General features: G+C 44.3%; 1 protein-coding gene across 14 annotated transcripts; it reads left to right on the plus strand.

Annotated features, from left to right (window-relative positions):
• The first annotated feature begins 27,237 nt into the window (after positions 1-27,237).
• On the plus strand, positions 27,238-240,751 carry ABCC5 (ATP binding cassette subfamily C member 5). 14 transcript variants are annotated; one of them, XM_086944480.1, is made up of 31 exons: positions 27,238-27,322; positions 34,125-34,306; positions 91,820-91,983; positions 100,355-100,510; positions 121,125-121,272; positions 130,977-131,021; positions 131,598-131,831; positions 145,563-145,736; positions 161,405-161,552; positions 162,952-163,100; positions 164,442-164,549; positions 167,047-167,397; positions 168,489-168,560; positions 169,937-170,061; positions 181,895-181,967; positions 182,914-183,117; positions 183,827-183,970; positions 189,271-189,373; positions 189,960-190,144; positions 192,147-192,293; positions 192,632-192,761; positions 202,853-203,006; positions 208,300-208,428; positions 210,275-210,461; positions 215,596-215,685; positions 218,493-218,682; positions 221,851-222,010; positions 227,056-227,134; positions 229,623-229,736; positions 238,588-238,752; positions 240,098-240,657. In XM_086944480.1, the coding sequence occupies exons 2-31, from the start codon at positions 34,178-34,180 to the stop codon at positions 240,197-240,199; spliced, it is 4,359 nt and encodes a 1,452-aa protein (XP_086800606.1). In that variant the 5' UTR covers positions 27,238-27,322; positions 34,125-34,177; the 3' UTR covers positions 240,200-240,657. The 14 variants fall into 14 exon arrangements, with proteins under 14 accessions (XP_086800606.1, XP_086800593.1, XP_086800594.1 ...); XM_086944467.1 differs by lacking the exon at positions 130,977-131,021 and having other exon boundaries at positions 189,957-190,144; positions 240,098-240,751; XM_086944468.1 differs by lacking the exon at positions 130,977-131,021 and having other exon boundaries at positions 240,098-240,751.
• Positions 240,752-288,358: the final 47,607 nt, after the last annotated feature.

A 288,358-nucleotide genomic window follows, 5' to 3' on the forward strand; every position in this document is an offset into this window, starting at 1 on the left:
CACAAACCTATCCCCAAATAACAGGCCATTCGCTGAAGCCAGTTTGGCCAACTTAGGGTCGATCTGCATCAAAAGGGATTTCCTTCTTTCTGCTGACATGGCCTAATTAGCATTGCCCCGAAAGGCAGAGGACGCATTAGGACCATTTCAGCAACACATCTGGATCCACCATGGAATTAGAGTTGTTGGCTTGCACTGCCAGCTCAAGAATATTTGTGAGACGACCAGATAAATTTAACAAAATGTACTGACAGCCGTGCCAGGCGCGATCAATCCCTTTTTTGGGATCCTTAGCAAACCTCTTGACAAAAGTCGCCATTTTGGGGTCCAACCCTGGAGTATCTGCCACCTTTTGGCAAGTGATGGACGTGGGCACTCTGAGCGCAAAATATTGCACAACCCTTTCTCCTACCCTTTGCGCAAGTGAGCCTGGACCTAGTCCACCACCTTAGGACAGGGAATCCAGTCAGTAGAGCTGGGATGGATGAGGTCATCTGGGTTGAAAAGAAGATTGTGAGGGTAGCCGCTTTCAGACATGGTGCCATCAGAATGAAGAACCTTGCGTTTAACCGCAGGTTGAGACTTTCCTGTGAGTGCTCCGACTCCAATTGTTGTGAGGACTGGGAGGAGTTGTCAAGGGTGTTACTCTGTTTGTGAGGGATTCCTGAATGACCGGAGCTGACGAGGCCCATACTCATGGTCCAACAGAATAAAAAAGGTCTTCTGTGCCCCTGCCTACATCGAAGATCATCCCAAAAGAACCTTGCTACTTCTACCAGTGATAGTGGTATCTATTTCCAAAGGAGGGGGTTATCTTCCAAAGAACCCTTGCTGAGCTCTTGCTTGCCACAGTTAACTAAGTTATAATAAAAATTAACGAGAGGCTGCATAAATGGGCTTAGTGCAGACACCAAGGCTCTATGCTCAAGGTCTTGCACATGGGTGTCCAGTGCCTCCACCAACCGTTCCTCCACCTGATGATCGTATGGGACATCAGTAAAGGCCCCAAAGGACTCATCCTCTTCAAATTAATGAGCCATATGGTATATACAACATCAAATCCTTAACACAATGCACTAATGTGCAGGAGGAAGTTAACGGGGGAGGGCCCACAAGTGAATTCAGAGAGGCAGAGCTCACTGCCCGTGTCAGCCAGCAACAATCGATGTGGAGGGAGCCACCTGTTTGTTCTCCCCTCAGGCAGTGTCTTCTAACAACTTTTTTGCCCTGTTGGGTGTTCTGAGGACCAGATTGTTGTGTTTGGTTACATAGAGTTTGCCTTTGTGGAGCCGTATGGCCTTTGGGTTCATATGATTGCAGTTGTTGCAAGCCTTGGAGTCAGTGTACGATCCCAGGCAAAACAAAGAGACTTCATGAGGGCTCCCCACAGACATCTGTTTGCAACACTCCCTGCATGGTTTAAACCCTGTGGTTTTAGGGGGTGACATTTCCTTTGCACACTGGATGAAATTTCAACAAATCTGTTCAAACACCAGGTAGAAGCTCCAGACCCATGCCTAAGGGTGCGGAAAGAAAGAAAATGATGTCAGCGCACATGGGTGGCACTTATATGCCGCTTAGCCTGTCACTTCTGGAGCAGAACAACGTCAGCGCAGAGCACATGGACACCGAGACTCGTACTTCACCTAATGTGACCTGCTTTTGCAGGATTTTCTATATTTTATAGGGTGCATTTCACCGGCATTTCCATCTTGCATCACAAACGGCAGGAATCTCAGGCCGATTACACTTGTTCCCTCCATGTGACCCACTGACGGAGCCCATACGGAGCACATAGATATAATACTATGACATTTTACACAATTTATGGAATACACAAGGTTTTTGTGGTAGATGAGGTGTTGATCTTTGGCCAATCCACAAGCATTTCTCTTGGGGTCTTTAATCTCCACTCAGATTGTACTTGGTACAACCCCCCTCTCCTCTACCCCTTACATGCGTGGGGTGTATCTGACTATCTACCTCAGCTACGGATCAATCTGGGTCTGCCCTAGATCAATATGAGCTCTATGCTGCAGAAGAGTTCCAATTGGGGAAGGATTAGCTGAGGCCCTTGGTTCCTCCATCCAACCTTAAGTAAACACAGCTCTCACCCTAGCAGAGCAACCCTTTACCCGGCAGTTATTGCCAAACGAGTTCCTATATCCCCTGTCCCCCATCCCTGATGACTTTCCCATGCCTGCACCCTCCAAGGAACTCCCCCAAACCACAAGAGGGCTCTCTCACTCATTTATATTGGAACATATTTATGGCACACCTCCAAGGTCTGTCCACCCTTCCACCTCTTCTGCCCCTTGCTCTGACCAGTGGAGTGATGAGTCCCTCACATCTGACTCGTCAGCCTCTCTCCAGCCCTGTTACTCCCAAGTAACAATGGGCTGTTTGGAACCCCCCTTCTCTTCCTAGGACCCATCTCAAGCAGACCTCCTTAACTTTGATCCAGACGAGATCATCAATCCCAGATCCAGTGACTAGATGCCTTGACCAGAGGTTTCGACAAGGACGTGGAAGAAAGGCTCCGCACAGAATGCCCCTGTCCTACATTAGAAGGCAAGGTGGGGGACACCAACGAGGTGGATCCAAACATGAACACTTTCCTCAAAAAAATCTTGAAAGACATGAAGGGCATTGACAAGGCTTGGAGGTCATGCCAAGATCGTTTGCTTGACATTACGGGCGTTTGGATAAAATACTTGAACTGGCAGTGGATGCCAAGGAGTCTGGCACTCCCAATTGACCTCGAGGTCCTGGCGGGTTGCGCACCATTTGCCAGGTTGGTAATGCCAATTGCGCTCTCTACACTGGACGCAGAAAATCCGTTCTAAATCGCATCACTGAAGCTAACAGAGTTAGCCTCAGTGGAGGCTGGTTCCATGGCTAAGGGATTACTGTTTGGCGACCCATTTATAAAAAACTAGAATAAATTTGTCAACACCTCCGCCACCTTTGACAAGGCTGAATCCTCTATGAGAACAGTATTCCAGACAGGACTTTTTGCGCAGTGCCTTCTTCCAAGGTCTCCACTAAGGCTCTGATGACAGATGCCAATCCTCCTGACAGGACACAAACCGAGGTTCCTTCTTCCCATTGCCCTCTCGCTTCCGCAGGGCCAGATGCAGCAGAGGTGGCAACCCTGCCTGCATCTACAGTGGATTACAACGTTTGCTCATAGGTGAATCTAATTTCTCCTTCGGAAATGTCTTTGGGCAGTCGAATAAGTTTAGTCCGTTACAACTCAGCTCAGCCTACTCAAGATGCCCTCTTATTCCTTTTCACATGAAGCAGTTATAAATATGGAAATTCGACCTCCTGAAGAAAAGAGCCATTACTCTCCCTCACCGTCATTGAAAGGAATTGTGCTTTGCCATAATTCTGGATGCCAAGCAGGGAAGAGGTCGCAGATTGGTTGTGAACCTCAGGGAGTTCAACAGCTGGGCTTGTTACCTCGACTACCAGATGGAAGGTATAAATCTCCTCAGGCTTACTCAGAGAATGCAACTGGATGGCCCGCGTGGACTTGAAGGACGCCTACCTGGCAGTGCTGCTTTATTCCCCTCACCGGGGTGTCCTCCAGTTTCAATGGAGGAACCTATGGTTTGATTATTCCGTTCTTCAATTTGGGCTGTCATCTGCTACATGATGCTTCACTAAACTGATGAAACCTGTTGTGGAGTTTCTGAGGACTCAAGGGGTTTGCATCACAAGAGAAGGACCTCCTTCTTTGTCCCCTAGACTGGACTATATCTCTTCTTCAAGAATTGGGTTTTCTCCTGAATGTGAAGAAATCTATGTTGACTCCGTCACATTCTTTGGAGTTCCTGGGTTTCTAAACAGATTTGACTGCAATCATTAGGACTTTTGGAGCTGATCGGACGAATGTCTTGACGGTTTGCAATTTGTTGGCCTTTTTATGCCTACAACAACTGCAAGGGCTTCCAGCGCAATACACTGGAGAAAAGTTCTATGAGTTTAAAGCGTCTATATGGTAAATTCCTATGTGAACAGTTCACCAGCTGAGATCATATAAAGATCTTATAAGCCCTGATGAAGTTCCCCGTGAGGGAATGAAACGTGTTGGCTGAGTGTTTTATACTCACATGAGAAATAAAGAACCTTTAAATAAAGGATTTTTTGACACTAGTTTCAGTCTACTGGACTTCATTGTCTGGCGCACCCCCACTTGTAGTAGTAGATTTTACTGCAATTATTGCTGCTGACACAGAAAGTCTGAGATGTCAAAAGAGAGTTTAGGACCCTCCTCTCCAAGACTACAGTCTCATGAAGACAAATCGTGGAATTGTTAATTTCCTGGCCTCCTCAATTCAGGCCATTTTTCCAGGTCCACTTCACTACAGCGAACTTCAACACCTAAAAACTCATCATCTCCGGAAAAGTTAGTCCTACTCAGACTTGGTTCTCCAATGGATCAGGGAAGAAATGGAATGGTGGTTGCATCACATGGAGGCACAGAACAGTAGGGCAATTTTTGGATCCCAGATAGACATCATCATCGGATGCGAGCAGGTGGTGCAGCGGAGCCTTTTGCCATTCTGGCGCCAACGGGGGACTGTTTGTTGTATGGGGCTCTGCTTCCATGTCACTTGCCTGGAACTGATGGTCGGGTCCTTTGCTTTCAGAGCACTGTCCCCTCAGAAATCCTCAGGTTGCATCCTTCTGCAGATAAACAATGGGTTGGCCGTCCACTATGTCAACAAGCTAGGGCGCACCAGGTCTCACATGTTGGTGGAAATCGCAAAAGACTTTTGGCATTTTTGCCTTCAGCTGAAGATTTTGGTAATCCTAGAACATCTTCCTGGTCACTCCAGTGTTATCACTGATTGGAACTCCAGGTTCTCGAGGGATGTCAATGATTGGAGGCTGCATCCACCTCTCTGTCAGTGGCTTCACCATCTGCGTGGCACTTGTCAGATCGATTTCTTTGTGTCTTGGCTCAACAGTCAGCTTCCATGGTTTTTCAGTTGGAGGCTGGATCCTGTGGCCTTGGCAATGGGCACTTTCTTGCAGGAATGGTGTCAGGGCTTAATGTACGCCTTTCCTCATTTTCTGATGATTCTTCGAGTGGCAGCACAGGTGATGGTTTAGAGAATGAACCTGGTCCTAGTGACCTTTCTTTGGATAGTTCAGTCCTTGTTCTTGACTCAGTAAGCTATTTAAATACGCATGCCCTCACACATACTATGGATCTGGTTGAAGTTGGAAAGGACAAAACGATCCACCCTACATTCAAAGGCAGAGGATGTGTTTAATTAATTGATTTCAGTTTTGTTTCTGTAGCACTAAAAAACTGGGTGTCGGGTTTTAGAATTTGCTTGAGTATTTTCAGAGACCATAATCCTCTTGTTATGTCCCTTGTTGAGTTAAACCTTTGTAAGAAACCATCTAGTGTGGGGGGGGGTGGGCATGTGCCACAGATCAAGTTAGGAGGCTGAGATGGTCACAGGCCAATGGTGAAGCTTTTTATAGATCACTAATGAAAGACGGTGAACAGGTCATTGCGAACTGTTTAGACCAGAATGTGGAGGGGTCGAACTAGTCAGGGCCTTTGAGGGTATCGCTCAATTAATTGACGATATGCTCAGAACTACATCACACAGAGCTAGATCGGCTGATCCAAGGTTGTTTGACCAACAGTGTTATCGTGCTTTGAGAGAGCTGAAAGTCGCTCTAAAATCTTCCCCAAGAGATAAGGGTAGGGTGACCCTTTGTAGGACAAACTATAAGTTAGCCGTTAAAGGCCGTAAAACAAAATTACAAAAGCAAGCCTGGGAGGATCTGAGGGAGGCAATGGAGTTAAAAGATACAACCGCCTTTTGGAAAGTTATAAACAATCCTTGTTTCCAAGAGGCAAATAAACCCAGGTTAGCTAACAATATTTTGCCGGGGGAATGGGGTGAATATTTTTATGGGCTCTACAATCACTGCTCAGGCGAGGCTCAGTCGGAGGATAATAGGGGGGGAACTGAATATTATCCCGATAAGTTTCTTTTTGGATGAGATCAAGGTATGGATGGAAGGTTCGACCAGAAAAAAGGCCCCGGGTCCCGATGGGATTCCACCCGACCTTTTTTGGAGTAAGGTAGATCTCTGGGCGCCCATTATGACTAGGGTTATTAATGCAGCAGTAGATACAGCTATGCCGCCATCCTCGTCCACAGCCACAATTGTTCCCATTTTTAAAAAAGGTAATAAGGATAGCCCACTTTGTAATCAACCAATTTCCCTAATTGACATGTCAGTAAAGGTTTCAGGGTGGGTTATCCTCACCCGGCTAATGGACTGGGCTGAGGATCAGCGCATTATAACTGACACCCAATTTGGCTTTAGGCCAGGTCAGTCAACCACCAACCAATGTCTCAATTTATATCTACTTGTAGCCAAGTACACCATTGCCAGCCAAGGGACTGTGTACCTGGCATTTATGGACTTAACGGCGGCTTTTGACCGAGTTAACCGAGGGAAATTATGGGCAATCATGGGTGACCTTGGTGTGGACCCGGGACTTATTAATATTCTAAAATCCTTGCACTTGAATACTACCGCCACTGTCAGATACAATCAGGAGGGAAGCACCACAGAACCTTTTTAATGCTCTAGTGGGTTCAGACAGGGTTGCATTCTGGCCCCATTTTTGTTTACATTGTATATAAATAGAGTGGATCAGGTACTTAGCACTTTAAAGGGTCACACCAAGGATTGGCTCTCGAGGGATCCCCGTCCTGCTTTACGCGGATGACGCGGTTCTCCTTGCCGCACTCCCAAAGGGCTGCAGAGTTTGATAGTTGGTGTTGTTTCTTTTATGGAGAACTTAGATTTGTCCCCCAATCTGTCAAAATCTTTCATTATGGAAGTGGGCAAAAAACCCAAGCAAAATGTACAATTTTACTATTGGTTCACATTGCCTGGGTAAGGTGCACTCTTTTTCTTATTTGGGGATTTTATTTGCTGGCCGTCTAAATGTAAAAAATTTACTTGAGGAGAAATGTCGTACCCTAGCTAGTTGCTCTGGGACGATCATGAATTTTGCACAAAGGTTAGGTCGATGGTCACCTGAACAAATTTTGAGATTATATAGCTCCATGTGTTTCACCAAAGTCCTCTATGGAAGTGAGGTATGGTGTTTTATTGATGCGAAGCAACTACAAATTGAGGAAAATAAGTATCTTCGGTGTTTGCTCAAAGTGCCTCAGAGTACGCCATCCCATATTGTCCACAAAGAACTTGGCGTTCGTTACATTATGGACAGGTTGGGAGTCAAACCCCTAGTCTGCTGGGCTAAAATTTGGGCAAACGCGGAGTCGACATTCAGTAGGCAGGTCATAGCAAACTGCCTCGCCCGCGACCGGGGGCTTAATATCCCATGGCTAAAGTATGTGAAGGAGACCCTCGGGGGAATAGGATGTTCAGACCTTTTTACTAACCCTTCTAAAATATCTGTGCAGGATAAGGCCATGGTTAAGGACCGGTTTTTCAAGCATATTACAACACTCAGGGAAGATAGGGAGCTGATTAAACCGTCAGTGAGAGAACACCTTCTAACCAAAATATCCGGGGGCATCGAATCTTATTTGTCTTATTTTCATAATGCTCATGATAGATTTTAAAAGACACAGTTCAGGCTAAATCTTCTGCACCACATACTAGCTGACCCAGCAGGATATACAGTGTCTATAGAGATGAAGGGACCATGTGGCTGCGACCAACGGTCTCCACAGGATACCCTTCACTTTGTAATATGATGTCCCTTTTATTCATAATCCAGGAGCCTCTTTTTAAAGAGAATCTTAAAGAAAGCTAGATTTAAACATGCAAGGGTGGCCTTGTTATTTTTAAAACTGTCCTCAGATGCTATGACTCTGTTTTGTACTGTAATTTTTTTAAGGGCAGCACTCAGGCTTAGAGCATCAAGGGGCATTAGGAGAACATAGGTTGCCCGTGATGTTATTCTTTTTATGGTCTTATGAATGATTTGGCTAAGGGGAGGGGTACTTAATTATTGATGTATTGAACATGTATCATGTAGAATTTTAGATTGTTGAATTGGTTTGTTTTTTAACTTTGATGTATTTTACTTGTACTTTATGGTATTATTTTATACCGAATAAAGTAATGTGATTGATTGATGACTCTGATGGTTCTCTCATCTGACTTTTCAGTCCAACTTCCGTCCTTCCTGGAACTCGGATGGGGCGTTCTCTTCCTCTAGTGGTGCAGGACTCTCTTTGTGTCATGGCTTGGAATCTGTCAGGGTCCCTGGCGATAGTCTGGAATTTTGCAGCAAGCTAAATTCTTTGTATCCCAATCCTGGTCTTCAAATACTCACAAACAATACATGTCTGCATGGAGTTGATGGGCCAGTTGGTGTGATTTACAATATATTGATCTTGTGGGGGCAGACTTTACATATGTACTGAATTTTCTTTCCTCCTTAGCTGCAGATGGACTGGCTTATAGATTGCTTGAGAATTTCCGCTCAGCCATCCTGGCCAGTCATCTCCCTCTTGAGGGTAACCCTGTTGGTGAACATCCTTTGGTCTGCTACGTAATGCAGAGCATTCGCATTTTAAAAACCCCTCTTCTTTGCCTCTCCCATTTGTAGGATGTGCATGCAGTGCCTAGATTTCTCCAGAATTGCCCGTAGAATTCTTAGTTGTCTCGGTAGCAATTGTCTGCGAAGTTGACTCTGTTCCTATTTCTCATTTCTTGCTGAAGAGTTTCGGATGTGAAGGCTCTCGACGTTGCAGGTAGAATTTTTACTCCGGAAGGAGTTTCTTTCCAAATTACCAGAGATACTAAGAGTTTTTCCAAGTGCATATCTTACCCCAAGCTTCAAGACAACCCTCAACAGTGTGTTGTACAGGGTCTCAAGGCTTATGAACTAGTTAATTATCCCATAGGTGTGACCCTGCTGGACAATTGTTTATTGCGCTAATGAAACCGTTTGGTCCAGTGGCTCAAGCCATTTTAGCACACTTACAAATGGCTGTTGGCTGAGGGTGGAGTGGATGTGAGTGTGTTTGGGGTCCATTCTGTCAGAGGGACTATGGCTTCAAAATATTTTGCTTTGGGTTCTTGTTTTAGAAGACATCATGAGAGCTGTGGACTAGGCCTCAGATTTCACTTTTAAATGTTTCTATTAAAAGCCTATTGTAACTGTTGCTTCTGGTTTGGTGCATTAACTTTGAACAAGCATAATCTGAGCCTCCAATCCTGACATTGAATACAAGTTTGTCAACCATTTGTGTCAAGAATGTTCAATTCAATTAAGGAAAAGGAGGCAAGAGCTATCCCACCCTTACAGTTATTGTTGCAATGTATCAGATTGCTCTGTTTTATTTATGACAGTCTTCTCCCCATGTGAATGAGTTGCGTTACGTAGTGGAGGTTAACCCATTTTTTGTTTGTCATGCAGGTTCAAAGCAGAAGCAAAGCGGAGTGATTTCCAGGCTGAGATCCTGAGTTTGTAGTATCAACTGCTGGTGGCTTTGCCATCAAGTTGTTTGATGATCCTACTGTCTCTCTCCAGTTTGGTGGATCAAGTTCCAGTTCCTGTGGAGCAATTGGCCGAGTCAAATGTATTGTTCAAGTTCATGAATGAGTGATTTTAAAGGAACTTTGTGTCTATTACAAACAAAGAAAGAAGAGGAATCATTCTGGGATGGCCCATGTATAAGGAGTGGTGTTCCTTGATTGGTTGATGAGCTTATGGTAAATGTAGTTTTGTGGGTTTACTGTTTGAATTGGCTGCTGAAAAACTTGCAATAAAGTTAATCTGAGCCTCCATGTTATTAATAAAATTGAAAATTATTAATGTGAATACTTCAAAATGTGTTATCCTCTGTAGTATGACCTGATGATTCATGGTATCAAGAGCACCAGACTAGTCCAGCATGACCAAGACGGCACCCTGTCCCTCATCCGGCCATCTCAAGAATTTATCACAGTATCCCAATAGTGCATTCCCAGTCCTGTGTTCTGGTCTGAAGTCTTAGTGAAAGATGTAAAGACATTTATATTTAGATGTTTTTAGTCAGACTACCAGTTTCTCCATGATCTCAGACAAAACCAGTACGTTGCTAAAAGGTCTGGTAGTAGCGACATCACTTTTAAGGTGAGAGTTGAATCACATGATACACCTTGGTACAATTTAGCACTGAAGAAAATGAAGAAAAACAATAGGATTTAATCTAGATAAAGGACACCCCTGCACAGTCAGTACAAAGATCTATATTTAGTAATGCTCAAGGAATAAAAGAAAGTGATCATTTTTGTAAAAAAAAAACACTTATGAGCTAAGATGATTAACAGAACTAAAACTAAGTTAGAGACTTATTTATGTTAATTGTCTCCACTACCAAATCATCCAACTGTTACTACAACACTGATCCTTTTTTTGTGAAAAAACATATTTTAATTGAAAAAAAATTGAAAAGGTTGGAAAGGTCATGTCTAAGTATAATTGAGAAGCACCTTTTAAAACATAGTTTTCCTCTTAAACAGGGAAAGCCTTTCATCTTTCAACTGATTCCCATTCAGACTGCTGAAAATGTACTTAGTCCACTAACACCACTGATTCGACAGTAAGTAATCTTCATCGTGTCAATTACTGAAAATTGTTTCAATGAGCTGCAAGGTAAAACCACAATTACAAAGAGGCAGTGTGAGCAATTTTCAAATAGCAAAAAAAGGAGATTCTTAATAAAATCTTTCTTTGAAATATAAGCCATCAACTCATTATCACACCATTTACCAAGTTCTTTATAGCAGTGTGTACAATGGTAACAAACTTGCCAAGCTGCGCCAAGTCCATCGGCCTGTAAGTTCTTAGACAATAGCCACAGGCTCCTTGGCAGATTAAAATCCTCTGAGTTAAAAACATTCACTTAAGGAACATGTGACGTGCTATTAACAATCCTAGGCAGCTACTTGGAAAGTGAAGCGTGATTTTTTTCTTCTAGTCGCAAAACCCGCAAGACGCTGGGCCACGTTGTATTGACCAGTGTGATCTATTCTCAACTATTGACAGAATAATTAGCCAACCACAAAGTATTAAATGTCTACAGTTTCTGCATAATGCCGGTTTCAAATAGGGCATCAAAAAACAAAGTGATGGATCGAATACTTTGATTAATATCAGCCTCTGGCGATTGCTCGGGCCGCATCCCAATCCATCATTTTTCACCCACCATGCCAACTCAGTTTGGACCCAGCCAGTTCAGGCGGGACTGTTTCCATAAAGAGCAGGGCAAAGGCTGATTTTCATATGGCTGGGTCCAAACTGAGGCAGTGTTGCCAGTGGTGGAGACAAATTCCAGCATTCCATTCATCACTTATTGTTTTAAACAGGGTTGCATCTTTGGCCATTAGACATTTCATAAATCTTCTCCAGATCAGCATTTCTTGACAGTGACAGCACCTGGTTTTCAAGGATGGCTTGATATGAAACAGACATTGCAGTTACTGTCTCCAACTTGACATTTCGGTCATTGGCTGTGATGCTAAATATGATGCCCATGGGTTGTTCGGTCCCCTAAAAAGCTTGAATAGAGCAGTCTTTAAAGTTCTGGGATTGGCGGCAACGCGTGAGTAACAATACTTAATGAATGACGCCTTACATTCTGGGTCTTGTCAACTCAAGTCACAATAGTGATTGCCCAGTGTAATTTGGTAGATTGAAATTTCTTCGATAACCTTTACCCCGACGATTGCCTAAAATGGTGGGAAAATTCCCAAGATAGGCTTGGTGACCATCAGAGAAGGTTGGCAATAACTTTGATCGGACTACTTTTATTATTGCTTAGGCCGTGGGGGCTGCTTAGATGTTAATAAGTTTAAAGAGTGCAAATGTGACAACTGGGGCTTTCCTCTTCAAATGTTGCTGGTGCGTTAACCTTTCTGTTTTTGGTGAACCTGTGGCATCGCCCGAATGAATGTAGAACGTTGTGGTGAGATGCGCCAGCACAGAATTAGAATGGTGAGGAAGGGGAGTTCTGGAGAACAGAAGTTGGTGGCTGTGAATGGAGGGAGCGCTGCATTTCTGGCATGTACTAAATAAAGTCACCTTAATCACTACAAAGGTTGGAGACTTTTTTTTGACAAAACCATACTCCTAGGTAGTTATAATTGAGAGTATATCCAATATTTAGCTGACCAAGCCTCTAGACCTTTTTGGTTTTGTGTTTATATTTTAAGAAAACCATAACCTTTGTCTTCTTGACATTAACAACACATTTGTTATTTTCAATATAAAGGTGTAGCTGGTCAAGAGCTCACTGCATGCCAATTTTGGGGTGAACTAGAATGATCAAATCATCTGCATACTGTAATACAAATAGTGTATATGTGCCAATCCCAGCAGATACAGTTCTGACTTTAGAAATGGCATGGCGAAGGTCAGCAATGTAGAGGTTGAACAAAGTTGGAGGTAACACGCAACCTTGTTTCAAACCTTGTTGTTGATATTTTGTGTGTAGCCATACACCCACTGCCTAACGTAACAAAAACCCAGGTGTTTGTATGAAGGGAGGTAATTGCCTTTAAAAGAATCTGGAAGAAGCTCCATTTTGCAAGCTTGGGCCATAGTATGTTTAAGCAGCAGAGTAGTTTATAAAGCAGGCAAAAGAGGGGGTACTTGAGGCCTGAGAAAGCGGTGAACAAGGTGAGATAAACTAAAATGTTTTCTAAGGTGGATCATTTTTGCCTGTAGCCAGTTTGGTAAAATGGAATTATGTTTTCCTCTAATCCATGCCTCTAGCTCACGTAGGAGGTGTTTGGCATACACTTTTACGTCCACGTCTAACAGCGAGATGAGTCCCTAATTTGATGGAACGATGTTTTAACCTTTTTTGTGGATGGGATGTAATATGGATCCACACCTGAAATCGGGAATTTGAGCCGTTAAAAAACATTGGCTATAGAGTGGAGTAAGGATATTGCCCTACCATTCTGTGTTAGTCCTGAATACGGATCCTGGAAGGCTGTTGGGCCCTGGTGCCCAATTCGCTCTGATGGTTTTCAATGCCTTGCTAAGATGTTGCAAATGGGACAGATCTGATTGAACCATAGATTCTGCCCCTGCCTGACTATTAAAAGAACACGCAGTCCTGCTCACCCCATCCATCTGCCTTCTTAACAAGTTTATCAAATAGCAGTTTTCACTGCAATAACAAGGGTACTCCTGCATCCCTATTCAAGAAGGACTTATACTCATCCTCACCTGTTATATACCAATTAAAACTTTGCCCGACTTAGCAAAGTAATTATAGTAGCACTATTGCACACCTATGTGGGTCTTTGTTGAATATCTTTTCCCGGGCAATCCAGATTTAGACAAAGGGATGGGATGGATACACTATTTTTAGGCTTTTGGGCCAATGCACTCCAATTGTCTGACAAAGCGGTGCCAAATGGCTGCTGGCAATGTTAGATCTCTCTGCAGCAATCAACATTGTAGAACATTACATCTTCATAAAAATGTTATCTTTAGTGGAGAATGTTCCAGAAAGTACCCTTAAGTGGTTCCAATCCTGTCTGAGTAGCAGATGTCAGCAAGTAGCAGTTACCGCCCCTATAACCAGGAAACCATTTCCTGCCATTGGAGAGAGACATGGGTCTCTAATCTTGCCAGTGTTGTTTAATAATAATGTATGCAACTCTGTTCCCTCCACTCTCCAACAGTGCTTATCAGTCAACTTGTTTTAAAAATACCTAAAGAAGAACCTTTTTTTAGATTATCCTTAAGACTTTTGCAAACTGACCTTTGGGTAGGGAGCTCCTAGTAAAGTGTAATCAATCTGAGCTCTTTATAGGTTTTTGTTTGATAAGCATTACAAAAGGCATCCATGACGAGTACACGACTGCGGGCACCTTTACTGTGTAATATACACTTGCAGCCACGTGTGTCTGTGCAGAATAAATAAAAGGGAATGGAGCATGCAAATGCACCTCTCCATTGTGGGCAATGAAGCATATGTGCTCATAACTGTGCTACTGCATGGAACTCTCAAAATCCTGTCATGAGTGGATGGTGTACCCTGCCACGGCCCTACTCATATCAGAACATAAACCATCCCTTAGAAGTGAGTGTTTAATTTTACCTCACACTGCACAACGTGTCTCATTGCAACCTATTAGACGGATCTGCCATAGGGTTTTCTTTACCCAAACATTTCACCTTCGTCCTTCACTTTTTGCTGATCCTGTTTTTGCGGGCATTAGGATTCTGCACCCTTTACCACAGTTGACCAGTACCAAAGTGCATGTGCTCCATCTGTAAAACATGTTAACATTGGCTTATACATAATTGGCATATTTAATCCATACTAATATAATAAAGAGAGAGCCCAAACCTTTGAGGCGGGTAATCTCAGGAACCACAGCACCAATCACAACACCCAATACAGCGTTGGAAAGGGCAGTTGTAGCGAAGGACATAGGCTATGCAGACGCCCAAAAATTACAAAGTGAGGGGGGTCAAGAAGGCCTATATTTACCGACCCTGATGTTCCAAAGGCCTAAATATCAACTATATACAACAAACCTCTGTTCCATTTCCTCTATTTTCTTATAAGAGGGCTCCATCCATCAGGGACAGTCTCGTACATACAAGACCTAGAATACTGCCTACAGTTACTACTAACACCTTATGGGACTTACCAGCAGTGCAGGGCCACTTTCCTTGTGGCACCTGTAGTGTCTGTCCTCAGACCTATAAAACTAACAGTGTTGACATAGGTACAGGCAAACCATGGGTCCTAAAAAAGCATACCAACTGCAACACCGAGCAGGTCATCTATTTGATAACCTGTCCATGCTCACTACGCTACATCGGACACACTACTCGGAAAAACAAGATAAGAATCAGTGAACACAAGGGTACGATCCGATGTCAGAAACAATCAACCCGCTTGACTACACACTTCTTAAACCTCAAACATAAAGCTGATGAATTGAGATGGGTGATACTAGAACATCCATTTATCCCCCCACATATCAGCGATGTATCAAAATTTCTCTTTGTTAAAGAGCAAAAATGGATCTTTAAAGTTAAAAGTGATACGCAGGGATTAAACGATGATATTCCTTGGTCATCCCTCTAATCACTTATGTGACTCCCTAGATATCATAGGTTCATGTGACTCCGGAGTTAGCACAGACTTAATACCACGCTGTATTCATGATTGATCAGCTACAGATAGAGAGTCTCTGTGACTCCCCGATATTAGAGGCTCCTGTTATCTCCGAAATAACACATATTTAACATCAAGCTCCTTTCTTGACCTGTGGTCGTGATTGGTTAGCAATAGATAGGGAATAACACAGTATCCATCTACTGACACATTAGCTATAGGGCTTAGAACTCCTTCTTTTGAGGATTCAGTAAATAATACACAAGAACAACCTAGTTGTACATACTCTCCCAGATAAAAGTGCCCAAATATTCTTTTATATACTTTAATGCTTCCTTTATGTTCGCCTAACAAGTATACATAACATCAGGTTAAAATGAGGAAATAAAAAAACCCAATACTCAGCTTTGCGCGCACATTCACATCAATGTGCCACGTAGTTGCTGCAAGTTTTTTGTATGTATAGCCTAATATGTCCGCTATTTAACTGAATCTATTTTATATTGGGCCTTAATCAGTAAATGCATTCCGAAGACACCACTTCGCGCATTTGTTTACACTTCAGTGAGATACAGCCAGCTTCCGATACCGCGCTCAAACAGTCCAGTGTATGAACTGGCGGCGAGTAGCGGATTTCCATGCACATGCGCTGTCAAACGATGGCGAGATGGACGCGCATGCGCAACAGATCAGTGTCTCCCCCCCAGGCGATTAGATTACGCATGAGCAGAGGATCACTGACTTTGGTAACGCGAGTACAGCGCGCCCATTTCTAAACAATCTACAACAACCAATTTTCCAATTAACAGCAGTATAAATAACCTGCGGCCGCCCTCCGCTCCACCTCCACTTCCTCTCGGATGCCAGAGAGGGGTGACCGACGGAGAGGTAGGTCGCAGTGTTTGTAGCTCTTGTCTCTCTTCAAGTTTTGATGGATTTAACAGTCCTAAACCCCGCTATGGTGTTTCTTCATCACTTTAAACACCTTCTGATAGATATTTAAACAGCTCGTTTTCAATGTCAGTTCCTTGTAATGTCAGTTCCATGTTTCAGGCATAGTCTTTTTTCCCACTGCTCAAACAGTTAGTTTTTTACTGTGCAAATTTTCAAAATTAGCAAATCATGTGGGGACAGTGTTTCTCATTTGTTTATCTCTACTTCATTTTGCACAATAGAGCGGTGCCTCATTGATTCCCGAGCAGGACGCCGGGCGAGGTGAGGTTTACTACCCACACACAGTTGGGTAAGTACTATTCAAGAAAAGATTTTTCTTTCTTCCTTCAATTTAGAAACTGCTAGCAACACTTTTATTAATGGGCTAGCAGAATATTCATATATATACCCCAAAATTCAGGATTTACCATGGGGTTTATCAAAGAGTCAGCATTTATTCCTGTGTGTTCTGGGCATGTGCTGTTTGGCAAACGTAGAGAACTCTATTCACTGTAATTTGCAAATGGCTCTTTACCATGTTTTTTTACAGGTAAGGATCGCATTATCCTAACATCCCTGGAAACATTGGGGCTCCAAGATCCGGGTAGGATGTTCTTTTTCCTTGACTTATAATCAATTTTCACATACAAATCCCTGTGCAGTAGTATTTCTATTCTATTCTATGGTCCTGAAGAAAGCCGGATAAAGTTCCTTTGGCTGAAACATGTCGACCGTCTTGCACAGCCTTATTCAGTAGTCATATTGTCAGACTACTAGGCGTAATTTTTATGGTTGATACCGGACCAATACCTATTAAACATATTTTTTGCTCCGGTAATCAATTTTAACTCACTTCTTTTCACAAACACTGCACCTCATCAGCAGCCTATTGAGAATAGACTTTGGATGGAGAAAACCACTGGTATCCGCAACTATACCGTCACTTGATGGTCAGGATGTTGCCTGGATCCATATCCCATCTCATATGAGGACACTCCGCCATCTTGGGTGGTCTGATGAGAATCTCTCACCCACCGAATATTCTCAAAGGTTAGCTCTTTTATTGAGTTCTCAGGTTGCCTTTCGCTCTACCTTTAGACACACTCTTATCCCATGACCCAGATGTTCCGCTTTGTTGTATATGCAGACGCCCACCATATACATTTAAAAGGTAAAGAACTGTGCCAGCAAAGTAGTCCCTTGTGGGCGTCTCTGCGTTGTGCTGTGGGCGTGACAAACGCTGGGGGCGTGTGGTACGTTCCGGCCTTCATGCCATGTCTCATATCGTGTACTAATCCCACCCTGCTCCCTTTAAATACCCCTGCACCCCATGATCATAACCCACCCTTACTCCTTAAAATACCCCAACACCCTTAAACACTAACCCATCTTAATCCTATAAATATACCCTGTACCCCAAAACCCAAACCTATCCCTAAACCCTAAAAATACCCCTGTACCCCAAAACCCAAACCTAGCCCTGAACCCTATAAATACCCCTGTACCTCAAAACCCAAACCTACCCCATAACCCTAAAAATACCCCTGTACCCCAAAACCCAAACCTATCCCTGAACCCTAAAAAATACCCCTGTACCCCAAAACCTACCCCTGAACCCTAAAATACCCCTGTACCCCAAAACCCAAACCTAGCCAGGAACCCTTAAAATACCCCTGTACCCCAAACCCCAAACCTACAGCTGAACCCTAAAAATACCCCTGTACCCCAAAACCCAAACTTAGCCCTGAACCCTAAAAATAACCCTGTACCCCAAACCCAAACCTACCCCTGAACCCTAAAATACCCCTGTACCCCAAAACCCAAACCTAGCCTTGAACCCTTAAAATACACCTGTACTCCGGAACTCAAACCTACCCCTGAACCCTAAATATACCCCTGTACCCCATAACCCAAAACTATATCTGAACCCTTAAAATACCCAAACACCCCAAAACATATACCTCAGTACCCCAAAACATATACCCCTATACCCATACTTACCTTATCCAAACATTAAAAAAAAACATGCTTTTACCATTCATGCATTCACACCAAATTTCGTTGTAAATGTATGCGTGGTAAAAGCATATAAAATGTAATGCCATGTGTTATAATGGCATTATGGAGTCATGGTACTTTCGTAATGAAAGTATGCAGAGTGATGGTATGCGGAAAGAAAGTTGCGGAATAATGGGTGTTTACCCTCCCCCGGTAAGTACATTGGTGGCACGGCGGCCCATATCTCCAGCAACATACTCATATTTTTTCACCACCCATTTGAAAAATGCACAGGTCTCTCTCACTGATGGCCAGCACCGACATACACTTTTAGAAACACCTCCCGCTACAAGTTCTAGAATTGCGAACTTTAGAGCTGGGGAGCTACGTTCGAATCTCTGCATCAGCTCAACATCCTGTGATTCCAGGCAAATCGCTTTGTCTCCCCGTGCCTACCACAAATGAATGTGTTCTTCTGTAATGTAAATTGTGCTCATGCCATGTTGTCGAGTTCGCGCTATATAATATTGCAAGGAAAAATAAAGTATGGAAACTCGAGTTCACACACTACTGAACACGCACTCTTAAGTGCATCAGCAGTGCACTGTGAATCGGAGCGTTTCACAGGCCTGTCACAGATAAGAAATGCTATCAAAACGAAATCCTACAAAACAATATACTACTGGCCGGCAGCAATTCATACCCAGACAACGTCGGGACGGGCTGCTATCAACAATGAAATCATAAACCAAGGACTTATAGAAAATGAAGACTCGCTGTATCTATTAAGCGAGAAGTCCTTACAAGATTTCAGCCTGCCGCCAGTGGTCCGAACTAACCTAACTGGATACCACAATATCGCTACCGCACACAATATTCCAGAGCTAAATAACTACCTTGCTCAACACGTGCCTAACTTAGTTCCCGATCAACAACTCGCCTACAACACCATAGTGGATAGTGTTGAAAAGAAGCAAGGCAAACTATTGTTCATAGACGCCCCCGGTGGCACAGGAAAGACGTATCTAATCAACCTCATACTTGCCAAAGTTCGATCTACTGGGAAATTGTCTCTAGCTGTTGCTTCATCTGGAATAGCTGCCACTTTGCTAACAGCTGGGAAAACAGCACATTCTACCTTTAAACTGCCTCTAACAGTTTCCCTTGAAAAGGATTCAATATGCTCTATTCGGAAAAACTGACCTTTGGGGACACTGCTTAAAAATGTGTCTCTTATCATGTGGGACGAATGTACAACGACACACCGCTCACATATTGAGGCAGTTGACAGAACTCTCAAAGACATTAGAAATTCATCCAACCTAACGGGAGGTGTTACTTTTGTGTTTGCTGGTGACTTCCGACAAACTCTTCCTGTGGTGCCTAGAGGAACGCGGGCTGATATACTAAAAGCATGCCTTAAAGCATCACACCTATGGAACTCTGTACAATCTATTACCTTGCACACTAACATGAGGACACATTTAGGAGGTGGAGATACACAATTTGCGGATCTTTTAATTGAAGTGGGTAATGGAGACATACCTGACACAAATGGCTTTATCAACATACAAAACTTAGGTAAGCGTCTCTGTACTCTACATGAACTCATACAACATGTTTACCCAGACATCCAGCATCTTCTCAGCAAAGATTACACATGGATTTGCGAAAGGTCTATAGTTGCCACCGGAAACTCTGCAGTGCATCATATAATTGAACACATACTACAACTATTCCCAGGTGAAACCACAATATATAATTCCATTGATACAGTATTAGATACACAAGACTCCGTGCATTGTCCCCAAGAATTCCTCCACTCACTTAACCCTTCAGGGCTTCCCCCTCATTCACTCCAAATGAAAGTAGGTGTTCCTATCATGTTATTACGAAACCTACATCCACCAAATCTCTGCAATTGGACGCGCCTACAAGTTAAATCTATTTTACCTTATGTAATAGAGACTACTATTCTCACTGGCCCTGCTGCAGGATAGTTAGCCCATATTCCCCGGATACCCATGATCCCTACTGATCTACCATTTCAATTCAAATGCTTACAATTCCCTATTAACATTGCTTTTGCATCCACCATTAACAAATCACAAGGTCAGACATACAAAGTCATTGGGATAGACTTACGAGAGGACTGCTTCACTCATGGACAGTTATATGTTGCGCTATCAAGGTCGGGGAATTCCGAAAACCAATTTATTCTATTTCCTGATTCTCATGAAACAGGAAATGTGGTGTACCATGACGTTTTGAAGTAAATGTTATTTTCAATACTAAAACCCTTGCTGCCTAGCCTTTTTTTACCCGGACAACGTCGGGACGTGCCGCTAGTATATATATAAAGATACGTCTTCTTTTTATAAATTGGTGCAGATCTCTTTATTGAGTTGTGAGCATAATTTATTGACTATTGTGTCTATATGTAAATGTCTAACACTCCTCTCTGATAAGTCTAGGGCTGCTCGACCACAATACCCCTTAGAAGAGAACCTTGGGATTGCTAGAGCAAGCTCCTGTCCACTAGTAAGAGAATACCTGGGCTCTTTGCACAATATACCTCTTTTTGGTATATCACTTAAAGAGCCAGCCCCGACGAAGAATAAAATGTGACAGATTAGAGAATTGTTCCATGTGAGTTGCGGATGCATAGAGGGAATCCAACAGGTCTCCTCCTTTTTAGTTGTTGAAAGTAATTGTCGTTGCCCACACCACCTGCAGTTCGGGGGGAGGGGGGTTTTCAGTTGGGAGTTCGAACCACCTGGCAACTGTAGCATATTAGGACCTATCAGAACCCAACAAATGGTGTGTTTCAAAGTAATAAGTAACTACTAGTAGTTCACTACAGGTAGATAATCCATACCACTAGGACGAAGCTCCAAATTGACAGTACTTGAGTAGCGCATATCACCAAGTGCATGGGTTTGGTTAGTTAGATAAAAGATAGGGTGTGGAAGTAAAAAAGCAGATGCTAGACGTCTCTGACACACAGTGACTAAGGTTTTATCACGTGGGTACTGCTTACAACACTGATTAAGAATGCCGCCCGACCTCCGGGTTGTGGGCTAAATGGCTGTGTCATACTTATGTTGCACTGTAAATGACCATGTCGCGTTGTTCACTGGTGAGTAAACCAGAATGAATAGATGTATAATATCTAGCTATGCAACAAAAATAAAGTTTAAAAATAAAATCACTTAAAGAGCCAGCTTCCTCCAGATGGCCCATCACTGGCAGGATGGGAGGGAGGAGCTCTGCACAGACCCACTTACACTTGAAAAACTTGTGTCCCGACTCGACACAAAGGGCTGCATGCCCCCCTGTAGTTAAAGTGGATCCAGGACAGGGGAGGCAGGATACCTGGGAACTCTAACGAGAAACCTCTAGAAACTGCTTCCCCACTTCAAAGGCAAAACTGAGTATACATACTGGACCTCAGACACCACCACTTCAGTATACTTCTGGACCTGCAAACACTCTGCCAGGAAGGACTGCTGATAGTGCTGCACTGCTGCTTTGATGGAACTGCTGCTCTGCTGTGCTCACCTACTGCCTGGGTCAGAAGGACTGGCACTGCATCACTCAGTGTGCTAGTTGGCTGGCCTCCTGATCTAAATCCTCAGGGACACAACAGGCTTCCAGCAACCTTGCATCTGCACCTGGATTATGCATTCTGTAAGTTCACTGTGACAAGTGGTGCCACTTCAGTCCTCGCCCCATTAAGCTGGCCTATGGTGCTCTGCCAGACTCTGTGGATCCACGGAACGCGCAGGACCTCCTCAGCTGCACAGCGCAACCTGGGCAAAAGCAATGCATAGCTGCTGATGCATAGATTGGAAGTGCTGCAAAGACCCGCATTGCAGCTCATCGCGGCATCTGAACCACTGCTGCATGATGCATCCTCAGAGCAGGACCTTTCATCTCTCTCCGATGACAACCGAGTCCGCATCGCAGCCTTGCAGCTCCTAAGAACTGATGCATCGCCCCGAACGGGTGGCAAATCCTCGACTTCGCATCGCAAGCCCTGGTCGATGGGATCCTCGCCGATGATCCATAACCTCGCACCACAGTTTCGCCGTATCTCAGGACTGACGCACTGCTTTGGCTGTGCTATGCAACTTCAATATAGATCCATGCAATGCTCTTCATACAAGAATTTAGGTGTCCCAGGTCAGGGGAACTCTCTAGATCAGATTCGGATCTTGTGGGACTACCCTGGGATGTTGAAGTAACGATAGAGCCAGAGTCTTTAAGTAGTGCTTTTAAAGACGGTTTTATTTTTATATAGCAGCGTCTCTGTCTACTAGTTATTCTCTCCCGGGCAAAGGCTGCAGGGTCAAAGGGTGGCTTTCTCGGTGGCTCCAGTTTGCTTCACCGGATCCACAGGGCTTTCTTCGTCACGTCTTCTTACAGCACTCCAGGGGTGCCCAAAAACAAAAGAGAAACGGGTGTCAGGCAACCATACGTTGTCATACAGTTCATAGGGCCGGGGGTGAGGAGGCAAACAACCGGTGTCAGTGCTCAGACTCTACACGCAGTGTGGGAGTGCTCGTGTAGGGAAGGGTCTTGGAAGGGGCTATTTTACACGGGGCTGTACAACTATACAGTTGGAGGTACGTGCTGAGACACCCAACCCGCTACCCGGCCCCGTACCTGTTGCAGCCACGCCCCTGCCTTGGGTGCGTGGCGGGGCGACTCGAGGGTACGTTGGCCTCCGGGCTTAGTCTCCGCTTCTCCGCTCTGCTGCTCTCGTCTCGGGGGGTATTCACAGGATTCTCCTCTGCTCTCCGCTCTCGATCCGCCTAGCTCCTCCAGGGATACGCCGTCCGTCTTCTCCGGGGCCGGGCTTCTTTTTCCTGTTTCCGGCCTGCTGATGGGCGGGGCCTCGTCCGTCCATGCCGAGGAATTAAAGGGACCGCCGACCTCCGTCTCCGCCGGCCACCCTGTTTCTAGCTCTTCCCTCCATATCGGGACAGGCAGCTGTTGGGAACGAAAGGCAGTGGGTGAAAGGGGGGTGGCTTCCCACCAATTGCGGTTCAGTTCAGTGTCCGGAGGAGGGACCCCGTCACATTAGGGTACTCTGTTCAGCGTGCCTAGCTGGGTCCCTGTAGCTGGCACGCGGTCCATCACAATTTGCCTGAACTTGTGACTTTGTCCTGTTCCAGCACAACCAGATATCTGCAGTTGGAGCTTTATGCCTTTTTGGCACTATTTTTACAAAAACTATTGCTGGTTCTACTAATTGGATTTTTGTTGTTTAGGTCTTGTTTAATTTATTAAAATGACTCTCTTTTTCTAACTCTGGTGTGGCCTCCCTTTAGTGCTGTCTTTTCACTGTGTTACTGTTTGAAGTGTTGCACAAATACTTTACACATTGCCTCCAAGTTAAACCTCACTGCTCTGTGCCAAGCTACCCGTGGGTTGAGCATAGGTTTATTAACCCCTTCGACGCTGATGACGAGCTGGGCTCGTCATGGCGTAGCCTCCTCGCACGCTGATGATGAGCCCAGCTCGTCACGTAAAGTGCGTTTCCGCAAAACCCAGCGTGCGAGCGGAATTCCGCTAGCGCGCATGGTGTTAAGGGTTTGCTTGTGAGTTTCCTCTGAGAATAATTGGGATTATTGCTTGAAAAGGGCTTAACCTAGGTCTGGCGTCAGTACTTAACAAGCTTGAATTCGACCATACTTCTGAAGTTGGATGCAAAATGACAAGTGACAAAACACCATTTAAGCTGGATTACAAAGTCAGGCCTGTCCTAAGGTATAGTAGATAGGGATCATGTGATATGAGTTCATTTAGTGATTTTGCATTTGTCACCCCGAGTGGGATTGGTATGCTCAGACGTGAGTCCCATGCTCTCCACACCACTGGATTCAAGCAAGCCGGGCTGAAGACGGCTGAAATGCCAGAAACCGGTCCTCAGAAGCTTGTTTCCGGTCCAGGGAAGGCATGGCTTGGCAGTTCGGGCTGGACTGTTCCCATGAGGCACAGGGTCAGACTGATTTGCATATGGCCATGTCTGAACTGGGGTGGTGTGGAGTGCAAATAAACGATGGATTTAGGCCCAGATCTCTGTACTGGGCTGAATGTATGACATTGTTCTGCATTCTGTCAATCCACTGTGTTTTTTTGCATTTGTCACCCCGAGTGGGATGGGTATACTCAGACTTGAGTCCCATGCTCTCCACGTCACTGGATTCAAGCAAGCCGGGCTGAAGACGGCTGAAATGCCAGAAACCGGTCCTCGGAAACTTGTTTCCGGTCCAGGGAAGGCATGGCTTGGCAGTTCCGGCTGGACTGTTCCCATGAGGCACAGGGTCAGACTGATTTGCATATAGCCATGTCTGAACTGGGGTGGTGTGGAGTGCAAAAAAACTATGGATTTAGGCCCAGATCTCTGTACTGGGGTGAATGTATGACATTGTTCTGCATTCTGTCCATCCACTGTGGTTTTTTGCATTTGTCACCCCGAGTGGGATGGGTATACTCAGACTTGAGTCCCATGCTCTCCACACCACTGGATTCAAGCAAGCCGGGCTGAAGATGGCTGAAATGCCAGAAACCGGTCCTCGGAAACTTGATTCCGGTCCAGGGAAGGCATGGCTTGGCAGTTCCGGCTGGACTGTTCTCCTATGAGGTACAGGGTCAGACCTATTTTTCATATGGCCATGTCTGAACTGGGGTGGTGTGGAGTGCAAAAAACCGATGGATTTAGGCCCAGATCTCTGTACTGGGTTGAATGTATGACATTGTTCTGCATTCTGTCCATCAACTGTGGTTTTTTGCAACTGCGACGGGAAGAGGCATAGTTTATTGGGCGGGGGGGGGGGGAGAAGACTAATAGCACCCCTATGGTGGATGTGTTAGACTCTTGAAAACCTGGGAGGCCACAGCCGACTCACCAACAGAGAGAAGGCTTTGACTCCTGGAGCGACACTGGGTGACTATCCAAGGACAGACCTGGGGGTACGGCTGAGAGCGCTGACAGCGGTCATGACTGGGACCAGATTTGCATGGCCGTAGTAATCTGCGCTCTGTGTACGGCATATTATGTGTATATGAGGCCCTCATGGGAGGTGCACGTGTTTTACCTGGAGAGGAGTCCTCCCCCGACCTCCCCCCCGTCAGATCCAATTTTTCAACCACTATTCTCATTTGATGCTTTAGTTGGTGGACCTCTGAAAACCCACTGTTTGTGTTGTTAGTTAAAGTAACGTTATTCTAGTTTTTTTAACTAAATACCGGTATTTGGATTCCAGTGCTGTGCAGTAAAACTGGAGGTGTCTCAATGGCGACTGGGAATACTTCTGATTATACTGTGCTTCTGATTAACAATGTGCATACAAGCCTCCAGTTCTCTTATGGTAGCTTAGGTACAACCCCAACTGGGTGGGGGGTGGGGGGGTAAGAGAGACATGATGGAAATTTCCTACTGGTGATCTTCGATACTGTGTAACTGTACAGTAATATAAGAAATGCTAATAAAAACACTTTAAAAGAAATGGAGAAAAAAGCTTTGTAGGCTGTTTCAAATTTCACCTTCTTTGATAACCAATATTGTTTCTTGTAAAGTTTAAGTATTTCTCCGAAATAGGTTTACTCCAAGTCGATTCCAACATTTACCATTCTCCAAAATGACATAATAGTCAAAAGAACGCAAGACCTTGTAAGGACCTCTTAACTTAGACAAGCCCCTAACAGTACGACCAGACCTGATCTTCACTCAATCACCCTCCACCCTTAGGAATGACATCAACACTCAACCCATTCCCCTGACAGCCATCACATGATACCATCTCTTCCAACCAAGATGGTACTAACTTGCTCCCAGGAGGTCTACCTCTCATGATCACAAAGGGAGACTTGGATGGGGCCTCTTGAGTGGTGGTCTGATATGCCGAAACTAGATCCTGGACAGCCTTTTTAACATCTAAGCCAGTAGACAATGCCATTTGTGACTCCCTTAACCATTCTGTTGGCCCTTTCTACTATGCCATTACCTTGGGGGTTGTACAAGGTGGTGCAATGATAGGTGATAACCATGCTTCCAGAGAAAGGCTTCCATGTCCTGAGAAACTAGCTGAGGCCATTATCTGTGATGAGAATTGAAGGGGTACCCTCTTCTAGGAAAATGTTGTTAAGAGCTAATATAGTAGATATGGTAGTGATTTCTCGTAAAAAGGACAGAGGGTTTATTTTCAGAGGAAGTGTGGAGGGAAAAGGAGTGCGAGTTGGGTATATGCAGAGGAGGCTTTGATTGGAGGAAAACTTCCGGCACAACAGAGGGCAATTGGACATGGGTCTGTTGCCAAGGCCAGATGCTGGGACTTTTTAGGGGGGGACTAAGCAGCAGTCCAATCAGCCAGGGCAAGTCTCTGCTGCAAGTGCACAACAAAAGGCGGTTATTACAGCCTTTGCATAGATATACTGAGCCTGACCCACCTCAGGCCGGCTTATTGTCCGAGGCAGAATGAGAATGGGCTGCTCCTTCTCTCATAGCATTAAGTGTGCCTGCCCCCTGGCTCCCTCCAGAGGCCTTAATGAGCTGCTGATAGGAAGCCATTACCCCTCCATTTGCAGAGGACTGGGGTAGGGAGAACAGGAAAGTTAGGGTAGTTGTGCGGATGAGGGGGGGGGAGCTAATTAGGTTATTTGTGTCCCGCTCCCTAAAATTAAAAGAGGTAGACATAAAACAGTCTCTGTTGTTCTTCTCTTTTTCCTGCCACATGCCGAGTTCACACAACATAAAACTACAAAAAAATTAACGGGAATGTGGCCACTTTTTTATGGCGTCGCCAGACCTAATTGTGATCCCAATCCTAAAGTGGCGCGCGGCCCCGGCCACGTCTCCGCTCGGCCATCATCTCCATCACCCTGCAATGCGCTCGGGGACGGGGTGCGAAGTGCGCTCAGTACAGAACGTTCCAGACACGACGTGCTGCGGCACGAGCCGAGGCGCGTGCCCTAAACGAAGCCGGTCGGGCGCGGTGCGCTCTAGGTAGGGTGGTCTACCGAATTCCTCGTTTGCCAGGAACACAACGGGAATGGCGCGTGTTTAGTACTACAACTCCCGGCGTGCCTGAGGACTCTGTGAGTACTGCGCGTGCGCAGTTGACAGAAGGGGGCGGGACTAGCTGGTTTATTGAAGGCTTGTTTTGCTCTTCAGCTGATTGTTACAGGAGCAGCGGAGCTGGACAGAGAAGCAGCAGGTGACAGGGGCCGGGAGGGGACAAAACACCCGCAAACGCGCTCATGGTAGATGCTCTGAGGGTTCCCAAGGGTGGAGGAGGGCTGGGAACTTACACCCCCAAGCCGGGGAGCAGATTACGCCAGGGCTGGGGCAGGATGCCGGCATTGTCAAGCCAGGGGGAAGGTGATGGAGACAGCTGGTTGTCAAAATACAAGTAGCAGCTGCAGTGTTTTGGGTGTGTAGTTGATGGGCCACTGTGTGGGAGTGGGCCAGATATACAGGCCTCCTCTGTGGTGGAGTAGGGTTACACCAGAGATGAAGGTGGGGGGGTGACAGTCCTAGGTGGGTGGGTGACAGTCCTAGGTGGGTGGGTGACATGGTACTACCATCCCCAGTGGCGGGGGTGCAGATACAAGCTTGGATGTGGTGGTGGAGAGAGTGTAAGATACAGGTAGGCCGTGGAAGGGCTTGCTAAAGTGGGGGGATGGGCCTGGTGGGGGTGGGGGGTGGCAGGCAAGCTCATCATGCAGCTTCAAGGCTGCAGTCACCCCGAAAGATGCGGGTTGTATACGTCGGCAGATATGGCAACGCTCTGGAGATGCACGCACAATGTGATTTTTTTTTTTTTGCACCAGAACAGTGAAACCTATGTTTGCTTCCTGACTTCCATTGGAATGAGGATTTTTTTTAGGATGGAAGAAGTACGAAATTCTCGAGAAATGCTATTGAAGCGGAATGTTAGGAGCTCTATCTGTAGGGAGAGTTGGCAAACTTGGAGCAAGATACTGGCAACCATCACTTCTGTAGAGGCAATAAATGGGCAGCCCAGGGAATGGCTGGAAGTGGGGGTGGGGGGTACATGACGTTCAGTCCCAATGCTGCACCAGAAATAAAGGTGGGTGGGTGACGGTCCTAGATGGGTGGGTGGCATGGTACTACCAGCCCCGGTGGCGGGGGTGCAGATAAAAGCTTGGAGGTGGGGGTGAGAGTGTAAGATACAGGTAGTCCATGGAAGGGCTTGCTAAATCCGGGGTGGAGTGGGGGATGGGCTCGGGGGTGGTAGGGGCAGGCAGGCTCATGCAGCTTAAAGGCTGATGGAAGAATGCAGTCACCCCGACAGATGCGGGTTGAAGTCGGCAGATATGCCAACGCTCGGGCGATGCACGCACAATGTGATTTTTTTTTTTTTGCAGCAGAACAGTGATACCTATATTTTCTTCCTGACTGCCATTGGAATGGGGATTGTTTTAGGCTGGAACAAGTACGAAATTCGCGAGAAATGCTATTGAGGCGGAATGTTAGGAGCTCTATCTGTAGGGAGAGTTGGCAAACTTGGAGCAAGATACTGGCAACCACCACTGCTGTAGAGGCAATAAATGGGCAGCCCAGTGAAAAGGTGGGGGTGTAAGGAGAAGGGGGTTAATGACTTTCAGTCCCAGTGCTGCAGGAGCTGGGTTCAGGCGGGCAGGAAAGATAAACAAACCGGCAGCCACTGATCTGGGGGATGGAACAGAAAGGACCACGGAGTAGGATAAGACCCGGGGAGAGGGGTAGGACAGGGAGAAAAATGCAATCACTCTTTGGACTGTAATGCCGCTGCGTGGCTGGAGAGATTGCATAGTTGTAGGCAGCCTGGAGGGAGTCGATACATCTCTAGGGGGTGGGGATGAAATGCTCAGCCAGCGACCGCTGTTGATGCAGTGGTGGCAGCCAAGTGCTTATGTAACGGGGTACGCGATGTACGGATACAGAGATGCTGCGGGGCGGCAACCGCAAAGCTGTGAGGGGGGAGACGGTAGATGAGCGGGCTGCAGAAAGCACCAGGGTTGCTCGGGGGGGGCACGTTACACGTCGACGAGGGGGGGATTAAAAGTATAGTCATCACTCCGGATTCAGGCACCCACTGAACTGGATTAGAATTGCCACAGATGGGCACCTAAGTGCCATGAAAGAGGATAGGGGACACCCAGCCCTTTATTTTGAGGGGGGGGGGGGGTTATTTGGCAAGTTAACGGCTCCAAGTGTGATGCGAGCGTTTCTTTAAGGAAACTGTCTCTGCTGGGTTTATTGAACTTATAAAGCTTGCTTGTTGCTTCCCAAGCAGTAACCCGGCATCCCCATGTATCTTGACCTTCAAGTCATAATTCAAAGAGATGGAGCAAGGTTACTGGTCTGTCTGTGTGGGGGTTACCAGCGATTGGGAAAATGATACTCCATGGGAGTAATTAAATGATGAGACAGCCTCAGTATGAAGCGACCAGGCCACCAGGCAGGTGCAACGCTGCCTCCTGAAGCGAGATGCGGTGTCTGGAGGAGCGCACTTCATCAGGCCAGGAATGTTGACTGTTGATTACGTGAATGTATTCCTCCCTCATGAATGGGGTGAAGCATGTCTGGGCAGAACTACTTTGCGGTCGAGAGGTCAGGCGACATCCCCACCCAGCCTTTGGAAAGTGGGGTAAAGTCATGTTGCAGGGGCTGAAGAAGCAAAGCCTTATTACTGCATTGGAGATGGGGCAAAACCAACTTGTTGTCTGCAAGGGGGGGGCTGTAGAGCTAATGTGATGTCTGGATGGAGCACTTCAAAGCTGGGTTGCCCTGCATATGGCGAGGTCCACACGTTGTGCGGCAGTGAAAACATGCCTGGTACTTGTCAATAGTCAATAAAACAGCTGGCTTAGATTTGAGGGGAGCTGCGAAAGCCCACTGGCGTGTGACGAGCAGTGGAAGGCAGGGCCGGCCCTAGGCATGGACACCGATGCGTGTCCCGTTGTTTCCCTGCCGAAACACCAAAAGAAAGGTGTCTCCTTACAATTAGGGTCCATGGGAGGCGGTCCCCTTCCTTTGCCACTCAGGGATGGTGTCTGGAGGCCTAGGGGAGGGAGGCGGAGCACCCCACTCTTGTCCCAAATGCAGAGACACTGCGGGAGGCACATTGTCCAGCATTTTATCGCCCCCACAGTTTAAACTTTTAGCCCACAAGCGATTCTCACATCTATCGGGCTGAGGGTGTGAGAATTGCTCGTGGTCTGAAAGTTAATACTGTGAGGGCGCTAAAATGCTGGCCAATGCCCCCCCCCCCCCCCTTTGTCTGAATGGTCTTCGTGCAAGGGGTCATTTGTGTAAATTAGAGGGGCCTCGCACATTTCCTTTTGGCACAGGGCCGTTGAAATCGTAGAACCGGCCCTGGTGGAAGGAAGCCCCCTAGGCCATTTCTTTGTGGGACAGAAAGCCCTGGGCTCTCTTCTGGGAGTGTGGGGAGATTATCCCGCCGCAAGCCCTGATGGTGGGCCAGGCTGGGAGGGGGGTGGATGGCGGACAGGTTCTGCCAGCCAGAGCTACTCTGCCCGTCCCTTTTCAGAAGGGCAACCCGGAAGACTTACTTGTGGGAGAAGGGCAGCTGTATGCATTTGTTTGTGCTGAAGTTGTCCCCCTGCCAAGAGAGAGCAGTCTCTTGCCCCTGGGTGTGTTCTCTAAACCGGCGGTTGAAGGCGAGGCGTGGAAGATTTTTTTGCACTGTTCGTGTGGGTGGTCCAGTGCAGCCACAATCTCAGATCAGTCTGATTATTATTTTGTCTTTTTTGTTGTTCTTGTTTCCGGCTTTGATTTCCCACACGAATTAATGGATGTCACGCTCGAGCCGCAGCCCTTTCTCCTTATTAGGGATTGGCATTCTGAGACTGTGACTCTTATCTTTGCCGGTTCACTAGGCGTCATTCGCCGTACTGGCTTTTTCAAGGCCAGGCATCTCTGTCCTCTAATCGTCTCAAAATACCGTACCATCAGCTGTTCCGCTGAACGGGTTATTGCAACTTGTGCCCAAACGGGTTCCCAATGCCGCGACGACAGGCAACGCCTTTCTATTGCAAAAGGAGGCTGGGGGGAGGCCCAGCCGGGGGTGGGCACATTAGGATGCACCCAAATCTCCTGTTAGATATAAGACTCCAAGGGAATCCCAAAATAATGTTTTTTAAATCGGTCTGTACTGTTAATCTACGTCGGTCGGCGCGTGTAATATCGAATTCCATTTCTGAGGCTCTGTACATTGAGCACCCACCTGTTTGCACTCAGGAAAATGACAGACGTTTTTGCTGCAATGGGCTTGCAGCCATAACTAAACCATTACGCGTCGTCGTCTGCTTGTAATATAATCGTTTATTTCTATATCTTTTTTTGTAAACATTTTTTAGTGCTAATGTTAGAGCCAAGGCGACCACCGGATTCCGTGTGACCCTGTTAAGAGGCACCAAGCTCCTCGCTTGGGCAAAGTGAGCCCCGGTCTTTAAGGCCCCCCCTGATAGTCAGGTCTGTTTTGCGAGTCTTGCCCTGATGACCTTGAATAATTATCAAAGAGATTGCTTTAAATACTGTTTCCTTTAATTTATTATTTTATTTTTAATGTGGTTGATATGTGAGAGTCTGGTGGTTGATATTTGAGAGTCTATAACAGCCGTTTTACAGAAAAATCTTGTTTTTATGTGTTATGTAATATTAATAAAAAGGTTTCTTTTAGACCAAAACTGGACCTCACTTATGAAACATGAGAGGGTGTCACAGAGATTATTTGCAGTAATATACTGAGTTCCTGCTGTGTTACAATATTGAAGATACACGTTAGTGTCCCTGAATATTAGATGCAAACACATTTAGAATTTGGACGAGTGTGCCTGTGCACTGCCAGTGACCTGGCCAAAGAGGGCACGAAAGAGCTGAAATTGGATCGTGCATTCAAAGCTGCTCCGAACAGGGGCCCCCAAAACACATTTGGCCCAGGGCCCCCACAATCCTTAAGATGTCCCTGCGGTTCCTTTGCCTACTTTGTGCCATGATTTTAAAGTTTTTCTGAAGAAGGTTCTTTTATTAACCCTTCAGACAAATCATCCACGACAAAGTCCTATTTCTCCCAAGACAACTTACAAACAGACCATTACACGTCTCTATAAATGTCTGCTGTAAGGAAGAGAGAGACTCTTCCATGATTTATGGCCATCAGCATCCTCGCCCACTGCTCCTGACATAAATAAAAGCGGCTCTTTCCATACACTACTAACTCAGCCACTAGCCTCGGTCAGCATCACCTGTTACATAAATCTGGAAGAGCCCAGATAAGGTTGCCCACGCACTAATGTGATTAGTTCTAAGAGCCTGAATCAGTCCAAATAAATCCAGGATGGGGGTTTGAAACATAATCTGACCGTGGCCAAGGTGACTCGGGCCTGCAGTGGCAGGCTGTGTGTAGGTTGCCTTCCAATGCTTTGGATGGGAGTTAGGACCAGTCAACTGTAGATTTTTCGTTTCCATTGGTTTTCTGTCTGGCCCTCCGGTGTCATAGAGCCCAAAGGTTGGTTTAAAAAACCACAAAGCCAAAGTTACACGGGAACATTATTTCTTTTTCTGTGAATATACCATCTTGATTTTTTTCCGTGGAAGAAAACATGAATGGTCGTATGTGTAGAGTTGACATATCTTCATTTTTTTTCTTTCTTTCTTTTTTGCTGCTTAAAAGATACAGAAAGCTGTGGATCCTCATTCATTTATTAAGTATGAAAGCAACCTTTTTGTGCATTATTTATTCAAAGAATAGGTCGAAGGGCGATGTACTGAATGTCCCTCGTATTTTAAATTCTCTTTTTAAAAAAAATATATATATATTCCCCTCCCTCTTTTTGCACGGTTTGTCCTCTATACAGAGGGTTCTCTGGGTGTGGGCATGGAGGCTTTTATAAATGTATATCTGAGAGTTGTAGTAAGTACATTTATTTATTGACCGTTCAATTATTTAAAATCTTTACAGTAAAATAGGCTAAAATCTGCACCCACCCTCCAGCCACTTAGTCGCTTGGTCCTATAAATCATACTGTTATCCCTTCTGTTAGGGAGACCCTTTTTTACCGTTGAGCAAGAGGTTAATTTTGTATTGCTCAAACGTTTTCTTTAAAACCCATTAAAAATATTTGAATTATCCAGTTCATCTGAACTAGGACAATTTTTTTGCAGAGCGCCATTGCTAATAAACTGACAATCTAACCCTCTCCTCTTTTCTTTGATAGTAAAATAATGATGAATATTTAATTTTCTAAGCAGAAAGGCATTGATCCTGTTCGGTAGGCCACGTCTTGTTGTTATTTTAAAGGATGTGGAGCAGGTAAACAAGGATGTGCGGTTTGAGTCCCAGTGTTCGCTTCCGGCATTTTATTTCTGTCAGTATGCTGCTTTTTTTGTTTTTTAATGCAGATTGGTGCTATGAATTAATAATAAAGGACCACTTGCCTTCACCGTCATAATAACAATATGTTCAGATTTGATGCAGAGCAGTTTGTTCTTCCATTATTTGCCTTTGCAGGCTGCCAGACTAGAGAGTGCTTTGTTTTATTGCAAAGCGCCTGCACCACTCACATCAGAGCCCGTTTTGCAGCATTATTTGTAGGCACTGTGGGAGTTTAAATGAATTGTGGTGGTCTCGCCGGCTGAGACGTTTTAAGCAATGGCTAAAATGGACAATTACCCAGTGCCCTGTTGGAAAGTGAACTTTTTCTCTTTGACCTCTTTGTATTTCAATTCTCTGTTTAAACATCTCTGCCTACCCGTTTCAACTGCTTTTGTGTGACCCTGTTAAATCTTATTATATAATTTAGTTTTGTTTAGCATCACGTGGGATCGAGTTAGCAGAAAAAGGGTAATACTATTCAAAAATGTTTTCCATACAACCACCCCCAAAATGTCTTGCCGCCGGGCCCTCCAAATCCTTAAGATGACACTGCTCGCCTGTTGATTGTTGCTAGACCTACATGACCTGTCCTGTTTCTTCCTCTTTTTCCTAGAAACCCTCAGGTGTCCTAAAGCACTACACTCCCGAGACTGATGCGAGCGGAAGATGAAAGATCTAGATTTAGGACAGGAGTACGTCATCCCCAGCCCAGCTTATAGAAATGTGAGAGGTACGAGCCCTTCAGAGCAGCACTGCCAGCAGGAAGGACTAAAGTATCAGCAAGCTAAACATCAGGTATGTGCGCTTTAATGACTCGTAATATGGGGTCAGAGGTCGACCGGAAAGTTGTCGATGTATATTAATTTTTACATCTTTAGATTTGACACAGTACCATTTTCTCTATTATTTTCTCCACAACTCTTCACAACCATTTTTTTCTCCCTTGACTTCCCTTTGTTTTTTCTTCCCTATTCTGTTCTTTTTTCATGTTTCCCTATTTTGAGCTGCCTCTTGTTTCTTTCCTCTTATTTTCTTGTTTCTGGCCAGCCTCAGTTTTAAAAAAAATTTTTTTTTTTAAATCTTGCTTTCTCTTTCCGCTCATAGTTTTCCCATGAACCATAACGCTGCTCCTTATTCCTGTTCTCCCGATCCTTAAAGTGTTTCTTTCTCTCATTGTCCTCACCCCCTCTTGGACAGTTTTTTCACTGACCTTATGATCACTTCTTTCTAGCTCTCACTCCATCTATCTGTCTCCATCTCTCCTTTTTCCTTTGCCTTCTCTCTGCTGCCCTTGCTGCTCTCCCCCTCTGTCGTCCCTTCCTCTCTCAGTAGGGTCTCCCTGCTTTGAGCATGCCCGGGATCCAGTGAGCACTGCCTTGGCTATCAAGTGACCCTCATTTTAGGTCTCCTGACTTTACTCACAGGCACTCTTAAAGAAACGCCCTTCTTCCTAAATATGAATTTAGCCAGGTTAGTGCATTTTTATTTAAAGTTGGAGTTGCACTTGCACAGTCCATATCCACCCCCTCCCCTCACTGTAAAGTGTCTTTAAGTCCAACCTAACCAATTGCGAGTGCCACACTAAGAACACTTCACTATACAAAAGTCAAAACTATGCGCTTTGTCAGTGCCTGCTTATCTTTAAACCGTTTGACCTATTTATTTGAAGGCGTCGTTCTCATTTTGCTCCTTTCTTACACCTCATCCTCTCTTTCCCTGGCCATGTACCAGTGTCCCCTTCTAAATTACCTCTAGGTCAACTTTTTCCCCCCTGCATAAATGATGAATCTCCACTTGGGTTCAGAAGGCGCAATGTGGCTATCTTAAAGTGGCTTTGTTACGTCTAGGTATCCGAGGTGCAGAGCATCAATGTATCTGACAGTGTCAAGTGTCTGAGCTGACACTTGAACACAGCACTCCAAGTACTGAGTCTTTGGGCACCAACGGTCTCCTTATGCTCCTCCGATTTACACTGATGGAAATCGCGTGTCAACAGGAGCCGAGAGATTGAATGTTAGAAATGAGTAGTAAAGAAGCAAAGTTTTGGGTGTCTCTGGGGGAGAGGGTGAAGTAGGGAAACTAATTCAGGGCTTCTGAATGGAGTTCATTGCAGGTGTTAGTAGTGGAGGAGTCTCTGATAAGGAACTGCATGTAGGGTTGGCTTCAAACTTTGAGGTAAACTGCAGGATGTGAAAAACTATGGTTGACGAGGTATTATCACAAATAACCTCTATAATTTTAATCTACCACAAAGAAGCTGCAGCTGGAATGGTTTCTTGAGTGCACAAGACTTATTCCAATACCAACAATAGCCAATAACCACTGCAGTAGCCATTAACCTTGGGTTCTGGAGCGGCATGCCGCCTGGCATAAAGCGCTTCAATGCTTCGTATCGGGTAGTAAGCGCTGTATCACAATATTAAGTGCAGAAGAGTACACATTTGGAAATTAAGTATCTAATAACTGTGGCAATGGGTGTTAAATGATACCATTGAATAAAGGGCTAACAATCTAAAATTTTGGGAATTAGAAGAGGGCCTTTCTCCCAAAGAAATCTAAAACCTTTTTTTACAGCCTGTCGTCCTATTGCTAGAGAACGTGAACATCAGAAACTAAAATCAAGAAGTAAATTTCCTTCATAATATGCATATTTCCCAAAAAAGTTTAACTGCTCTATTTTTACTTATTAGGGGTTTGGAGCTTTTTTTTTTATTGCTCTGTGTGTGTATATATAGTTCGTGATTTTTACATAGTGGCTTATAATTTTCACTGGTTATTCTTCTATTTACTGGTAAAAAATGCAACATTTCAGCGAAGTAGATTTTGTTGTGGATAACTCTGAGCTGTGATACCACCCACATAGCTTTTTAGATCTTCATTCTTGGCCAACATCTGATCCTGATGGAAGATGTAGGCAGAGTAGCTGATGCCCGGTGTTCGGGCCCTCATTTTTATTAGATCTTTGTACAGCCTTCAGCAGACTTGATTTGTGTTTGCTAGGGCGTTAACTTTAGCAAAAATAAGGACTGAATGAGCAGGACGACGATCAAATGTTTTCTTTCAGCTGAAACCAGCTATTTATAATTTTGCCTTTTTTATTTCTAAAACCATGATTTTGCAGTATTGTGTTTGCTGAGTTTTCTTTTATTTTTATTGTTCCCCATATCTTCTGCCATTCTTTGAACTCTAAATGTGGACATCATGTACATGTATAGGGGAGTTTGCGGATAACCAAACAGATTTTGAGGAGAGAAATGTAGGAAACTTGGACCAGATGCACGCAGGGGCATTTGAAGCAATATAACCCGGAAAGAGCTAAGCTGACCATTTCAATTGCCACTTAATGAAATGTTGGCAAGAATATTGGAAGTTGTCTACACAAAAAGAATGAGGATGGAGGAAATATAGGTTACTCGTGGATAAAAGTTTGTGTTGTTGACCCCAATTTAAATCCTGGATAGTAATTCAAAAGAGGAAGGTGACCTGATTGTTTGGATGGTTTCCAGCCCCTCTAAAATTTTCAAGATTTTAAGTCCTTCCTGCTAGATACCCGAGGTGGTCCTGTCTAAAGAACTAACACGTCGTTGATGTACATATTTGATTTTCCTTGTGATAAAACTACAACTTTTAAATCTGATCTCCCTGTAGGATCCTGCATGCAGGAGAAGATGAGGCATTATTGTTTTCATTTAGTAAAATCTCCGTTTATGTAATTGAGGACTGGCTTTATCTAGAAAATAACTCCTTGTCACTGCTTGGACTACTGCCCAGTAATAGTTGTTCGAAGGCGGGTACCATCTATGACTCTACTGGTTTCTAAGCTACTAAACTATGCTGGTACAAATGTTGATTTTCCCCCGCCACTTAGAGTTAATTTTTACTTAAAAGATGTTGCCAATTTCAGGCAAGCAATCTACTTCCTTCCTGTAGTGGCTATTACAGTGTGATGGGGCAGGAACAGCGGAACGCCCTGGATGGCTTCCGTAAAAACTGTTGGGTTTGAGATGAGGTCTGGCCGATAGGACAGTTACAGGACCCCTTAGTAGTTTGCTAGTCTAAAATTAGTGCATAATTGCTGTTATAACCGATCTCACAGCTTTCTGTTACAAAAATGTAAGGTATTTCACAAAAATGTAAGGTATTTCACAAAACCAACTGCCCAAGAAAAAAAAATACCTGCAAAAAAAGTTGGTCATTTTCACTTTAAAAGATAAATAGTTGAAATAGTTAAATGGCAGCTGTTGCAAAGAGGTCAAAAGAAGCAACAAGCAATACAATAGCGGTACCATTGCAACATGATGGTCTGAAATATGGTAAGGGCCACTTCAGAAACCTAGTCCTACGCCTTTTTTCACCACATAAATATACATTTGCCACCCCAGACACTTCTCCACTATCTGCAGTATAATTCGTAGATTTGAACAGAAATGTTTTCTGTATGACTGATCAAATGGTATTAAAATTTCTGACAGTAGACAACAACGCTTCACTTAACAGGTCACTCCGCAAACTCTAGCTGAACGCCTCACAGCTGTTGATTATAGGATTTGTGCATTTAAAAGATATGACCCCTTTCCTGAGATAATGTAAGCATCTCCGGTTAATGGAATAAAGAGAGCATTTTTCGCCTATTGCTGGAAACAGAAACTTCAAAAACGTGAAAAACTCTAATATAGTGGAAGGAATAATTCATTCTTTGCCATGAAAATGTTTAGTTTCACTGTTTTCACAAATTTATGTTTATTTTACAGACTCTGGACGAGAAGTACAACCATGGAAATAGCGCCTCGCAAATTGTGAGTTTTTTGCGACTCGCAATTTGCAAGGAGCATTTTCCAATGTACAACAGTGTATTTTACACTGTTAGCCATTCCCAATGGGGTCGCAAATTGAGAGGCTCATGAATAATAATGAGCCTCTCGTAATTTGCGACTCCATTGGGAATGGCAGGCCCTTCCAGGTATGGTGGTCTGCTGGGCTACCATGTCTGCGACTGCTTTTAAATAAAGCAGTTATTTTTAATGCAGCCCGTTTTCCTTAAAGGAAAACGGGATGCATAAAAAAAAAATGTGAACCGTTTTCGGGTCTTTTAGGGTAGGCAGTGGTCCCTGGGACCACTGCCTGCCCGTAAAAAATATTTTCCCCTGTATTTGCATGGGGGAAGGGGGTTCCCTGGGAACCCTTTCGCGAGTGCATTACCACCCTCTTGAAGAGGGTGGTAATTTGCCAATGTTTTGTGCCCCCAATTGCGGACTCAAAACATTCTTACATAGGCTTGCACTCACTATTAGGAAGGGAACGCCCCTTCCTAATAGCAAGTCGCAAAACCCTATTTTCAGAGTCGCAAAAAATTGCGACACTCAAAATAGGGTTCGTACATTACCCATGCTGTTTTTGCATGCGCAAATGGGTTTGCAAACCCGTTTGCACATGCAAAAATGGTTGTACATCTGTCCCACTGTTCTTAAAGTAGCAACGATCTCAAGAGTGTAGTAAGATTTTATAAAACTCTCAAACATGTTGCATCTATTCACGGGCTAGTGACTTTGTTACCAAAGTGTCCTAATTGGTTACATACATAATACATATGAATGTACTGTATTGTTCTGCAGAGCTGTTCTTATTATGAAGAGGTGCTTCCAGACGCTAGATATTGCTAGTGCAGGGTAACTCCAAAACTGAAGACCTGTTTTAGAAGCTAACTGGAACGTACCGGTAAAACGAGGTATATTGTATCTTTTGAGTAAGACACTGTTTGTTTTACTCCATCAGTTTTTGGGTAGAAAAGACATTGCTGATAAACGTTGTGCATACGTTCACGCAAGATTACATTTTTAATTGTTGTTAAATAACATTTTCAGTAGGGTCAGCTGAATGTGTGATTTTTTTGTGTGTGTGAAACTGCATTTTCTATAGTACAGAGTTTCTTTGCATCAGTGTCTATTAAAATGTCAAAATAAGTGGATAATAATACCACAGAATGTGTTGCTTAACTTTCTTTTAATTGCATAAAATTCCTGCTTAATGGCCTAATATTCCTGCCTTATTGATTTTCCTTGCGTAATTTGTTTCCCCGCTGGTGCATAAGTCCAGCAGGCCTGTGTATGCGAATCAAACATTCAATGTGTTCATTCATACACTCCATACCTTCTGTCTGATCTTGTATGCAAACTGAGCTCCTCTGAATCGAAGCAGGTCTTCTGACAGACGACGAATGCCCTCTCTTGCACCATTGTCCAGCGGCAATTAATTGCGACCTCTTTTAATCTAGTGTGATTTAGACTTTGGGGGCACTGATGACAGAAAAAGCAGTAGGGTGACTAATATGTGAATGGTTCTGGGGGTAGCTCCTACTGCAAGTTGGGCGAGTTGCCCATTTAATTAAAAAAAATCAAGTTATGATAAACTAAACCTTTTTTAGCTTTTATATTTTTGTACAGATCATTAAAACAACCATTCTCAGCTTCTAAGTGCTGCACAACACTGGTGTTATTATCCTGTTTAGGTTACTCAGATTATTGATCTTGGAAAGACAAAGGCTGAATAGATCCTCTTACGCATGTGACCCCGCCCACCCTGATTATTACCAAGGAGGAATCTTACTTCTTGTTCAGTCCTGTTATCCAGCCCATCTACGACCCATTTGAAAGTAATGTCAAAGTCTCTAACCCCTTATGTGCAGCTGAACCTTTGTGGGGGCTGCCGTCACCTGCCGCTCGATGTCACACATGCTAAAAATGTCCAGTGACCCACAGTTTGGAAACTACCCCTCCCCCTTCTACGTGCCACCCTGCAAATAGCCTAAAATAAACAAAGTACTAACTTAGTCAGTAACTTAGTCAGCTGAATATTGATTTCTTTATCCTAAGTTTATCAAGCACTGCCCCTTTGAAGGCATTTTATCTATTATTTGACTCCTATGTCTAAGCAGGCGGGGCTTTCGAAAGGGATCTTTGCTGCAGATACTGCAGCTTGGCACAGGGACCAGGGCTGGTTTTGTGCAACAGAATAACTGTTGGGTATTTCCATCTTGTAGCAGTGAAGGGCATGACCTTATATTAAGTGCTTTTGCTAATGAACTAACTGAAGAGCCACGTGCCAGCATTGCTTCCGGAGCAGATGGAGTGACTCCAGTTTTTGCTATTTTTTGCAGTTATTTCGCTGTTTTTATCTTTTGTCACCAGTAATAGACTTCACCCTGGTTACAGCACTTTGTAACATGAGTGCTTAGATAGGCTCGTTAAGAGTTTATCAGCTCATGAAGCACGCCTGATTTTATTAAATGTTGAAAATCTCCCAGCTTTGTTCAGTTAACGTGGTTGAGGCACATATGAATCATCAATAAAGAAGAGTATTCTCCAAGATGGTTTTTTTCTTTCTTATTACTCAGTAGGGTTTTTGCGATGCTTCTGAACATTTAATTCTCACGGCCAACACATTGGTGTTCCGCAATTTGTATAACAGCGTGTTAACCTACAACGGTGTCCAACAACACATCGAGGCCCTGTTGTTTACCTACCTTGCGGATCGCTGCTTCGCAAGCAACTCGCAGAGAATTCAGTTTTGCTCATGGTATTTACCATGAGCTTAATTTGATTCCCTGCTCAGACCAGGTGCTGTATTTGGAGATTAAAAGTGACGCTTGCTTTCAAGGTTAAGCATTTAAATTTACACAGTGTTTTCCTAAATGTGGCCCAGCTCTAAAGGACATCCGGATGCTTTACAATGATTGTATTTTAAAAAAAAAGAAATAAAAAATACATTGAAAAAGGACCTGGTGCAGCCTAAAGGAATTGACGAGAGGGACCATATAAGTAAACCATAAGGGGCTTTGTTTGGGTCTTGGGGCACCTAGAGGTTCTCTTGTTTATGTATCTAGTTGTAGACGAAGCTTGGTGACAGTAAGTTCCCTGATGCTTAAGATTCCAGATTTCATGGAGGCCAACAGGAAAATGTAGGTTCTTTATTTTTAGTGAAGGGTCAGTAAGCATCAGTTTTTGTCCCCTTCGAGACGTCCAACCATCATCCATGCTCCTCTGTCTTACTGGTATGCTGCTTCCAAGCTGCGAGGGGATGTTAAAGTGCGGCTGCTTTATTCTTACCATTATTATTATACACTCACTTCTTGGCCATGATCTTGTGCTTTGTCCTCGGGCTAAACCACATTTTAGATCTGTGTTTTTACCTTCCGTGCAATTTTGGGCCAGAGAACAACACTGATTAGAAACACAAGTCATGTTGGAGACATTAAGTTTTACTCTTAATTTATCTTAGGTGATTTGTGCACTTTATTGATTATCTTTGCTTCAGAGTATGTTTCTAATAACTCACAATTATGGTGTGGGTTGGTTCAAGTGTAGATGGCTGGGGTTTTGCCTGACTCTCTGGTGCTCCCCCTACACTTTTTAGTCACAGTTTATGAAGGAGTTGGTGAAACCTGAAGCAGCAGTTCTGAGCTGCTAACATTTGATTATCTGTTTCGATATTAAGTAAACGAGACGATTTTCAGTTTTTATACACATTTTCTATGATCTGTAAACTCTGCATTGTTCCGCTTGGTGTACAAATACTGTTACCATGTCTACATGTTTGTGAAACGCAGGAAATACAATCTCTTAAGTCCTACATCCCGTTGCCCGTATAAAATCTGGACTTGCTTATGCCAGCAAAATATTCTGCCTCATTTGTCAATGTTTATGCTAGTAACTGCTGCCCACTTACTAACTGTAGGAAACTGGCTCTTCATATGATATATCAAAATAAGATATACTGTGCAGAGCCCAGGGGTTCCCTTATGAGTGGACAGAGGGTTGCTCTAGCAATCTCCAGGTACTCTTTTGGCGGGTCGTGTGGTCCAGCAGCCATATGCTTATCAGAGGGGAGCGTTAGACATTCATTAATAAACACAATAGTCAATAAGTAAGACACACAACTTTATAAAAATAACACATCTTTACATATATTTAGGCACCAGGACCAGTTTGATCAGGTACGTATGTTTATCAATAGAAATACTTTTGAATTTAAAGTCAACAGTGCAATTTTCAGAAGCTGCAATGTTATTCTATGGGAGGAAAAGCAAGGGACACCTTTGTTCCTCTCCCCCATGGCCCAGGGTCGTCGGGTGCAGAGGTGTCTTTAGGCGTCTGGTTTTTAAATACCGGGAGCAGTCGTGGTGGAGGGGGCCAGAGTGCAGAGGCTGCATGCGACGTCGGAGATTTCTCTGGGGGCAAAACCACAGTGGTCTTGGTCTCTGGAGGGCTGGGAGACCATCATGACATGGTTGGACATCAACTCGGGGGGGCAGGTCTGCTAATTCTCTGTAGTTCTGAGTTCCTGGTTGAGGTGCTGGCAGGTCTCCCGGGCATTGGGGACTCAGCAGTTGCAGTACAAGTTGTCCCTTTGGCACAATTGTCGAAGTCAGCAGGCAGGGTTGGCGTCAAGTCAGTTGCCGGGTCTTCTGTTCTTGCCATTTGTGACTCCTGACGTACTTCTTCTTCTTCTTCTTTCAGGCTGACAGGATCTATATTTCTTGTGCCAGGGCCTCCCCTAAATACTGAAATTAGGGGTGTTTGGGGGGGGGGGGGTGTAGAGTAGTAGCCAATGGGCCACTACACTCCCAAATGGAAGTGGACATAACCCGGTCCCAGAATTCCTAAGTTTGCCATAAAAAATATGGGCAACTCTGAAAAGTCATGTCCACTTCAGTTAGCCCATCTTAGGGATGGTACTAGCCTGGGGCGTGGCACGCCTACTCGACTAATTTTTCTGCCTGTCAAGGTATCAAAAGGCTGTGGATAAATGGAGTCAGCTTCCTCTTCTATGATAGGAGTCAGATTTGCATTTCAAAGGAGGGGGGCTTCTTTGAAGCTCCCCTGCCTTGGAATGCTGATCAGCAGGTCATCCTGAGGGAGGGACTTTGTTTCTGACTTCCCGAGAGCAGAGAACTTCACCCTGGGAGGTCAGAAATCGTCTCTGGTGAAAGGCTGGTAGAGACCAGTCCGCCTAAACACCAAAGGCTGGTAGGTTTTTAGGGGTCTCCTCTAAGGTGCCCTCTGTGTTTGTACTCCCAAATCTACCACTGGAATTGGGGTAGGTTTGTGAATATGAGATGTTTGATACCAAACATTCCTATTTTCAGTGAAGCCATCATGTAGCTCTGGAACTCGTTTTCAACAGTGTCCAGCACATGGGTTAAAATGGCTTCCGCGATCACTCACACTGGCAGTAATGGAACTGACCAGCACAGGGGCATATCTGCTAATGCAGATATATCCTCACATGTAATATAAGGCACCCTGCCATAGTGCTGTAAGGCCGGCTATACGAGTGACTTCCAAATATTACATGCAATGTTAGTGGAACATGGCACACAGGGTTGTGTCATGTGTTTTCACTTTGGTCTGCACCAGAACACGCAGCCTGCTGTGGCAGCCCTGCGAGGGGACCCGTAGGGTGGCACACTTTGTTTTGCAACACTTGGGGACCCTTTTTATACCTCAGGCCCTAGGTACCAGGGGTACCATTTGTTAGGGACTTCAAGAGAGTGCTAAAGCCAATGTCAATTAGGGACACAATTATTTAGTTTTGAGGAAATATTTGGCTCTGGGGACCTGGTTAGCAGGAACCCAGTGCACTTCCAGTCGAAATCGCATCATGTACCAGGCACAAAGTGGGGGGTGACAATGTCAAAACGGGGCACTTTCCTACACTGACCAGACACATCCCTAGGAAATCGACATAGAGAAATATCACATAGAAGAGACTAAGACTATTGGTTTTGTGTTGGATGCTGGCACATCTCAGAATGCAATCTCAGTAAAAGGGTGGGGCTATTAGGCATGGCAACTGGTGTGCTTGATGCTGGAGAAGCAACAGCAGTTAAGCCACATAAACACCAATAATCCTGAAACATGGACAGATGGGGAGTCTTCAAATCTTTGCTCATTATGGCTTGACGTTCACGAGCAGATCAAGGGAACATGGGGTGACACTTGTGTGATTGCTTGTGAAAGAGAAAGTTAAGGGCATACCAAACTCAAGCATACTTTGTTGGGGGTTACCTTCCTGTACTAGAGATGCTTGATCGTCACAAGGGTATCTCCTGTGGACATCTGTTATATCACAGCTTTCCCATGTGCATGATTTGCAACAGCATTGCCTCCTACGAAATGCTTCCCCAATACTGGGGGCTGCCACGGCAAATTCCTGAAAATCGTGCGAATAATAAGGGCAGGTTTCTACGTATATGGGCACACTATTGTATGATTGAACTCGAACCATTACTTATCCTGTCAAATCTCAAACATATTGCTCAGAGGCAATTTGTGGCATAGTCTACACTGCATCGCTAATGGACACTAATATACATACTAGAACTTAACTATATTGCACTTTAGATACAGCCCTAGCGTCTTGACTGATTTGTTTATCATGCAGATGCATTTATTGTAATGAAATGCCATTATCTTTTTTTTTTTTCCTCAGAAGTCGAAATTTAAACATAGTACATCACGAGGCGCTGCTTATTTGCACAATTGTCATTTTAACTTAAGTTTTCACAACTCTTTGTTTCTTGTACTTGGCACTTTAATGGACTTAATTATCTAAAGTATTTTACTAACTTAGTTGACAATGGACCTTTAGATATGGCGCGGTCCTAGGTACAGGATAGAAGATACAATCCTATTAAAGTGGAGCATAAAGGTGTCAATTTGTAAATCGTAGCTGTGGAGGGCTTCACTACCATTTACAATTGCTGAATAATTCTGTTGTTTGCTTCAGGGTGAGCTCATATCTAAGAGCCGCTGCGAGAGCCAGAAAAGCTGTGGAGGGGTAATCTTGTCGACATGTTTTGCCCGCTCCCAAGTGGCTTATATGTGTCGGAGTGCATTTAGGAGGTTTTGTTGCCTGCTCACCCTTTGGTTTGCAACCTAATTGTTATGTTATTATCTTATCATGAGTTTTATTTAAAGTGTTATTTAAATTCCATTTTTACTGTGTTTAATACATGGCTAAGATGTTTAATTTAAAAGTAGATTTATGCATTTGTCTTGTATGTTATTTGATTCTATCTATTATCGTTTTTTCTGGGGTTTTTTTGGTGATACTGTGTATCAGGAAACGCTGACATTGACTTTGCAGTTTTAATGGAATTTATACATTTTGTTCATGTCTCTTAATGTAATTTCTATTGTGTCTGTTTTTATTTCTTCTTATGGTTTTAACTGTACGTTTCAACTGCCCCTTTATTTTTTTTTGTGGCCCAATAAAGAGTTCTCTGATTCTTGATTTGATTCTTTGTACATTGTACTTAAGGATGTGAGAGTGTTATGATGCTAGAAGTTCAAGTGTACTAGGCTTTCTAGCCTTGGCAAGGGCAGAAATTCTGAACAGGCCCTCTGTAGTGTTCAGCTAGGGGTCACAGTATGCAATATGACCGGAAGTATTGGGATGTTATCCGGGTTCAAGAAGACCATGGTATAAATAGGAACCAAATGATGGGGAAGGCAGAGGGCAGAATATATTGCCCTAGCCTCTTTTGAATCTGTAATGTCCTTCAAAGAGGGTTAGCTTCCGCTGATTAAGTCCTCATTAGGTTGGGACTTTGCACGCCAACTCTGGCATCATGGACACAGGGCGTGTTCCACTTCCTGGGTACAAGATATTTCAGGTCTGGTGTCTCCTGAGTATGAGCTTTCATGATCCACAACCTTCCTGACAAGGCGTGATATTTCAGCACCACTGAATGTATGTGGCATTTGTAGAGTGCATAGGTACCCGTGGGCATCCCAGCTTTTGAGGAAAACATGACTATCGGATATAACTTCTTTTGCCAAAACCTGTGGCCTTCCTGCCCAGGGGTATCCTTTGGACTTCGTAGGAGACCCTTCTGTCTGATTTAGTAGTGTGGAGTACGAGAAGGTTAAGTCTAATGGTGCTTTGCGCCAGTCTGTCCATCTCCCCCGTCTAAATAAATAGACTCCGTCAACTCTTCACCGCTTGTGCTAGTTGTAATAGAAATAAATACGAATTGTAAATCGCTTCTGTAGCCCTGGGGCAAAAAGGAAAAAAAAAAAACACTGTGAAAAAGCTTTTAAAGTCCTGGAACACCTTAACGATCATGTTCAAGCATGTTACAAAGAAAGTGAATGCGCTGCAAAACTCTGGGAACTATAGAAATCTGCCTGAAAGGTTCATAGTTGCGTAGAGAGAGCTAATGCTTGGCAATTATTGGGGTCAAGAGGAGGGGGGACAACAAAACACTGTATTGGAAAAAACAGTGAGATGGTCTTGCAGAGTGTTTATGAAGTACTGCTTGCATTGGTTCCTTCTATTAGTATTAGACGTAGTGCAGACTTTTCTTCAAGAAAAGCAGAGCGCTTACAGCAGGCATTGTGTTGCAGCAGGAGCATCTCTAAAGTGAGTCTTTTATTGATCAGCATAATGTGCCGGACCCAGTTGAGGCTGAATTACTGTAACCAAGGTCAAAACGGTGGCAAATAAGACTGTGAAACATGTAATTTTTGTAGTATACATATTTGTTGGATTGTACACATTTGTTATATACTGCAATACTTATGACCTAAGGAGATGAAGGCCTTTGCCCAGAGTGTCCTGGTTTTAGATTAAATGAAGGAGAAGGGAACACAAGCCGGGTCTCTGTGGTTCAAGTCCAGTGATTTAACCTCTACACCCACTTCCTCAGGTCTGACTTGATTTAGTAGTCGATCACACCGATACATACATACGTACATACATACATGTATACATGCATACGTTTTGTCAAACTATATTGGGAAGGGGAGAAAACGATAATAACATTTTCCAATTCTGTAAGAAATTAGCACTTCGCAAGACTGCTTTCTTCAATAGCAGAATACTCTTAGAACGTTCACAGTGTGATTCAAGTGTTGTTGGGTTTAATCCTTTAAAGAAAGGTTGGAGAATGCAAAGTACTGTCTCCAAGCAGAAGTAGTATTGACAAAACCGTAGGCAACACTAGAGAAATGTGTCGCAGAAACAGGGTAACAGTAGCTTTGGATTCACAGTGGTAGAGCGTGAGGCCTGTGAGTGAAGATTTTATCTGATGTTTTACTACCTATGTATAAGCGGAGTACATAAAATACCTAAACCCCATCCCCTGGCAGGGCAGGATCAGAGCTTTGTAAGGAGGTGTTTGAGCTTCTGCATCACGGCATACTTTGTGGCTCTATGAAAAATTAGAGGAAGTAGGGAGCTCCGTTGAAGTGTTACGAAAATGTAATGACTCATTTCGAAGTGTGGCTCACCGGTTAGAGGAGGCAGACCCGGACGCAGAGGTCAGACCCGGGACCAGGGTTCAATCCCCGACGTGGAAGGGTCTTGAGCTCCAAATGTCCACGGACTCGATAATTCTCGCCTCAGTGCCTACTCGAATCATGGGTTCACACTCTGCAACTCTGGGCAATAGCTTGCTTAATCTCCACTACGGCCCCACCGCGATGGGATGCCTGGCTTTCACCTTGGGGATGCCCAGTAGGGGTTATCTCGCAGGGAAAAGCCAGGACGGGTTCCCAAAGCAAGCGCCTTGAGACCTTACTGTGAAAGGCGCTATATAAGAACATATGATTTGATTTATTTGTAAATAGCCTGTTAATGAAATTCAGAGATTGATCTTTTTTTGGCCAAATATCCTGCAAAGTGTGCAGACTTGAGCCTTGCATGATCTGACACTCTGATTTTGAAGAAACCTGTTATTGTGGAAATATCCGATGAATCAGCAGTTTGCTGTTAAGATGTCTGGTGTGGTTTAGCAATCGAGTACTCTGGGAATTTCGAAATGAATGCCGTGGTGCAGGAGCAGCTGGACTTGGCCAGCTCTGGTGAAGGATGCGTGGATCGGCGCTCTGCTTCTGCCACCCACTTTTAAACAAGAGGCAACAGTTTCAGCACTGCTGGTGCTTCTGCACGACTGAGGCGGAGGAATGATGGCTGAAGTTTGAGAAGTTCTGCGTGTATGATTTTAAAGTTAAAATGGCATTCCAACTATAGCCAAAAGAATAACCACACACAAGCTTGGTGGATTGAAGAACAGACCCATGCTGGAGCGAGAGAGCTAAGACAAGTGATGGAGGGCTCCATTATTATTATTATTATTATGTTTCTTATATAGCGCCTGAATCGACCCCCGAAGGGGTATCTCCGCGCTTGCCTTGGGAACCCGTCCTGGCTTTTCCCTGTGAGATAGCCCCTACAGGGCATCCCCAAGGTGAACGCCAGGCATCCCGCCGCGGGGGGCCGTTGTGGAGATTAAGCAAGCTTAATGCCCAGAGTTGCAGAGTGTGAACCCATGATTAGGTCAGGCACCGAAGCGAGAATTATCGAGTCCATGGACATTTTGAGCTCAAGACCCTGCCGCGTCGGGAATTAAACCCTGGTCTCGGGTCTGACCTCTGCTTCAGGGTCTGCCTGCTCTAACCAGTGAGCCACACTTCTCCATGGCTGGTGACTGCTGAGAGCAGGTGACGGCATAGTGGGAAGGTTGCCCAGCTTGGGCAAGAGCAGTAAGTGAAACCATCCTCCCATGCCCAGATGGATGTTAGACTCGAAAGGAAAGCAGTGGGCCACATTGGATTTCTGCTGAAGGCAACACTCGGACACTGCTGAGGCGCAGATTGAGTCACCAGCGTTAAACGAATGCTAGGGTTCCCTGCATACAATACATTTTTCCTCAAGTCACACAGCACAAGGAAAGCGCCTGTATCTTCTGGCACTACAAACCAAGGAGGGGAATTATTTGGACTCTACATAGTACATTTCAAAACATTCTTTTGAAGATAAGGTGGAGATTTTTGGTGACAGGAAAAGTTTTATGAATGAGAAGTGAACAAGAAATCACTTTTTTGAATAAAGAAGACATTCCACTGACATCTGATTGGGGGCAGCACACCTAGTAGTCACCAAAACAGAGGGTCGATACATGGGTGATCCCACCCGATGTGCAATAAGAAGCTCTGAAACAGTTCTGAATTGAGTGCCTCGTTGCATTTTGATGGAGCAGTGGCGACGAAGAGGAGCTATTTCACTCTATTATTGTGAATCAGCCTCTCAACGTGGGAACCGCCAAGCCCAGAAAAGAGCAAATAAAGTAATGTTCCAGAAATGCAAGCCCAGTTAGCTTTAACAGCAGGAAACAGAAGATCAGAATTCTGGCAGTGGCAAGGGAGTTAGTCTCACACCGGAGGGAGGAATTGATGGTTGGACCAAATGCAGTTTGATGGAACACTTTTTGGTGACCCTGAAAGAATTGCACTTCGAAAACAACCAAACCAATCAGGAAGGCATGACTGATCCTTGGTATCCTGGAAGATGAGAGAACATAGACAAGTGGTGTCACTCTCTTCGGGGTCACCAGGCAAACTGGCTACTGGGCCACAAATGTTCATTTTCGATAGTTTGTCACTGGTGTCTGGCCACTATGGCTCTTAAATCGTGCCCAACCTTTTCTGCACGTGTTTCTCAGGATAGTGAGGGTGAGCAGTCCAAGGCTTCTCAGAGAGGTAGTGTGGGGGGCAAAAGCTCTGAACTCTACAATCAACAGGAACACTAACTTCATGCCCAGTTCTGGTCTTTTGTGAAAATCCTAAAACGAAATACCTTACATTTAAGTTAGGATATGAAATAGATGGCTATATCTATTGTTGGCTCCACGGAAAGCACTAAACCTTCCCACAGGATGTCTCAGTCCCTTTTCCCTGTTTTAAGTTAAAGCCTTGCAGTACCTTCATGGTAATTTCACAGGTAGTGTCTTGTGATGGGCGTGGCCTGCACCTTCTGTTTTCAACACCCACATTGCAAAATGATTGCAGCGTGGAGATTTTGGGTGTTGTGGTGGACCCCCTCTAGTACTTGTGGACTCTCGGGCCATCCAGCTCCACTCATCAATGATGTATAGTTGAAGCCTCCTCGACCGACCGGGCTCCACTCAATGACCATACTTCTTCTGTGCTTCTAATGACAGCAGCACCAACGTATGCCCCACTGTGGCTGCTCGTGGACAAGGCCACTCTTAAATTGTTAGTCTTTGGAGTAGTTCTCTGATTGTATGTGCTTCTCTTTCAAGTGTCCTTCTCAGATTGCTCCATTTGTATCACCGGCTCACTGTACATGCGCTTACACACTTGTCGGTCCAAGGCTCAGGGTTTCACATAATTTCGAAACTTTACACACAAGAGTTCAGTAAGCCACACTCTCCTACACCCCAATAAAAAGGTACAATAAGCTCCACCATTTATGGTGGACATGGACAGTAGTGCTCTGTTCACTATGGGGACAGGCTTGGCGCACCCCTCCAGGACAGAAGAAGAGGACATGGCAGATCGAGACTCCCAAAAAATGACTGTGCCAAGAGCAAACATGAGACGTTGTGACTGAATGGACCACTGGAAAACATTGGTGCCCTCCTTTTATGAGTGGAAAGAAGTGGACTTGGAAATCAGGGTGATGAGTGGCTGGGGCATGGCCAGAATACAAGAACCCCCAATGTAACTTGTGAGATAAAGAGAACTGCATCTCCACTCAGACTTCATATGGAAGGGGATAACGCAGAGAAGAGATTTACAGAGTGGTGGGAGGATTGCTGGCATAAATGTCAGCATTATACTTAATTATAATTTTGGACCCTGAAATCTCAGCGAAGGTTGCGGTAGGTGGGGATTGATGGGTTCAAAAGGGTGTGGGGAACACAGTTTGAAGGGGGGAGACCAACTGTCCATGGGGAAGGGAACATTACAGAAACTGTCTTACAAGGGAAGAAAGTGGGTGAAAAGATTGGCAATTATGCAGGAACTAAAAAGGGAGATCTAGATATTAGTTTCCTGTAAGAAACTCATATATTTGCGGAAGACAAAAAGAGGCTAGACACTTCTCAGTGCAATACTTTGCTTCAGGTGGTAAGAAAACTGATGTGTTAAATATCTTAATATCCAAACTGTTCCCGTACACTGCACAAAACTATCTGGACCCAGTACATAGATGGATACTTCCCAAATAAGAGGTTGCAGAACTGCAGGCTGGTTTTGGCCTCAATTTACATACTGACCTGATATTGGCCAGGAGCAATTCCTTTGCACAACTCTACAGAAGGTGGTAGGTGGGCCTGCTGGTAATAGGAGGGGGCTTTAATTTTAGTTATGAATGTGGACATGGACAGGAACAACAAGAGGCATGAGTAATTAAGTGCCAATACAGACACAAACTCGTCCTTCCTATGGATTATTCACGTTACTATCACATGCATACTATCAGTCAAATGCTTACTAGAAGCCTGAATGGAAGCAGAACACAGGCCAATTACATTATCAAATCATGGTCCTATACCATGCAGGGGCTGGGCCATGTCGCCACCAGAGGCTGAAACATGTGTTCGAAACTACCTACTCAAACACCCAGTGGTGGTAAGAACACTCAGGGAAACAAACCATCAAGGCATGCGTTCACCACAGTAAACCAAGAGGGATATTTGCTGTGATGACATGGGATGGGCTCAAAGCAAGCTGAGGGGCTATTTATTAGCACAGGCACTGATTGATTTTAAAAAGAGAAAGAGCAGTTCCTTTAGCATCCATGAGACCATGAATACTGGCATTGGAAAGGCAGCTAAACAAACCCAGACATAGCAAAACTAATGGGAAGTCATAGCAACACAATTCCATATGAGAATATTGGAACTGGGTAAGGCACAATGGACCATAATCTGCTTGCAACATAAACATTACGAAGACAACAGTGTAGGAAAGCTGTTAGTCACCCGATTTAGGGACACAAGCTTAGGTAATTAGATCACAGAAATCCAAAGACTTGGATCCAATGGGTAGATTCAGATGAAACAAAACAGGAAACATTCAGGAATTCTGTCATTGTTTATATACCAGGGAAGAATGCAGGTCGAAGAGAGGAGAAAATATCTGGAAAATGTCTTAAGTTATCAGTAGTGAGTAGGGAAAGGTTAGAACAGCTAACATTGAAAACTCAAATCCTAATAGCCATGAATGAACTGAAGACAAGGAGATCTGAAAGCCCAAATGGATTTGCTGCTATGGTCTGTAAAACGGTGTCCACAAGCCTGTTGGGACTATTCAAGATACGTAATTCATTCCACGTAAATTGCTAGGTGGCACACAGCATGAGAAACGCTATGGTTTGCACTCCTGTTGAAGCCTGGGAAGGAGCCAGTATCCTGCAGCTCCTACAGACCCATATCCCTCTTTTAATACAGACAAGGTATATGTGGTCTATAGAGGAACTAGTAAGCTTCATCGTAGTGCGGTTTGCCTCCACTCAAACAATAGTTGCGGTAAACTGTCAAAGCCTGTCCTTATCTGTAGAGGCACAAGTCGAGGGTGTCTATTATCCACTTTATTAAGTTCATGATACCTCGAACCATTGGCACAGAAATGGAGCTAATGGGACCTTTGAGGTACATATGGTATGGATTGATACATTTCTTTTTTTTTTTAACGCTCTTTGTAGATGACATTCTCTTGAAGGTATGAAACAGTGTCTCATGTCAACGGAAGGGCTGCTAAGAGAACTGGATGGATTCTAGCCAGTACCAGGATGTAAGCTAAATCTGACAAATTCGGCAGGGTCTTATAGTTCCACTGACTTTTGAAACATCCGACTGTATAAAACAAGCTACACCCTTTAGATGGTCTTCTTCGTGCACATGCACATGCTAGTTAAGTGCTGACATAGTGACAACCGTGGGAGAAACATAGCACCCTGTAAAGATCAATCAAAGTAAGCATGCAAAGCTGGAGAACACACATAAAATGGTATGGGTATGACGGACAGCTGGAGTTAAGAAGACAGTACTCCTCAAAATACTTTATACCCCGCTGTTGTGCATGTGGAAATGGGGCTCGTTGAACTCAAGCAGCTGTTGGACAAATACATCTAAGTGGGAGGGAAATCAAGAATGAGAGCACAAAGCACACAAGAGCCCAGGGAAGGGGGATTGAAAATCCGAATATCTCCTATTCTTTATACTCAACTCAGACTTTTTGTTGACAGAATGATGGGTGATAAAGTGAGCAGGCGCTGTATAGCATACTATGCCTCAGCAGGGAGGATACTCTAGGAGGTCCCAAGGATAAACAAGCATTTGCAATGCAATCGGTCTCGCATTAGGACAGTTTGAGCTCTTGGTATTGTAAATGACACATTTTTTATTTATGTGTTGGTTAAGATTGAATGGATGACACAATAATAACGTGCCTGTGGATGAAAACGCTATATATTGTACTATACTGCATGTTTTCTTTGTACATTCCCAAAAGCTGGCGTCTTTTACAGCCAAGCACAACCACGACTGCAAAAATAGACAAGCTTTTATTCGCATCAAACCGTGTTGCATGCTTTTCGTTGAATTAGCATTCCGCAGATGCAAACTTTTCCAATGAATTCTTACAGAAAAGAGACACGTTCTAGCCTGCACTAGAATTCAGCCCCGGCCTCTCATGCATGTGCCCCCGTAGGAATGTAGCTATACCTTACACAGAGGCACTGTAGCTATTTGTTGTCATGGTGTACACGAATGAATGAATATATTTATTAATCATGATAAGAGAACGTGTAAACAGCAAATATAACCGATAAAAAGAGTGTACGCTATGAAATAACTCTTTAAACATGTTTAAGAAAAAGCTATATGTTATCTGTGCCATCCAGACCCTACCAGTGCACTGGTACATTTCAACACTGTCCTCAATGGTACAAGAACGTGCAAGGTAAAAGTGGCAGTGTAAAAACAGTGCAGCTAAGCCTGCGAGAAGGTACCTGCAGGAACACGGCATTAAAATGATGTGACACAATATCGCTGTACCACGGACATTTATTATCGTACTTTTTACTTTATTTTTTATTTTTAACCAAGTGCTTACATTCACACTGAACTCTTTCCTTCTGCACAGGAATTAAGTTTCACTTTTAAGCCCCCACATTTTGCTATTTCGTGTGTTTTTATTATCGTCAATTCAAATCCGAATGCCTCCAGGCACCCGCGGTTCTAGACATCTGGTATGCCATGCAGTGTCAAGGTGAGAAGAAAATAACGGGGTGGCGCTTTGTCCTTGAAGCCAAACTTTAAAAGCAATGTTGCTCCGAGTCAAATGCGTATCTACGTCGTTCATGTACATTCCAATATGCGTCAGACTAAACAAGCATTGCTAAAGCAATGCCGTAGGCGAGACCTAAAAAGCGGTGCCAAAGCACACTCTGGAGCTACAAACACTCTGTGCCATGAAAATAGGGCAGAGCCTCACACAGAAAAGCTCCACCAAACTCTCACCCTAATATCCTCGCTTCACGAAATAGTGTGATACAGGGCATGTCGCCTTATCTCTCTGTTCGCCAATTCCATTATTTGCTCAATTCAAAAGAAATAATAATACAGTGTAAGTAAGAGGGACTTACCAAGCGCCATCTGTCGACCTCAAGGAGCTAGTAGAGCCAGATCTTGGCTTCATAACCATGCGCATTTTGTAATCTAATTCCAAAGGGTTTGGGCACTGAAAGTTTCACTGATCCTGCCGCTCGCATGTCACACGCTCCAAGGAGGACTGAGCGCATTGTCGAGGTCCGACAGCACCGGAATGCTCGCACTGTGCTAGTGATGCTTTTCTTTCAATAATGCAGCTGTTTTTTTTTACAGTGCACTTAACTCCTTGTCGTGTTAGGCTAAGTTGTAAGTAATTGCTGCTGACTCGCCAGGGGACTTGCATTTTCCATTAGGCTCCTTGAGGTGCTCGGGCTCCTCTTTGACTGACGTCAGAGTTCACCCCGGCAAGCGTTCTGCTTCATTCACAAATGCTGCCTGTGTCGTCTTGGGGATGACAGGAGGCTGTGCTCATGAGCAGCCCGAGGTGAAGGAAGATATTGTTCCATCCCTCGCGTGACCTAATACAGCCTTCCTGACAAGCTCGCCTCTACTCTACGGAAGCCTCATAGGGGTTTCCTTACATCTGCACTCTCTTGCTGCAACTGGAGTTGGGAGGAATCAAGGCAACCTCGAGACAGCTTCCCTTAGAAACCGCGCGCAAGAGACAGAGGTGCTCCCTCAGCAGCTGAGGATCTCATGTGACCCCAATGGAGAAGCCACTCAGTCTGCTGTTCCTCCCCTGGCAATGCGAGGCTGGGGAGGGCAGCACCGCCGCTTCTTAGCCGCATGCGGCTGGGACAAGCTCAGAAAGAAAAGGGCTCGACAGTCCACATAAGTGCTGGCATTTGTAGACGATGTTCTCATTTTTATGTTCTGTGCACGAACGCAGAGTTTATATATACAGCGTGTCATTGCCAACAGCAAGCGCTTGTGTTAACCTTCACATTAATTAGCAACAAATCACGTAGCACCCGCCTTAACATTGCGGGTTATGAAAAACGTGTTTCGAGACCGCGGAAGATCGGGAAATGAAACCCAGACAGCTTAGAAGAAAACAAGTAATTTGCCCGCAATCACAAGTTACCGGTCTAGGTTGCTTCACGATTTCATGAAGCAGAGTTGCTGGTGGGGGCGAAACCAGGAAGTCAGGCATCCTTGCCCGTGACCTGGGCGGGGCCTGTGACGCGGCCGGAAGAGGCCGGTGTTGCTCGTTGATGCGGGGCTCCCATCATGGAGGGAGAGCCCCGCGGTAGCGTGAAGATCCAGAGAAGTGCCCCGCGTGTGGAGATGCGGAGGAGCAAAGGAGCGCAGCGAGGTGACGCGACATAAGAGCACGGTGAGTGGAGGGGGGGATATGTGTCTGTGTGTGTGTGTGCGCGTGAGCCCCGTCAGTGGTGAGGGAGGTGCGTGCATGTGTGTACGTGCCTGCCTGTGTGTGTGTGTGTGTATGCCTGGGGGGGAGGGGGAGGGGAGTGTGTGCGCGTGGGAATGTGTGTGCGCATGCGTGACTTTGCCTGTGTGTGATTGAGAGAGCATGTCAAGGGGAGGCAGGGATGTGCACGGCGCCGTGCGCGCCCTCTAGGAGGAATCTGAGACAGCAGAGGCTCGTGCCTGTACGCTGTCTCACATTCCTCCGAACACGCCGGCAATAGGTCCTTCGCTACGCTCGACCTAAAAAAAAAGGAATGAATTGGGGACCTAGCTAAATCGCCATTGCTATATCCCATGATGACTGTGGAATAAGCTGGGTAGAAGCCAACGTGTGACCACTCACACTCCACTCTTTGCGCCTATATGGGGGTGCCTTGCCTTCACCCCAGTGTTGAAGAGAAAAGCTTTTGGGAATGGAAAGGGGCAGGATGCGTCAGGCCAGGGGGGGGGCATGTACTCCGTTGGGCAGCTTAAAGGACTTGAGGACCTCAAATAATTGGATAACGGAAGTTGAATATTTCAGATACACAAAACGGAGCAACTGGGGGTGAAAACAGTCACAAGAGGCCTCAAGTGGATAACGTACTGTACTATAGATCATGGGGAAATGTTCCATGCCATCTCCTGACTTTATTGAGTATTGGAGCTTTATAGACCAGATTGCATAGCGTCCTTCAAAGATGCATGGGAGACAGAGCTGGAGTTTCAACTAGACCGGAAGCAATGGCTAGAGATACTTAGGAGGAGTACTGATTATGCGAGACATGTGCAAGGCAGAGAAACGCTGTGTAAAATCCTGCATGTGGTATCTTGCATCTGCCAGGTTACATATAATAGATCCTAAAAAGTCAGAACACTATTAAAGCGATGGGGGAACAAACTTACTGTTGTATATATTATCATCATGCACCAACATAAATGTCTTCTGGGAAGACATCCTGAACAGTGTAGTAACAGAGAGAGAGATGCCGAGAGGCATTTTACTGGTGAGCCTGTTGGAAGATGTGTTTCCCTTTTAATCCAAAAAGGAGAACCTCTTCGCATTTATGCTTCTGGCAGCTAAACGGGAGTTGGTATCTGTGTGCTCATGCAAATATGGGGATGGAGGATGGTAGCGCATGATGTCCACAAGAATGATAAGGCATTGATGTAGTTTTGGGCTCCACTTCTATGAAACCAGTGCAAGGGTCATGAAGAGCAAAGCTGTCCATAAGAACTGGGAGTCTTTGGAGAAGACATTTCTGACAGCTGTCACTAGGTGAGTGTCTTTCACACCCTCCAAAAGACCATAGAAAGGCGCTCAAAGCAAAAATATCAGTTTGCTCCCATAAAGGAGATGGCCGTAGGAGGGGAGGAGTATAGAATGGAAAAAGGGGAGTTGAAGGGGCTGTTTTAAGTCTAAATCTAGCGCGAGCACTTATTGCTAATTTACACTAACAAGGGAACAGAGTGCTATTGAACACTTTTGACGCTCAGAGAGTATGTAAAACTCATAATGTGTGAAACTAAAAGAAAAAAGCGAGTGTTCAAGTGATGACGTTAAATTTAGAAGATGTATTTTCCACCAAATCACTGTGACTCCTCCAGATTAAGTGCTACCATTGGTTTGTGTTACAGGGTAGTTAGGAAAGGGGATTGTAGAACGATCGTTGTCCTGGGATTGGTTGGCATGTTTGTTCATTTCTTTTCCTCGCATTACACACAACAATGTTTTCATAAATGTTCCGTTAGATTTACTTAACTCACCTTTGCACAAGTATACATCTCCATACTAGAGCTAAATTGTGGATGAAAGGTATATGTGTACGTACTTTCAAAGTGTCCAGAGGTAGATGTCTAATGTAATTGTGCTAATGTGTGAAATTCCCAACATTTTAAAAAGAAAAGCTCGCACTGCCCTCCCCCTTTGCAAGCTAAGATGAAGATTTCTTAGAGACTGGGTGGCACTGAAGAGCCCTGCATCAATTTGTGTGGTTTTTTTTTTTAATCTGGATCATTTTATGCCTGTTACTGTCTGTGTGTGCAAAGGGCAACGTTCGCCTGCGCTTGACAAGTAGACCTGCCTGTCAATAAGCACATTACACTCGGGGGTTTTAAATCTTAACATTAGTGAGAATTATGAAGAAGTCATATTATTTTTTCAGTAACAGTGATTTGAAGAGAGATGCGTACTTGCATGTGCTAATCGTGCCTGTAATGACAGTGGTCTACCGCACCATGCATACTCCACTCTACACCAGTGCACTCTACTCTGCACCACTCCACTTTGCACCGCACCATACCACTCTGCCACTGCACTCTGGGCCATTTTAGTCTACTCCACAATACTCTACTGTACACCACTCCATTCTACTCTGCACAGCTTCACTATCCGCCACTGTGCAGCACTGCACTTTAGAACACTGCGTTCTATGCCAATACACTCTATGCCAATTCACTCAACTCTGTTCCACTCCACGCCTCTGCACATTATGTCAATCCACTGTACGCCACTCTAATCTACTCTGCACCACTGCACTTGTTGCCACTGCGGTCAATGCCTCATTACGCTATTACAGTATGCCACTCTACCCTGCATCACTCCATTCCACTTTAGTCTACCCTGCACCACTACACTGTACACCACTTCATTGTACTCTAAAACAATCTACTCTATGCAGCTGCACTCTGTGCTACTCTTCTCCTCTATGCGCCACTCCACTCTGCCACTGTACTCTACACCACTGCACTACTGTAGTTTACGTCACTGCTCTCTACATCACTGCACTCTATGCCACTCAACTCTGCAGTACTGGACTTTATGCCACTGCACTCTTCAGCACTCCACTGTATCCCACCCCACTACTCCGCACAACTCTATGCCACTCTACTCAGCAGCTCTCTACGCTACTCTACATCACTGCACGTTGTGCCACTTTACTCCATGCCACTACGCTCTGCACCACTCTACGCCACTGAATTCTATGGTGCTGCATTGTACGCCATTGAGTTCTATGCTGCTGTACTCTATGCCACTATACTCTGCAACACTCTGCACCAATGCACTGTACGCCACTCTATGGTACTGAACTCTACTGTACATCACTTTCTGCCACTGCATTCTAATGTGCTCCACTGTATTCTGCGCCACTGTATTCTACACCACTCTACTTTGCAACACTGCAATCTACTCTGCACTACTGCATTCTGTGCCAATGCACTCTAAGCAACTGCACTCTGTAGCACTCTACTCTACATCACTACACTCTGTAGCACTCTACTCTACATCACTGCACTCTGTAGCACTCTACTCTACATCACTGCACTCTGTAGCACTCCACTCTACATCACTGCACTCTGTAGCACTCCACTCTATGCCACTACACTCTACAGCATTATACTCTGCACCATTTTATGAAATCACACTCTGTCACTCTACTCTGCACCATACGACACTGCATGCGACTATGCAAAATTCTATTCTGTGGCACTACATTCTATGACGCTGCATTGTACCCTGCTGAATTCAATGATATTGTACTTTAAGCCACTTTACTCCGTAACACTCTAAGCCTCTCTGTGCCAACCCACTTTATGCCATGCTAATTGACTACACCCTGTGCCACTCCAATACCCAACACTCTGTGCCACTCCACTGTTCGATACTCCTTGCCATTTCACTCTAAGACACTCCACAACACTGTCCTCTCCATTACTAACTTGTAGCCTTGCTGAACAGCAGGCACGCTGATTTACAACATGGCTTCAGCACATTGGGGAAGTCAATAGCTCTTGCACAGGCTAGATCTGTTGGCTTTGCCTCAGCTGGTTTAGATCATTTTTGGCTGGCCGCCGACAAACGGTCTGGGCCTCTGGTAGTTCTTCTGAGATGCCGCCTTTGGGAGTCGGAGTCCCGCAGGGCTCTGTGTTGAGCCCGACTCTCTTTAACATCTTTATGACCCCTCTGGCGGCATTGGCTGAGTCTTTCGGGGCCCAGATCGTATCCTATGCCGATGACACCCAGCTGCTCTTTACCTGTCGGAAAGGAGAGGATTTCGATGGAGAGAGTATCCGTGAGTGCCTTGGGGCTGTTTTCGAATGGCTCCAACTGAACAGCCTCAAGTGCAACTCAGACAAATCGGAGGTACTCTTCTTCGGTTGTTTATCCGATCCAGACTGGCAGGTATGGTGGCCCGCTGATATGTCTCCTCCGATGCGATCGTCTCAGTTGGCTAAGAATTTGGGGATCAAAATTGACAATGGCTTGACTTTAAGATCTCAGATCCTTGCCCTCACTGGCACCTGTTTTGGTCACCTCCGTATGCTTCGGAAGTTCTTTCCTTTGCTATCTGAGGGCCATAGGAGGACCACAGTACAGGCCTTAATTGGCTCAAGATTGGACTACTCTAACGTCCTATACCTTGGCCTGCCGGAGTACCTCCTGCAACGGATGCAGGTGGTCCAGAATGCGGCAGCGCGTGCCATTTTTGGCCTGAACAGGCGAGCCAGAGTTTCTGGCTTGTTGCAGTCGCTCCACTGGCTGCCTATCCGGAAGCGGATAGTTTTTAAAGCCCTAACTCTTGCACACAAGGCCCTCTATGCCGCGGGGGCTAAATACCTTCAAAGGATGCTCGCCTTCTATCGTCCGTCACGATCTCTGAGATCAGAGTCGATGTTTCTTGCCATTGCTCCTTTATGTCTCGGGCTCCCCAACTATGGAACTCTCTGCCCCTGACATTGCGCAGTACCTCGAACTTATTGGCCTTCAGGAAGGGCTTGAAAACTTGGCTTTTTACTTCTTAGACTCCTTTTATTCTGCTGACTCTGTTTTTCTTTATCTCTGTGTTGTGTTTGTCTTTTTCAGGATGTCAATAAAGCGCCGGGACACTCTTTTGAGTAGCCGAGCGCTATAAAAGACCCAATTAACATAACATAACATAACAATGCGTGTTTGCTTTGCGAGTAGTGGTATTTAGAGTTCGTCATACCACAGTAAAAAAGGATCCTTTGCTGTGTTGGAAAAGAAGGTGCTTATTCCGGACAATTGGAAGTAGCAAAGGGAAGTACCTGGGAGTAGAACTGATGTGATGACCTCTTTCTGTGTTCTGCTTCAGTCATTCTTACGAAAAAAGAAATGATTCACTCAGGATGATTCAGTTTGACCTGGTGCTGAGGCTGGGAATGGAGCTCTGGTTTCACAGCTGACAGCATAGCGCTCTCCCATGAGGGGGGCAGTGCTGTCATTGAACTTAAAAACATTTACCTACAGTAATCTAAGGCATCACCCAGGCAGTGGTTCCTAACATAAATATGAGTAGTACTTTTATGAAATTGAAGAGAATGATTTAATCCGAAGAAATGTTTCTATCTGCAGTCTGGCGAGGTCCATCATTATTTAAATAATGGAGGGAAGGGGAAGGGGGCATGCTTTAGAAATCCAGTTTAGACTAGCCATTGTGGTGTTCAGCAGCCATTCTTCTGCTTATATTTTCCGCTGTTGACAAAAGGCAACGTTTCCATTCAGCTGAAGTTTCTTGAAAATGTTTGATTGAAAAGCGGCATTTTCATTTTGCAAAAGATTATTCTGTGAGAATCAGGCTATTTTAGTTTCTCTGCCGTTTCACCTACTTATCAAGGGAGATCGCGTGGTGAAACTGCATGGTAGAAGCTACCGCATTTCTGCTAGTCTGCATTTCCACTTCTCCTTTAGCCTAATAATACTTCCTCATTGGTAATAGCCATCTGGGTCTGGCAGGAGGCAGACATTGCACGTCACTCCAAATACGTCCCTCTGCATCTCCTTTTAATTTAAATGTTAATTTTGATTTATATCCATGCTTCTTTTTTTTTTTTTTTTTTCGTAGGAAAACTTTTATTTAAACTGTGCAATCCATTAATAATCGCACTAATTTGAAAACTGTTCCATAAACATTTTTTGGCATTTAAACTTCTATTTATTTTTGGCATGATCGCTGGGGCAGTAAGTAAACGGCCCTAAAAACACGCTGGAAAACCTATACTGAACACTATAATAAAAATAATAATAAAAAAAAATCAACCCACAATATTAAAGAAAAAAGTATGTTAAAAAAGACAGTGGGAAGATACATTAAAAATTCAAGGAATACACTGGCGGCCATCCTGTAAGTGAGCTAAGAGAGCCGACCCCCCCGAGTTAAATATAAAATTAATAACATTCAGCCCCTTCCCTCATTACAAGACAGCCATTGCATCCTTTACAAGAAAATAAAGAGATAAGGAGAGAATTCAGAACACCACAATATGAGATACCTGACTGAATCCTCCACTTCTCTCAAGTGTCTCTTCCCCATTAAAAGCTGCTCCCTAGAAATGGAAGACCTGGCTCTATTTAGCGTGTCGGCGAGGGCCCCATTCCAGCTGCTTCTTAATTTCCTTCTTAAAATCATGCATTTACACAGTAAAATGTTGCCTAAAAATGCACTGTCAATATAGCATGTCGTTTTCTGTCCATCCAAATGCTCAAACTTAGCGAGCACTCAACGAGGCTCTGAGATGGTTCTTTGACTGAGGCCGATGAGACAATTTGTTGCAATTTTCCCTGTTTTCTTATTTAGTAAGTGGACTATCAGAGCTCCGAGTAAATGGGCTTCTGAAGGGATGAGATTCCTGCCTCATGCCCTTACAACTCCTGTTCTATACTATCTCCTTGTAACGTTTTTTTAGTGTTCTACTTTTTTTCCTGGACTCGGGGAACATGGTTTTTTTTTTTTGTTTTTTTACTTTACTTGTGCCCTTTGGAAACTTGGGCAGACTGACAGGATATCGTGTTCATTTTTTATTAATAGAGAGATATTTACTTTGGACAGAAGTAGTAACTATTTGACATCATTATGTACCAGTACATATTCACGTATTCGTACAGTCTTTGATGGAATAACCTCATACCAAAGAATCTTGTCTAAAAGGAAGAGCCTAAGAGTTGCATATTTTATTCAACAAAAATATTGTTTATTAAAAGTATAGGTTAAATAACCTCTTGTATAAATAGTTACTTACCAAAAATAGGGGTTATACTTAATGTAGTAGTTGAATGAATAGAATAGATGTACATTTCTGCAATTGCTCCTAGATTGCTTGTTACTATATCCATGCTTCTTGATGATGCCTTCACAACAGTTGCTTTCAGGTGATTCCACTTGGTTTTGTTGGTGGGTTGCAGACCTTGGAAACCCGGCTTGTGGCTCTGTTGAGTGCACTTGAACACACACACCTTTGATTCCGCGCTGATAGCTTTATCCCCTTTTGCCTTAGATTAATAATGTGCACTAGCATCATATAGTGTAAAAAAGATAAGAGTGTTTGTGGCAGCAGGGGGCATAACAGATCATTCTTCATACGTTGTCTTCACAAATGTGTGCAATCTGTTTCTGCTGGAACTCCTGACGTCTCCTAAGAGCATGCAATCACACAGATGCAACCATTTTACCATATTTTTCTTTGATTGGCACAATTGGCATGGCGCTAGGCCTCCGTTATAGTTGCTGCACCAAAGCCTAGATGGTTTCCAGAGGTGTCGTAAAAATAAGTTGCAAGAAGCCAGTCCCACACCTCACAGTGGTGCAAAACTACAGCTTCCACCTTGCATGTCTCCTACCCCAGCTTCAAGAAACCTGTTCATACCTCACCATGGTGTGGAACAGCTTCAACCTGCATGTGTCTCCTACCCCTGCCCAGAAGCAAGAAGCCAGTTCCGCCGCTCACCATGGGGGCAGAACTACAGCTTCCACCCTGCAAGTGGCTTATACCCCAGCCCAGCTGCAAGCCTGTTCACACCTCGCTATGGGAGCAGAAGTACAGCTTCCACCCTGCATGTGTCTCCTACCCCAGCTGCACGAAGCCTGCTCACACCTCGCGATGGGAGCAGAACTACAGCTTCCAACCTGCATGTGTCTCCTATCCCAGATGCAAGAAGCCTGTTCACACCTCGCTATGGGAGCAGAACTACAGCTTCCAACCTGCATGTGTCTCCTACCCCAGATGCAAGAAGCCTGTTCACACCTCACCATGGGAGCAGAACTACAGCTTCCAACCTGCATGCGTCTCCTACCCCAGCTGCACGAAGCCTGTTCACACCTCACCATGGTGTGGAACTACAGCTTCCACTCTGCATGTCACTCCTACCCCAGCTGCAAGAAGCCTGCTCGCACGAAGCCTGTTCACACCTCACCATGCTGTGGAACTACAGCTTCCACTCTGCATGTCACTCCTACCCCAGCTGCAAGAAGCCTGTTCACACCTCGCTATGGGAGCAGAACTACAGCTTCCACTCTGCATGTCACTCCTACCCCAGCTGCAAGAAGCCTGCTCACACCTCGCTATGGGAGCAGAAGTACAGCTTCCAACCTGCAAGTGGCTCCTAGCCCTGCTGCAAGAAGCCTGTTCACACCTCACTATGGCAGCAGAACTACAGCTTCCAACCTGCATGTGTCTCCTACCCCAGCTGCAAGAAGCCTGTTCACACCTCACCATGGGAGCAGAACTACAGCTTCCACCCTGCATGTGTCTCCTATCCCAGATGCAAGAAGCCTGTTCATACCTCACCATGGTGTGGAAGTACAGCTTCCACTCTGCATGTGTCTCCTACCCCAGCTGCAAGAAGCCTGTTCACACCTCGCTATGGGAGCAGAACTACAGCTTCCACCCTGCATGTGTCTCCTATCCCAGATGCAAGAAGCCTGTTCACACCTCGCTATGGGAGCAGAACTACAGCTTCCACCCTGCATGTGTCTCCTATCCCAGATGCAAGAAGCCTGTTCATACCTCACCATGGTGTGGAAGTACAGCTTCCACTCTGCATGTGTCTCCTACCCCAGCTGCAAGAAGCCTGTTCACACCTCACCATGGGGTGGAACTACAGCTTCCACCCTGCTTGTGTCTCCTACCCCAGCTGCAAGAAGCTTGTTCACACCTCACCATGGGAGCATAACTACAGCTTCCACCCTGCATGTGTCTCCTACCCCAGCTGCAAGAAGCCTGTTCACACCTCGCTATGGGAGCAGAACTACAGCTTCCACCCTGCATGTGTCTCCTACCCTAGCTGCAAGAAGCCTGTTCACACCTCACCATGGGAGCATAACTACAGCTTCCACCCTGCATGTGTCTCCTACCCCAGCTGCAAGAAGCCTGTTCACACCTCACCATGGGAGCAGAACTACAGCTTCCACCCTGCATGTGTCTCCTACCCCAGCTGCAAGAAGCCTGTTCACACCTCACCATGGGAGCAGAACTACAGCTTCCACCCTGCAAGTGTCTCCTACCCCAGCTTCAAGAAGCCTGTTCACACCTCGCCATGGGAGCAGAACTACAGCTTCCAACCTGCAAGTGGCTCCTACCCCAGCCCAGCTGTAAGAAGCCAGTTCCACAGGTCACCATGAGAGCAGCACTACAGCTTCCAACCCGCATGTGTCTCCTACCCGGCCCAGCTGCAAGAACATTGTTTCACAGCTCACGGTGGGAGCATTATTTCTAATGAATTCTGCAGTGAAGGCCTACTGGAGTCCACCTGCTTATGTCTCTTACTCCAGCTCTGCTTGTGACTCTTACGCCAGATACTTTGCAGTGAAGGCCTACAGGACCGAGCTTCATGTTTCATGCTGCCATTCTAAATCAAATGGTGCAAAAAATAAAGGCCTTGTGCAAACAGCAATTCCAGTACGTGGACTCATGGAGTTCCTGCAAGAAGGTTAGCTAATCGCCCATACTATTTTCATTGGCCTAGAGTGCTAGCTTTTTATACTGGTCACCAGTACTGACTTTTTCAGTGGCAAAAAACTTGTCACCCTACCACAGCCAAAATTATCAGCTTTGTCAAGGAACTGGCCATGCAATTTTTTTTTTTATAGAGGTCCCGTTTCTCTGCATTTTTCTTATGGGTGGCCTTTGGTGACCGACTCTAAAACTAAGCCCTTTAAATACGGGTTCCCTTTCATGGCCTCTATGACAACAGCATCCATTACAGTGTAAAAATGCTGGTATATCCAGTTGCTGCCACGGGCTCTGTGAGACCTGCTGCTTGGAACAGTGGGGTGAGGCTCCTGGCTTCCTGGCTGATAAATTATTAACTTCTGTGCAGAATGAATAAAGCCGATATTGAAGAAAGGTAGAGCTCCTTCAAATGGGATTAGGCCACGTTTAAATCAGATGTTTGTTAGTGTAACTAGGTGGAGTGCGCTCTATTGCAGCCTCGCCTGCAGTGACGTCTCGGTCTGGGGAGCTTGCATTGCTGCTGCCCATGCTTTAACTGGTGTGTGTGACGAAAGCGAATATTTTTGTTGCCAGTGCATTACCTCTTCTATGGATAAAGGCCGGGTTCCATTTCTCACTCTGAAACCCCCGCCACTGTAGGTTAGGTATGGTGTATCATGTGCCAGTGATAAAAACCAAAGCCAGCATGTCCCACCTGCTCACAAACATGGGGGGCCCTTATCTGTTTAGACGCCTGGTGGAAATGGTTGACACCAGGCTGCATGCACTGGGTTGCTAGTGCAGTCTTCTAATGACATGGGATGGCCATTCACTTGAGAAATATGTCTGAGTGAATATGCTAAGCACAAAGGCACAATGATGATGCCACGGATAAGCATGGTGTAAATTGGTCCTAGTGGTGGTCGGGTCATCGGTGACTGAGGGGATGAGTTTGGTATCGTCTGCGTAGAATATGTTGAGACCATGCGATCTGACAATGTTGGCGAGCGGGTAATGTATGTGTTGAGCGTGGCTCTGAGGGATGCGCCCTGAACGACACTGCAGGCGATGTTCGGAGGAGAAAGGTGGGAGGTGGATTCTCTGTGTTCTCCCAGTGAGAAAGAAGGTAATCCATCTGATTGTCCCCCTGGATGCCGATATGGTTGAGTCTTCCGATCAGCGTTTCATGGGATACGGTGTTGAAGGCAGCCAAGAGGCTGGAGGATCAGAGTTGCTGTTTCTCCTCATTCGAGGAGGGTTCAGATGTCGTGGGTGGCTGGGCGGTCTCAGTGCTGTGATTGCTGCAGAAGCTGGATTGGGAGGCGTCGAGAAGCTAGTTCTGCTCCAGGTAAGTCATGAGTTACATGTTGATTATCTTTTTCAATACCTTGGCTGGGAAAGGGATCATGGATATTGGCTGTAGTTTTTTTTAAGTTTGTTGGTGTTGGCGGAGGGTGTTTTGAGAAGTGGTTTGACTTTGGAGTCTCTACGGAGGGGTCAAGGACTGAACCAGCATGGCATCTGAACTTCTTGCTCGTTGTCCTAAGTCTCCCTGATGCTCAGTGATGCTGTGTAGTATGAGAGGGAAGCACTGTGGCAGAGCATGTCAGTCTCCTTTGTGCTGTGTAGCCCCTTACAAAAGAACTGTACCCACGTTCCTAGGAACCTGAAAGTGATTGTCTGCACTATGTGCTGTGCAAAAGTCCTCCAAAATTTTGATATACAGATATGATCTAGACGCTTTCTTTCTCAGTGTGCCAACAGGTATGCACCCTTTATTATAGTTCTTAACCTGGTCTCCCAGGTTACTTTAAGGATTTATAGATGGTGTGCTTCCATTGGGTAAGTTGTCAATAAAATGGCAGTAGTGCTAATTATGCACTTTACTGTGTCCTACTGCGTAATTACACTAGCAGTGTGTTCTCCTATGAATGAAGTTTATTACATTGAAGTGCCCCAATGAAAGTGTTCTTGTGTGCTTGACTTGGTAATGTAGTTTGCTTCTCCCTTGGGCAAAATCCAGTCAACAAATAAATGCAATAAAATAACACACTTTTATATCCCTTGGGTAACGGATGTGTCTGCACTGACTATGCCATAGGAATTGAGCTGCTACTCCCTGGCAAGGCTGAAATAAGTTGAAACTGGTGTAAGGTTGCTTGTTTTCCCTTTGAGGGGACCTGATCAAGAAGTTGGAGCCTCTCCATTGCTTACCAATGGTTCGCTTTCCTGTCACTTACATTTGCCTGTTTCTTATTTGCATCGCAGCGTGCCAATCTTGTTAGTCCTTTCCATGGAGCATTGCCTCTTTACCATTTCTCTTGATTGGCTGGAGTCTGTGATTTCACGCGTTTATTTTCAAAGAATACTTTTTTCTTTTCAGACTAGCAATCCATGTTTTTTCGAACAGTCGTCTGGTGTACATTTCTCTCCCCTGCACTCTATGTTGCTTCTCCCCGCCATCCCAGTGTTATTTTCAACCTCATGTAATTCCCTACCCCAACCTGCCCCCTCTCATTGCAACAACAATGTGTTGAGAATGTGACGGGAGCTGAAAAGATTAGAAATGGAAGCATGTTAGGTAGAATGTGCAGTAACATGTTTTATGTCTTTAAGCGCTGCAACAAGATGTTACTAATATCCCATCTTGATTTTACTCTGTTTACTGTCTCTGAAAGGATGGAAGGCAGGGATTAGGGGGCAATGCATAGGGACTGACTTCTGACAAACAAAATAAGTTTGATTGTTCTGGGGAATAGTTTGCTTGGCGAATTAGGCTTGATTTGAGTGTGATATTGCTGCATTACCAAGTGTCAACAATAATGCCCCCTCCCCAAAAAGTTTTATTTTAGATTGAACTGAAATAATTGTCAGTGGCGTAACAAAAGCCGCCAGGTTCCCCCCCCCCAGCACTATGCACGGGTGGGCCTGAGAGCGCCTGACTGGGCATGGAGCGTGAGGGTCCCCCTCCATGCCCTTTGCGGGGGGCTCAAGTTTTCGTTTGTTACGCCACTCCTTATTTTGACATAGCAACCTCAGTGCATAATATATTAATTGTCTATCACCTCCTGCTCATCACAGAATGCATGCATAGAGTATATCTCAATCTCCATCTTCAGTTCTTTCAGGGCAGGGGAGATGTGATCATATTTTTGGGTTTCTGTGACCTCCCTGGCTGCTATATTGAGAGTGGATCTAAGGGGTGCAAGATGGGCTTTCACTGCCTGGGAGGGTGACGTTCCTGTAGTCTAATCTGGACAGCAACAGTGTTTGCGTGGTGGTTTTAAGATCCTTCAGCTGCAGGTTGGGTTTGATTTTGTTCAGGAGTTTCAGGTTGCAAAAGACATTCTTCAGTGTTCTTTATATGGTCTTTTATGATCAGTTTGGGGTCCAGTGTGATTTGAGGGAATCTGCTACGGTTAGATTGTATTCAAGAGCATCTATTGGAATTTATTCAATCTGGGGGGGCTGCTCTATCTTTGATATTAGAAGAATTTCTGTATTATCTTGGTTGAGTTTTAGGTGGTTGCGGGATAGCCAATGTTGTACTTCTTTGAGGGTGGCATTCAGCCGGTGTACATTCTCTAGTGAGCAGATTTCCATGTATAGCTGGGTGTCATCTGCGTAGAGATTGGAGGGGATATTGCCTGGTTGAGAATGACAGTGAAGTGTTACAAGTAGATATTGAACAGTGTAGGCAACAGGAAGGAGCCTTGTGGGATACCCCGGATATTTGCTGTTGTGTCAGAGGTCAGATTGCTTATTTTCATTTGCTGAGCGTGGTTGTGTAGGAAATATGTGAACCTTCGTCCACCTCATCCGCGCCGATTCTTTTTTTTGGAGGGAATCCAAGAGAAGCTTGTGGTCAACTATGTCAAAGGCCGCCAATAAGTCTAGGAGTACGAGTAGGCAGCATCCGTTTATATCTGGGGTTTTGTGAAGGTAATCTACTAGTTGAAAGGAGGGACCTTAGTGTATGTCTTGTTTAAACTGAAATTATTTTGTTGATTTTTATTTTTTAAAGAAGGCAAATACAGAAAGATCCACCCAACCGGCTCATGACATTGAGACAGTCAAAACAAAATATTTCCCGTAGTATAATGGATTCTACAAACGCCTTATTACAGCCAGATAAGAGGTCACGAATAAAATCTCTGATTCGACTGTTTTATGTTCTTTTCCTTGGTGTCGTTATCTGTTCAGCAGCATCTGCTTAGGGACGATGCCTTTTAGCATAGTGCACGCATATACTTCATTACGGTAATTGTTGGAATGATGTTGCACTTTTTTTTCTTGTCTTTTTCTTCAATACGTCGTTCACTATTCCAGCCTAAACAGTTTGAAGAAGACCTATTCATTTGTTGGTTATGATTTTCCCTTGCCACAAGACCATGTGGCGTTAGTTTATAATCTGTTGGTTTATGGAAGCTCAGCACTGTTCTGAGTGTTTCTCTTAGAAGGTGACAATGCTCGGAAGGATTGTCTCAAACTTAATTTCTCTTGCATTGTAATCAAAAGTATGTTCAGATTGAAGAGCACAGCGATCCAGCTGTTTCTACTAGTTGTCGAGGGGTAGCAGCCATGACACTGATCATCAGGTGCATAACGCAGGCGGCCCCATTCAGCTGAGGACAAATGAAGATATGGGAGACTCCAGAGCCTCATCACATTATTCAGGGGTGGCTTCATTTTGTGTTAACCTTCTGCTCACTCATACAGGTGTTAATCGGTGGACAGGTGATATTGGGCTGATCTTTGCTGTCCTAGTTGGTTGGGCCTTAGGATAGCATGCCTATTGTTCTGGCTGGCACTGGGCTGGCCTCACTCGCTTGACATTGTCCAGGGATGAAGTGTCGTCATGGCCGGCCTTTGTTGGCAGGGGAGGCCCTGTCGGGTGCCTCGTACATGATGTTCTCACCTTGTCAGCCAGCTCTATTCTTTGAAGCTTCGATGTTTTCGTCTTGGCGCAGCGGCTTGGGGCGGGCAGAGGCTGCCCGGGGCCTGATGCCGGGTGAGGTGGAGGAAGCAGGCCTGCAGCTCTCCTGGGATATGGCTGTCTGACTGGGCCTGGAATATTACAACTTTTCGTCACAGCGCGTCCTGTGCAGTTATGTTACCGCAATTTTTCCACACAGTCCTCGGTGTTCCGTTTTTTCCCCCCATTGCTCACTGTGACTCAGCAGAGCCTGCCTGACAAAGGCGACGCTAATGACAAACGCTCGCTCTCCTCCCCCGCCATCTTACTACAGGGCCGCTCCCTTTCCTTGCCTGAGCTCGTATCTCCCCGGCAGCATGAAATGCGCAGATCCTGTTGGCTGGCAGCCGGCCTCTGCTGGCCAATCAGCGCTCCGCCACCCGGATCACAGGGTGACAACAGTGTTCCCACCGGTGCGTGCCTGGGCCTGTCACCCTTTGCGGCCTTTGATTGGTCAGCCTTTCAGGCAGACTGTGCTTCTCTTCCGTGTTTGGGAAAGCAACGAGACACCCAACAGACTCCTGCATTGTTCTCTAAAATCTAATATTCACTGTGCGTGCGGGGCTCATCCGAAGTCTCCCACAGCAAGGCCTGTGCAGTCTCCATTACAGCATTTAGCCACTTTTAACACCCGATCTCGGTCCCTTCTCGGATTCATGGCAATTGGCAAGCCACTAACTAGGTCGGTTTGTCCCTGTTCATGATTTCATATTCATTTCAGTTTGATTCAAAGAATGAAGTCTAGAATAGCAACCAAAAACCTTCATGTAAGAATGGAAAGGTGATGGAAGTGTAAAAAGAGTGTTTCACCAGATTCATGTATCTCATATTGCTTATTTTGGAGAAAACCTGCATGAATATTACATTTTTGGGATACTATGTTGTGCAGTTGCCCGAGATCTACTGCCAGGAAAGCTTGCTCTGCAGCAACACTCCCTGTTCTTGTTATGCCAGAAATCTTGAATCGCACTGATCTTTAGCAGTGTAATTTGTTTGGGCTAGAGTAATAAACATGACCGAATCTTTTAGTAATATTACAGGTTGAGTAACACCATGGTCAAGGCACAGAAAGCACTCCCTCTTGTGGTTGAAAGGACCCGTTTCATCAGTTTAATTTATATATCATCTAGAAGGCATTCAAGGCATGCCATTCCCTTTACCCCTCCACCCACCGCGTCTTCAAGCAGAAGTTTTTCTTGCCACTCTTAGCTCATTCTCGCAGCATCACTAATCCCCATGCAACAGTTTACAGGCAAGAAGTACTATCAGAAACTACAGCTAGTAGTACCGATATTGCCTCGGAGACCACCTGACTTACCCCTGTCTACCAGCTCCATGTCTTGGAGCACCAAACTCAGTGAAGGACTAGTGGTAACTTATTATTTGAGTTCGTTGGAGCTAGCACCTAACCCAGGGCCACAACGTTCCAGACAGTTTCAGGTGGTCCTGTGTTGTAATTTCACTTCCTTTTTAAATATGAACCTAATTGCAAACCGTTTAACCACCCTAAATGTTTTTAAGTGTCACTAAAAACATCACCAATAAAGTTGCTGACCCTCTCAGCCCACCATCTAGTCCTAGTTTTAGGGGCTGCATCTTGAATTGGTGCAGTTGTAGTTGTATGGTTGAGGGGTCTGGCAGCACCAACCTAGGCATCAATTAGTCTCACAGTCTCCACCAGTCTGATAAGAGACTGAGATTTCGGGTTTGAGGACAACTGATCTTCCCTCCAGCACAGTTGCCAAACTTGTAAGGGCCAGAGAGATGACGTAAGAAGTTCTGGCCCCCGAGTTACTGGTTGCTTCCAGTGGAAGACCACCATAGGGCCCAGGGTGCAGAAACTTCCTGGGTTTTGGTAGGGACTGATACTGGTACATAACCGTTCCAGGGAGGTCTAGAAAGTGGAGGTTCCCCTTTATTATTATTATTATTATTATTATTATTATTATTATTATTATTATTATTATTATTATTATATATATATATATATATATATATATATATATATATATATTTGGCAAGCATTTCTTCTTCTCCTGAAACTCTCGAAATGCTTGTTTCTTCTTTGGTTGTCTCTTGATTAATTTTGGACAACTAAGCTGTAAGTATGTCGGTGTTTGTTGGCAACGGAATCCTTCGAAACCACACCCCCTGCAAAACCATAATCCGCTAGGCTTTGGACTAGTCTCCCACAGTTGTGCGCAGGCTCATATACAGGCTGGACAGTCCGCTTCCATTTCAGCCATGGTTAGGCAGTGTACTAATGATACCTTCAGTTTCAGGGGTATGTTCCTAGCTCTCAAGGATAACAGCTCTAGCAAAGGTCTTCTCGCCACTTGTGTGCAGATCCCTCTTAAAGTCGGATTACAACGTCGTTGGCATGCTGGTGTATGTTGTCTGAGCCAAACAAAAATTTCAGCTTTCTTTTAAACGTGAAACCTTTATTGGCTGCGTCTTTTTCCTTCCTGGGTTGTTAAAATTGGAGTAGGCCAGGCTGGCCATATCTGATCTAGGAGGTTTGTGTGTTGAGGCAAACTTTATAAACCACTGTTCGCTGCTTGCTTTTCAGTGACCTGAACTACTGTAGAAAATATATGGGTTTCTGTAAAGGATAGAGAATTGGGTTACAAAGAGTTGATTGTCCTTCTCCCCAGCACTCAAGGTGACAACAGAATCGTGAAGGAGGCCCTAAATGAAGGATACCTATGATGTCTCCTCCATAGACTAAGAAAACCTCCTGGGAGGTAGCCATCTTGCACAAATCTCTGTACTGGGGTCTGTGATCGCACACATAGGAAACTTGCACAAATCTCTGTACTGGGGTCTGTGATTGCACACATAGGAAACATGCATTGTGCATTTGTTAAAGAAGGCAGGGACTTCCACACTGGTGACTGGTCAAACTTTACAGCGGACGACTACAAGGCACCTATCCTCATTAGGGGTATTGGAAGAAGGCATGTTCAGTGAACAGTTTGCTGCGGTCTATTACCCGGTACGAGGGGGGGCACTCGCCACCTGTCTATGGCTGGCTGTAACCTTTGGCTGTACCTATTTTTAGCACCTGGTTAGGCAAACAACAAAGAAGGTGAAGAAAAAAGTAATGAGTCTTTGGTCCTGACTTACTTTTCTTAAAGGTTACCCTGCCTGCTGGCATGCATGCCTTGGTATTGGAAAAAGTCTTATAGGTCTGTTTTCCTTACGACCCGCCACCCCTCTGAGACAAGAGATATATATTCCAAAACGTCGTGAAGTTTTCTAGTTGTTTCTTGCCCTGCTGAAGAGTGCTTTTTACTTTTCCTGTCTGCAGACCTGTTATTGCGGTTGGCAGCATGATGTCTTTGCCCTGCTACTTCTGATGACTGTTGAGATGTCTCTAGTTTCACTCCGGTAAGTATTTATTTACTGCCAGCCCTTCCTCACTCTCAAACTAACCCGGCAGGGCCTTGGCAGAACGCTTGCAGCAAGAGTTAGGATCAAGGGCATCAATCAATTTGTTATTTTTCCAGTTCTATGAGAACGTAAGACAACCTGCATAAAAGGGGGTGGATCTTTTTGGCAGCTGGTGAAGCTAGCAGGTGCCAGTCTGTTTGCATCAGACACCCTGACCTTCGAAAGTTCCCTCTACAGTTTCCTCGACCTGTCATTGTTTCACAGCCCTGCTCGGGAGGATTATCGCCCTCCAAAGCCCAACCGCCCTTCTTTTTCTAACACATTTATTTTGGGAACTTGAAATCCCAGTTGTCCTTTGAAAAACCTTCATAACAGCAGAGTTGTTTCCATTCAGAGGGCGGCAGGGCTGGCATATGGCCCAGTAGGCATCATTTTTTAATCTCGCCTCATTTGCACACCTCGCTGGGCAATGAAGGGCAACCCGGAAGTGACGTTTCTATGAAGATGCATTATGAAGCACTACTCGCAGGGCTGTCGTTAAATCTATACGCTGGCGCACTAGGGTGGATGCTGTTTGCTGTATGGATATTTATATAAATTTTGGTGGGGTTTAGTTCACAGTAGTAAAGGAATTATGCAGACATAAAAAGCTCTGAAGGGCTGCTTTATGATTGGAATACCTTCGCCGGATCGAGTTCGCGCTTTATAAAACTGCAAAAATATCCTGACCCAAAGGGTATTGAGCGTTTTACGAGCACCAGTTACATTACTTAAGGAAAATGAAGATTAAGTTAAGTGATTTGCCCAGAATCACAGGCTGTTGAGGCAGCGCCGAGATTGAGCAGAAAGAATATTTGAAGGACAGCATGTTGATGAATGTCAAACATTCACCCCAGTACAGAGATCTGGGCCTAAATCCATAGTATTTTTGCTCCCCATGCCATTCCAGTTTAGACCCAGACTTATGCAAATCAGTCTTGACCCGGTTCCCCATGGGAACAGTCCAGCCCGAACTGCCAGGACAGGTCCTCCCTGGACTGTAAAGAAGCATCCTACGGCCGGTTTCGGGTTTTCACCCCTCATCAGCCAGGATAGCTTGACTCCAGTGGTATGGAGAGCACTGGACCTACACCTGGGCATACCCGTCCCACAGGGGAAACAAATGAAAAAATTATGATGCTGATAAGGGGTGATCACCCCCCCACCCCAAAATCTAAACTGGGGTGGCATGGTGAGCAAAAGAACAATGGATTTAACCCAGATCTCTTGACTGGGCGTGAATGTTTGGTTTGCTCTGCATTCCGTCCATCATCTGTGTTTTTTGCTTTGGTGCGGTGACTTGAGCCTGCTTCCCCAGTACCAAGGTCCGCACCTCTGGTCATTACGCCACACCCTCTCCCCTCCCCTCTTCACTTGAGATTCAGGTTGAAAATAGGATTAGGGTGCTGCATGGGAAAAATATAAATTGGTCCTCTGTTTCTGGAGACGGAAGTTTGCGCAGGAAGTGTTTCACCTAATTTGGAGCAGGACTGGGTAATGGAACAATCTCCTCATTCAGGCAAGGCGTAATGGAAACTTCTCGGTTCAGAGCTAAGTGCATGTTAGAGGGGCATTTCCTAAATTCTAGACTTGGATGACTGAGGATTTGAAGGGTGGGCAAGGTGGGGGAGATTCCTATATGCACAGCCATAGTATTCATGTTAGGGACTCCTACCCCGGGGTTTAACGCCTCTCCTGATTGGGGATAAACGGAGAAGGTGATGTTTTTTGATTTGCAGGTTTTTGTTTTGTAGGGCATTGAATGAGATCTGATTTTAAGTTGGGTTCCCAAATAAGAAAGGGGAAAATTGTGTTGTGTGTATGTCTCAATAGAAGGCTGTCAGCTCTTTTTTTTTTTTTCAAGTCCTATCACACGGTCCTCTCTGTTGAAGGTGGGTAGCTACATTTGAATGTCTGGAGCCAGGATTTACCTATTACCTGTATTACACAATCGTCCTAGAGTGCTTAGCAGTTTCATATCTGCTAGATTTATGCGAGCTGGTTTCCATAGGACGAGGCACAGACAATGCACTCATTGTGCTGCCTGCCAAGGTGTCCAGGCCAGCGAGTACACAGTGTTCTGCAGCAGTCTGCACTTTGAGCAGCATTGCTGAATCGGGCGTCTACATCCTGCACGGTATCAATATCCTAATGTATTCAGCGTTGGTGGCCAAACACGTGAGGTACATTGCGGCCTTGAAGGGTGTGGAGAGAAATGGTGTCCTCGCCAGCATTGTCCAGGCTGGACGGGTTCCCACGCCTCTTGGCACACCACCGAGGGCAGGGTGGCTCTGAAGGTGAATAGTAGAGATACCCAAGTATTGCAGCAGGCTGCCCAGGTCCACTGTGGTGCTGCAGGTAACTAGCAGAGATGCTTCATTCTTTCTTTCAGCTAGCCCTCTGCTGCTCACTGATGGTGTGGTGATAGCTGCAATGTCAACCAAGCAAGCTCTTAAAAGGCAGACATTTTATGACGAGAATCGTGAATTTGTATGCTTGATTTCGGCTTGGAGCTGTACTGTATATTTATTTTACTCACTTTATTTGTTCTTGGAGGTAGGAAGGATAGTGATAATAAAATAGCATGTCTAAGTCCATTCAAGTCAAAATGGCTGCTAGTGAATATTTTGTACAGTTTGTGCTGAATGTGTATGCTTTTCTTGAGTACATCTAAATTATAGTGCACTGTGACCTCCTTTTCTTAAAAATATGGTAAAGTCTCAAAATATCGTAATAAACCTTCTCCAAGTACTCTTCCTAAAGCACATTTTCTGTTGTACAGCAAAATTTGTCAATCTCTTAAAATAGCCTCTCTTTGGTTCCTAATTGAATCAGGCCTGCTGCATACTTTTTTTACCACGTAGTTCTGATGGCTCTGGCTACTGCATCCAGCAAGAGCACAAGGGCGCAATAAAAAAACATTGACAGCATATGTATTGTACACACATAACTTCAAGTGTTTGATTAGTAGCTATTACCCATATGAATGGTGCTTTTTTTAACCATGGAATGATTTGCTGCTTTCTGAGCATTTGTTACTTCTGCTGTAGTAGTATCACCTCATAGTACTGGACCAGAGGTCTTTCTGTTTTTATTGTACCACCTTCACTTCAATAGATGAGTAGAATTACTTCATTTGAAAGGAATCCTTTGTATTTTTACTTGGAAAGCATCCCCAAAGCTGCAGTTTCTCCTTCAGGTCGCGGCTTCCTCTTCTCGGTCAGCAAAGCTTTCATGAATGGTCGTTATCAAAGCTGCCAGTGAAAATTAACTTAGGTTGTAAAGATGCCTGTAGTACATTTGACTCATTGGATCTTGTATCCTGGTACGTGCATCATCAGCCTTTTGAATTGTCCTGCGGGGATTTCTTGTTTCCTGCTCCCAAGAAAAAAAAGCTTGTTGATGTAGCTTCAGTGTTGCTGAGCTCTGCTGCTGCTCTTGCAGAGGTGTTTGTTTAGGTTGTTGTCCTGGTAGTCACCATAGTGACTTGTTCTCACACTATCCCCAGTGCCGGGAAATGAGAAAATACTAAGAAGATAAACTGATGCTTATAACAGCTCCTCCAGTACCTTACAAAACTCATCTGCTACATTTTCAGCCACTGGAAACCCAAATCGGGTGACAAAATATATAGTTATTGTGAAATATAGTTGCCTTTAAATATTTGTAGGATGATCTGGACATGTTCATTGTAGTCAGGGGTGGTGGACAAAGCACATTTTTTGCCCAGCACAAGCCAGTGAAATGCATTAATCCTTTGTGTATCAGAATCCTAGAAAAGTTTTGTTCAGTGGTTTAAACAAATATATATGTTTACCTTAGGTAGCCCACACTTGGAAACCTCTTGCTCTCCTATACCGCTTTCGCTCCATACCTTTACAACCATTTTTTCACTAAATGTAGACCTGACAAGTGCACCCATTGGACACTTTGTGGAATAAGGTGTGGAGTTAGTCTCCAGTTTCACAAAGGGTTGTGGAAGGAAACACTACCCTTAGGTGTATGTTTCCCCCAATGTCTCTGATCAGAGACTTCTTAGTCCCACATATGTTGCAGAGACTGGATCTAGATAGGCCTAGAAAGATGGGCCCCATCCCTTGGGTGGCAGTGCTCTCTGTGGATGCTATGTATGAGGAAGAAAAAGACTAGACCGCATGTCTCCTCCATGTATTTGTTCAGAATCTGGAATAAGAGCCTACCCCACAGCTCCGAAGACTCATCTAGTAGTAGTACCAAATCCATGGATTTCCAGTACACGGCCTATTGGTTGATTATTTCTACCCACCCCAAGTCCTCTACTCAACCTTGAATCACTCCCGTAATTGTACTTTCATTTTAGTGGAGAGGTGTGGCTCACTGGTTAGAGGCGGCAGACCTGTAAGCAGAGAACGGCCCGGGACCAGGGTTCAATTCCCGACGCGGCAGGGTCGTGGACCAGGGGTCAACGGACTCGATAATTCTCGCCTTAGTGACTACTCTAACCTGGGAACACACTCGGTAACTCTGGGCATTAAGCTTGCCTCATCTCTACAACGGCCCCCCACAGACGCCAGGGATGCCTGGTTATACCCTGGAGATACCCAGTAAGGGACCACATCTCACAGGGAAAACCAGGACGGGTTCCCCAGCGGTCTACAGCGCCAGGACACTCTGTTAGAGTAACAGTGCGCTTTACAAATATCCCACAAATATCCCACATTTTGTCTCCAGCACTCTTACTCCCTAGTGATATTTGCACTTCATACATGCATCTATTCACATGAATTCAGTACATTAGAAGGTTTCTTAGTGCAGGACATGCCCGATCTTCCAGCAGTATCCATATTTTCCAGCAATGAAGCTCAGCACTTGTTTCTGGAGGACCTTAAGAGGCAGTCATGGGGCAGTGAGAAGAAGGTTAAAAGGATGAGTGGGGATACCAACTCGGCTCTGCCATAAGGGTCTCCCGAAAGATCTTTGGTGTTTGACCCCCTCCTTAGAGCAGATTGAGGTGCAAAATATGCAGATCTCTTAAGGTTTAATCATTGCTCACACTTGGTATAACGCAGTGTACCCTTTTGAGAATTTGTTAATGGAGCCATTCTCTCAAGATAGGAGGCATGGATCTCAGATAATCAAGGTACATGCATTTTTTCTCCGACCTACTCATCACAAACTTTCTCATGAATGCTTCCAAAGACTGTTTTAATTAATACCTTGTGGGCATGCCATCAAGGCTTCTAGCTGTATCTGTATGTCTCAGATGTTGCATACTTTCGATTCTTTCAATGTTTGAGATCATAAAGGATTACATAAAAAATCTGATTGCCTAATCCGACTCTCTGGTTCCAGTCGTACCATTGGTTGGTATCTTGATTTCACCTCTGAAAGTGCCATCAGCTGGACAGGTGCTGCCCCCACTCCTGTCTGTCTTCTGATCCTGGATATCATAGTGACACTTGTTCTGCCACTGGTCTTGGATGCCCTTCCACCATACTCGGTGGCCAAGTTCTGCTAAGTGTATATGCACCATCAAATCTGTGATGCTAGTGGCCTTTTCCCCAAATAATAATGATGATGGGAGGAGATAAGGATGGTAAAGCTAAATCCGCTGGAGATCAACTTACCAAAGTCAGTGTTCCATACTTGCAGAAATAACATTATGATGTCGCTTAGTATGAAGGTAGGTCAGGCTTATTCTCACATAGGAGTGCTAAATACAGCCCTTCTGTCTTTGAGCACCAAGATCAGCCATGTTCTATGCAAGGTGTTATACCTGTAAGTAACCGTCGAACACTGTGGTGTTCCCTGTTCCAAGTACTTTGCTTGTTCCCAACTATGATGGAAGTTCTGTTCAGTTTAGGTGGAGAATTATCAAGCCTCATTGTCTTAACCTCTGGCTTGTTGCTCCTGAATGAACTTTATTCAGTCTTCTTCATCTTGACGGGATCCTCTCCACAAATGGAGTAAGAGGCATGCCTAACAGGCCAGGAGCCTCCTTGCCACTGATGTGACCTCCCACACTATATAATGTGCTTGTATGTGTGATGCCACACAGCGTGATTTATCTGTGTGAAACTCACCCATCAGCACAGTAAACCTGGTGCGGGAGGATCTCAGTAGAGTCCAGCACTTTGGGCTAAGAAGCAAAGTTTCTGTATGACTTCATTAGGCGGCTTTACTGGAGCTACATTAGTATCTGATCAAGGCAGAAGAGATCTTAAGCTGCTGCAAACCATATATATGTGATAGGGAGGTGGTGACCCTTCAGACAAATCATCCCCCGCCAGAGGAACAGATGTTTTGAAGACATATATACGGCAAGGCTACATAAAATACTGATAGGGTGCACCTGACTGTATCTGTCAATACACTGCTTGTGGCCACCACAGGACATAAAACTTTATCTGCATTACTTTGAGCTGCAGACTGCTGTTGGGTCCATCATGCATGGTAGTGTTCTGACACCAGACAACACTAAAGGCTCTTATAAGGGCCGCCAGAATCTGGGCAAAAGAGGTTTTCATGTTTTTGTGCTCATTCTCTTGTCCTCTGATATCTTTTCAGAGTTATTGGAGGACAAGGCCATAAGGCACAATATCTTCTGAAAGGGAGTCCTAGGGCAGCATCATCTAACAAACGTCCTGTGATGCACAGATATTCCAGCCATGAGATGGGGAGTCATTTAGACTGTCACGGATACGACATCAAGCGGTAAGCTGATTTTCATAGCTTGCCTGCATATCTTAGTGATGTATGAAAGACAATACACCATCACTTTGTGATGCAGCACAATGCAGTGTACTAGCTACATGGCATTCTGTTACTGGAATGCAGACATCAGTCAGCAAGATCAGTAAGAAACAGGGAACACCGTGTAAAATGTATAGCTAAAGATGTCTATCTTTACAATCGAAGGTTCCTGGAGCCATTTCTAGATGTCAGAGGAAGATGCCTATGATGCCTTAAATCTACTATACTAAAAAGGGTGAGTTCTTGTGGTGCTGTACACATTGAAGGCTGAAAGGGTTTAGTGAAGAGAAAAGCAAACGGAACAATAACAAATTGAGGGTTCAAAGGCATAACTTAATTTCAGCCCCTAGTAGTTTGGGCCTCAGTCCAGATCTTTGTTGTTTTTTTCTCACTTTGCATCTAGACAGGGAGCAGCGATATCCAAATCGGTCCTTTTTTTCTTCCACAATAGCAAAAGCCCACCACAAACTGCCATGGAGCGTCCTATCGTAAGTCGTACAAAAGCAACCCCAAACCGGTTCATACTTATTTGGGCAATATCATTGAAGTGCAGCCTGAGGTTTGCGGCATGTATGTGGTGGCTATAGTATAATAGTCTGTTACATACCTCTTACATTAAAGGAGTGCGTAAAAAAAAGTGGGTGGAACGCTTGAATTAATCTAAGCCACTCATAATTACTCCAGGCCACATTCTAATTAATTGGCTTTTATAGAGTAATAAAAGCGCTCTACCCATCACACGTTGTGCTGTCAAAGTGAGTGACATTAGTAGCAAAGATGTCCAGATGTGGACCAAATGGTGTTGTGGCGTGCAGCTCAGACTGCACCTCTCAGATGAGGCCCAACATGGCCAAAACTAGTCAGAGGTTGCCCTTAAGAGGGGCACTAGCCTGGCATTTCCAGCTGGACTGTCCCTTTAATGGAAGGGACCAAGAGTGATTTGCATGTGGCCGATCCATGATAGACATGAGCTAAAAAGTGATTGCCAGAAATGCAGGGCAGAATTATTACTATTACAATTTATTATTTCAGTGGCTAAAAGTCATTCAAGCATTCCAGCCATCACTTCAAAGCTGTTCCATATAGAGCATTTTGATAATGGTTTGAGAGGTGGAATGATGCTCTATCCACACATGATCTAAGCTAGGTTAGATTCATTATATTTCATAAGGCTCCCATTAATGACTTGATTTAGCGTTTTGTTCGCTCAATCTTGAATACCTCCAAATGGGAAGTCCCTGAACGCAGAGTTCATATGTTCGGTATCACTCTAATATGAAATGTTACATGGTACAATGACGGTGCCAATTAGTTTTGCTATAAACCCATTACATTGTGCAAATCTTTATAAATGGACGGGTTTTAAATGTCTTTTGGAATTTTTAACAGCTCGTTTCTTGTATTTATTGCCTTTCACTACATTTTCTCTTTTATACCATAACATCTCTTTTACTTCTAATAATGGAAGAGTAAGTTCCTGTAGGAGGAAATTGTAGAAGGTCAGGAGGATGCCTCCTTACGTACAGTAGAAAGAACAAGGGTCTCTGGGATCCCTGAAAAGTATTGTTGGCTCATGGAGGTGTGAGTTCAGCAGGGTAGGACAAAGCAAGCCGATTCGCTTATGCACTGTCAGGGCAGTAACCTACTAAGGGCTTTGTCTCCTGCCCTTGCATGTGCAGGGTGCCCTTCTAGCTGGGCCGTTACTCCACTAGGGCTAGCCCTCTATTGATCGCATTTGAGAGACGGTGTGGGGCTTGAGGCTTGTGTCCCTTGGCTTCTTTGTCTTAGCTGGAGTGGGTAATATCTGGGACTTTTAAAGTTTTTGTTTTTGCACAGTTTGCCAACTTGGATTGCTTCCCCATCTCCTTGCTCCTCCATGGAAAGGATTTGTTTAGCAGTAGGCAATACAAAATACAATGGGGCATGGCTACAGCTTCTGTCACCACTTCCCAATTTTGCCTTTTTTGTATCCTTTTACTTATCCAGCAGCATCTGTCGTTTGCGCCTGTCGCTGTATGGCTTTCTGGGCCTTATTTCAAGGCCACCCCTTTTTGGTGTACGGGCAACTAGCACCCCACGCCCCCTGTGACCAAGATGGTTAGTCTGTATTAGGATTATAATTTACACGTCTGTCTCTCACATAACCTCATCCATTACTCGGCCTGGCGCAGCGTTCCAGAACACGACAGCCGCGCCTCAGTGGTCATCATGCATGACCTGACAACACTTCCCATATGGGCTCTCAGCAAAAACAACACACTGCCAACCACAGACCCAACACGGTGCAGCTTGTTATCTGAGTGGGTAAGCATTTCAGCGCCCCATTTAGGAGTAGTAAGCGCTATACAAATGTTACAATACAATTGTTTGGTTGTTTCACGTGTCTGCATAGTACTATCGGAGTACTCAGTGGCTTGTTTTGAAATCTTTGTTTGGTGCTGCCATTAATATTCTATGTTTGACAGGGTAATGTATATCTTCCTGCCTTGCTGCTCAAGATTTATTCCAGTCACTTCCTTGCAAAATACCGTGGGTTTTTTTGATTGAGTGTGGAAACAAACACAAACAAACACACAATCACATTACCCAAGTAATGTGAAGGGTGTAGTCTAGAAAAGTATGTCACCCGTTTTACAGGATTGTGCATTTTCTAATTAAAAGCATGAACCTTGGCAGAATTGTTTATACCCAGTTTGTAATTTTATGGATTGCAGGCACTTGCCCCAAAGACCACGAGCTGCCATATTGACAAATGTCCACCGACATGCTTTTTTTCCTCCTAATTCCTAAACGCATTTCACTTTCTTTTTTAGTTTATTCATCAGTCAATTATGAACTAAAAGGCAAGGACAACACTTTTGAAGGATCACTGTGTATTAAATTCTCATTAACACTGAAAAAAATAGATATTTTACACAGTAAGCCCATTATCTTGTAAAGTGAAATGACAGAATTAGGGTTTTCAAGAAACATTTGGATCGAAATTCCGATAAAATTCTTATTGCTAATAACAAATGACGCTACATTTTCAAATTATTTCACAAGTAAACGGCGTTAACTACAAAAAAAGTAGTTTATTTTTCTTCCTTTTTTAATTCTTGTTGCTGGTAAACGTTTTATTTTTAAAAAAGTATAGAAATGACAAGGTTTAAAATTGTTAACGTAATTTTATCTGTAACCCCCCCCCCAAAAACGAATGTTCATTACATTGAAAATCCTCCCACTTCCAAATAGACCTAAACGAAGAGCACTTCAGGGTGAATTAGTCTTTGCGCATTGGCATAGCAAAGCTCATTTACTTTTACAGTTGTACTTGTTAAATTCCTGTGACTCGGCACCGATCCCTCGTGATTGCCATGGCAGAGAGAATCTCGCGTTCAACCAAAGATATGTATGTTTGAACTGGAGGTGTTTTCTGAAGGGCACATACTGTTGAAAGTTATCTAGAGGTGGAGTGAGATTATCTAAATTCCAGCTTTTGTGTGCAAATAGCACAAGCCTGACCTGACACTCTTGTTTCATGGCAGCCGCAAGCGTAGAAAAGGATTTGCAAACATTTCCATAAAAGCTGTAACTGCTGCAGTCTTCTTATGGAGGGGAGCTAATGGTTCAAAGGACTGATGTCACTTCTGTGTAATTATTCAAAGTTGTCCAGGAATTTAGTTTTCTTCTTCCTGACTAGATGTGTTATCACTCCATGTCGGTGCGTGAAAGGCTGGTAGGGCTAGGTATCAGTCAGTTCTGTTTTTAAGCCCCAGCCATATCACTAAAGTCAACTTATAAAAAGAAATTGTAAAGATATACCTACTCCCAATGCAAGCCAAAGTTGCTCACTTTTTTAGGCCCCATGCGAAGTGTAAAGCCGATAAAACATCATCTCTGCCTACAGTATATATGAGAATGCTCTTCAGCAACACCATCTGCGGAAGGAAGGAAGAAATGTTTCTTCCGGTAAGCACGCCGAGCTTACCGCCCGCCTGAAGAAACCAACGGCGGACACCACTGACCTCAAGAACTACCGTCCCATCTCGCTCCTTCCTTTTCCTGCCAAAGTCATCGAGAAGACCGTCAACAGACAGCTCGCCGCCTTCCTCGAGACGAACGGATCCCTCGACCCCTCGCAGTCTGGGTTTCGGTCCAACCACAGCACCGAGACCGCCCTGATCGCAGCCACCGACGACATCAGAGCCCTGATCGACAACGGGGAAACAGCGGCCTCCATCCTCCTGGACCTCTCTGCGGCGTTCAACACTGTCTGCCACCGCACCCTAGTGCAGCGCCTCAGCAACATCGGAATCCAGGAGAAAGCACTGGAGTGGATCATCTCGTTCCTCGCCGGAAGAACCCAGAGTCCGCCTCCCCCCGTTCAGATCAGAGGCCACGAAGTCATCTGCGGCGTACCACAAGGATCTTCAATCAGCCCAACCCTCTTCAACGTCTACATGAGCCCCCTCGCAGCCATCGCACGCCAACACAACCTCAACATCATCTCCTACGCCGACAACTGATCCTCTCCCTCGCCAACGACCCCGCCACTGCCAGAGCCAGCCTACACGAAGGGATAAAAGACGTCGCCGACTGGATGAAGAACAGCCGCCTGAAACTGAACTCAGACAAGACGGAAGTCCTCATCCTGGGATCATCACCCTCCGCCTGGGACGACTCCTGGTGGCCCCTGCCCTGGGCACCGCCCCCAAGCCAACGAACCACGCACGCAACCTGGGCTTCATCCTGGACTCTTCCCTCTTGATGACTAGACAAGTCAACGCCGTTTCCTCATCATGCTTCAATACCCTGCGCATGCTCCGCAAGATCTTCAGATTGATACCCACTGAAACCAGGAAGACCGTCACCCAGGCACTCGTCACCAGCCGATTGGACTACGGGAACACCCTCTACGCCGGAACCACAGCCAAACTTCAAAAAAGACTCCAACGCATCCAGAACGCCTCCGCACGACTCATCCTGAACATCCCCCGACACAGCCACATCACCAGACACCTGAGAGACCTGCATTGGCTCCCCGTCAGCAAGAGAATAACGTTCAGACTCCTCACCCACGCACACAAGGCTCTCCACGACCTGGGCGCCAAGTACCTCAACGACCGCATGACCTTCTACACGCCCACCCGCCAGCTACGATCGACCAGCCACGCCCTCGCCACCGTACCACGCATCCGCAGAGCCACCGCCGGAGGAAGATCCTTCTCTTACCTGGCAGCCAAGACTTGGAACTCCCTCCCCACCCACCTTCAGAGAACCCAAGACCATCTCTCCTTCAGGAAGCAGCTCAAGACCTGGCTGTTCGAGCAGTAACATACCCCTCTCCCCCAGCGCCTTGAGACCCTCCCGGGTGAGTAGCGCGTTTTATAAATGTCATGATTGATTGATTTCTTGAGTTGGTTTCCTGTCTGGTGCATGGTTCTAATTGCAGCCCCCGAAAATCAACTTCTTAATCTTTCATATAACTAACTTTACCATAATATGTTTGCTGCTGCTATTTGAGTAACCACTTCCAAATGCTTGTATTTGTTTTGATCATGCCATAGGAATTCATGCAGTTTCTTTTGCAAAGTTTTTTTTTTTCCTCATTTCAACTTGTTTGAGTTCCCTTCTGTCTTGCACATTCAGGCTGATTGCTTTATTGATATTAAAGATTATATCTAATCAATGCACATTGGATTTACTTAACTGATTTCATACGTAGGCAATTTTAATGGAATAGTGCAGAAAGGTATCAGTGTTGTCAGGTGTCATCAGATCGACAATGGCAGGTCCACCTAGTAATTCATATCTGGAACGGGATGCGCATTACCCTCTTTATCTTCTGCTGGAACTAAGTTCTCAAAATACTTAAATAGGTCAGTCTTCCCTTTACAGTTCAGTGAGCCTCTGTCTGACAAAGATGGTGGGTAAATATTGTTATCATGACACAAATTAAGTCCTTTATTTCCGTAAGGACTTTAACAAGCTGTGTACAATAAAAGGAGAAAATGCTTCTGGGATTTTAGCGATTTTTACGGTTATTGAAAAATGCCAAAATCTTGACCTGTGATTTACAGTTGAACAGAAGTCACCTGTTTCTGACTATTTCTATAGACGTTTCATAGTTTCAAGTCTTCCAATGAAGTCTTTTTTTCTCAGACTTTTCCCGGATCATTTGCCTGACTTTATGATCCCAGCAGTATTTAGAAGGAATTTAGATCTTCTGCAAGTATATCTGGAAAATAAATGACCTGTTTCCTGTATGACAGCTACCATCTTAAAGACTTAATCAAAAGATTTTGTTGCTTGCTAGGGATGGTGCTATGGTGAAAGAATTGCTTTTCTTAAGCTAATATGGTTAGCCCCACAAACTCATCCACATTCCTGGCTACTTCTTGTCCACACACCATCCGAATTAGTAGGAAACGGTTTGTTTTTTGTTTGTTGATATGCCTATGACCCCTACGATGCCTTTTTGTAGGACATTACTTTGTTCATACGCTTCATTGAGATGTATGTTTGTTTAAATTTCAAAAACCTTTATATTAACCATTAACTTAACTTTTGTAAACTCTCAAAGATATCAAGATGTTTTTTTTGTGTGAAGAGATATTGTCTCTCAGTTGAACAGCAACATACAGCGATTATGAGGATTGTCAAGGACACACTAGAGTTTAAACTAACATGGTATATAAAGACTACATTCTCCCTCATGTACGGCTGTATGGCAAGTGAATATTTCCGGTTGTGTGACTAGCATAAGGTTTCAGAATTCTAACCAAGAGTGTTCTTTTCTTGAGACATTCAACAATCTACCTCCGAAAATGGGTCAGGTTGACTTCCACTCTCAGTGTAGTACTCTTCCTCAGCTTCCGGCATAAGCCTCTAAAAGGCACAAGGAAGATTTTTATCTGTAGTTTCATACTCTGCAGCCATATTACTACTTGCATAATCTGCAAAACGTGCTCGTTTCTCAATATTTGTTTGTCAAAAAATCTATTTTTCCCAGTCCATAGCTGACCTTCCTCGTTGGTGGATACACTATCGCCATCCTCTAATTTAGAATTTCTCCTTGTAATTTAATCCCAGACAATCTACTTCCAATTAACAGTTCATACAGGTACAGGTCCCTATAATTCCATTGTTCTTGAACCTGGAGCCTCGTTAAAAGTGTAACAAAACCAAACCATTGTTCCCATGTACATATGCCAACAATGAATCCTACATTTATTTCCTCAGTCAGTACAAGCGATACAACCTGCAGTTGGCCAATAAATCCACAAATTATGGTCCTTGTCAGATATGTTTCTTTATGAGCTAGGTAGTGAAATCCTTACTTTGGTATTTGAGCACTACTCTGAGATACAGCAGTGACTCTTATCAAAGCGGTTTTACGTAGAGAATTGACTGCTGATCATGGTTTTTAAAGAAGAAAATTAAATCTGTGAACCGTTCAGGAGTTATGCGTGGAAAATCTATTTCTACAGCAATTTTCCAATATAGCTCACAGATGCTTGGCTTCAACAGTGGAATATGCAACGTAAGTGGACACACTCTTGCATTGGCATCAACCAGGTGAAGGACACTCATAATTATATGAAGTCCTGAATTGTTTACGATTGACACCCTAGTTGGGATTTACATTATTTTATTTAAACAGAAATAAGGCAGTAAGAAAAAATACTGTGGACTAGTGAGTTCCGGGAAGAGTATTTTGTCATATGGCATTTGTTATAACCTGAAATAAATAACTATATATTCGCTCCTGCTGCACTTGGTTCACGCACTCTTACACGGGTGCTGTACTTGCGGAAAGTGCTGCCGCAAAATATCACGCTCCTCGTCCTTTTGTCCTTTTAAAAAAGACACAGCACTCGCGGGGGGAAAAGTCGTAGATTTTATTTCAAACGCACCAGACGCGTTTCGGCTTACGCCGAAGAGGAAGGCGTAAGCCGAAACGCGTCTGGTGCGTTTGAAAGTCTGTAATAAAATCTACGACTTTCCCCTAGCGAGTGATGTGTCTCTTTTAAAAGGACAAAAGGACGAGGAGCGTGATATATATTACAATGCAAGCAAGGAGCACCTTTTCTACTGTGTAACTTTTAAACTATTTCAACATTAAAAAATGTATGTAATAGCACAACGCTAAGTAAAAAGTAACCGAGCTCTGTAAATATGTGGTTTCGGCTTATTTGGGTGCACTGTGCTAAAATTATTCCACACTGGAAGTAATACGTCTGTCTCAAGATAAACAAGTGTTTTAGTTCACTGAGTTCTTTAAAGTTGCAGAGTTACGGTAGTAGAATTTCTAGGTTTTCTCTTACTGATAATGCAGGTTTTTATACCTAGATAGATGCTAGCATTCACACATACATGCATCTTACCTGAACATTTTACAGCAAATCTATTGATATGTGGAGATTACCAGTTAAAACCATCAGATTAATAAAATGTATTTAAAATGAGTTCACTTGTCTGCATCAGTACTGAAGTTCCAAGCAAAATGTGCCTGCCAAAAAGGGGGGTTGGTGGAGGTTATGGCGCCAATGATTTGTTGAGAAAGCTGCTTACGATTACAATTTGAATGTCTGTGCAGTAGTTTACCAGATATGTTCTTGTACAAACATTAAAGCAGTTATTTACATGATGTCCGCGGTGCTTGAACAGGATGTTTATGTACATCATAAGAGTGTACTCAGTACAGCTATGGGACCTATAGATATGTTAGTAGGACAGTTATGTTTGTATTTGCTAGCTGTTCTTCTGGGAACACCCCTGCTACTTCACACCGATTACATTTCCAGTATTTTCCTTGCCTCTGCTGCATCATGGCTAATTACATAGTCTCTGGTGGCTAGTCTCAAAGTTGAGAGGAATGGTCAATATATGGTCAAAAGTAGGGGTAACAGTGATTTAAAATTTAAAAAAGTATTCGGTGGGTTCTCACTCACCAGCGTGAGGCAGTGTAATACCCTCGATGGAAGGGATAGAGTGTAGTCAGAGACATCTATTTTGCTTTGATTCTACTCTCATCTGCTTTTTAGCCCCGGCATTAAATACTAAATAGTACTTTGAACCTCGGAGAGACTGCGTGCCTTAGAAAGCAAATCTTTGAACCCTGCAGTGCACCTCGTCTTCCTCTTGCTATATCTGGTCCATGCCTGTCTGGTATGTGTTGCTACCAAACAGAAATAATCAAGAATTTTATTTGGGCTCAATTTCTGGGCAGGTGCACTGGGAGAAGATACTCACTCCCCATATTCAGAGCTAGGAAAAATCCTAAAAAGTTTTACTAGGCCTGCAGGTCTAGTGACTTAAATAATCTACTCGACCTAATTAGAATGTTCTTGACCAATAAACTGGTTTCAAATTATGTGACCCTTATTTCAAATTATGTGATCCTGGGCAAGTATTTTAATTCACTGAAAACTATTTTGTTTGAGTTAATAAACTAAACATTAACTCCATACAAATTTAGCCACATAAAGGATGCATATGACCACTGACTTGCCTTTTAGTTCAATAACTGCATTGTCATCGGGGCAGAGCAGGAATGTTTCTCAAATCATGTGTAACAACTATCACTTTTAATAAATCCACAACTAAAGCATGTTACATTGTTGATTCTCATGTAAAGCGCTCTGATACCTTCGGGTCTAGCCAGCGCTATATAAAACTCTTTAAATAAATAAAGTAGCAGCCCACTGTTATTTGCAATCAGCAGATTTTACAATGAAATGGCCGCAGAATGTGTCACTAACATGTTGATTTAAAGCTATATAGTGTACAATGTTTGGAAATAAAGTATCTGCAAATTTGTCATTTGCACATCACCAAGTAAAGTATTCTGATTTACTTTGCTCCTATTTAAATCTTTGTTTGCATCACACTTCTGAAATATATAAAAAAAGGTATTTCATGATTCCAGTTATATTTTGAAATACTTGTACTATTCATTTACAAGCAGTTTAAATGTTGGAGAAAAAAACTGACATTTTACATCTTTTTGTTTCACAATTCTTGTCAGCTCACTGGACAAAAACCATTAACTGACGAAGTGAAAGAAAAGTTAAAAACATTTTCCAGGAATAGAAAGGCAACAATTAGTAATAAAAAGTCAAACTGACATTTGACCTCTGTGCTTTAGCAGTCGGCAAATTTTTCCAGATAAAAACATGATTTAAAGGCATCTTAATTGCTCGTTCACTTTTTAAATGAACAGAACACCTGTTTCTTCCAGCTTAAGTTTACTCACCAGCAAGGTTGAGTAAATGCTAAAAATAGCTCGACCTGATGCAATTGTGAGTGGCTTTTTCGAGGCCTGCTTGGTATCAGTAGGCAATATCAATTGTGTCTTGTGTCTAGGTGTCATAGCAGTTTCTCTGTAGTAGAATTACATCTGTAGGTATGTCATGCACTGCAGCCCTGTGCACTGTACGCTTACACTTTTGGTTTACAAACATTGTAGTATGTGAAGGCGTGAATCGAATGCAAGCTTGTCCAGTACAAGGTGAGCACCTCACCGGTGGAAAACAAACTGTTTTTAGATGTCCTGCCTATGAACTGTATACTTGAAGAGCTGTTTCATTTTTAATCTTGACCGGTTGAATGTGGTTTTGTTTTGCAGAATCATGTAGCATGCCATGATGCCCTTGAGACCGCCGCTCGGGCAGAAGGTCTTCCTCTGGATATTTCTGTGGAGTCCCAGCTAAGGATACTGGATGAAGGGACCAACAAGGGAAAATACCACCATGGTTTTAGCCTGCTAAAACCAATACGGACCACTTCCAAGTAAGCTGGCCTGCTTTGCTGGGCAGATGGGAAATGCAACGTTTAGTGCACTGATGGGCCTTATTCTGGAATGTGAAGAATGAGGAATATTGTAATAGCGAAGTCCCTTTTACTATGGATTTACATCAGGTTTTCTATGAAAGCCGCCCTTTGCAGGGTGACACCACTGTATGTTCTAGGAAAGGAATGCACATGGTGTTTGCCATCATTTTTGTAGTGACTTTGGTGCTTCAGGAATTTGGGTCACCCGAAGTGTTGGGCTTTCTATTCGAAGCTTCCTTCAGTAATTTGAAGTGAGTGGGCTCCTGAGTGGTGTCTATAATCAGGCAGAGCGTTGTGAATGCACACTAGTGGTAATGTTGCATTTTTAGATAAAGCACACCCTTGCATTTGAGAACCTTTTCCAGCTTCCACTTGGAGTGGTGGGGAGAGCCTGGTTGGAAGCAAAACTACATTTTGTGTTAATTATGTGGATGAAGCTTGCACCTTGGGACCCTAATTTGGCCACTGGGTTCACAGCTTACATCCTTACCTAGAATTGCAATCCCTTCTAGGCTGGGGGGGTTTCTTCTGTGCAGTGTAATGTTTTATTATTCGTAGAGTATGAAATAACACTTCTCTTGCTGGGGTTATGTGTATATCATCACCTAATAAGTTTGTTCTTAGACCAGGGTTTGCAATCATTGCTTTCAACAAAGTTTTTATATTGTGTGCTAAACGGTAAACTATTGTAATATTTATGTTTGAGACCTTGCATACATAGCAATGATTACTGAACAATGCTCTTTGACAAGCCGACTCTGTGCTCCAGTCTTTTGGATTAGCAGAGTACTTTGTTGCCTTCAATCTGCCAAGTATTCACGCTGAACAAAGAGCTTAGATTGGATACGAGAGATCATGTACCCTTTGCCTGCGGGAAAGACTGGAATAGCTAACTGAAATAAGAGCCAAGACTGCGGTCCTTCGGGCTTCTTTCAACGCTCGGATATTTATTTTGTGGGAGTGACCTATTCCTGCTGCCCCTGGCTCAAAGCAGGGAATCTAATACCAGGTAATAGGGCGTGGCATTATACACCAAAGCATGCATTGACTTATGCCTGAGGCAAATTATGTTTGTTTTGTTGCAGTGGTGCAGGGGAGCCATTGGTTGGAACCTATTGTGTTATTGGAAATGGGACTATGAGCTAAAACCAGAAGTTTTACTTTATATTCCCAGTAACATGGAGCACTTACATTGCGCTGAAAGCATTTCTGTGTACTCTAAGACCTTTCCCCACCTCCCCTCTTCTTTTCTCTACCCAGTGATATAGAACTGGCTGGATTCCCACCCCCATCCACCTGGTACCTAGGAGCTATCTCCTTCTCTCATTTTACACCCCTCCTGTTTTCTCGACCTCAAATACATCCGTGAGTTCAACAACACAGCTCCGTAGCAACACAAGACCCAGCTTGTTTCTAGAAAGCTCCGTCCGCTACTAACAGAATGTATAATTTGCAGTGCATTCAACTCCCACCTGCCTTTTCATTGTAATCTCTGAGACCTTGAATGACTCCAAACTTAACCATACATTCGTGTAATATTTTGTTTGTGATACATTCCTAAATTAGTAACCCTCACCCTATTCTTAACATATTAAACGTTTTATAACTGTAGTGTACCTTAAGTAATGCTAACCCTTTCAAAAAATGTAAAGAATTTTGAGTAGAGTGAATTAACTTGGATTTAAACTAAAATGCTTATAAAACACTCAGCCTACTAGCCATCACTTTATATTTTATTAACTAGATTTACTTTAATGGTAAAAGCCACAAAAGTGATAGTTGATTCACGAGTAATTAAACCTTGTGAAGCCTTATAAGAAAGCAGATAATTGATCGATGGCTTAGAAGTGGAACTTTTGTGTTCTAGGTTAGATTTCGGCTGCCCGCAAGTCCTTAAAAGTTGTCGTTGTGTACCAATGCAATGTTAAATAGAAGTGACCTTTTATGGGCTCCTCAATCCTGAAGGTGCTACATTTTAAAAATCCTAATGGACCCATCATGGGATCAGTGAAAAATATAATTTGTTGATCTTGTGCAGAAATACAGTACCGAGGTTTCTGCCATAATGCAAGAAGGAAAGATTATATGACTAGGTGTTCTATCAGAGCGGCGGTCCTGATCCTTCGTGGCTTGGCTGCAGGAATTATCCTCTCAAGGCATTCCTGGTTGAGTGTATGAATGAAAATACTCCACCCATGCACAGAGAAGGAATTGCCTGGAGTCCAAATGCAGTACATTATTATTATTGTTATATTCAGTAATGCAAAATACAAAAGTATATGATAAAAATCTGAGCAAAACGTAGTGTAATGTCTCGATCACTGCCAAGGGACTGAGATAAAAATACTGGATGCTTTCTCTAAAATGAAACCTTTGAGCAAATAGGAACTCAGTGGATTGAAATTTAGTCAAACTTTGGTGCTTATACTGGTTGTCTCTTGTTATCAGATTATAGCACACATAGAAAAGTGCCCAATATTGTGACACTCCAGGTGAAATAATCGCGTATTCCTATTTAGAACTAAACTACCCCTAGTAAAATGAAGTTGCGTGGTCATTGATATGCCATGAACAACAGCAATTTAGACTCTCCGAATGCTGTGAAACAGATAATAGTTAATACATGGAATGTCCTGTTGGTAATTACTACAGAAGAAAGGTAGACACCTTAGTAGCAGGAGTAAATGGTCACACTGACCTACTTAGAAAATCCTAAATGTCTATCTTGTTGGCCAAAGAACCAGTCCCCAAAATATTGATGGCTCCAATTCGATACAAGTTCAGTTCAGTGAACCCTATGGCCATTGTTAACCAATGGAGGAAGCTTAAGAGGAACTCACTTTAGTTTGTACATATTTCTGTCTCCAACTAGCCAGTGGAGCTCAGGTGCCAGACACAAATCTATAAAGTATCAGATTATATAATGGATACATATGGCCACCTGAGTCAGCAGCAGAAATCGGGGATAATTGTTTTGTCTAAGAAACTTGAGTAATGGAAACACACCTTGATGTCCAAAATCCACTAGCTAAACAAAGATCCTGCTCTTGAACTAGGTTTCTTTCCTGTAGGAGCTTCCAGAGGATACTTAGGGTGATGTAATGTTGATCTGGTGACGGACACCGATGCTTGGTGAACAGCTCTAGCCCAGAGCTCCTTGGACTCTAATTTTGGGGACAGCAACTGGCTAGGTGACCAGTATGCACTAAATGTCCCTTTCAGTGGTGACAGAGGGTGTGTACCTTATTTTGAAAACCACTGCTTGTGGTCATGATTTTGCAGTGCTGTGGACACCCATGGATCAGGCAGGGATACCCACATTGGACAACAGAGAGCCTGTTTACCAGTGATTAGAACAGTGGAGCTGCAGCTTTAACCCGTTATCTCTTTGGAGAAAGAGTCCTCAAGTAGGTGAAACCAGTAGTTCTGTAGTCGGGGGTTCCTCCTCAGGCTTGTTAGATCAGACCACAGGCCTGGATGTTGTAGTCCAGATTTCTCCTGAGCTGCATGAGTGGCACATGAGATGGGTAAAGGCATCTCAGTTACAGAGCGTGTCAGGACAGAGCAGGCTGTCCCTGGTTCGTCGGAAGGCGATAGAGCAGTTCCTTGTCCGGGAGGTCTTTGGGTTCCTTGGCAGCTGGGGTGGCATGACCTTGAAGGGCCTGGGAAATATAGTTAAGATGGCCCCAGGCAGGTCCTTCCTGTCAGCTGGGTTTCCACTCTGTATATACTATACTATTGGCAAGTGTGAGCCAGCTCCTCTTGCAAGCAGCATAAATACAGTTTCATCAGCTTTTACAGACTTAGCTGTCGTTGTCCTTCTCCTTTTGTACTGAGCCTGAGGTTCCTCTTTCCTCTTCTCACATTCCTTCTGATGCTGGTGAACAAGATCTCCTCGGAGCAGAGTTGAAATGTTGAACAAAGTACTACATGGTGAGGTCAGTTCTTTTCTGCCTCGAGTAGCAAAAAACATGGCCAGCCAGGAATGGGCATCTTTTGGATGTCTGGAAAGTCCTCCAGTTCCAGGGGTACATACTTCCCAAGATCATAATTCACAAGCTGTGAGCTGTGCTGCCACCCACCTGCTCCAACTGAGAAAAGGGTTAAACCTGCTTCTAGAGAAAACCTGCCAGCTACTGCTGTGCTGACTGACTGTTTTTTGCCAGCCTGCCACCACTGACCAGTTTCTGACCCCCAAGGGTCTTTGCTTTCAAGAGGTCGACCTGCAGATTAGCATTCCCCTGCATATTTATTTATTTATTTATTTTTAGAGTTTTCTATAGCGCGAACTTGAACCGATTAGGTTATCAGAGCGCTTTACATAGCAACAGTTACATGTTATCACAGCAGTTTACATAGAATCAGTTACGTTGCACATTTCAGGATCTTGAACCGATTAGGTTATCAGCGCGCTTTACAAGGACAGCATTCGATGTCCAGAGCCCTCCTCCGCCGTGTAGCGGGGGACCACTTCCAACCCTCCGAAGTCGTCGAGCTGTCGGGACTAGGCTCCTGGAATGTCAGCTGCCCCTTTACAAGGCACTTTACATAGAGTCAGTTACGTTACACATTTCAGGAACACATTTCTTTTGCTCTAGTGAGTAGGGTTATCACTTCACACGGGGGAGGGGAACACATGGCTATATTCCAGCAGTTTCACAGTCGATTAGTCGTTAAGGCTATAGTTATAAAGAGAGGGAGGGGATACACATGGATACAATCTAATAATCACATAGGATACTAGTCGTTAGAGTTGTCTTCTATCCTAACAGGAGGGATGTGACTGGAAGCACTCTAAGGGTAATATATAGGGGTGGTAGAGAGTACAAAGGACCAATGCAAACATTACACTAGTACCAGCATAGAGGAGGGGTGGGTGGGATGCGAGGGTCCGGAGGGAAGGGCTAGAGTCCAGCGCAAACTGTCCGAGCAAACAACAGCATTCCCAGCATAGATGAAGGGTGGATAGGATGCAGGGAACGGAGTGAGGGTCTAGTCCGCGAGAGAAGTCCTCCAGAGTCCACCCGGGCACTATCCTCCGCGTTCGTGTTCGTGTGCCCGGAGCCTGTGTCTGCCGGTCAGAGAAAGCGTGTCCCCCAGGGCGCCATCTTAAAGTCAGGCACCGGCTAAGCAGCGTGGTCGGCAAGGGGGAAGGGGGGGCAAGAGTCTCGGCGGGCGACAGCGGGTGGTAGCGGGGGCCGCAGTGGGGGCCCTACATACCGCTCAGATGATCAGCGCCTGTGCGACTCGCCCCCGGTCTCTGCTCACCTCTCTGCCGTTCCTTCAGCCGCTCTTCAGCCCGGGCCAACAGCGGGCGTCCGCCATGTTGGGTCTCCGGCAGGGACCGATAGCCGCCAGCCAGCGCCGCTCCACAGACACCAGCAGCGAGGTGGCAGCGGGGGACGCGGCAGGCGTCCCACACACGGTTCGGGTGCACAGCGCCCGACCGACTCGTTCCCGGTCTCCGCTCCTCCTCCCCGCTGCTCTACCGCCCGAGCTGGCAACGGGCGGCTGCCATGTTGGATCCTCGGCGGGGATCGGGAGCACTCAGCGTTCTGCACTCCACCGGCACCAGCAGCGATCTGGGTAGCCCTGCAGGTGCCCACACCCTCCGCCACAGTTGTGAGGCGAGTATGTCGCAGGGGACCTCCCAGGGACGCCGGGCTCCAGGCCGGAGCAGCGCGCTGGCCGGGAGCCGAGACGGTCCACGTCCTCCCCGTCTCGGCTCCTCCTCCTCCATAGGAGCTTCAAATATCCCACTGCCTTTGGTAAGCAAATATGGCTTCCCTCACAGGAGAGTAAACTGACCTCCTCTGTCCAGAGCCTTTTGGCACCTGGACAGGTGGGATAATTAGCTAGTCAGATAGGCCTGCCCATCCCCAGGCTAGAGCCACCCCTAAGGTGGGCTACCTGAAATGGAGATGACTTTTCAAACTTAGCTATCTTGGTGATTGCAAACTTAGGATCTCTGGGACAGGGCTATGCCACCTTACCACAGGAAGTGGTCCTATAGGGGGGCGTTGTGACTCCAGGGGTAAGTAGCCCTGTAAGACTGCCACCCTACACTCCCCTAACACCTCTAAATTCAGTATTTAAGGGAGGCCCTGGCTCCAGAAAAGAAGATCCTGCTGAACTACGAAGGACACTGAATAACTACAAAAGCAAAGACTGAAGAAGAGCAACTGTTTTGTCACCAGCCCTGCCGGCCGGTCTGCTGTTCATTTCTGAATTGCACCAAAGTTGCCTCATCCTGCAAACTGGTGCGCCCCCAAATTCTGGGAGGACTGCCTGCCTTCAGTAAGACACAGGGACTTTCGTGGAGCAGCAGACCTGCTTTCCTGCAGGCACCCCAAAAAAAACCATGAGGACTTCAGACCTACCAAACACAATGCCGCCCAGAACTACTGCACCCGAGCCTCCCCAGCCTGAGTTGAAGTAGGCCAACAGGGTCAGCGTAGTCCCCAAGCCCTCAAGAGACCGAGTTCACTTTGGTTTCACCCCTCGTGAACTCCTCGACGCTGCTTGCAGCCTCTGTGTGCAAGCCAGCTTCCTACAGCGACAGATGTGTACTCCCAGGCTGGCATGTCCACCCAAAAAAAACCCCAGCCCTGCAGATTTGAGTCCACCATATAGCACAGAATGCACACATAGTCAGTGGACTCCTGCACTTTCCACACAGAGCATAACACAGTAAATCCACACACAGTCTGACTAGCCCTTATACAGGGCAGAGCTGGAAGTCATTCTCCATCAGGGATATAGTTTACAACGCCTTGCTCTGAACTAGAACTCCTGCAGCTACCACTGTTATTTCCACATAGTATAAGCAGAGAGGTCCGTAAAAACACAGTGAGATCTGCCAAACCGATAAAAACCAGTTGGAGATTAGGGTTTAGTAAGGAAATATTAAAAAAGAAGTTCTTTCATCTCGCAAAGTGACACTCAGCCTTCTAGTGTGGCATGCTTTCCTGTACAATTCGTAGGAGGAAATGCAACGATTTTTCCTTTACGAGTATGGGACTAAAGAGTTGTCTCCCTTCTTGTAACTTAGGGGGCTATTTGGTCTAAATTGTAAGCATTATCTATATATTCTGGATACAAGAAAGTATTTTGTATGCTTGACATGAGTTATTGAAATTGTTTGTTGCCTTTCAACATTAAGAATAGCAGAACGCTGACCCTGCAGACACAGCAGTGAACAGAAGGGACCTCTAAACTGACAAAAACCACTGACCTGCAAGGCAGAGTAGATGCCGGACACATACTGATGATGAATGTATGATAGGGATACTTGGACACTGATACAGCTACCCAGATTTCGAAGAAGAATAAAAAAAGAGGACTCCCAAATGAGCAATTTTAGGACTATTTCTCTTGGAAATGTTACTCATTACCTTTTTCCTGCACCCAACTTCAAGAACTCCCTCCCTAGAGGTTTTGGCTGGTTTTGGTTGATCTGGCAGATTTCATTGTATTTTCATGGTAACATTGGAGTATATATATTCTCAGACCTCATTTCCTATTGTTTCCCTTAGTACATGTGTAATAGGGCAGTAGCCGCTCTCTCAAAAGCATTTCACTTTGGGTCACCCCTGACAAAGTGCAGATAAGATGTGGACAAAAACAGAAGGTTAAAGGGAGAACCTCCAGTGAGCTGGCAGGATTGTCCTGAAACCTACTGGGGTTGTGCGACACTGCTTCACAATGCCATACAGAGGATGTGTGCCCAAACATTGCCCATGCGTAGTTGGATCTGGACATACTATAAGGAGAATCTGTGCCTGTTGGCTTTCATCTAAGATGATGAGCATTTCCCTTCTGCCTTGCATTAGATGTAGTGCTAGTCTTCTGACTCAAACTGCTATCTAATTTGGGCTCTATATTTGCACTACACTCTGTCGTTTAATTTAACTTGATGCCTGCTTCTCAGACCAGTGGTCATCTCTTGTGTTTTATGCATGTACTATTATCTTTCCTGATTTGTGGGCAATATTTGTGCTATGCTTGTGTCAGCCAGATGTTTATTCTCTTGCCTTTTTGTTACCTATCGAAATTGCATGTCCCAACTTTTGTCCACTTGATGTGAACTTGTGATATAATTGCATAGTGTAAAGGTGCTGAATCTACGTAAACACTCTGGTACCGAAGTCATTGCCACTTCTGTATACCATTGCTTTTATCACTTAAGTTACTTATGTTACTTATTCAAGTCTCATACACCAGTGCATGGTAAATTATTTATTGTGGATGTCTACAAACATCTGAATGCTTTTCATTTTCTATTTTAAAAATACTTCAGAAGCTTTAAAATCCTTCCTTTATTTTGCAGACATGCACATCCTGTGGACAATGCTGGACTTTTTTCTTTCACGACCTTCTCCTGGCTGACTCCGCTTGCCCACCTTGCCTACAAGAAGGGCGAGCTCTTTCAGGAGAATGTGTGGCCTTTGTCTGATCACGAAACGTCCAACGTCAACAGCAGAAGGTATACAAAAATATTTGTTTAATGTCTATTCTTTAGTCTTTAGACTTAGTAAAGCATTTATCCACTATAAAACTGAAAATGGTGTCTTTGTGTTCCTTCATTGGCATGCAATTCTACAAGGCTTAGGCGAGAATTTTTACAAGGCCTAGTATAAATAGTTGTTCAAGGGGCACAGAAGAACATACATGCACCATGCAAACAGAAACTAAACGTTGTTTTGATGTTGGTTGGAATGGATCAGACATGACAACACCAGGCATTTTAATGTGCATAGTTCTAAATGAATGTTGGTTTTCAAAGGGATCCTGTTGCCTGCTTGGTCCTCAGTCTTATTATTTGAGGGGTACATCCAATAGTGTTCTCTTCCTAGCTGAAAACTGCCGGCTATCATATGCGTTAAAGGAACAGCTGTAATAGTACCAAAATGGGTATATCACTGACCAGTGAGAATATTTTTTTACTTCCTGAATAGGCTTTCTGTATCTCCTTGTGAGTGAACATATAGTGTCACTTCTCTGTGCTGCGGCAGTTTCCAAAGAGCTCGATTTATTTAAACAGATTGTTTTCACAGAATTCTAGTAGAGCAACGTCACTGTAGGCGGGGCAGGGGGAGTTGGAACGCTTTCGGTGGAGGCAAACTCTGGCTCAACAGACACTTGACCCGTATATCTTTTTAAACTCGGTTTTATTTTTAAGGTACGTCTTGTGCGGAACGTTAGTCTCTCCCTCGCAAACTCTATTTTATCCGTGGTGATGGTCTTCGGGGCACGCAGGGCAGCTGATAAGGAAAAGTCCCAATATTCAGAGATGGATGCCGGAAGAGTGATTTCTTCTTGGTAAGCAGCTTGGCGTCACTTCAGGAAAAGACCCAGTCTCTGGCGTTGCTCTCCCCGTTATATCCACATGTAAGAAAGGAAATGGACAGAGGGACGCCGTTAGTCTTTTTGTCTGACAAGCTTCTGCACCCAAGGGATCCCGTGGTTGTGAGGGGCACCAGTGTATAGTACAAACACGCTAGTGACTCGGTGCTATAACGGGGGGGGAACGAGTGAGGGGTTGCGGGGTAGGTGCGGTTTAGGTATGGAAAAGGGATTTAGGAAGGGAACGGGAAACACCGAGGGTAGGTACACACAGGGGCTTTTTACACTATTCACACGGGGCACTCTTTCTCCCCACCCAAGCCGCCCAACGCCGCCGTACCTGGCTGAGCCACACTCCTCCCTCGGGAGCGTGGCACGGCGGAACACAGGGTCGTTGGCCTCCTGGCTCTCCTTCTTCTTTTCGCCTTCCGTTCTCTCCTTCGTCTTCTTCCTCCGTTCGGTTCTCCTCGCGTCCTCCGTCCCGCGGTTCGCCGATGACGTCACACGCCGCGTACAGGGCTTCCCCCGTTTTCACCCATCCAGGATCGTCGACGTCAGAGGTAGGCGGGTCCTCCTGGAAGTCATCATACGCCCACTTAAAGGGAACTGTGGACGACTCATCGTTTGGTTCCGCGTCCCAGTCCCCCCTCGTAGTTGTAGTCTGTGAAGTAGAAGGGGTACAATCAGGAATCCACCATTCGTCTCGGCAACCCAACCCGACCCCGTTACAGTCACCTAAAACAAATCCCATGTTTTGACTGCTTTTATATTAGAAAACTCAGCCTACTTTGCATGAGTTCCCATAACAAGGGTAAACGCGAAAACATTGGTCTACTGAATGGAAGAGCTTCTTTGGTTTATGAGACTTTCACTGTTCAAATCCATCATGAAGTACTCCCTTTTTGTCACCAGAAGATGGTGAGAAGATCAATCGAAAAGGGATTGCTCCTTTTCATAACAAAAAGTCGTATTTTTAAAAATATGCAGGCACAGTAGAACCTTAACTGAGAAACTTGCAAAGAACAATTACAGGTCAATGCAGGAATTGTCTGCAGCCACCATCATTACTGCCTTTTTAGAACTGCCCAATTCGTTTTGCTTTTGCCACTGGAAAAACAAACGTTTTACTCCATCTGTCAGTTGCTTTCACAAGGTCTTGTATGTGATATCCCGAAATTACTGGCCCCATTGGGAAAACAAGTTATGGTGTTTTATATTGAAAAGCAAACAGAACAATTGATGGACAGAATGCAGAACAATGTCAAACCTTCACCCCAGTACAGAGATCTGGGCCTAAATCTATCGGATCTTTGCTCCACATGCTATTCCAGTGTGAACCCAGCCATATGCAAATCAGTCATGACCCTGCGCCTAATGGGAATAGTCCAGCCTGAACTGCCAGGCCAGGTTCTCCCTGGACCTGACACCAGCATCCTAGGACCGGTTTCGGAGTTTCACCTCACAGGACCCACGTCTGGGCATACCCGTCCCACTCAGGGTGACAATTGCAAAAAGAACAATTGATGGACAGAATGTTGAACAGTGTCAAATATTCACCCTAGTACAAAGATCTGGGCCTAAATCCATTGCTTTATATTTTATATTGAAATTACACTTAAATGTGAGCATTAAACACTAGTGAATAAAGTGCGAGAAATTGCATAGACCTAGAAATTATATTATGTTATTCTCTAAGAATTTGGAATCCCTATCATCTCTCAGCCATTCCTGGAGGTCCCTGGATTTCTGGTGGCAAAGTCTGGGGTCAGGGATATAATGAAGATTAATCCAGGGCATTCATAATGACCTCTGCGGTGGTGTAGGGTGTAGTAGAGTGTTTCCAGGGAAATGCAGGGGTGCTGCAATTTAGCACTTCAATGGATATAAGCATCAAGGAAACTAAAGAGATTTAAACTGCCTCCCTTGGCCTAAAATAGGCGGTGAAGAGAAAGTAATTGTAGCTTCTTTCTATGTATCCAAAGTTTATTGGTCCATGGAAGTGCTTGGCTCATCATTATCCATCTCGTTCCCATGGGAGCGGATGTAGAGAAAGTAAATATGATCAGTCTTTTTCCTCTGTGTCAATCCCTCACAATATAAACATGGCAGGTAGACACATGAAAAGAACTATGGACTGTATTGGAAACCCATCTGCCCAGGCAGTTTCTAAAACGTCTTTATTATTTTAGTTCTATAATTGCCTTCCCCGAGTAAAATGACGGGTCTACGTTGAGATTGGCACACGCACCAATACTATGTAATGCCTCTTAGCCTGTTTTGGGACTAATACAACCACTACTTGCTACCGGTTCTATTCTAGTTTACCACTGTGACTCCTTCATATCACATATCATCAGAAGCCCCCCGGTTCTTCTCAGTGCTATTGTAGCTAGAGTCTAAATACGGTTCTCAGCTGGTCCTCCACACTGACCTGCTGGGGAGGGAACTATCCACTCTGTTTCTCACGTAGTCTAAATTACCCCTCACCCCTCCTCCACGTAGGAGAAACTGGATGACGATACAAAAAAAGTGACTAAAGGTAAAACTTGTTTTCATGAACGCAACAATGGAAGTGCAATATGTATCGACCCTTACATTTAAGAAATAGTCAATTACATTTATTAAGGGCCTCTTGAGTTATTTGAAAATGGATTGGATTTAGCTTATTTAAAACTGATTTACTTTGGCAAGCTTCTACCCATTCTCAATCAAAGGAGTCTGAAGGAGAAATCACTCACATGGACTAAGCATCTCTTGGAATCGTGTGGCAGAGCAGTGTTACTCTTAAAACATCAGAATGCAACAAGCCCAGATGCAACAACAGTAGCTCATCCAAAGATCACAAAATGCTCCAGAAAGCATGGGACCTGCATACTAATAGCTAAAATGAAATTGACAAGAATAAACAATGTACTTCCCACAGTGTTTATTATAGAGAAACGCAGGCTTCTCATGGTTGGACGTTAACACCACAAAATTATTGTTGAATTTGGTTGACGTCTGAAGAGAAACCTCCTCCATCAAAAGCAACCAACCCTGATGCAAGAAAAGCCCTTGAGAGAGCAGAAGGGCTGTTTCAGGGCTGGTAATGGCAATGTAAACATTTGGACTGTGCCTAAAGAAAGCTGTTAAAGGGAAGTTAAATATTTTTACAAGAGGCCAGTAGATCTGAGTAATTTAAACGTGTTGTGGAACCCTTCAAAATTAGTGCTAGAAATTGCTTTAAAGAGAGGTGAAAATGTGCATTATAAAAGCTGTAATGGTAAGGTTGACATTATCTTATGTAAGCAATACTGTGAAAGCGACGGAAAATCTTTCAGTCTATAACATATACCCGAAGAAAACCGAATGCATTTCGGTTAGTAAGAAACCTAAGAAAAATGCAGGGATCCACATTAGAGAAAGCTATGATCAGCTCCACAAGCTACATTTTGACAGTTTGCTTTAGTACATTGTGGAGGACCTTTGAAAATGGGTTACATGCCATATAATTTTGTGAGCGGAGGTAATGTAGCCAAATTTGTGGTGAACAATGAAACTTCTTTTCTTTTTTTATTCCTACCATCTTGGTTAACATTCAACAGCTTTATTACTTCAAGCCCATAAAGTGGGCTAACAATTCCTGTACTCAGAGGTCAAAAACGTTTATAAAGTCAAGGAAAAGACTGTCGGTGGAAGATAAAATGAGTGTGTCCTTCTGAACATACTGCCAATCCATTCAGTGGCTAAAAGTATTACATTTGTATTGAGAAGTATAGCTTAATATTACTAAATACGAACACTGAACTCTCTGAAATGGCCTGTCTGATAAATTCAAGAACCAGGAGTGCAGCTGTATTTTGGTTGGAAGCCGTAAAGGAAGACGCTGGAGATTTCACCCGATAAACTCTTAATTTCGCAATTGTGTTAATATTTCATAATGCTATTCAAATCTTCATTTTGAAGATGCCAAATGAATGAGTAAAAGACACGCTAACCAACGTATTCTTCCTGGACTAGCTCACATGTTGTTTTAACAAGTTTTTTTCTTTCAACAAAACTGAAAACAACAGTCTAACAAAATGGCGTTAAAGAGTTCCAGCTTAATATTACCTTAAACAATCGAGAATGTCTATTCCAACATCTGAAGATAATTGTAACTCTCGATTCCTCACCTTAGAATGCTCCCGAAGTTGGATCTGGAATTGTTCTTAGCAATGCTCCTGTGCACCGCTATTTGACATTTTGGTGATCTGTGCTGGGTTTGTACCCCCCAGAAGTGACGGAATAGAGCTGCCCAGGTGCTCTGATGTTAGTTCCTTTCTTTCCATGCCTTCTGATGCAGATCTGGTGAGCCGGTCCCAATTTTTTCACCCTACCACGATTTCTCAGATTTTAAAAACCAGTGTGCTAGAGAATAATGTTCCCTCCTAAAACGACAGGAAATGATTATAGAAAACAAATGAGTTGTGTACCCTCAAAAGGTATGTTTCCTTGTCTGGGTTCGGCATGGATCCAAGTTGTGCAACAAGAGCACCTCATGTACCCTAAAGCGATCTGTGACCCGAAGGCAAATTAGTGCGTTGCCAAACAAGAAGTCAAGACCATCCCGCAAGGCCCACTCCAGGCCACCGGTGTAGTCTCACACATGGGACTGTTCTCATGAGAAGTCCACCTTATAGTGGAAGTTCACTGGTAAGTCAAATCAAACGCTAAACGCAAATCTAAAAAACAACGCGGGACTCACCCCATCCTGCCTTTTCATGCCAAACAAGAAGACACTAGGACATCACAATGTTAGTCTGTCTCCTCTGGGATCCTCAAGTGTGGATATGATCCCCAGCTGATCAGTTTTATTGGCTATCAGCAATGCAAAGTCATTCTTAATTTCCAATGAAATTTGAGACTCTGGTTTCATTAGTGTCCGAAGCATTTTTTTTTTATGCTAGGCACTAGGCCTGCATGGTAAATGGGCATATGCTTATGCACGACTGCGTGTGCCTATCCATGGTAATGTAAGGTCCATACCCTGTTCTGTGACCTGGAAAAGGGTGCCAAGCCTGCGCTCATAATCAGCACTGAACGTCGGTCCATTCCCTGGGTGCATCACAAAAAACAGTGGTAGCAGCGCACCGCGTTTTGTGAATCTTTAGCGTGATCACACCATACATGTAACTGTTTCAGAGGCTACAGTCTGCTGACCCCTCTCGTATAACTCGCTGAACTTTAGATGCTCCTGCTGTGTGAGCTGTGTCTGAGGAACAGCCAAAGAAAGACATTCGAAAGAGTATCTCCCCAAACTAGTTCTGAAACCCTAGGACTGGATTCACATCCATTGTCTAGGAAATGTGTATAAAACTGGGTGCAAGCCACCTGCTTTTGTTCCAGGTCCAAATCCTTAATTGACAAAGAAAGTGATTGCTAACTAGAGAAAAAGAGCTGCAGTGTTACCAGGACTGGTGCCTGCCTCACAGCCACACTCTAGGTGAGGGGGGAAATGCCTGAAATTTACACACTCTGCTGGAGTCTGTCTACAATGCCTAGAACCTCCCTGCCTGCTGAGAGAGGGACGGAGTATGCACGAGCCTGCAGGAGGAGAGACTATCCAGAAGGAGAAGCCCAGCACATTCTTGGCATGATAAGTATCCAGAAAAGCCGACTTCCACAGCAAGCTAATTCGTTCAGGTCTCGCAGACTCTCTAAATAGTTCCTATGTGAACCGCACAGACCTCACCATGACGTTCGATAATCAACCATGAGCCAGAGAGAATGGTCCTGCCGCTGCCCATGTTGGAAAGAGTAGTCCTATCTCTGCCGAAGCAGAAAGTAGCAACCGTCTGGAGGTTGCAATTGCTTTACTTGAGCACTTGTCCATACCTGCTGGGGCAGGCCGCCGCTGCCATGGAGGAGTGCTGCTGCACAGGCCTGCCTTGACAACGACATCCTGTGATCTCTGTTCCAAAGGGAGGTCACTTCCGCTGCCCGTATCGGAACTGAAGCAGACATTATGAGGTAAGGTTTGCAAACCACATTTGCTGCACTGCTAGAACTGCAAAACCAACCAGCAGGTGAAAGCATGATTTAGCTTGTGGTGGAATGAGAGAATATAGTGCACAAAACAATCTGCTGCATGGATGTAAGATTTTTTTTTTCCAGTGAACGCTAGGTGTATAAACATTGAACTGAGTTGCACATTTGAACAGTGGGGTATTTGAAGGAATCTGCTCCTGTGCCCAATTACTACGTTTGCCTACAGTGTACTATGGACTATAGACCTCTCCCATAGCAGGGAGAGCGAATACCTGAAGAGTGTGCAGCACTTTGATGAAGATGGTAACTGAGATTAATTACAACCCTGCAATTGTAACTCTATATGTATTGTGGTGGTCATATATTATGTCTGTTGATTGGCTGTTGAGGTTTGAAGCCCTGGACTTCATATCCTCGCTAGCCTGAGTCAAGTGCTGAAAGGCTTGCAATTGGCATAGTTTCCTTGGCCAAGGCAGATTTGATGCAAGCATTTGTGACAAACTATTCAAGCCACCACGGTTGGGACCTAGTATCTGCCCTGTGGTCCCCAGAAAAAGGTCAGGCACACTATTTCTCCCGGCTGCATTAAGTGCACTGAAATTTGGAGTTTTACCTTTTTTTCATTTGACTTTAGTGCTGGCCAAAGCAAGTAAGACATTGCCTAAAGCAAAAAAAGATGAAAAGCCTATAGCACCTGGTATTCCCAGGCCGTCTCTCATCCAGGTACTAACCAGGCATGACCCTGCTTAAGTTCTGAGGTCAGACGAGATGAGGTGGTTATGGGATGGTATGACCGTAGGCATTAAGTGCCCTGACGTTTGGAGTCTTGGCTTTTATCCTTCGAGGTTACTGCCGGCGACAGCAAGCGAGACATGCCACCCACTTCACCTGAAGCAAAAAATAAAAAATTAATGAAAAGCCATTAGTGGAGATATTTGGATTTCACACAGACCTCACTTTCTTTTACATCATAATAGAACCTATTTTTAAGCATTTTATTTAAAATTGCTTGAAGCCCACCACCTTTGTACAATCCCCAGACACTAAATCTAAGGCGTAAAGGAAATATGGTTGATAAACACACAAATCTAAATTAAGTGTTACCTACCCATCTTTGTAATTTAACGCATACATTTCTAGTGGTGAAAACAGAAGGTTCAAGGTAAATATTTAAAAGTATCCGGGTAACATTATTGAAATCCATTGATGGACCCAGGTGATGTACCACGAGCCCTTCTGTTATTGTTGCCAGCTCTTTAGCCCATGCTGGACCATTTCAATCTCCGTTTCAGTGTTGAATAAATCAGACTGGTTATGAAATGGGCATCTGCACTATAATTGTTCAGTTAGAGGATTCACCTATCAGTCTAGTCTCGGCGTCGGGGTGGTTCTGCACATTTATACAAATAAAATGACAAATTAAGTCATTGGGGCCAGCAAATCATCAATGATGTATGGGCACAATCTAAAATGGGACCTATAGGAAAGTTTAATGGCGTTAGATCGGTAAGAAGGGCCTGAATAGTTACCTATATGGGTTTTAAACTGCAGTCTTTTGGTTATTAATCTTCTTCCCAGTCATGTTGAGCAGCGGTTCAAGGATTTTATTAGACATTTGTTAAATGCCATGGTTTAACAATCCATGGAAACCCCAGTCTTATTTTTGAGTTTTGTTTCATCCATGAAACAAGCATCTAATTTTGTTTCATTAAGGCACTGAAAACCAACCCATATGGTACCCCGTCTAGTGTAACTATGGCATCTGTTTTGTTTGAGCTTCCCTCACACAGAATAGGTACTGTTTAATTTGTTGACATCTCTTGGCTCCCATCGTCTTTATTATAAAAGCTTCTTTGGCTGTGATCTCCTGTCCTGTGCCCCCATTTAAAGTCCGTGTTGGAGGTAGGGGTTGTGCTAACTGAGTGTGGATGATACATAGTTTTTTTTTTAGGCTCGGCTCCAGAGATAATCACTTGAAGGTGTATGCGACATGTAACTCCTTGATGGCTGACATTCTCATTTTAGTCTTAGGAATTACCATTCATGTTTAAAACTTTTCTTCGAGTAGCCCCTTTGCTATCTCCATCACATGCCTGTTTTGTTCAGTGTTGTCTTTCCCCGTCACTTATATTTTTCACCTTGCCTCTAGATACCTACTACAACGTAGGAGTGTGAGAGGAAGAGAACATTGATTTACTTGTAAGGTCTAGTGTGCACAGCTGCAAGGACATAGGCAGAAATCATACTGGTTCTCCACACAGTCTAAAGTTAAAAACATTTTTTTATTTATAATAAATGTTATTGGATTTATGCAGAAAAGCTTGGCCACACTGGCCAAAAAATACATAGGATAAGAAAGTAAATATATCCATAAACATGAATAGAAAAATTTCAGTTTACCCCACTCACACCCCAAACCATAAAGCGACAACATAAATGCTCCACAACCCACTGCCCAAAGCTTAAGCAAAAGAAAAAAGTTGGTTACTTGGAAGAATTGCGAGGAGACTCCAGAATCAAGTCAGTGGGTTGGTGTTGCCAGATCAGATTGCTCCCCTCACAAAAGGCTTTGGTGTCAATTCAGCTACCAATAGTTCTTTAGAAACATGTGGATTCAAGAAGGAGAAAAGCACACTTACATTTTGTAGTCTGATCTTTTTGCCAGAAATTGAGTCTATGGAGGAGTATTGTGGCTTCTGATGAGGTCGGAGCCTTCTTCTAAAGGCACATCACTCTGCTCTACTATCTTAAGCCTAGTTACAGACTAGACAGCATTGTCCCCAATTGGCAGATCTTCGTTTGAAGAATGTACTTTTTTTTTTACTGTTTTTATTATTTTCATCCATTCCATCAGCAGTTATGACAATATACAGAGAAGCATTTAGCGTAATCCGGTTATATACATTCAGATACAGTATTGTTATGTAGGTAATAGCCAACCACACTTCCGCAGTGACCCTTTCAGCAGGCCGCCCATATTTTGGACCATTTACGGGGGCTCTTCCGATTAGCATATACTGTTCGTTCTGTGACCATGATCAGGTCCATGTCTCTGCTCCAGGCTGCCAAGGTCGGCACCTCCACTGCCCCCCACCTCTGCGCAATATTCCGTTTTGCAACCATGAGCCCCAAGGTGACCCATGTTTGCCCGTGCCGTGTAAGGTCGTTTGGCTCCCATATGTTGAGCAGACATTTACTCTGTGCAGGAAGAAGTCACACCCCTATCGCTTGTGAAATAGTACGCAGCACCTTGCGCCAATAGTCTGTTATAGCTGCACAGTCCCAGAGTGTATGTATAAAAGAACCCTCTTCCCCGCATCCTCTAAGGCAGTATGGGTGTTGCGCGTTGTGCATTTTGTGTAATGTAGTCCTGGTGTAGTATACCCTGTGCAGGATCTTGAGTTGTACCAACCGGAACCTCGCAGAGATCCCCATCTCTCTAGGTGATGCCAGCGCTTCCTGCCATTCCGAGTCATCAATGTCTCCCACCTCTGTTACCCATCTACCTCGTAATGTGATCATCAGGTCTGGCAGATTATTTAGTAGCTTTCTGTATGTAAAGGACGTGGCCCTTTTTTGCAAGTAGTCAGTAAGCAAACGGTCCTCCAGCGGGGCTGCATCTGGGACCTCGGTATCTTGCGGTATCGCCGCTATCAATGCGTGTCTTATTTGCAAGTATCTGTAATTCTCGGTAGGGCCCAAATCGTATTGGAGTTGTAGTTGTGTAAATGGTATAACGGTCCCCCCGCTCCCATAGGTCGCCTACTGTAGAGATGTCGATACTGTCCCACAAGTCACAGCCTCTACTTTTTCTCAACTGTCCCAGTTTTTTTGTTTCCCACAGTGGAGTAAGTTTAGTGATGAGCCCTGTCCATCCCAACCGTGTTTGTGCTGTATGCCATAGCATGGCCGTGTGTTTTGTAGGGACCTCAATTGTCATTACCTGCCCTTTATTATACAGGACCGCCAGCATATTATTTGTGCCCAGTGGGGCTCTATCTGCCCAGTACGCTGGATCGTCATGAGGTGCGTGGATCCACTGGTTGATGACCTTAAGGTGCGCAGCCCAATAATACAACTGTAGGTCAGGGAGTGCTATTCCGCCGACATACCAGCCTCTGTATAGTTTTGTTTGTGCTATTCTTGCTGGGGTTGGCCCAAAGAAGTGTGGACACCTGTCCCGCTACTTGTTTAAAGTATCGGGGCGGGACGGGGAACAGTGTATTTTCCAGAGCATAAAGGAACCGGGGCAGGGCCATCTTGTATAATGCCACTTTGCCCAGTAGCGTGAGGCGGTAGGGCTGCCCAATGTAGCACGTCTCTACGCAATCTCTCCAGGGGGGGTGCCAGGTTTCTGGAGAAAAACTCAATCGGATCTTTTGTTATATGTATGCCAAGGTACTTAAAGGAGTCATTGGTTGTTACTAGCAAGCAATAGGGAAGAAGGCGTGGCGTAGGTCCCTGCAGGACATATAGAACCGACTTGGACCAATTTATCATGTGCCCGGACATTTTGCCGAAGCTATCGCATATATTGAGTAGCTTCGGTATCGAATGGTCAGGGTCTGTAAGATACACCAACATGTCGTCAGCATAAAGGGAGAGGCGATCTTCCCATCCCTCTCTCCACTGAATACCTTTTAGCAATGGGGTCCCTCTGATCAGTGTTGCCAGGGGCTCCAGGACGAGTGCGAATAGGAGTGGCGAAGGGGGCAACCCAGACGCGTCCCCCTCACCAATGGCATCTCGCCCGACATATGGCCGTTAGCTATGACATGAGCCACAGGTTTTGTATAAAGGTGTCGCACCCACGCACAGAATTTAGGGCCAAACCCCAGACGCGGAAGAGCGACAAAAAGATACCTCCAGTCTACCATATCGAAGGCCATCTTCGCGTCTAAGGACAGTACCACTGGCGGTTCCACTAGTGATGATGCCTTCGCTTGTGCTCCGTGTAAGCATCGGAGGTTGAGTGCCATGTTCCTGTTCGGCATGAAGCCCGATTGGTCTGGGTGTATTAGCTGAGGCAGGTGTGTCATTAATCTATTAGCTAAGAGTTTAGCTAAGATCTTGGCCTCCGCGTTCAATAGTGATATAGGGCGATAGGAGGTACATTCAGACGGGGGCTTACCCGGTTTTGGGATTGCAACTATCGCCGCTATTCGTTGGTCTAGCGGCAGTTCACCCTTCTCTGAGCTTTCGTTATAAATTGCCTGTAGAGGTGGGCCAATGGTGTCGACATTTGTTTGTAACACTCAATCGGGATCCCGTTGGGTCCCATCGCCTTGCCTGACTGCAGCACCCTAATTGCCAAATGCAATTCCTCGGTCGTAAATTGTGCCTCCAAGTCTTGGGCTGCCTCCTGCGTGAGAGTTGGCATCTCTATATTTCGTAGAAATTCCCTCACTTCACCCTCTGTTATCTCTAACGTCGGCGTGTAGACTTCCCTGAATTGATAAGCCAGTGTATCTACTATGTCTTCAGGGTCTGTCGTGAAATGTCCGTCTGTCTTTCTAATATGCTGTATGCCTTTAGCACCTGACTCACGCTTATCCAGCCACGCCAGCAGCCCCCCGCCTTGTCTCCCACATCTTAGATTTTGTGCTTGGTCGCCAGTATGTTAGCTTCCGTCTTTTCCTGTAGATGCGCTTTGTATTGTTGTTCTGTGAGGTGCAAAGTGTGGGCTGTGTCTGGTGTGGGGTCTGCCGAGTGTTCTGTAGTGGCTGCCTGCAGTGCTATTTCCAGCTCTGAGAGTTCTTTCTGATTCTCCCGCTTATATCCCGTGATAAGTTATCGCTTGTCCTCTGAGAACCGTCTTATAAGCTTCCCATACCATTGAGGGCGAGCTGACCGATGCTACATTTTCATTAAAGAAGTGTTTTGTGGCCGTACGCAGCTCCTTTCTTATTTTAGGAATGTGTAGGTAACCTGGATAGATAGGGTATATTCTCCGGCGCGACTTCTGTCTATTGGAGAATGTCAGCATTACTGGAGAGTGATCAGAGATACCCCTGGGTCTCATATCTACCTTCGTAACATTGTGTAGGGTCGTGTTTATCATCAGAAAGTAGTCTACTCTGGACAGACTATTATGCACTGTTGAGTGGTACGTATATTGCTGTGTCGTGGGCTGTGCATGCCTCCAGACATCGATTAGGCCCAGCGCCTCCGTGAAACCCTGGAGGCAAGACGTACCAGTCGATAGAGGTCTGGGAGGGTATTTATCCATGGTGGCATCTATTATAGCGTTGAAGTCCCCTCCCATAATAAGGTCACCTTCCGGCAGGGCTAGGAGAAATTCACTGAGCGCCGGGAGTGCCACCGCGTGTAGCGCCGGTGGGATGTATACTGACACTACATTAAGGAGTCTGCCTTCCCATTGACCTTGTAGTGCTACAAATCGCCCCTGGTCATCTGTTTTGGCTTGGAGCACTATGAAGGGAGAGTTCTTTTTTACTAGTATCCCTGTCCCCCCTAGATCCCGATGAAAACTCTGAATGTACTGCCATTCTGTATCCCCATCTATCCAACGCTTTGCATGCCGTTTCTGTAAGGTGTGTTTCTTGCAGTAATGCTAATGTGGGGCCTTGGCGCTTCAGTACCTGTAGTACTAATCCCCTTTTAATCTTATCGCCCAGGCCACGGACATTCCATTATTTATTTTTTTAAAATGTTTTTATTGCAGTCATTAGACAAAGTCTCGTGTTGTCACAGAATACAGTTCCAATTCTAGCGGACACAACATGCCAATCTTCCGGTATCTCTTTACACAGCCCATTAGCCCACATCCCGGAGGTCGGGCGGCGCGTTTCAGGTGAAATTAAAGGGCGTATAGCAATAGTCCATCGTGGCCAGCTAGCAGGATAACCTCATGCCTGCTTTTCTTTTCATGAACAACCCTTTCAACATAAAACCCTCCCCCCCTCCCCCCCCCCAACAACCAACATCATATTGTTAATTGAAGGAGCAATCATGCTGTATTAAATATTCCTTAGTATAGCTCGGAATACCCATTCTCTCCGCAATCTTACGGAACTCTTATCAGTTGTTTATGCCTAGTGAGAATTCCCCGTCTCGGTGTCAGGTGTCCCTGCTCCCCTGTTGTTCTTCAGGAGTTCCTCACTATTCCAGTAATGAAGTATATAATTCCGGGGAGGGTAAATCTATAGTGTATCTTAAGGGCGCTGATGCGCTGGTTGCAGCCCTTAGTGTTCTTGATGTGGTCTCCTAGCCCCCTCCCCTTCCCGTTGTCCCACCACTTCTACATGTTCTCTCAGGTTGCTTTTCTAATTCTACATACCAGGAGTGTTAGGTTATTCGGGGACTCCCTTTCGATATCCTGTTCTACTTCCTCGTCTTGTGCCTATAGATCCCTTAGGGCCTGTACTAACACCTCCCATGCCGTCGCTGCAGCTAGTGCTCTATCATCCTGTCGCCTATGCGCCATCTGATATCTAAGGGAGCTTTCGCAGGTAGCACATTTCAGGAATTCGCTCATCCAGCGTCTATATGAGGGACCAGCTCTTGCTTTCCAATGTCGAGTAATTTCACGTTTGGCTAATGTAAGACCCATGTCTATGAATTTGCTGGTGTTCTTGTGCATGGGGGTGTGAGGGAACCAGTGTAGTACTCCAATAGCCATGTCAAACTGCAGTTGTCTCCCCGTCACCTCGTTTAACACGTCTCCTATCCTCTTCCAATAATCGTCCAACATTGGACAAGTCCATAGCATGTGGTCCAATTCTACTGCCTCCGTAGTACATCTCGGACAAGCTGCTTCATGCATTCCAAAATATTTACGGATCTTCCCTGGCGTTAAATACGCCCTATGCAATATAAAAAAGTATACTAGTTGGAAACGCATGTTCCTAGTACTCTTGCGAGCCAGTCGCATTATCTGCGCCCAGGTTGTCTCCGGAATCTCTTTACCTATGTCTACTTCCAATTTGTTTTTTAACCTAGTCAAAGGCGGCAGGTTTTCTCGGAGCATTCTGCTGTAAAGACATGTGACCGCTTTGTAGGTGCCCGCTGCCATCATGGTATACTGGCAGACCATATTCGTCATGGGCTCCATCAATCCCCCCTGCCAGTGTGCCTGTATAGCCCTAGTGATCGCGGCATGCAATAAGAAATCTCCTATTGGTAGGTCAAATCTTTCTTGGAGCGTCTGGTATGGCAGTAGCGCCCCATCTTTGTACAAGTCTCCTATAACTTGCAGTCCTGCCTCCTCCCAAATCTGCAGTTGCGACCAGTCTCCGCCGTGCGGCAGCGCCGTCACCATTCCAATCGGAATTTCCGGCGCGTATGGGTGGCGCACTCCCGCCAGGCGTTGAGATCTGTTCCAACAAAGGCGGAGCGTTCGTTCCTTCATAGTTAGGTCTCGTAAGTTAAGTTTCTGCTGTAACGTTATATAGGCCAGGACGTGTCGCTGTATACCTCCTTCTCTTTCCTGCTATGGGCCTCTGAACACTCTTGCCACTTCTTGCGTAAAGAGCTGCAATTGTGCTGGTAGATAATAGAGTTCGAAATTCGGGACTGCAAGTCCCCCCTCATCCTTCGGTCTAAGGAGCGTATTTTGGGCAACTCTGCATCTCCCTGTGCCCCAAAGATATGAAGAGATCTGTGATTTCAACGCTTTGAAAAGGGAACAAGGTATCCACACAGGCAGCGTGCGGAAATAGTATAAGAGCCTCGGCAGGGCTACCATTTTCAATAGGGAGATCCGGCCCATCAATAACAGAGGAAGGATCGCCCAAAAGGCCATACTACCTTTCAATGCCCGTATACAGCGACCTACACAGGCCACGGACATTCCATGTAACTAGTTTTAGAGACGTCTCGTGGGCGTCCTGCGCTGCTGTCTGGGCACTACTAGGTTGTGAACCCCCTGCCATGTGTTCGGTGTACATTTATCTGGGGTGGCTTCCTGATATATGCTATCAAGGGTCTGCTTCCTGCTCTATTCTCTGCCGTACTGCCATCTGCACTGGAAATTTGAACAAAACTAAAACATTCCAAACTTTTCCCACCACCTGGTACCCTCCCCTCCCCCCCCTTCCCCCCCCCCCCCCCCCCTCCCTGCCTCCCTGCTTAACGGACTTGGAACCGCCCGCCACCCCAACTCAGCAGAGCGCTTATTCCCAAACCCAACCATGGTACTTGCTTGATAGGGGTAAAGAATTTAAGGAAAGCATCAGTCCTCCTTCCGCTCCGGGGCCTGTCTCGGCCCGGTATCCAGGGGCGGCCTGACCTCGGCACAGTGCAAGGGATCATTGTCCCAGATACAGTAATTTTTGGACGCCCTCATCTGCCACTGATCGTAGCGAGTGTTCCGGATCCAGTTGGCGTGAACTTTGGCTGCTGGTGTCTTTCTCTTCCTCGCAGCACTGCTGGTTTTTATGCCCACGACGCTGTTTTTCCACTCTCTGCCATCCTTCGAGCCAGTCATAGGCCACCTCCGGTGTTTCGAAGAACCATGTCTTGTCCTCCGCCACCACCCTGAGCCTTGCCGGGAATATCATAGAGTAGGGAATTTCGTGCGCCCGCAGAGCTTTTTTCACTTCCATGAAACTACGCCGACGTCTGGAGACTGCCACTGTGTAGTCCGGGAAGAAGGCAATTGTCGAATTATGCATTCAAATTGGCGGGGCGATTCTCGCCGTTTGTAGGATGGCATCCCTATCTCGAAAATGTAATAGTCTGGCGAGGACCGGTCTAGGGGGAGCACCTGGCTTAGGCCTTCCGCCCGGGACCCTGTGGGCTCGTTCCACCGAGAAAAAAATTGAGAGGCCCTTCGGTTGCAGTCTCGTTTTCACCAGTTCCTCAACATATAGATCCATTGCTTGTGCCCCTTCACTCTCCGGAACACCAAGAATGCGTACATTATTCCGGCGGGAGCACCCTTCCTGGTCGTCCAGCTTCTCCGCCAGTTGTTTGTTTTCGGCTTCAAGTCGTGACATGGCCGTCTACAACTCATTTGTGTCCGTCACCAAGGATTTTGTGACGATCTCCACCTCCTTGATCCGGTCCGCCATTTTGTGGAAATCGGCGCGTAGTAAGCTGACGTCCGTATAAATAGTCCCCACTGTGGTCTGTACACTTGAGGGCCACCATAATGTCCTCTAGCGTCACCTTTTTCGCCCCATCTCCATCTGACCCTTTGCCCGATGAGGCGCGCCCTTCTTGGAGTGGTGGGAATCCTTTTATCATACGCGTATTTGTCCAGTTTTGCCTGAGTTGTCTGGTTCCGCGGGCCCCTGCCTGACATGGTGCCTTTACCAGTGGGGAGCTATGCTTTGCACGGTGCGATATCCCTCTGGTAGTACGCCCTGCCAGATATTCAGTTTGGGGTCTCTCTCAGGCCTTAATGGGCCGATCGAAGTTGTAAAGGGCTAGTGCGCCATTACCGCCCTATAGTCCGCGTTGTCCCCTCCTCTTGCTTCTTTATTACGCACAGGGGCCGTTAGGGTCAAGCGTGTGCTCCTTGCCCTGTTCTGTTCCAGCGCTAGTTTCTTGCAGAGGTCGGATAGGGGCAACACTGGCAGCAAGGGATTGATTTTGCAGGGTAACTGCCTGTTCCGTGCCAGCGCACGCTTCTTGCGGAGGTCGGAGGGGGGGGGGGGTAATATTGGCAGTAAGTGAGTGATTATGCAGGGTAACTGCCGCTGTATCACCCCGGGCCCTCAAAGCTCCGTAGCACTCAAAGAATGTGTGCCCCCACTGTCTCCAGGCCGATCATTCACACTGCCTGCTTCCACTCGAGCCCCCGTCTGCCGTACGCTCTGCGGGCCTCACCGCGCCACTGCTGCTCTCCGCCGCCCGTCACGAGCACCACAATTCTGCTTTGGGTCCCCAGTGGTGTCGCAGCCGATGCGTGTGGTGCTGGGTGAAATTGCAGCTCCCGCCGTTGGGTCTTCACCTGCTCTGCTTCGCAGCCTCCTTGCATCGCTCTCCGGCCCACTGACTAATTTAGGCCCCGGCTTCAGTCCCAGTGATAGACCACAGCCAGGCCCACGCGATTCTCGTCTGTCCCGGAGGTCGGATTTGTCCCAGCTGCACACCGATCGGCGGCGCCCGGTCCCGTACCTTGATGCAGGTCCCCAGAGTACTGTATTATAACGTATGGCTAGTCGGATAGTAGTTAAGGACTACGCCGTCTTCGGAGCTCCTTGACTACGAAGCCATCTTTCCGGCTGCTAGCCATGCCCCCTTGAAGAATGTACTTTTCATCCTCCCTGCTACCTTCCAAATTGACTCTCGAAGATATTCAACAGGAGAAGACACTAGTGTTCACTTCTCATGAATGGAGTGCCTACTTTGAGTTTTTAAATTGTTTCATGGAGCCAAAACTCTTTTGAGAAATGATTTGCGAGTGTTCCAGTAGGATAAAACCATTAGCCTATTACAACCTAGTTATTGTTTAGATAGGATGAGTCCTCAGTTTGGGAGGTGGAAGAGAGGGAATTCTTATGGTTACATTTTAATAATGTCCTCTCAATTTGTAGCCCACCATATTTTTCCAATTTCACCTTCATTCATTCAAGTGACTTTTTCTGGATACTTAATTGTTGATTAAGTACCAAACTGTGGTAAAAATTATCCTTTTTTTAAAATTTTATTTTCTTTAAGTAACGCGTCACTTAATTTTTTTTTTTTATGTATGTGTAAGAAAGGACCTCTTTTTATGATTACCCCACCAAGTTTTTGACAGATGTTGGTTTTTCAACTCTGTAGTGCACAGCAGTCTGCTGTCCGGGCCCCAGAACATGTGCTCTTACCCCAAGGAATGTGTACAGTGGTTAATACCTTATTAGCTCATTGACTTACGCCAAAGTCCCTAGGAGATGTGACCTTCTCCAGAAGGATGACTACTGGGCGCTGGCCACAGATGGCCCATCTTTAAAGAGGCTATGCCTCATTGAAGCAAATGGCGATCTCACCTTGCCTGCCTGCTCTTTTTTGTTTTTTTGTACGCAGACAGGCTGGCATCTCGTCCGGAGGGGAAAACACGTTGGAGAACAGGTTTTCCAGGAGGTTTGTTCAGGGCTCCTCATAGGGAAAGAAGGCTTGCACCATCTTCTATTCAGGTAGGTAGGGTTATCCTCGGATTGTTTAGTAGCCAAACCCCTAGTGTTGTAAAGTAGGAACGGTTGCCTCGTGGGTACTATTTCCCTGTTATCTAGTGAGTCCTCCCCTCCCAGAAATGAGAACATGGCATAAAAGTGGCACCCCAGCCCCCTCCGTCCTTAGATTACTACTAGCCTGGAAAGAAGACAGGACTGTCCTGCTGCTCCATTGACCCAACAGAGGCTGCACCAAAGACTGGACTGGACCTGCTGCACCGAAGGGTCCCACAAAGATGACTGCATCTGCGCTACCCGCTCCTGGAAAGTAATTCCACTGTGCCAAGACGGAAGAAGCAACTTCAGGGGCTAGTCGGCTTACGTTCTGTTAGGCTTCTGGTTACCAAAAGCTAAGGAACCCTGCATTTCCTGAGAGCCCAACTGCACAGTAATGTGTTGTGACCTTCTCGGAGTCCCCAGGCTTGTGGGACCTGTAGTCTAAGTTAACCTTGGTCCCCAGAAAAATGAGAATTGCTTACCTGTAAGCAATCTCTGGATCTGCTGTAACTGGGAGACAAGTTGACCAGTGGCGACAACTTGCTTAGGACCCCCTTAGAGCATCATGGAAGACAAAGTCCTGAGGCGACCGCTGAAATTTGTGGATACAAGGATGGTCTCTGCAAAAATGACTGTATTTCTTCTGTGTCTTCAGCATCTGAGCATCCTGCATTCCCAGAATCCGGACCACTTCTTGGTTGGACTGCGTTAAACGAGAAAAAGACACTGAGGGCCCCAAGATTGCTGGAAGTGATGGGTAACCGTCTTCCTGAACCCATTGTGACCTGTATAAGTAAAGTGAAGGAGCATTTCTTGCCAGTATACTACTACATTTTAAACCAATTAAAACGTTTTTATTGCATCTTTGCAAAAAGAATTTATGTACCTTTGAAAATTCCTTCGATACATTTTTGCAATTTTTTTGACTATTTTAAGATTTTAAACATTTCTGTTTAAATTGGTACCAGATGTTTATCGTATTGTGTTTCCTACTATTAACTGTTTTGATATTTCTAAATGCTTTACCCTTGACTTTGTGGTGCCACACCTACCCTTGACTAAGCTAAGGGTTTTTATTAAAAAATCCTAACTGCACTTGATAGAATTTGGGGCAATATTACATGGTGAGGTGTCGCAACCACACCAAATAATAATCCACTTTCCTATAGTTTCATCCTCATTACTGTCCAAGTGCATGTCTTGTGCATGTCCTAATGCCAAACAATGAACAGCTCAGTGATACCAAGGGACCCTGTTAAGTTAATGTGAGGATTGCCTTAAACTGTGTAAAGGCCAGCATTAGTCTGAGGAGCCTTCTAACTTCACTAACAAACATCTAGAGCTTCGTCTATGAAGAAATATATCCATAGTTGGAAATGCCTGTGAACAATTCCAGTAATTCTTTATCTGGACAGGGTTTGAATCCACATCCCTTGTGCTGGACATGGATGAGTTGCTGATCCATACAGGTTGGATGCTGTAATGCATACTTTTCTAAAGACACGTTGGGCCACGTTGGGACTATATGTCTGAGCACTTCATACATGCTGTTTTCTTACCGTTTTGTCTGGAAAAAATCTTATGTTTAGGGATCCAGTTCTCATCTTTCTCTTCTGACTTCTTCAGGTTAGATCGATGGTGGCAGGAAGAGTTGAAGGAGCGTGGGGCCGAAGAAGCATCTCTCCGGCGGGCAGTCTGGATGTTCTGTCGAACCAGGCTGTGTATTTCCGTATTGTGCCTGATGCTTTCCCAGCTGGCTGGTTTCATTGGCCCTGTAAGTACTTCCATCCTTTTTAATAACCACAGTTAGCTCACCCCATGGCTATAGCTGTGCCCTACCCACCATTGCCTTTCAAGCTTGACCATACACTAACTAAATGTAAAAAGGCTGGTCGCCGAGTGCATTTGATTGATGGAACTTGTTATGCAACTAATTATTCGGGTCCTGACAGTTTTTGATTTCAGGGACAAATCCTATGGGTTCTTCTGCATTTTTGATACATTTGTGCAATGGTGGTTTTTTTCTGAAGAAGTATCCCTGTTCCAATAGAAGCCTGTAGTTATGACAGGCAGCGTTAATGTATTGCAAGCCCCATCCTTGAATATCATGACGTAGCCGACTTTTGACTAATTGCCTCTAATTCCCAGTTATTGGAAGAATACTGAATGTTTTTGAGAAACAAACTGACTGAATAACATTCCAGTGAGAAGTGCCTAAGTAGGTAGCAGGTCTTTTCCTAGGAGGTTGGTGCTCCTGTGAATCATTCAGGATAATACTATTTGCTCTGTCTATTGGGGCAGATGAGCAACATGTACATTTTAAAAGCAATGTACAGATTTGAAGATTCGGCAAGCATTTGCTGCCTTTAATTATGGTTAAATATGTTTGAGGAAAGACCACTTTTCTGTGGCCTAGATGGTCATAATATTAGTTGCCGAATTTGAAAATGTCACCGAACGCTTCCTATTTTCTTTCCTAAGGGAAGGCATGTCTAACACATGTGCAGAACTCATCTGCTTTCTTCCAACTTATTTAGTCCTTCCTAACCACCATTTCATATTTCATATGGAAACTTGATCTCCTCAGGATATTCTGTAATGCAGTTGTCCAGAGGTTTGATTTACAGAAATCGAGCCAAGTGGCTATCGAGATAAAGCATAAAGTTGTGTTCATCACTGAGACTACCAAGGTTTGAAAGTAGCCTTCTTCGTGTACAGTTTGGTTGGATGGTGAACAGCACTTCAGTCTACATTCAGTCTTTACAATTCTATAAAACTGCCTTACTTTTTGAGGCCTTCTTTGTAAACGACTGCTGTGATGGTGCAATGCAGTGTAACATTCAGTGTACCACGCTCAAACCATGCTGCGTAGTTTCGATGTTAGTGTTAATCCCAGTGTCTCTTATTGAGCTTGCTCATATTACTTTATTCTTGTTGACTCCATCTTGTCTCTTCATCTGTTTTCGCTGTGCACCCTGTGCGGGATAATCGCCAGGCTACTCTGCTCACTAAAATGTTTTATTCTTTACAAATTTGTCTTGAAGTGTAGGAAGAGTTTGTAGTTCTATTTGTCACTGTGCTGTAACGCTGGATGATCCTTTCAAGGGTAAGTACAGATGAGTTTTGCACTGCTGAGGTGTAATTAAAGAACAGAACCTAATTGCTAATTGATTGTGATCTTTCTTTGTTTAAGTGCTTATAAGCTCTTACATTCACAACTGGTTTATGAGTTGCTATGAGCTGATGTATGTTAGCAGTGATATGTTACTGGAAAATTGATGATCATATGACTGTTTGACAATACTTTGAGCATTTCTGCTGATTTCATAAATGCCTACTGCTTACCTGCTTATGCAGATAATTAATGTTTTTCAAAATGCAGCGAGTCACTGCTGTGCGTGAAGGTAAGGCAGATCTCCTATAACTACCTGGCTGTCCTGGACTTGGCAGGGGGACCTTTGAGTCTCAGAGCATTCCCGGGAAAGTGTGGAAAGATCTGACTTGCTTAACGTCTAGCAGTTCTTTGATACCTGTCGATCGATGTCTAGAATCGCTGCTGTATGATTTGCCTATATGTCAACATTCACTGTGTAAAATTGCCAGTTTTACTGATGAAAGTGATTGAGGGAAATTAACACAACCAGCTTCACCAAGAAGAGCTTCTGTCATTGGTACACTTCAGGGGCTGGTAACTGATCTTTTACTTTTCTCTTTCTGTCGGCAGGGATAACTTGTTCCATTTGGGTAACCCACGATGCTCGAAGCTGGTACTCTCTAAGTTGCTTCATGGGGGTTACCATGCTTGCTAAGACCCCTATGGCAATTATTTGGAAGAATTACATAGCTGCATATATATATGTACACACTGTTTCTACAGCAGTTTGGAATATTTAAATTGAAAATGTATGCTCATGAGTTCTTCAAGTTAAGATGAACTCCTGTTAGAATAATTACCTGAACTCTGAGAAGTATAAGAAGGAGATCTTTAACAAACGATCAGCTGTCTTCAGTTTGCCTATTGCAGAAGTTAAATATCCCATAAGTAGGATGTGTTAAGTCCATGGTGTTGGTCCATTTCATAAGGTTTGGATGCTCTAGTCCCCCCCCCCCCCCAAACGCTTTAGAGGAGATTTGCAGCCTGTTTGTTTGAAATATTTCTGTTGTTCGTTGAGGCTGTTGACCTGTGATGTTTCCAACTTGCCACATTGGTGTTTCCTGTGGTTTCTTACAGTTTTCAATTTCTCTGTGGTGAATGAAGTGCTTTCTGCAGAAATGTCATTTAGTAGAGCAATTTAAGAGACCCGGAGCACAGTAAATTAATGTCTTCAAATATCTGAAGGCAGTTTGCCCTAATTTTTTTACTTCTGATCAAAACCTCCTACTTCTGATCAAAACATCCTATTGTCCTCCATGTTGCTTTGGCCCATTGCCCTAAAGGTGAATCTGATAGCAAAGGGATTCCAAAGTAGATGTAAGCTTGTTGTAAAACACTGAAACACAGTCTCTACCGCTGACATAAATTCAGCATTCTAGTTGGGGGATAGCATGTTACCTTGTGCTTGTAATGCACTATTTAAAGTTAGTGGTTTAACCCATCTGACCAGGGTGTCCACCAGGCATGCACATTCTTGGATGCTTGCTAGAGTTTCATGCTAGACACATAAGATAAATATATATAAAACTAATGTGTAAACAAAAATAATTTACGTACCATTTGGTTATCCTGAATAAGGATCAAGTCGTGTGGTGAACATCAGTGCGTCATGAAAAAATAAAACTATGTTTAGCTGCATAGTCTGGGTGGCAGCAGTGAGCCTAATTGTACTGCCCTAAACTGCAGGTTCACACCATGGAAACATCAAAGAGGGACAGCCACAATGAGTTTAGGACTTAAGGGAGCAACTCTGTCAAGCACAGTAATATATTTCATATACTGCACAGAGAGCACAATATTCTTAGGAGTAATAACTGTGCTTTATTTAATATACACCAAAGATGTAGGAAAGAGCAGCAAGGTTGATATAGCTGGTACAGGGGACGTGATGTAGGCTGGTTACTTGGTGCAACATAAAATACATATAATTAAGAACACTGATGGTCTGTAGTTAAAGGCAAGGAATACCTAGTCTTACGAGTTGGAGGCAGGTTAAGGTAAGGCTTCTGTACAGGGATTCAGGGCAACCTGGAGGCTCTTCTAAAGTTATAGTTCTACATTTCAACCAATCTAATATTGCAAGCAGAGAAGACCTCCAACTTAAATGAAAGGTTGAGCCTCAGTTTGTTTGTCTTCTTTCAGAAGCTCTGGTCCTAGCTTTATGGGTATCTGCGCTTCTTCAACTGATTAGCCCAATATGATGTCCATATTGTATGAACGATGGGGGTCTTCCTGTGTCAAAGAGAACAAAGGCATTTCTACTCCTTCGGGATTATTCTCATTCTAGAAATCATCCGCTTTGACAAATTTACAAAAGAAACTCATCTCTGTTCTGTTTTTTGAAGTGGCAGTGGTAACATGAAGTGATCATTCTTCCAAACTTAAGTACTAGTCTTGAAACCTCTAGCCATATTTGTTGGGGTGAAAGGAGAGTTGAATATTGCTCTCTTTTTTGTTGGTGTAAGCAGAAGTGGGTTTATCTCTTCTGGATCTTGATGATTTACCCCTGCATCCTATGGTTTTGGTGATATGGCTGTTACTTTAGGTGTACTGGTGTTTTCTCTGTTTGACTGGATTGTGCATTCTTGCTTAGTGATTTTCTAGGATCACCATTTTCATTGTTGACATTCCTGTGTGTTTTTTCAACCTAAGAGGTTTATTCAGGTGTAATGTTGATGGTTGCGTACATGGCATTACAAAGATGTACGTTAGACTTTTTTTGGTAGTCATTTTTTTTCAGGGTAATGACGGAGTTTAGTGTCAAAGACTAAGCACAACAAGGCAGTCTGGTGTGATCAGGATTTTTCTTTTTATTACCTTCACCCCCTTCATTTCCACAACCCTCCCAAACGAACAAGGTCAGTGAGTGAAGTGCAATGAACTCGCCTTCAGGCAGCAGTAGGATGAAATTAAAAGGGTCATGCCCTAATAAACGCTTCAAAAGTAGTTTGTTAACCAAAAGGTAACACTTGCATCAGTGAGGCGGTTGGGAGTAGCCATACGTGAGGGTACACTGTTACCCCATCTGATAAATTGGAAGATACATCTGCTACAACCTATATGTTTTTCGGCCAGGCAGTCTTTGTATTTTGGTAAGCTCTTCTCGTTACCAATTAATAGACGTTGCATATGGCTTGCCTGCTTCTACTTCTTGGCAGCTATCTCACTACCACTTGTATAGGAGAGAAGAATAACTGTAGCTTAGAAATGATTGGTTTGCTCTGGTGTAATCTAGAGAACATGCTCAGGTAGTCGTCGTTATCACCTTGAAGACTCATTTATGTGTGAGCCGAGGGACATTTGCCGTCAAGGCCCTTGTGTACATCTACGGTGTGTAGCAGCGCAGGAATGAGATCCTTCTGGCCATCTTGCATAGACAGGTGTGTGTTTGTATCCAATTCATCAGGCCTGCTCAGTAAGAGGTGGATGAACGGAAACCCACCTTATCCTCCGCTAGAAACCACCAGAATAATCCGATCTTGAGCTTTGAAGTCCGTGGAAAGATTACTGATCTAGAATGTCCTTTACAGTGAAGTGTCAGGCCATTATTCTCATGGCGAGGAGTAGAACACTTGTTCTCAGTGATACTATATAGACGTTTGAAGAGTTCACACCCTAAAATAGGAGAGAACCAGACCTGTAGTTTATTTTTGGGGATTTGTAGACTTATTTCAATCTTCAAACGGTAACTATACTGTTAAGCGAGCATACCCTCTTTGGGCAGGATTTATGGCAGTTCTTCACTATCGCGTTTAATCAGTTGAAGCTCTTTTAAATGTCTATTTTTGGAGGTGACTTGGGGAAGGCAAGAAGGCCTTCATTTAGTAGAGCAATTTAAGAGACCCGGAGCACAGTAAATTAATGTCTTCAAATATCTGAAGGCAGTCTGCCTATTTTTTTTTACTTCTGATCAAAACATCCTATTGTCCTCAATGTTGCTTTGGCCCATTGCCCTAAAAGTGAAGCTGATAGCAAAAGGATTCCAAAGTAGACGTAAGTTTGTTGTAAAACACTGAAACACAGTCTCTACCGCTGACATAAATTCAGCATTCTAGTTGGGGGATAGCGTGTTACTTTGTGCTTGTAATGCACTATTTAAAGTTAGTGGTTTAGTCCATCTGACCAGGGTGTCCACCAGGCATGCGAATTCTTGGATGCTTGCTAGAGTTTCATGCTAGACACATAAGATAAATATATATAAAACTAGTGTAAACAAAAATAATTTACGTACCATTTGGTTATCCTGAATATGGATCCAGTCGTGTGGTGAACATCAGTGAGTCATGAAAAAATAAAACTATGTTTAGCTGCATAGTCTGGGTGGCAGCAGTGAGCCTAATTGTACTGCCCTAAACTGCAGGTTCACACCATGGAAACATCAAAGAGGGACAGCCACAATGAGTTTAGGACTTAGGGAGCAACTCTGTCAAGCACAGTAATATATTTCATATACTGCACAGAGAGCACAATATTTTTAGGAGTAATAACTGTGCTTTATTTAATATACACCAGAGATGTAGGAAAGAGCAGCAAGGTTGATATAGCTGGTACAGGGGACGTGATGTAGGCTGGTTACTTGGTGCAACATAAAATACATATAATTAAGAACACTGCCAGTCTGTAGTTAAAGGCAAGGAATACCTGGTCTTACGAGTTGGAGGCAGGTTAAGGTAAGGCTTCTGTACAGGGATTCAGGGCAACCTGGAGGCTCTTCTAAAGTTACAGTTCTACATTTCAACCAATCTAATATTATTGCAAGCAGAGAAGACCTCCAACTTAAATGAAAGGTTGAGCCTCAGTTTGTTTGTCTTCTTTCAGAAGCTCTGGTCCTAGCTTTATGGGTATCTGCGCTTCTTCAACTGATTAGCCCAATATGATGTCCATATTGTATGAACGATGGGGGTCTTCCTGTGTCAAAGAGACCAAAGGCATTTCTACTCCTTCGGGATTATTCTCATTCTAGAAATCATCCGCTTTGACAAATTTACAAAAGAAACTCATCTCTGTTCTGTTTTTTGAAGTGGCAGTGGTAACATGAAGTGATCATTCTTTCAAACTTAAGTACTAGTCTTGAAACCTCTAGCCATATTTGTTGGGGTGAAAGGAGAGTTGAATATTGCTCTCTTTTTTGTTGGTGTAAGCAGAAGTGGGTTTATCTCTTCTGGATCTTGATGATTTACCCCTGCATCCTATGGTTTTGGTGATATGGCTGTTACTTTGGGTGTACTGGTGTTTTCTCTGTTTGACTGGATTGTGCATTCTTGCTTAGTGATTTTCTAGGATCACCATTTTCATTGTTGACATTCCTGTGTGTTTTTTCAACCTAAGAGGTTTATTCAGGTGTAATGTTGATGGTTGCGTGCATGGCATTACAAAGATGTATGTTAGACGTTTTTGGTAGTCATTTTTTTCATGGTAATGACAGAGTTTAGTGTCAAAGACTAAGCAAAACAAGGCAGTCTGGTGTGATCAGGATTTTTCTTTTTAACACCTTCACCCCCTTCATTTCCACAACCCTCCCAAACGAACAAGGTCAGTGAGTGAAGTGCAATGAACTCGCCTTCAGGCAGCAGTAGGATGAAATTAAAAGGGTCATGCCCTAATAAACGTTTCAAAAGTAGTTTGTTAACCAAAAGGTAACACTTGCATCAGTGAGGCGGTTGGGAGTAGCCATACGTGAGGGTAGTCTGTTACCCCATCTGATAATTGGAAGATACATCTGCTACAACCTATATGTTTTTCGGCCAGGCAGTCTTTGTATTTTGGTAAGCTCTTCTCGTTACCGATTAATAGACGTTGCATATGGCTTGCCTGCTTCTACTTCTTGGCATCTATCCCACTACCACTTGTATAGGAGAGAAGAATAACTGTAGCTTAGAAATGATTGGTTTGCTCTGGTGTAATCTAGAGAACATGCTCAGGTAGTCGTCGTTATCACCTTGCAGACTCATTTATGTGTGAGCCGAGGGACATTTGCCGTCAAGGCCCTTGTGCACATCTACGGTGTGTAGCAGCGCAGGAATGAGATCCTTCTGGCCATCTTGCATAGACAGGTGTGTGTTTGTATCCAATTCATCAGGCCTGCTCAGAAAGAGGTGGATGAACGGAAACCCACCTTAACCTCCGCTACAAACCACCAGAATAATCTGATCTTGAGCTTTGAAGTCCGTGGAAAGATTACTGATCTAGAATGTCCTTCACAGTGAAGTGTCAGGTCCTTATTCTCTTGGCGAGGAGTAGAACATTTGTTCTCAGTGATACTATATAGACGTTTGAAGAGTTCACACCCTAAAATAGGAGAGAACCAGACCTGTAGTTTATTTTTGGGGATTTGTAGACTTATTTCAATCTTCAAACGGTAACTATACTGTTAAGCGAGCATACCCTCTGTGGGCAGGATTTATGGCAGTTCTTCACTATCGCGTTTAATCAGTTGAAGCTCTTTTAAATGTCTATTTTTGGAGGTGGCTTGGGGAAGGCAAGAAGGCAAAAAATGACTTGTGTGTTCCCAAGGAACTCACTATGCGTGTCTTGCCCCTTAGTACATGTGTGCACGCGTGTCTTAAGAGACCATGGATCTGAACACCTGATGGGATGTGGGAGGTATGTGGGGAGGGTGATGGGTGGGGCCATCGCTCTGTAGTGGGACCAATGACAGAAGCTGTTCTTTAGAATTTTCAGGATGGCTGTATTCTGCGGTCTGATTGAGCAGGTCCCCGCTACACAGGATCACCTGGAAGCCACATTCACAGGTAAGGAGAAGTTTACTAAACCGGAATGCTTACAAGAGACAAAAGAAGCTCTTGATAAAATTATATTACACGTATGATAAATTGATTTTTTTAAGTTGTCCATTTTCTTTTTTGTTTAAAAAAAAACTTTCAGTAATTATTTTAAGGTATTTTTTTGTTCAGAAGTTAATAAGATGCACTGTGATGATAAAGATTTCCTTTTCATGAATTCTTTAACCTGCAGATTGTGTCCAGTTCTCACTTTATCAATTTTTATTTGATTCTCTTTTCATTTATATGAACGTTTTAATATTTTTAGTTCTTGGAAAAGTGTTGGGGGGGACAAAGGACCCCCCTTGCTATTTTCCCTTCTTCCTCCTTTTACCTGCAGCATTTAAGCACTGGCTGACTGGACCACAAACAAGGATACGACCTACCCTGTTCATTTGTAAATTGCACACTGCAGTTGTGAGAGGGAAAAAGAAATCGAGTAAGGAGAATTAAGATGAAACAAGATCTCAGGTGGAATCTAATGCCAAAACGAGTCACTTACTGGGACATGGTCCCCCTTCGAAGAAATTGTCACTGTAGAAAAGACCTCCCTGTTTGACTTAAAAAAAAAAATAAACCATTTTTTAAAAACTGGAGTCTGCAGTTGGCGGGCTCTTGGGTTACAAGCGACGAAACACTGGGCAAACTTGCAGACTTTGGGAGGAAAGTAGAGTTTACCTATTCCGAAAGAAGACATTCTGAATAAAAATGTACAAGAACTGGAAGAAACTGATGCAGCTGAACGATCTTTTAAATCTTAAGTCTCTCCTGGCCACTCCCTACTTTGCCTTTCATCCTATCCCTCAGTATTCTGGAATGTTTTTGCCAGATAAATGTATTCTCAATTATTTGATGAAGGATTACAAAATGATGAAGAGTTCAAAATAAAAATGGCATTGCCTGAAGAAAACCTCTGTAGACTTACTCTGTTCCACTTCAGCAACAAGAGAACAATGTTGGTGCTCCTGGATTGCAGCATTACATCCTCGTGTGGCTCCTGCTTCTACATTGCTTAGTAAGCGAAAATTGCGTTCGGCAGTCAATCGTACCTTTTTGCGCGTGCGCTCCTAAAGCCTTAGCATCTCTGTTGGCCCTCCATCATTCTACACTGTCAGCAACTAGGCTGCCCATTTTCCTGCTAACATGCTTCTCAAAGGTTGAGTCCTTTTTAAAAGAATATTATTTAAAAAAAAAAAGAGAAATTTAAAACGCATGCTATGTCTAAGCACCTCGTATTTCCTATTGCTAACCCCATGCTCTATTTCTCCACTGCGCTTTGCTCCTGAGCCCCACATACCATGCAGATCTTAGACCAACAAGGTAGTTTTTCGGGAGGGGCGAGGGTGGGTACAGGGTTACATTTGGAGTTAGAGCCCAACAACTTAATTCCGCACTGGGCGTTATTTCCGGGCATCCTGGGGGCATGTGCTCTTGTTTTTGGGGATGAGGGTTAGCAGGATATTAGTTTCTCCCACCTGTGTTGTATTCTTTTTCTCTACAGTTTATTTCATGTGTTATTAAACTGCTCGTATTTATTTTCAGGATTGTATTGCAAAATGCCCTTCACAATCCTCTTTCCGTACAACTGTAGGTACTTTGTTCTTTTTATCAAATAAGCACGTTGAAAACACTGAATACATAATGACTGTATTTTTTAAATGATGCCTAAATCAAAGTCTTACATATGTTCTACTGTATATATAAAGTATTTATTTCCTTTTAATTGTTTGTAATTCCTCTAGATAGCGAATTGCTGTCGCATATGTGTGCAATCCATTTTTATGTTGCGTAAGAATAGCAGGTGCTCACATGGCATATTTATGGCCCATGAAACTTGTTTTGGTGAGAGGGAGTAGGGTTGAGTGGGTAACTCAAAGGGTTATTTCTTAATTGTACATGAAATGCATTAAAGTGTAGGAATGTTTATTTAGTGTTGAGAAATAAATAGTTAAGTATTTCCTTTTAGTGTTTTAACCTTTGGCATTCTCTGTTCTACCAGGTATAGCAACACATTCTGCTTCTAAAGTTGATACATGGGTATAATGACGTCTGTTGGTTTCTCCATCTAATTCTTCTTTCTACTTTAATATTAACAAATGTTGGAAGGTGTTATAGAGGGCACCAGTAGTGGGTCTTCACGCCATCTGCCTTTCTCCCTGCTAGGCGTTCGTTGTGAAACGTCTCCTGGAGTACTCCCAGCAGATCGAATCCAATCTTCCCTACAGCATGCTGTTGGTGTTCGGCTTGCTCTTGACGGAGGTGGCTCGATCTTTGTGTCTAGCACTCACTTGGGCGCTGAATTACCGGACCAGTACAAGGCTTCGTGGTGCCATCCTGACCTTGGCGTTCAAGAAAATCCTGAAGCTGAAGAATATCAAAGAAAAGTCCTTGGGAGAGGTAAGACGCTGGCGCACCTCCAGACAGGATATTTCTGTTTTATAGCTTCATTTCTGTATTGCAGCATATCCCCAGAAAGGCAGCAGAGTGGATTTGTTGATGGGTAGAATGCTGCACCATGGGTTTTACTTGGTTGGTTGACATAGCACTTTAGTAAAGCCATGAAACTGGTACTGTCACCAATTGTAGACTCACTTGCCTCTCCCGTTTTGCTTTTACAGCATGGAGTTTCTAGTTTTCTTTTTGAAGGGGCAGAGCAGTAGTAAGGCTCACCAAATTCTAATGAGCTTAGTCACATTAAAAGACTGCCAGCATAGAGTGCAGTGCACGTTTATGTATGAATGATCCTGAGGTACAGGCTGAAACATTTACATATTTATCGTCCAAGAGTGGTTGGCTGTGGATTTGATTTTTGGTTGCCAATCGGAAGCCCTTGAAATGCACAGCCTCTTTTTCTGCTAAAACTCTGGATTTGCTGTGTGGATTGAGTACACTAAAACTATGTATTTTTTCATGGAAGAGTTTGGAACTGATATGAAGTGATCTGAGGTAAACATCTGATGTTTCCTTTTCAAACAGTGGTGGAAAGATAGCAACACTGTTTGCATTTTTTATCCCTTGGTTTTGGGAAACAGCAGGTCTCTTAGACTGAGTTTAGACATGTACGTAAGCTGCCCTGTGAAGGACTGCATGGTCCGAGTTTATCTCCAATTTAGAGGAGGGCTCAGGCCAGAGGTTTGACTCGGTCGTCTGAAGGAGAGCCACTATGAGAGTCTCCACCCCCAAGGTGCATTCTTTTTCCCCACATCGATCATCCTGAGTTTCAAGAGTCTTTAGTTTGATTCTGCGACCGTGTTTTACAGTAGTGAGTATCCTATTAGGACCCCTTAATTCCTATTATGGAACAGATTTTTAAAGTTGGTGGAGAAGTAGAGCAGTGCTTCTTTTACGTTTGGATCCTTTGTGGAGACAGGCTCCTCCTATGACCTTTTTAGGCTGTTTTCTCTGAATTGGGCCCCAAATCATGTGTAAATTAAAGCTTTGTCTCAATCTCTGTGTGTTTGAGGCATGTGTGCTGTAGATACACATGCTTTGCGTACTCCTGCCATCTAGTGTTGGATCCGGATGTTTGCAAGTTGTTTTTCTTCGAATAAGTCTTTCCATTCACAAGGTAAGGTGACTCCTCCTTTCGGTTATAGTGCGCATGGGCATCGACTCCATTGTTAGATTGGTTTTTTTCCTCTATCTTGTTCGAACGTGTATTGCTGCGCTCTGGTTTGAAAACTGTTCATCGGGTTGCCCTCGGTGCCCAATCGACTCTACCCTTGACGGTATTGTTTCTGTATGTGTTTCCCTGTTCTCCGCATATCAAATCGCTCGACAATCTTTACATTTTGTATTGAAAACCTTGTGAGCAGCTGTCTGGCCTAGTTGCGTCGGTCCAGCCTTGTCCTTGGTGCCACGCCAAATATCTGCACTTTGGCCTACATCAAGTTTGTAACTTGTGCCTCTTTCCGGAGCACAAGGAGGAAGATGCTTGTAAGTCGTTTCAGTCCAAGAAGATCGTCTGGCCAGACGATGAGAGACGCAACGCAAAAGCATTCAACACACTCTGGATATCTTCGGGGAAGAATCTGACCAAGAAGAGATCGAAGCTTCCGCCGCAGAAGAAGAGGGCCTCTCCATTCCAGAGTCCGATTCCGAGATCAATCTGTAGTCCGAAGATATGCCTCTGGGACAGGGTGAAGACCTCTTTCCCCCCTAAATCCTCTTCCAAAACGTATAAGGCTACGGCACCACCTCTGCCTTCAGGCCAAGGTCGGCACTGAGACAATGTTTCTGACGCCCCACCTCTCGGCACCAAAACAACCGTCAAGGCTTCTGGCTCGGGACCGAGTTGGCCAAAATTACCAGCATTCTCCTTAGAAGGCATGCATGGATTAGGATCTCGGGGTTTAAGCCTGAGTTTCAACAATTCATTTTAAACACCCCTTTGATAAGGAAGACCTGTTTGGTCCTGTAGTCGACCAAGCCTTAGAAGAAATGAAAAGGGACACTGAAGTGGCAACATTTATGGGAGTGCTCCAGTCCCCATCCAATTGAGGCTCCTTTCACTGCTCATTTTACAGAGCAGAGTCCAAAACAACATCCTCATACCCAAATGATTCCTCTTACTAAGGCAACAGTCAATCCTTTTCCTCTAGAGGTTTCTACAGAGGAGGTTATAGAGGAAACAATTCGATAGGTGGGGGAAGACTTCCACATTTTTTCCCCATTCGGCAATCTAGAACAACCGACAAATGGGTGTTAGACAATAACCATGTTGGATAAGGTCTGGAACTCTCCTCCAATCCACCAAACTTTCCACCTCGCAATCACAAATTGTCGTCCGACCATTTGCAGTTACTCAAACAAGAGGTGCAATCTTTCTTACAAAAGGGAGCTAGGGAGCAGTTCCATTTCAGTACCAAGGTTCATGGGTTTCCTTTCCTCTCTATTTTCTGATTACCAAGAAGAGATCGAAGCTTCCGCCGCAGAAGAAGAGGGCCTCTCCATTCCAGAGTCCGATTCCGAGATTGATCTGTAGTCCGAAGATATGCCTCTGGGACAGGGTAAAGACCTCTTTCCCCCCTAAATCCTCTTCCAAAATGTATAAGGCTACGGCACCACCTCTGCCTTCAGGCCAAGGTCGGCACTGAGACAATGTTTCCGACGCCCCACCTCTCGGCACCAAAACAACCGTCAAGGCTTCTGGCTCGGGACCGAGTTGGCCAAAATTACCTTTGGATCCAAAATCATCGGGCTACAAGGACAAATCTGGTTCGGAGTCAAAACCCTCCTCTTCGAACAAAACAAATTTTGGATCTCAGAGAGTTAAACCACTACATACTGTCAGAGAATTTCAATATGGTAATATTTCTGCAGGTTCTTTCTCTCCTACAGCAAGGCAATTTTTGTTAGTCCACACTGGACTTAAGACTCCTATTTTCCCATTCCCATTCACCCAGCTCATCGCAAATATCTCAGATTTGTGATAGCAGGCAAACACAATCTGTTCAAAGTACTTCCATTCGGAGAAACTACTGCTCCCAGGGTATTTACAACATTTCTAGCTGTGGTAGCAGCTCATCTCAGAACACAACAAATTAATGTCTTCCCTTACCTAGACAACTAGCTCATCCAAGCCAGCACGCACCAACAGTGTCTACAAAACACTCCGGCCACACTACACCTACTTCTCCAACTAGGTTTCACGGCCTACATTAAATCTCACCTTCAGACTTGAAAGATACTATCTTATCTAGGAGCCACTCAACATTCACAAGGCTCTAGCCTTTCCCAATGCAGCCAGAATTTCCAGTGTCCAAACTGTTCTGCTGCAGTTCCAAACCTTGCCAGGCAGGACTTTCACGCGCCCTACTGAGCAAGACTACACATGCGTATATTACAAGAATGTTTAGCACGGCGGTGGAATCAGTCACAGGGTCAATTAACAGATCTAGTGTTGGTAGACAGCTGCACTCATCGCTCCATGCAGTGGTGGATCCCACGAAATGTATCAAAAGAGCAGCCTTTCATTGGCCCTGTTCCACAAGTCGTGCTAACAGCAGACTCATCTCTCACCATTTGGGGTGCACATCTCCATCATTACACAATCCAGGGCCTCTGGGATGACAAACACAGATGTCTTCACATCAACTATCTAGAGCATCTAGCAGTGTTTCTAGCACTGAAAGCTTTTCAGTCTCATCTCACAGCCAGTTGTCCTAGTCTGCACGGACAACATGTCAGCAATATACTATGTACAAAAACAAGAGGGGGACACACTCTCCAACTGTGACGCCTGTCTCAGGCAATTTGGAAATAGGCAATCGATCACAAGATTCACCTCCTGGCAGAATACCTCCCGGGAGTGAACAATAAAATTGCTGACCTCCTCAGCAGAAGGAGACTGCAAATACACTAGTGGGAACTTCATCCCCAAGTTCTCCTTCCATATTTTCAACAATAGGAATACTCGCAAATAGAGCTGTTCGCCATAGTAGACCACATACAATGCCCAAACTCTCCTACAGGTTTCCACACCCTCAAAGGCAATGCCCTATGGATGAATTGGTCAGGGATATTTGCCTACGCTTTTCCACCTCTCCCACTCCTTCTGTTTCTGGTTCAGAAACGGACGCAAACATCACTCACACTGATTTTAATAGCTCCCTGTAAGCGTGGGGTGGGAGCGGACCGGAATAACAAGCGCGGAGGCCGTATGTAGTGGGCTATCTCGTAGCCGGTGTTTATTACAGTACAATGTTCCAAGGGTAGGGTACAAGGGAAAAGAGGGTTCTAAAGGATCGCAGGTTCCGGTTCCGAGGTGGTGAGTCTTCCTGTGGTGAAAGTCCAGGGACGGGTGTTGGTCTTGACTGGAGTCGTGACTGATCTGTGAGGCAGCAGTCGGTTCAGCTCCCGGACGGTGGTTCCTCGGAGGTGGGGAAAGGAGAGAGAGAATAGGGGCCGTTAGTTCTGTCGGTCAGACCCAGGGTATGAGACTGTTACCTTCACCGGAGTGTTGGGGCTAGAGCGAACGTGAGGAGAGGGAGGGGAAGGTAAGAGAGGAGAAGAGACAGTACGGACAAGGCGGAGGGTGATTCTGTGTCAGGATGTGGGGGAGGGTTTATCTACACTCGTGATTGTGCCACTCTCACACAAATATACACTCTATTCACAGTGCGCGGTGAAACGTGAGGGGGAGAATCTACTTTACAAGGGTTGTATTTACAGCCTACTATTTACACACACGCGGAACTGGTACTCACTTGGCCCGCCGCAACTCCGTCCTTGAGTTGCGGCCGCTCTCCAGCGTCCTCCTCTGGACTCCACCAGTCCTCCGTCCAGACCTCGTCTCCTGGTTCGGGTTCGTCTCTCTTCTCCGGGGGTTCTTCGCACGCCGTCTCCTGCCACGAGTCTTCCTGCTTGAACGCGGTGTTGTCGGCTCTTCCTGCTTTTCTGTGGTCCGCCTCCGGATAGGGGGAGGAACTTCAGGGGTCGCGGGGATGCACTTCCTGTGTGTCCCGCGTTGGGACTGGTTCCTGCAGGTAAAGAGAAAGGGGTGGAGTCCTGGTTGTGATGGTTGTCCGGGTAACCGGGAATGGTTGTTGTGACCGGGGGGGGGCGACGTGGCATCAGCGCTGAAGGCGCTGTGGTCCCATCACACTCCCACATGGGCCTTCAACCGTGGTACACCACCCTGTTTGAGCTCTCAGTAGTTCCACATCAAACGCTACATCTCACCTCCAGTATCCTCACTCAGAACCATGGCGAAATCAAGCAGCCAAATCCCAAGCAGCTCAACTTAGCGATTTGGCTCCTCAAGTCATAGACTTTGGATATTTAAATTTAACACCAGACTATATGACTGAGAGAAGCAAGAAAACCTACTACCAGAGCTTGCTATGCAGCAAAATGGAAACTATTTATTTACTACAATAACAACAAAATTCTACCTCCTAGATGCTTCTGTTCAGAACATTGTCTGTTGCCTTTTAAACTTACAGTAATGTTGTCTAGCTTACACATCTATTAGCTTCCACCTTGCTTATTTGTAAAACAGACAACATTTGTCTTTGTTCAAAGTTCCTGTCATCAGAGCTTTTATGGAGGTCTTAAAAAGCAGTTACACCGCCAAGAATTCCCCCGGCACCAGTGTGTAATCTTAATGTTGTACTTACAAGGCTTATGGGTCCACCCTTTGAAACGTTACTCAAGTGTCCTTTACAGTTTCTCTCTTGGAAGGTTGTATTCCTTATTGCAATCACTTCATTAAGGAAAGTTGGTGAGCTACAGGCACTAACTTTAGATGCCTTCTTTCAGCTCCACAAGGATAGGGTCGTTTTTCGCCCAGTCCCAGATTCCTTCCCAAAGTGGTTTCTGCTTTCCATATTAGCCAATCCGTTGAGTTACTGGTGTTCTTTCCACAACCTGATTCAGTAGCAGAATGAGCTCTTCATATACTTGTGTCAAAAGAGCTTCATTGTATTATATCCAAAGCACAAAAGATTTTCGTAAAACACAACTGTTTGTTTCATTAACACCACCTCACAAAGACAATCCTATTTCTAAATCTGGCATTTCAAGATGGATTGTTAAATGCATTCAAACTTGCTATGCAAAATCTAAAAGAACTTTATCTATACCCCCTAAAGCGCATTCCTCCCGCAATTTAGGGGCATCTATGACCTTTTTAAGGTAACATTTCTATAGCTGACATTTGTAAAGCAGCAGCATGGTTTCCACCACACACATTTAACAAACATTATTGTGTGGATGTACTAGCATACCAACAAGCTAATGTAGAACAGGCAGTGCTAAAAGCACTTTTTTGGACAACTGCAATCTCAACCGATAGCCACTGCTTTGGGAGAATACCGCTATATGGTCTATGCAAAGCATGTGTATCTACAGCACACATGCCTCAAACGGATTATGTTACTCGCCCAGTAAGCATTTGTTCTTGGCATGTAGAGCTGTAGACTCACATACGCCCACCCACCTTCCTGGGCACCTGTAGTTGTTGCAGTTCTTTTGATTTACATTATTTACGCATGGACATCACTTACTACACTCACTTACTCCATTCTCACCCTCTTGCGGGAAAACAATGCAACAATGGAGTCGATGCCTATGCGCATATCACCGAAAGGAGGAGTCATCTTACCTCGTGACTGGAAACACTTCTTCGAAGAAAACTAACTTGCAAATCCCTGGACCCAACACTAGATGGCGGGAGTATGCAAAGCTTGCAAATCTACAGCTCTACATGCCAAGAACAGATGCTTTCTGGGTAAGTAACATAATCCTTTTCAAGCACTGAAATCCTTCACAATATTTTGCACATCAAGGTCTTTCTTTTCCGCTTGCAAAGTAACCACATGTGTCTGTCCTGACTTGAATGGTTTTCAGTTTGGGGTTGAAGCGCACATTATGCCCTGGCATCTAGCTTTGGCTCGGATAAAACCTTTACTGCACTGAGGTAACCAAATTATGTTTCATTGTCCAGGCCTTCAGTATACTGGAATATCAGAGGTGTGCTTATGGATCTTGTTTCCCTGATTACCCATTGTTGGTAATTTAAGACCATATTAAAATAAACTTTAGAACATTTTTGAGGAGTTCAATGTAGTGGACGTAGTCTAATTTATTTTGAAACAGTTCTTTACAAATTTTCCATCCGAACACAAGAGAAGCGTTCACCTGCGAGATCAAATCCTGTCATGATTTAATGACACTATTAAAAACTAATGGTCCTGTGTGCAAGTCCGAATACCTTGGTCACCTTATACAGTAACTATTGTATGGGATCTTTTACAACTCACTTGATACACCAAGCAACAACAGCTGTCCAAAATTGAACATTTGAAATAAACCTATATCCAAGATGAGCAACAACTGGAAGAATATCCTGGAGCCAGTCCCCAGGCTCAGCCGTAGATAAATAGGGGCCTTTTAGTAGGCGCATAACCAAACCAACTCTCAACATGAAGTGTAAACCACATAATAAACAGTAACTCCTTGGGGTGATGGTGGCTGAGAAGAAGGGTAGGGATAAAGGGGCATCCACAAGACCAAATGACATACCCTAAACCATTGAAGCTCTGAATATTAATCGCACATCTGCTAGAGTGTCCTGGGAAAAAATAGTGTGGGGAGGGTATTACTGGGAACATGGGTCGATGGAGCACTGGAATGCATTGTATTGCATTCCTCTGAGTTAAAAATCACTGACATATTTCTCAAAAACCAAATAGGGATGATTTCTCCTTGTCATTTGGGTTTTTAGTTCCTGACTTGTGTTTAGACTCCTGCTGCACTGTTTCTGAGGCTCGACGCATTAGACCGTGGCAGCCTTACAGTTGTTTTCCCCCCAAATTATTGCTTACCGCCACCACTTTTCTCACCTAATTTTTGCTTGTGAGCTCTCCCCTAAACATGGTAATATTGACTCATCCCCCAATTGGCATATTTTATTTTATTAGAAGTCCCTAGTAAAGTGCACTACATGTGCTCAAGGCCTGGAAATTATATGCTACAAGTGGGCCTGCAGCACTCCTTGTGCCACCCACTTAAGTAGCCCTCTAACCATGGCGCAGGCCTGGCATTGCAGACCCTGCATTTACACTGCCATTATGACGCAGGAAAATAAACCTCTTGCCAGGCCTACTCATTTCGTTCATATACATATGTCACCCCTAATTTAGCTTGAGTAAAAAGAGAGTCATGGTACATATTTACCATTTTTAAGAAGTGGGGTTCTGCTGCATCAGAATAAAACGGTAAAGCAAGCACAACCCTACCACACTTTTACATATTATTTGTGTGTTTGGTCAGGGGTCTTTACATCTTTTCTCTGTACACTATAAAGTGTTTGTTAGTGGTGAGACGTTTGTCACTATTTGTGTTTTTCACATCACTATTCTCACGTTTGCACTATTATCTCCTTCTAGTGCACTTTTGTCTTTTCACATAGAGAGAGTGGCCGATGATGAGAAGTGGGTATACCGGCAATTACTAACCGGGAACCCCCTCGGGTGGTGCTACCGTGAGGTACTCTCTCTATCTCTCACATTTTTCTGGTGGATGAGGTAATTGTGGTCCTGTGTGATTTTAGTATCTACACACATCCCAACCATAGGATTTATGTCATTGACAAATCCCTGGGGACACTAATAAGAAGGGGTCCCTATCCCTGGTGGTTTTTTATATGGATGTGTACACATGTAGGTGAGGCTCCATTTGTTTAAATACTGTGTGAGTGGGGGGCTGCCTCACCTATTCCTCTCCCCCTATACCCCCTAGTGATTGTTCTCACCCCTAATTTAGGCCCTGGATAACCCAGTGGTTAAGGTACAATGTACTTTTATGTTTTTTGCATGTCCTGGTAGTGAAAAACTTTGAAAGGTCTATCTCTCCCTTAGGATAACCTTGGGATTACTTTATTAAATTTTTTTAATTGTAATTCCCAATTGTGAAGAGAGATTTTTCAAGTTTGGTGTATCAGGAATCACAATTTCAAATCACTGCTTTTTGTAAAGTCTGATTTTAAATTGCAATTCTGAAAATGCCACTTTTAGAAATCTGACACTTTCTTTCTTTATCCATTTGGTGCCTGCTGCCTGTCTCTGGTACCCGTCTGGGGAAGGTAACAGCAGGGCTTTATGTATTCTCCATAAACAGCCACACACAGTGGGAGCTTAGGTGTGACTTGATGGACCGTCCTTGGAGAATGGGAGGGAGGATCTGGATTCAGCCTCACTTAACCTAAATAGGCTGTGTCCTGTACCCACACAAAGGGATGTATAGCCCCCGTAGTGAGTCTGGAGTGATTTCAGGAAGGCAGAACCTCTGTACACTTCAAAGACCTGTCTTTGAAGTCTCTCCCACTTCACAGGCACAACTTGTTATAAGTAGAGGACCTCTAACCCCACCATTTCAGTAAACGTCTGGACCTGTGAAGACACACTTCCAGGAAGAAGAACTGCTGTGCTACTGACTGACTGCCACTCTGCTGGACTGCTGCCTTACTGGACTCCTGTCTTGCTGTGCTGCCCTGTGGCCTGCTGTTTCTTTGCTTGGGTGAGAAGGACTGGACCTGCAACACTTGAACCCAAAGTTACTTCAAGGGCTAGCTGGCTTGCTTCCTGATCTGAAGTCTCAGGGACATAAGACCTTCAACTTACCTTCTTCTGCTCCCGGACTCTGCCATCTGGAAGTCTGCCCTGCCAAGTGGTGCCAAACCAGTCCTAGACACTTGGAAGTGACGCCTAAGGGGATTGCTTCAACAAACCCCACGCATCCTCTGTCGAACCAACGCATCATGGATTGGAACCAGTGAATCACCCCCTTGCGTAGTTTGGAACCGGTGTATCGCTGCTGTTGCATATTTCAGAACCGGCTCATTGCTCCGGTTGCAGGGCCAGAATTGGTGTATCGCCTTTGGAACCACTGCTACTCAAGATCTCCGCAGATCCATTGACTGCATCCTCGACATTGGATTGCAGCTCTTCGCTCATTGGAGCCGACACTTTGCCAGTGTTGGGCTGATCATGACCAGCACATCACCACTGTTGCGTGGATCAACATCAACACATCGCTTCGGCTACACCCTGCATCTCCTACGTCAATGCAGCCAGGATCAAGGTACTTTTGTTCAGCGGCCCTCACTGGGTCTCTGAATCCAGCTCACGCTCCATCTCGGTCAGCTTGAACTTTTGCGTATGTCCCTGTATGGCTCGACCAGATATCACAAATAGCGCTTATTGCTTCTAATCGCAATTTTACACAAAAAAAATTCAAGTTCAGCTTATTGTTTGTCGTCTTGGTCTTGTTTTATTTATCAAATTAAGTTACATTTTTCTGACCTGCTATAGAATCTTTTTGTGAGGTGTTTTCACTGTTTTACTGTTTGAAGTATTGCACTGATACTTTACACATTACCTCTAAGATAAGCCTGACTGCTCTGTGCCGAGCTACCAGAGTGTGAGCACAAGGTAAATTTAGGGTTTGCCAGCTTCTCTCCTGACAAGGATTGTGTTTGATGCTTGACTAGAGCTCCTACTCCAGTCACCCTAAAACCCAGTTTCTTACACAACGGTAACGCTGTTCTGATTCAGACCCCTTTTTTGTGAAAAACCCATCAATGAGCAAGGTAGTCAAGTAGATATGTGAGACTCAAATTTCATGTTAAATACCCACAGCACTGCAGTGTTTGAGTAAAACTTTCACCCGTATGCTTTGCTTGAGTACTGTCTTAGAATCCATAATAAATCAAAATGTATTAACAATAAGGAATAATGTAAGCCATTAATAGGCTCAATATATGGCCCACATCAATAAATACAGGTGCCTGTAACTGCTTAGTTTTTTTCTTCTTTTTTTTTTTTTTAAATAGCCCTATTTTTACTAATATATTTCTCCTTGTATACAATAGGGTTCCATTAAATCATGACAATTTATGGTATAAATGAATTATGGGAACTGTGCTGTTCTTTGTGTTTTGGCACTATAGTGTCCTCTTCAAATGAGCACAAAAATGTTCATGTCATTCAGAGGTGTGTAATGTTCCTGTGGCGTATCACATAAGCCCCCTAATTAAAATGTAAATGGTATCCGAAATAGACATTTGTCTGTGCTGTATTCTTATATTCGTAATGCAGTTATGTAAATGTAAATGTACATGTATTTATATAGCGCAAATCGCCCACATCGCAGGCATCTATGCGCTTGCTTAGGGAACCCGTCCTGGTATTCCCCTGTGAGATACCCCGGCAGGGTATCCACAAGGTGAAAGCCAGGCATCCCGCCGCGAGGGGCCGTTGTGGAGATTAAGCAAGCTATTGCCCAGAGTCGCAGAGTGTGAACCCATGAGTCGAGTAGGCACCGGAGCGAGAATTATCGAGTCCGTGGAATTATTGAGCCCAACCCCCGTCGGGGCGGGGAATTGAACCCTGGTCCAGGGCCGATCTCAGCTTCCGGGTCTGCCGCCTCTAACCCCTGAGCCCCACTTCTCCACAACCCCTGAGCCACACTTCTCCACAACCCCTGAGCCACACTTCTCCAGTTATCGGACTTGATTGTGATGTCTTCAATGTTATGGCCAGGTGACCACTATCTGGGAAGGCTTAGAGTCAATGGTCATGTGGTGTCAACAGTTTGTAATGTCAGTCCACTATCCTGGCATTTTAACCTCATCGCTGCTTGAGATATTCCTCTCCTGTGCTGAAGGTCAATGGAAACGGGTGTGGTCACGACGAGCGCAGCTCGTCATGAGCACAGCTCCACTGTGCCTCATGACGAGCTGAGCTCGTCATGAGTATGGAAGGGGTTAATGAATGGACATCCATGTATCCACATAGCAGAACGGTTAAACATAGAAGCAGACAGTCTAAGCAGAGAAGTAGGAACATCTCATGATTGGGGACTCCATCAAGAAACTCTAGAAATTGTTTTTGCAGACTTGAGAACACCAGTGATCGATGTGTTTGCAGCTGCAGAAAAAGCAAAATGCTAATACTTTGCATCCAGGTTTCAGCTCTCGGCCTACCTGGGAAATGCACCACCTCTGACCGGGCTAGGGTTATCTGCCAACGCTTTTCCCCAAAACCGCTGTTTTTGAAAGTGCTCGTCAAATGCAGGGTACCAGGGATATCAGTATTCCTTGTGTGAGCAAGACAGAAATGTTTTTCCCACTTCATGATAATGTCCAAGAGACACGTAAAAACGTGCAAAGCTTAAATAGCGAGGGGGAGTGCTATCCCAACCCCAGACAGGTCATCTATCCCTGCCAACATGGCTTCTGAAGACCGTTAGCATCTCCCTGAAAGGTGTCTGGCAATGATTAAAGTGTCAAAGACTTCTCAGCTGGAACCAACATCAGGGATCCATAAACAGCCTCACGGGTTAGACTAATATCATATTCTGATAATTCAGTTGGTAGACAGCAAGCTAACTTCCACATCGCTAAAAGTTTATTCGCGATGGTAGCCTACACGTGTGGCCAGCATAATAGACGTTTCAGGATACCAGCCATTTAATGATTTCTAGAAGGGGGTTAAATAAATATACCCATCGAGAAGGATCCCACTACTAAATCTTTAAAACCACCCAATGGACCTTTGTGTAAACTAGATCTAAAACACATGATTCTAAAAACAGTCTTTTTTATGTCAATCAAACCACTTAGTAGTGGAAGCAAGATGAATGAATAGGTCATTTGCAAAATGTGACCGCTACGCAAAATCAACATTCTGGCTCTACATTAAGTAGGAGTAGGCACAACAAGAGCATGCAAGCATTGGTCCAGTAGATCTATAGAGCAAGGTTTTCAATTGTTTTCTTGAAGCAAAGCTTGGCAGTGTCACAAAGTAATAATGCGAACATTCCAAAGTTTGAGTGTTTGAAAAGTTTCAATACTGCGTCCATTTTATTTTGTGATTTTGCTATTGTCACAGCATCTACAGATATATTGTTAGAGGTTTCTTTTGCATTCTGACTGTCGGGTACCATCATGCTGGACACAGTTTTTGTTCAGATAGAGGGGTGTCTAACTGAATCTTTAGCTCAGTTTCTTCCTATATATTTTTCCTGGTGCTGATGCGAGTGTCTCCCAATCTTTTGCTACTCTTTTTTTTTTAATCAAATTTATTTTATTGAGTTCAGCAAAGCAAAACATTACAGGATTTGGACAAAATGAGCGTTGCGCAGACGCATGCACCCAGGGCGTTGCACGGCACCCGCACCTAAATGTCTATGGGAAGGTGGCCATGTGTCCATGTAAGCTCGTATGGCGGGATACAAACCCAGCAATGTCTGCTAGAACTCTTATCCACCAACCTCCCTGTAGCCCCCCCATCCCAACAGTCCCCAACCATTTCCAACCCCCAACCCCTACTTACCCTCCCCCACCCTTCCCCTCTCTGTGTGTTCCTAAGTGCCTCTAGAGGTGGCTGTTTGGGCTCAGCCTAGACCTTGCTCTTTTGCTACTCTTAAGTATTCTAGGATTCTTAGATATTATATTAAAGCTTGAGACTTTTTCATGTAGTCCAGTTCTTCTGTAAGAATTGTAATTTGGAATATTGTTCTGCATCCTTTCATTGTTCATTATGTACATAGCGTTTATGCAGAAACATTTGAAGTGTTTAGGTTTTGGTTGCCGTGACCCACCAGGTGAATTGTATTTTTCAGATGATAAACGTGTGTTCCAGTGATGGTCAGCGAATGTTTGAAGCAGCTGCTGTTGGCAGCTTACTTGCTGGTGGACCAATAGTTGCCATTCTGGGCATGGTGTACAATGTCATTATTTTAGGACCCACTGGATTTTTAGGATCTGCAGTCTTTGTCCTCTTCTACCCTGCAATGGTGAGTAATTGGCTTATTTTTGGGATTGTTTGGAAAAGCGTAGCATCACTTGATGCAGTGTTAAACAAATTGTTTGAAACCTTATTCTAGTGCTGACCATATGGAATTGTCTTTTTTCCTCTAAATTGTAGACTGTGACATAAAAAGTCAGTATTTGACAGGGCCTGGTGCAACCATCTGTGGACAAAGTTAATACACTGAGATATCACACCACGGTATTAAAAGCAACATAACTTCTTTGATCAGACACATAGGTGCGATTAAAAGTGGGTGACAGCACCACCCTTTTAAGAAAAATACACACCTAGCAGGGATTAAATTAAAACAAGGATGCGTTTTTACTCCATACCTATTTAACTTGTTTTTTGACTTATCACAGGCGCTCAGCATTGTTGGCTCTCATGCACCCAAGTTTGGAGCTCAACAACTCTCAAATTTGTTATATGCGGATTGTGTTAATACTGATAAGCCGAACGCAAGTCTGCCTGCAACATCTGATTGATCAAATCTCAAGATAAGCAAGAGAGGACTGTATGAATATCAATCCTAAAAAAAAAGATAATGGTGATCAAAAATAGAAAAGGGAATAATTCTCATATATACCCTCATGGCCAACAGATACATCACACAAGTGAATATTTATATGTTGCAGTTCTATTTGATGATCAGGGCTCCTTTCTACCCCATACACAGGAGTTACAACGAAAAGGTAATCCCTAACTGTTGCTTTCCATACCTTAAAAAGATCAATGGTTGGCCCCAGTTTTGATCAACTGTTAAATGTTTATCACCAATGAGTTATTACCTACCTTAACATATGGCAGCGAAACCTTTTGTCAGTGGGATTCATCAGTTCATAACAGTTATTTTAAGCACTATAGGCATCTTTTTAACCTGCCAACCAATGACTCTCCTACTCAAATTGGGCTAGAGTTCAGGCTGATTAACCAGGCAATTTCAAGGAAAGGAACTTATCTCAAAACGTGGCAGAAATTGAAGACGTCTGGCGATAAAACGCTAAGCAATACCTTTATGGTTATGACTGTCAAATCAACACTTTAAGCGCACTTACATTATGGGATCAAAATGTTTCTCCTGTAGCTTTTTTTTGTAATTGAAATTTTAGTTAAGCATGTATAATGCACAATATCATCAGCAACAGTCCCATACAAAACAGTAGAACAGTCTCATAACATGTGGCGACAATTACAAATCATGAAGCACTGACATGTGATTATAAAGATAATGAATCAGATGTTGTCATGCTGGTTCTATACATCATGAGGTACACTTACAACAGTCTGTGGGGGCTCGTCCAATGACACTGAACACAAATATTGCAAAAAGGGCTCCCAGATATCAGCAGGTCAGGATGAGGAGGGGAGCTCCTCCGCATAGAGGATGAGACTGTCTCGACAGCTCGCCAAGTCCTGGAGCCAACGCGTAGTCGTTGGAGCTGCCGTGCTCTCCCAAGTCATTGCCACCCTCCTTTTAGCCATCAGAAGAGCCACCCTCACCATCCTACCGAGAGCACCCTTCACAGCAGGCACCAAACCCAGCAAACAGATATGTAGAGAGTATGGTAGCTGTATGTTAATCATTGTGGACGGTATGTGTAGCACCCCCGCCCAGAATTGAACCACCCTAGGGCATACCCATGATAAATGCCAGAAATCAGCATCTGGTGCACTACACCGCATGCAGAGGTCGTTGTCTCGAAGACCATATTTATATAGTCTACTTGGAGTATAATACACTAGGTGTAGGTACTTATAGTGGATGATTCTGAGATTACAGTTCGAGGTCAGGGTTCCCGTAAGTTGACAGCATTGCTCCCAATCAAGCTGTGACAGTGGTGGGTCCAAATAAGTATTCCACCTGTCCAGACTACAGTTAGGGGGTTGCGGTCGTTCCTCCCTGGCAGTGCGATATAGTTTGGTAAGTAGATGGCGTCGTGTTGGGTTAAGAAAGAGGACCTGGAGGGAATTCAGGCTAGCCGGCTCAGTGGGGAAGGATACAGCGTTTGCAGCGCTTTCTTCAGTCTAAAGACAAGGAAATTAAATAGCGGTGTCTTATGCTCTATGAACAAAGGCAGAGGACCGCTGCACTTACATGGTGGTTAAATTGTAATCCAAAGGTATGGTAAAAAGTTCAAAAAGTCGGGGTGCTCAAGAGGTTCACCTTCTGTCTGAGAGGTGCTGGAGAAAACTAGGAGAAAAACCTTACAAGGGTAAGGTGGGGGCTCTTGAGCACGCCTAAAAATCTTAGTTCTCCAGAATTAGGGGTGTCTATCATTGATTCACATGCCTGAATCATTCCCTGTCGTCTGAGTGGGAGTCCCACGGTACATAAAAAAGCAATAATATGCCATAAATACATAGTAAATACCAATAAAAACAAACCAGGAAGTGAAGTAGCCAAAGCTACAGTAGAAAAAACTTCCACACCTATGACTATCCTAGTCATTTTGTATAGTCCAAACTACAGCCAATCAGGCGCCAGCACCCACCAGAAGGTTCTCCCCAGAGGCTCAGGCTGTCAGATTTTCTACTGCATGCGTTTTCGATATGTTGGTCTCTGACATATGCGTACGCTTTTCCACCGATTCCACTAGTCCCCAAGGTCCTGCGGAAAATGAAAAGGGAACCGTGCCGACTGATTCTAATTGCTCCCAGATGGCCACACCAGTATTGGTTTACAGAGCTCCTTCTTCTGTCGGAGTGCGAACCGATTCAGTTGAATCCAATCCCGAACTTACTCAGCATTCAGAACGGACAGGTTTACCATCCAGATCCAACATCATTGAGATTAGCGGCCTGGCGCCTGAGTACTGCGAGTTCGCCCACCTAAACATCCCGGAAGACTGCAAAGAGGTTCTGGCCAAGGCAAGGGCGCCCGCTACCATAAAGACATAGTCTTAAATGGAAGCGCTTTTGCATCTGGTGTCGCTCAACCGGGGTTCACAATTTTTCAGCAAAGCCGGAGGAGATTCTACCTTTCTTCCTGCAATTAGCAAGATCAGGCCTGTCTCATGCAACCGTGAAGATTTTTCTGGCTGCTATCTCAAGGTATCGACAGGATGGGACCAATTCTCTTTACTCTGTGAGGATTATACAACAATTCTTTAAAGGCCTCTTTAGAATGTTCCCTCCAGTACGCCGTCCACCTCCTGCGTGGCATCTTAATGTAGTCCTGGCACAAATTCAAGCGTCACCCATTGGAACCCATCCACAAGGCAGACCTGAAATATCTCTCGTGGAAGGTATCACTGCTGCTGGCTTTAACATCCTCCAGGAGAGTCAGTGATATCCAGGCTTTCACTGTTCACCATCTTTTCCTGCAGTTTACAAGTGACTCTGTAATGCTGCGCACTAATCCAAAGTATATCCCTAAAGTACCTTCGGATTTTCACCTCAACTAACCTATAATTCTAAAGTCATTCTTTCCTAACCCGCAAACACCGGCGGAAAGAGCGTTGCATACGCTGGACGTTAAAAGGTGTTTAAATTCTATCTGCAGAGAACATCCGCTTTGCGCAGTTCTGACCAACTATTTATCACCTATGGTGCAATTCGTAGGGGGCAGGCAGTTTCTAAACAGACTATTGCGAGATGGCTATCTACTGCCATTGCCTTTTGTCATGCACGAGCAGGACGACCGTTGCAAGCAGCTCCTAGAGCGCATTCTACGAAAGCAATGTCCTCTTCTACGGCCTTATTTGCTGGAGTTCCCCTTCAGCAGATCTGCAGGGCGGCTACTTGGGCCAGTCGCCATACATTTACCAGACATTATTGCCTGGAGGCAACCAGCGAGGCTGATACTTCTGTGGGTCGAGCAGTTCTACTGAATCTTTTCAACTAAGGTGAGCCTCTGTTTCCCACCTCCTTTTACTGCTGTCAGACGCTTCCTATGTTCTGTTTGTTACACATGCTTGCATGATTGCACTCTGCTATGCTTGAAATGATATGTGTATTTTCAGTTTGCACTGTTATATGACTTATATGCTGACAAGCTTGACTACCATTGGCATCTGCCTAGCACTGATCTGTACTGCTAGCTACTCTGATTCAGGCATGTGAATCTATGAAAGACACCCCTAATACTGGAGAAGAACAATAGTTACTTAGCTGTAATCTGTGGTTCTCCAGTATTGGTGTATTTCAAAGATTCACATGCAACCCGCCCACCTTCCCTCAGAGGTTTTTAGGCTATATTGGTTTACCTTCACTCCTTGTGAGAAAATCTGAGAGCCTGAGCCTCTGGGGAGAACCTTCGGGTGCTGTCGTCTGATTGGCTGTAGTTTGGACTATACAAAATGACTAGGATAGTCATAGGTGTTGTTGTTTTTTCTACTGTAGCTTTGGCTACTTTACTTCCTGGTTTGTTTTTATTGGTATTTATGGCATTATTGCTTTTTTATGTACCGTGGGACTCCCACTCCGATGACTGGGAATGATTCAGGCATGTGAATCTATAAAAGACACCAATACTGGAGAACCACAGATTACAGATAAGTAACTATTGTTCGTATGAATATCAACCAATGTAGTCCATGCGTGTAAATGAATTCTTGTGGTCATCAATTTTATTCAAAGTGTCCACTTGACAAATCATAAATGCTTTATTCCACAACTGCTTTGCTTAATCGCAAAACGTTTGTCTCATGACAACGATAGTTCAAACGTGGGCTTCATTTTTAAAGCAGTATTAGTTCATCCCGATGCATTTCGAGCCTAGGCTGGCTCTTCTTCAGGGGGTCATAAGTCGAAAAAAACGGGTCTGTTGCTTAAAGTAGAGGTTGCTCCGGACCGCCAAGAGTGACGCCCGGTCTTCATCATCGCAAAACACACGTTTTGCGGTTAAGCAAAGCAGTTGTGGAATAAAGCATTTATGATTTGTCAAGTGGACACTTTGAATAAAATTGATGACCACAAGAATTCATTTACACGCATGGACTACATTTTTTGATATTCATACCTACGATTTTTAGGCGTGCTCAAGAGCCCCCACCTCACCCTTGTAAGGTTTTTCTCCTAGTTATGCTCTATGAAGTCTAGATCCTCAGCCGACAAGGAGCCGCCCCCCGGGAAGAGATCCTGGATTTTAACCATACCCGCTTGATGAAAGGTGCGCAATGCCCCCTTCTCATTTGTTACTGATATGTCTGCGTGAAAAGCGATCGGTAAAAGAGGGGAGTACAGCGGTAGCTTACCGGCTAGTCGGCCGAGTGCGTGCCAGGCTTTGATAGTGGTGTCAATCGTGTTAATTTCTGTCCAGGGGGTCTCTCTCCCAATGTGCATCAGTATGGAGCCTAGCAGGACTGGATGGGCGTCACCATCCTCTATCGCTACATGTTGGATGAATTCATGCTCGCTGATCCAATAGTGAGCAAAGTGGGCTTGTGCACACAGGTAGTACAGATAGGGGTCAGGCACACTGAAGCCCCCATGTCCGTAATCCATGATGAGCGTTTGCCATGACACCCTGGCCTGTTTGCCTCCCCATACCAGTCGTAGGAGCTGTGCGCGCAAAGTCCTAAAGAAGTGTTGAGTGAGCGGAGTTGGTATGTTGCTAAAAAGATATGAGAACTGTGGCAGTATTACCATTTTAATGAGCATGATACGATCAGCCAGGGACCATGGAAGACGCACCCATCTATCGACCTGTCGTTCCAATTATGGTATACGTGGGCCGTAGTTTGCACGTATCACCGTGTCAAGATCTCTATGTACCCAGACCCCCAAATATTTCACAGGGTCCGATGACCACTCAAGTGGATATTCCAGGTCATAGGGTGTGGTGCACTCTGTAAGTGGGACCACCACCGATTTGGACCAGTTTATTTGCAGCCCTGAAAACAGGCCAAAACAAAGGAATTCCCGTAGCACTGGTGCCATGAAATTGCGGGGTTCACGTAAAAATAATAGCATGTCGTCCGCATACATGGAATTACTGACTGTCGGTGGGCAGAACGCAGAGCCGCTGCACGATGTCGCTGGCGGATAACGCAGGCCAGAGATTTGGGAGACAAAGCAAACAAGAGAGGCGAGAGGAGACAACCCTGCCTCGTGCCCCTAGTTATACGGAAAGGGTCGGATGTGCAGCCCTCTACCCGGATACGTACCGTGGGGTTGGTGTACAATAGTTATCCACTGCACGAATTTCGGGGGTAAGCCCATACGACGGAGAATACCAAACAAATAGCTCCACTCAATAGAGTCAAATGCTTTAGTAGCATGAAGCATAACATCCGCCGCTGGCAGTCTCGGTTCTAGTATGTGAAAGGTAGCAAAGAGAGCGCGCAAATTATGAGAGGTGGACCGAGTGGGGATAAAACCAGATTGATCTGGGAGGACCAGTGTTTGCATCAACGGTTGTAACCTGGTAGGCAATATTTTAGCCAAGATCTTGGCATCTATGTTTATAATAGAGAGAGGCCGGTATGATTTGCAACTATGTGTAGGCTTATCTTTTTTAAGAAGGGTGATAATCAGAGCTTCCCGCAGGGTGGGCAGTAATGTACCGGAGTCAAAGGCTTCAGCATACATTTCTAATAAGTCAGGCGTTATCACCTCTGCGTACTCCTTATAAAATTCGTCATGGAAGCCATCGGATCCCGGAGCTTTATTGTTCAGGAGGGACTTAATTACCGCACACACTTCTTCTTCAGTGATCGGCTGGCCGAGGTACTCTCGCTGCCTGTCCGATAACCAGGCTATTGCTATGCCAGTTAGATAGCCATGTATAGCATCAGTGTCTGTTTCCCCCTGTGAGGTGTATAGTGCTTCATATGTGAGCCTAAATTGTTCCAGTATCTCTGAGGTGGTGTCATGGTCGTGTCCGGAGGTATCAGTTATTTTGGATATAACCTGTTGTTTCTTACGCTCTTTCATTTTCCTGGCTAAGTATCGACTGGGTCGTCCACCCTCCCCAAAAGCCCGGGCCACATGTCGACGGGAAATGTATTGCGCCCCCCCTATCAGCCATGTCAATGTATTCTATTGTGGATTCCTTGATGGCTGCTAACGTTTGGGCGCAGGGCAGGGTCTCATAGTCCCGCTCCAGAGCATGCAACTTGTCCTTTAGCTTGCTAAGTTGTCCCCGCAAATCTCGTAAAATGCCTGCAGACGTGCAGATGTACTTGCCCCGGATAGTGACCTTGAAGGCCTCCCAAAGGGTTGATGCGCTGTCCATTGAGCCCCTGTTGTCCTCGAAATATTGTATAATGGCATCCCGAATGGTCGTGGCATAGAGAGGGTCGAGAAGAGCCTCTGAACGGAGCCGCCAAGTGAAAGCGCTCCAGGTGGTGCAGGGAAAGCGCAGAGACAACAGTACCGGACTGGGATCGGACAGAGTGCGTGGCAACCCAGCTGCGTTGGATACCCACCCTCCTGCTGACTCACTCAGGAGCCGATAATCTATCCGGGACCAACTATTATATGCGTTGGAGACATGCGTGCCTTCCCGTGCCTCTGGGTGTCGCTGTCTCCAAACATCTAGCAGCCCCAATTCAGCCATACCATCATTAATAGCCTGTGCTGCCTTAGGTGAGTGTTCCCCCCCCCCTCCCCCCTGCCGCTTGACTTATCTTTCCCTGGGTCAAGGTGTGTGTTGAAGTCCCCACCCCACAAAATCACTGCGTCTTAATTTTTATCCTGACTGATGTTTGATCTTAGTAAACACAAAAGGAACCAGGGGGTCTGAAAGCCCGAATCTGGCTAAGCTGTCTTGAAAGACTTAAAAGTCCAAAGGTACCCAAGTCACCATAGAACAGTCTTAGAACAGGGAGCAACTGTCAATCTGGAAAAATGTGAACCACTCGACACACAACAAATATTATTCACATACTGGTCGACAAGATCCATACCATCAGAGTAGTGTATTACCATCAAACAAAGACTTAATGATCAGCCATATCATCTGGCTGTCCACCTTGTGGAAATGGCTAGTCCCTTGATCATCGAGACTGAATGTCACACGCTCAATTGTTAGTATTGGATCTGGTCCACAGGTATCTATAATTCGCCTTATGATAGCTAATCAATGATGGTTGTGAAAGTTGTGAAAATGCAGTCAACATAAATAAATGTGGTGTGTTAAAATAGGATATGTCCTCAAAAAATTAACTTTAATGCATAGCAGGGCACATCCCCTAATTAAAAACTAGAACAGTGCAAGCGACAATATAAACAAATAATTATCGCAAAATGGGCCAACATGTTTCTACCTAACGGGCATTAAATCCCTCGGCTTTCATCAGGGCCTCTGCTCTTAAAATAGTTGCTACGGTTATCAAAAAGGTGACCAAATCAAAATAAAGTGATGGATACTTCTAATAAAGGTTGGAAATAATACAACCTGTACCAAACACGACGCACTAATCCTCCGTGTCAATGGAATGTATGAATCCGATATGACAGGGGAATGGACCTCACCTCACCTGGACCGTGCTCAGTTCTACGAGGCCCCGCTCTCTCCGTCGGTACCTCAAGCTCACTCCTGAGAGTTGGGGGAGGGATGTTTGATCTTTACATAAGAGCTGCCGGCCACATCTTGGTTGTAGGCATGAAGCTGTGTTAATACTCTCAACCACCAAAAAAGGTTTTTTAAAAAAAAAAGTTGAAATAATCCCCCCCCAAAAAAATCACTGTGTTCGGGCCGTAAGTGTTGGCAATGGTGATAAGAGTTCCAGCTAAATTCCCATGTACCATAGTAAAACGACCAGCATCATCCTTACAGGCGTGAATTTCCGTGAAGGGGAGTTGATTCTTAATTAATGTGAGGACACCACAGGAGTAAGAAGAGTAGGAGGATGCATACATCGGCCAGTGGGACCCCGCTCGGCCATCAGAATGGGGTGTGAGGTGTCTCTTGCAAGAGGGCGATAGCGACTTCATGTCTATCTAGAAATGCCAAAACCTGTCTGATCTTTTTCAGTGTATTAATCCCCTGTACATTCCAAGTTAGGCAATTAATTAAAGTGTAGTTAGGATGTGGTGCGGGATTAGAACATAGCATGGGCATGATAATGCAGTGCAGTGAAAAATCATGGATATAGTAATCATAAGGTTAATTAACCAATTGGCCACAAAACAAAACCCCCCAACACCCCCCCCCCCGCCCCACCTCACCCACCCACCCACTTCAGCAATCCCAACAAGCCAAAGCCATCCCGAACCCCCTGAAATGTACCTTGAGAAACAGCCCAAGGAAAAAAACAGTAGCGGGGAACACCCATAGGAGGACGCAGGAACGCAAATACCCTCCCGATGTGTGGGGAGGGGACCGAGCTTTATCAAGAAAATTGCCTGGCGAGTAATACTTAATAGTGTCATAAAAAAAAAAAAAAAAAAACACAAGGGAAAAGAACCCTCATGGTAGGGCCCGAATATACAATAGGTGGATTAAGATCAACAAATTAGGACTAAGTGTCATGGGCACCACCCAACACAACATGACAGCTGATCAGCGAAAGGGAGCGACGGAACATTATAACAGAACAGACTTGGTCTAGTCAATGGAATGCGCACTGAGTAAGTGCAAAGTAGGTCCTAACTCACGGATCCTGAAACCGGCGTCCAGTGTTCACCACTTCATCCGTGGAGCTGCCATCATCTCCTGTCTTTGTGGTCACCTGCTGTAGACCATCCTCTGCACCTGAAATACGTGTTTCTGCCTCGCCAAGGCGCATCGCATGTTTGTCCAGTTTCTGCGACATGTTGTCCATACGGAGGTTTAGATTATCGATCTTCCCATCGATGGACTGGAGATTTGCTTGAACAGCGCGAAGGGTTTTGTCTATGTTGGACAACTGGTCGCTAGGACCATCGAGTTCAGAATCTGAAGCCGCCTGTTAGGAGGTCTTGGTGGACCGACTAGGTTCAAAGGTGAGGCGCGGTTGGCGCGCTCTGATTTCCCCATGGTAGCGTAGTGAGAATTGTCTATGGAGCTGCACCCAATGCTCGCAAATCGGTGATATGTGATGACCAGTTGCTGCTACACCTGCGAGCCGTGGGAGATCTACACCAGCAGTGGGGAGGAGGAAGTGCCCCCCAGCGCTCGTAGGGCTTCCTGCCGCACCAACGGGCAGTCCACAGGTAGGAGACAGGTAACGATCCCCTCCTCAGCTCTCACAGTTGGACGGAGGTTACGGTTGGGCCCCGGAGCCAAAGAGAAGCCAGCAGCAGAGCACCAAAGGAAGGAAACCGAGTCCAGCAGATATCACAGGCGGTACCCCTGCCACCGCCGCACATATAGGCTAGGTGAGTCGTGAGTTGCACAGCCTCTGCAGTCCGTGGGCCCTGGGGCCTAGTGGTAAATCTTGCCTCCGCGCACGTGGCAACACAGCAGTTTGTCATAGGGGTGGTAGACATCTCTGCTCCCAGGCCGGGGTACAACTTCTGGGTGAGCACACAGGGCTTGCCAGTCAGGATTGAATGCAGCCGGGGGTCCCAGCACCAGTCCACATGTAGTTAGTTCATGAGCTCACCAAGGGAGGTGAGCCGGCAGCAATGAGGTGCGTGGGCCGCAGCAGCTAATATAAAAGCCCGATAGGTGAGGAGGGAGCACAGACCACAGTTCTCACCCGGAACTGCTGCCACCCGCTAGCGGGACAGAGCAGGAGTGCCGGCACTGGCCAACCGCCGGTGCCCGCAACGCAGTAAGGGAGAGGCAGTCCCTATAGCCCGTATCCTGAAGGCCACGCAAGGTTCGGCAGGGACGGCCGCAGCCTCGGCGGCAATGCAGCACAACCGAGGCGCGTTCCAGCACGAGTCAAACGCGCAGTCCCCACATCAACAGGCCACAAGCGACACCGCCAACCCCCCGCTGGCCAGGCCACAGCTTAGCCCGTTCCCACTCACCACACTAGTGCTGCTGGGTCTCGCACCGGGACGCCATGATGGTGCTGCAGGCCTCCGCTTTCGTGGCCCCACTCTCCGCAATCCGCACACGTCCAGGGCAGCTCAGGGTGCTGAAACGTAGCTCTTGTATTTCGCCACCGGGTCGTTCTATCAGAGGGATCGAGATCGACAGGCAATCAGGATAGTTGACGAATATTCAGCTCTGCCTGCGGAGCTGCTCTACAAAGCGGCCATTTTGCGTTGCGCTCTAGCGCGCCCCCCCCCCCCCCCCCCCCCTTGCAGCCTTTTAAAAAAAAAAAAAACAATCAATTACTCAGTGAGAAATCTCTCGGCAATTGAAGACAAGACTGCTTTAGTAAAAAGATCTCATGGGTGGTTGATGATAAATGACTATTCAATTCTTAAACCACAGAAATACCTGTCGTCAGGATGGGCTCCACATCTAAAGAGGAAATTCATGGGAGTTCATTTTGGCCACTTGCTAGCCCTCTCTCATACTCCCCCAACCCCCCCCCCCTTAGCTATGATCAGAAGTGCCAAATTGCTGCTGCTTATGTGGGTCAAGTGTAGAAGACCTGAACCATCTGTTGTGTGTCGATCCTTTAAGTGGAACGGAGAGCCCTTTTAAGAGAGCCCTTTAAAAACATGGGCATTCTCTTTTGGGGACAGGCTGTTATTGCTTATTTTAATTCCCTCGATACACATTTAAATTGCAGTTTTTAACAAACTTTTTAATAAAAGTGGACGGAAAACGTAAGACCTCAGGAGCTCATTTTACTACTTGATTAGTTTGTCATATTAACTGAAATTTATCTCTTTTTTTATATTTGTAAATATTACTGTTATGGGAATAACTTTCTATATGTTAAGATTTTAATTAATTGTGCATAATACATTTGAATTTGACTGACATAATCCAGATTTGCTTCACCTGTCACCACATGCTCTAGCTCCTCCCCATAAGCTCTTGCAACCTTCTGCATGATAATCCTCTGCAGAAAAGTGTGGAATCCAATCTAAAGGATGAGAAAGAAGGAGAACGATGTCCCATTTTTAGATCTTTCCCACAGGAAGCTTTAGCTGTTGGTGATTGAGGGGCCTATTTTGGACAAAATCAAAATTTATAGTGGGCTTTCGTCCAGCCCATTGCTTACCTTTGCTTGCCTTTATTACCATGCTCTTTTCCTTGCTTCTTAATTGATGTCTTTCCTTTCTCCTCTTGGGTTTGTTTCACCCCTGGAGCATAGCTTATTTGTCAATCTTTTGTTTGGATCACCCGCAGCTTTCCATTTGTTAGGTACAGAAAATTACATTTTTTTATTTTGCACTCCACTGGAGTGCTTGTGTTTTCTTGGTCTCCCCCCCTCTCCCTGTAATTTGCTCTCACTTCACTGTACATAGCAACATTTTGAAACTAGAAAGACTGAGATCTTGGAAAGAAGTTATTTTATTTTCCCCATTGACTTACATTGAAGAAAAGTACAGTTTAGGCAGGAGACTGCTGAGCCATGTTGGCTTATAAAATGTGTCCCATCTGAATCAAGTCTGTTGGCATGTGTTCTTTACACACCGCTCCCTTACATTCTCCGTACCTCTGTCACAACCTTTAGCTCTTATGTTGCTCCACTTCCACGTCCTGTCTTAGTTTTTTTTTGTTTCCTATATAACCCCATCCCCCCCCACCTTTTGTGGCACCACAGTTCAACATCACAGCTCATCTGTGGATTTACTCGATTCCCCTGCTCGTCCTCGTTCTGTGTTTTTTTTTTTTTGTTTGTTTTTTCAAACATTTTTTAAAACCTTTTTAAGATGCCCTGACAGCTGCTATTTGGAATCGGGCTGCTCCTATCTGAAAATGCACTTTGGCGCACATTTTGTTTAAATTTACTGTTCCTAGATGACCATTCACCATCTTGAACCAGTTAAAATTAGAGAAAAAACGTCTGCCTCCTCAACACGTGCACGCAGTGTGTTGACTCATGTATGCTTATTCACTGCTTATACACTGTCATACTTAGGGCAGCCTTAGCATCTTGACACGTGCACATGTGTGATGATGCGTGAGCAGGCATGTACATTAACTACATTTGCATTTTTCATGAAAAGAACCTGTTTCTCAATTAGGAAACCCTAAATCCTAGCCCATGGAAAATCCAGTCGGGAGCTTTTGTTTTTATTGTTTAGCTCATCAGACTACTTTTTTGTTTTGCTTGACTGTAAAGTGGTACCTCAAGCACAAGCAAAGATCTGTATGCAGTCCACCGGATCCAGTCAATTGTGGTTATGATTTGGTTATATTTGTACCTGTGCTTCCAGCACACAATCACTGTGCTCAAACTTAATATTTCTTTTAAAAATAAATGTTTTCCCCAGGACAGGTAACCCCGTTCAGTTATATCTTTTGCTCTTAAGGATTTTTTTAATAATGACTTGGGAATAGCTATCTTTAACCCATTTACAGCAGTGCAAATTCCGCCGCGGTGCAGGAGAAATAAAGAGTGGACGTGGTTCAGTCGGCCCGCGGATGTCCTCCGCACACACCCACCGTGACGTTGGACGGCCGGGGACCGTCTGACGCATCGAACGGGTTAAAGTATTGTTGACCAGTCAAACTTGATTTTCTTTACAGAGGGGTAAGAATATTTTCAGGAGTTTCTCCTTGATAATCAGTAACCAGACATCCTTGCATTCTTACCAGGAGACTTGGCTTATATTTCTGTACCTTTTGTTTGTGAAGACACCAGACAAACCGCCAATACCCTATTTAGTTGGTGATTGTAGGACCCACCCTCTCCCCCCAACCCCCTTCCCCACACACCACACACAAACACGTTTTCCTTGGTATTTGACACATCTTTGACTGAAGTGTACGGGGTTCCTGCTAACTAGGTCCCCAGTACCATTGTACAATTGTTTACCCAATTGGCAAAACTGTTAGCACCCCTTGTAAGTCCCTAGTAAATGGTACCATTGGTACCTAGGGCCTGAGGTGCTAAAGAGGGTCCCTAAGGGCAGCAGCACAAATGTTGCCACTCCAAGGGACCCCTCACCATGCACATGCACGCCTACCATTGCAGGCTGTGTGTCTTGGTGCAAACAAAAGTGAAAACATGACCTGTTCACACCCCTGTGTGCCATGTACCTAACACTGCATGTAATATTTGTAAGTCACCCCTTCAGCAGGCCTCACAGCCCTAAGGCAAGGTGCTGAATATTATATGTGCGGGCTTACCTGCATGAGCAGATAGGCCCGTGTGCTGGTTAGTCCTATTACTGCCCGTACAAGTGAACAGGGAAGCCAGGTTTAAAACATACGCTAGACACGAGTAAAAACGAGTTTCCCAGCGTACATGATGACTTCACTGAAAATAGGGATGTTTGGGCTCAAACATCTCGTATCGGTAAACCCACACAGATTCCAGTGTTGGCTTTACCAATACATGCATCCAGATATCACCTTAGAGGTGCCCTCTGAAAACCTACCAGCCTCTGGTATGCTTGCTGACTGGCTTCCTCCAGCCTGCTACCTGAGACGCTTTTCTGACCTTCTTGAAGCGAGAACCTTCGCTCTCGGGAGACCCAGAACAAAAGTCTGACCAGGAAGAGGGTGTAACAACCCTTTTCACAGGCTGACCTGATGATTACCCTCCTAGGGACTGGCGAGCTTCATAGAAGCAGCTGCCTTTGGAATGTAAATCTGGCACCTTCAAAGGAGAAGAAGCCACATCACCTGTCCAGAGCCCCCTTTGCACCTGGACAGGCAAGAAAATTAGTTAGTCTGGTAGGAATGCCAACTAAAGGCTTTTACTTCGTGGGCCTAAGAAGAGGGAGGACACCGAAGAGCCGTAAAAGCCGAGAAGAGAGTAGAAGCAGCTGACCTGGTACCAACCCTGCCGGCCTGTCTGCATTTCTTGTTGAAAATGGCTCAAAAGCCGACTTGTCCTGAAGCTGTGATTGCAGAAACTTGGGAGAACTGCTTGCCTTTGAAAAAGACTCAAGGCCTCCCGTGAACAGCTGACCTGTTCTAAAGAATCTCCAAAAGAGAAGACTGAGGCCTCCGAATCTACCAAAACCCGACACCCGAAGCCACCACTGCACTCGTCACATCCGACCGGAGTTGAAGTGGGCCACGACTGCCAACAAGGTTCCTCACCCATACAGAGCTAGAGTCCATCGTTGTTCCACTCTTCCTGGATTCCCTGACGTTGCCTGCAGCCTCTGCACATAGGCTACCTCAACCACTGCTCAGGTAATTAAAAACCCGCGCCTAAGGACACCCCTGCCCCAGTCACCCCTGGTCCTTGGAGAAGCGGAACAAAGCCCCCCCCCCCCCCCACCTCCTCCCCGGCTCATACGTGAACCCCTGGACTCTTTACATGGTAAATCAACTTACTGTTATATCACATAAAGACGCAGCTTCCTACAGTGATGCTTAAACGTTTAAATTAAATGTCTGAGCACTGGTTTCCCCAACTCCCAGAGTCTTGTATCTGAATTGTTTCCTCCTCCCGGAGTAGAGAGTAGGCAGGGGATTGAGCAGTAACATGATCTTGTGATGCTTAAGCGAGTCCAGATAGCAAAGTCAAAGGCTTGCAACACCTAGAAGACATTTCTCACGTCTTTGAAGAGCCTAGAGTATCTCTGCCATGGCCCATCAAGTTTATTTACACAACAATGGCTGAAATAATATTCCACTACATGTATACATGTAATGTATAACCATTTCTGACATATTGTAAGGTATTTTCTGTTTACAAACATTTTCCTCTCACCAGACTGTCTCTAACTTTTTGTTACTTTTTTCAGATGTTTGTTTCACGGCTCACTGCATACTTTCGCAGAAAATGTGTGTCCATCACTGACGAACGTGTTCAGAAGATGAGCGAAGTTCTAACCTACATTAAATTCATCAAGATGTACGCTTGGGTGAAAGCTTTCTCTCAGAACGTCCAGAGTGAGTGACCGCTCCACTTTGAGGGTATGGCACACAGTGCAACAAAGGGTGTTTCATCACCGTGCATCAGATCCCTGTTCTTTGTCTGAAGATCAGGAATAAAAAAGGCTTCATCCTCAAATGAAGTAAAAGATCAGTCCTCGCTTGATATTCCATCTCCAGTCAAGCGTGTAAATGGTAGTCTGCTCAGGAGGATGTGATCAGGGAGCAAATTTAGTATACACATGCATTACATGAGATTGCGATGGTTTTAGCTTGAGAATAATTAAATCTCTTGGGCCAAGATTAAGGTGGTCGTATAACTGAAGTAGATGATTAAAACAACACACATTCTGAATTTGATATCCGTGGTCACTACCTGTATATAATGTGCAGTAGCTGTACAAAGCATATAAATTCTCCCACATCCTCTTCAGATGATCGCAGGGCAGGGTTGTGGAGGATTCAAGTTAGCACTACTCGCAATTTCGATGCACGCAGAACAAAAGGGTACTTCCTTGTTTATTTGCTGCTGTGGACCCATCATAAGGCCAAAAATAAATCTGAGACCTATGAACCACATGTCACATAACGCAACTGAGGAATATAATCTTGTCACAGTGAATCTAAAAACCTAACTAAGGTGCCTACAAACTGAGTAAAGTAGAAAAACAGCAAATAAGGTGCTACATTTTCCTAACATCTCAGATAAAATGCACAACCATTCAGCTACCAGTAAAATTATTTCAGCAACAAGGAATTCTGTTTAAACATGTAATGCCATCAGCTCCACACAAAGGGTGTAAATCTCTTTTGAGTTTGAAATTCTTCCTTAAATTAATCCTCAGTTGAGCATTCCACATGCCTTGAAACTTCAGATGTTCTCATGAGGAGCCTGTTTGAACAGGTATTCTTCTACATTGTGCCATCTCTCTATATTTCTTCAGCTAACCCAATAAAAGAGATCATCCCCTGGAAGGATTTGAACTGTTAGATTTGAACGGTCTAGTGTGAAGGCTTTTTTGCGCGGTGTTTGACTGATGGTCTGATAAGATAGCATTGTGTTGCATTGGTGTGTAAGACGTTTCCACACTTAGAGTATTGAGGCACCTAGTCCGCTTTGAGATGCTTGTTGGAAATGTGTTTGGTCATTGCAATGGAGTAGTTGCGTGTACTACTGATCACAAATGACTAGGCTGCAAAGTAGTGTGTGGTTCCCTGTCCTTGGGCTGGGGTAGAGGGGATTGCTGTAACATTGTGTACACAGAGTTTACTTACACTAGGGTACCATAGCTGTCACCAGCAAAGTCATCATTTGCCTTCATTAACATTTGGTCAATGAATAGTTCATAGATGAATTTGCAAGCTGCTGTGTGTTTTTTGTCTGATTGTCTTTTTTTGTAACCTTTCCTCTTTCTAGAAATTCGTGAAGAAGAGCGAAAAATTTTGGAAAGTGCTGGCTATTTCCAAAGCATTACTGTGGGAATTGCTCCTATTGTGGTTGTTATTGCAAGTGTGGTGACTTTCTCGGTCCACATGGTCTTGGGCTACGACCTTACAGCAGCTCAGGTAATTGCATAAGATGCAGTGATAAGCAGGCCGGTCTTGCACAGAACTACCCGTACTTCTCCTATATGTATCAGTGTTTAAGTGAAAAAATAGGCACAGGAGTGCATAACCAATTTTCCTCTTATTCCTGTTTCCATGATGACTTCCAAAACTGCTAACTGTAGAATGATTGGTTTGAGGGCTGGATAAAAAAAACTAGAACCGAATCAAAGTAGAGATATTCTAGATTTGTAATACTCTCGACTGCACACAGGACAGTGAAGAGACACACAGTTGGAGAAGGGAACAAAGGGAAGGAGAGCAGGAGACAAGGAGCAGAGAACAGGAAAAGTAACAAAGCAAAATAAGGGAAAATATAGACAGGAAAGTAAACAAGACTAAATAAGGAAAATATGGGAAATGGGGAGATGGGAAGTTGAATAATGGAGTGAGCAACATGAGAAAAATAAGTAGAAAGGGATGATCAGAAAGAATAGAACTGAGCACGATCAAGTAGGAGAAAACCGGTAAGGAGAATTGGCAAATTTGAGTGAGGAGAGATGAAACTGACATGAAAAAGGGAAAGAAGAGAAAGGTAAGACATGGGTGAGAATGTGCAAACAAATGAGAGAACGCGGGTGGTAAACTGAGGTTTGTAATGTGGAGAGATGAGAATAGGGAAAAAACAGGGTACGTTGAAATGGAAAAGGTGCAAAGTGTAGATAATAAATGTATGGGATGCATATAATCAAATAAGGGTGTCTGAGGAACTAAAGGAAGAAACGGGGGAGAAGTGGAGATCTCAGATGTTATGGTTTACATACATTTAAAGTTAAATAAAAACGGTACATCTTTATTGGAACCAGTTGCTTTACCTTTTTTCCCTATCCAGCTGTTTTGAAGATGAAAAATATTAACGCTGAGACTATAAATTAGTAATTTACCTCCATAGTTGGAGTGCACGCAAGCTAGTAAACGCAGCTTATAAGATGGAATTGGGTAAAGGTTTGCCTATTTGGATCAACTGTATTGGTATGCACAACCAATGAAATGCAATGCTGTATTTCCTTAACCTGGTATTCCCAATTCACAATGTATGCCAATACACTTACATTGACACCACCGCATATTTTATTTGTAAAGAGTCCTGTTCTGGGTTTTTGTGAAAAATATGTAGTGGAAAGGAAACAAAGTAGGGAGAAATTGCATCACGATCTTACCCAGAGAAATGTGGAAGTATACCAACCCTCTTGCCTACTTTTACATATGTGCTATGCTTTAGGTTTAATCTTCTTCCTGTGTGTTTTTGCAAAATTTAGCAGCGGTGAACTTTAATATGGTTTTCTGTCCTTTGTTTTTAAGGCCTTCACTGTTGTCACAGTATTTAATTCTATGACTTTTGCCCTTAAAGTCACACCCTTCTCTGTGAAGTCACTTTCTGAAGCATCAGTTTCTGTTGAGCGCTTTAAGGTAAATTAACTTTTCTTTAAATTCCTTCCGATGCTGCCACACGAACTGAAAGCCACCCTTAATTTATTTTATTTTAAATGTTAAATTCCATTACTGCAGGTCTCCCAGTTGAGTCTCTGTATCATCCCCATCTTCTCTGTAGCCATCAAACCCTATGTTGTGTTCAATTCCAGTCTCAATTTTTCACCATTTTAAAAGTATATCAGTTTAATTTTTACATCTATAAAGCATCTTAAATCTACCTAGCCTCATAATATTAGAGATGGAATTTAAACTTTTGGTATCTTCCTCTCGTTTAAGGGAGGAGCTGCTCTTTCCCTTCTTAGTAAGGTGTTATTCATCTTAAGCAACACCCATATGGACGGACTGAACAGATAGTTAACAACAGGTCCTAGGTACCATTGTTAGCCAATGCGACAAAGCTGTGGATCACACCAGTAGCATTTGCTTTTGTATTTCTTTTGAAACATTATCAAGTAATACAGCACGACAAATTCTACAATGAGTGCTAATCTTGAGTGAGCCTCATCACCCATGACCCCTACTGTGTATAGTCCAGCAAAAACCATAGCGTTTAGTTATATCGTAGAGCTCGCTCCATGAAATGAGAGCCACCTACTACATACCCCACCATGTAAAGTAAAAATGTTTGTGTACTTTTGTTTTTCTTAACCTTATTATCAAATCTTTTGACTCTATTTTGACCTGCTGCTCTATTTCATTTCATCCCTGTTGACAGATTGTTTTTATTTTTTTTTGCTTTACTTATTGTGTTACTTTTTGATGATGATGATGATGATGATGATGATTGTGGATGTGTGGGAACATGAACACAGTGGGAATGACAGTAGTTTAATATCATGGGGCAATAACCAGCCACATTTTTTCACCCTCTGGCACATAAATAAGCTCTTCTTGTGATATTAGAAGCAGGGATCACAGGCAGGTTTATTATGGGATCATTAAGAAGCTACAACAATTGGACAATCTCTCCGCTCCTTCTTATGGCAGTCTTGGTGTGCAGCTAGTATCCAAACTGTGGGAGTCTCCTCAATGGTAAGCTGTTCTTCTGCACCTAAAGAATCTGAACGGGCGAGACTGACTCTGTTATTCTAATTGGCTGACTCTTCCCGCTCCTGTTGGTTAAACAGAGCAAGTAGTGCACCGCTGTGCCTTATTCCTGGAATCAAGTGGATTCCTTATTTTGTTAAACCCTCTTGTTTCTGCTGTTTGGTCAGTGTGTTGAATTATTAACTTGTTAGCGCTGGGAAGAAGACGGTTATCCAAGGAGAATAAGCATGTATGCAGCTTGCTCCCGTCACTGCTTTGGAGTCTTTCAGCCATATGTCCCAGATCTTTAAGGTTGCCCAATATATCCATTCTGTCTTAGGCCCGTACTCTGTTATGTCTGAAAGAGAATACCCTTAAGCTTTTACAGCTTTTTGAATTGTAGAATCTCAAGTCTGTTATTCCTAGTATGTCTGACACATTTGCTACCATCATAGACCTCTCAGTTGGTCCTGTGGTGGTGTGAAATGCTAGTATCCTGGGGTATGCAAGAACCTGTGCCTTGCTGAACTGTTAGCTTCTACCTGATTAATTGTATGTCCGAGTAGAGTATGGCATTTACAGCAGCTATTGAATGCACAATACACTTTGGTGAGGTTTGTTCCTGGGCAGTACTTACCTCATGCATATTTCCTTTGTATTGCGCTGGCATCTCTTTTTTCTTCTTTTGGCTTTTTTCCATCAATACATTTCAGCAGATTTTACTGTGGGGGTGTGGTAATTGCCACACAGTTCACAATTCTAGTCCCAACTTGTGCAGTGATCGAAATTGTCCTCCACACTTGCAATCTGGGCCTTTGCGTTGTGAGAAATGAAAAGCCTTACATTGCTCAAATTTCTAGTTTAGTGCAGTGTGGTGTGCTGAGTTAACTCGTTGAGTAGCTTCTAGTTCTTCCTGGATCCTAAGCTTTCAAACTGTGTTGGAAAATTGAATTTATCGGGTCTTCTGCATAACATCTGTTTTGATTTGCCTCAATGAAAATTCAGAAATTTTCTTTTACAAAACCTTTTTTTTTTTTTTTCTTTTTTTACAAGATATTGTAGTATTTGGATTGATCTTAGTGAGGGTAGTCTTGTCTTTGGGTGCTAAAGTGTATGCTGGAAGTACAGGTCTGCTGAAGGGGACGGGTAACCATGAATGGATTCCACTGTACCTGTATTTCTAAGTCCACGTTCTGAACTAGGGGAACCTTCATTTCAACAAAATTATGGTGGTAATCTCATACGAATCCCACTGTGTGCCAAGTTCTCCCACATTCAGGCGTCCCCAGGCCCGAGGTGGGCCTGGGTTTTAGTTGACACTAATGAGCTACATTTTGCTCTTCAGCAGCTCCCACCCACTGTATAACCTGATGTGTTTTGCCGCCTGAGTGTGCCATAGGCTTGACCCGGTATCTCATCTTTGCACCTCTCTCACGGCTCCTCTCAGAGTTTGTTTCTTATGGAGGAGGTGCACTTGATAAAGAGAAAGCCTGCCAGTCCTAAGGTCACCATCGAACTGAAAAATGCTACTCTGGCATGGGACTCTTCCCACGCCAGCACCCAGAGCTCACCCAAGCTGACCCCCAAAATGAAAAAAGACAAGAAAGCAGCCACTAAAGGAAAAAAAGAGAAGACAAAGCTGCCAAAGGACGGGTCGCTGGCAGTTCTTGCAGAGCAGAAGGGACATCTCCTGGTGGACAGTGACGAGCATCCAAGCCCTGATGAGGAGATGAAAGGTACCCTGGGGAACACACGGCTGCAACGGACTCTCTACAACATTGACCTGGAAATTGAACAGGTATGTACAGAGACCTGGTCTTGGGAAGTAAGAAGGTCTGCTAAATGCTTGCACGCTTGCCCTGCAACCTTTTCAAACTCTATTTTGTCCTCTACTGACTTATTACCTGTATGGTCCCTTTAAAAGGCCACATTTTTGATTTCTCTCACTTTAACTTTGCTCACTAAACTAACAGTGATCGTGAATGTAGAAGGGTTGCTGCAGGGGACTGTCGTTGCAATCCAGCTTGGACTTTTGTTTTCCTAGAATAGGCATCTAGACCACAAAAACTGGAGCTGTATTTAGTTGCACCTAGAGTCACTGAGTCAGGCTACTGTGTTTCGTGTGTGCCTGGAAGATTTGCCAGGTACTCAGTACTCTAGACCCCTTAAAGGCGGCATCGGGGAACAAGCATTTTCAGCATCATAATCTCCTTTGCTGGTGTGTTGGCATAATGAAACACTGTTCCCTATTCACTCAACTAGCTTCAGTCAGCTTTGTGTTTACAGCTGGCCACAGAGTGTGGTCGAAGAAAGCTGCCGAACCACAGGCAAATGAAGCGTGTAACGCTTGCCTAAACACAGTTTTTATAGTTGTCTGTTCTCAAAGAATTTCCTTAGGCCTGTGTTATTGCAAGTGGTAATGACATAAATGTGGAATCCACTGTGAAAATCAGTTTGGCAAAGTATTCATGTAAAGTACGACTTAGCCTGACCGCTTTTCCTCCTCTTAATCTTTGAAAATAATATACGGTCTGTCATTGGGATGTGTTATACTTGAAATGCCTTCAATGTGTCTTTCATTGCATACTTCCCATTTTTAACTTCTGAGAGTCAAATATGTACTCACACTGAAACACACCAACCAAGTGCTGTTCAATAAGACTGCACTGCTACAGACCTGGGCTTTCAGTGGATCATGTTGTCCTTAGGGCTGAAGCTAGATTCTGCTTCCAGCTGTTGCTTGTCTTCCTCTCTATCCCTTAAATTAATTTACAGAATGTTAACTTTTAGATCACTGGGGTGTCAGTTCAGTATATTCAAAAGGTACAGGAGATACTGTGGGGCTGATAACTTGCACTGCTTTTTAAAATGTTTTTTCTTCTTGTGCAGGGGAAACTTGTTGGGATTTGTGGCAGTGTGGGAAGTGGGAAAACCTCGCTGATCTCCTCTATTTTGGGGCAGGTAAGGAAATTGTTTTTCTTTCCATATTACTAAGTCCAAGCTTTGTCTGCTTCTTTTTAAAAGCAACAAGTCGGCTAGCTGGCATCTCTCATCTCTGGTATCTGGAGAATACAAGACTTCAGTTTGAGGTGCCCAAGTCATACGTTCACATACGAATCTGTCGCAAAATGGAAAAACATTTTCTTAACTGCAGAGTATTGAGACTTTTTGTAACAAGCTTCTCCGAAAGATACATAATGCAGATGACCCCACAAAGAAAATCTAAATGGTCTGAAAATAGACTGTATGTTGCTCTTGTCCTTGTGATGTCTGTGGTTCTCTTTTTGTGGCCACCCCATCACACCATTTATTATATTTTTGGTGGTGACCATATTGCAATACTGTCCAGTAGCTAATAGTTTTTCTTAGTTCTTTTTAAATCTAATCTTAAAAATACTTCTTCTTTGAAAGTCAAAGGATAATAAGGTTATCATACTTTATAATCTTCATTTTAATTCAGTACCTTAACCCCTTGCATGCTGATGACGAACCCCAGCCGTCATGCACTACTGTGCTCGTGTGCTGATGACGGCTGGGGTTCGTCATGGCCCGCTCCTGTTCATTTGTTTACCGCACAGCGGCGGAAACGAGCCAGCAGCGAAGGGGTTAAACACAAATACTTTTATGTGCCGCGGCTGTTGTAAACAAAGCGCTTTTGCTAATGTTTGCGCCTTGAATATGGGAATGTGGTTAACTAACACTTGCTAGAGTGCATCCAGAGACTCTTTTCTTGCAAGTACAGCACCGCTGTGGAAGAAGCAGCTTTGATGCATAGTACAGTGGCCATTGTCTGTTTTAATGGATTCTGCAGCCCTCTTGAGCCGCTAGGATCAATTAAAAAAAGTCAGTGTCCACTCATCTAAGCATTTAGATCTTTCTTCCATGGGAATTCTGTACTAAGGTCTACATTTCTGAATCTGCCATGCAAGGTTGCAATGGTCTCTTTTGGATTTCCTGTTCTTACTTGTTTACTCCACATTACCTTCATCTGTCAAGGGTTGTATGACATTACAACGCATGCTTTTACTACGCATGCATTTACATCGCAAGTTTTACAACGCATGCTGTTACAACGCATAGTGTTGAGGGGTGCTGGATAGTGAATAGTTTAATTTACTATTCCAACTCCAGTCCCTGTGGATAGTAGGGAAGGTGTTGGATAGTAAATTAAATCTATTCCCTATCCTAGAGTGCCCCCCCACCGCAATGCGTTGTAATGATATGCGTTGTAAAACTTGCGATGTAAAGGCATGCGTCGTAAAAGTTGCATTGAAAAGGATGTTCCCCTTCTGTCAAGTCATTCCTTTGTGTGATTGGCTATCCCTCTTTTCTTACAGATGACCCTGCTAGAGGGCAGCATTGCAGTCAATGGAACGTTTGCTTATGTTGCCCAGCAGGCCTGGATCCTCAATGCTACACTCAGAGAAAACATCCTCTTTGGGAAGGAATATGAAGAAGAAAGGTAACTTGATTTTATACAATTCTAGTCCTCTTGACGTCTCCCTCAGTAGGGGTTGACAAGTGTTAATGTAGATCCTGTCATTATAGCCAAATTAGTCTGCACATTTAAAAGAGAAAATTGTGATATTGAAACTTTTTCCAAACCTTTTTTTTCTGTTGATTTCTTCAATAGAATCATGTGTCAAGAGGTGGAAATTACATTTTCGATTTCACCATCCACATACTCAAAACCACTGGAATTCTGCGATGCCATGTCAGCGGCAAGCAGTGCTTGACAGTTTCCATCATTTGCCAGATAATCCAGGGATTTCTGAAAAACATTAGTCTTAGTTATGAGGCACAAATATTGCAAAAGAATCTGACAGTTGCAACTTTGTGTTTACTATTAAAAACCCTAAGTCCCCACCTATTTCAGAAGAAATATGGACTAGTGGCTAAGCTGCCAAACTTGAAACCTGAAACCCAGGATTCTAGTTCTAGCCCCAGTATTTGACTAACAAATGGGATTCTGGGCTGACCGCGTCATCTCCAAGTGCCTGAAACTGCAGATATATATATAGTTCTAATTGTGTACATGATGTTGTATTTGTGCTTGCTAGCGCAATTAAAGTCAGTGGTGGGTGGAAAACAAAACAGCAGGCAGGCTTGACAGTATGGGTATTTTCTGTTGTTCATATGATTAAAATACCAGGAACTGAGCAATAGCATTCAACAATCACTCCTTCTAAGTAACTTGCAGTCACTTTAATTAGAATTTTAAGGGATGTGTTCATAAAAACATTGTGTAATAGGTTTAATGTAGCCAGCATATCTGAAAGAAGTATTCACAGAGTTATTCACCCATTTTAACAAAAGCGAAGAGGAAATTTAAAACTACAAAGGTTTGTCTGGTGCAAAGAACTCCCAGAGTTACTAACCTGGTACATAGATTGATGTATATTTGATGAAGCAGCACCTACCGACTAACTAGCATCACTGCCATCATTCTGCTGAATTATTCTTACCTCTGCTCTAAGGTTGCCACGTGTACGCCTTGTTTCCATGGTCCCTGCCTCGTACATTTGCTTCCCCATAAAAAGGTAATGACTTTCTGTCATTAGAAATCTAGCTTGATTTAAACACTTCAAAGCGAGCTCAGAACATCTTGGGCATTAAGACCTTGTAGGGACTGGCCAGAGCCAACTCTACAAGGCTTCAGAACAATCACTGACAGACACTGTGCCAGGGTCTGATGATTCGAAGTTGCTGTTACCATGTAGGGAACAAGAAGAAGGTTCCTCGATATCATTTCCCTGTTTAACTTGACGTATTCCAGCCAGTAAGGAAGACTCTGCTGACCTCTAACATATTAATATTGTGAGCATCTCATAGCAACTACCAATCTCCATTTCTAGTAATAGCAGCTTTTCATCCGGACAGGGATACCCTTAATTTTCAGTACTGTTCGTGTCTCCCACTGACCTAAGCCAAAGAGTGTAGCAGTTAAATTTCACTTTTGAGGACGACTGCTCAAGGCAGCCTCTGAGGACTGTAAATAGCTCATTATTTCTCTCTGTTCTATTGCCTGATCTGGGTACGTTACGCTCCACTCGCCACCATGCATCTTTATGTCCAGCTGCTCTCTTTCCTTCAGTTTGAGTTCATCTCTACAGGCATCATATCTGCCATGGGGTAAATGGAATCAACCAATCGTTGAGATTGAGTGAGATTGGTATGTACTGTTGCTGAAATCTTACTTCATTCCTTCTCTTCCTCCTACTCTTCAGTCTGGTTTTTTTGTGAGAACTGTTCTGAAACAGTGCATTGGATCCGGGAAAGAGGCTTCCGAAGGCTACCTCCACACTACTACGGGACTAATCTTATCATGAGCATCAGCATCTTAGGAGGGTAACCGTCTAGCCTTGATGGTAGGAATAAGACCGTGGTTGGTAGCAGACTTTTAGTCAGTTTGGCTCTTCTTCTTTTTCTTTGCTTACCAAAATATCACAAGGAGCACCTTTTACCACCCAGTGTAGATTTACTTTTCTTTTTTCTTTTTTAGGGCACACTAAAATTAAAGGACTTCTTATCAAGTCTCTTTAAGTGCTGCCACCCCTCCAGTGTCTCGGTTGTTTATCGGAGAGCCATTGTTAATAGTGTCTCGCTTTGAGGCAGTCCCATGCTTTTTTCCATCCAGGCGTAGTAATGACTGGGATTTCTGGGACTGTATCCTGTTCTATATGGTAAAGCAGAACATCTCTAATCAAAGGTGCCGGAAGACCCCCACACCAGATGTTTAGGCATCACATTCTCCCCTCAGCATTCTCTGAAAGCATGCCTCTGAGGTCACCATCTTAGAAGGACGAGTGTTAACCTACTTTTCTACAAAAACAAATTCACCTGAAGATCCTCTGTACCCGATTATAATGGCAGCTCTCTGTAGATGCTTTCAGAGGGGCTTGATCTGCGATTTTGGTTATTGTATCCCTCAAGGTGTTATTTCGGTTATTTTATCCCTCAAGATGTTATTTTTATCACTTTCTATCTTCTCCAAAATTCGGAAATGTATGTATTTGTTTCCCGATATAGATTTCAAATTACATGCACAGGCAAAGGTTTTGAAAGCAGGATTACTTTAATATCTAAAGATGAAGGATTCAAGACTTTTAGACTCTTCCCAGTTCTGTGCCTTGTGTTACAGCAATTCTGAGTGTCTTGTATGTGATCCAGACGAAAAACAACCTTGTGGGAACCTTTCAGATTCTTTTCACATATTATAAAAAATTAATAACCTACCCAATTCGTCAAGTACAGCCTGGTCACTGCCATTTCTCAAACTGCCTTCAGTCCATATTTTTTTGGTCCGTATCTCATAGAGATCCTTGTCATACCTTTACAGGACAGACCCAGCATGTAAACACCATTTTTGCAGCATGAATCTTTCTGGATTCACTATGCTGTCCATTATTCCGCGATCTGGTGGTTGGGTCCGGATTCGTAGTCTTTTTTTCTCCTTTTTTTTTTTTTTTTTTTTTGTAGCCCAGGTGGGCGTCGACGTCCCACCATTTGGTGCACCTTCGTGACGTCGGCACGCTTCCTGCGGAAGCTCCCACCCTTGGGGCGCCATCTTCAGATTCTTTTTTCCGCCGTTGGGTCTGGATCGTCGCATGAAGCTCCGGAGAAGTTTCAGGAGAAAAGAAGGAAATACACCAAGTTTTTGAGGGAAAAGGACCGAGGGAAGTCGGAGAAGAAGACCTCCTAGAGCCAGAACGAAGAAAGAGGAGAAAACCTCGTGATACTCGACGGCCAAGGAGAAAGCGCGTCCAGGGGGCCCCCTGAGCGAGCACATGGACAACACCCCATTCAAGTTCTGCAGTAATTGCCACCACAAGTACGCGCAGAAGGACCAGCATCCGGTCTGCAACCTCTGCCTGCCGATCGACCACTCCAGCGAGGATTGCAACACCTGTTCAATCTTCACGCCGAAGACTCAGAGTTCGAGAGAGACAGAGGGTGGCCCACCACACGATGCAAGGGAAAGGGGCCACGCCGAGCCTCTACCAGCTGGGTGCCTCCTCCGACGAAGAGGAGAACATCGCCGAGGGACCAGATGACTTCACGGTCGTAGAGACCGATGTGAGACCTTCAAAAAAGGTAGGAGAGTCTACGACCCCGAAAACCCAGACAGGACCGAGAAAGCCTGAGGGAGAACCCCGAAAAGCAGAGGCTAAGTCCTCGAAAGGAGCGCCGGCGACTAAAGTTTCGACGTCCGAAGCCGCATCCTCCGAAAGGCCCAGCGGATCCTTCGAAAAGGACTCCCAGATGGCAAAGACCAGCGAAAAGCAAAGGTCGTCGAAGCAAGCCCTCGAGAAGGGACCCTCGAGCGAGAAGACGCTCAGAACGGCCTCGACGTCGAAGGTACCGTCGAAGAGACCTGCCGAAAAGCTTGACGCCGAGCAAGCGGCAGAGATGGAGAAAAAGAGAAGAAGGCTCGAGGCCGAAATGGAGAGTATGCTCCAGAGGAAGAGAGCCTTCAAGGAAACAATGAAGAACTATACGACTCCCTCGAAGACCTACTCGACTCCCTCGAAGACCGCTGCGACCGCCGAAGAGGTAGAGGTGCAGAAGGACTTCGAAGCCGAGGAGCCGCCGAAAACTCCAACCCCACAGATGAGGGAGAAGAGGAGGATTTCTACCACTCGGAAGGAGATTACCTCCGCGAGAGCTACTACTCAGAGTCCTCGGCGTCGCTAGAGGAAGAATGGCAGGATCTCGAGGCCGATAACCCCGAGGAACCTGTGGAGACATACCCTTCGAGGCCTTCGCCGCCAGACGACATCGGGGCTTACTATGAGGTCGTTAAGAAGGCTGCAGCAGTCTACAATGTGAAGTTGGAGGAGGAACAGACAAAGGCTGACTTCCTGCTAGAGACTTTGCTCCCCTCACAGACGAAAAGCAGCTTCCTGCCCATGCTGAAGAGCGTCACGGCCCAAGGGACTGAAGCCTTCAAGGAACCAGCCACATGCAGGTCAGTGACCCCGAGGACGGAGAAGAAATACAAGTTCTCCTCCGAGGACCCCCCTTATATCCAGGGCACCGTGGCAGCTGACTCCATAATCGCGGCAACGGCCAGAAGAAGGGCCAACGTGCCAACCACATCTGGGCCACCACCTGATAAGGAAAGCAGGAGGATGGACCTCACTGGAAGGAAAATTGAAAGAAATGCCGCTATGCATTGGAGGATGGCAAACTCCAATGCACTCCTGAATAGACACCAATATCAGCACTGGGATGAGATGAGCCAGTTGCTGAAACACATGCCTGAGGAGTACAGGCAGAGGGCAGCCCACCTCGTGGAGGGGGGAAAGGACATAGCAAACGCATGCCTGAAGACAGCCCTAGATGGGGCAGAAACATCTAGCAGACTGATGGCCATAAGCATCACTGAGAGAAGGCAAGCCTGGCTCAGAATATCAGGCTTCAAGGCAGAAGTGCAAAATAACATCCTGAACACCCCCTTCAACGGGGAGACGCTGTTCGGGGCATCAGTAGATGACAAACTGGCTCAGCTGAAGAAAGACAATGAGACAGCCAAATCGATGGGAGCCCTACAATTCAGGGGGATGCGGAGAGGCACCCCCACAAGGAGACCAAATGGTAGAGGGGGAAACCAGCAATCACATTCGCAACAGTCGCACCACCATGGTCAACAGAGTGACAACCAATGGCACCAGGGTCAACAGAGGCAGAATTGGAACTCCCAGAATAGGGGCCAGTCCTTTCGAGGGAGAGGAAACGGGCGGGGCCAGAGACGGAGAGGTGGTGATCAACCCCCCCAAAAGTGACTCCGTGAAGGAGGCGCTCACCCACCCAAAGCCTCAGGGGGGAGAGCACCAACAGCTAAGGGGAGGCTCACACGGACACGGCTCAAGAGAACACACAACACCAGTAGGGGGAAGGTTGAGATTTTTTCTACACGAATGGAGAAAAATAACCACAGACAAGTGGATACTAAACATTATACAGCACGGATACTGCATAGAGTTGGAAAAATATCCACCAAGCAGAAAGCCAAAGAGAAGGGGTCACAAGGGCAAAGAACTGCAGTTGCTCCAAGAGGAAGCTCAAGAACTGCTCCTCAAAGAGGCCATAGAACAAGTCCCGCACAGAGAACGGAACAAGGGGGTGTACTCGAACTACTTCCTAGTACCAAAGGCGGACGAAAGCCTAAGACCCATCTTGGACCTACGGTTCCTGAACACCTACGTAAAAACTCAAAAGTTCAAGATGACTTCCCTGCAAGAGGTCATCCCACAAATAAGGCCCGGGGACTACTTGTCCACGATAGACCTAAAAGACGCATACCTGCACATCCCCATGAACAGGAAACACAAACACATGTTAAGATTCAAGGTGAACAAAGACCACTACCAGTTCACAACCCTGGCTTTCGGGCTCAAGTCAGCGCCAAGGGTCTTTACCAAATGCCTCGCGGCGGTGGCCGCACACCTACGAAGGGAGGGTATACACGTGTACCCCTACCTGGACGACTGGCTCGTGAAAGCAAGCTCTTACACAAGATGCAAAGATCACGCAGAACAGGTCACAAGAACGCTCACGAACCTGGGCTTCTCCATCCACTGGAGAAAGTGCTCCATGGACCCAGAACAAGTGAAAATCTTCCTGGGAGCCCTGATCAACACGGTCGAATGCAGAGTGACACCCAGCGAGAAGAGAACACTCAGCCTGCTGAGGGAGAAACGTCACTACCAGAAGGGGCAAGTTCTGACAGTGAGGATGGTGAGCAAGATCTTGGGGATGGCGTCATGCATCCACCTGGTCCCCAATGTTCGGCTAAAGATGAGACCACTACAGGAGTGGCTGCAACAGCAATGGTCACAAGCAGAAGGAAGTTGGGAAGATCTAGTGGTTGTTACGCACAATGTGCAGGAGGAGATGAAATGGTGGACGAAGGAGAATATAACGATGGGGAAGCCTCTAACGCCACCGGACCCAACTGTGACCATCACCACAGACGCATCCCAGAAAGGATGGGGCGCACACATGAACAGGCTCAGAGTGAGGGGTCTGTGGAACCCAGGAGTTGCAGTCAAGCACATCAACTACCTGGAACTGAAAACAGTGTTGCTGGCCCTCAAGGCCTTCCAAAAGCACCTTTACAACAAAAGGGTGATGATACAGACAGACAACACCACAACGATGTTTTACATCAACAAGCAAGGGGGGACTCAGTCATTCCCTCTGTCGAGCTTGGCTCAAGAAATATGGAGATGGGCGATCCCACTCAGGATAGACCTGCATGCCATACACCTGCCAGGGAAGGACAATGTGGAAGCGCATTGGCTCAGCAGGCAAGCATCAGTGTCCCACGAATGGGAACTGAACAACCAAGAGACAGAGAACCTGTTCAGGAGGTGGGGCACACCAACAATAGACCTGTTTGCAACACGCCAGAATGCAAAATGCCAACACTTTGTATCGAGGGAATAGGAACCAATGTCCCATGGGAATGCCCTATGGATAAGCTGGTCAAAGAAATTTGCCTACGCTTTTCCACCGACGCCACTGATCCCCAGAGTCCTGAACAAGTGCAGGTCGAGCAACATGACTCTCATCCTGGTGGCTCCCCAATGGGCGAGGCAGACTTGGTACTCTCAGATTATGGAGATGTCGCAGGGCAGAGCACACAAGTTCCCAAAGAGAAGAGACCTTCTCTCCATGGAAGGGGGACAAGTTCTACACCCAGAACCAGAAAGCCTCTGCCTGTCAGCGTGGCTCCTGAGGACTTAGAGTTCGCACATCTAAAACTACCAGAGAGCACACTTCGGGTACTGAGAGAAGCAAGGAGACCCAGCACGCGGAAGTGCTATGGGGAGAAATGGAAGAGGTTCACGCAGTGGTGCCACAGGAAAAACCTGGAGAGAAAACTGACTAGAGAGTCTACAGTACTCAGATACCTCACGCACCTGATCAAAGCTAAACTAAGCTCGTCCTCGCTGAGGGTTCACCTGGCAGCGATTGTGGCATACACAAGAGGAGAAACAGGACGAAGTTTCTTCACTTCCAGAGTAGTGAAAAGGTTCTTGGAAGGAGCGAAGAGAATAGCGCCACCCAAGAGGATGCCGCCGCCGGCATGGAACTTGAACGTCGTACTGACGGAACTCATGAAGCCACCGTTTGAACCCATCCATAAAGCGTCACTACAAATGCTGACAATGAAGACAGCCTTTCTAGTAGCAATAACATCGCTACGCAGAGTGAGCGAGCTACAAGCTTTGACGCTGCAAGAACCGTACATACAAATACACAGTGACAGGGTCGTGATGAGGACAGACCCGCATTTCATGCCCAAGGTAGTATCTAAATTCCACATGAACCAAAGTATCCAGATACCTAGCTTCTTCCAGAAGCCCACGTCAAACGCGGAGAGGGCGCTCCACACTCTGGACGCAAGGCGGGCAGTAATGCACTATATAGAAAGGACGAAAGAACACAGGAAGACGAAACAATTCTTTGTGTCCTTCGCAAGGAGTCTCCTGGGTAGACCAGTGACTAAGAACACCATAGCAAGATGGATTGCCAAAACAATACAGCTCTGCCACAGGCAAGCTGGTGAAGAGCTCACGGAGGGCCCACGAGCCCACTCAACCAGAAAGAAAGGGGCAACGATCGCCTTCCTGGCAAACACGCCCATCCAAGACATATGCCTGGCGGCAACATGGGCTTCAGTGCACACTTTCACTAAACACTATTGCGTAGATGTGCAGATGAACAAGGAAGCACAAGTGGGCCAAAGAGTGCTTCAACATATCTTTAACAACCAACGCTCATCTTCCACCCAGCCGCCACATGAGTGACAAAACCGCTACGAAATCTATGCACAGCATAGTGAATCAAGAAAGATTCACGCTGCAAAACGAATAGTTTCTTACCTGTCGGTGTAGTTTTGCAGCTTGAAGATCTTTCTGGATTCACTAGCGAACCCACCCACCTCCGCCAGAAAGATGAGGCTGGAGAAGGTGGAAGGACATGGAATAAGATAAGAACGTTTAACAAAGACAAGTATACGAGAAGAAGTTTACGTTGAAGGAAAGTTTAATACACATAGCCATGGATTCACCACAAAAGAGAAAAGAAAAAAGAATCCGAAGATGGCGCCCAAGGGTGGGAGCTTCCGCAGGAAGCGTGCCGACGTCACGAAGGTGCACCAAATGGTGGGACGTCGACGCCCACCTGGGCTACAAAAAAAAAAAAAAGACTACGAATCCGGACCCAACCACCAGATCGCGGAATAATGCACAGCATAGTAAATCCAGAAAGATCTTCACGCTGCAAAACTACACCGACAGGTAAGAAACTAGTCGTTATCTTTTTCTCTCCTCTGAAACGCTTGTATTGCTTGAAGGGCACATCCACCTCCTTGCTTTACTCGTGTCCTCTTCATCTCTTTTTAAAACCCCTGAAGATGTCTCCCATACCTCCCCCTTAAATATTGTTTCTATATTTTCCCCTATCACATGAGGTCACCCATTTGCCCACAAATCTAATCCCTAACCCTCCATACCTTTTTGTCCATTGGTCCAGAGGATTAGAAGACCTTTTTATGTAGGAAACCCTTTTATTTATTTTTAAAACCTTTATTTATCGTAAACGTAGTACACAGCGTCTGCCTACAACCACTGCGGGCCGGCCGCTATGACACTGTAAAACATTCCAAGTGACCTTGCACTACAATAGATGACTGAAGTAAAACACTACAATGTACTAGCAGGGAACCACAAGAAAAGGATAAAGAGGGTTTCATTTTATAGTTTTGGCGAATCGTCCTAAAGTCAGACCGGGTAGCTGAGAGGGCGAGCCACCTAGGAGGATATCCACAAGTGAAACAGCGTTATCAAATTACTGGCATATGTCATTACAAGCAAGACACACAAGCGTGGAAGTACATGTCGCCCCAGTTAGCGCCCGCCCAATCGATATATCACTTCAGGAGTTGCAACCTAGCTTGTCTATGGTACAATAGGATGTAAGAGGGTTCATTCTATAGCAACAATGGAAGGATCAGACGACCTACAAAAAAGCACATATTACGTGAAACAATTCGTGACAGGATATGCGCCCTCCGACAGAGGTATAAAAGAAGGAAAAGCAGGATATGTAATCATTCAGTGACTATGCATTAAAATCGATATCTTAGCCAAGAATCAATAAACCATGCGATAAAGACATACACGCAAGGCGCAAGAATCCTCCCGGAAAGAACCACCCTCTGACCCCCCGTCCGACCCAAGATATATACGAAAAAGAAGAGTGAAAGAAAGAAAAACAGAAAAGGAGAAGATAGAAGGCCATGGAGACACAGAGTTACAAAGAACACATCCCATCCCCCACCCTGCATACCAGCGGAAGGCCACGGCCCACCCCCCCCCCCACCCCCCCCCCCCCCCATTAGGCATGCCTGTCGCCCCAAGAGACCCCAAAAGAGGGAGAAACGGAGGAGGGCCATAGCACCAGCCCCTTGTGCACCCCCGACCCCAGAAGCGAGGGCCCACTTAAATAGTACGCGGGCGCCATCATACAATCACCCCAGCCACCCACGGTCACCAGTGCAGTCCACAATCCGCTTCAGCATCCAATTCACGAATAGTCGACATGAGTGAGCAAAAGTCAGCCCTGGCCAGTATGGGAAAAGGTCAAACACGAGTCCCAGTTACACACAGGTGGTAGCAGCAAATCCGCAGTACCCGGAGGGGCAATCTCAGTTCGAGCCAAGAACCAAAGGAATAGTCCGAGAGGGTCCCCCCTGAGTCAGAATCACATTACACACAAAGGCAGGGTGTTGGCATTCAGGCAGGTGGGCTGGCAATAGGAAGGAAAAAGGATAAACAAAGCCACTGATCTTGTCGTTGGGCTCCCCGGACCCGCCAACACGCTTCCTGCACGCCTGGGAGACCTCAGCTATAATAACCGGGGAGCGTTCGGGCTCGCAGTCCACAGTACACGGGACCGTATCCAAGTCTTCCACACCAGGAGAGATGGTAGGGTGTGAAATATGCGCAGCCGCCCGCAGATCTTGCAACTCAGTGCGCCAGTCTCGAAGGGCCAGCCAAACATCCACTAGCGTGGGCGCCATGTTTGCACCTCCAACGCCCAAGGACCTCAAAGCACACACGCCAAAGGAAGTCGGTCTTACCGGCGTCACTGCAACATCAGCAAATCGCGGTGTGTGAAGAAACAGAAGTGAGGCACACGCAAGCTCCTTCAAATGCGCAGCGCTACATGCTTCTCACCACGGTGCAAGCAGAGTCCGGTCAGGCAAGCCAATCTGCTGTCCGATCATCTTCTCGGGGTTGCCGAGGCCAGCAGAGTGTTAACGCCGCGGTAGTCAGTGCTGCATTGCGGCGAAAATTACAGGATTGCAGTAAGCGGTTTCGGTTTCACCACTCGGGTCACCGGGTATCAATGACCAACGGAGGCCGGTGTTGACGCTGTGAGAGGCGGCTGCTTCGCTACGTGAGGTCCCGGCTCGCGCTGGAGGAAAGGCCGAAAACTTGCAAGCGGTCTTATTCGGCCGTCAGAGGCCGTAAGATCAGGGTAACGCGGTCGGGGTTCGCCACGATTCCGCCGCACTGGGCCGTGGCTGGGGTGCAGGATCACTGCCAGGATAGGTCCGGAGGTGAGGGCGAGTTGCGGAGCCGGGCTTCTATGCGGCCATTTTGGGCGCCGTCTTGGCTCCTCCTCCGGAAACCCTTTTATTGTTCTTTGTTTCATTTTTACAATTCCTATATTTTCAGTTTCTTTTTTTACGCATCCGGACCCAGATTTGTCTTCGGTCCCTCCTTTTTTATGGCAAAAATAGTCTGATTGTGAACAAAGAATCTTAATATTTTTGGTAATTCACTACATTGGAGATTCACAGCCTACATTCAACAGACTGATCTTCACTATTTTGGGTATTATCCAGTATCCACTAATGCCATTCCAAGTGGAGTCTTTTTTTTTTTGTCCTGTACAAACTTAGTGGGCTGGTAAACTGAGGGGCACTCTTGGCAGCCTTCTTGAAGAGTATAAAAATAGGGTATCCATATCAAAAGGTAACATAATTGAAAAGCTTTTAAAACTGCTCTGTTTAGAGTTCACTTACCACCTCGCTGCTCGCATTTATCTGTTTTTCAAGAATAGAACTTCCAACAAAGAGTAAAAAGACAGTCTGAGTAAATTGAATCCTTTGCAAAGCGTCTAGGAAAGATGCAGCTCTTGTGGCTGGGCTCTCTTAATCTGTTCTTGTGGCATGTAACCATTTTTTACATTGATACCTTTTTCTTTTGCAAAAGGTACAACAGCGTGCTGAATGTGTGCAGCCTGAGGCCCGATCTTGCCATTCTTCCAAACAGCGATTTGACTGAGGTAAGCACCTCGTTCTCCATCCTAATAACATGCTGAAGTATCAGTGTTGCGACTGTAGCTACGTTCGGAAGCGTTGCTCCTGGATGGAAAATACTTGTGAACCTACTCCTTTCCTGTTTGTCTTTTACACAAGTAAATGTACAGGGCACTAGGTTTTCTTCTGTAGGATTGCCGTTTACCTGTGTCTGTCCTTAATTTCCAGTTCATATTGTTTGCATTCTAGTTCCAGGTTGCTTGAGTTTCTGCTCACTGGTTACAGGTCGTGTGAGTTTTTCTTGCAGGTTGCTTATCACTAGTAAGTACATACACATACTTGCTGAGGGTCACTTTTGAGGTAGCCAGTGCATACAAATCTATTCATGTCCTCTGGTTCCAGTAAGGTTGTGTATGTTTCATAAGATCACAACTGCACTTGGGAGAGCCACCTGGTCCTTTTATTCTTTACATTTAATTTCCAGGGCACTTGTATCTGCTCTCAGGTTCAAGGTACTGTTTGAGACTGTATTAAAGTTCAGTTCACTTCTTTTTTTTCTTTGCACTTGGAATACAGGTCACGTGTGTCAACTTTAATTCCTAGTTATTTGCGTGTTAACACTGATGCAAGATCATTTGTGGTCTAGATCTAGGTTGCGTTAATGTCTTCCTTTAGATTGTTTTTCTCCTATTTTCGACTATGTACCAGTTCACTCCGGTTTCGTTAGGACCCTTAAAATGTAAGTTGTTCATCCAAGTGTGGCTTTTCAGCACATGTTTTGTAGTTCACTTTGTATTTACTTGCTTCCCTCCAGAGTATATGTATTTGTTTAATGACTTCTGGTTGTGTGCATGTAAACTGAGGGCATTGTTTGTAATTTGTTCAATGAACAGTTTCAGGACTGGCAAGTTAGTGCTTTGTAGCTTCAAGAATGTTTGCATTCAATGATTCCTTTCTTCTTTCTTATCGTAGATTGGTGAGCGTGGGGCTAATTTGAGTGGTGGCCAACGACAGAGAATCAGCTTGGCCAGGGCCTTGTACAGTGACCGGAGCATTTATATCCTGGATGATCCCCTCAGTGCTTTAGATGCCCATGTGGGCAACCACATCTTTAATAGCGCCATTAGGAAGCATCTGAAATCGAAGACTGTCCTGTTCATCACCCACCAGCTCCAGGTAAATATTGATTCTAAATACACAAAATGTTGATGGGAAGAATGCTTGCAAATGGACTAAACCTCCGGCAGTCGCTTTGGGTAGCATTCCAACCAATTGTTTTTCACCCATTGTGTCGCTCTAGTCACAGTTCAGACGTGACTGCCCCTCGTGTAAGTAAGGCAAACCCAAAATTGCATAACGGTGGTCGCTATGTGTAGTGGCATAGTGAGCAAAAAAAAATAGGAATTTAGCCCAGCATAATTCCACTGATGAGATTAATTCAGGCACTGCACTCCTCACCTGATTTTGTTTTTCACTCTAAATGTGATCATTATGCCTACATTCGGGTTCTCGTGCTATCTGACCACAGGATACAGGCTATACCTTACTGAGGAGGCCTAACAAGTGTGAAAACAGTCTGAGGTTACTTGTTTCTTCATGCACATGGGAAGTGGCTAAGCAGTTCAGTCTCGACTGGGGAGGGCTCTAGACTGATTGGCATTTGGTGGCCTCTGTAGCTGAACAGTGAGCAAATAAACTGTTGACTTGGATGAAGCCCGAGCATAAAGCAGTGACCGAAATTAATTCAAGCATTCGCCCCGTTACGGTTATGTTTTTTTTTTTTAATCTGTTTTCACTGTGGTTGTTTTTCCTGGAAAAGACAATTGGGTGGAGAAGGTGTGAGAAGCTTTGAAATTAAATTGTTATGTCTTTTTCCCCTCACCAGTACCTTGTTGATTGTGATGACGTTATCTTCATGAAAGAGGGCTGCATCACGGAGAGGGGAACACATGAGGAGCTGATGAACTTGAATGGTGACTATTCAGCCATATTTAACAACCTACAACTTGGAGAAACACCACATTTTGAGGTGAGGCTTTAGAGGAGTATGTTCAATGCGTGTTTAGCACTTAGGTGAGTTTTTGTCAGGCTTCTTGTTTGGCACCTAGGTGAGATTTTGTGTATGTTTGTAACCAATCTTGGGTTGACCTCAAACTGGAGAAACTTACCTCAAATAAGGTAAAGGCAGGTTTAAAGTCAAAACAATGAATTTGCTCAAGTTTGTCCTAACTTGAACTGCTGAGTCTGAGGTGCCCTTGAGCATGGTCGTGTTTAACGGTGATCATGTTGGAGGGCTATTTTAAGTTTTTTAAGTACTGGTTCTTGTGTCGAGATTTGGTTACCTTTGTATCCAAATCAAAATGATTGCACTTTAGATGCCGCCTAATTTGAAATGTCATGAGTGGTGTATTTTGCGTATATGTTTGAGTTGTAATGTCTCTATGTTCAGATGTGGTCATGGGGCAGGAGGACGGCTTTAGGGCAGGGAAGAAGTGAAAGTGGAATATAGGACCTAGGTCTGTCTCCAAAATAATAAAATGCTTGCATGCAGATATTTGGATAAGCAGGTGGCTTTATTCTTAATGTGGAATAGAGTCTTTTCTAGGACAGTTGCATATTGAGCAAGAGAAACTTAGTGTGCGTTGCATGTGTCGCTCTAGATACACATGCCCCGCATACACTTGCTATCTAGTGTTAGACTTGGAAGGTTACTACTTGTTCTTCTTCGAAGAAGTCTTTTGAGTCATGTGGTATTGGTGACTCCTCCTCTGGCATGGGCACCAACCACATTGTTATTTTTTTTCTGCCATTGGGTGCGGATTTATCAATGTTGCTCCTTCTCTCGGTGCTGAACATAGTAATCGTAGGACCCCGTTGCTTCCTTTCCCATCACCGAGAAGGGTTCTACTCTGATGCTCCTTCTGTCAACTCATTTTTGCCTGACTAGCTCCAGACATTGTTGTTGAAGACTGGGCTTCCTGGCCTTAAGTGCGTTCCGCCTTTCGGGGCCCCACTCATTCTGCATCAAATCCAGAGATTAAGGCATAAAGGGTAATGGAATGGATGCCCTCAGTGCCACTTGAAATATCCCTGGGCAGATCTCCACGCCATCTGTAATGTGTATCCCGCCCCAGAACACTACGACGCCCGCTGCGACTCATGCTCCATCTTCAGGAGCAAGAAAACCCTTAGGCAGCAGAGAGACAGGCGTTCTGCCCATATCAGAATGTTCGCTCCGTACCTGAAACGCCGGACATCTTCGGCGAAACAGACCGGCTCAGCACCAAAGATGAGGAATACGATGACCTGTCCAATATACCGGTGTTTCAACCCAGTCCAGAGGAGAACATTTCAGAGGACAAAAAGATACTGGAAGATACCCATCAACTGTGGTGACCCTAGAGCTTGCACTAAATCCAAGCCAAGATACATTGTTATGGGCAGCACCCAGCTTTCCATCCATACCACCACAACACATAAGCTGTTGCGTTCCAAGGCTGAGCACCAAGGAGACACTGGGGACAATCTTCAGAACCTGGGAGAAACCGGGAATAGATCTGTTCACAACAGCAAAGAACACAAAATGCCAACACTTTGAATTGGTGGTGTTGAAACCTGGAGGCAGAGGGGAATGCGCTGTCAATAAACTTGTCAGGGAGATTTACTTACCCATTTCCACCAATCCCTTCGACACCGAAGGTACTGGAGAAAGCCAAATAGCCAGGGACATACCTCAACCTCATAGCACCACAATGGGCAAGACAAACCTGGTACCCGCACCCACTAGAGATGTCCGGAGGTCAAAAGGCAGAACAACCTACATATAATCCAATAAATTGGGCTAATGCTTATTTATTTATTTATTTATTTAACACACTGATCAAACCCCTGCTCAAAAAGCCCAGTCTAGATAAAGGTGAACTAAAAAACTACCGCCCCATAGCGAGCCTCCCTTTTCTAGCCAAAGTTACAGAAAAGGCTATGAATCAGCAGCTATCGGCTTACGTTGAAAGTCACAACCTGCTGGATGACACTCAGTTCGGTTTCCGTAAACATCATGGTACGGAAACCGCTCTCATCAAAGCAGCTGATGACATAAGAGTCATCCGCGATCAAGGAGGAACAGCCTTGCTTGTTCTCCTTGATCTATCAGCAGCCTTCGACACGGTTGACCACAAGATCTTGGTCGACCGTGTCGAAAGGATGGGTATTCAGCTCACTGCGAGGGACCTACTTGCTTCCTTCCTAGCCAACAGAACCCAGGCGGTTACACTGGGCCCTTTCCAATCAGCTGATCTGTCGTTACCGTGTGGGGTTCCCCAAGGCTCATCCCTAAGTCCGACACTATTTAATATATACGTGTCGGACCTTGCTAGTGTCATCAAAGCATATGGGATGAGCCTGACCTCATACGCCGACGACACTCAACTGGTGTTGGCCATAAAGGGTGATGGACAGGAGGTGGCAGCGAGATTCCAAAGAGGGATGACTGCTATCGGTGAGTGGATGGCAAAAAATTGCCTTAAACTCAACTCCGATAAAACGGAGGTGGTTATCTTTGGTAACCTTTTGCCAGTCTGGTCTGCAGCCTGGTGGCCATCGGCCCTAGGTACCCCTCCTTGCCCCACGGTCAAAGTCCGAAACCTAGGAGTAACATTCGATGACCAGCTTAATCTCATGGCCCACGCAAATAAGGTGGCAGCCAACGCCCATTTCAAGCTCAGAATGGTAAGGAAAATCCTACCTTACCTACCAGACTCAGCAGCCAAAACGTTAGTCACCTCCCTGGTTTTGACATCGTTGGATTACTGTAATGGTCTTTTGCTTAACGCTCAAAACAGAGTTACCAAAAAGTTGCAGACCGTGCAGAACGCGGCAGCACGCGTACTGTCCAAAAAACCTAAATTTGCACCTATCTCGGACACTCTGAAAAGCTACCACTGGTTAACCATCCACAACAGGGTAAAATTTAAATCATTGTGCATAGTCTACAAAACACTACAGGACCAAGGACCCCGCTTCCTCAAAGAGCAACTGATTCTCTATAAACCGCCTAGAACACTTCGATCTACCTCACTTAATCAACTAGTGGTTCATCGCAGCAGAACAGTTTCTTGGGGTGACCGCCGCTTTTCAATTGCGGCCCCTAAACTTTGGAATACCCTACCAAACCACATAAAAACAAGCCCCTCACTCCTTCAGTTTAGAAAAAAACTGAAGACCTGGTTATTTAATCAGTAAACCATGCCTCTGGACAACCGGATCAGGGAGAGACATCACTGCATTTTAGCGCCGAGACGCCCACGGGTAATTGTACGCGCTCTATAAATGTCATAAATAAATAAATAAACAGGATCTGCTAACAACACTGAGGAGAGAGTACCACCCGAGCCAGCAACACTCAGTCTAGCGGTCTGGCTCCTAAATGTCTATAAATTGGACACCTACAATCACTGCTGAGAACAATGGAAATCATTAAGGAATCAAGAAAAGCTACCTCCCAAAATGTTATGCAGCAAAATGGCAAATATTCACTCATTTGGTGCACAAATAACCGTTATTCAAAAACTAGGACGAAACAAGAAAGTGTATTAAAATAGCTCACTCATCTACTAGATACCGGGGTAACCTATTCATTCTTAAAAGTACACCTGGCAGCGATAATTGCCTACACCAGAGGCACTTCATGTAACAGCTTCTTCACGTGCCTCATAGTGAAAGATTTCTATAAGGAGTTAAAAGAACCACACCACCAAGATCGGTTCCTGCACCCTTGTGGAACTTAAATACCGTGCTGATGCAGTTAATGAAAAAAACTATTTGAACCTATGCACAAAAATAGTCTCAAATCCCTCACACTCAAAATAGACTTTTTGACTGCAATCGCGTCACTGCGCAGAGTAAGTGAACTGTAAGCGCTAACAATCAGGGAACCATACCTGCAAATATACAAGGACCAGGTCGTTCGCAGAACAATCCCACAGTTTCTGCCGAAGGTGGAAACCAACTTTCATGTAACACAAAGCATATAACTACCAGCTTTCCTCAAGGAACCTAAAACACAAACAGTAAGAGCCCTACACGCTTTGGATGAAAGAGGGCATTAATGTACAATCTACAAAAAACTAAGCAGTTTCGTAAAAGAAACCAGTGGTTTGTCTCCTTTGCCAAGGCATCCAAGGGCTCCTGAGTTGCTAAAGGAACAATCTCACGATGCATTGTAGAAACAATACAGACTTGCTATTCTAGGTCGGCGATGACATTGCCCGCACAACTAAGAGCCCAGTCAACAAGGAAACATGTGTGCAACACTAGCGTTCCTTGCAAATGTACCAATGGATCTAATCTGCGCAGCAGTGACATGGGCTTCACCACGCAACATTGCAAAACATTTTTTGGACATCCAAATGAACAAGTACAGGTGGTACAAAAGATAATACAATATCTGTTTGCTAACACTTCCTCATCCCAACCACCCCATGCAAAGGGATACAGCTACATAATCTAATGCACAGCACGTGAATCCAGAAAAGGATTCATGCTGCAAAACGCAAAGTTTACGTACCAGTAGGAGTAGTTTTGCAGTTTGAAGAGTTTTCTGGATTCACATGCGACCCACCCACCTTACCGAAAAAGGGCGACGACGCAACTAGTTGGGAAAGTAAGGAACAAGGAGGAAGTGTACTAGAAAAGAAAGAAAAAAGAAATCAAAGAGGGTGGCTATGCACATGAACATCCGGGGATGGACATACCACCAAATGGTGATCGACGATGCCTACTAAAAAGAAAAAAAAGAGATAAAAAAAGACAATTCAGAATCCAACCACTATATGGTAGAATAATGCACAGAATGCAAATCCAGACCTCTTAAAGCCATACAAGTACTCCTACTGGTAAGTAGCCATCTTGTTTGTGTGTCCTTTTTGCATGCTATCCCAGCACTTATTGAAACTGGCTAAATTGTAATGTTATGTTTTTGGAGTGATGATTGTGTTGTATTCTTGGCCTAGTTAATATTACATAGCGGGGCAGGTGGTGGTGCAGGGTAAGTAGAGGGGGACATAAACCTTTAGTTTAGGTTAAGGGAGGATGATAGGTTGGCTGGTTTATAGATGTGCTTAAATCTCACAAGGTGTACGCCAGGTCCTACCAGGGAACACTCCAGGTGTGATATTAATTTGTCATTGTACATAGTATACCAGAGTAATCCCATCTAGTTATAGGAGCATGGTAGTTATGACGATTTAGACATCTCAAAATTGTGTAGATTCTTAAGGATCAGCAGTTGCATCATCTCGAATTTGAACCATTTTTTTTTCACCTTGACAGATTAACCAGAAGAAGAATTCAACCACTGTGCCCAAGAAACCCCTAGAGAAAGGTAGCAAAGCTGGGTCCATGAAGAAGGAAAAAGCAGTGAAGAAAGAGGATGGTACGGTGTTTCTGCTCTCTGACACTTCTTGATAACTGAACCCTTTTTTCTTTGCCCAGGCATCTCGCTCTGCTTGTTTTCCAGAAAATAGTCATTATAAGGATGCCTATATAGCAGTCAAGCCATGCATTATCAATGAGAAGTACATTTGTACTGAAGTCTTGCAGTAGACCTGGAGGTAGTAGATATAGGATTGCTCTCAAAATGTTCTGCTCTTATTCTGTGATAGTCTATAATGGGGCTTTCCTTGTGGGCAGTGGGTGGAGAACACCTGAGCCAGTCTCCATGGAAAGACCCATGACACTATGTCCTGGAGCTAGCAAAGGTGTCTTTGTTTTATTTTTAAATACCGCAATATCACATACATCTCTAAAGGTAGCCCCATTATTAGTCCTTCAGATCAGATGTATCTTGCCCTTGAGTGCTGTTTGAGAAGTTGTAGCCTTCGAAGGCAAGACTCTGCTGCTGAGGTTTGTAGTCTTTGGGTGGTATGATGGACTGTATCAAGAACAGAGATTGGTTTGAAACCAGCTTTAATTGGAAAGGATAAATCTTTCTTCTTTTTTTCTATTTGTTTTATCAGCAGGCCAGCTGATGCAGCTGGAGGAGAAAGGAAAAGGCTCCGTGCCATGGTCCGTCTATGGTGTCTACATCCAGGCTGCTGGTGGCCCCTTTGCTTTCCTGGTCATCATGGCACTCTTTATACTCAATGTGGGGAGTACGGCCTTCAGCAACTGGTGGCTGAGTTACTGGATCAACGAGGGCAGTGGGGTAAGTCTTCTCATCTGTGGTCTCAATATTAATAGAATGGACCCTGCTTGCAGGTGGGGTGCTAGAAAGAGCTGCAGCCATTTTCTGACGTTGAAATGAACAAAGCCTAGACAGCAGATGAGCCCTTGAGAGGGGGAGCCATTATTGGGAGTCCATAGGTAGTAGCACCATTCACGGCGTCCTAGTGACAGACGACGAGAAGCATGCTTGCATATAAGAGCATATAGCTGAATACTTTGATAATGGAGGCTCTTGCATGGAAGCTGGCCTGAAGAACTGGTCTCTTTGTGGTTCGAGTGATAACATTTTGGTGATCAGCTGTTTGCCTCTCTTGAACTAAACAGTTCGGGTCGCTGCTCTACTATCTTTGTAGCGGTGAATTGTCTTGTGTGAACTGAACATGTCACCTGCACCTCTGGTGGCATTAAAGTAGTTTGTTTCCTATATTGAAGGTGCCCAAGAATTGCAAATAAGAACCTGATGAGGGGCAACCGTCTATAGTATATGGAATTAAGTGCTTCCAGTCAAACTTTATGGGACTTTGCAAAACAGAAAGGGGTCCTGTGATCTTAGAGCCATAAGGTCACAGACCAAGTGCCCTGTTGAATACAATAGGTGTCTTGCTATAATTTATAATGTATGACTGGTGGTTCTTCAATCCTTGCATTATATGGCACTCTACTTTCCAGTCCGCAATGTTTTTTCTCGTCCTCCTCTAGTGTGTTGGTGTGCTCTCCTCTCTCTTCCCCTTCTTTAATAAGTTATGTCCCTCTTTGTTATAAATGCTTTGCCTCGCTATTTCCTAATTATTTTTACAATCCACCACCCTCGGTTCCTCCTAGGATGCTTGATTCCGGTCCAGGGAAGACATGGCTTGGCAGTTCGGGCTGGACTGTTCCCATGAGGCACAGGGCCAAGACTGATTTGCATATGGCCATGTCTGAACTGGGGTGGCTTGGTGAGCAAAATAACCATGGATTAAACACAGATCTTTGACTGGGGGTGAATGTTTTGCCATTGTGCAACATTCGGTCCATCATCTTGTGTGTTTTGCTGTTCACCCTATGTGGGAAGGGTATGCCCAGACGTGGGTCCCGTGCTCACTAAGCCACTGGGGTCAAGCTATCCTAGCTGAAGACAGCTGATAGCCAGAAACTGATCCTAGGATGCTTGATTCCGGTCCAGGGAAGACATGGCTTGGCAGTTCGGGCTGGACTGTTTCCATGAGGCACAGGGTCAGACTGATTTACATATGGCCATGTCTGAACCAGGGTGGCAGTGGGCTAAAGAACGGTGATGGATTAAACCCAGATCAGTTGACTGGGGGTGAGTGCCTGTATTGTCAGCGCTCCGTCCATCATTTCCTTTGGTTTTTCTTTGTTCGCCATAAATTGGCAGGGTATGCTCAGACGTGAGTCCCTTGCTCACTTTGCCACTGGATTCAAGCAAGCCGGGCTAAAGAAGGCTGAAATGCCAGAAACCCGCCCTCGGTAGCTTGTTTCCGGTCTAGGGAAGGCATGGCTTGGCAGTTCGGGCTGGACTGTTCCCTTGAGGCACAGGGTCAGACTGATTTGCATATGGCCATGTCTGAACTGGGGTGGCAGAGTGGGCTAAAGAACGGTGATGGATTAAATCCAAATCCGTTGACTGGGGGTGTGTGCTTGTATTGTCAACGCTCCGTCCATCATTTCCTTTGGTTTTTCTTTGTCCATCTGCAGATGGCATTATTGCTTCTTGGGGCTAAATTTTGATCCTTGCCATCTAAAAGATCAGCTTTGTGTGTTGGGAGAGCGGCTTTAATATCTTTGTAACATGACTAACGCAAGAGTAATGGGTTTCTTAAATCGATGCAAGACTTGGTATTGAGTTTTCTCTAGTGCCCGTTTGTTGCCATTGAATTTACAAAAGTTGTGTTCATTAACAAACCATTTAAATTGCTTTTGTGATGTAAGATCCAATATGTGAAATGTAGATGGTGAAATTCGGTCCTTATTTATTACAGAACACCTCCGTATTGCTGGGAAACGAGACAATAATAAGCCACAGCATGAAGGATAACCCTCGCATGCATTACTATGCAGGCGTGTATGCACTTTCCATGGTGATCATGCTGATTCTCAAAGCTGTACGTGGAGTTGTCTTTGTCAAGGTGGGTCCAGGTTCTTGGTCTTTTATAACAGAAAATAACCATTTTGGTTCTGGGCACCTGAAAATTAAAAACGTATACAACTAAGCAATGAGGGTCTTCATTTATGTTCATGAATTGGCACCTCCATCTGCTTCCAATCGTCTTGTCAGGCACATATGAGGTTGTTTCCCCTCCCATTCTTTCCCTGGTCTCAAGTCCTTTGAGTGATGCATTCTGATTCTTATAACACTTATTGTACTCCCATCTATTGTATATGTAAGGTGTATGGTCTGGTATGGAGAGAGCTCTCTTCCTGCATTGTTTGTGCTGTATAATTGACTTTGCCATTCCATATCTAGGGAACACTGAGAGCATCTTCCAAACTCCATGATGATCTCTTCCGTCGCATCCTCCGCAGCCCAATGAAGTTTTTCGACACCACGCCCAGCGGACGCATCCTGAACCGGTTCTCCAAAGACATGGATGAAGGTACTGATTTCCAAGTCCCTGTAACTAGGGCCTGTCCGGTTAACCAGTTTCATTTGTTGGGAATCTGTTTCAGTGGAATTTGAGGTCCTTCAGTTCTTTCTTGGAGCTGCACTGAATTATCATATCAGGTGATGCATAAGAGGCAGTTTGGGCAGTGATTTATCATAAGCAGTGCTTACGTTTGCGCCTTGACATATTATTTTATATATTCGTATGTTTTAATCTTCATATGGTGCAAAAGCGCTGGTAAAATCAAGATTTAAAGTGCAAAATAACAAATAATACAAATCAGTAGAATAAATGGAACACTACAAGCAATATCATGTAATATAACATTACCAAAATCCTAAAACTACCCAAAAGGTCACACAGCATGTTCAAGCCAAAGCAGCATTTATTAAAGGACGTTTCACTATTAAGACCAAAATTAAAGAAATAGAAAAGAAAGTGGATTAAATAAATATTTTTAATGGTATCTTTTATTTTTGTAATCCAAAAAGATGCACATTTTACATTGCTTATTTATTGGACAACCATAATGCTCACCATATGTATCCGTGACATCACTGTTAATTTTACTACAACTTTACGAAGTTGCATTTCAGAAGTGTCAGATAGTTGCACTTCCTTTAAACCTTTTAAACTTAACACCAAGCGTTTTTTTCTTTATAAGTTCTTTGTGAGGACATCTAGTTGTTTACTTTGATATTGCAACCACACAGCTGCATTTAATAGGTTTTGGATACCTGCTTTGTACTGACTGTGGTACTGTGCCTTACAGCTGCATTTGAAGTGTTTAAGGATAATCTGTCACTAGATAATCAAACTGCTGTAGACCTTCTTTCCACAATGTCTGTAAGCACTTTAGGTGGTTTATGACATTAGTATTTGAGGTTGTGAATTTTTGTAGCCAATTGCAATATCCATTAATAGAAGTGTTTTCAGTTAATTCGTGTGGCTGTTATTGCTAGGCAAAAATCCCCTGTCAAACTCTGTAATAAAAGAAGGTTAAAACTTCTTTAGGCGTTAATCTGCACCTGTGAATGTAGATGTGGTACCAGGAAGTCTTCCAACACATGAATAACTACAGTTGTGTGGCACCTGTATGTGACATGAGGCTGCAGGCCATTTTTCTGAGACTTTGACTTTAAGAGATCTAGTCAAAGATCAGATTTGTAGTGCGCCATGGTGCACAGCAGTGTTGAAACCCCTTGCTCAGAGGGCCTGACTGGTGGGGGCTAAATTGTGAAATAAATAAGAAACAAGGCAGAAGAAACCTGCAAAGATACTTTCAGTATGCAGTGTACTGATTATTAAACCTAAAACATTTTGGTGTTTTAAAATCTGGTCTTTTTTCCAAATGCATCAGGGAGCTTTTTTTCAGACCGTGATAAATCTCCTTGAAGGAAACTGGGTTCTTGTTGTAGTACACCTCCCTCCCCACCACCACACACGCACAGACACACACGCACAGACACACACGCACAGACACACACGCACAGACACACACGCACAGACACACACGCACAGACACACACACGCACAGACACACACACACGCACAGACACACACACACGCACAGACACACACACACGCACAGACACACACACACGCACAGACACACACACACGCACAGACACACACACACGCACAGACACACACACACGCACAGACACACACGCGCACAGACACACACACGCACAGACACACACACACGCACAGGCGCACACACACGCGCACACACACGCACAGACACACACACACACACGCACAGACACACACACACACGCACAGACACACACACACACACACACACACAGACACACACACACGCACAGACACACACACACGCACAGACACACACACGCACAGACACACACACGCACAGACACACACACGCACAGACACACACACGCACAGACACACACACGCACAGACACACACACACACGCACAGACACACACGCACACGCACAGACACACACGCACAGACACACGCACAGACACACACACGCACAGACACACACACACACACGCACAGACACACACACACAGACACACACACACGCACAGACACACACACGCGCAGACACACACACGCGCAGACACACACACGCGCAGACACACACACGCGCAGACACACACACGCGCAGACACACACACGCGCAGACACACACACGCGCAGACACACACACGCGCAGACACACACACGCGCAGACACACACACGCGCAGACACACACACGCGCAGACACACACACGCGCAGACACACACACGCGCAGACACACACACGCGCAGACACACACACGCGCAGACACACACACGCGCAGACACACACACGCGCAGACACACACACGCGCAGACACACACACGCGCAGACACACACACACGCGCAGACACACACACACGCGCAGACACACACACGCACACAAACACACACACACGCACACAAACACACACACACGCACCGACAAACACACACACACGCACAGACAAACACACACACGCACAGACACACACACACACACGCACAGACACACGCACAGACACGCACACACACACACACGCACACGCGCACACACGCACACGCGCACACACACACACACGCACACACACACACACACCCTTTGTGCTCAGTTTTTAGCTACTAGATGCCGGTTTTCAATTCTGACAGTGCACTGAGGCCTGCTAACCATACCTCGGGGCCAGGTCTCTTTCCTTAAAACAGGTGAGGTCTGATTGTTTTACGATTGGCCAAGAAATTTAGCATCCCTGTAAGTCCCTACTTAAAAGTACCCCTTTTACCTAGGGCATGGGTACTAAAGATGGCCTCTAAGGGATGCAGCATATCTTATGCCACTGTAAGGGATCCACACACAAATCTCACACAGACTGCCATTGCAGACAGGTTGACTTAGTGCAAACCCTGAGTGAAAACATGACCAGGTACACTCCCGTGTGCCATGCCAAAGTCAATGCATTTAATATACGTAAGTCACCCCTGCAGCAGACCTTTGAGCCCTTTGAGGCAGGGTGCATTATATTTTATGTGAGGACATATCTTCATGAGCAGATCTTCCCCTGCAATGTCTAGTTCTATAACTAGATATTACAAATGAACAGGAAAGCCATCTTAAGGTATGTACTAATCACTGGTCAAAACGAATTACCCAGCTACATAAAGTCTTCACTGAAAGCTATGGTGTTGGATATCAAACACCTCGTATTAATTCCAGTGATGTATTTATTAATAGATGCACCCAAAGGGTGCCCTAATAGGCCTCTAGTGTGCTCGCTGACAGGTACAGACCGGCCTGCCACCACAGACTCAATTCTGTCCACCTAGGAGGTGAGCGCCCCAATCTCAGAGGTCAGGAACAATCCCTGCTCCGGCAGGAGGTGTTTACACCTCCTCCAGCAGGATGGTGAGTGGATCTGCATACCAAGGTCAGGGGCTTCAGAGTCCCTTCCTTCCTCCTTTGAAATGTGCGCCTGGCTTCCCCCAGCCTTTGGAAATACCACCCCCCTGCAGTGAGGACAATTTGGCACCAGTGCAGGTGGGAAATTAGCCAGGAGGTGTGTTGCACTACCAGGCTGGACACACTTATAGGGTGGGCAGCCTGAAGTGGGCAGCCTGAAGTGAACACGAAAGACAGGATTTCGCCATCTTATGTGGGGTGGAACTGGGAACTCTGGAAGAGGGTTATGCCCACTCCCCATAGAAAGTGGTTATATAGGGGGTGTAGTACCCCAAGGGTAAGTAGCCCATTGCCTACTAACCTTTATTCCCCTTATTGCCCCTAACTCTAGTATTTAGGGCAGCCCACGGGACCAGAATTGACTGACTCCGGAAAGACACCAAAGAGCCGCAAAAACTGAGGAACAGCAACTGACCTGGCGCCAACTGTGCCGGCCTGCCTGCTGTCCCTGACAATTGTTGCAAAGACAACTCGTCCTGTAGCTGTTCAGCCTCCAAAAGCCTGGGAGGGCTGCCAGCCCTTCGCAAGATAGTCTGCACCTCCCATAGGGTAGCGGATCTACATTCCTGCAGGCACCGAAATGCAATCTCTGGTTTACCGAACTGCTGATGCCTGGACTCACCAACGAAGCAGTCACCCAGGAAGATGTGTTCCGTGCTCCCTTAGGTCAGCATGGTCTCCCCAGCGAGTAAGAAGACGCTCAACACTCCCGGAGCTCTCCATTACAAATACCCAGGGTACTGGACTGCTTGCAGCAGCGTAGACCTGTTGGTGGTCCATTCCGGGCACTGACCAGACAGGCCGAACAGCTGACGAGGGACCTCCACACCGTAGAAGCCATCATCCAGAGTGACCCAAATGTCCTGTTTCCCCATCTCCTAGTAGTCACCTGAAGCATGTCTCTGACCACTGCGACCCGTCACCTACGCACTTGAGACCCAGAACCCGAATCAAAGTGAACTGATGGTGTTTCTAACACCCAGCAACCCCCAAGACTAGAAGTCACCTTTTAGTTCTGTCAGACTGGTCCCCCAGTCCCTGCCTGCAGCTTCTTTCTGTGGGCTCATCGAAAAAGAGTGCCTCTGACTGCCTCGACCCTCCGGACCAAAGACCCCTGCACACAAGCCCCACAGTCTGAGTCCAGATCAACCGGCAGTGCATCCTGGCTCCAGAGACCCTAAAGACCCAAGCCCCCTTGTGGGTTTAAAATGATTGAGGCCCCCCAGTCTACGCCTGCAGCTTCTTTGTATAGGTACTGTTTCCCATTGATTTCAACGGGCTGCCCGACCCCAAAAAGCACCTCTGCACCCGAACGCCCCAGACCCGACCGAGGTGAACTGTTGGTTCTGCATTCGACCTTGGCCCTACTTATCTTGAGTCCTAAAGAACAGTCCTGTAAGTTGTTGACAAGAGGTCCTATGCAGTGTATGTTTCCCCCCATAGGTTAACATTACGCAAATACAGTATTGTCTACATAAATTCTGAAAACCTATCTTAAAAGTACTTACCTGAACCCACTTTGTGGGCTTACAGCCGCCCATTGCCTTTTTATTCGTCCCTTCGATTGTCCTTTAAAAATGCTTACTTGCTAGTGGTGAATCCTTCCTCTTTGCCCCTCCAAACTTATGTCGCTCTTTTTTCTTTTTTAACTTTGTTTGCTTTTTTCTTTTTTTATCAAAACGCATTCACCCAAAAGTGCATCTCTCATTATTTGCAATTTTCTTAATTTCGGTGTGCTGTTCTGGCAATGTGAATAACCGTTTTATCTGCTGACTTTTTTATGTTAGTGGTTATGTTCTAACAGGACAGCGTATAGCACGAGTCTGTAGGCAGTTGTGTAATACGAGCTGCATGTGTTGAAGGAGAGTGACTTTTCTTAAATACATGCAAATTGTATAGTGTCTCTGTATTAATGCTTAAAAGTTAACTGGCTACTAAAAAATAATTCTTAATTGCCCCTCAATATGAAGCATTTCCTCGTGGTGTGGCTCCTTTTTAAAAATTTAAATGGACAAGGTGGGCTATTAACTTTCTATTCTGTGCAGTCCTGCAATTTATCAAGCCTGAGGCCAGAGTTCCTTCAGACAGGCTCTGAACGGACCCTTTGGTATGGGGACTGCATTGTTCATCTTGGAAGGAAGGACTGGTTCTTCTGCTGTTATTCAAGCTCTTTGCTTGAGGCATGTCCTTATCTATCTGCAGTTAAAGTGTGTCAGTCTTTTATGCCACCAACCAAACTCCATACCTCCCTATGGTATGAAGTTGTAATGGGGAACTTAGTGGGGTAGAGAGAGGATCAGAACAGGTTTCAGGGACATTAATGTACAATGTCGTTAGTTGGAATAAAGCAGTCACAATGTTGACAAACTGTGATAGTACTTGCCTTTTTGTTATCATGTTTACACATGTGTAGGAAAGTGCCCTTTTTGACATGGTCACCCCTACTTTTTGCTTGGTATCTGATGCAATTTAGACAGAAGTGCACTGGGTTCCTGCGATCCAGGTCCCTAGAACCAAATCTTTCCCTAAAACTGTACAATTGTTCCCCCAAATGACGATACCTTTAACACCCCCTTTATGTCACTTGTAAATGGGACACCTGGCACCTAGGTCAACAAGACTTAATAGGGTCCCTAAGGGTTGCAGCATGTATTGTGCCACCCTAAAGGATCCCTCAGCACCAACATGCAAACTACCATTGCAGGCTGCGTTCCATGGTGCAGAGAAGTGTAGACGCAACATGGCACACCTCCTGTGTGCATTGCCTGCAGACACTGTATGCAGTATAGGCAAGTCACCCGGAAGTATTTACGAGTTTCCTAGCTACATGATTGCCTCTCTGAAACTAGAGATGTTTGGTATCAAACCCCTCATATTCATAAACCCACACTGAGTCCAGTGATGGATTTATTAATACATGCACACTGAAAACTTCCAACTGCTAATGTGCTGGCTGACTTGTGTAGATTAGGCTGTCACCACAGACCGTTTTCTGACCCCCTGCAGGAGGCTTCAAAATACTCTGCTGCCTTTTGATATGAGTTCCAAGGATTCCCCAGACAGGGGAAATGCCACCCTTTTCCCCGAGCCCATTTGGCACCAGGACAGGCGGGAAAATTAGCTAGACAGGAGCTGTATTCCCCTTTCTGGCGAATGCCACCCCTAAGGTGGGCTACCTGACATGGACATGACTTTTAGAATTCCACCATCTTAGTTTTCCTGGAATTAGGCTCTCTGGGTCAGGGTTATGCCCACTTCCCTCTGGAAGTGGTAATATAGAAGGTGTAGACACCATAAAGGCAAGTAGCCCATTGGCTACTACCGGTGACTCCCCTTAACCCCCCTAAAGTGAGCATTTAGGTGGCACTCCCGATTGAGACTCGATGGGGCCAGAAGAAGAGGACACAGAGCTGCGAGAACTGAAGACTTGCTGTGCACTTTTGGTGCCAAACTCTGCCTACCTGCACTAGCCTCGACAGTCCTGACCAGCTAGTCTCCCTGCAGCTGAAAATCTTCCAAGAACACAAGGAGACTGCCAGCCCTTTGCAAATTGTCAGCCATCTCCCCTGGAGTTGAAGAACTACTCCCCTGCAGTCCACAGGCTTTGAAAACGCAGTCTGGTTTACTGAGTTGCAGTTTCCAGGCCAGCCCAATGCAGCAGCCTCCCAGGAAGAGGACCATGTGCTCCTGAAGGGCAGATTTGTCCCCCCGCCAAGTGAGAAGACGCCAGGGCCAACCAGAGCTGCACAGATCAGTACCCGGGGTACCTGACCCTTGCAGCATACAGAGCATATAAGAGTTCAATTTGGACTACCACTGTACCAAGACCGTGCAGTTGTCTAGGGACATCATCACTGCAGAGACCCACTTCATGTGGCCCAGCTATCTTGATTTTGCACCCTCAACCGGCGAGAGCAACAACAGCAAGGCCCTAGGACACACATGGTGCAGCTAACTTTGCCACCCTGCACCTGAGCACCCCGGCCTGGGTACCAATGAACTGGTAGGTGCCCCCTTGTCGCCAGGAACTTTATGACCCCACCCCACCCCCTCTTGGGAGCTCCTGGGTTCGAACCCAAGTCCTCCTGTGCATCCTGTTTCTTGCCCCCCCCCCCCCCACCTTCTTCCCACCTCCGTAGAGTGGACATCTACCAATCCGACCAGCACCTCTGCACCCCGACGCCACAGAGCAGGTAACCAGTAACTGCTGGTGGTACTTTGAACCTTGGCCTCCTACAACCCCAAGTCCCGAAGCAGACCATCAGTAACTGACCGTAAATAACTGTATGCAACATATGCCTTTTCTCCCATAGGAAAGCATTGCTGCGTAAAGACTTATTTAAGTGAATGGTTTACTTATCTGTGAAAATACATGTTTAAAAAAGAACTCCCCTGATAACTAACTAAGTTTGTGGTATCAAAATGTATATAAAAACATGAGTTTATTTTTCTGAATTGGTCTCAGTCTTATTCTGGAGTGTGTGTCTCATTTATTGCCTCTTTAAGTACAGCAAATGCTTAGTACTATCCTCTGATAAGCCTAAACTGCTTCCCCACATTAGGACAAAAGAGCATTTACTGGCCTGAACTCTTCACACAGTGTACCTCGTTTTGGTCCACTATAAAAAGATCCAACTTTCTACAATGTGTTATGTTTAGTGTAGCCAGGCACAGACTGTTAACAGTGCATTATTCATAGGGTGCTCTTTGTGCGGTCAGGCATAAGCCACGTGTACTGGAATAGCACACCCTGACCCATGCACACTAAAACAAAACGTTTGTAGTAATTGTATAGCCCTACAATCCCTGGAGACACAGCACCCAAGATAATGTGCTGCAAGACTACACAATTATGCAGCCCAAAAGGCGAGACCTATTGGCTGTGCCAGGGCTTGTTTATTGTATGCTTTAGGCATTACATATTAGATTTTCAGTTGTATGATATGCATGTTGTATTCCTTACTCAGATTGCTGTTATGAAAGTGGAATTAAAATATTCAAAAATACACCTATTAAAGTAGCTATTATTTTTCAAAAACAGCTGGATTTAGAAGGGTGATAACTGATTAGCCACCTTAGACTGTTTTTCCCATCAAGATTGCTGTTCATTTCAAATTTCCCTCTGTGCAAGTTCATCAGAATTGTTCTTTGCTGGTAAGGATAAATGCAAGAGACTGCCTCAAGGAGTGCAGAGTTTATTCTTCATGGAGACACAGTTGGCAACACTAGTCAGCTAAAATGTTCCTTTTCTGCCAACCCCAGCCTGACTACATCTGATTTTACTTTAATCCAGGTCTTCGCAGGGTGGAGATGGGAGTAGTTTCCAAATAGGGAATTGCTGGATTATAGGGAGAAGCTGGCAATACGCTCGTGGCCAAGGCACTCCATTGCTAGGTGATGACCAGCTCAACACAGCGAAAGAGAGCTCATTGCTTGCTACTGAGCGGAGGCCCCGGGTCTGTTAGTGAGGAAACCAGGGCTCTACCAGGCTCTGACTTGAGGCTCGTGGATCAGTAAACATAAATGTTGTCATGTCTGCTCAAAGAACAAAAACTACCTCCAGAGTAATCACTGTTTTCAACAACATTCAGGGCCAGCGCATCCCTAAGGGAGTAAGGCAGCAGTCTTACTAAGAGCAATGAATTACAGCAAGACGCCTGGAAAATTGCCTTTTTCTGGGTTGTGCTGCAGGAGGAAAAAATATTTGTATTGCCAGTAGCACAGAACGTGATATAGAGGACACCTCTTGCACTCCTGTGATCTCCCAACCACTCACAATGCTATGTATGACATTTTAAGCAAATTCTAAGACACCGGCAGGGTGGGAGGAATTAATTAACTTCTCCAGTTATAAGTGACTGAAATTTTTTTCCTTATTTTAGCTGATAATGCCGGTCTCTTTCCACCACAAGTAGGGATACAAGGGCCTACAACTCTACACAGCCTGAATCATTATTCAGATACGTGTGGTAATGAAACTTTCAGAACCACCTCATTGATGTTCTGGAACAAATCCTCTTGTTCAATCCTCAGGAAAAGGGCCTAGAAATATGGAATGTTGTGCAATGGCATTGTTTACCTGTGTTATTCCTCATTCCTTAGAAAGCCTGGTGAGGATAATTTGTGATCCACTGGGAATAACCTTTCAGTACTACCAGTATCCTTGGTATCCCCAGTATTGGAGCATGTGGTACCCCCATATCTGTAACACTGCGGTTATACTATTATTACACCTTAATTACAGAAGCAGACATAATAGACAACTTGCAATGTATTTATTGTGTTCTTTACACTGTAAATTCTGGTACATGATGTTTCAGCGGGTCCATGAGCAAATGGTTTACAACAACTCTTTTGAAAATCTCTGCCTATGACTCAGGTGTGGCTGAACATGAGCTTAGGAAACTGGAAAAACTTCTAGTGAAACATGTCCACCTGTTTTTATTGCGCTATACTTTTCATTCACAGTTAATGTGGCCCATGTGCTTTCCCATGCTTTTTCTCGTTTAGTCTTTAACTTGGTTTGTTGTAGACAGGACATGACAGATCTGTTCTTTCATATGCATCCAGGAACTCTCCATTAGATAACGGTGTTCTTTTTCTGTGCTTTACAGTGGATATGCGCCTCCCATTCCAGGCCGAAATGTTTATCCAGAACGTTATCCTAGTGTTCTTCTGCTTGGGCGTCATCTCTTCAGTCTTCCCCTGGTTTCTTGTGGCAGTCGGACCTCTCGCTGTCCTCTTCACAATCCTGCATGTCGTCTCGAGGTGAGATCCTTAATGTGGTTATGTTGGTGACATTAATTCTGTTGAAATGACTGTCGCCTTTGTCTGGAATCATCCTTATTTTTTAAGACATTAGTCCTGCTTTCTTGAATACTCCCTTGAAGAAAAGGAGCGGGACACGGGCTAGTAGGTAATAAATTATTATTTATTAATTTAGTCCATACGTGCCATTTTATTTGCAAACCTTCAGTGGTGTCTTGACAGCTGCTGAAGTACCGACCCCAGCAACCATTTAGGATTCGTTTTTCTCACACAAATAGCAGGTCCTTGGCTCTTACGTTGGACGTAACATTGATATTAAGTAATTTGAGATGCTTTATATTCAAGCGTGAGAAGATTTTAGGATTTGTGTTGTAGAAATTTACAATGGCAAAATGGATCACATATCACTACATTAGGAGGACAAACAAAGACCATGAAACCAAAGGGAGACTAAGTTGAAATTGACCCGAGACACTCAAGAGGACCAGTTCAGCGGAGATGATTGCATGGAATATCTGAGCACTACGCTTAAAGACATGAAGTGCTGTGGTTTCTAAGGTGGCAAAACTGAAAGACTACATGGATACAAAAAAATTACTGTACAGAGCTAGAGCACACACAATTGTCTGCAAAATGTAGGAATGTATTTCTTACCTAACTCTTTCTGATCAGAGGTGGTACTGATTCAGTTAGTTGACACAATCCCGTTCAGAGGAGATGAGTTGGGGTGTGGGTCATTAAGTCAAGACGTGTTTTACCCTAATCTGTATGCCCGCACATAGCAGGCGTGCCTTTTCCCCAAAAATGTTGCTTTCTGAAGTGGGATAAAATTACTGCAGACTGATGATCGGGGAGATCCTTATTTTTTTCCTCATTCTGTCAAAATTGCTGAAACTCTAGCTTTCAAATGTAGGAAAAGGTAGGTGAACTCGGAAGAGAGCATCTTGTGATGTCCAGTGAAGGGATCAGAAATGCAGTGATGCCATACCACAATGGACTGAAGTGACACAGTTTAGGTTACTAGTCAAGTTAACACTGCCTTTTGTTATTGTATCTTTCTGTGATCTCACACCACTGGGCTCCGACCGCGTGTCCCAGGACATGCTCTTTGAACGGGGAATGCTGCAGCTATTTCTATTGTTTTGTATTAATGTATATTTGAAAACACCACAATTATAATTCACAATAAATATGCTTGGCGCAATGAGAGTAAGGTATGCAGTGTTAAGAAATGAATTGTATTTATTCCACATACAAGTCTATTGGTTGTACCTAAAACTGCATACATTTACTTAAGGGTCAACTGCATATCATCAATGTAATTGTAAAATCATTGCATAGTTAGTGCTCTCAGTGCAAAGAGAAAAGGGAGTGAAGGGTTTGTGAGGGACAAGGTAAAGGTGGTGTGACAATGTTGCATCACATTCAAATCATAACGCCTTTACAATTAAGGTAATAACAATGTTCCCGCAATACATCACACATAGGCAAGATTAGATCATTCTTTTTTTCTATGGTGTGTAGAATTAGGCGTAGTCTACTTTTCGACCCCGGGGTGTGATGTATTGCGGGAACATTGTTATTACCTTAATTGTAAAGGCGTTATGATTTGAATGTGATGCAACATTGTCACACCACCTTTACCTTGTCCCTCACAAACCCTTCACTCCCTTTTCTCTTTGCACTGAGAGCACTAACTATGCAATGATTTTACAATTACATTGATGATATGCAGTTGACCCTTAAGTAAATGTATGCAGTTTTAGGTACAACCAATAGACTTGTATGTGGAATAAATACAATTCATTTCTTAACACTGCATACCTTACTCTCATTGCGCCAAGCATATTTATTGTGAATTATAATTGTGGTGTTTTCAAATATACATTAATACAAAATAATTGTAAAACTACTTCTAATCAACTCGGACTACTTTTTCCTTGTACTTATGTAGTGACCCAGGTCCACGAGTTTTGAGGGCTCGCCCCTTTTCGAACTCCTGCAGCTATTTCTATAGCATGGACAATTCACTGGTACTTAATTCACGCCACTTGTTGGCGTTTGCATACAGTGTTTGATATGGAGCAGTACTTTCCTCTGCAGACTTTCCTAGAAAAAATGTTTCTTCCCTTTTTTTCAAAAGTTTCTAGCAAGATGTAGTCTTCTGATTCAAGTTCTTCTGGTGGAACTATAGAACCTTGCTCCTATTCGCTCTGTTTATTTTGACCCTGCCAAATAAAAGAGCCTTCTCCTAAAGGATTTTGTTACTGATAAGACCAGCTTAATGTTGAATCTCATGATGACACATGCTTCAGCATCAAGCATCTTGATATTGAGGAGGAGTTGTTCTTTAGATACATCACACTTATTGGTAGTGACATCACCTCAGCATAGAATATGACCTAGTGAATTCTCTTGGCATTGCACACTTCTATTATACATTGGGACAACTCTTAGGAGGTGGAAGCAACTTCATTGACCTGAGGCTTACCAGCTGTAAACTGAAGTAAGTTGCCCAAGAGATAGAGAATGTTTCCAGTCTTTTAAAATCCACTTGGGCATTTGTTGATCGGTTGAACACACCTGCCCAGTATGGCAGTCAGGCAGGAAACCATAGTAGGCACCGTGCACACATGAATGAATGAATAAAGCTTATGAAGCACTAGCTACTACTCCAATAAGGGAACTCTGACACTAAAGGAAGACAGTTAAGAGGGCAAGAATCATATGTTTAAACAGCCAGATCTTAAGTTTTTTTTTTCCTGAAAGACTGATAGGTGGAGGCAAGTCTGAGAGACGAGGACCGCGTGTTCCACTTCTTTGCATTATATAAGAACATATTTGACCACCAGTGTGGCTTCTCCCTATAGCATTAAACTGTAAAGGTGTAGCACAAGGTGAACAAAGACCACATACAGGTCTGTATATACAAACCTTTCTTTTGAGGTAAATGGGGCCTTCACATTTAATTGCTCAATAGCACAATCACAAGGCCATAAAGGTGCATCTATGCTGCATCGGAAACCAATATCAGGTAGGAAGGAAAAGGCTGACCGGCATCCTCCAAGATGGGTTAAAAATCACTCCAACAGCAGCATTCAGAATGACTTTGAAATTGTTTGAGAAATACGGGAAGGTCAAGATATAAGAAATTTGCATAGTCTTAGTGAGTAGTAGTTAAACAATTTTTCGAATGGAAGTGGGAAAGCTTTATAAACATACCACAAAAACTGTAACGCTGTAACCTGTGAATTGAAGGTTAAGCTGGAATCAAATAAAACACCCTGGGTTCCTGGTACAAGAGGTGGGGTGAGAGAAGGTCCCAATTCTGGGGGCCACCATTTGGAGCACCAAATGAACTACTAAGGCTAGAAAGCAAGATCCGTCTCTTATCAGAATTCAGTTAAAAAAAAAATGCATTTCATCCACTCTGCTGCAAGCACCATACAGGTGGGAAAGCAACGGTGTTTCGCTAGAGTTGTTTGACATGGAGACGATAATGTGAATATTGTAAGTATAGAACATTCTGCAGAACCCAAAAGATCTAATTAAAGAATCTAGATGGGAGATGTATGTATTATAGAGTGGACAAAGGGAGGATCTCTGAGGAACACTGCACAGAAAATGAAACTGGAGTAAGAACAAACAATTTGTTCTCTCAGTCAAAAACAGATTTAAGCCATCCCAATACCAGACCACAGACACCAGTATTGATTAGATGTTGAACAAGTACTGAATGAGGAACTATGTCGAAGCTGCAGTGTGAGAGAATAGGACAAAAGTGACAGATCCGCCCTGGTCCAAGATGGTTCCAAGATCGTCAACTACTCCTAAGAGCACAGTATCAGTACTGTGAACTGCTCTAAACATTGGTTTGAAATTGAATAGTGTCAACAGGCGAAGTCATGGGATTTAGAGAAACTACAGACTAAAAGCTAGAACACAGCTTATGAATTTTGTCTTGGAAGAACAGTGCTAAATTGTTTCATATATCCTGTGAGTGTTTGATGTTGTGTGAGCACACAGTAGGAGAAATGAGACTGTTTAAATTGAAAAAGCCTCCGTAGTAGAGTTTTTAGCATCCTAGGCCCTGGATGCAGAGAAAGCAGGCTGTTGATATTTCATGATACAAAACAAAAAGATCCACCCTCAGATAGATGTAAAAGCCATATCCTCCCAGACTACCTGTGTTTCCTACAGGGGTGGAGAAACACATAGTTTGTTTAAATACCCCTCACACACCAGAAGGGCCCTTGTTTTCATGCTTCATCATAAGGGTCTTCCCGCCCAGCTGCCAAACGGGGCGTGCTGCGACCGACTGCGTGGGAGCACTGTTTTGAGAAGACTGTATCGTGCAGGAGTGTGAGTGGAAGGGTCAGGGTCAGGGTCAGGAGTGAATAAGAAAGTAAAGTTAAATACCTGGCAGTGCCTCTGGTTATGTTATGTTAAAAGTTGCTTATAAAGCGCAGAACACCCAGGGGTTTCATGGCGCTACTTAGAACCTACCGAGAGCAGTTATTTGTGAGCTCTCGTAAACAACCACGTTTTCGATAATTTCCTGAATTTAAGTAGATCTGTGCAAGATCGAATCTCCAAAGGGAGTGAATTCCATAATCTGGTGGCTAGGAAAGCAAATCGTCGTCCACCTTGTCTTTTCCGTTTATAAGTGGGAGTAGCAAGTAGCTGGAGATGCATTGAACGGAGGTGGCGTGAAGGTATATACCTAGTCAACAGTGTGTGTTAATGAATTTAGGACTTTTGCCGTGGAGTGATTTAAGAATCTGGCATCCCGTTTTGAACTCTACCCTTTCAGATATTGGTAGTCAATTAAGTTTCTTCAGTAAGTGTCTGGCTGAAAGACATCTAGGTTGTTGATGGATTAGTCTGGCAGCCTGATTCTTGACCATTTGGAGCCTCTTAGTGAGATAAAGTGGCAGCCCCAAGTAGATTGAATTAGCGTAATCTAGGTGTGAAATCACCAAGGCTATCCTCCTCCTTCTCCTCCCTCCTCCCTCCTCATCCTCCTTCTCCTCATGAGTTTAGGCCTATGTTGTTGAATGTGAACTATTACAAATTAGGTGTTACCAGGACACCCAACCCAGTTGCACTACATGGAATGTGATGTCAAGGCTCTGATGGGAGGATTCAAATGGGTGTATCAAGTTCTAATCATTGTGCACACTTATGATGATCATATGTGAATTTTGAGATGATCTGTTTTCAGGACCTTGGCATGTGGTTATTGTAAACTTCGACCCTGCTGACTTCCCTGTTGCTCCTTTGTCTGTTTCAGAGTCTTCATTCGAGAGCTAAAGCGTTTGGACAACATCAGCCAGTCTCCCTTCATTTCACACATCACTTCGAGCATCCAGGGGCTCTCAACCATCCATGCATACAACAAGGGGCACGAATTCCTCCACAGGTTTGTATCAAGTCTTAGTCGTATAAAGTACTTTTCTGTAATTCGGTTAACAAAATTTAACGGATCTTCATTGGCGGATCGTATGTTCGGGGGGGGGGGGTGCGTGAAAACAATACATAAAAACAACTTACCTGTAGACGAACATGACGTGCTTTGGTGTGGACGTCTTCTTCCTTCCACAGCATCCCGGCTACCAGGAAACTCCCTTGCCCATTCCTCGTGCTGCTCACATGGAGCATGTGAGCAGTGCCCTGAATGCAGGGTGAGTCCTCACTGGGCTCCACGGCGCTCTGGAGGCCTGCACTTGCTCTCAGCCCAGCGGTCTTTAGACAGCTACATTGAGAGGTTTCAAGTACGCATCTGAGGCTGGACGTCTCAAGACGGCCAGCCAAAAGCCATGCGCACTTCAAACAAGGGTAAAAGGCATCCCACCCTGCTGTTGTCGCTGAGCAGCAGCCCCACCCCCTCCTGACGCTCTGTTCGGGAGGGGGATTACAAAATAAAATGGTAAACTACAATTTTATTTTTCATCTCTGGGGCTTTGGGGGTAATGCAAGTGGGGCGACGCTCCTCTGCTTCAACGGAGTACAGCCTCTCCCTTCTTCCTTTAAATGCATCATCATTCCATCTAAATCTAGTAGCATGAAGCACAAGATGACAATGGGAAGAACTTAGGTTTCACTTTTTTTTTTTTAGAGTTGAAGCAGTAACAACTTTGTGCTAATTTCCAAATGCACAAACCTGACCTTCAGCAGATGCAAAGATGTAATGTTGTTTTATAGAATTGGGTTTCCTGTTAGTTTTCATGAACTTATTTTATATCTGATTCCCCTGCAGTGCAAATCCCCTGCAGACGTCTCATGGTATGATATTAGTATAAAGAAAAACAATCACTGGAAGGCTAGGGTTTCTCTGTAAATTCAACAAAGCATGGATTTAAGATGGCCTAAAAGATATTGAGCAAAATTATTAATTTAATTCCAAGTGGAAAAAGCAGAGGGAACTGGAAATACATGGAACTAGCCACGGAAGTGACTTTTAAAACATTGTAAAATCATTCACAGCACAGCCTTCATCTGATCAATGGATTCGGGTCAAAGGTTTAAAACAAACTTGTTAATTGACATTAGCATTGAATTTAAAGACTAAACATTTTTAATTGGAAGGAAACTATTTGGAAAAAGTAACTGTTAAATATTATTAATTATGTATTCTTTGTTTTAAGTTTATTAAAATGGAATAAGTGATGAGGAAGAACTGCTTGTTAATAAATAAAGGCAGATGTGAAGTTTGAAATGGGACTATTGTAATTTTAAAGTGTAAACGTTTTATTATCATTCAGGCCTACAGAAACATGTTTCTGTCCTCCATCCCCATTTATATAGGGTAGGAATGCACGCTAAAAAGAATTAGCTTCGAAAAGTGCTGCTTTACGTTACAGTATTCTTGTTTTACTATGCTGATGGGCGGGTGGAGTCCTGTGAGAAGCTGTCACTGCACACAATGAATGAAAGGTGGGAATTCTTTGCATTTAGAAGAATAAAGCAGAGGATTTAAGTGATAATCAGGGAGAGGACATGGGTGTAGAGAAGCAGAGCAGGAGTCAAGGTAAGAGCCCTCCTCCTGGGGCAGCAGCGATGTCCAGACAAGTTGAGCAGTTTATTGTATGGCAGAGTCCTATTACCGTCTTGGTTCCACATTTCTAATCAAGATTCCTCTTGTTCATATGCAAACCACATGAGCATTGTTCATGCTTAAGTCACCCCCTACATCAACCAGGTCTGCTACTCTCATCAAATAAATACAGAGTGAGATGTCATGTGTATCTTGTGTGTCTTCTGTTTAGGTACCAAGAGCTGCTGGACAGCAACCAAGCCCCTTTCTACCTGTTCAGCTGTGCAATGCGCTGGCTTGCCATTAGACTGGATGTCATCAGCATGATGCTAATCACGACCACAGCACTGATGATTGTCCTCATGCACGGTCGCATCACCCCAGCCTACGCCGGGTTGGCCATCTCCTATGCAGTCCAGGTACAGCCAGTGGTTACTCTCTAGCACTGCAGGATTTGAATCCACCTAGCTTTCACATGTGTGTTTTTACTGTGGAAATTCTTTGTTGTGTAGAATATTTTGTTTATTATTTTTAGTCAATTTGATTTGTATTTTTGAAGAACTCTGCACAACTTTATTGACTCATACCTACCATGTTATGTGTTAATTGTTGCCAGCAATCTTTATTTCGGCATTACGCCAAAAAAGACCAAAAGTAAAAAAATATTACAAGTAAAAAATGGCATATGAAAACCAGTGATAAATTAAAATTATCATTCTTCTCTATGTACATTAAAACAATTTTGCAAAATGTAATAGTTAATAGTAATTTGCAATTGCTTCCAGAATATTGAAGAATGTTGGCCAATACTAGTAGAACACTTTTAAGTTATGCGTATTCTGTGAAATAAATCTCAGATCCTGCTCTTTTCAGCACTTGACACAAATTTGCCCCTACAACTTACTGCACTTTTTTTTGTAGAATTTGTTTAATTCATTTCTGTGATTGACAAAGACAGTAATTGTTTTGATAGATTTAGTTTACTACTTGTTTAAGTTTAACCCAACACAATCTCAAATAACTCTAAATAGTTGTTCCTCTCAAAGTCAACTTCACATTGTATGCTTTTTTTTAATTTTTTAATTGTCATGTTCTCTACGTATAACAATACTGGGGCATATTGACCAAGCCTGATTTACCAGATGTACAAACAAGCAGATAATAAATTATACATAGTTTCAAATATGACTTTATTCAGACTACCACTACCAATATTATAGATCGTAATTATTCATTGCAATCATGCATATGTATAACAGTTGGCTCTCGAGGACAAACTAAGCATAGGCATAACATTATTGCTACTTGATTAGTCCAGGCGGGCATGCAAACCAATGAGCTTTAGTCCATAACAGTGTTGAGTAGGTATGTGTACAAGGCTCACCATATATCCTTTGGCCTTGAAGCATGGGGGATAGTTTTCTCAAAGTACTCCATCTAGTTCTTGGTTCCAATTACTATAGGTCGGAGCATTCCCCATGCTGTGGATTTCTGGACTGTCACATGTCTGTGTCGGACCAACCCAAGAAGGGTGACTTTCCATGTTATGAACATTAATATTCCATACCCCTTCACTGATGCCATGGTGGGGATTATAAAATTGTAAACTCACTACTGCCCTTCGTCTACAATATGAAGTGCAAGACGATGCACATGAGGAAGTGACAAAAATGCTTGCTGATAGCGTCCGTAACTGACTTCAGTAAACTTCTCCTTTTTCCGCCACCTGCGCAGACATACCAATTGCAGCAGTGACCAAGATATTTCACCGTTCCTCCCCGCCATCAAATCTATTAATACAATAGCTAACTTAGTAAAATGTATAAAAATATAGAGTAGGACTCAGCCTTGTGGGTAGCTACAGATGGTGTTTTACACGCACTTCACTTAAGTGAAGGTGGGCAAGGGGAGAGGAGCACTTACCAGTTGGACAAAATGAATAGTATTTCAGCACGAATTGTATCAGTCAGCCATCTATTATAATGCTGAAACATGCTTCCCCTAGACCATCTATTATAATGCTGAAACATGCTTCCCCTAGACCAGCGATGTGGCATGTGGGCTATAAATCATGCCCTTCAGTACAAAATAGATAAACATACTGTAATTAATCTAAGCCTGCACACTGAGGAGAACATGATCTGTACTATAGATTGGTGCTTAAAGTATATCTCTATCATTTCAGTCCTCTTCATCATCGCTCTGGCTCGGGAAAGAGGAGGTTGAATGGGACAGAGGGCACTTGGATTCATGCAGTCACGCCTTTCTTAAAAAATTTAATTTCCAACTGAAGTGTGTTGAAGACCTGCTGTTTGCCCTTGATAGAGATATTTAGGTACGGAAGGATAGAGCATTGCGTGTTGAAGTCCAGTCAGCTACAATTTTTTTGGACTTCTCCTGAGACAGCGCATGTTCTGTTGGAGAAATATTTTTTTAACACAAAAAAGCTTGACACAGGTTTAGAGCCCACCCATTACTTACCATTGATTGGCGTCCATGGCACACTTGTTTCCTTGCTTCTTATTGGTTGTTGGTCAGTACGTACTGCTTCCTCTCGGGGAGTCAGTGCTTGTGTCCTGTGGTAGAGCAAGGACCTAGCACAATTTCCTGTTTGAGGACGGGGTCCTTTAACTGGCTGTGTGCTCCTGCCGGTACTTTTTAAAAAACTTTCTGCCATGCACTCTAGAAGAGTGCATGGCGTTCTGTGGTCCGTCTCCCTCCCTCATGTTGCTTCCCCGTGCCCTCCCCCCGCTATCCATTGTTGCTGCTCCTTTCCACCCCACATCTCCTGTTTTGCTATCCATCCCACTTTCCATTGCTGCTGTTCCCTCCCTCCTCCCTTGTGTTGCGTTCCTCTGCCTTTCTCCTGCTTTCCATTGCTACTGCACGCTTCTCCCTCCCTGCACCTCCCTTAGATCGCTTGCCCCTGCAATTTCATTTTTAGACCTATTGCACAGCAGTGTGGGCTGCTGTGCAACTTGGTTTCATGGAAAGGAAAAAAAGCACTATTACGTGGTTGACGCTGGCTTCATCATAGCGCTTTTTTCTTTGTTATGAAATGTAGCACAACAGCCTATATTGCTATGCAACCCATCTAAAAAACATTGACAAAGTCAAAGATCTTGCATAGGCTAAACCTATTGGCTTTGCCAATTCTTGTCTTGATTGGCTGACTTCATTGAGTATGATGTTAAAGTCTGGAATAGAGCAATAGGAGTTTCCGTCTGGGAGCTCCCTCTCTGCTGAACCAGGCAGAGGACTGTGTCCCGGTCTCTAAAGTTGGAGAGGGGCAATATTTGGACAGACTGGGGTGCCTCGTGGCTGCGGAGTGCGAGCAATCTGTGTGCCCTCTTCACTATCAACAAATGAGACTCTTTCAGCTCCAAATAGGGTGGTGCACAACACCTGAATATAGTCTTCTGTGTGCCTGTACTTGTGTCTCCAGCACACTCTACGTGACCTAACCTCCAAGTCTTCATTCTTTGCTTGATAAGGCCTAGGACTTTCTCAATATAGAGCAGTTTGTTGTTGCTGGATTTAGCTGCATCCGCTGCATCAGATACTTTGTTCAACTACATCATTTCACTTCTGGTGTTTGTTGATCCCACGTTTCAAGAGATCCGTCCTGGAGCTAAAGTTATTCATTTTATTGTCAATGGACATGAGGTTTTCTGTATTTCCAGGTAGAAGGGACTTGCCACCAGTGTCTGTGCTGATGTCGTTCGATACCGTGGGATCGAACTGGGATGTATATTGCTCAGTGTTCATTGATTTAGCTTGGTGTCAAAAGTAACCCTTGATTGCCTGTGGCCGGTTTAGCCCATATTTGCAGACTACAGTAGGATTAAATTATCGCTGCCGCATACTCCACAGTTTCATTCAAGAGCAGACTGGCCTGTGATGAGACTCCCTTGCCTCACCCGCCCTCTGAACTCCTGTATGAACGAGGGTCAGATCATGAGCTGTCTGATAAGCAGGTTGCCCGAGTTAGGATATATGTAAAGGCAATGGCTAAATGCACTACTCGTGCACCACCTAGGTCTTCCCAAGCGCCGTAGATCTTTGTAACTGCAGGAATGCTGAGGTGCATGGCTGCTGTGATTTACACTTTGCTGCAGCCCCCCCTGTGAGCACTTAAAGTCCCCTGATCATTAGCCGTAGGTTACATATCTCTGCCCCCAAACAATAGTCCGGTATGCCTACGAGCCAGCTACAGTTCAATAGACAGGATATATTAATTTATTGCCATGCAGTCCAACAATGCTCACACACAGTCTGTCCGTACTACATTATCTGCTGAATTATTGTGCTTAAGAGCCCATATGGAAGTCTAATCTCTGGAAAGGTGAGGCGGTTGGCCCCTTCCCACTCTGCATCTCCCCTTGGGTGGCCCACGCTAGGCCGTCACGTTGCAGTCAAATTTAATATAGTGCCCAATGGCCTCTGCACTCTTTCCCTGACTCAACTCACGTCACCACTACTCTCTAACCATGACCGCACTCTGCTCTGCTTTCAGGATATCGTGTCACTCCACTTCACCTACTAGTCCCCTGCAGCACCACAGGAACCAGATGTCATTAACGCCATATGCTGCCCGTAGTCACAGCAACAGTAGCGGCCAAGAAGTCCAAGTCACACTCCAGAATCTCACACTCTGGGCATGCCACTGTCAGACAAACTGGTCTCCAGCTACCCAAGAAAGGCAGCTGTCCCTATGGCAAAGCCCAGAATCTCCCTGGAACAGTAACCACCTGGCACAGGAGCATGTTGGTAGCAGCGGGTGGCACCCCAACAAAAAGGACCACCACACCCAGCAACAGGCCCTGACCAGACCAATCTAGCCCCCTTGGCTTTCAGTCACCAGGAGATGTGGTTGTCTACATAAAGGAGATTAGAATCATCCACGTTCATCACAACAATCATGTGGCCTCCCCTCACAGGACCATGGTAGCGACAGACTCTTTGGCAGAAGAAAGGCTCGTCCCAGCAACAGGCCTCTAACACGGATTTGACTAGGTCCTGACTTGGCTCACTCAGCTTTGAAATGGCACCAGCTACCCACTAAATTTGCCCACAGCACTCCTGCATGCCTTCAGTAGTCTGTCTGTCTTTCATGCATAGTTATCTCACCTAGTAACGTAGATTAAAACACTTGGCCTGAGAAGACTCACAGCAGTGTGGCCACAGCAGAGCCCGGAACTCTGCCATGCCCCTCAACCCCTCGCCCACAGTATTGCAAGCTTCTGCAATCGGTCAGTAATAAGATGCTGAACACTTTTGTAAGGGATGAAGTAACATTGCAATTATTGTTTAATGCTCCTAGTATATATGGCCCCCTGCCTACATATGTGTTGCTTGTTTGTACCCTGAAAAGGTGTACCGTGTAGTACTTTGTAGACCAGCCAATCCTGTTGTGTTGTTGGTTTTATCCTGTGAGGCTGCCTTTGTTCTTGTCGGACAGACCACATAGTAATCTACCAATATGTTTGGTCTGAAGAGCACAGATCCATGATGGACAGGTTTAAGTACCTTGTGTTTTTATCTTGTTTTCAGCTGACAGGCCTTTTCCAGTTCACGGTCCGGCTGGCGTCTGAGACAGAGGCCCGATTCACGTCTGTGGAGAGGATCAGTCATTACATCAAGGTATGCTGTTAATGTTTTACAAGCCTGAATGCGTCATCTGCCCAAAACGCATAGCAGTATGACATTACGAGATTTCACTTATTAGATATACAGTGACTGCTTGGCAGAGGTCTTTAACTGCCCTGTCTCTTCTCATTCTATGATTTGTAATGCTGATAAACTATTCTTTTTAAAATCCACATTTCTGTGTTTTGGGCGATTGCTGGATGTTTCGTAAGGTAGGAGTGAGAAAGGGTAAATACATAATTAGCTGCAAGTTGAAACACTCAGTCACATGTTCCTAAAAATATTTTTAAGAATAAAATCCTTTCATTATGACGCCAAATGGGTTGATTTACATTTCTCACCTAAAAATGGGGATATTTTAGCCAGTGATGAAGGGGTGTCAGTCAGGCACTTGTTGGCTAGTATTCCTGGGTTGTCCTCATATCGCAATGCAGGGACAGGCTCAATGGATGTGAAGAAAATGGGCATAGCCACCTGAACCAAGTTGCAACAATAAAAACCAGTGGTATCTTTGTGATGGTACTCTTCCACACCAACTTGATGACCTAAGGATTTCTCTCAAACTCTGTGAATTGGCCTTTCCAACATGTAGCCCTAGCTACATAAAGGAAACCAGCTTTATGCTAAGCCAAGACCTAAGGCCCTAGGAAGGGAACTGAGAAATTCCGAGAGCACAGTACAGCCTCGCTTCACAGTTAGCCTCTATTCAGGTCTTTACTTATTTGAATATCAAAGATAAAAGATTATAAATTGTGCATTTAGGTTTTGGCAACATGTACAAAGATTCAACTGGATAGTCAATAGTGTGTAAACCAAGCAGCCCCCCCAGCGATATCCAGGCTTTCATTTTGTACTTGTAAAGCCAAAGCCCCTCCTTAGTCTTTGGCGTTTGTGGCTTTGTGCCCTCTTCGTTACAAACAAGGGCAGTCTCTTTCTCTTCTTCTTGCTTGGCCTCTCAGCAGTCTTACACACTGAGCATCATTGACATCCTGTTACCCACATGGGATTCTCCAGCACCATACTTTGCTCGGGCTTGTTTTAGCGATTTGATCTACGCCAGCACAGTAAACTGGGCAGTACAGCTAGTGACCTGTCCAGTCCCACAAAGTTGTTTTTTGACCTATACCTAGACCACCATAGAGTCATCCTTGTCAGTCAATCGAGGGACCATTTGCAGGTGAAACTCGCAATGAGCTGGAAAGTTCTAAATTACAGGAAATAGGCAACCTTGAAGACCGACCCTCCTACGGACATTGGTTGTCCCGCACCTACCTCAATCTTAAAATGACCTCATGGAATTTCATCCCGATTGCCAAAAGCACCAGGAAAGCCTAAATTCAAAACTGCCTTTGCAACGTGAAACTGAACACATTTTCATTCAAAATTATTCCTTTTCACCAGTGACCGACCTTCTATTTGGCCCACATAGCTAGACAACTTCATTCTAAGAATCAATTCTAAGCAAAAGGAAGGCATACCTTAAAATATTTAAGAACAACTATCCATGTTTTTGCCCTCTGTCACCTGAATAGTGATAGTAACTTACTCACTAGCATTTTCAGTGCCACCCTGACCTAACTGAAGAATGTCCTTCATGCAGCCTTATGTCTGAAAAGACTGAAGAAATAGAACATCTAACACACCCCGTTGGTTGTACATAGGGTGCTCCTTCAAGCCTGAATCATGTACAAGAGTTCTTGCCTTGATGATAGGTGCCTGTGCCTGTGTTGGAAAGACTAAATGTCTGGAGGCCATTGCAATTTGTTCAGCAAGTACAAGTCTTCTCCAACTATAAACCCAGAAAGTGGAACATCTGGTTCAATCCTCTTCCAGTTTGATAAAAAAAACTCAACATCTATCTCTCCAAGGTATTCCTCTTCTGTCATAGAGGAGAAACCTCCCAGCTATGACTGCCAAAGAACGAGTAGCCTCCTCTAATCTCCTTCCCACTTGCTGTACACAATTGTGAATGTTCTCGGCCCTCTCAGTGTACATACGGTTCTCGACTTCTCCATCTAGGTTTCCTTGAGCCTGCTTTACAACACTGCTACCATCTCTAAAGTCTTCTTAATGTATGCACTCTCTTTTATATAGGATGCCTTACTAAAGCTTGGTCTGTTCTGCCCTAAATGTGAAGTTCCTGCTTTTGAACCATCATCTACTGTGTAATCTCAAGACCACAAGAAATCGAGAATGTTCACCTGTAAGGCTTTCGAAAACTAAGACAATTTGATACAGGAGGGAGCCTTATTGGCTCCAGCAATGAGACCCATCTGAATTGACAGTGGCCCTCGGTCCCGAGGCATTACTTTTAACCCAACCAAGGTGACTCTGAAGTACAGCCTGTCGAAAAAAGGTGCCTGACTTGTATCCCTCTGGACCGAATAACTGCTGATAATCGGTGCTGCCGTGAAGGGTATAGTGGAATGTCAGTCATTCCATCTACAGTATTTTCCTCAACTCGTAGCCTTATGAGTAAAGCTGGAGATAATCTAGAAACAAAGAAATTTCACTTAACAAAGATTCAAGGATGTGAAGTCAAAAATGGTGAAATCTGGGACGGCAGAGGAGGGTTAAGACCATCATGAATTTCTTGGAAAGCCTTATTTTCATGTGGGTTTTGACATTGAGTCAGAAGTGCTTTTTAATGCGAACATCAGGGTTTATGATCATTGAAGGTATTTAAAATGATAAAATACTGGTAACGGTTGATGGCAGGGGAATGTATAATCAATATGTTGCTTCTCTAGCCTGATGAGTTACTGACGGCTCTTTTGTTGGAACTTTTTGTTTCTTCTTAGACTCTTGCTCTTGAAGCCCCTGCACGAACTAAAAACAAGCCTCTGCCCGTGGACTGGCCTCAAGAGGGGGAGGTAGTTTTCGAAAATGCTGAGATGAGGTACAGAGAGAACCTCCCGCTGGTCCTGAAAAAAGTGTCCTTCACAATCAAACCCAAAGAAAAGATTGGTATTGTCGGGAGGACAGGCTCAGGTGAGCAGCAGAATGCCAACGTAAGGTGGTTTCCAAACGAGAACATGATGTCGGTGTCTATACACCGATAGATAATGTACAAAAAATGTTTACAGAATACTTACTACACAACAAATGAAGTAATGTTTAGATGTTTAACTGATCGGCCTCGTGTCTAGATCCTGTCAGGGATGCTAATTTTATTGATCACTCAAGAGTGAAGTCCGCAAACTCTGCAACCTTCTAATAAAGATGGATATGTACAAATGGTATAATAGTCTGCTGAACTATTGAATGAGCCCAATTGTTCGCAAGATGCACATAAACAATTCTAATTCCAATGAGCCTACTCAGTGGTGTGTTGAAACTAAACAAATAGCTGGATTTAAAGGCATGTGTAACTTTGAGCTTACCATGCATATTTTATTTGTGTGCAGTGTTGTTGCTGAAAATATGAGTAGGGCTGCTTAAGGATCTGCCGTGAGTTTAACCAAAGGCACAAATAATCAAGCCTGAGGGTGTTAAGTTTGCCAGATTGATGTACTTAAAGGTTCTAGCGATCAGGCAGATCCTCTGGAATAGACGTGGGCTGCATGTCTGTGTTGGTGAGTGAGCACCTAGGGGCCAAGATGGTGTATCTTGTGCTTCCTCAATCAAATTCGCTGTCATACCCATCCAGCCTGAGGTGCATTGATCTAGTGATGAGGGGGTAAGTCTTTAATGGCAGTAAACAGTGATAGAATGTAGTATTTTGGATGGTGTGATGAGCCGGTCCGACGGTACAAGGAGTAGCAGTCTGACCGTATTACTGTCTCACAGTAGGAGTTCTTCTCTTTGGTCCTTTGAGAGCTCTGGAGACTTGGATGGCAGTGACTTTCTGTTCAGGTTCGCTGTTCATGACACGAAGGCACAGCTGCACCTCCACTGCAGTGGCTATAGGCCAAGTCTCGGAGAGCAGAATAAGCTATTTTATATCTGAATGCATACCCTGTCACATCATGTGGCTTGGTGCCCGGAGTCTCCTAGGAGGAGTCATGACTACATGAAGTGGATAGCTTCTAAAATGCTGAGGTTTATACCTCTTAAGTGCCTGGGTATAGGACATCCCACTGCTTTGTGTAGTTACCCAATGCAGCTCTCAGCTGTAGTAGGCTGACCTCCAGCTGTATCATTTTTTGTATTGAATCTCTCGCTATTAGGCATACCCTTGCACTGCCTTGATGGCTCTGTCACTGTACTGCTAACCTGTATGATGTAAAGTGCACCACTCTTGAGGACTTCTCCACGTTTGCTGCTTTCCACTGGGAGACCGTACACTGCTCTGAGGATTCTGTCATCACAACTTGAGCTCAATGGAAGACCCAACACTATGTGGTTAGGGTCCACTCTCCCAAATCGTACCTGACAAACCAAAAGGACCCGCTATCAGGACATAACATAGTATCTCACTTTAGAGCGAGATGAATATGAAGTTAAAAAGAATGGAAACCATCTTTGCTGATCAGTGTAAACTATGAAAGGATAAACTGTTCTATCTGTGGCCAAATGGAGCAATTTAAGATACAACAACATACAGCGCCTGCCACAGGTGACAGCCATCAACCCTTCTTTCTACAGTTCATCTATCCTCTTGTTGCATTAGCCTTCTCCCACTATATTGAGAGAACCCTGCAGGAATATCGACCTTGAATTAAAACTATTATTTTTTCTCTCTACTTCTTTTCTGTTGAATGACCCTCTGCTGACCATCCCTCCTCTGCGTATTTCACTATGTATGAGTGAAGCCCACTCTGCCGCCCTCTCTGCTACACTTCTGGAGACTAGTCATATCTCTTATTTATTTTACTTTATTTGAACAGTTTTATAAAGCGCAAACTAGACCCTTATGGGTATCGGAGCGCTGTTCAAATTTGGTGAAAACATGGGTAACCAAATCACAATGGGACAGAGGGAGAAGTTAAAAACAAAGGGGGGAAACATATGTGGTCATGTGTTGAGGGGTTGGCTCGACCAGAACAGTAACAGACGTGCCCTCAAGCACGATAACAATTTAACAGGCAAGCATACAATAAATTGCACCAACATAGTACTATAAGAATCTTTACTAAATCTAAATCTATTTTAATCTTAAATTAAGTTAAAATCTATAATCTAAAATTTTGACAAAGCATGAGAAAAAATCAAAGCTGTTAAAAATTCTTTTAAAGGTCCTTCAGAAATAGCAGTTTGACACGTTTCTTGAAAAACTCATAAATCACAAATTATCTATCTGTGTAACATTCCTTACAGCCTAACCGCATTTAAAATATCCTCTAGCACATCTTCTCATACCACTTTCCATTTGCTTGATTTCACACTAATGATTGCACTTTACTCCTATTAACTTCATATACTATAAAATAAACTAGGAAAATGCATGAAATGGTTTCAGAGAGTACAAAACTAATTTAAATAACCAACGAAAACCAACAGCCACTAATAACCACTAGATTAACCACTAAACTTGGGTTCCGAAGTAGTGTCTTGCATGCCATAAGGCATTTCAATGGCTTTCTGGGGATAGTAAATGCTATATAAATGCAATTAACAATACAGTTCAATACGAAACAGTTGTGGGTAGCTACACCTATGCTGTCTTCCTCGAGATTGTCTACAGGATGCCATAATGTCATAAGCTAGCAACCACTCCACCTCTTGCTTGTAGGAAATAAGATTGATATGATGAAGGCATGTTTCCTGCAGGTGACAGATGGATTTACATGTTATGTGAAGTACAATATGGCAGCTCCGCATGATGACTTGGTCACGTGAAGTTCCAACTGTAACATGGTGTGTGTGGCTGGTTTGCTGATCAACCCAGCCAAGGGTTCTTCAACTTCCATACCATTAAGATGAATGACTGTATGACCAAGAACAAAGGTTTTTGTGCTTGTTTTATTTAAGTTCTTATAATAAAATAAACTCCTAAACTAAAGCAGATCAAGACCGAAGAAGGGTTGTATATTGGAAAAGCATGCCGCATAAAGCCTCAGATCCCTCTTCCTACATGCCTCATGCTCTTCTTACCAACTCAGCTGTGTCTGCTATATCCATTACCTGCTAATAAAGATGTTCTTAGTTATAATCTGTGCTGTGTGCTCCCTGGGTGTCATTTTACTTAATCTGACTTTAATTTCCTCCACCCCACAGGAAAATCTTCCCTTGGTATGGCTCTATTCCGGCTTGTGGAACTGTCTGGGGGCTGCATTAAGATTGATGGCATCAAGATAAATGAAATTGGTTTGGGAGACCTACGCAGTAAGCTGTCCATCATCCCCCAGGAGCCAGTGCTGTTCAGTGGCACCGTTAGGTTTGTATCTAGCTTCCTACCAAGATACCAGATGACAATGCAAATGAATGCCCACTGTGGCTTACTGGATTTATTTTCAAATTGCCCATAAAGCTCTTCTGAACACAAAGCTCATACTCCATGTGGAATTTGATTGGGCATTGTTTCTCAGGGTTTGGATTCAGATTCTCGCCATGATATGTTCTCCTGTTCATCATCAGAGTTCAAAAATAGATTTGTTTTATCATGTCATAAAGTATATTAAAGTCAATAGTATTAAAGTGCAAGATCTGCCCTAGTCTAGGCCATGTCTATATTCAGGGCGCTCTTTCACTCTGTTCAGATGTTTCATTATTGAGCATATTTTATGTCCTGTTGGTTTTCATGAAGATCAATGTTTCCCGCAGAGTTGAGCCAGATACAAGTCTATGGATAGTTTACTTTGGTTCAAGTTTTGACTGTAGTTCCAGAAAGCCTTGAAAATGCCAGGCTCTGCTCCACTCCCCCATTGGATAGGTTAATTGACCATTGGGTTCGGAGATGCCAAACTTGGATCCCTGACGACCGTAGGTATTTGTACATGTGCCCTGTTGGTGATCCACAAAGGTTAGAAATCTAACCGTTTCCTTTTTTGGCATTATGGTGAACTGGAAGGTATTCAGGGTCAATCACATAAGAGATTCAGAGAAACTGGAGTATCTGTATGGCCTGAACATTTGGTTTTGGAAGACATTGTGGGTGTATAGAAATTTGATTGTGGCCTAGAGGCGTTGGTGATTTGGGAGCAGGTAATAAGAAAAACGTCATGTTTGCAGCATGTTTTGCTAGAACTTGCATGCTGTGCACACTCCCGCCATATGCCGTTGGACTCTGGCAATTACTTTTCTTAAAAGAAGTTTTTGGTTTTGAGTTGACTTGCTATCCCTCCCCTAAAACCCACAATGCAACTGGACATAATCACCTACTTAGGATGTTTTCCCACATTTGGGTTCGCACATGGTTTTGGCTGTTACCACTGCACAAATGAAACTTCCTCGTGGTTTGTCCAGTCATCAAAGACATTAGGACTTAAGGCATCGAAGACAACTGTTTCAGCTTTGTTTTGGACCTGTTCTGATGAAGGCTGGTTTGTGACAGATTCTGATGAATGTTGTATGAGAGATTTGTATTGGAGGAAGGTGTGGAGAACACATTTTAAATACTGCTCCTCTTTCAATAGGACACTGAGGATCCTCTCTGTAAAGACAAAAAAGCACCAGGGTGAGATTTACCTTGGGGAGCAACCTGGAAACCCACCAAGGAACAGCTTAAGGAAAGCTATGCCTTGGCCGATCTGCCTCCTTCGAAAACAGTCTTGCAATTGACCTTGTGAGACATAACTTCATCCTAAGGAGAAAAATGCCCAGTGATTGCCTAGTTTGCGTGACCACATTTTCTCCTACATGTTATCCATTATAGAAAAGTAATCTGAAAAATGGGAGCTTTTCACTTCCACCAGCAGTGCTGGAAGTTCAGAGGATACACTGCCAAAGACTGCAGTTGCAAACTGCATTAGCCAGTACAGCCCTTACAAGGCTGATTAGGATATGAAGATGGCAGATTGTTGCTAGTTTTTACGTTCCTGCTTTGCATGCCTTTAAAGCCCCTGCACAGTTGTTGCAACAGTTGTCCTAAACATATTGAAGAACACTATGACTACTTGAATGTTTGGCTCAGCAATCCTATTAATGAGTGTTTCTCTTTCCCTGTGCTCTATATCCACTCCATGGTTTTCGCAAGAACTAAAAGATGGTCATGTTAAATTGCCTAAAGCAGAAGTTACAATTTTACAAACTGCACATTTAGAGACGAACCAAACGTTTTATTCTGCGAGAACAACTTCCTTAAGAAATGCATTTGTCAAGTTTGTAAGTAATCGTAATGATGACCCTAAAATGTTGTAGAGTGACTCCTTCCTGGTAGCTATATGATCAACAATTATTTTGTTGAAAGCATTCTTAATATTGGAAATGAGATCAATCTCAATTATTTTCGCCTGGTCTTCCAGGGACATTGACCCTTGCTAGTCTGTTCTTGAAAATGTGTCTCTAATTTCAGAGGAAGGATGGATCCTTGTATCACCGCTTTTAAAAACATGTTCTCCCCTTGATCTATGTCCTGCTTTGATTTGTAAAGCGTGTCTTCAGGGCCCTAGTTCTCCTCTCTGGGCCTTATTAAATTCATGCCAGATTCAAGGCAATGTTCCAGCATGTTTAGAAATCGCCATTGTAACACATTCTGAAAAAAGCGGGGACAGATTTTCAATGTTTTTCTTATTTTACTTCTTACCTTTGCGGCTACAAATATTGCAAAAACATGTAGCCCACATATGAAGTAGCCATCTGTATGCAGATTGTTGTCGGGTAGCTCTACTAGCTGGATTTAGACTAGCCCACAGCACCAAATCAATACTTCTAGCAATCCTAAATAATCTAAGATTAGATTTGGAATGCCAGCTAGGTCAGTGGCTTGGCCCTCTTGAGCCTTTCTGCTGTATTTGATTTGGTCAATCACAACCTTTTGCTAGACTGAATGGCTGAAGCAGTTCTTATAGGTCTAGCCCTGAACAGTTTGTCTTTTCTATCCAGCCAGATCTAGTCTGCAAATTTGTCTAGCCAGCCGGACCTAAGCTGTAAATTGGATACATTTATTGACCATCAGTTGTCTATTGCAACATTGCACAAGGCTCCGCTCTTTCCCTTCACTTGTTCATTGTTTTTTTTTTTCTCACTGGTATGTTTAAAAAGAGAGGACGAAATATATGTACGCAGATGACACTCTACTATTGGTGCATCTTGACAGCCCGTCCTCTCAGACTTTCAACAGGCTATGCAGTCTATTTGGCATTGGATGAGCAGTAACACACGCCAAGTAAATATGCATAGAACTGACATGCTTATTGTGGGGGGCTTGCAATTGCCTTGGCTGGACACCTACTGGCACTCCGAAATGGGCACTCAAATACGGTTATGCTCGCCTCTCATTCAACTCTTTCTGCCCAAATAGCTTCAGTCGAATCATCATGCACTTTCCATCTCAAGGTCTTGCAGAAGTTTCATCCTCTGACTGTAAGCATGCAGCAAGCAGAACTTTAATTGGATCTCATCTGATCTATGCAAATTCCTTCTAAGCCTTTGCTTAAAAAATGTAATTGTTTCCCATTCAGCAGCGTGTACAGATTAAACTATGCAATATCATTCACAAGGGGTTGTGTAATTAATCTCCTGGCTTCATCAGAAGATCTTCTTCAAAATGGATTCCCATTAGAACTTGGAGATCTTCCTCCTTTAACTATTTTACTGTTTGGAGAATTAAGAAATTCTCAGTAACTCCACTGTCTCCCTGGCGTTTTAAGAGCCGAGGTTTCTACTCCGCCATTTAGCTCTCACTTTAGAACTTGGCTAATTTGTCAAGGCTTTCATATTCAACTGATCAACCTGTCTTTCATTTGACTCCTCTGCAGAGTCACGTGCCTAAGGACAGTAGGAAGTTGCCTATAAAATATACCAAAAATAGGTATATTGTGTGGAGAGTCCAGGTATCCCTTACGAGTGGACAGGGGCTTGCTTGAATAACCCCAAGGTGCTCTTTTTGTGGTACTGGGGTCGAGCAGCCTTAGGATCATCAAGGAGGAGTGTTAGACATTTGTTGCATACACAGTCAATAAATGATACACGCACACACTCAATAAGGAGACTCTCACCAGTGTGGAAAAATGCCACGTATCTTTATATAATTTTTGACGCCAAGAACTTTGTTATTAGGTTAGTACTTTTTAAAATAGTAGTTTTGAAGAAAACCGGTCAATACACTTGTATTGTCTCTAATGCTATATTGTTATCCTATAGGGAAAAACACACATACTGCAGATGGGTACTTAGCAGCGACTTACAGGCCTTTAATTCCTCTTTGGGTCTTCTCACCGGGGGAAACTTTCCAAAGTACCTGTCCAGCCTGACTATATGTATACAGCGAATAGGCCTTGCCGTTGTGTCAGATCTGAGGTTCCTTTTAGCCTAATTTTTTCTTAGGGGTAGACGCAAGAAATGCTATTAAATAAGAACTGATGCGAAATATTTCTTTTTGCCTTTGAGATATTTTAAATAATAGCTGTAATTCCTTCGAGCAGAATAAATGAGTGTTATGGCTTGTCCATTGACAAGCCCTAATTTGTTCTTCGTAGAGCATAGGTTGTTCCCTGGATACATTCTGGAATTCTGCCTAAGATTTTCTTATAATTGTATTCTTAAATCTTTTACTAGCCTTGTGTTCAAATCCTTCAGCTCCGCATAAGTCATGTCACATCACAGGCGCCAACAAGAGTCTGGAAACTTAAATCGAGCAAAAGCATTTGGCATATGCTTTTCGCAGCATGGATCTGTTACAGATTAACATACACTTCTTTAATGAGACATCAGTCTGACACCATGAATATTACTTTAGCAGAAATGTGTAGAACAACTACATAAAGACATTTGCTGAACTTTAAATGCTTACACTGATTAACTGACTAACTTTTCAAGTAGGCCAAGAAGGCCTACATTTCACCTCCTGCTACCCTCTTTTCATATTTATATCTTTACCATTTCATATTCTTTTCAGACTGGTATATGACTGTAACTGTTTTCCAGTGGCTCCTCCAAAAATAAATCCTCAGCAGCTGTATTTTACATCCCTGCTTGCACAAATGACCATGAAGTTACTTTATCCTTTTTATCCGTGAATCCGACCTTCCCAATGTGGGCTTTTGTAAACTATAACTTCAGAAAGGACCGCTGGAAGAGCTAGTTTCAAATGAAACTGAGATTCTGCGTAGGTTATTATCTAAGAAATAGTGTCCTAGAATCCTTATCTGAAATTTGGGAAATAGTCCAACCAGTCATGTCTTTGTGCATTGAAAAGATATGTAACCAGTATAATGGCTGAACAGAATTATTATCCAAACTTTGCAAAAAATGGTTGTGACGTTAACATATTTTTAGTTACATTGTTTTTAATACTTTTCTGTTTTTTTGTGGCACATTTAGATCAAACTTGGACCCATTTAACCAGTACGGAGAAGATCAAATCTGGGATGCCTTGGAAAGAACGCATATGAAAGAATGTGTAAGTTACCTAGTTCTGGCATAAGAGGGTCTGCATCCCTTGTCATGCCATCTTGGTCTCTGGTTGGACAAACAAATGTGTGAGCAATGTGATTGTTGTGTGGTGAAGAGACAACTGCTAAATTAGTAGCAAAACTGAAATTAAAATCTCGGTTCACATGATCCACCAAACAAATCATACAATGGAATTTGATTACAATAACTATGCACTGACCTGGTCCAAATTTGTCAATATTTTTTTTGATGAACTATTAGGGGTACAGATGGCTCTCTTACAGGAAATAGTACCAGAGTCTCTCAAATGCATTGAGCAGATCAACTTCAATTATTTTCTTCATGGTATAAAAAGTTGAACTAAAGATCTGAATTCTTCTCAGTTGATTTAAATGAAGTTCCTGCCTTTTAAGTTTAAATGTTTTTATTGCCATTTTTAAAAACGAAAAACATTTCAAAGGCATAAGCAGTGAGATGCAGTAGAGCAAATTGTACGTACAAGCTTGCATGACCGGAGAGGCGTATTGCTCACAGATAGAATTGTGCAATTGGAACACGCTCAAAGCAGAGGAAACATTACATTGTGGAAGATGCCGCCTTTTGTAAGAACAAAAAAAGAACCGTAACCCCCCCCCCCCCCCCCCCCCCACACACACACACACCCGTCCGATATCCCACAGTCCCTGGCTGTCCAAACCTTGTCATGCCCCTTAGACATCCCCTCTTACACGGTTGAGGAAGGTTGCGAATCTGTCCCCAGATCCGAAATGCCCAGCACCCTCGTGTATTTGGGCTGGGTAATTTAGTTGAATTCGGCCAGGAGCAATTTTAAAAAGGGGCTCCATATTTACTGGAATGTGTCAGCCGGGCCGCTCAGTGTGGCTGAAATGGGTTCCATCCCAATGATGTACCATAATCTATGCAGACACCCCATGTACGTAGGGGGAGTGGTTGTCCCCCAATGCATTAAGACGTTCTGTAATTCTGCCCCTAATGCTAGCCCTATCTGGCGCCCTCGCATGCTCTTCAGGGGAAAGATAATGGGATTAGGTAGGCCCCAAATCACATAAACCGGGAGCCTCGGAGTTCCAGAATCAAAAAGATGATCTATCTCATCCAGTGTCCTAGGCCAATAGGAGGACAGTATCTGGCAGTCCACAGTATATGGAGCAGGGTTCCATATACTGCGGGCGGGGATCCTCTGTGGGTTGCCTCTATGGAGGCGTGCAGGTGTGAGATACCAATGGGTCGCTGTTTTCATAGGGGTTTCAAAACTGGCTACATTTCGGGCAGTGTGCTTTGCTCTGCAATAAATTGCGTCCGAATCTTTCCGTGGAAGGTCGCCTCCCAATTCCCATCGCTTCTGACTCGGAGTTGCTTGTGAGTGTGGAGAGTCCCTAATCATGTCGTACATTTCAGATATCAACCCTTTAGTTGTGATCTTGGTGATTAGCCATTTTTCATATTTGGTCAGTTTACGGCCCCCCTGTTCTCTCATCCCTGGTTGAAGGACCCAGTGTAAGTTCCTGCATTTAAACCAGGAGGCTCCAGTGACCTAGTTCTAGTCAAGCCTCCCCACCTATTGGATAAATGTAAGATGTATTTGATCCCCGTGTTGCAAGTTACTTTGTTCCCCTTGGGAGCTGGACATGTGATACCCCATTTGACCCTGCCTCCAGGAGAGCAGATGTCTGCAAGGTGAAGATGAAGTTGGAAAAGCGTGATTAACCCTCTTTCCTTTATATCATTTCCTCATGCACTTGCTTTTTCTAATTTAAACTTTCCTTATTGCATTTGTTTAATCTTCACCACTCTTTTCCATCCTCCCCTCCAGGAGACCATTTCCCCTCCCATCTGCATTTTAAAATGGAATAATAGCATCCCTACAGTAGAGTCCAACTCATTCACTCAAGAGTGAAGTGTTGTACGCTCTGTAACAAGCCTATTCTGCGCAACTGGAGCACACAAAAAAAATCACTGACACGTGAGGGATGTCTGCTCCTTTTGGGAACAAGGTTGTGATACAAACTCTCCTGCCCTAGTTTCCTGTACTTTTCCCACTTCCCTCCTACCAACCCAACCCAGAGAAAATGACCTCCCCTTTCTTCCGCGATTGGGACTTGTCTAGAGTCCTAAGTTTCCCTATGATGATTAGTTCTGCATTTCATTACTATAAAGCTCTCAGAATTGTGTGAATGTTAGCATTTATTTTGGATAGATATATTTACTTTACAATTACCACTGCTTAATATTTTTAATGCAATTCTATATTGTTTATTTTCATAGTCTTTAGTTTTTATTTCTGTTTTTCATGTTAATTCGGTATGTGATGTATCTTCAGGATAATCTGACGTGTATCCAGGATTATGTGACCTCAGTGTTAAATTATGCAGATAGGGTGTAGAACGGGACTCATTTTTTTGCTGTGCATGCAATTGGAAAAGACCTGCCTCCCACAGGATGATTTATATTTCTGATATTTTATTGTCTTCCAGATTTCTCAACTACCTCTGAAACTTGAATGTGAAGTGGTGGAGAATGGTGACAACTTCTCCGTGGGTGAACGACAGCTATTGTGCATTGCAAGATGCCTACTGCGTCGGTGTAAGGTAAGGATGTTCCGGTTAGCAGTGTCCATTGAATACTGTACAGGTTTAGTGTGCAATAATTCAGAAATGTATAGGAAGATGAACATAGTATGTTTGCCCTAATGCATTTCTGGGTTTCTTACAAAAGCTCCCTGGATACTTACTGGTTTAAAAAAAATCAGATTTCTTTGGTCTGTCTCATCCCTTGTAATGCAAGACAGCTCGTCCTTTAAAGGAAAATGATAGAGTTGCATTTTATCGACCATAAATAAAGAGCCAAGGGAAGGGAGCCAAATGTGCATAGTGATAAATTGTGGAATGGTATGTGAGTTTGGGATACTGATGAAGGAAGCTTATGGAGCTGTCGATACAGAGGCTGATTGAGAGGGAGGGGGTGCACGCTAGACAACCACCAATAAGTCAGGGGCTTACCATAGTAAGGAGACCATACGTGTTTTCATTTCGGTATAATTCTTGGGATTGGAATTTATTAGGATAAAGACAGATCAGAGACTGTTCAGATGGTGATTACCAGCATACAGAATGTTCTACAACGCAGTTTCAGTGAGAAGTGAAGGTCCCTGACTCTGAGTGCATGCATGATGGATAGGGGATAGGATGGATATAATAGAGACACGCCATTCAGGGGTTTGGGTGATATCAAGGACCAAGAGACCGAAGGCTGAGTAGTTTGTCAATGTCACTAGAACCATGATATGGTAACATAGGACATTTTATCCATTATGTGTTTTTATACTGTGTTTATTTTGTGGTAGCCAACTTGAAAAAGTATTAGAGACCTCTTTTGCAAACCTCTTTTTTAAGGAAAATAAAAAGGAGCACCGTGTTAGCAGATAAGCTTACATAAAACTATTTTTAAAAACTGTCACTGTGCTTTAACACTTCACTCTTATCGAGGGTCCCGTCATGCCACACAGCTCCTTCTTTCAACTCCTGGAAATAGAATCCTAGAGAACTGAGGTCGGCCTTTTTGCTTTTCTCCACATTGGACGCCTTTTCCTAACCTTTAAAATAGTGTTTCATTCAACAGCTAAGGTTATTTGGAGTATTATTAAAAATATTACTGAAAGGAATTGTCTTTTTCACAAAATGCTGTCTTTACATAAGATGTACCTCTGTAAAGCCTGTCCACCAGAGAATTATGTTCCTAGGGACTACCAGCCTTGCCAGAAAATATCTATGCCACCCTGAAGAACAGGGCAAAGATCGCACTTCACGGCCTACAGGTGAGAAGCCTGGAATATGCCTCTAGACGAATTAGAGGGCATAAAGAAGGGGCCTCGTCTGCCAACATAACTTCTGTTCTCTCTAAGAAATCCAGTAGTGGGAGATCTTAGAGAAGAAATCAAGTCATAAAAAGATGCTGTTCCATGAAGATGTCAAGGACCATTGCACTGTGCTGACCACAGTCAAGGCAACTCTGGACAGTGTCAAATCTTCACTTCTGTTAAACATCAAAATATTGTTCGATGTCGACTGTGCACTCTTCATCATCCTCAATGTGGAAGGCATCTGCTTCGAGCAGACTATAACTTTTAGGAATGGGACGCTAAGCTGAAATGGAGGACACAACCTCAGACTTCGGAGTACTCCCAAGCCATACTCACCAACTCATGAAGTAACTTTCAGTCCACTTTGAGCAACGCCTCCTTTGACAATACTTGTATATTCAGGGTTTTGCTTTTTCTTCTAGATATTCTTCAAGAGCCTGTGCCTTTACTATTGTCAAGTAAATTCCTCCTCTTCAGCCCAGTGATGTAGCTCTACACCTGTGTCAAGGGAACCATGCCACAAATATTCTCACATTTTTTGGGGGAACAAGGGGAACCCAATAAATGGCCTGGGACCTTGGGTATCAAGTATTTTGAGGAAAACAAGTGGTTCCCAGCATATACAAATAGAATTAGAGATAATATATAGACCACAATGGGCTGCTATATAATGCAAAAACTCCCTTGCCCAGCCGGGCAGGGAATGTTTATTCAAGGAATAGTTTGTCTCAATGCATAGATGGCGATCCTGCTGATCCCAACTCGCCGTCGGCTCATCTACAGCCACCGGGACCTCGAGCGGACCTTTACATTTTTGGCCGCTTCAGAAGCAATCAGCCGTAACGTCCCAAACGTGACTAAGAGCCTACAATTGAAATGGAAACCGGCATTGACCGAATGGGCACAGTTTATATTACCAAATAGTCCTCAACTCAGACCTTTTTTATAGAAGCAATTTTGGTGCAGGAAATCTCGCATATTTCTCATAAACGCATGAAATTGGGACAATTGTTTTATTTCCCAAGGAATATATTCTAAGTCTGATGAGAATTGATAAAACAATGCACAACTGGAAACTCATCCCGGCTGCATAACACTGAAGTTGGGCTTAGAACTCAATATCTAAAATGGATGTCGGGCTATTACCTTAACCAGTGAAGACATCCTACAAGAAAAACCCCACTAACAGACACAAGTCTGGCGGTTTTATGTTTAAAGGTTACATTCAGGCAAATGTTTTTTATTTCAAAAGTCCTGAAGATGATCCCCCTATGATTGAGCTAGGGATCGAAACGTCCGTCGACTGCATTTAGAGTGTCCCATACTTAGAATCTGTATTATTATTGTATGGAAGATTCACTCCAGGACACACTGTTGATTTGAATGTGTATCAGTGGCCTGTTAGCTCACTTTTGTTTGCCTGATATTGTTTACACTCCCTGTCCTCTTCACTTCCTTTCTCACGTACGGCACAGGACTGTGCCTTACAGTAACCTTTATGTCTTTGGTTACCTGTTTTACCTATGCATTGAGACAAACTATTCCTTGAATAAACATTCCCTGCCCGGCTGGGCAAGGGAGTTTTTGCATTATATAGCAGCCCATTGTGGTCTATATATTATCCCTAATTCTATTTGTATATGCTGGGAACCACTTGTTTTCCTCAAAATACAAATATTCTCAGTCAATCTAGGTTTTCCTCTAGAAAATGGTGCAGAAGATCATGCTTCTGCCATTCTAGGCAGTCCAGGGGGAGGTCAAGGTCTTGTTCATGTTCATCATATTCCACTTTTTATTCGTTTGGTTGTTCTTGACATGTTTGATGCCTGATGTACAGGAGCACATTATAAACTTTTGAATCCTTGGAAATGCTTGTTTCAGATACCATGCAGATAATTGAATGCACTGCATGAGAGCAGAGATAGAAACCGTAAAGGCGGTCTGCTTGGCAGAGAATGAGAACTATAGAAGTCCTTTTACAGGTGTTATTTCCTGCAGATCGTCAAAGCCTGCAATGTTGGCAACAACAGCGCTATCATCAGGAGTCTTTGAGTGGGAGAGGACGGCGCCAGTCATCAGTTGCTGCCAGAAAAAGACCGCTAAAGCAGTGACTCCCTTATTCCCCCTTCTCCGTTAGTCACAAACCATCTGCAAAAATGGCAAAGAATAACAGTAAACAGATGGGTTCCAAATAGTTAACAAAATGGATAATCACTCTGATTCAAATCCTTTCCTTCTTGATCTTCTCTGAAACAATCTTAGTTTCATTGAGAGCAGCGCTGAAAGGAGGTCAACGCCTTTCTATGAGACACGTGTGGCTAAAGTGGTCCACGATCACTAGAAATTAATGGGATTTTTTTCCCATTACTTTCTAGTTCAGAAGCATTCTTTATCTCCGAACAACCCACAGTTACATCAAGGGGACTAGATGGACCCCTACTTCCACATCGTGTTCGCAAAGAGCCACAAGAAGGTTCTAAGATTTATAGTGGACAAAGATTATTTCCACTTCAAGGTCCTTCCATTTGGACTAAATTCTGCTCCAAGAACATTTTGCAAATGTATGGCCATGGTGATTCTATCCCCATTAAGATGACCAGATGACTGGTCAATCAAGGCTATGTCAGAAGAAGTTCTACATCATTACCAAATTGATTTAGGGGTGATTTGCTGACTAGGTCACACGTCCATTCAAGAAGCTAACCGCAGTTTCAGGGCATTGAGTCCATTATTTGGGCCCAATTCTGGACATTTGGGTCTCAAGAGCATATCCTTTGGAGGAGACACTGTCCTCTATCTGAAATGTTGCAGTCTACTAAGAACCCCTCATCCAATGACATGCCGGATATTGTCTCTGCTAGGATTGATGGCCTCTTTCATCTTTCTGGTTCCTCATGCTGGTCTTCACGATACCTCTTCCGCAGTGCCTACATGATCCATGGTGCAAACTGACTGGCAAATTGGAAGACACACACGCACTGTATCCTGGTCTGCAATTCAATCAGTTCCTTCGACATGCCAGTATCTAAACCTGTTGATGGCATTCCTCCTCATCTGGAAATCTCAACAGGGGCAATTGTCACACATGCAACTCTTGTAGGAAAGGTTATTCACATGGACCACCGTCAAGTTTAGGGAAGTTGGAAAGTAAATGCGAGGTCTTGCGACATTAGTCTGCCGGAACTAAGAACAGTCTGACAGATCATAAGCAGTACCTGATGGGCACACAAGTTATGGTTCTTTACAACAATAACTGGAGAATGTAAGTTTTTTTCAAATTTTGTAGGCAAACGCAGTTTCACTTTAACTAGTTTCTTTAGAGAATAGCATGATATAAATATAGGTAGATCTATTCACTCAAAACACAGTTAAAATGAAGTTGTGGTTACAAAACAAAACTTAATGACCAGTGCAATAGTCATGAACTTACCCTGATGTGACGGATGCAATACAAATGTTGTAAATCTTACCTTATTAGATTACATACCACTTTATCATTAACATTTTGAAGGATATGACTATGAATGTATAAATGTAGGACAGTGACTCTTTTTGTATGATCACCGCCCAAATTTCCGACTCATGCTGATGGTTTTTCCATCTTTGTAGTGCACTGGGCCCTGCTGTAGTGCATGTGCTCTGACCCCTTACAGTTGCGTGCCATTGGCTAACACCCGATTAGCTTACTTAAATGACCTATAAGATCCTATTATTTGGTACAAGAGGTACTCCATGGCTAGTAATTTAAATGTCGCTAGTGGACTGCAGCACTTAATTGTGGTACCACTAAAGCGACCAGGTGAACACATGGCAGACCTACCATCTCAGCTTAGTCGGGCTGCATCAAACCTGCCAACTCGGAATGGCAAAATAAGTCAATTTTGACGCGTTAAAACCTCCCTTTTTAATATTAATAAGTCACCCCTAAGGAAGGCTTTGGTAGCCCACAAGGCAGGGTGATAAATATATATTAAAAAGGGCATGTTTCTCATGTGCTCGACATGCTCTAACAGCGAAAGCTCAAAATTACCATTTTTACTGTTGCAAGGCTGGTAGCCCCATTGGTAATATAGTGTTGCATTAGCAATTGCGCTAAGTGCTAACTTCCATTTGGGAGTACCCCAGAGAGTACTCCAAGGTATCAACGAATCATTGTATTAAACCCGACTCATTGCTGAAGTCAGATTTTAAAGTAACTTCGAAGTAAATGTACCTTTAGAAAATTCCCACTTTGTTGACCATACCTGTGGTAGCACTTCCTGACTGTCTGCAGCAGTTGTCACCCGAGACAACAGGCTGCCCCCCTGCTGGGAAGGGTAAAGTGCTCCCAGGAATAGGGAACAAAGAGTTGTTGGTGGTTGAAGGTCTGTACTTCGACAGCAGGATAGCTACCACTACCTGCTGATGGCCTCAAATGTCCGCTTCAAAGAGGCTACCATTTCAGTGAAGTAAGTTCAAGTCGCACCTTGAAAGGCACACACATTTGTGTAGGCAGGCAGGTATCTCCTCCAGAGAGGATACACCAGTTGCATAACCAGTTTTCCAGGAGGAGGAGCTCATTATGCTGGGCACACCTACAGGGTTATGCCCAGGGCTCCTCACAGGGGATGGCGGCTTGCAGCTTTTGGAGAAGAAAGTACTGTGACTACTCATGACTCATGGAAGAGCGCTTCACTCGTGCCAAGATGGAAAAAGTGACTTCAAGGGCTAGCCTCCTTTTTTAAGCTTCAGGGCCACCAAAACCTTAGGAAACCTGCACCTCTCGAGAGCCCAGCTGCCCAAGAACTCTTGACTACAGCTAGACGCCGAAGTGCCTGCTGGGCGACAGAGTCCTGGCCTTGTCGAGGTGTCCTCAAGTCTGCGGGGCCATTAGCAGAGTCGAAGTGGACCCTGGTCCATCAAAAGCAAAGATTTGCTTACATGTGAGCAACCTCTGAGACTGCTGTAACCGGGAAACCAGTTTACCAGTGGCGATTGGGCCTGCCCTGGAGACAAGTGGTGAATCATGAGCCCTCCCTTAGGTCGGTGATGACCCTGATGCCTGTAAATACCAGAGCGCCCGCAGGAATACTTACTGCATCTCTCAGAATCTTAGGCATGTCCGCATCCTGTATCTCCAGCATCAGCACCACTTCTTGGGTGGACAGAGTACAGTATAAAAGTACAGATAAGTCCCGAAACCAGCTGGAACTGACCAGTAACTGTCTCCCTGGACTCCAGTGATCCCTGTGATGGGCTCCCAACCTGTTGTGGCCCGTCCAAGAGAAGATTGGTAATTATTTTGGCCCTTTGGGTCGGAACCTACTGAACCGATTACAACAACTTATTATACTTAAAATAATTATTTTCCTTTTAAAAAAGCATTTCGCTGGTTTCCCTCAATAGATTTTTGCCATTTTGTTATCTATTTAAAGATAGAAATAAAACTTATTTTTATAATTGGTGTCGTATTTTTATTGTGCTACGGGTCTATTAACTATTTTGGTACATGCTTTACATTTGTTCCTTTAATTAAGCATGCCTGCTCTGTCCACAGCGACCCTGTTCTAAGGGCTTTATTAAAGAAACCTAACTGGACCAATAAAGATTGTGACATTATTACATGGTGAACACTCCCTTTTCCTTAAGTTGTAGTATGTAATTATTTGCGTACGTGTTGCTGTTCAATTACATTGTGCTTTTTAGGTGTTGTTACTTACAATTGTTGGGTAGTAAGCATTACATTTGGTGTGCAAGTTATGGTTTGCATGGCTACTGTGTGAGTTACGGATTGTTATGCCAACAATAACTGGGGAATTGCATTTGTTTTTAGTTTTATGGCTTAGCTTCACTTTAAGTGTGTTTTAAGTGAATTTTAGGTTTTTAAATAAGCCTTGATGATGACTTAATTGAACTTTTTTGAATGTTTCCTGCTGTACACAGCAGCAGTTAGCAGCCAATACTGGCATCTGGCCAGGGCCTACTCTTAACCTGTAGTACGCAGCCAACCCCCACGTCGCGTGGCCCAATTAACAACTAATGGGCTCTTGTTGGACCTCCTTGGGGATTGCTAGCCTGGTAATGGGTACACTGAACCTGACCGGGGGTTCCACAAGGGTGGAAGAGCCCTTGCCTATAGCATTAGTGCACCACAAGACACGGTTCATGAAGCTTTGAGCCTTGCTGTGAGTTCTCGAACATGCCGTAAAATCTTATTTTCATTTTCGTTACCTCTGGGGAAGGGGATGGAGGTGCCCCTTTGGGGCACCCAACACTTGAGCCACGGACGATGCTTCCTTCGTCTACTGGTGGCTCTTTCCCTTTTTCTCAGGACATGGAGACTTTGAACCATGGCCTGTAATGGCTTTCGCAACTACAGTTTGTATGTTAGAAACTGGTGTGGGAGCACAATGCTTCACCTCCCAGCAGAGTCGCCCCTAGGCATCATGGTAGATGTAGTTCAGTTCGCCAAGCGAGTACACTTGGAAAGTCTCTTGAGTGTTTCACCAGGTGGGTGCAGATTAGTGCTGGCCATCTCTGGACACGTGTTTCTGGATTATTATCCGTCATCAGCAGTGATTAGGCAAAATTATTTGGGGTTGCTGAGCAGGCTGCCTTATTCTTGGATCGCAGTATCTCTCCAGGCGCGCAGGTGCCTCTCCACGAGCTCGTCAGCCGAAAGCGGCTGAACTGTACCTACCATGATACCTAGGGGCGACTCTGCTGGGAGGTGAAGCAGTGTGCTCCCACACCAGTGTCACATTTTGTATGTTGTTGCTAGCCATTCGGATTGCTCAGGTTCATAAATTTGTGTTTGGGTTCCCAATCCCCAAAATGGATGACTGGCAAAAAAAGCTCTCACATCCAATCAGATGTGTTTATGTTTTTTAATTTGGGTCTGCCACTGGTCTCTGAACCCAGATCCAAGGGCCATCCGTGGTGGTTCCAGATAGCTATAACACTTTAACCATTTAAAGACCACATGATACGTTTGTGCAATACTACTTTCTAGAAAACTACTGAATGGATTTACTCCAAAGTAAACAAAAGCACTTCCGTCAGTAAGTTCACTTTCTTGCTAAGCTAGTGTTTTTCTGTAGAGCAGAGGAAAAATGGGAAAAGCCACCTTTTTGACCCTTATTCCCCATCCACTCTTTTCTTGGCAGATATGCCAGAAGCATGCCATGCTGAATTAAAATTGAATTAAATATTTTGGTTAGTCTTTCAATGAATGGCTCCAAAGTTATTAGGAAAACAAAAAAACTGCTTTTCAATGGAAACATGATCGAACCACAACTGTGTTTCCTACCATAACTGTCTCAATATACTCATTTACTCATTTACACATTTATTTTGCATGTACCTCAAATGAAAATATAAAATATCTGAATAAACACTCTGCTCATAGTAAGCTGATGTACCCTTGTAAACGCTTAGTTATGTACAAACCTAAGGGAAATATTATGGGGGGCACTTCTTTTTAGGGAGAGTAGAATGCAAAGCAGATTATCATGGAAAACAGGGCAGTTGGGTCATGCATGCATTTCTTGGTCAGAGCACCATTTCCTGCCTTTGTCACCTGCCTCTTCTTCTGTTGCTAGGTTCTGATCCTGGATGAAGCCACCGCTGCTATGGATGCTGAGACTGACCTCCTGATCCAAGAGACTATCAGGGAGGCTTTTGGAGATTGCACAATGCTAACAATAGCTCACCGTCTCAATACTGTACTTGGCTCTGATCGCATCATGGTTCTCACGCAAGGACAGGTGAGTATCTCAAAACTGCAGATCCAGTGTGAAAAAAGCAAATTGTCGATTTAGAAAAGCTTCCAAGTACTGGCACTTTCTGAACACAGAATTGCTGAGAAAACGTCCTATAGGATGAAGCCGAAATAACCATGTGCCTTCACAGCGCCGCAAACAGAACAAATACGTCTTTACCACGCATTCGTTCTGCATATAAGTCGTTACAACGACTTGCTTTAGGGGGGGCCCAATGGTGGATTGGTTTTGGAATTAAAGTACAACACCTTCCCTACTGTTGCAGACTGGAGTTGGAATAGAAAATTAAACTATTCCAATATCCAGAGCCCCCTTTGGCAAGTCGATAAAACAACTTGCGTGCAGAACAATTGCCTGCTAAAGACTCATTCGTACAAAATACGGAGTTCTGAGGGCATGTGTGAAAAACGCATTCAGAAATCCGTCATACATTTGAACTGCTGCTTCCAGGAGAGGTTTTGATTTCTAACATTTGCTATAGTGTTACTATAGGTTGATCCCGTCATGTTTGCAATCAAAACCAAGGAACTTGTAGTGAAAAGGTAAAAAAACAAAGACAGTTGCCACACAGGTTTATACTATACTTTATATAGGCCCCTATGTTTAGTTGCAGGTTACTGTAACCTCAGTTCTTCACCAGCAGAGGAACTTGTGATTCTGTTTACTACTTCGTGCCTTTTATGTTGCTGAAAGAGATGGGAGCTCGGGGTTTCTATGCACATCTCCTGAACCATCCAATCTGGGTAGCAGTTATCATTCACCTTCGCTGTGTCCTTGAGGTCTCAGATCTATTCGTGAACTTCTGTGGGCAACCTATTTCTGAGGCAGCCGTTGCCAGAGGTTGCATTGTTAGCCAATGTTTTGATCTAGTTTTGATCCCAAAAACCACTGAGCCAAAAGATTGAAGGCCCTGTATGCCATTCCACAACCCTGGTGCCACCAAGACCTGTCATTTTGATCCATTGGTAATTCTATGATGAAGTGCCTTAGCTCAGTGGAAAAATGCATCCTTTTTCAGGTTCCACATAGATCTCTGTAGTCAGAGAGGTTCGGGTCCTGCCACATCCACTCAGAGTCTGTAGTAGATAAAACAAGAACCATTTACTTGGGTAATGATTAAAACCTGTTATTGGCAGCTAGGTGTGCTATGTAGGTGTGCCAGTTTTTACTAATCCATATGCATCAGCGGATCAATTTAGAGGCCTTACAACAAATATGTAGCAAATAATAACCTGGGTGCAGACTAAGACCTCCATGACCCCTCCACGTTTTTATTGCTGATTTACTACCTAGCTTGGTTAAGTGATATTTTGCTTTCTTTTCACTTCAGGTGATGGAATTTGACACTCCGTCCGTGCTGTTGTCCAATGAGAACACGCGCTTCTACTCCATGTTTGCGGCGGTGGAGAACAAGATGACCACCAAGGGCTAAAAAAAGAAGATAGCTTCGTTATGAGCCCCCACTGCGTGGGGTGTGTCCCCATACCCTGCCTGTGGCAGGTATCCCTTATTTCCGTCATAATAAAGTGAAATATTTGCCTTTACACACTCCCCCCTCCCCCCTTTATTTTATTTTAGCACAAAAATTGGAGGACAGATTCTTTTTTTTACTGTTTCTGAAGATATTTTGTTTTATTGTATACCATATTCATATTTACTAAGCTGATAATTGAAGATGTGTTTTGTTAAACACAGTGTAAAAAATACAAAATTAAATAGCTCTGGCCCTCCCTCACACTCCCCTGTAACTGGGCCTGGGCAGCCGTGCTGTCTACATTTAGCTATACAGGAATCTGTATATAACCCAATAATTACAGTCGGGATGTAAGCTGGTTTGTTTTATATTAAAATGAGCACTGGGGTAAATATTTCAGTGCCTATTTTTTTCTATCATTTGTACAGATTACTGTACGGGAGATCTGGTTTTGATATATATATATATATAAATATATATGAGAATATATAATATAAAAGATGTAAATGATGACCGTGTTTGTCTCTTATTTGGGCTTGGTGTTCTGCATGTCTTTGATTTTGAGGGTGGTCGAATGCGTAAGTCTGTTTTGGCTTTCTGGAGTCTATAGAAAGTGTGCCTAGATTAAACGTGTAATGTAGCAGATCACTTTAAACTTACTTGCATTATGTTGCTTTGACTCCAGTAGGGGAGAGGGATAAAGAAAAGCAAGCAGCAGAAACCCTGATGGTCCTTACCCTGGGGCAAGGGCATTAGTTATTTGTCATCTTACTTGATCCAGCAGTGATTCTGAGTTTTGTGGAAGATACTTGCAGTTTCAGAGAACAAAAGCACGGCACAACATTAGTCTTCGACAGCGAACAAAAGATGGTTACCTTCAATACATGAAATTAAGTAAAAACAAATGTTTCAGACTAATACCAACTGCAGCATGGGAGTGACCGTAGAGTGAGCTAGGGCCACCTTATGAATTTGGGAGAACTTCCCCACGTCTGTTTCCTTTTCTGCCTCCTCCAACACTCTGATGTGGTTTAGGTGATGTGTAGCGCTTTATGAAAAAGTATATTAAAAAAAAAAAAAGATAAGGAGGTGGCAGTTTTGTTTTTAAGATCACCAGACGGAAGGTCTTAAAAGCTTCAGCCAGCTCAAAGAGAATCATCATAACTTGTTTCTTATGGGTATCCGCTCATGCAGAAAGCAGTGTCTGGTGGTTTTTTTTTTTTCTGGAAGTAACAAAAAAGCAATTCATAAGATGTCAGTTCCTTTTTTCTGCACCCGTCACTGATGCAAGATTTAGTCACTGAGAATTCTTCTAATACTATTTTTACAATTTGTCTTTTTACCTCACTTTAAAAAAAAGTATCACAACCCAGCTCTTCACATCTTGCAGGGCCTGTTGTTGGCTAATGCAGATGACTGACTTGCACACAACACAGTCATGATGAATGCGGGGGGACCATGTCATGACCTCATGTGTTCTCTAACAGTAAATGCACACCTAAGATTGAGAAAAGGTAGGAAAGTTCTTCCTGGCCTCTATTAAGAAGTCTAGGACCCCATCAAGGATTCTGTCTCAGAGTTGTTTCAAAAATGAAATCTGAGAAACAGACAGATGTTCTCGGCTGCTCGTCTTCCCATCATGGGATGAAATGTAGAGAAAAGAAGCACTCTTCTGTTGTAAGCAAACCTCAGCTAGGCCTACTTAGTGCAAGGGTTCGCCCTTCTCTGCACAGAGTCCTTAGACCTTAGGAAGAAGTTGGCAATGAAACTAGAAAATACAAAAGCAAAGTTTATTAAACCTTTAAAGGTGGTACTACAGTCCACACAACACCCTTCAGTATTGTATCCAGTAGCACATCGAACTAAAGCACATGGCCCCTTTTATACACAATGAAGGGGCTCAAGAGAAGGTGGTACAGACGACAAGAGCAGTTTCATGACCATACAAGGACATATTGGAAGGCACAATTGATAGATGGGCGTAGTTAACAGTCTTCGGTAACTGGTAAACACATTCCTATTGGGAACCAATTAGTAACTGTCGTTGACCCTACTGCGCATGTCTGGACATGTTGGAAGCGGGGAATTCTAAAAATAGCCTGTTGCCGGGCAGACTTCAAGAGCAGTTAACAAGAAGGTAGGACAAAGCACATGACGAGCACATGGCAATGTATGGCATACAAAATGGCCGTTACAAATACAAAATGGAGTCGGCACATTTGTTACAATAATGGTCAAAACGGAGCATGTCTTCTGCTAATGCTTAACCTAATCGCCGTTGATTTACAACACTTCCTCTTCGGAGCCAATTCCTCTTTTGCAACCATTAACACCTCAAGGGAGCTTCCTTAGAGCTGCCTCCCAGATGGAGGACCTCCAGGAGGCTGTGCCAGCCATTTTTGCAGCATCTTCTTTTGACTTTAGCCATCTAAGTATCTCTAGCCGCTACATCAGTGCTCAAAGTGTCCCCCCCTGCTCCAATGTAGTCTCCTCCTAGCTCTGCGTTCCCTTCTAAGACATCATTGAAGCTTATTTCCGAGGGCGTAGCTTAGTTAGCGAGATTCGTGGGGTGTGAATATCAAATGGCCAAACTTAAAAAGTGGTTGCCCGCAGGATGGAGGAGTGAGATGAACACGGTTCAGTATGGACCGTTCACATGAGGAACAGGGTCCGGATCGATTGGCCTTAGATGGGAGTCTGTCTAGAGTGGCACAGTAGGCGCAAAACATTATTTTGGAATGCTACTCCAAGTGATCGCTAGTGGTTAGACTATTTGCAAAAATTAGGCTTTTCACCTTTTGGGTGTTTGCCAGTAGTATGCCTGGAAACTTCAGACTGGCACAGCTTTTTAAGCCTACTGCTGCCAATGTTCGTCAGTCCTAAAAGTAGTACATTTGCACCCATTCAAGGAGTGCTTCTATGGGTGCAGATTTACTTCTTTTTTGGGAAACAGGTCAATATTTATATTTAAGTTCTGGATTTAAAAAAACAAGTTAAAACCTCTTCATGAAATAAAAGAGAAAAAAACAACACATACAGCAGACCTGACTCAGGCCCTAGCTCCAACTACCAAGCAAAGAATTAATTGAATTGGGGTGTGTTACAACCCAAACAACCCCTTTGCAGCTACGCTCTTGCTTGTCTCAATGCCGGACACAAAGCTGTTTGCTTTGGTCACTGAGATAACGCTGATGTGCCAGTGGCATAGTTTCTGATAACGCTAGTATCTTCTAAGTCAGACAGACTAACAAACCTAAATTTGCGGGCTTATAAGGTCCAAAACTAAGTGTTATCTGCAGAAAGGTTTTTGGCTGACATTTCCAATCCCTGTTGACCAAGAAATTGTTTGCTAGGGAGATTTATTTCATTTCCCCCCTAGATTGTAATACTGCCTTCTTAGCATTTCTACATAATGCTAATGGGCTGGAAATGACCCCAGATTCAGTATTCAGTACCGGAAGGTACAGCCACACCTGAACAGAATAACTATGCAGTCTTTATAAGAATAAGTGCAGAACCGTCTATACAACTCCACACAGAACAGCCCAAATGTTCATTGTTCACTGAAATTCTCATGGGTAAAAAGACCAGGAGATAGATGCTCCATACAGGAAAACCCTTGTGGGTCATGTCAATGAAGGCCTTGGCAAAATCTCAGAAAGATCTTGAAGCCTAGAGGTCTCAAACAGGAAGTACCACTTAGCTCCCACCTGTATGCTTTAGGTGAGCACCATTTACACCATTCTCCACTGATAATCTAGGAGGTTAGATGCTCTTTTCAACAGGTTCTGTACCTCAGGCAATCAAGCAACGAGTGCTTCTAACGTCACCTACCTTTGGCAAGGTATTTTCAAGCACTTTGCAGCCAGCAGCTCTACCATCTGTTATTTTGCCAAAACAAATGAGGAAGCCCATCACTGAATTACTCCAAGAAAGCAGGCAATACACACGAGCTCAGACACTGGACCGTCAGTAGGCTCAGGTGTAGCTCTCTGCCACCACGTTTGGATGTGGGCAACAGGATTTTCAAGAAACATTCAGATGGAAGTCAGATATGCCCTTTCATCGACTGCATGGTTTGGGAGAACAAGCAATCCACCAGAGCCATTTAAACAACAGTTTATTTATGTTTGAGTTTTATAGAGCGCAAACTTGAGCCGTTAGGGTATCGGAGCGCTTTACAGGAATTGGCAGCAGTATACAAAGACTTGGAGAGGGGCGGGCAACAAAGGGAGAAAAAAAAGGGACACAGTTACAGTTACATTTACAGTTCACAGGGAACAAGGGTTCAAAGTCAATGGTGAGGAGCCGGGAGGATAGCGCCTGTGCACTCCCGGGGATGCATAGCAAGGAGTTGGGGCAAGATCTCATCTCTGGGTGAGATAGCAGGCAAAGTTTAGCGAGGAATTTGCCTATTAGGAAGGTTTTGGCATCTTTTTTTTTTTAAGCGAGCCAGCAACAGGATTCTTTTGATGGCGGGAGTGAGTTCCATATTCTTGGTGCGGCTCCAGAGAAAGCCTGGTTGTAAGTTTTCTTTTTCCTAAAACGTGCAGGTTGGAGCAGGAGGACTCCGGAGGACTGTGAGTTTCTGGTTCCTCATGATTGCACGAGTTTCTGGGCAAGATATGCAGTGGAGTTTGTGTATAATGCTTTTAGCATGGTACATGCCGTTTTTAGTTCGATTCTGGCCTGTAGAGGAAGCCAGTTCAGCGCTGCGAGGCCTCCGGGCAGTTATGCGCTATATAAGTAGAATTTTTCATTTCATTTCATTTCAGCGCTTTCAAATGTGGTGAGATATGCTCGAACATCCTTGAGCCTGTTAGAAGCCTGGCGGGCACGTTGAGGCAGGCTTTTAAAGGTGCCAACAGTAGTGTGATGGCCTTGTCATCTTCCTAGTGGCTCCACTGCAAAGGCTGCAAGTTCTTGAACATACCGCCTCCAGTTTGGCAGAGTAAGGCCAGCAGAACACTAAAATCTCAGTTCTTGGGAATATACATACCTCAAGAGGCTGGTTGGGGATCAGCATTTTTATTGCGATGGTAGGATATAGCATCAGACCGGTCACTTCTGCTATCCGCAGTTAAAACTTAAAACCACCCTTCTGCTCAAGCTTATTTTTTTCACTAAAGATATTAATATTTTGTTTGAGCTCAGCCTAGCGGATCCGGCGTACAGTGAAAATCCTAGATAGTGCCTTTTGAGGTTGTTTGCGATGGCTGAGAGGCTTACAGTGTTCAAATAATGGTTATAACATTTTAAACCAGCTCTGCCCAGACCGTGAGATCGTTGTGAGACTGCGGTGTCTAACAATCTCTTCTTTTTGGTATCCCCGGCATGAATGTGCATTCGATTTCTACACCGCTTGCAGCAAATTCAGTAAAACTGATATTGTGGCAACCCAAAACACCTTATTTTTGCTGACACTGAGGCCTTTCCGTGATAGAAACCTTTTCTACTCTATTTTAAATTTGAACTTTTTCAACCACTCTAGTCACACTGACCATTGTATAGCTGCTTCCTCACAAAGTTGGGAAGCCAATCTTAGGAGACTTAGGAGTGCATTGTGGTCCCTGCAAGAGAATAATCTACATATCAGCTTGCTGGAGCTGAAAGCATTAACCCCTTTGCTGCGGGGTGTCTTCCCCCCGCTGTGTGGAGGGGAGGGGGGGCCGCGCGCCGCGCCGCTGTGCTTGTGAGGAGCTGGCTCGTCATGAGGCACAGTGCAGCTGCACTCATGACGAGCGGAGCTCGTCACAACCACACCCGTTTTCGAACGTTCGGCACAGAGGGGTATTTATCCCCGCGTGCGAACGTTCCAACGGTCATGACGCGCTCAGCTCGTCATGAGTGCAGCTCAACTGTGCCTCGTCATGAGCATGGAAGAGGTTAAGACTAGCTCTAAATGTCTTTCTTACCCATCTGAAAGAAAAGCAAGTGCAGAAGCTGACAATGGACACAGTCGTTGATGGCATTTTCAGGTCCGCACAAGGGAGGTCCAGCTAGAGTATGCACGACCTTGCCATCACACAGGGGGAAGCATTACCATAACAAAATAAAAACGTCACTATTTCGCCTATCTCGGAGAAATAAGATTCAGGGAAGGAGAGAACCCTCAAAGATTCATCAAAGAAAAGAACCATATCTGACATGGGATGGTAGAATAAGATCTGGGGAATTAGGAAACACATTGATAACCTGAGACCCCAAATAATGTATTTTGCTTCACAGAGGGTTGGAAGACCTGCCCTCCTACTCGAGCGTACCATGCAGACGAAGCCTAGCCATATTCCAGCGCGGCATGGTGCGGATGGGAAAATACCAAAAGCCAATCACCTGTCTTCTTTTGTGGATCCCAACCACATAGAAAACACTCTTCATTCCACACCTCACTTATACTGTGCCAGAGCATGACCTCAGAGCCCCTGGCCATGAGTAAACCCAAACCTGCAGTCAAACTCCTCACAAAAATGGCCAAGTAATTGGCAAACATGCACTATACAAACACATACTATATAATATGGCCATGTTTTATGTGACCAAGTAGAGGGGTGTTGTCTTCAAACCAGTTTGTTGTGGACCATGGAGAAAGAAATTGGTCTGTCAGGTGCTCATCCCACAAGTAAGGAGGACACGGCTGCACAGTGGCAGCTGGTGCTTTTAAAAACTGGTGAGGCTGATAGTTAAATATAAAGATCAAGCAAACTTGAATCAAACATGGGAGCAACGCTCCTCCCACCAATAACATCTGAGAAAAGAAGGCTGAATATAATTTTCTTTTTTTTAAGAAAAGTAAACTTTTACTCACAAAGACTCGGGCATTCTCCCTGCAGACACACATACACCACTCACTCTGCACTCACACGAACACAACACTTACCATCCACAGACCACCTACAGATCCCAGGCTACAGCAGCTCTTAATACTCTCTGCCCCCCCACCCACTCAAGCAGAGCCCCACAGTGTGTTAAGGAGAGGGTTGTTGCGTGGGGGTAAAAAACATTAAAAAACAAAGGAAGGCACAGGCTCCTCCTGGCAATGCAGAGACAGCTATTGACTGTCGCCACAGGGAGAAAGACCTTCAACACACACGCACAACACTGGTTGCACCTCAGTCTTCCTCATATTGCTGCTCAAAGCCAGCTCTTTTATACACAATGTGCACAATAGTGCATTACAAACAATAAATAAGTAAATTTTGATTTACAGATTTGAGATGGAAAACATTCAGACTTGGAACTCCATAACCCCAGATTCTGACCTAAACCATTGCACATTATTTATTGCATTTCCAACAATGTTTGGTAAACAAGGCATTCTTCTGCACGTGAATGCATATACGTTCATGGTAAATGTAATTTAAGTGAAGTGTGTGGTTTCAGCATGGTGCACCTAAGACCTCCTTGTGCTCTGAACTAATTTACTTTCCTGCACCCATTCTCTAATCAGGCCACAATCTGTTTGGGAACGCAACATGTTTGTTTGTTACCTTGTGTGTCAAAATCCTAAATGCTTTCAAACTTACTAAACACTAGTTGGCCTTTAACTAAAAACCCTTTCAAGTTTCCTATTCCATTGTGCTCTTAGGTGAACTTTTTACCTTACTCGCTTCATTGCAGGATTTGGGCCTAAACTGTTTTTTAACCTCGAAGCGCTGTGTATTTTCTGCTTGGGTTTGTTGTTGCAATATATTCTCGTGTTTTATATTTTCTATGTTGTGTTTATTACACTTCCTACAGCATTCCCCCCTCGAGTTGATATTTCAAGTACTTCACCTAGGCCTTGGTCTGCACTTGGCACTAGGTGATACAAGTTGTCCTGGGAATGCTCTACTTGCATTGCTCTACTTGCACTAACTGGGAACAACCCTCCTAACTGGGAACAACCCTCCTGCCTTTGCGCCTATTCTTCTACAACTTGCTAGGATTCATTGTGCAATACGCAAGCAGTAAGACCACAGTAGTTGGCAACAAGGCACCCAGCAGTCCCTACATCCAGGATGGCAGTGATAAAACCCAACCACTAAATCAACTATCTGGGGCACCTCCTTCATCTACCATTTTCTTTTGTAGATTATGCAGTGTATGTATATCATCTGATAAAGTCCCATTGTCTGCATCGTTGATAAAGGTGCAGCATGCCGTCACGATTTTTCTTGCATACCTCTCCTTGCATAGCCATCATAAGGTCCAGTACATAGCGAGGCCGCATTACCACCATTCGTATGGCACTCCGCTTTTCCTTGATGGCGTTGAAGCCATCATTGGAAGTGTTTATCATTTTCAGAGAGCTCCCACCGCATAATCTGGAGCCAACAAGCTGTTGCTTTAGCTTGTCCAAACAGCAGAATGCTCCCAAAGAAAAGTTGGGCATCACTGAACAGGCAGTACTCTTGGGAAACATCATTCCAAGTACTTGTGCTATGGTACTCTGCAGTTCTCTTCCTTCGGTTATGGTGTAGCAAGGTCATTAGATTGCTCATGGGGTGTTTGTGCAAGGTCGACAAGTTGATGCCAGGAATTACCAAAATTGGAGCTTGCAAGGTCACAATGGAGAAGATTCCACCCCAATTTAGTGACAAAAGGGCATACAGCAGTTCTACACACTGCCAATAAAAATCTAAGGCTGGAGCTGCCCCCTTGTAAGTCAGCGTGGTAACCTGTGATCTTACAGCCAATATTCTGACCTACGTAAACAGTGCCATTTCCTCTGAAACACAATGAAGCAGAAGTTAGTCTCATGATTGCCGGTGGAGCTACTGTGCGATCTACCGTCGTGTAGCATGAAATGCTTTCATCCCAGAAATGTGTACACTTCCCTTTTGCATCCTAATGTCCATGCCGATCTATAAAGACATAGCCTTGCAGGAAATTGTAATATTCGGATGCCATTGATCATGGGCAAAGACTTGCCTGGTGACTCTAAATCCTGACCTTCGGACACAATCTGGGGCTAAGGGGTTTATGAAATAGTTATAACACTTGGTGGGTGAGCATGTTATTACTAAAAAACTTAAATATAGAAGCATCTGAGTCCAATCTGCAGTTGTGGGATGGCCGGTCTTCCTTATATGTGAATTTTCCTTCCTGATGTCCTGTTTATCTGTAAGAATACATAATATTTCCGCTACGGAGTCATATTATGTGGCGTTCACTAAGAAATGCACTACTCTAATGTGTCAACTGCATTTTGGCCTTGATCCCACACAAGCAGAGATATAATAGACATTGAGCTGTGCTCAGGGGTACTTCTTTTGTTGAGTGCAGCCTATCCGACCCAGTAGCATGATGAATTAGGGAGCACACATAGCAGAATTCATTAGTGTTTTCTGAACAATGTCTGACATATGCTGGTCAAGGTGAACAAAGGAGGTGGAAGCTGTTCCTCTGGGATGGGTGTCACCCACCAGCTATTTAGTGGTGGTGGAGTTGGGGTAATGGCTAAAAAAGGAGGTAGTGAGATGGGGGGGGGATCCCACTTTCGCGGAACTAGGGTCCTCACACACCCAGCAAGCTAGGTGTCATGCTTCATCATATGGACCTGCTCCTCGTTGGGCCGGCGCTGCAATGCTCAACAGGCACCCGCGAAGGGGCTCTTTGTCTGTGATCTTTTGTTCCTTTGCCGTATAATGAAGTGGGGTGGGGGGGTGGCCTGTGGGTGTGTAGATATGGTGTGGTGCAGTGAGTGCGTGCTTTAATTAAGAGGTTGGATAGTCCAAGTCAATAAGCTTTATTACTAAGAAACTTAAATATAGAAGCATCTGAGTCCAATCTGCAGTGGTGGGATGGCCGGTCTTCCTTATATGTGAATTTTCCTTCCTGATGTCCTGTTTATCTGTAAGAATACATAATATTTCCGCTACGGAGTCGTATTATGTGGCGTTTACTAAGAAATGCACTACTCTAATGTGTCAACTGCATTTTGGCCTTGATCCTACACAAGCAGAGATGTAATAGACGTTGAGCTGTGCTCAGTGGTACTTCTTTTGTTGAGTGCAGCCTATCCGATCCAGTAGCATGAGGAATTAGGGAGCACACATAGCAGAATTCATTAGTGTTTTCTGAACTATGTCTGGCATATGCTGGTACCACATATTATCTGACAACTGAGTATGGGCCTTGTGGGTCACATTGTTCTTAGAGAGCTCTCTTTGGACACAAAAGACTTTAAAAGAGGTACTTTGCTATTGAAGAGCAGAAGAGATAGAATGAAGAGACAAAAAAGAAAAACAGAAATACAAATCTTTTGTGCTGTCCTTCCCAAGAATAGTCCAAAAGCAGAGATAGAGGGGGTGCTTTCATGATGACACTCTTTCCATTTACATAGTTACTGATGTTTAGCGAGATGCTGGGTTTAAACGAACATGGCTGCGATGGATCCAGGGCTTTCTGCTGTTCACCTTGAGGCCAGTGGGGGTGATTGTGGTAACTGTGTAGGGGCCCTTGAATTGTTTGTCTTGCCATTATCTAACAAAATTCCATATAAACAGTTGATCTCCCACGTGTGCAGCTGGGAGGTTGACCTCGGATGTGGCGTGCTTCTCCTTTTTCTTGGTTACCTGTTTGGAGAGGAATCTTGCAAATTTCCTTAGTTCCGACAAATACATGTACATCTCGTCATTCAAGATCTCTGCCAAGCTTTCTTCCCTTTTACTTATGGTGGCAGTGACTTGGATGTTCATAGATCTATCTCCCTGTTACCATTTGATGGGGTGTCAAGTGATGGTCTGAACTGGGTGTATTCCTAAGGGCAAAGAGCGCTATTGGCAAACAGTATAACCATTTCTTGTGTAGGTCGAACATAACTTACTTATCTTACTTTTTAAGAGGCCATTCAGGAGCTCAACAATACCATTACCTTGAAGGTGGTACAGGGAGGACAACTTATGATTTATTCCGGTGTTGTAATATGCCCAAATATTGCATTAGGAAAACAAGTGCCATTGTCGGATCTTATCCCTTCTGAAATTCCCTATTGTCGTATTACTTCACAAGTTAGGACTGTAGCTGCTGACTAGCATCACAATGGATGCATGGACCTGCTTCAATACATCGGTAAAATGGGCAGACAACCACAATGAGGTACCTGGGGTTACTGCACCTATCGATCATATCCAAAAAAGTCCAGATGTAGGGCTTTAAATGGGCCTTGTGGAATGGTGGAATTGATCACTTTAAGGGTGGGATTAAGGGGAAACTTCTGGCAGTTATGTAGATCCATGATAATAATGTCATGCAAAATGGGAACAAACCAGTGCTCTTGAATTTATATTGACAAGTAGTCAAATCAAGTCAAGTCAAGATAGCTTTATTCGGCATTATAAAAAGACCATAAAAGGACAATAAAAAACCATACCATGATACAGTTAAGTCTATCTATATTACAGCAAAAGAAAACATTAGAAAAAGAAGAAAGAAAAATATATAAAAATCATTTATAAACACTTTATAAAAAGGTAATCTGAGGAACTCATTTAATTAAATATGCTATTTGCTACACATGTATAAATTCCAAGTTTTACATTAAATCATGGAGCCTCTGGTTCTAACCACATATTTCAGATAAGTGGCAGCTATATTCACAGTGAGTACATCGGGTAGCACATACAGCCTAATTAGGGCAGGTCTGCATTGACGCAAGCCCCACCGCCTTAATAGTGGTAGCAGAAATCTCTTTCTCCCCCACTCATAATATTTACAGAAGAAAATACTATGGATGTTTGACTGAGTCGGAACGTCATCACACGTACATTTTTTCAATAACACCGACCAGTCATTTGGAGTAGGGAATGTTACCATCCTAAAAAAGCAGTCTGTTCTCATCCTAGTTAGAAGTGATCTTGTGTAACTAGGGATTTCCGGGGCCAGATACGGATGAAGGCCTGGACCATGTAGAATGCGGCGATGGGAAATGATTGTTGACTTGGTGCCATCCAGGTACTACCTTCTATCTTCCACTAGTTCGAGACAGGAATCTTTTTAAAGTTTTTTCGAAATTGAAGAACATGTACTCGGGGTTGTGAAGAATTCGGGGTGCCCTATGGAGTTCATAAAGTTTTTAATATATTGCAGCCAGATGATCTTCTTGGCCGCTGATTGTTTCATACAGTCCAAGATCACGTCCCTGGTGAAACCCTTCTCATCTGAGGTCCAAATCTTATGCCACAACATCACTGGTGTAACCTTTATCAGATCTGTAATATGCACACGGTTTAGTTTTTTGTGACAGATGGTGGTGGAAACAGATCTTGGAACTGCCAGCAAATATCTGAGAAAGGCATTTTGTGTAATTTGGATTTGTGAGCAATCGGCCGTCCCCCATAAGCCAGCGCCATAGATTGCAGTCGATACACATTTAGCTGCATAGATTTTAATCAAAGTATCAATGGGTTTCCCACCCAGGCGCTTGGCAAATTGTTTTACCGCTCCAATAGTACGGGAGAAGGCCAAGTTACGTGTAGCTATCGCTGTTGTCCAGGTTCCTCTATTATTAAATGTGATGCCTAGATATGAGAAAGATTTAGTTAAGCTTATCTTAGACTGATTGACAAAGGTTCTGCAGACTATCTTAGGGTTTTTTTTGGAGGTGCAACACATGGTAAAAGTTTTACCTACGTTGATCTTCAGACCTCTAGACCCCATAAAAGATGAGAAACCAGTTAGTGCTTTTTGAAGGCCCACCTGGGTACGTGATAAAATTGCGGCATCGTCAGCATATAGAAGTATTGGGACCGACGAGCCATTTATTTTGGGGTAATCAACTTCTAAATTAGTTAAGAAGTCTGCCACCTCGTTAATATAAAGGTTAAAAAGAAAGGGTGCAAGTATACATCCTTGCCTTACCCCCTTTTCTATAGGGAATTTCCTGGTGCACTCACCATTTCTGCTGTAGCGGACCATTGCTCCTGCTCCTTTATAAAGTTCCTTGATAAAGTTCAAAATTGGGGGATCTAGACCTAACTTCGTTAGAGCTGACCATAACAGTTTGTGATCTAGACAGTCAAAAGCCGAGCTTAAATCGACAGATGTCATAAACAAATTGCCTTTTTTTGTCATCGTATATTTACTGGTTATAAGGGCCAAATTCAGGCCTTGCTCGACTGTACCAAAACCTCTCTTGAAACCATACTGAAATTTTGAAAGAACCTTCTCTTCATTAGCCCAGGTTTGTAATCTAGTCAATAAAACTCTCCCTGCTACTTTCATCAGCGAGTCGAGCAGGGAGATGGGCCTATAGCATTTAGGATCCTGTCTGTCACCTTTTTTAAATATTGGGATTACAATGGCTTCTTGCCACGTAACAGGGAAACCCACTTGGCTGTAGGCATTCAGGACATTTGTGAGAAGCGGAGCACAGAGATCCAGATTTTCTTTAAATATGTCAATAGGAATTCCATCTGGGCCTGGGGCTTTTAGATTTGCGCTATCACAAATGGCCTGCTCGACTTCTGCTGAGATGAAAGCTATATTCAGAGGAAACTTGTCTAAATGGCAAATTGACTCTGGGTGTAGGTCAAAAGAATTGTTTGCAGGAATTTCACGGTAATTAGTCTCCAACAGATCCTCTTTTTTATATAGGCCCGTGAAATAATTGACCCAGTCATCCTCGGATATCGCAATTTCGAGAGAGTCAGTCCTGCTTTCTACAAAGAATGGGGCATTAACTTCTCTCCAGAAGGAAATGTTGTCACGAAGGGCGCTAGCTCTGATTAGTGCTTCCCAAGCATGCTGTTTGAGATCGTTTTTTCCTATTAGTTAGGGCCTGTTTATACACTGTTCTCGCTTCTCTAACTAGCTTAACATCCCTCGGAAGTGTCTTTAGGGTCTGCAATAAAGTAGTATGGGCTTTAGTACAAGCCGAGTTCAACCAACGGTTCAATTTGCTCGTTTCCCTCTCTTTGCTTTTCCTAGTCAATTTATCCTTTATAGTGGCCACTATCTTACTATAGGCTAGTTTGACAAGTAATCTCTGGAGGTATGGGCTGGTAAATGAATCTGATCCAGAGAGATCACCAGCAAAGCCTGTGGCATCACTGGCTTTCCTATAGGTAGTGGCCATCTCCTGACTGGGCTCATCCTCGATCTTCCCATAACTGTTTCTGGTGCAGAGGAGCAGCCTCTTGCTAGTTCTCCCAGGTGTAACTGCGCGGTTTCAATATAGTGAGGTGCGTCATTGGTTGTGGTAGCATTGGATTCCGACTCTGGGGGTGAGACAGTCTGAGACTCCAGATCAGGGGCGGGTTGTGAATCTTAGCACAGTTGGGGACATGCGCCTTTTTTCACTACCGCCACTGCCTGTGGTAACATGAGTGCCTCATTTAGAGCCTGTAGGAGGTTCCTATGAATAACAGGACTACAGTCCAATTGAGGAAAACCTCTCCTGCTCCATCTCATGATGCTGGAATTCACAGTGGTTGTCACATATGCTGAATCTGAAGATATTGTAATGATTTCTCCTGCTCCTAACTCAAGTGCCGTTAATTCTTCTGCTTGGGCTGAAGAACGTGCTGGTAATGTCAGCTGTTCTATTATATGCGGTACAAAAGGGGGCGGTGATGGACGGAGCATCTGAATCAATCAAACGCTCACACCCAGTCAAAAGATCTGGGTTTAATCCATCACCATTCTTTAGCCCACTCTGCCACCCCAGTTCAGACATGGCTATATGCAAATCAGTCTGACCCTGTGCCTCATGGGAACAGTCCAGCCCGAACTGCCAAGCCATGCCTTCCCTGGACCGGAAACAAGCTTCCGAGGACCGGTTTCTGGCATTCCAGCCGTCTTCAGCCCGGCTTGCTTGAATCCAGTGGCAAAGTGAGCAAGGGACTCACGTCTGAGCATACCCTGCCACACTTATGGCGGCCAAAAGCGGTACAAAAGGGCAGCGTGTAGCAGAAGAAGCATGCTGCTCCGAATACTGCTGCAACTGTGCGTCTAATTGCTGTCTCTTGGTCACTAGAGGGGAGCCATCAACAAAATAGACAGCGCTGCCTGGTTTAGGATCTTCTGCTACTTGACTCAATTAACTTGGAATATAGGTTGCACAGTCATGTGCATCATCCTCAGGGTCTAATATTGGATGGGCGAAGAATGTCACAGGATTCTCTGTGTGACACTTTTCAGCCTTTAACTATGGAAATGACAGTATCCCCTAATTTCTTGGCACTCTCGGTGTAGTCAGAGTGGTATTAGCCTTCTGGACAATGGCAAATGCTGTATGTTCTGCATAGAGCGTCCAATGTGCACCCATAACGATGGGGGTACTCTTCTGCACTTCAAAGGCCAGGGTCTGTTCACGGGGATAATGTCCTTCATAACTGAGTCCAGCAGCCCGCTGAAATATGCAATGGCTTTGTTCCCAAAGGATATTAATATGTAAGGACAGCTGTCATTACCTCACCATTGCAATGCAATGGCAGAATAAATGGTGTGGTCCGGGGTTCCCAAAACTGCAGCATTTGTTTTTTCGGGTTTCAATTTCTGAAAAGTCTCCATCTCTTGTGTCCATGGTATTTTGTCCTCATGTGTCTTGCATGTTTGATAGCAGCTAACAAGGGTGCTATAAACATGCTATAATAAAAAAAAACCACTGTCTCACATAATAACAGACTAAGAAACTTATGCATTCCTTTGATAGTTTCGGGTTCTGTCATTTGGCGGATGGAGGCTGCCCTTTCAGGTGTTACACGTCGGCCAGACGCTAACAACAATTGTCCTAAGTAATGATCTTCTTCCCGACAGTACTGAATCTTCTCCTTCTCTAATTTATATCCTCTCTGGACAAGAGTGGCTAGAAGAGATATACAGCCTGATTCATCAATATCCCGTTTTGCGATTCGCTATTAAGGACTCGCAAAACGGGATTCATGTAGGATTAGCAACATTTATTGCGATTCCTACTGATTCATTATTTGCGATTAGCAAATTGCTAATCGCAAATAAGGAAAAACTCCCCATTCATGCCTATGGGCCAAATGGCCCATAGGAATGAATAGGGAGTATTCCTTATTTACGATTAGCAATTTGCTAATCGCAAATAAGATTGCGATTTGAAGGGTGCCAGGGGTTTCCAAAGGACACCCTGTAGCACCCCTCAAATGACATTTGACACAGGTGTTGCACACACACATGTCCAAAGGACATGTGTGTGTGTAACATGCAACTCAGAAAAATGCATTTTAATGCATTTTTCTGAGTTTTCGCAATTTACCACGAGGTCTGACCTCGCGGTAAATTGCGGCCAGAAATTGCGAATTCGCAAATTAAAATTGAATGATGAATTGCATTTAAGGAATCTCAAATTGAGATTCCCTAAATGTAAATCCTCGCAAAATTGCGAGATCGCAATTAGCGATTTTTGCATTTGGGATGATGAATCCCAAATGCAAAAATCGCACTCGCAAAGGGCCAGATTCTCAGAATCTGGCCCTTTGCGAGCCGATTTAGGCTTCATGAATTAGGCTGTATGTGTCTCTTCTCCACTGCTGTTCAGTGGAACTACTAATCAATATGTCTTCAGCATATTGCAACAGAGTTCTGTCACATTGGTAATTTGAAAGGTCATTCTTCCTCACTGTTGAACATGCTAGGGAACTTCTAATACCCCCAAGACTGCAAATATAAGTCACACAATATGAGAACGCGGTCAGATAGTTGCAGTCTGGGTGAAGTGATGCTACAGAAGACGTTCTTCGGATGAATAACAGAAACATATTTGGCATCCTGGGGAATATTGGCCAAGATTATGGCGAGGTCAGGAACAATTGGGAATTCAGGCACCACTATCACTAAGGGGGTGCAGGTCTTGAACCATGCGCCAAGTATTACTCTTGGATTCTTGACCAGGTAAATCGGGGTGTCGCAAGTAGAGAATCCAGGGTAAATCACTCCTTGCTCCAGCAACATCTGTATAGTAGGGGCGATGCCCTCATCATCTTCCTTGGATAGGGGATATTGCCTTACTTTTGGTAAGAGGGCACCCTCCTTCAATGTAATTCGTATTGGTGCTACAGGACGGATAAGGCCAACATCATCGGTCCTTAATCCACAAGGTGTCTGGTGTGAGAAAGTGGCTCTGTATATACTGAACCAAAGTAAGGTACAGTGTGCACAGTCCATAGTCCCCAGGGGTTTGGCAGAGGCTAAAGTTAGATAGAACTTTACTCTCTAAAGTGGTAGCTTGATCGAGCAGGAAGGCAGTATCGGAGGACAGTGTAAAGCATTTGTTGTACCCATTCAGTCAGCAAATGGTCTCACACACTCAAGAACTGAACTCTAGGCCAATTGTTTTGTATCAAAAGATATCGTTGTTTTATTTTAGAACCAACAAGGTATCAAAAATATACTTTCTCAGGATGAGTTACTTTAGTTAAATACTTGTCAAATAGGCAATAGACTTTTTTAATGCAATGGTTACAGTTTGTTGCAATAGGCAACACAATTTCAAACAACACTGCAACATTGAGCTCAATGGGAATTTTCAGTTAAATGCAGTTAGTTACTTTGTAAGCGTTTTGGTTACAGTAGTGATTTTTAAGGAATATTATTGTGTTAGATCTGGGGGTCTCTAGTTGGCAATGGTATTCACCTTTGTCCAAATGAGGACCCTTACTTCTAAGTCATGATAAGGGGATTAAATTCCTTAATAACCCCTGCTCACCTCCTTGGTAGCTCGGCACGAGCAGACAGGCTTATCTCAGAGGCAGTGTGTTAAGCATTTGTGAATATACACAGTAATACAGTGAAAACACTACAGATGGACACAACACAGGTTTTATAAAAATAAATATTCTTTATATAGACTTAAACACAAGACTACCACTGACAAAAATCCACAATACTACACTTCATATTGCTTAAAAGATGATTAAAGTTGCTTAGTTCAAGTTGATGATAAATGCGACAAAGTTCTCAACAAAGTACCTGGATGCATAACGCAAAGTAAACAAAAGGCTTGCAAAAGGGGAGATGCGTCGGTTCCGTGGTCCGGGGGAGATGATGCATCGTGATGTGTCGTGATCCTTACCGGTGTGGAGGTGATGCGTACATTCTCCGCCTGCGGGTCCGTTGCAGTGCGCAAGATGGCACATTGATGCAATGCGATGATCCGGTTGCGATGCGAGAAGATGGCGACCTTAATGCAGCGATGCGATGACGATGCGATGATGCCCTGGCAGCCTTGCGACGACTCTGTACTTTGGAGCTGCGGCAGGCCCTGCGACACGCTTCTCCGGTGATGCGATGGCGACTCTCACGATGGCGTCACGCTTCTCCGGTGATGCGACAGCAGGCAGCTTCGATGAACACCCGCTTCCATGGAGATGCAGCGAAGGCTCGCTTCTCCGGAGATGCGATGATTTCAGCTGCGGCGGCGACACGCTTCTTGATGCGTCGTGCTTCCAGCTCCCAGCGGCACGCAAGTGTCTGGAGTCAGAATTCCCAGCAAAATTCAGTGGGGAGCTGGAGGTGAAGCCTTTTGTCCCTGAGACTTCAGCAGATGGCAAGCACAGTTCAAGCCCTTGGAGAATATTCTGTAGATGAAAGTTCTTACAAAGTTCCTTCTCCTTTCCCTTGGCAATGAAGCAACCACTGCAGGCCAACCCAGCAAACAGCACACTGGCAGAGGGGCAGTCCAACTCCTGCAGCTTCCTTGGTTCTTCTCCTTGGCAGAAAGGTTTCTTGTCCAGAAGTGATCTAATTTCTTGGTATCAGGGTCCCAAAATTTATACCCCAAAATCCTTTGTTCTCTGAAGGCAGAGAGGCCTCTGCCTAGTCCAAACCAGTTCCTGAGCTCTTTGTTTACATGACTCTCTTCTTCCTTTCACTGTGCGGGGCAGAGACATCAACAGCCCCACAGGAGGTGGAGCCAGCACAGGGGAGGGAAGATACAGCTCTGGAGCACTATGTTGACATGATTCTTCCTCTCCTTTCACAGGACAGGGCAGGGCAGGGCAGGGCAGAGCAGAGACATCAGACAAGCCACAGGAGGTGGAGCCAGCATTGTAGAGGGAAGGCACAGCCCTATTCAGGTCCCAGGTGCAACTCCTCCCTCCCATCTAGATGCAGATCTCTCTATTCGCCACTGGGGTGCCCCAGCCTGTCTCCTGGAATCCTCCAGCCCTGTCACTCACAAACCCAGACAAGGAATACACAACCTAGCAGAGGCAGGCTTGGACAGTTAGGCAAGAAAATACCTACTTTCTAAAAGTGGTATTTTCAAACACAGTGCCCAAAACATATAACCACAAAATCATATCAAAACAGAGGAGGCAATCCATCAAAATGGAAGGGAGACTCACGTCAATGGTGCCAGGTCTAACATATTGTATTTTAAAAGTTGACACTTTGAAACTTTTTCAGTTGAAATGACCAATGTTATCCTATGGAAGGAAATTAAATTTGCAGGTAAAGTGGGTTCACGTTACTTTAGTAATCCAGTACTGGACCCCTAGGTTCAGCACTGGGACCTCTATCTAAAACAGGTAAGTAATTACGTTTTGGTAGTTGGTACGATTTTTAAAGAATATTTGTATTTTGCAAAAATCGACACTTAGAAGAAATTTCACAGAAAAATAGTCAATGGTTTCCTATGGAAGAAAATTCAGGTTACTGGTGAGCAGTGTTCCCAGGAACGTGTGCGCCAGCCTGATCACCGAGCGCGCAGTGCTGCGTGTGGAGCGTGCATCCACAGCACATCGCAGAAGAGCATTCCCGCCGCTGCTGTTCTAAAAGCTTTTAGAACAGCAGCGGCGGGAAAAATGTTAATTTCCGGCTTGCGGTGGCTCCTGCACTTGCTGCTGTTTTTCCTTCTTAAAGGAGCGCAGGTGAGGGCTGTTTGTGGACCATTGTGAAAATATTCCTGTGCAGCAAGTCCAAAACCACGACGTGTGCTTTACACGTCGTTCTTTTGGGCTTGATGCATGTCTTCTCTTAATGGAGCACGGCTGAGAGCTGATTGAGGGCCATTGTGAAAATATTCTTGTTAATTGCAGCGCATGACGGTGCTACAATTAACAGGAATAGTTTCACAATGGCCCTCAATCAGCTCTCAGCCGTGGCATATTAAGAAAATAACCAGCACAAAAGAACGACGTGTAAAGCACACATGGTGCTTTTAGGCTTGCTGCACACCTTTTTTAATTAGTGCGGCAGATTGTGTGCCTTTTTCAAAGTTTTCATGTTAAATGCAGCCCCGTGCATTAGTATGTCGGGCTCTGCAATTAACATGAAAACTTCCCAAAAGGCACGTAATCTGCCGCCCTCTTTTAACAAAAGGCATGCAGCAAGCCAAAAAACATAGCGTGTGCTTTTACAATCACTAATATATGTTAGTGATTCTGAAAGCACACGTCCTGTTTCTGGACTTGCTGCATGCTTTTTTTGTCAATAGAGCGTGTCTGCAGGACAATTGTGTACATTTTTTTTAAGTATTCACTTTATTGTTGCAATTAACATGTATACTTTCAAAAATCCACCCAATCTGCCCGCAGCCACGCTCTATTAACAAAAAGCATGCAGCAAGCCCAGGGCGTTAAGTGGGCTGGGTCCTGCTGATGCTGAGTTTTTAAGCCGGTGCTGAGACTGGTCCCAATCAGGCTCTTAATTTTTGCACTCACCCTTACAGTAAACAAAATCTCAACTGCTGAAAACCTTTGGTGTAACTTTAGCGGACTTTCTATAGTTTTTTCACAATCTGATCATTTCTGAACTAAGGCATTTTCAATGTATTCAACTATGCTGTAGCTGTTGATTATTTATCCAATGCAACTAATATCATTGACAAAGTCAATAGTCCTCGGTTGTTGTAGGTATACTGTTACTTATAGTATTATATATCTGGATGCAATGACAGAGGCAGCACAATAACGGTCGGACGGCACACTATGCTAAGCACAGATTTTTAGCTTACGTGTTTTACACCACGCCCTTAATTACATCAGGCACACCCCTTTGAGAGACCCCCCCCCCAGTTTTGTCATCCAACTTTAAGTCCCGAGCAAGCCTAAAAGCACCACGTGTTCTTACAGAATTAATAACATATATTAGTGACTCTGAATGCACACATGGTGGACTTCTATGTACATTAAACACCCCCCGCGTATCCAAGAAACCATCTTCAGACCGTATAAGTGAACTCATGATTATTAGTTTAAAACAGTGGAGTAACCCCCGCCTTAGTAGAGCCAGCTCTGTTCTGCAGAGTCTTGCCCTGATGACCTTGAATAATTCTTAAACAGATTATTGCAAATAGCAATCTCCTTTCATTTATTTTTAATTTGGGTAATGAGTGAGATTGTATTATAGACATTTTCTGACAAATGTGTTTTTGTTTCATGCAACATCCATACAAAATGTTTATTTTAAATCCAAACAGGATCTCGGCTATGAGAAATGGTAGGATGTCACAGTGATTATTTGCAGTCGTATTAGTGGGTTTCTACTGTGTTACAATATTGGAAAAATACATCACTATCCCTGAATATTAACTATAAACACATTTGGAATTTGAACCAGTGTGCCTGTGCACTGTTTGTGATCTGGCCTAAAGGACACGAGAAAGCTGAAACTGGATCATAAATTCAAAGCTGATCAGCACAGAGGCCCCCAAAATACGTTTGTCAGAGGGCGCTCAAAGTCCTTAAGATGTCCCTGAGCTGCCACTGTGTAGTTAGTTAGGAAAGAAGAGGTTCACTGGCACTGTGGAAGGAGACCGGTTGCCCCGTTTTCCTAATATATATATTATTGTAGCTTTGTTGTGGTTGCAGATGCTCTGCACTGCACTTTCTCATTTCAAACATGACACATCCATTGCACTCCAGTCACCAATACGAAGGCCACCCCCCTGGCTGGACTGGCCTTAGCAGGCATCAGGTGTTTATCTGGAAGGCCGGGGGCAGTTTTGGAGCAGTGGGGGCCAGTTGTGCTACTGGTGGTAGTTTTGCAGTGATGCTGCAATATGGGCCCTCAGTAACAAAAGCACCAGTGCTGGGGACCGGGTTAAAGCAGTAGTGCTTGACACTTGGCCCCCTCCCACCCTCCACCCCACCTCAGGTGGGTGGGAGCCAGTGCAAAACAATTGCCAGTCCCAGTCCCGCCCTGCCTGCCCCATCAAACAGGTACAAAAGGGGGTGGTGATGGACTGAGCATCTGAACCAATCAAACACTCACACCCAGTCAAAAGAGCTGGGTTTAATCCATCACCGTTCTTTAGCCCACTCTGCCACCCCAGTTCAGACATGGCCATATGAAAATCAGTCTGACCCTGTGCCTCATGGGAACAGTCCAGCCCGAACTGCCAAGCCATGCCTTCCCTGGACCGGAAACAAGCTACCGAGGACCGGTTTCTGGCATTACAGCGTCTTCAGCCAGGCTTGCTTTAATTCAGTGGCAAAGTGAGCAAGGGATTTACGTCTGAGCATACCCTACCAAACTTATGGTGAACAAAGCGGTAAAAAAGGGGGTGGTGATGGACTGAGCATCTGAACCAATCAAACACTCACACCCAGTCAACAGATCTGGGTTTAATCCATCACCGTTCTTTAGCCCACTCTCCCACCCAGTTCAGACATGGCCATATGCAAATCAGTCTGACCCTGTGCCTCATGGGAACAGTCCTGCCCGAACTGCCAAGCCATGCATTCCCTGGACCGGAAACAAGCTTCCTAGGACCAGTTTCTGGCATTACAGCTGTCTTCAGCCAGGTTTGCTTGAATCCAGTGGCAAAGTGAGCAAGGGACTCGCGTCTGAGCATACACTGCCAAACTTATGGCGAACAAAGTGGCAGAGTGGGCTAAAGAGCAGGAATTTTAGTGTTCAGATTTTAGCTGGCGGTAAAGTTTAGTGACACCTGCTTTTCAGCTGTCCCTCTGTGTCAAACGGAACACATATTGGTGCCTTACAATTTCAAATTACCCAAACTGAGCAATTCCAACTCGTCGTTGGGAATCACAGGTTAACTACTTCGATGCTGATGACGGAACCGCTCCGTCATCAGCTGCGGTTGGGCTGTGCTGATGACGGAGCGGTTCCGTCATGGCCCGGCCGCTGCGCCTGTGCGGCGCTGATTTCGCGCCTGCGCGGGGCGTTCTATTAGGCGGGCGGGGCCATGACGGAACCGCTCCGTCACGAGCACATCCCAACCGCGGCTGGTGACGGAGCGGTTCTGTCACCAGCATGCGGCCGCCCCGCCTTCTTAGCGCTGCGGAGGAATACCCGCCGCAGCGATGGGGTTAACTAGTTAAATAGGCACCTTCACTACTGAGCAGCACATGTACACAATAGACAATCTTGCATGAGGTACCCTTATGTCACTTATAACCTCATATTTACATCTGTGTTTAGCATTGCCAAGAAAAATTCATTAATACATACTAAAATACAGTTACTCCCTGAGCACACTCTAGGTAAATACAATTCAATAATCGTTTGTTGGTAATTTATTCCTTAAAACTCCAAATAGATACAGCCGTATTTGACGTTATCCCAGTTCAAAAGCAAATCAAATCTTTCTTCTTTTGGTCGTTCTTCAATTCAATGTTCCAAAAGAAATATAATCGCATCCAACAAATGATCTCAAAAAAAGTGCAGCCAACACGTGTTTCGTCATGCACTAGTTAGTGCATACATGACTTCTTCAGGGCTGCATCACAAAACAAATAAAATTAGCACAATACTCTTTACATATACATCTGTATCTGAGACATTAAGAAATTAAAGTCAAGGCCAAAAATCAAATTCGAATGGTAGAATTAAGAAAAGACCCGAATCACCACTGGTGAAATATAGAAATTATAACCAACACAAGCATTGACATGCTGAGATCTTTTAATCACCCAAGTGCACACAGGACCCGAGAGAAAAGCGTCAAGTACTTCAATTCAAAGTATATAAGGCACCTTTCAGATGATGATCATTTACTTCCTGCCACTATTGATCTTACATGTGCACATTTAACAGAACTCTATAAAAAAGCCAATTTGTCCATAAGTCCATGTCATTACTCCAAACATTCTGGCTAAATGAAATGCACAATGCATATTAACACCTCTAACCAAGGTGCCAAATTGAAACAGTTACTCACCAGAGCCTAGAAGCAACCAGTCTGGGCAGAGGAGATGACACGAAAAATCTGCTCTCTTCACAACCTCATCTGGGGATTGGAAGTGAATCGCACAACTCTGCAAGGAACAGAAGCATGACCAATCACTGTACGGCTTAACAATAAAGCCATACAGTGATTGGACATCTTCTGTAGTAACTCCACCACCACACTTCCTTCTGAGCACTCGTCAGTGGAGACAGACCAGCCTGAACTCGCAGCTTTAAAAACAACCAATCAGTGCCTTGCTCTCATGCTATGTTTTAGTAAACAGAATGAGATCAAAGCAAGGATTAGTGTGGGCAGGAGAACCCAGGGCTCCAAAGCAGTCTTGGGAAGCTGTGCTGGGTTTCCCCCTGGCTTCAAGAAGCCTAAAGTTTGCATGCCTGGTTGGCCACAGTAACAGCTGTGTCCAACCAGACATGCGCACAAGGCTTTAGCTGCTGACTGCCCTGCCCTAGCCAGACTACACATGAAATCACAACACTGCAGAAAATCATCTATGGCACTTTCAGGTAATTACAATACGGGTGGGGACTTGTAAGAGTGGTGGCAGGTCAATGCCACAGTGAAGAGACCGCCGCTGCAGCCCTCCTCAGCAGACTCTTCTGTGAACTACGAGTGGCAGCTCTTGCAAGAGGTTACAGATCTTACCTTCAATGCCCGGGGGACTCCAGTAAGGGACCTGTTTGCTACCAAAGAACAGAAAAATTCCCTCTTTTGCGCATTCCATTTTGGGGCATTGCAGCGGAAAGCACATGGATTCAGATTGCTGCAGATGGGCCCATTGACCTTGGTACTCGAGCCTTCAGCTGAGATATGATTTCTCCATGGCCTTTACCCTTGCACGTCAATCTAATAACCCCTAAAGAGGGACGGTTGCTCCACCCAACTGCAAAACTCTAAACCCATATGCCTGAAACATGAGAACTTAACTCTCTCCTCTTATGAACTTCTAAGTTCTGATGTGTCTGTTAGCTGTAACAAGACCTCCAACAGATGGGTGTTTTCTAGCAGATTTGCTATTTTTGCCACTAGGCTTTGCAACAACCCCATTAATCCCCTCCAAACTCGAATGATCTGGATTCTTCCGTTTTCTGTAGTTGCGGAAGAGAAAGATCAAAACAATGGTACGGTTCAAGGCGAGATAGAAGCAATTTTCAGCTCTTATCTGGGCGCCTGGTTCTTTATTCAACTGGCTTATGGTCTCTGACTTCTTGAAAGTGTTGAAAGAGAAGTGCCCACCAAGACCGTCATGGGTTTCATCACAGTACCTTAAGCTTGTTCTATCATCTTCGAGACTCATGACCTCATATCTGCTGCAGTTTCCTACCTGGAAGGTGTGTTTTTTTAGGTCGAAGACTATCAGACAGTGCGCTGTCTTATTTGCTAAAGACATCTTGGACATTCTGAAAGTTAACCTAGGAATGCATTCCGCCTGTAGCTTACCATTGGCTACGTGGTTTGTAAATCACATTATCTGACTTTCTATTTGCTGGCTTTATTAGCTTTAGGCTTTGCAGTTTGAGTTTGTCCCTCCTGTTGCCCAAAGTTTGTTTACTGTTTTCTTCCACAAGCTCACTTTCTGTAAACAGGCGTTTAAATCTTGTTCTTATCTGGTCACATTTGCTGTAATTTAAAGAAATAGGTCAAATGTCAAACGCTATCTTCAGAGAGAGCTTGGTGTTAGGATTCTTTTTTCCTAGCACATACACACACAAAAAATGAACTGCATTGATGCTTCAGAATATATCAAAATTAGTATAAATCAAGCACATTTTTTTATTCTGATGTCTGGTGGAATCAAATATTTGAATATGATCAAAACATCAATACACTAGGTGATGACATTTGCACATATTATTGTTTGTGAGCAGTAAAACCACATTTTGGTGGAAATGTAGGGGTCATTTCAATTGAAAATGTGTCATCTGTAATGGCAAGGGACTACCACACCATGCATACTCCACAGGACGCTTTCCACGCTATGCCCTTCCACTATATGCCACGCCACGCCACTCTAACACATTCTACGACACGTGACTCTACACCACTCCAATCCACTGCTCTCACTGCACAACAAAACATGCCCCTCCACTCTATGCCCCGCCACTCCACACCACTAACCTCCACTCCACTCCAGTGATTCCCAACCTACCCTACTCCACCTAATATACCCCACCTCAATATACCCTACACCAATCTACCCCACTACACCCCAATTTACCAAGCGCCACTCAAATCTACCCCACTCCATTCTACCGGACTCCAGCCCAATCCATTCTACCTCAATCTACCCCGCCCCATTAACTTTTAGCCATGCTGAACAGCAGCCACACTGTATATAATTGCTAAACCACATTGCCAAAGCTAATAGCTCTCACATAGGTGCGACCTATTGGTTTTGGCAATGCTTATTCTTTTGGTTATTACTTCTGCCAAATGCGTCAGTGAGTTAAAGGCACTTCCGTCTTTACCTCTTTGTTGATATTTTTTTTAAATGCGAGTTGGTTCCAAAGGTAAAATTATTGCTTTTTCCCAAAGTGGCGACTGTGGTGACAAGCCTTGGATCATTACCGTACCTGTTTTTTTTCCTCTTCGCCCTGTGAAAGAAATGGCGAGATCACACCGGTGGGATCTCAGGAGCGCCTCGGCCGGTACATCTGCAGGACTCGACCGATCACAGCGTAACGTTAAATTTTCAAACATTTTGCAGATCTTCAGATGGGCAAAGTGGTCAGCAATAAGACCATCTCCAGATTACTTCTTGTTAAACATTGTTAAAATTGGGCAGGCTGCCTCTGCCTGAAGCTATTCACTCACTCGACCCCACCTCCGCTAGAGCCAGCTTCCAGGACGGAATGAAAGACATCGCAGACTGGATGAAGCTCAGCCGCCTGAAACTGAACTCAGACAAGACGGAAGTCCTCATCCTCGGCCCATCCATCTCCGCCTGGGACGACTCCTGGTGGCCCCCTGCTCTGGGCCCCCCACCCAAGCCCACGGACCACGCACGCAACCTGGGCTTCATCCTTGACTCTTCCCTCACGATGGCCAGGCATGTTAACGCCGTTACCTCCTCCTGCTTCAACACACTCCACATGCTCCGTAAGATCTTCCGCTGGATCCCCACTGGAACCAGGAAAACGGTCACCCAGGCCCTCGTCACCAGCCGTCTGGACTACGGGAACGCCCTCTACGCTGGGACCACCGCCAAACTACAGAAAAGACTCCAGCGCATCCAGAACGCCTCAGCACGACTCGTCTTGGACATCCCCGGACAAAGCCACATCTCCGCCCACCTGAGGGACCTGCTCTGGCTCCCCGTCAGCAAAAGAATCACGTTCAGACTCCTCACCCATGCAAAGGCCCTCCACGACTTGGGCCCCGAATACCTCAACAACCGCCTCACATTCTACACGCCAACCCGCCAGCTCCGCTCCACCAGCCTCGCCCTCGACACCATCCCACGGATCCACAGAACCACCACCGGAGGAAGATCCTTCACCTACCTGGCGGCCAAGACCTGGAACACCCTCCCCACCCATCTACGACTCACCCAGGACCATCTCTCCTTCACGAAGCAACTCAAGACCTGGCTTTTCGAGCAGTAGCAACCCCCCCCCCCCCCCCCTACCCCCAGCGCATTGAGACCCTAGCAGGTGAGTAGCACGGTTTACAAATACTCTTGATTGATTGACTAGGTGGAAGTCTGCCTTCAACTTTCTTAAATGGAGTCCCCGTCCCTTCACTCTGAGGGTGGCTACCCAGTTCTCTCTTAACTTCTTCGCCAAGCATTGTAGCCTTGATTCAGAATCTTCGACCCCCTTTCATTTTGGGGAAGCCTTCCTCCAGTAATTCCAGCTGTAGTTCTCGATAATGGTTTCTACTTGCTTTATTGGTTCAAGTAAACAATCTGCAGAGCGATAATCTGGCAGAAATAGTTACTTAACTTTTTTTATGAATATGGCAACTTCTGCAGAGTTTTTACTGGTCACTCACCCTTTTGAGAATAATGGAATAGGATATAGCTGTGTTTGGCTCTGTCTTCTACAACCTTGGCCTCCGTAAAGACTCTGAAAAATGATGGAAAGCACGTGGCATCCTTTGTGTTTCCATTCAGCCACTTCCGGGGAAGTCATGTAATGTAACACACCGTTCCTGATAGTGCCACCTGGTGCCGGTAACGCCTCGTTGCAGAAGAAAGTTCCCTGACTCACTTTGGATCAAAGGGAGGAGTTCACCAGGGCTACCAGCAGCACAATTCTGAATTATAGTTACTCGTTCACAAATCAAATTACTCCTGGCTCTCTTTCGTAGTGCGGTCGCGCCACCTCGTGGCTACAGAAAGAACTGCACACACACATTTTATACAACGACAGCTTGAGAGAGCCCTCTTTCTTGCCAACTTTAGGAAGGGTGATGTTCGTGTGGCATTATAGCCCCGAAGTGAGTTGCTGGGACTATTTGTGGAGAGGTTCAAGTGGTAGAAACAAAGCAGAAATAGAAGTTAACAAAATAATAATCAGAACAAGTTGTTCCCCCATTGAATCGTATTGAAATGGGGACAGTTTCAGGCAGAATTATGGTAAATTAAAGGCATTTTTTGCTTTAAAAATCGAGTCTCACACCTGAACTTGGCTGCTGGCATTTACTGGAGAAAAAAAAGAATGTGTTGATAACTGTGGTCGTCACTGAATAAACTTGGTAGAACACTTTAAATATGTTTTTAAAGGGGTATCCTCAAAGAACCTTATTGGCTCTCTAACATGCATGGCAGCACACCCGATTCCGGCGGGAGACTGGCAGCGTGTAAGCCAAACGCATGCATTTTAGCGGTCTGCTCCCAAAAATTGCATCTACTTTAATATAAGTCAATAGGAAGTCTGATCTTTCTTCAAAATCTCCCTCTTTGGTTACAAAATATTGTTATGTCTGGTTTAATTTTTTTTTGTGGGTAATTTTGAAAATAACTGTTTATGACCTCGCCCTTGGATGTCCAGGCTCATGTCTAGTACCAGATCTCTTTCCCAAAACTGTAACAATTGTTTCCCCTATTGGCAAAACCTTTAGCACCCTCTACGTCACTAGTAAATAGTACCCCTGATACATAGGGCCTGAAGTACTAATGAGGGTCCCCAAGGGCAGCAGCATGAATTTTGCCAAATAGGGACCCCTCATCAAGCACACGCAAGGCTACCATTGCAGGCTGTGTGCCTTAGTGCAGACAAAAGTGAAAACTTAGTACTGCACGTGATATTTGTAAGTCACCCCTACGCAGGCCTAACCGCCCTAAGGCAGGGTGCTGAATATTACACGTGAGGGCACACCTGCATGAGCAGATATGCCACTGTGCTGATCAGTCCCATTACTGCCAGTGGACAGGAATGCCATTTTAAAACATGTGTACACTAGTGAAAATGAGTTCCCCAGCTCCACGATGGCTTCACTAAAAATTGGGATGTTTTGTATCAAAAATCTCGTTTTGATAAATAAACCCATACCGATTCCAGTGATGGATTTAGCAATACATGCCCCAGAGGACACCTTAGAGGTGCCCCTGAAAACCTACTAGCCTCTGGTGTGCTCTCTGACTGGTTTCTGCCAGCCTGCCACCCGAGACACTGTTCTGACCTCCTAGGGTGAGACCCTTTGGTCTCAGGAGGCCCAGAACAAAAGCCTGTCCGGGAAGTGGGTGTAACACCCCGTCCCACAGAGCGACAGGCTGAATAGCACCCCAGGCCGGCAAGCTTCAAAGAGATGTTCCCTTTCGAAAGCGTGTTGTGCTCCCCTCACAGGAGAATAAGCTGCCCCCCTTTGTTCAGGACCCCCTTGCAACCTGGAAAGGTGAGAAAATTAGCTAGTCAGGAAGGCGTGCCACCTCCAGGCTAGTAACACCCCTAAGGTGGGCTACACTAAGGTTGGCACGATTTTTCAGAAGTAGCCTTCCTTAGCCGTACTTATATATATATATATATATATATATATATAGGATTTTCAAAAACGCGATTTAAAATGGAAGAAATATATATATATATATTTATATATATATATATTTTCAATCAATCGATCACAGGGACAGTTCCCACCGTGTAATTATGGTTCAGCTGCACTTTCCATCCAAAATATCTTTTTTTGATATGCCTATAAGCCTATAAAGTCGCTGAGGAGACTTAACGGATTTGGCATGAAAGTATATCCTTACTCAGAAATGGTGTTTTCATTATTTAGTGTAAATCCATTGAAATGTTTTTGAGATATAAGCAATTAAAACAAGCATTTGCAATGCAATAGGTCTCGCATTAGGAAAGTTTGAGCTATTGGTCTTGTAAATGACAATTTTTTTTATTTATGTGTTGTTTTTGAAAATAGCTAAATTAATAGCTTTGTCAATTACAATGCCAATAGTTCTACCTTTCGCAAATGTGACACCTATAACATTTGTAATGCAACATGTTTTGTATTTACGTGACTTAGATGTATTGATATTACAAATAACAATGGCTTTTAATTTTTTTAAATAATTAATACTTAAATAAAAGTGATTGTAATTTACAATGGCAATAGCTTAAACTTTTGTAAATAACTTTTGTGAAGATTATGTTCAGTGTATTTTATTGCTCAGCCCTGCAGCGAATCACAGCTGTGTACAGCAGTAGGCTCTAAAACCTTTGAAATACACAGAAAAAAACTGCTTTAAAGGTTAGTTGTGCTTCAGCACATTCAAACCCGAAAACCTCCGAAATTCAACAGTGATGGAATGCGATATTAACAACACACACCATATCGCACAATTTGTGTTTTGTTCTTGGTAAAAAGCCTTTTGTCCTGTGCTACTGGCAGAGTAATGCATTCAGCATGGTGGGCAATATGAATTATGCTGTGCTTTGTGTGTGTAGAACACAATAACTGGTAAACGTAAGGGTTTTTGGGGGGATTGACTGTGTAATAGATCAATAGTTAGATAGATAGATAGATAGATAGATAGATAGATAGATAGGGGAAAGAAAAAATGTTGAATAACACAAGTAATAAACACTAAATTAAATTAAAAACATTACATGATTAAAAATATATATTTTAAAAAATGATATAACTGATTCGAAGTATATATAAGACACTTAGCAGGCTCAAATATTAATAATCTGAAATAGATGATTTAAAATAATGGTAGTCCAAAATTAGGGAGGTCACATAGTAGCATGCCGCCTTTTAATTCTTATATGGCCCTGGGTTCGGGGCCCCATCCACAGGTGGTTTTTTTCCATCCACCAACTCACATCACTGGCACGCTCACCATTTTAACCAATCTATAGGGGAACAACACACTCTGTATTCTAATAGAGAACACACAATGCGACACCAGAGTGATAATGCCTGGTGGCAGGGGCGGCTCTAGGCTCATGGCGGCCCTGGGCAGAGAGCGTAGGTAGGGGCCCCGGAAGAGGGGTCCGGGTGGAGCGAAGCCCCCCGGAGCTCAGGAAGGTGTTACAGAGCTGGAGGCCGCCAAATCCCTGCCAGGGGACGCCACGCAAATATGCATCATTCCTCAGAGGATTATTATATTAAGGATATATATTGGCGTGGCGGCCCCTGGGGTTTGGCGGCCCTGTGCAGGTGCACAGCTTGCACATGCCTAAGGCCGCCCCTGCTGGTGGCAATAGGGGTTTCTACATTCATACGCTGCCCCACTTTCAAACTGATTTCATATTGTGGATATCTTACATACAAGAAGTAAGGTCAATTCCACCATCTCTGTTTCAAGGTTTGTCCACATCCTGTAACTGACTGCAGTGAAATGCAGGAAACCTAATCTGAAGAGGAAATATAAATATGGGTGAGAGCGAACGCTCTATCCAGCTGGTTGGGTGGTAGAAAGCCTGGACTGGACGCTCAAGGTTACAAGATGGAACAGCTTAAGAGATCATACATGGGAGGCATGACTTATCTGCTGAGATAGAGAGACAAAGGACAGCAGGTATGTGGTTACAAACAGGTAGCTCACAGGGCAAAAAGTTGTAAATAAAAATAACTTCTTACCCGGTGCAACGAGGACTCGCACTTTAACTAGACCCCAGCCTAGCCTGGAACCTTGACCGAAAACTGAAAAAGAATATTCCACAACATTAGGGAAGCAGAACTGCACATGTTCAAAACAGTCGCAAAGGTGCACCACTAAAAACAACAAAAAGCAGACACATAACAAATTATCAGGTCCATGTCTATAGCATTTTTCTTCAAGTATCTTCTTTTATTCAAATTGTGTTAAAAACTATTCGTGATTGAAAAGAACAGCCAACGCGTTTCGTCCAGACAGATGGATTTTTTCAGGGCATTCAAACAAGTAAGGACACTCTTAGGCAATATTTTCATCTGGGTGTCCGTGGTAGGAAAAACTTCAAGCAGAATGGCGAAATTAGTTTCACCAGAAGTTCTTATAACTGCGATGTGTGCTTCTCTCAAGTGTTAAGAAAGTCAACGATATAGTGACCAGCATAAGGTGATCCAGCAAACTCACTGAGATAAGGTGGGCTGGAAATATAGGCGTCAGTTACCGGCTTCGACCTTAATGAGGTCGAGAACCGACCTGGCGAAGCCTCCTGCAAGCTGACGATGGAATGGTGCTGGTCTGTTGCAGGGTCCACTGTAAACATCTGTTTTACAAGCAGAACTGCACATGTATTCACAGAGAGGATCTCCAAAGCATGGTCTATAGAAAGGAACACAGGCAAAACACAGAAGCAAAATCGGGGTATGAAGACAAGGGAAGCAGAAAATTGAAAAAGAACAAAGGTGAAGGACTAAATACAAGAATGAACTGGTACAAGAAGTGAGAGTCGAAAAAAATCTCTGTTGCGAGACATCTGTATACATGTCTAAGGGATTCTTATAAGCCTCTACCTAATTTGATCAGGAAGTCAAGGCACTGTAGTGGTTGGGACAACATGTATCAGATATGACCTTATCCTATCCACCTATCCAACTTGACTGTAGTGTCCATTGCCCCGTCTTACATCCCCTCCACATGTGATATTGCCTAAACCTCTTCTGGTGTGTATGTAATTCGAGGACAGCTAAAACAGAAAGGCTAGTTTGAATTAAAAGGTCAACCATGCATTGTGGAGGTTCCGCCCAGCATCCAGATTTCCAAATGTTATGAGTCCCTTAGTGCAGTACCCAGAAGAGTCAAATAAATCAATCAGGCATTTGTAGAGCGCACTACTCACCCGTGAGGGTTTTAAGGCGCTGGGAGTGGGTGGCAGCTACCGGTCGAACAGCCACGTCTTGAGGAGTCTCCTGAAGGAAGCAGGTCCTGGTTCCGGCGCAAGTGGACGGGGAGGGTATTCCATGTCTTTGCGGCGAGGTGGGAGAATGATCTGCTGCTGGTAGTTGTTCGGTGGATGCCTGGGACGGTGGCGAGGGCGAGGTCGGCGGAGCGAAGCTGGTGATTCGGGTGTAGAAGGACAGTCGTTCGTTGAGGTATACTGGCCCGGTGTTGTGGAGTGCCTTGTGGGCGTGGGTGAGGAGTTTGAAGGTGATCCTCTTGTTGATCAGGAGCCAGTGCAGTTCTCTTAGGTGGGAGGTGATTTGGCTGTGACGAGGTCATCCGAGGATGAGGCGTGCGGAGGCATTTTGTATGCGTTGGAGTCTCATCTGGAGTGTAGCAGGGGTTTCTGCGTAGAGGGTGTTGCCGTAGTCCAGCCAGCTGCTGACGAGCACCTGGGTGAAAGTTCTCCTGGTTGCGGTGGGGATCCATCTGTAGATCTTGCGGAGCAAGCGGAGGGTGTTGAAGCACGAGGAGGAAACTGAGTTGACTTGCTGGGTTATAGAGAGCGTTGAGTCTAGGATAAACCCCACATTGCGTGCATGGTTAGTGGGTGTCGGGCCGCTCCCAGCGTGGTCGGCCACCAGGAGTCGTCCCATACATAGGACGTGGAGCCGAGGATGCGGACCTCCGTCTTGTCGAAGTTCAGTTTCAGTCAGCTGGTCTTCATCCAATCTGTGATGGCCTTCATTCCCTCGAGGAGGTTGGATTTGGCGGTGGCTGGGTCTTTGGTGAGGGAGAGGATCAGCTGGGTGTCGTCGGCGTACAAGACGATGTTGAGGTGGTATGCTCAGACGATGTTAGTGACTGGTGCCATGTAGATGTTAAAAAGTGTTGGGCTGAGGGATGATCCTTGGGGTACGCCGCAGGTGATCGTGGTTGCTTCGTATTGGAATGGGGGAGGCAGACTCTCTGGGTTCTGCCGGAGAGGAAGGAGGTGATCCAGTCAAGTTTTTTGACTCGGATCCCTGCGTCGTGGAGGCGTGTGCGCAGGGTGTGGTGGCAGATGGTTTCGAAGGCATCCGAGAGGTCCAGGAGGATGAGGACCGCGGTTTCACCCTTGTCCAGTATGGTCCTGATGTCATCTGTGGCACCGATGAGGGCGGTTTGGGTTCTGTGAATGCTGTGGAAGCCGGATTGGGAGGAGTCCAGGGTGTTGTTCTTCTCCAGGAAGTAGGTCAGTTGGCTCTTAGCGATCTTCTCAATGACTTTTGCCAGGAACGGGAGAAGGGAGATGGGTCGGAAGTTCTTGAGGTCCGTTGGGTCAGCCTTGGGTTTGTTGAAGAGGGCCTTGATCTCGGCATGTTTCCAGCTCACTGGGAAAGTGGTGGCCTCGAAGGAACTGTTGAAAATCTTTCGGAGTTGGGATGCGATGATGGAGCTTGCCTTGTTGAAGATGTGGTGGGGGGCAGGGGTCGGATGGTCAGCCGCAGTTTATGGTGTTTATGATTTTGATGGTGTCTTCATCGTTGACGTTGATCCAGGAGAGAAGAAGGTTAGTGTGTTTGGTGGGTGTTAAGTCGGGGGGTCAGCTTCGTTCGTCGGCACCTGGATGTCGAAGCTGTTGTGGATGTCTGCAATCTTACGGTGGAAGAAGGTAGCCAGGGAGTCGCAGAGTTCTTGCGCCGGCGGTACATCATTGGAGCTGGAGCTGGGGGAGGCGTGTTCTTTCCGATGTTGAAGAGCTCTTTGCTATTGTGTGTGTTGTTGTCAATGCGTTCCTTGAAGGAGGTTCTTTTGGCAGATCGGATGAGTTGGTGGTGTATGCGTCTGGCGGTCATGAGGGCTGCTTGGTTGTCTGGTGTCTGGTCACTGCACCATTGCTTCTCGAGTCTTCTGCAGGTGTGCTTGGAGTTCTGGAGGTCGGCGTTGAACCAGATGGCTCTTGTGTCTGTGCGCTTGTTGGAGGGTTTTCCGATCGGGGCGAGGGTGTTGGCGCAGTCGTCGATCCATTGTCTGAAGTTGTGGGCTGCCGTGTCTGTCTCAGAGGGCTCGGGTGGAGGGTATCGGGCGAGTGTGGTGATTAGGTGGTCTTTGGTGACTTTTTTCCAGTTGCTGTGTGGGGTGTGTAGTGGTTGGTTGTGTGCGGTGTGTTTCCCAATGGAGAAGTGGATGCAGTGGTGGTCGGTCCAGTAGAGTTCTGTGGTGTGGCTGAAGTTGACATGGTCGCTGGCGGCGAAGATGGGGTCGAGCGTGTGTCTGGCGGAGTGGGTGGGTGTCGTAACGAGTTGTTTGAGTCCGAGGTTGGCGTGGTTGGCGATCATGTTGTGGAGTTGTTGTCATTGGCGTTCTCGAGGTGAAAATTCAGGTCTCCGAGGAGGATGTAGTCTGTGGAGGCGAGGACGTGCGTGCTGATGAGGTCGGCGATAAATTCGCTGAACTGTGGTCGGGGTCCCGGGGGTCTGTAGATGAGGGTTCCTCGAGGGTGGTGTTGTGATCGACGTGGATCTGGAAGTGTAGGTGTTCGGCTGTGCTGAGGGCGTCATCGGTGTTGGTTGAGATTCTGATGGTATTCCTGTGGATGATGGCGATTCCTCCTCCTGGTTTGTTGTTGTTCGGGTCCCTGAGTGTGATCTTGTAGCCGTTCGGGATGGCTATGGCTATGTCCGGTGCCGAGGAGGTGTTCATCCAGGTCTCTGTCAGGAAGGCGACGTCCGGGGCTGAGGTGTTGAGCTGATCCCAGAGTACGACGCAGTACTTGTGGACTGAGCGGTTGGTGAGTGCAGGTATATGTGTAGAAGGATATCGTACAGTGTGGCAAATTCTGGAATGAGAAACTTTTAAATGACCGCATTGATCAGCTCAATTCTGTGTAGGTTAGGTTTGCTGATGTAGAAGCTAGGTTGTTCTGATTTGGCATGTATACAGGGGATGTCACTGCTATTGTAATTTACAGCTTTGGAAGTCAAGCTTTCAGGATCTAAAATATCGTGTATTTGACTCCCGCTAGAGCGAGATACGCTGATACTTTCTAGGGAACTACCAGTTTTCTAAACTAATTTACGTTTATTTCCATGTTATCGATAGCCATCATTGACCTAATAGGCAAGCATGAATTCTCTGACAAAGGCATACAAGGCTAATGTCTCATCCTGACTGACTTCAAGGAAATGTGTTACCTTTTGTGGGTGTTGCTTAGTTAACTGACTAAGCTAGAGGTACAAGTGCAATGTTACCCTAGAATTACACCAAGCACCCCAATACTCACTGCAGGACCATCACAGGTGGTGCACTGGATGATGACCTGAAACCCTTTGTGTAGCTGCAGCACGGCTGGTACCGAGATGATGAGCTCTGAGCAGTAATCGGTATAGGCATCCACTCTGAAGGGTAGAGGACAGGAAGAGCCGGACTTTGGTCAGACTCTCCTTCGTCTATCCATCCATCCTATCTCCATCCTTTCTCCCTCCTACATTTTACCCCACCTCCTTCCCCTTCTAAGCTCCATTTATTACATCTTCCGACGCTCTTGAAATGCTCTCTTGTAACTGATGCAACTAGTAATTGGTCTGTAATTTTGTGGAACCTTATGTAAAGCGCACTGATACCTCCGGGTCTAGCCAGAGCTATATAAAACTCAGATAAATAAAATAAAAAAATAATTTACAAAAATATGGGTAGCATTAGTGGGCTCACCCAGCCGGTCCGAGGCAGAAGGAGGGGTGCTGTTGGCTGCAGGGTAGTAGGACTTGCCAGATGACATGGTACTGACATTCTCCAAAGTAGGGTGAGAAGCAGCAGGAGACAACTACAACTAGAGTCAAGTGCCAAAGGAATACTTGGCCCATTTTCTCAGGATCCATAGTATGAAGGGCCCGGGACATCAGCGTCAAAAGGCCTCCACCACCACGGTTGGGCCCAGTAGCTCTTGCATGCCCTATGGCGCTCTGAAAGAGGTTTTGACAGTAGACATGTACTGTATTATCCTGAATGTTGGAGTAAACCCTAGCAAAACATTGCCATAAACTAGGATTATCTATCTGTAATGACAATATGTAATCCATGTAACCTTACTATCTCTCTCAAAAAGATAATGGCTAAGGAAAAAATACAGTATACATTTAGGAAGAGGAATAAAATTAGCCCTTTTTGCGAAGCAGTAGACTGCAATTGAAAGCACTATTTTTCCTTCTGATTGAGGCAAGTCTGTTGTAAAATTCATTGCTATCTTGGACCAAAGGGGGGGGGTGTAAGGAGTGGCGCTAGTAGTCCCATGAGTTTCGTTCTTGAGCTTTTGGCTTGATCACTGTTTAACACTGTAGTCAAATTATTTTCTTTGATTTGGCCACCAAAACTGACAAGAGATGCATTATTTGTCTTTTTTACACCAGGATTTCCTGCTACTGTAGCATCACGTCCTTTCTGTAAATTTTGCTTATGAAAATCTTTATCCAGTATGAAGGCTCTGTAATTATGCCATAATCGTTTCTTTTGTTTAATTTGTTTACAAGAATCTTGTGAAACCCATTGATCTGCATCAATATTCTGAGTCACTGTAGGAATCGTTGATTTGATTCAAGAAGCTTGTTTTAAGTAGCCAAAATAGATGGAGGTCTGCTGATAGGTTGGTGTGCTTTCCTCTGTCTAGATAAGGTGTCCGTCCTTCCCAAGCCCATTGCCTGGTCTATAACTGACTTAATAATGGAACCTGGAAAAGAACAAGGACCATCTGGCATGTCTGGAGATCATGCATATCATGGATTTATCGTACCCTAAATTTTTATGATCCTTCCTAATTATAATTTGATCCTGGGCTCCATCAAAATAATGTGTCCATTAAGAGTACCCTTCATTTGTTGCTAAAAGCGTTCTTGCGTGGATGGTGCACTTAACTTCTAATGTATTCAAGTTTAGGAAAAGTAAGCAACTGGGTAAAGTTTACCTGTTGTAGGATCTTTCTGGGACAGAATAGCCCCAATACCAAAGGAGGAAGTATTCATTTCGATGTAAATCAGGTTGTCTTAAGGTGGGTCTGTTTGTAAAGGCTTTCTTGACGATTTCAAATGCCTCTTTTTGTTCTTTGCCCCGTAAAAGCAAACCTCTTTTGTGGTAGCTAGAAAATGAAATACAATCTGGGGAAAGTGTAGGATAAACTGTCTATAAAATTGGAAAATCTTAAAAAGAACCTTTTGACTTTTTTGATAGTTCTCTGCATAGCCATTCAAGTACAGTTTTTACTTTAGCCATGTCCATATGTATTCGTTTGGGATATTCTAAACCCTAGAAATATAGTGATAGGTACTTCAAACAGACATTTCTACAGTTTTGAAAAGAGTGAAAGCTCTAGAAAGCATTTTAGCACTTGCTTGAAGTGTCTCTGATATTATTCCAAAAACTAATCCAAAGAGTATCAATAAACATGCAAAGTGTCCATATTTGGTGTGGAACACAGGCTTCCATTCATCTACTTATTGAATACATACTAGATTATAAGATCCCAAAGATCAATCTTGAAAATAATTTCCTTGACTTTATATGATCCAAGAAGAAAGCTATTAATGGTAAGGAGTATCTATCTCTATCTCAGATTTTCATGGCATTAAGCTCTCTATAGTCTATACAGAGTTGAAATGTACCCACCATCTGGGGGATAAAAAAAGGGGGGCCACAGCTGGTGAAATGGAGTTGCTGATGAACCCCTTCTGTAAGTTTTTGGTTAAAATACTCCTATAGAATCCTGTCTTCTTGAACTATTAATGGGTATATTCTGACAGACTAGAATCATGGAATCTAGAATCAAATCTAGAGGACAGTCATATGGATGATGAGGCAGCAGCTGATCAGCTTCTTTTTTCTTGAAGATGTCATGGGAATCCTTATATGTCTATGGTTTTTGTATTTCTTTCATTTTCTGTAGCACAACACAACAAGTGAAAGGAAGAACCTTTTCAAACTCCTTGCATGCAACACACTGCTGATCGTCATGTCGATAAAAAGGTAACTGTTTGTTTTTGCCAGTCATTAGAGGGATTGTGTCTTCTCACCTTAGGAATGTCCAATATGAAAGCAAAAGCAGGGGTCTCAATGGGCCTGAGCTGAAGGGTTTTAAAGATTCCATTATTTTAGGCACTTCCCAAGGAGGGAGTTTCCCAAAACATTTCTCCAGAAATGAAAGGTTTCTCATAAATTGCTTCCGTAGTTTCTGGAACTGCCTTGAATTGTTTAAGTAAACCTTGTTTTTATGAAATCTTTGATTTATAAACCACCTTGAAGCCCCACAGTAAATGAGAGCTAAAATACTACGGGGTCCATGACTGGTGATGATCTGAACTGGGATTTGAAAATGTTCTTTGCCAGATTCCTTTGTGTTGGCAGAAACCTCAGAATAGAACAAGGAAACTGGGGTCTCCCTTTACAAAATGCTCCTGCTTTTCACAATACCTTGATCTCATCTGTAATCGTAAAAAAAAAGTGCAGGGCTCTTCAATCTGCCAAGGCATTCCAGGAAACGGTACCTAGCTTCCTTCTTATAGTTAGGATCATCATACTTTCATGGTAGTCAAGGAGCAGTTTCAGGATACACCCTTCTAGTCTCTCCCATGGGACCCGCCATCTATTGCTAACCCCTCGGCCCCATAGAGAGCCTTTAGAGTGAGTTTACCCTGGATCACCTTGCTTAAGGGTTCAAAGGTATAAATGCCAAATCTATATTCAAACCTTTTTCGGGCCTTCACTTTAGCTGACATTACCAGTTTTCGGGAGGTCATATGCTTCTCAGCTGAAAGAAAATCGCACCTAAATACTTTTTTTCATGGGCCTGTTACAGCTGTGCATTCCCTATTAACCGAGTAAAGCCAGCCCACATTCCCTAGGAACCAAGTAAATATTATTTCATTTTTTTAAGCAGTAGTGGACTACTTGATTAGGCTTTGGGGAGCTCAGGTGTCCCCGGACCATTGGTTATATTAAAAACAGCACAAAACAGAATAATTTCTGAAATGCATCCTGTACCATGTATACTGTACCTTAGTAACTCTGTTGTCACATAACATGTTTAATAGATTCTGGATTGTAGAATCCAGGGGACACAGACAGAGATGAGCAGTTATCGAAGGAAGAAGGACACACTTATATGGGAATCAATGAACAAGCTTCTCAAAAGGGTCCAAACCCAAACAGATCACCAAAGTTGACGGTAACAGTGTGTGGTTTAATGACAGAGGGTGGTGGAATGTGAGGAGCGTGACTAAGTGTAATGAATTGGAATGTGGTGTTGGACCAAGGGACCAAGGTTCGGTAACTGTGCAGATTAAATCACCCCAAGTACAAGAAGGCATATCATTGAAACGTGATAGGACCAAACCCATTTGGATGAAGGATTACGATTGTACTTAGATGTATGTTAATTTCAGAAAAACATTTAATCTGTTAGGATATGTTGTTAGATTGTTTTTTTTTATTTGTTTTATTTTATTTTGTTGTAGTGAGGGAGATATGTTGTATCTTAGCAACTGTACCTTAGTAACTCTGTTGTCACATAACATGTTCACTGGATTCTGGATTGTGGAATCCAGGGTACACAGACAGAGATAAGCAGTTATTGAAGGAAGAAGCGTAGTGAAAACTAACACATGAATAAAGTTATGAAGATAAAGTTTATTAAAGGTAGAAGATCCAGACGAAGAGGTGGCAGATTTCAGGTTCAAATACCTAATGCATCTGCCCGGTAAGACCGCTAACCGTCTGACTCTCAACGTACGTATTCTAAATATAAACAAGTTTACTCGCATGCCTAAGCGCATGCCAAGCTAATTCAATTCACAACATTCTTCCCGTTCCTCGTGAAGGCCAGCAAAGCTTCACGAGGAACGGAACAGAAAAAAAGCTAACACTACACATCCCCCCTCTTTTCCTAAAAAAAATAATTAAAATATAATCAATTACAAACATAAACCTGCAAAGCATGTGGCGTCTTGATGACTCTTTTTCCAAGAGAGTTCCTTTTATGGACACCTTCCATGTAATTTCTCAATGCTTGTTGAGATTCCCTATGGTTGTTTTCTTTCCTTTGGTTCCTTGTCGGGAAGCAGCTTGAACAAAATCATGAGGAACTTCATGGACTGGTTGATTGCACAATGCAACTCTTCTGAGATTCCAGCACTTTCCATCCTCCAAAATGACAGCATTTTTTTTTTATTTGAACAATACGTTGTGGGTTATAGAATTTGCTAGTGTCTTTTGGAACAAAACCAGGTTCCTTAATTCTGACCTATAGACCAATTGACAAATTTACATCTTGAGTACTATGTTTCTTATCATAACATTTTTTGTATTCATCATGTTTATAATGTAAATTTTGCATGACCTCTGCAGATGACCAACTAACTTCACCAAAAGTTTTTGTTCACCCTGGAACCCATTTTGATCTGGGTTTCCTTCCTCTCATGAGTTCAAAAAGAGAGAATTTAGTGGCAACAGAAGTGGACACCCTATAAAACCAAAGAGTTTTGAACACTTGAATCTCCCAAGGAACATCATTTTTAAAAGCCAATTGAATGGCAACTTTTAAAACTCTGTTATACCTTTCAATTAATCCTTTTCCACTCGGATTGTATAAAGAAGTGGTTTTATGAACAATACCACACTTAGACAAATAACTGGTCATATTATCAGAAGTAAATTGTACCCCATTGTCGCTAATAATCAAAGCAGGAGTACCTTCATTGAGAAAAACTTCAAAAAACGTTATTACAGTGTTAGTGTCCAAATCCTTTATGATTTTAACTACAGGCCATTTAGAGAACACATCCATCCATCATGGAGATGATATATTTTCATGAACTACCTATAGGACCTATAATATCGACTGCAACGTTCTGCCAGGGATATTCTGGACACATGAAATCACTCATGGGTGGCCTTAAAGTTTTGAGAGATTTATCAGCAGAAGCACATAACACACGTTCTCTAACTGCCCTCTCCACTTCAATGTCTATAACTGGGCACCAAAATGTACTTTAAATAATGGATTTGGTTTTATAAATTCCTAGATGACCTTCATGACACAAGGCAATTATGTTATTCCTAACAATAAGAGGTGCAACCAACTTATCGCCTCTAACAAGATTTCCATCTAAGCAAGCCCATTCATTTCTGACCTCCCAAAAAGCATTTTGTTCTTTTATCTCAACTTTATGTGGCCAACCAAATTTACAAAGTTCATAATTTTCCTCAAATTGTCATCTTTACCTAAAGCTTCATCCCATTCAGACCTTTGAATCGAATCAACACCATGGTCCCATAACCAAGCGACCTGAACATCTTCCATAAGATCATCTTGATTTTCAACCAACTCAGTAGAAAATCTTGAAAGAAAATCAGCAATGGCATTGTCCTTTCCAGGAATATAAACAACTTTATAGATATAATCTAAAAGTCTCATGGATATTCTCGCTAATCTTGCAGAAAGGTTGAGCATACCGACATTGGATAAAACCTTAACCATATGTTTGTGATCGCATTTGATGATTACATCCTTGCCCCAAACAAAAGATCTAAAATGTTCCAAAGACCAAAAACATGCGAGAGCCTCACGTTCAATAACTGCATATTTACATTCAGCAGGAGACAAGGATCTTGAAACATACGCTACAATTAATTATTTTCCATTCTCATTGAGTTGAGAAAAAACAGCACCAATACCCATTGCACTTGCATCAGTAGTGATGATATTTTTTCCACACGGACCAAAACCTTGAAGAGCAGGAGTTTGAGCAATAGCAGTTTTAATGTCATCAAATTCTTTTCTGCAAGAATTGCTACACAAAAATTCAGTTTTAGATTTAAGGAGTTGTCTAATGTTAAACGTTCTACTTGAGAATTTTTTTATGAATTTCGAGAAAAATTTCACCATGTCAAGAAAAGATTTCACATCGTCCTTACTCTTTGGATTAGGTGCATCAGTTATAGAGGAAACTAGCTTAGCTTTGGGACGTATTCCTACTGCACTAATTTCATGTCCCAAATAGTTTACACTAGAAGCAGCAAACTTACATTTAGAATACTCGACAGTTAACCCAAATTTGTTCAGCAAGGAGAGTACATTGATAAGTTTAGATTTATGGTCATCATTGTTCTTCCCCATCACCAGAATGTCATCTTGAAATCTGAGGACATAATCCAAATGGCCGAAAATGTTATGAATAAGGCACTGAAATACAGCGGCAGCTGAGGCCAGGCCAAAAGGCCTTCTAGTGTATCTGAAACATCCAATATGAGACACAAAAGCAGTGAGATCCTAGCAAGAATCAGATAGAGGGATTTGGTGATATGCCTGAGACAAATCTATGGATGAAAAAACTTGCATACCTCTGGTTTTAGAAATCATTTTGTTAATTTTAGGAAGAGGAAATTGATCAACTTGAATATTAGCATTTAAATGGCTAAATCAATGCAGAGCCTAATTTTTCCATTGGCCTTCCTAGCTGCGACCAATGGAGAAAATCCATTGAGAACTCTCAATTGGCTCTATAAAACCATTATTAGCCAATCTATTCAACTCATTAGCTACTTCCTCCCTGACTGCAAACGAAATGTACCTTAATTTGTGTATTTTAGAAACAGCATCTGGTTTCAGCCGGATGCAATGTTCAAAACCATCAATTCTACCAAGAGTCCCAGAAAATAAATTTGGAAAATCATTGCGTAAACATTTTCCTAAAGAATCGCCCTCATCTGAAATTAAACATTGCTCAATCACATTAGGATTTAAAATTATGTTTAATTTCTTTTGATCTTTCCAACCCAGGACAGATGGTCCTTTTTTTAATAGAAACATACATTTTGCAAAGAGCACTTCTGTGTTTGAATCTGAACAAACGTTTCCTAACACCTAATAATTCAATTGGATCTCCATTAAAACTCTCAGGAGATATATCAGGAGTCAACAAATCTGAACAAATTTTGTTAATACATTTTTCAATCCGAACAGATTATTTTATAATTGTAAAAGGAGAACCAGAATCAGCGGCAATGTGAATACTTACTCCTCCCATAAACATAGAACACATGGGTTTGTTTGACTGTTTGTTGCTTGAGATATTTAATACCACTCTACTACCAGACGTAGAAACATCACAATTATCCCCATCACTGTCGTCATCATTAGAGTTAAAATCACTTTCTTCAACGCATTTGACTCTATTTGATTTTTGTCATGACACACTTTGCTAAAGTGGCCTACCTTTCCACAAATAGAACAACGACTTTTAATTGCAGGACATCTTTTGTTGTTGGCTAGGTGGTTTTTACTATCACACCTTTAACAACGAAATTCTCTTTTATTTTAAGTATTTTCTTTTTTACTACTTGTTTATTTGTTAAATTGCTCTTTATTCTGTTGGATAAAACTCTAGCTACAGTCTCTTTAGAGGCTGTCTCTTGTTGGGAACCCTCAGAACTCTAGAGTGCTTTTGCACATCTACCTGAAAATTCACCTTTGCGGGCTACAGCAAGAACATCTTTAGGAGGATTATCTCCAATAACCCTGGGTCTATCCTGAATATTGGAATCGTAAGAATGCATTACAATTTGGTTCCTTATTAGTTCTTCTTCAATTATGCCAAACCTACAGTAAATTACCAATTTTTGAAGAGCAATAGCATAATCATCAATAGATTCATTTTTGAGTTGCTTTCTTTGAAAGAATTTAAAATGTGTAACTCCAATGCATACTTTGGGAGAAAAATAATTATCTAAATGTTTAATAGCTTGGTTGAAAACATTCTCATCACCCCCAGCAGAATCTTTATTTAATTTGTTGTAAATTCTCAAACCTTCTGGACCAAGACTGTGCATTAATAGACCTTTTTTTCTTTCATTAGATAACTTATTAGCGCGGTCAATTGTAAAAAGATAATTAATAAAATGTTCTTTCCATTGAATCCAGGGAACAGGTGGATCACCAGGAATACAAAGAAACTCTTTTTGTGGATTGACTGTGATGTTGGTAAGTGGTGTAGACATTATAAACGATTAATGAGTAGTGTGGCTCACTGATTAGAGGCGGCAGACCCGAGAGCAGAGGACGGCCCGGGACCAGGGTTCAATTCCCGGCGCGGCAGGTTTCTGGACCAGTGTCAGCAGACTCGATAATTCTCTCGCCTCGGTGCCCACTCTGATCAGCGATCACACTCGGCAACTCTGGGCATTAGCTTGCCTCATCTTCACTAACGGCCCCACCAGACCGCCGGGGATGCCTGGTCTCACCCTGGAGATACCCATTAAGGGACCATCTCTCAGGGAAGCCAGGAAGGGTTTCGCAGCGGTCGAAGCGCCTTGGGACCCTACGGGTAAGTAGTGCGCTATATAAATGCCAATACATTTACATTTACATTACATTTACATTTACATTTAAATGTTATAACGAACTGTCATAGAAATAAAAGAGCACTTTAAATTTAAACAAAAAAATACTTGTAGCTGTAACTATAGTTAACAATTATGGAAAGTTACTAGAAGAAAGCTGTGTGATTAAGCGTTGAGAATCACACCTGGAGCTATAATTTCAGTTTATAGAGAGTCATTAGAAGAAAGCTGTGTGAATCAGCGTTAAGAATCACACCAGTAAGCTGTGTGAGTCAGCGTAGGAAGTAACAACATTGTAAGATGAAAAGTCTCACCTTGAATTGAAGATCGTAATGTTCACCTCCATTCACCACAAGGGGAGATAAAGCGCAGCTAATTGCTCGGAGTGTTGAAAGCGGCAAATGAGGAAGAGGATAGTTTTAATATTACCTATGTGCCAAGTGCAATGAATAATAGAAATGCACTTTCCTTTCGTCGTGCCGGCAATGTTCGCTGAGTGGCTGATTAAAACGGGCTCACAATGTCATATTTTATTATGAAGAGCTCCGATTGGTGAAAGGGTGGCGAAATAGACCAACTGCGATACAGGATACACTGTTTGAGGAAGAAGGCGGGAGTAGCCAATCACTGTTGTCGAGTCGGTTCAAGAACTAATCAGCAAAAATCAGGAAATGCTTTGATTCATGCATAGGCTCTCTTTCCCTCTGGAAGATCGTCGCCAAAATACGTGTAGTGAAAACTAACACGTGAATAAAGTTATGAAGATAAAGTTTATTAAAGGTAGAAGATCCAGACGAAGACAAGGCAGCTTCCAGGTTCAAATACCTAATGCATCTGCCCGGTAAGTCCGCTAACCGTCTGACTCTCAACGTATATATTCTAAATATAAACAAGTTTACTCGCATGCCTAAGCGCATGCCAAGCTAATTCAATTCACAACATTCTCCCCGTTCCTTGTGAAGGCCAGGAAAGCTTCATGAGGAAAGGAACGGATAATAAGCTAACACTACAAGAAGGACCTCTGTGCCCAGGGGTTGCATACCACTAATAAACATCTTTAATCTAACAACAAACGTCTTGTGGACTTTAAAATATACTATACTTTAGTCCAGTCGTGATAAACTGCCACTGAACGTGTATCACGCAAGACACTGAAATGTCACACCCAGGCACTCTCAAAACAGGGGAATGTCATACATAAGCAAACTGAAAACTTGGCAGCTATGCCTTTATGTAGTGTAATGTACTCGTGCTAATAATGTAATGTACTCGTGCTAAGCTCGTGCATGCAGGTCGCATGCTTGCATGCGACCGGAATGTATGTATGTGTTCTTTTGAATGTGGGGAGCCTTCAGAAGCCAGGTGTCCGTTGTGGTACTTCAGTTGCTTCTTGGACTCCTGGCTGATGAGGCGCTCCTCCTGTGTTGGAAACCTAACTTGGAATAAACCTTTCTTTAGATGTAAACGTTGTCTTGGACTCATTTGGATCACCACCAACTTTACATATTGGCGACGATCGGGATTGTTTCCTTCACCAACCCACGCTAAGATGATTTTTTTTTTTTTTTTTTAATTTGAAATTTGTGAATCTTCGTGGCAACTCTAGATTGTGGCTCTGGGTGACTACACTGCTGGATGTTCATACGGATATGTTCATTTTGCCAAGATTTTCACCGACGTGAGGAGCGGATATTTTTTTTTTGGTGAAATCTTAATTTTTCGCTTGTCTCTTTTAATTCATGAGAGACTCTTTGCAGTTGTCGGAGGTTGTTTTCTGTTCACCCTTTGACTTTACCGCAACTGCCTTTGGTTTACAATTGCTGATTGCTGGCTCGTTTCTATGACTTTGGGTCTTCACGTGAGAAGCGCTTGCACATTTCAAATTGCGCGCTTACCGGATTTTCCGTGGATGGATTCCTGAACGCGAAGTTCTTCTCTGCCATTCCACCGGAACCTTCATCACTGGACATTCTCCTGGAATCTCGATCTCCTGGTGGCGCATTGAAACTTCTTGGAACTCTGAGTTACGCAGCCCGCCGCAGCGCGTCTGTTCTTCTCGCTTTGGATTCTGGGATCTGAGATTGACGTCTACGACGCTACGTATTACGCACGGCGGCCATTTTAGTGAAGTCGGAAGCTTCAACTATTGGCGCTTGCACTTTACCGGCGATTCACACGTCTGGCTTCATTATCTGCGTGTGACCTCGGCGATTCACACGCCTCACGGACAAACTGTTAACAGCTGTTATTTGAAGCTGTATTTCGAGCCATTAACGAAACCTTTTCTTTCCAGCAATTCGTGTTATACAGGTTTTATATTTACTTATGTAAAAAGTCTTGCACGTTTTTCACTAGTTCTATTGCATTCTACTTGTGTGAAATAACCCTTGCT

Source organism: Lissotriton vulgaris, chromosome 11 (genome assembly GCF_964263255.1).
Source record: "Lissotriton vulgaris chromosome 11, aLisVul1.2, whole genome shotgun sequence".
NCBI classification, from domain to species: Eukaryota; Metazoa; Chordata; class Amphibia; order Caudata; family Salamandridae; genus Lissotriton; species Lissotriton vulgaris.

Bases quoted from the DNA above. Each gene is read 5' to 3' on its own strand.
- ABCC5 (XM_086944480.1), top strand. From the start codon at position 34,178: ATGAAAGATCTAGATTTAGGACAGGAGTACGTCATCCCCAGCCCAGCT. The intron at 145,737-161,404 runs GTGAGTAATTGG...TACTTTTTTCAG, and splicing joins TCCTCTTCTACCCTGCAATG to ATGTTTGTTTCACGGCTCAC. The intron at 183,118-183,826 runs GTAAATATTGAT...TCCCCTCACCAG, and splicing joins TCATCACCCACCAGCTCCAG to TACCTTGTTGATTGTGATGA.